The sequence below is a fragment of the Phocoena sinus genome, chromosome X, assembly GCF_008692025.1.
Source record: "Phocoena sinus isolate mPhoSin1 chromosome X, mPhoSin1.pri, whole genome shotgun sequence".
In the NCBI taxonomy this organism is placed as follows: domain Eukaryota; kingdom Metazoa; phylum Chordata; class Mammalia; order Artiodactyla; family Phocoenidae; genus Phocoena; species Phocoena sinus.
In genome coordinates, this window is record NC_045784.1 from 44,745,772 (window position 1) to 45,034,129 (window position 288,358).

Consider the following 288,358-nt stretch of genomic DNA (forward strand, 5'->3'; position numbering starts at 1 on the left):
ATCTCTCGCATTCCTATACACTAATGATCAATAATCTGATAGTGAAATTAAGAAAGCATTCCCATTTACCATTGCAACAAAAAGAATAAAATATCTAGTTATAAACCTACCTAAGGAGACAAAAACCCTGTATGCAGAAAATTATAAGACACTGATGAAAAAATTAAAGATGATACAAATAGATGGAGAGATATACCATGTTCTTGGATTGGAAGAATCAACATTGTGAAAATGACTCTACTACCCAAAGCAATCTACAGATTCAATGCAATCCCTATCAAACTACCAATGGCATTTTTCCCAGAACTAGAACAAAAAATTTCACAAGTTGTATGGAAACACAAAATACCCCGAATAGCCAAAGCAATTTTGAGAAAGGAAAACGGAGCTGGAGGAACCAGACTCCCTGACTTCAGACTCTGTTACAGTGCTACAGTAATCAAGAAAGTATGGTACTGGCGCAAAAACAGAAACATGGATCAAAGGAACAGGATAGAAAGCCGAGAGATAAACCCATGCACATATGGTCACCTTATTTTTGATAAAGGAGACAAGAATATACAATGGAGAAAAGACAGCCTCTTCAATAAGTGGTGCTGGGAAAACTGGACAGGTACATGTGAAAGTATGAAATTAGAATGCTCCCTAACACCGTACACAAAAATAAACTCAAAATGGATTAAAGACCTAAATGTAAGGCCAGAAACTATCAAACTCTTAGAGGAAAACGTAGGCAGAACAGTCTATGACATAAATCACAGCAAGATCCTTTTTGACCCACCTCCTAGAGAAATGGAAATAAAAACAAAAATAAACAAATCAGACTAATGAAACTTAAAAGCCTTCGCACAGCAAAGGAAACCATAAACAAGACCAAAAGACAACCCTCAGAATGGGAGAAAATATTTGCAAATGAAGCAACTTACAAAGGATTGTTCTCCAAAATTTACACGCCGTTTATGCAGCTCAATGACATAAAAACAAACAACCCAATCCAAAAATGGGCAGAAGAGCTAAACAGACACTTCTCCAAAGAAGATATACAGATTGCCAACAAACACATGAAAGAATGCTCAACATCATTAATCATTAGAGAAATGTAAATCAAAACTGCAATGTGATATCATCTCCCATCTGTCAGAATGGCCATCATAAAAAAATCTAGAAACAGTAAATGCTGGAGAGTGTGTGCAGTAAAGGGAACCCTCTTGCACTGTTGGTGGGAATGTAAATTGATACAGCTGGTATTGAGAACAATATGGAAGTGTCTTAAAAAAGTACAAATAGAAATACCATACGACCCAGCAATCCCACTACTGGGCATATACCCTGAGCAAACCATAATTCAAAAAGAGTCATGTACCAATATGTTCATTGCAGCTCTATTTACAACAGCCAGGACATGGAAGCAACCTGAGTGTCCATCAACATATGAATGGATAAAGAAGATGTGGCCCAGATATACAATGGACTATTACTCAGCCATAAAAAGAAATGAAATTGAGTTACTTGTAGTGAGGTGGATGGACCTAGAGTCTGTCATACAGAGTGAAGTAAGTCAGAAAGAGAAAAACAAATACCGTATGCTAACACACACACACTTGAGAATGTACTTGAGGATATAGGGAGGGGGAAGGGTAAGCTGTGAGAAAGTGAGAGCGTGGCATGGACATATATACACTACCAAACGTAAAATAGATAGCTAGTGGAAAGCAGCCGCATAGCACAGGGAGATCAGCTCGGTGGTTTGTGACCACCTAGAGGGGTGGGATAGGGAGGGTGGGAGGGAAGGAGACACAAGAGGGAAGAGATATGGGAACATATGTATATGTATAACTGATTCACTTTGTTTTAAAGCAGAAACTAACACACCATTGTAAAGCAATTATACTCCAATAAAGTTACAAAAAAAGAGAGAAAGATCTCACACAAACAAGCTGATGGAACTAGAAAAACAAAGCCAAATTAAACCCAAATTTAGCAGAAGTAAGGAGATACCAAAGATTATGCAAAAATAAGTGATATAGAGAATTAGAAAAATAATGGAAAAGATCAACAAAATCAAGATTTTGGGTTTTTTTGAATTTTGTTTTACTTACTTTTTTATACAGAGGTTCTTATTAGTTATCCGTTTTTTACATATTATTGTATATATGTCAATCCCAATCTCCCAATTCATCACACCACCCCCACCACCACCACTTTCCCCCCCTTGGTGTCCGTACATGTTTTCTACATCTGTGTCTCAATTTCTGCCCTGTAAACCTGTTAATCTGTACCATTTTTCTAGGTTCCACATATATGCATTAATATACAATATTTGTTTTCCTCATTCTGACTTACTTCACTCTGTATGACAGTCTCTAGATCCATCCACGTCTTTCCAAGTGATCCAATTTCGTTCCTTTTAATAGCTGAGTAATATTCCATTGTATATATGTACCACATCTTCTTTATCCATTCGTCTGTTGATGAGCATTTAGGTTGCTTCCATGACCTGGCTATTGTAAATAGTGCTGCAATGAACATTGGGGTCCCTGTGTCTTTTTGAATTATGGTTTTCTCTGGGTTATAAGATTAACAAAAGTGACAAACTTTCAGCTACACTAAGAAAAAATGAGAGAGGACTTAAATAAATAAAATTATAAATGAAAGGACAGACATTACAAAGGATAATAAGAGACTACTGTGAATAATTATATGCCAAAAATTTGGATGACCTAGAAGAAATGGAAAAATTCCTAGAAACATACAAACTACCATATCTGAATCATAAAGAAATAGAAAATCTGAAGGGACAAATAACAAGTAAGGAGATTGAATCAGTAATCAAAAACCTTCCTATAAACAAAAGCCCAGCACCAGATGGCCTTGTGTGGGTGAAATCTATCGAACATTTAAGAAAGAATTAATGCCAACTCTTCTCAAACTCTTCCAAATAATTGAGAGGAAGAAACAGTCTCCAACTCATTTTATGAGGACAGCATTACCCTGATACCAAAGCCACATAAGGGTACTATAAGGAAAGCAAACCACTGACTAGTATCCCTAATGAATATAGATGCAACAATTCTCAACAAAATACTAGCAAAATGAATTCAACAGCATATTGAAAGGATCATACACAGTGATTATGTGAGATTTATCCCTGGGATGCAAGGATGGCTCAACATACACAATAATACATGTGACACACCACATTAATAAAATAAAAGACAGAAATCATATGATTATCTCAACAGATGCATTACAAGCATTTGAGAAAGTTAAACATCCTCTCATGATAAAAACTCTCAATAAATTGGGTATAGAAGGGACATACCTTAATGCAGTAAAAGCTGTATATAACAAACTCATGGCTAATATCATACTCAAGGGTGAATATTTGAAAGCTTTTCCCTTTAAAATCAAGAACAAAACAAGTGTGCCCACTCTCACCACTTCTACTCAACAAAGTACAGGAAGCCCTAGCCAGAGCAATTAGGCAAAAAAGAAAAAAATAATAAAAGGCATTCAGTTTGGAAAGGAAGGAGTAAAATAATCCCTGTTTGCAGATGACTTAATATTGTGTATAGAAAATCCTAAAGACTCCACTAAAAACTGTTTGAACTAATAAAACAAATTCAGTAAAATTTCAGGATGTAAAATCAACATGCAAAAATCAGTTGTGTTTCAATACATTATCAACAAAAGAAAATAATCCCATTTACAATAGCATCAAAAAAAATACTTAGGAATAAATTTCACCAAGAGATGAAATATCTATACACCAAAACCTATAAGACATTGATGAAAGAAACTGAGAAAGACACAAATAAATGGAATGATATCCCATGTTCATGGATCAGAAGAGTTAATATTGTTAAAATGTCGATACTACCCAAAGCCCTCTACAGAGTCAATGCAACCCCTATCAAAATTCCAAGTGGAATTTTTCACAGAAATAGAAAAAGCAATCTTAAAATTCATATGGAACCACAAAAGCTCCCAAAAACCCAAAGCAATCTTGAGACGAAACAAAGCTAGAGGCATCACACATCCTGATTTCAACGTTATTACAAAACTGTAGTAATCAAAACAGTATGGTATTGGCATAAAAACTGACAGCTAGACCAATGAAAAAGAATGAAGAGCCCAGAAATAAATCCATGCATATATGGTCAACTAATATTTGACAAGAGAGCCAAGAATAATCAATGGGGAAAGAATAGCCTCTTCAATAAATTGTGCTGGAAAATTGGATATTCACATGCAGAACTATGAAATTGGACAGCTCTATCTACACTACTCAAAAAAAAAATAACTCAAAATGGATTAAGGACTTAAATGTGAGACCTGAAACCATAAAAATCCTAGAGGAAACAAAATACTAGCAAACAGAATCCAACAGCACGTTAAAAGGATCATACACTATGATCAAATGGGGTTTATCCCACGAATGCAAGGATTGTTCAATATACGCAAATCAATCAATGTGATATACCATATTAACAAACTGAAGGCGAAAAACCACATGATCATCTCAATAGATGCAGAAAAAGCTTTGAACAAAACTCAACACCCATTTATGATAAAAATCCTCCAGAAAGTAGGCATAGAGGGAACTTACCTCAACATAATAAAGGCCATATATGACAAACCCACAACCAACATTGTTCTCAATAGTGAAAAATTGAAACCATTTCCTCTAAGATCAGGAACAAGACAAGGTTGTCCACACTCGCCAATGTTACTCAACGTAGTTTTCAAAGACTTAGCCACAGCAATCAGAGAGGAATAAAGAGATAAAAGTAATCCAAATCAGAAAAGAAGAAGAGCAGTCATTGTTTGCAGATGACATGATACTATACATAGAGAATCCTAAAGAAGCTACCAGAAAACTACTAGAGCTAATCAATGAAGTTGGTAAAGGAGCAGAATACAAATTTAATGCACAGAAATCTCTTGCATACCTATACACTAAGGATGAAAAATCTGAAAGAGAAATTAAGGAAACACTCCCACTTACCACTGCAACAAAAAAATTAAAATACCTAGGAATAAACCTACCTAAGGAGACAAAAGACCTGTATGCAGAAAAATATAAGACACTGATGAAAGAAATTAAAGATGATACAAAGAGATGAAGAGATATACCATGTTCTTGGACTGGAAAAATCAACATTGTGAAAATGATTCTACTACCCAAAGCAATCTACAGATTCAATGCAATCCCTATCAAACTACCACTGGCATTTTTCACAGAACTAGAACAAAAAATTTCACAATTTGTATGGAAACACAAAAGATGCTGAATAGCCAAAGCAATCTTGAGAAAGAAAAATGGAGCTGGACGAATCAGGCTCCCTGACTTCAGACTATACTACAAAGCTACAGTAATCAAGACAGTGTGGTACTGGTGCAAAAACAGAAATATAGGTCAATGGAACAGTACAGAAAACCCAGAGATAAACCCACAAACATATGGTCACCTTATTTTTGATAAAGGAGGCAAGCATATAAAATGGAGGAAAGACAGCCACTTCAATAAGTGGTGCTGGGAAAACTGTACAGCTACATGGGAAAGAATGAAATTAGAACACTCCCAAACACCAAAACAAAAGCCCAGGACCAGATGGCTTCACAGGCAAATTCTATCAAACGTTTAGAGAAAAGCTAACACCTACCCTTCTTAAATTCTTCCAAAATATAGCAGAGGGAGGAACACTCCCAAACTCATTCTACGAGGCCACCATCACCCTGGTATCAAAACCAGACAAAGATGTCACAAAGAAAGAAAACTACAGGCCAATATCACTGATGAACATAGATGCAAAAATCCTCAGCAAACTACTACCATACAGAATCCAACAGCACATTGAAAGGATCATACACCATGATCAAGTGGGGTTTATCCCACGAATGCAAGGATTCTTCAGTATGCACAAATCAATCCACATGATACACCACATTAACATACTGAAGGATAAAAACCACATGATCATCTCAATAGATGCAGAGAAAGCTTTTGACAAAATTTAACACCCATTTCTGATAAAAAGCCTGCAGAAAGTAGGCATAGAGGGAATCCTAAAGATGGTACCAGAAAACTACTAGAGCTAATCAATGAATTTGGTAAAGTAGCATGATACAAAATTAATGCACAGAAATCTCTAGCATTCCTATACACTAAGGATGAAAAATCTGAAAGTGAAATTAAGAAAACACTCCCATTTACCATTGCAACAAAAAGAATAAAATATCTAGGAATAAACATATCTAAGGAGACAAAAGACCTGTATGCAGAAAAATATAAGACACTGATGAAAGAAATTTAAGATGATACAAAGAGATGGAGAGATATACCATGTTCTTGGATTGGAAGAATCAACATTGTGAAAATGACTGTAGTACCCAAAGCAATCTACAGATTCAATGCAATCCGTACCAAACTGCCACTGGCATTTTTCACAGACCTAGAACAAAATATTTTACATTTGTTTGGAAATACAAAAGACCCCAAAAAGCCAAAGCAATCTTGAGAAAGAAAAACGGAGCTGGAGGAATCAGGCTCGCTGACTTCAGACTATACTACAAAGCTACAGTAATCAAGACAGTATGGTACTGGCACAAGAACAGAAAGATAGATCAGTGGAACAGGATAGAAAGCCCAGAGATAAACCCACGCACATATGGTCACCTTATCTTTGATAAAGGAGGCAAGAATATACAGTGGAGAAAAGACAGCCTCTTCAACATGTGGTGTTCTGAAAATTGGACAGGTACATGTAAAAGTATGAAATTAGAACACTCCCTAACACCATACACAAAAATAAACTCAAAATGGATTAAATACCTAAATGCAAGGCCAGACACTGTCAAACTCTTAGAGGAAAAGATAGGCAGAACACTCTATGACATAAATCACAGCAAGATCCTTTTTGACCCACCTCCTAGAGAAATGGAAATAAAAACAAAAATAAACAAATGGGACCTAATGAAACTTCAAAGCTTTTGCACAGCAAAGGAAACCATAAAGAAGACGAAAAGACAACCCTCAGAATGGGAGAAAATATTTGCAAATGAAGCAGCTGACAAAGGATTAATCTCCAAAATTTACAAGCAGCTCATGCAGCTCAATATCAGAAAAACAACCCATTACAAAAATGGGCAGAAGAGCTAAATACGCACTTCTCCAAAGAAGATATACAGATTTCCAACAAACACACGAAAGAATGCACAACATCATTAATCATTAGAGAAATGCAAATCAAAACTACATTGAGATATCATCTCACTCTGGTCAGAATGCCCATCATTCAAAAATCTACAAAAATTAAACGCTGGAGTGGGTGTGGAGAAAAGGGAACCCTCTTGCACTTTTGGTGGGAATGTGAATTGGTTCAGCCACTATGGAGAACAGTATGGAGGTTCCTTAAAAAACTAAAAATAGAACTACCCTATGACCCAGCAAACCCACTACTGGGCATATACCCTGAGAAAACCACAATTCAAAAAGAGTCATGTACCAAAATGTTTATTGCAGCTCTATTTACAATAGCCAGGACATGGAATCAACCTAAGTGTCCATCAACAGATGAATGGATAAGAAGATGTGGCATATATATACAATGGAATATTACTCCGCCATAAAAGGAAACGAAATTGAGTTATTTGTAGTGAGGTGGATGGATCTAGAGTCTGTCATACAGAGTGAAGTAAGTCAGAAAGAGAAAAACAAATACCGTATGCTAACACATATATATGGAACGTAAGAAAAAAGAATGATCATGAAGATCCTAGGGGCAAGACGGAAATAAAGACACAGACCTACTAGAGAATGGACTTGCGGATATGGGGAGGGGGAAGTGTAAGCTGGGACGAAGTGAGAGAGTGGCATGGACATATATACACTACCAAACGTAAAATGGACAGCTGGTGGGAAGCAGCCGCATAGCACAGGGAGATCAGCTCGGTGCTTTGTGACCACCTAGAGGGGTGGGATAGGGAGGGTGGGAGGGAGGGAGATGCAAGAGGGAAGAGTTATTGGAACATATGTATATGTATAATTGATTCACTTTGTTATAAAGCAGAAACTAACACACCATTGTAAAGCAATTATACTCCAATAAAGATGTTTAAAAAAAAGACACTCCAATATTTAGTAATTGTGTTGAGGCAGAGAAACCAGCATAAAATATCTCCAGAATATGAAGCTCACAGTAAAGACTTCATGAATGCCTCCCTCTCATAAAATATTACTACCGTCTATTTCTGAAGTGTGTACAATGAGCTAGGTCCAGTGTGAAAAGTGTTGGTGGTCTAAATTACTTTCTGCCCTCAAAAAGCCCACAGCCTAAAGCAAGAGACAGAAAACATTATTATCTTATCCAAATATCATATACTCTTATTAGTATAATTAAGGGATGTTTCTGAAAGAGGTGAATTCCGAGTTGACATCGAAGGACAAGCTGGAATTAGTTAAATGGGTGAAGTCAGGGGAGGGATTTTCAGGCAGAGGAACCTGTCTTTCTGCAGGCACAGAGGGATTAGACTTCATGACATGTTTGGAGAACTGGCTAGAGTGGAGGATGAATGTGAGGAGGTGTCAGGAGTCCTAGCTGGAGAAGAGAGAGGTCCACAGGAGACAGATCACAAATGGCCTTGTATGCAAGGAGTCAGGACTTTATCCTGTGGGCAGTGAGGCCAATTAGAGGGACCTGGCCTTGTATGCCATTTGGGGGTCAGGTGTGGAGAGTGGTGTTACATGCACCCTATATTCAGAGCCTGGAGCCAGGAGGGGTATTACTTCTTTAATAACCCCAGAAGTATCCGCTTCACAGACCTGACAATGGAACTCTAGGTCTCAGAGGGAGGGCAGAGCTAGCTCTATGTCTAAGGGTCTGAGTGCCATTACAGCAAGGTCCAGAAGACATGTGATTTTCCTCATTTTCAGATTGTTCAGTAACAGACATGCTTTAGGCTGTTTGTCAAAACCGGATTTGTCTGATTCTTACAACAGGCTTACTTAATAGCTGCCAGGCTGTGTGAAAGTGACCAAAATTATGTTCTAAATGCATTGCATTATCTAATTTACCCACAGTCTCATTACTCTTCTCTATCTGCCTCTCCTCACTCTTACCATTGCCTACTTTTCTGAAAGAAAAATAAAGCTTTCCTATTTGTAAAAGGTGTTTAAATATATAGTCATGTATGAGATTTCTAAACAGTAGCTATTTAAGCTTAGCCAAAATAAGAGATTTCTCTAAATTAGAAGTTATCATTTATTGTATCTACTAATGGGTTTGGTCTGCTATTTTACCTTTCTCAAACTAAAAAATGTGGACAAATCAGGGTACAGATGATTTTTTCCAGCACTTTGACTTATTCACATTTAACCTAATGCATTTTCAAGTTGGAAAGACTTGTCACTCATGGCCTTTTCCCAAATTATTTCCTCTGTAAAAAATATGACCAACTCAGCACCCAAAGAAGTGAGTTCCATTAATTATCCTTTTTAGATGGAAAATCAGTAGCTGAGAGGAAAATGGAAATTCAAACCATGTTGTTTCACTCAGTTAGCAGCAGTGAGCAAATCCAGGATGAAGGGACATATTTAAGAAACTTAGTTTACAGAGCATGGTCTTTTAAGATTTATATTGCCCAGTAGAAGAGAGGCTTTTTGCCAGAACGCTTTAGCCTGTGGCTATGTTTGAACCATGCACAAAATGGGCATTAGTTCCATGTGATATAAGTTAGCTGTCTTTATTAATAGTGGAATTCAACCTTTCTGTCTAAACCATCTTTAAATCCAACTTCTTCAGGGACAGGGGTTTGCCATCCTTTTGCTAGGCATTTTTAAAATGTCCCATTACAAATTCCATTCAGTCAGAAAATAAGAATATCACTGCTAAAATTAACATAAAATATTTTAGTTATTACAGTAGCAAAGAGAGTCATGAATTTAACCTATTGCTAATAGCTGTGGAATCAAGGAAAAGTCTGTTTTGTCTTGCTCTACTAGGGTAAAAAATGATTATGTGTGTATATTTCTAAATATAAAGCATTATGTAATTGTCTCATTAGTATGGAAGCCTCATGAAGGTGGACAATTTGCCTGTTTTGTTCACTTCTGAATCTCTATTTAGTAAAGTGTTTAAATGTCACATAGATATTGTAAGGATTAAATGAGAATTTTTGTTTAAAATTGTGTATCTAGCTAGAAAAAAATAGTGGCACATATGTAAAAGCGCCTAACCTAGGGTAGGGAACTCAATGACATTTAAGTTGACACCAAATCTAAAGAGGAAGTTTGAGGAGAAGTTGATTTCCCTAAGCCATCCTTAAGTTGGAGCCCAAGTAGTCCACAGGCAAAATAATTCTTTCCCTACTGCTCTGAATGGGGTATGTTCTTAGAAATATAGGTGGTCATCTTGCAGGCAGCTAATAGATGGCATTGTTCCCATCAGATGGTAGTATTGAGCCTGCCAGAAAATTCTACTTACCATGAGGACCTCCTTAGTCTGAAACATTTTCTCTGCAAGTCCGAGGAAATCTTGACCTGGTTCACAGAGCAGGATGGGTGAGGAAGGGAACCACCTTTTACTGGGGACCTACTACATGCCTAGCTTTACCAAGGATCTCATTTGTTTCCTACTTTAGCTTTATAACAACCATTAATATTCATTGAGTACTTACTGTATGCTAGGCACTATTCTAAGCACTTTACACGGATTAACTCAATAATTCTTCACACCAACCCAAGGAGGTGTAAGTATTTTTGTTACCTCCAATGGACAGAAGAGGATACCCACACACAGAGAAGTTAAATATGCTCACGGTCACACAACTTGTAAGTGGTGGAGACAGTATTCAAAACCAGGTGGTGTGGGTTCCAGTGTCTAGGCTTTAAACTGCCTCCCTAGAGAAGGATTATTATACTCATTATTACAGGGAGCTTAAAGCCCCATAAATGAAGTGACTTCCCCAGGTCACCTTAACAGAGCTGTCTGATTCCAAAGCTGAGGGTGCTTTACTTTTCCTTATATGGTTATGCTTCAATTTCACCTCAATAAAAATAATAAATCTAGCAGTTAACCTTTACTGAATGCTTACTGTATGGCAGGCATTATTTTAGGTGCTTCATGTGGATTATCTCATTTAATCTTCATAACACTTTGAGGTAGTGCTTTTTATTAGCCCCCTTTTAGAGATGAAGCTTGAGAGGGGTCAAGTAACTTGTATAGGTGACATAGTAAGTTGATGGACTCAAGATCTAAAACCTGATTTATTTGCCTAAAGAGTTGAAGTCCTTATCTACTCTACCATACTCCTTGCCTAGAAAGATTGCCCTCTTCCCCAATAGGTCCCATCCCTACTATTCCCGCTGAAGTCATGAGATAGCGTTGAGACTACTCTTACTCCTTGTGTTGCTGGGTCTGCCAAGTCTGCAAGGGGAAGGATGTAATGACAAGCTCCCTCCCAAAACACAAATGGTGTGAATATTGTATCTTTCAGGCTCAGGCATGAACTACATGCTTACCATCAATTCAGATTTTTGTCAATAGGAATGAGACTGACAGAAATAGGCCAAAGTGTTTTTCTTTTTTAAAAAAGCACTTTTATTGAGAAATAATTCATATACCATACAGCTCACTCATTTAAAGTGTACAATTCAATGGTTTATGGTATATTCACAGAGTTGGGCAACCTTGATGACAATCTAATTTTAGAATATTTTCATCACCCCAAAAAGAAACCCCATGCCCATTAGCAATCATTTCTCCCAGACTACCAGTCTTTGGCAGCCACTAATCTGCTTTCTGCCTCTGTAGATTTGCCTATTCTAGACATTTCATATAAATGGAATCATACAATATGTGATCTTTTGTGACTGGCTTCTTTCACTTAGCATAACATTTTCAAGGTTCATCCATGTTGTGGCAGGTATCAGTACCTCATTCCTTTTTATGGCTGAATAATATCCTAACAAAGTTTGTGTATCCCTTCCTCAGCTGATGGACATTTAGGTTGTTTCTACTTTATGGCTGTTATGAATAATGCAGCTTTGAACATTTGTGTACATGTTTTTGTTTGAATGCCTGTTTTCAATTCTCTTGGCTATATGCCTAGGAGTGGTATTGCTAAGTCATATGGAAACTCTATGTTTATCATTTAAAGAAACTGCCAAATTGTTTTCCAATATGGCCACATCATTTTACATTTTACCCACCAGCAATGTATGTGTTTCAATTTCTCCATATCCTCACCAACACTTGTTATTGTTTGCCTTTTCTATTATAGCCATCATAGTCAGTATGAACTGGTATTTCATTGTGGTTTTGATTTGTATTTCCTTAGTGTTGAGTATTTTTCCCCGTGCTTATTGGTCATTTGCATATATTCTTCGGAGAAACGTCTATTCTGATAAAAAGAAAAAGTCTTTGCCCATTTTTAATTGGTTATTTTTGCATTGTAAGAGTCCTTTACATGTTCTGAATAAAAGCCCAATATTAGATACTTTTCCAATTATGTGGATTGTCTTTTCACTTTCTTGATGGCATTGTTTGCAGCACAAAAGTTTAAAGTTTTGATGTATTCCAATTTATTGATTTTTTTTTTTTTTTTTTGCGGTACGCGGGCCTCCCACTGTTGCGGCCTCTCCCGTTGCGGAGCACAGGCTCCGGACGCGCAGGTTCAGCGGCCATGGCTCACGGGCCCAGCCGCTCTGCGGCATGTGGAATCTTCCCAGACCGGGGCACGAACCCATGTCCCCTGCATCGGCAGGCAGACTCTCAACCACTGCGCCACCAGGGAAGCCCCCAATTTATTGATATTTTTGTCAGTTGTGCTTTTAGAGTTCTACTGAAGTAATCATTGCCTAACCCAATGTCAGGAAGATTTATTCCTATGTTTTCTTCTAAGAATTTTGTAATTTTAATGCTTACATTTAGCTTTATAATCCATTTCAAGTTAATTTTGTTGTGTGGTATAAGGAAGAGATCCAACTTCATTCTTTTCCATGTGGATACCCAGTTGTCCCTGCATCATCTGTTGACAGACTATTCTTTCTCCATTTTATTGTCTTGGCACCATTATTGAAAATTAAGTGACCATAAATATGAGGGTTTATTTCTGTACTCTCAATGTTATTCCATTTATTTATATGTCTATCCTTGTACATATACTGTCTTGATTACTGTAGCTCTGTAGTGAGATTTGATTTTGAAATTAAGTGTGAGTCCTCCAATTATGTTATTTTTAAAGATTGTTTTGACTATTCTGGGTCCCTTGCAATTCCATATGAATTTTAGGTTTGACTTTTCCATTTATGCGAAGAAACCAGCTGGGATTCTCATAAGGATTGCACTGAATCTGTGGGTCAATTGAGGAGTATTGTGACCTAAACAATATTAACTCTTCCAATCGATGAACATAGAGTGCCTTTATTTAGATTTTTTAAAATTTCTTTCAACAGTTTTTAGTTTTCAGTATAAAATTCTTATACTTCTTTTGTTAAATGTATTCCTAAGTATTTTATTCTTTTTGATGCTACTATAAATGAAATTGTTTTCAGATTGTTAATTGCTAGTGTATAGAAACAGAAGTGATTTTATATATCAGCCTTGTATCCTGAGACCTTGCTAAACTCATTTAGGCAGGTAGTTGTGAGCAATATGAGAAGAGCAAGAATGTGTCTGGGTTGGAAAAGAATGAACTGAGTAAATCAGGACTCGAATGATGGTTACTATGTACTGAGCCTATTTGTGATAAGCTGGTGCTTCTCAACTTTTAATATGCACATGAATCTCCTGGGAGTCTAGTTAAAATGCAGACTATTATCATTGAGTTTCGAGTGGAGCCTGGGATTGATTCTGCCTTTCTAACAAACAACCTCTTAGTATATAGCTGGTGGCTATCATTTATTATTTTTAAGCCACAACAGTCTTGTAAGAAAGATACATATTATTGTTTCCATTTTACAGATAAGAAAATGAACTCAGAAGTTGAGCAAATAAGCCAGATTCATAGAATAAGAAGTAAGTTGCAGAATCAGGATTTGAACACAGTTCACTCCAATACCCAAACTGGGCTCTTTCTACTCTACTGCACTGGATATCTGGAATAGGAGGAGATCAGTTGGGATATCAATAATGTATGGATCGGGGGGCAAGTAAGATTTTCAGGGTCAGAGGAGCTGCCTGGAGTATATTTGGGTTTAAATCTTGAGGTTATCTTGGAAAGCTGATCAGTGACTAAGAGTAAAGGTGTGAGACTGAACTATCAGGTAGAAGTCAGATGATACTAGTAGAGAGAACTCAAGATTGGAGGAGGTCTAGAAAGTGGCTCACCTCTGATCAGGATAGACTCCAGAACTGGGCTCTGTATACTGCTGAGGTCTACACCTGAGATCATGCCTATTGTTGACTCTTCCTGAATTCTCAGTTACTGTACTGGGAATAATGAATGGTGTAGCATCAATGCTATCCCTGAGGGGCCAGTGTAAGGGTTTAGGGATGTGGGTAAGGCTCTGATCATACGGTTACCTATGAAGGACTATGGATAGGTGACCAAATTCCTTTCCAATACTTTTCAGCAGAATATTAGGGAATTTCCATGACCTTAGTCAAAACACGTGAGATAATTTTTTTTTGTCCTTAGCACCTTTTATTGAAGTATGACCCTTGATGACAATCTGGCAGGCATATCAATGTCAGCCAAGAAGGGAGTGGTGGAGGACACAAACGCAGAAACAATAAGATTCAGAAAAATAATAGCTTCACATGGGATAGATGACGCCCCCAACATTTGTACAACAAACACTGGTTCTTTCCCTATAGAAATTGCCCCTTGCCCCACCCCCCTCTAAAGACCTACTAATCTTCAAAGAATACAATATGCTGTTACAGAAATATTATTGGCATAGACAATTCCTTTGGCAAAGACAGAGGGAGACATCAAGCTTCAGACAGGAGAAAGTGGCCAGAAATGTGCCCAGCTTCCTCCATTTGGGGCCTGCTACTGGCAAAGCAGCACCTTTAGGGATGCTGGGGTTAAGGCTGTGGCTCCGGTGCCCCTCGGCAGCTTTTTGGCACATGAGGTGAAATGGAAAACAGAACCTGAATCTGGCCCTGAAAGAGGCTTTTCATCTTTTCACCCTCTCTGTTCCTCAGCTTCCAGCCTCTCACTTTCTAGGGCTTTTTCTTGGCTTCCCCTTGAGCATTTACTGCTCTACGCTGGCTGAGTCTGCAGCTGGTGGGACTCAAGGAGACTCAATTACCCAGAGGCCCTTACGCTGATTCCTCTCTAAATTTCAACCACTGTGCTTACACATTACCCACTGTGGCCTATATGGGGAAATCCCTTGCCCTGCCTTCCAAACTGCTACTCCCTGGCAGGCCTTGGTGGAGGGCTGAGCACAGGAAATGAGAATGGGCAAGAGATACTGCATCTCAAGTAATACCGGCGGCTTTGCAGTGTTATCACTCATGATGGGCCTGCCACGTCAGCATTGCGGGGCATCTGTGCCTGTCTGGTAGTTCACCTTTGTCTGCCGAGCTTCACTGCTCAATATAGTATTAAGTGCTTTGGAAACTCCATGTGAAAATGAGCATTCTTGTACTCTGATCCTAACTTTAGAATAATTGGAGGTGGGATAAGGGACACAAATAACAAAGTCAATAGTACTTTTAGTCTGATAAACTTAAGATACAATCATTCTAATGCTGACTAGAAAAGCCCAGACCATGGTCATGGTGTCCAGGTAAGTGGCCACTTTTTTCCCTAGGCTATATTCCCAAAAAGCTGTTCTGGCAAAAAAAAATATTAGAATGTTGGGCTACATTGGCCTCATCCTCCCCAATACAGGACATCTCTGCCTGCTCACTGTTTAAGAGCCTGTTTACAAAAAAAAAAAAGATGGCAACCACAGCCTCTATTCAAAGCATTCCCCCATCTCATGCAAACTTGGCTTAGGTAAACCTAGCCCTTTATAAGCCATCAGCCTTCCTGAATAGAGTAGAATCCTCCACTTGATGGGAGAATGGCAGGTTGACATTTTAACAGTGGTTTTGACAGCAGCAGTGTACTGAGCATACTCAGGGCACCCCTCCCCACAGGACACCCTGCTGGCCAAGATTCTTCCATTGTTTCCAAATACAATGAAGAGGAAACGGAAGCTAGCAACCAGTATTTGTAGCAGCAGCAAAGTTCCTTGGCAAATTCTTTGGTTGAATGAGGCACCCCTGCTGCTACAGTTAACCTCCAAGGACCCTGAGGAACTGAGCAGTAACTAGAAGCGATGGAAATGCCGGGTTGGCTGCACAGGGCTGTGCAATACCAAGCATGGGCCCCAGTTAGCAAGGAACAGAAGACTGAGCTGGGAAACAGGGCAGCATTTGGCCACAACTCCCTTCCTGCCATCACCCACCTGAGGGCTCTTCCAGGATAGAAACTGGCTACCGGGTGGCCACAGCAGCAGCATTCATTATTTGTGTGCCTAAGATCCCGGCTGGATTATAACTTGCTCTGGCGGGCTGGCCCTGGCTGGAGCTTCCAGCTACCATGAATTTCGGCTACTCAAGCCAGGCCACAGGATAAGAAAACAATTAGATAGAGGAGCTCTTCCTGAGATCACCTCTACGCCTTCCTTAGCTTGGAAATGGTAGAGAAATGGGTGAACCTTTGTCCCTTTCAGATTTCTTTGGTTTCAAGAAAAAATAAGAAGCAGTTGAATCCTGTTGGGGAACTCTAAGCTCATGGTCATCCAGACTTCAAGGGAAGTATATGGCCAGGTCACAGTGGGGAAACTGAGTTCGAAGTGAGAACTCCTTCCTTAGACACTTGTTAGCTATGGTGGGAAGAATTCAAGGCCTTGGCACTTGCTTACCTAGCCATGGTGAATTCAGGCTGATCTGCAGAAAATGCTTTCCTTCTGGGCTAACTTTTCCCTCTCCAACTCCCCTCTTCTTACCTTATTAGTTAAAAAACAGAAAAAAACCATCAAGACATAAAAATAAATAAAATCAAAAGGCCATTTAAAATATAACAACACCACCCTCCCCCCAATAATAAAACATGTATCCAGAACTCAGCTTTAGTAGAGCTATTCATGGCCCATAGTGTGAAGCCCTTAGGGTAGGCACCTGTAACTCCCAGCAGTGAAAAGGCAAGATGAAACAGGAAGTGGTAGGTCAAAGTCTTAGGACAGGAGGAGGGCCACACTAGCTGGGGCTGAAGATAGTCCTCCTCCCCCTCAGCTAGGTAATGGGGAAGGCAGGGGTAGAGCCAGTTTGTTTAAGCATAGCTCCTTCTAGCAGGGCATCAGGTGATTCCCAACCTCTGCTCACATTCTGTTAAATGTCATTTCTCCTTCTGTGCTTCCTACTGCAAAGCTGGGGTGAGGCCCTGAAGCTGGTGGTAGGTGAATGCCCTCAAGACAGCCAGATCTCTGTGGGAAATGGCTGGGCCACGAGCCCTGGGGAAGAGTGGAGTTGCACAGGCAACTTCTCTCTGAGACTTCAAAGGCTGATGATGGTGTGTGTGTGTGTGGGGTGGCCGAGTACATGATGTTCCTGGTGTCCTAGTACAAAGGATAATGAAGGCATTTTGTTGGTCCTGTGTGTGGTGAATGCTTGGCCGTGCAAACTGTGGGAAGGAGAGTATGGTTGTATGATCACACTCTGCTGCAGCTCCTGCTTCTTGCTTCTACTCCCTTGGGTAGAAGCTTGGTGCCTCCCCAGGTCCTCTTAGCTGGTTGGGAACACTGCTAGGTTAAGGGGTAGTGAGAGACATCCAGGGTAGAGAATATGAAACAAACTGCTAACTAACTGTTATCTACTTGCTAACAAAGTGCTAACAAGGATTGAAAGCGCTTCCCATCATGGCAGGGCAGGGATGGTGCAGGCAGTCTGCTGGTGGAATTAGAAATTACTGGGCCCCAGGAGTAGGCTCTCCCTGAGACATTTGAGTTGTTCTTCCCCGAGCTTGATCTTCTCTTCCAGCTCTCGCTGTTCAATGATGAGAGCAGATTTCATCTTCACAAAGTGCTGGTAATCTTGGAGCTGGTCCTGAGGCAGATAGCGGGAGACCATACCAAACACCAGCTTCTCCCGGCGTTCCATGTGCTCCTTCAGCTCCTTGGCATCTGCCAACTGCCCTGTCAGCTGCTGCTTCTTCTCTATCAGCACCAACTGGGGAAGCAGAAGACCAATAAGGCTATCCCAATGACCAGTCATCTGCCCGACCCAGTGCTCCACTAGTGATGCTCCCACAAAGCCACTAGCCCCTCTGCTCAGTGATCAGTCCTAGATTTCTTGCCCTGAAGTCCACCTTCATGCAAAAGCCTTTCTTTCCTGTAGCAAGGGGAGGATAAACATGACAGCAATTCTGGATGGGGGATGAGCAATCACCTCTTTCTATCTCTAAACTGTTGTTAATCTGTGGACCACCACTGGGATTGGGGTGGGGGAAGGCTTTGACAAAGCCAGCTCGTACACCTTCCATCTGGTAAAAAAAAACATCGCTGTGACGATACTTTCAAAACAGTGTGTGTCTCTGTGTGTGTGTGTGTGTGTGTGTGTGTGTGTGTGTGTATGTATCCATGTGTGTATACACAAGCATATGTGCCTTTCACTGTGGGTTCAAATTTGTATCCAAGAACCACTGGATAGAAAAAGGCAATGCCATTTGGGTTCAGGAATTATGCAGAGTGTCCCAACCTATGAAATTGACAGACTCCCAATCTCAATTACTTGCTACTATTACTACTACTACTACTGGCAACTAGCAATGATTTAGTGTTTATCTTGTTCCAGGCTATGTTTTAAGTCATTAACATGGATTATCCAATTTAAGTTTCACAACCCCATGAGGTAGGTAGTGTGTTTACCCTATTCTTGAAGGGATGGAGACAGAGCGAGGTTAAGTGAATTGCCCACAATCACACAGTTACTTAGTGGTAAAGTCAGAATTTCCACTTAAAAGCCAGTGCCCATGCTCTTCACACTATGCTCTGCTGCCTCCAGACTAGCCAAACTTGAAAGAGGGATCCCTGAGAAGAAGCAGATGGCACTTCCCTCCATCCACACCCTGGAGACCTCAACCCTACCTTCTCCTGGTTGGCCTCTGAATCGATGCTGTTGAGAGCATTTTCCACACGGGCCAGTCTACCAGAGAGTGACAGCAACAGGTTGACTACTTTGTCCAGGTCCCCAATAAACAAACGGTATTTTTCAAACTCATTGGATTTGCAGACGGCTTTTAGGTTGGTCTCCACCTCCTCCCCAAGGGCAGAATTGGCAGTGATGTCCTCCAGCAATCCTCGCTGGGCCTCCTGCAGGACAGAAAGTTTTCTGCCAATGCTTTCGATGAGCTGAATCTAGGAGAAATAAACAGGAGAAGCAAAGGATGAGAATGGGGACTGACAGAAATGGATCTGTCCCTGGAACCGCTGTTTAGAGATCTAAATAACCGAAGGCGGGCTCTACCCTAGTCACTGGAAACAAAGGAAACCTGAGCAAGTCGTGAGCAATTCCAGTTTTCTGGACAGGCACCTTCTTTCCCATCTCTTCAGATCTGCTAGGAATCTCTGTCACCACCAAACTTCTTGGCATTAGATGAGTGGTACCCATTGGCTAGTTCTCGTTTGCCAAATGTAACTTACTAAATACTTGCTGAGGCTATTTAATAAACAGAAATGCTTGTGAGAGCATAGGTAAGAAAAGCACTGCCATCACGTGTTTGCCTATTACTTCATTCATTCTCCTTCAATCCCTTTCAGTACCTCTGATGTTGATGACACTGTGCTAGATCTTCCACCACTCAGCTTGGCTCTTGAGGCCTTTTGGATAAAAGTGTGAGTCCTGGAGTCACAATGACTAGGTTTGACTGCTAGCTCTGCCACTTCCTAGCTGTGTGACCTTAGGTGAATTTCTGTATGGAGTTTTGCTTTCTTTATCTGCAGAATGGGCTAACTGCAGTACCTACTTCACTGAATTGTAATAAGGGTTCAATGAGATAATGCATGCCAAGGGTTTAGCACAGACTAAGTGCTCAATAAAAGCAGCTGCTATGATTATGATTCAGTCTGGCCTCACCCTACCATTCTAATCTCACTCCTCAGAACCTCTGAGGATTAGCCCCTCGTGCTGTGTTCACAACACTCATTCTTATATTCCTGATTTGCTTATGCAGTTCTGCCAGCTCTTTATCTCTTCCTTCACTTTGGCTATTCCCATTCTTTCTTCAGAGCCCAGCTTTGCCCCTACCCTCCCTGCTGGAAGCCCCTGCCCCCATAACTCCTCTCTCAATGATCTTTTCCTTTTCTAAACTCTCCAGTCTTTTAGAATGAGAACCTTGAGTGTAATTTGAGGTTGTTCACTTTCTGTTTGCTGTGTGTGCATCTGATCCCTCTCCCACTACTGACTGTAAGTTTCTCAAGGGAAGGACTGCTTGTGTCTTCTGATTTGTCTCCCCTATAGGTGTAACCAGTTGTGGGACTGCACTCACAGGAAGGTAGTGTGGTAGAGTGGAGTTTTAGAGTCAGAGATGCCTGGATTCCAATTCCACATCCTCCAAACTGTGTGACCTTGGGCAAGATACCCAATCCCACTGAGACTTCTGTTTCCTCATCCGTAAATTGGAGAAGTGCCCCCCACCAACCGTCCATTGTTGTGAGGTTTAGATGTGATCATAGAAGTAAAGTACTTAGTATTGTGCATGGCACATTAAGTGCTCAATATATGTTTATTGATGCTGTTACTACTACTACTTCTACTATTACTACTACTACCACCACCACCACCACCACCTGGCACTCTGAGCTAATGGATACCTGTCTAGCTGCAAGGTCCTAACAAGAATAGACCTGTCCCAGGTTGCTCCCAGCCTTTGCAGTCAGTATTGCATTATGGTCAATGGCATGGACTCTAGTGCCAGACTACCCGGGTTTGAACCCCAGCTCTGCCACAAAGTAATGGTGTAAACTTGAGCAAGTTACTCAACCTCTCTGTGCCTCAATTTCACCATCTAAAAGATGGGGTAACAATATTACTTACCTCATAGTGTTGGTATGAGAATAAAATGACTTAATACATACTACATGCTTAGAATAGTGTCTTCTATATAGGAAGTATGCTTCAGTGTTTTATTACTATTCCTGCTCAGGCACTCTGGGAGCATAAGCTTGTAGTTATGTAGAGTATGTTCTTTTCTCGTCCCTTATTTAGAGATGTCCGAGGTGACAAAGGACAAGAGAGCCTGCTCTGGGTCTGGGCCAGGTGTCATAATTCAGAACTGGTCAAAAGTCAGGAGCTCACCATGATCTTAGTGTAAAGTGTAATAGGTTTACATTTAGGGAAATTTCCAAAACCCACTGGAAATTAAGGATCAATGATATGAATGAGGCAACACAATTAGATGCCAAGAAGCTCCCAGTTATATCCGCACCCTCTGCTTTCCCAAACAAAACTCAGTGCCAGGGACAAGGGAGGGCTGGGGGCCAAATGATCAACTTGGAAAATCACCTACCTACCCCCAGCTCTTAGGCCCCATAGATCTGGAAGGAAGAAAGTGGACAGAGCCCTTTGTTTCTCAGCACTTGGGCTTTATAACCTGAACTTCAACTCTGGGGAAAGGGTAGTGGATACAGCTGTGGAGTCATCACAGACCCAGCTAGAGGTGAGTGGCTTTTCTGGGATATTACAAATTGGTGACCTTCCTCACCTATTTTCCTCAGAGACAAAAACTGTCTTAGCCCACCCACAATCACTTCAAGTCACTATCTGCTGTTCTGTGCTTTGCCATTTCTGATCATGTCTCTTTTCTCCTCATCAGACATTTATTAGGTTTGCTCCTAATAAAAAAATCCTGAGTGAGCCAGGAGTAGCCCTGTCATATTTAGGAAACATGGAATCCAAGGAAGCAGGCACCTGGATCAATAAAACTTTGATGCCACCATGCTTCCTATTCTTTCCCTGACATTTTGCTTCAGATTGGAAAGTGGTGGGGGTCTCTTGCAAATGGCCTTGAGCTTTTGTACAGGTCATGTCCTGAATAAGAAATATGGGCAGAAGAGCAATTTGCATTGAGTTCAGATGTCTACAAAGTGGTAAATTGGGCCTTTGAGGTTGCCGTGGAAACCCTATTTGCTTATGAAATAAAAGGGGTAAGTGCAGGGAGGGCAAAGTGATTCCAGGAATTTGATTAGAAACCCAGGCTAGTGGTACTTAGAGGAAGAAAGGGGAGGCTTCAGAACAACATCATCTCCATTTGTCTATTTTAGTACTTTTAAGAGATGATTGACTATTCTTGCAAATAAATATTAAAGTTGACTGGCCTATAATTTTTCCTTTTCTTTCTTGGCCAGTTTGCTCTCTCTTTGAAAGTTACACAGAATAAATCAATGGCTGCCATTGGTTAGAGCTCACTGGCAAAAACTCTGATGTGCCTTGGGTAGCGAGTTACTTACAAGGCTGGCTTATTTCAGAGCAGAAAGTCAGACAGTCTTGACTTTGAGTCCTGGATCAACACTTAGTCTGTAACCCTGGGCAATCTGGTCCTCTCAACTGGTAAAAAGAAGACAGTAATGTCTATCTTATAGAGTTGGTTTTAGGATTTGAGAGACTGTGATGATGATGATGATGATTACTATACTATTATTACTATTATTGACTGGATCAAAAAGAGACTGCAGTTGCATTTGTGAGAAACCTAGACAGGCTATTTGATTTCCATATTGAAAATACAGGAATGTACCAAGATATTCTGGATTGTGTAGAGGGCAGGTCAACCTCCAGACACACTCAAGCTAAATGCAGTAAATCTCTAAGGCATGCCAAAAACTTCACCTTTTTTTGAGCCAGTTCGTGGTCAATTTCCTCCTCTCCCAGGCCAATCTCTGCCATCTCGGGTTGGTCTTTCAACTTGTTCAGCAGCTCTGCTTTGGCCACAGAAATATTGTAATAAGCTGAATAAGAGGTAGGGATCCCTGGGGTACCCTGGGGAGGTGCGAAGTGCTGAAACTCTTGTCTGTGGAAACAAAAAATGACCATTTGAGCACCTCTGTTGACAGCCTGCTGACCTTTCTGCTTCCTAATTTCCTCATTTATAAAATGGGACCCTGCTTCACCAAGGAGTTATAAAATAAGGAAATAATGGATGGGGAGGCACTGTTCAAACATAAACAGGCCATGTGAAGGCTCTCTAGAAACCAAGTTAAGGTCAACTTTAAGAACTTAGAAGGCTATTTCTACATCCCTGACTTCCACAGCTGGGGGGACTTCTTTAGAGATCAATGGGTTTGGTCATTAACACCCCAATAAAATCCAGAAAAAACTAGAAGGCCCCTAAAGTTCCAGGCTTCTGATCATCAATGATTCCCCTTGGTTCAGGGTCCCAGTATATGGATCACGGGAGGGGCTAGGTGGTAGGGACATGTCTGAGACCTTAGCTATTTGTCCTCTAAGGCTGTTGGGCTCCATCCTACCCATCCTGGATGCCAGCCCAACCTGGCTCTATCTAGTCTGCTTGCTTATAAAGGCACTCCATGGCTTTCCTGGACACGCTCATCATTTCACCTTTCCTGGTGGTGCCACTCCTGCTTGAAATAACCTCTCCACTGCATCTCTCCCACAGCAAAGAGGTCACCTATGACCTCAGCAGTGGTCACCGTGTTGGAGGATGAGTTTAGCACCCCTGCCAGAGACTTTTCACAGCCCACCACATCTCTCATGAGCTCTTCTGAGATTGCCTGAGGTGGGGCAGGCCTTTGGCCTGAGAAGGGATAACATCTCTCAACTTCTGGCATATCCCCAATGGTCCCAGCCTCCTCCATGGTTGCAGAATGAAATGGGGGGAAATGGAACCAGTGGTGCCCAGGGGCTTGACAAGTGTAACAGCAGACCCTGTTGTCTTGGGTTCACTGAAGGTTGCGGGGTTGAGGTGCTGCTTCTCGGAGCCCCGGCCCATGAAAGAGAACTTCTCCTCAGGAAAGAAGTAGCTCTGGCTCCATGCTGGCTTAGGTTTGGACTCTTCTGCCATCAAAGCTTCTGGTCTGATGTGAGGAAAGAAATGAAATGCTTCAATGTTAGGGTTCAGTGATGGAGAGGCAAATAATTCCGCCTATGGTTTATGTAAAGGGGAGACCCACCCCCACTATGTTCTTGTTGCCTACCAGCCGTCCCTACCCTCCACCTGTCTGTGTCACTGCCCCTTCACTAACCTCTAGCTGTTTGAAAGGAAAAATAGGAGAAACTCATTAGTCATTTTTGCAGCTATTTGCAGCTCTTAGATAAAGGTCAAAAATAATGGGTAAAAGGCTCCACAGCTATTTACTGATTCATGCTATGCTGTCTCCTAATTCATCACACAAAAGAAATTTGGGCATGCCAATATTGCTCATCCTAGGTATTCATTTTACATGTAGGTTTTTAAGCTGATAGCACTGATAAAAGAGCACTACTAGCTAACATTCACATAGTGCTTACTGTGCCCAGGAGCTGTACTAAGATATATATGTGTGTGTGTGTGTGTGTGTGTGTGTGTGTGTGTATGTGTGTGTGTGTGTGTGTGTGTAAATATAGACATAAAATGTAATGCTCATGACAACCATTTTATGGATAAGGAACATGAGGCACTGAGAGGTAAAGTGACTTTCCCAGGATCACGACAGTAAATAGCAGACCCGTGATTTAGACCTAGGTGACCTAACTCCAGAATCTGTGCTTTTGGCCACTATACTATACTGCCAAAGGGTCAACTTGACATCACATAAAACCCTGCATGTAAGGAATTTTCTGGCTGGACTGTATCTATGTTAGCAGAGAAGAGAGAACATTCTGGAGGAAATATAAATGTATGAATTTAGGGAATTCCTACCTATAAGAAAAATATTTAGGGGCATGTGTGCGAGTTGAAAGTTAGAAAGTACTGAAAGAAAGCACAGAATTTTTTTTAAAAAAAGGATGTGGCTATCTGTCAATTATATCTCAATAAAACTGGAGAAAAATTTTGAAAAAGGATCTGCTAATTAGAGACTCAGTTCCCTAGCAGACATGGCCCTGTACTATATTATAGTGTATCATATCAGGCACTGTGTTCTAGGGCTCCTTTCCTCATACTCTCCTTTAATAGGGCAGAGGTTATAGGAGATCTATGAGAACATAATTTGACCTTGATAATGAACTTTGTTGCAAAAATAAGATTCCTTCTCCAGAGCACTGAGAGAAAATGCATAGAGTCCATAAAGCAAACTATACCTATAATTGAATCAGAGTTATCAGATTTAACCAATGCTCAATAATTCCACTCACCTGCTTCTACATGTATCCTGACATTTTGTAACTAAAGAGTATGTGGGTTACAGAGAGACTCTAGTTTAACGTGGCTGAAATTAGGATGTCTTTTTTTTTTTTTTGCATTTTAGATTCAAAATATTACACATCTACTTGCCCTTAACACTACTTTCCCTTACAAAACCTTAAAGGCACTTCCTGCTGGGTAGAACCCTGTGCTCTCTGAGGGTCTGGAATAGGATCTTCTTGAGGAGCCCAGAGATCCTGGGGTGATGTAGTTGGCACAGTGAGCCAGACTACCTGGGTCTGGCTACCTGTGATCTTCTGCAACTTAATTTATATCCCTGTGCCTCACTTTTCTCATCTAAAAACTGTAGGAAACTAATGGTATCTATTTCATAGGTTTGTTGTGAAGATTAAATCAGTCAATAAACAAATGTGCTTAGAACAATGCTTGGCACATAGTAAAGAGGCAAAAAATATTAGCTATGTCGGAAATGATGTTTTTCCTTAAATCTCCATCACTCAAAGAAGCATCTATAATTGACTTTTTGCAGCCACAAGCCAGGCTTGTATGCAAACAAATGTTTCCCCTTGCATCCCATAGTCATTAAGAAAAAAAAAAATCTGTGCAACAAGTTACAAGATCTCTAGTAATAGCAATTTCCTTCTCTCTGGACAAGGTGCCAAGATGAATGGAGGTACATAAAGGAGGAAGGACTAGGTGGCTGAAAGGGGTAAGCCTGTGGCCTGTAACTACTACCTCTGGTACACATTGCCTTCTAGCAGACAGGAGGTCTAAGTAAAGGCCTGGCTACTGCAGGAACCAGATCTCCCTAAGAGAGCCTGCCTAGGATGGCAAAAGCAGCATAGATTTTGGAGTAAGATCTGGCTTTGAGTCTTTTCTGTGTAATTCTGAGTTAGGTAGTCCCTTATTTTACTCAGCTTTAGTTTCCGCATCTGTCAAGTGGGGATAATAATGGCCCATAGGGCCGTTGGGAGAATTCAATGAAATAATAGATATAAAATGGCTAGCAGTGTCTGACACATATCAAATGCTTAATACGTGATCATTCATTCATTTATTCATTCTTTCTTCAGAAATATTAAGTGCCTACTATGTGCTAGGTTGCCGTCTCTTCTCTCTGCTGTGATAGGTAACAATCCACAGTCACTTTCCACAAATGTTTTCTAATTAGAATAAGAATACCCCCCAGCTAGATGGGCAGCTTGAGAAGCAGCCACTAGGTATCTGACAAATTCTCATAGTGTCTGGGAGCCAGGCCCTGTAAGTGCTGTGCCTGTGGCACCTTAGGCTGGAAAACTTGTCAACTAGCTCCAGATAGCCAAGTAATGGATTTGTCCATCAGTAAAAGACACAATAACAAGGTACTTCTAAGAGCAACAAGTCTCAGGCAAGTTCCTTCTGTAAAGGTATTTAAAGGAAGCACTAAAAGGATAGACACCTGCCCCTCATCCCCATCCCCAGCAGAGAGTCCATGGAGCTCTCTGCAGGAGGATTGGCAGAGCCAAAAGCCAAAGCTCTTTTGTTTTGGAGCAAAGAGGACAACCACACATTGTGGGGCACGCCAATGAGCATTGGCACAGTGAAGGGAACAGTTCTGTGACCAGAGTACACTCCTTCTGCAGCCTCTCTGCCCAGACAGCTGACCCTGTCAACTACCACTTCTGGTACTACCATTTGCCCACTGAAGCAAATGCAAAGAGGCAGAGGAAACAAGGGTGGGGGTGATGGAGAAAGTAGAAGATGAAAAGAATGCCTTTGGCTGTTGTAAGGAATGGTCAGGGCATAAAGCATCCAACCCCAGGAACACCTTTGATGCTGGGGTGGGGGAAGAGTTCAGAAGCTCAGACAGGTCCTAGAGCAGAGGCAGGCCAGGTTGTGAGCTGGCCTCTTGTTCTAGAGAGCAAGCAGCAGAAAAGGCAGAAAAGGACCTGAGCCAGGCTTCTGGAAAAGGCCACAAGGCAATAACGGTTTAATGCCTTATTGCTCAGGGGCCAGACACTGATGCATACCTTAAAGACAAACTAGAAAAAAATAAATATAGAACCTTGATAGTGATATTTAGGGATAAGAACATCAATGACATTTACTGAGTACCTACTATGTGCTAAGTATGGGGCTATGTCTTTTACGTGGATTATCCTCATATTCACAACAACCATGTACCATCATGCCCATTTTCCAGGTGAGAAAACTGAGGCTGGAAATAGTTTAATTGACCAGCCCAAGGTCACACAGCTGGCAAATGGTGAAGGTGGAATTCAAACTCATGCTGCCACCTCTTCAGGGACCTAATGTCTTTCATAAGCACTTACTTGGGGGAATCAGTGGTCTCCTGCTCTGATGTTCTCCAAAGCCCACCAATGCCATAATAGCAAGGGGGCAGAGCCTTCTCAGCTTGAGATCCCAAATGGCCCCTTACTGGAGGCAGGAAATTGCTGGAATGGAGAGCAAAGGACTCTTGCTCTGCTGGAAGGCTTTGTGAGCCCTGCCTTGAAGCCTCCAGGTGGCCAAAGCCCAGCGGTTGGGGCTGCTCCAGGACCTCCTCAGGATTGAGGGCACTGGAACCAGTGGTTTCTGAACTGAAATACTGGGGTGGCAGCTCTTCCTCCTCCCCCTCCTCCTCCACCCCCTCTTCCTCTTCTTCCTCTTCCTCCTCCTCTTCCTCCTCCTCTCGCTGCTGCTTTTGCTGCTTCTGCTGCTGTTGCTGCTGCTGCTGGGCTGCACGAAAGAGCCTGTACTTCTCCCAGTTGGGAGGAGGAGGGCGAGGAGGAGGAAAGGGCTTCCTCCTGGCACCCAGAGGATCTGGCTGGATCTCATCAACTTTGGTAAAGAGTTCCTTCCTATGCTGCCCCCAGGCCCGGGAGCTCTGAGGATCCAAGCTGATGTGGCTCTCTGAGAAGGCCCGGCCCCGCAGTGGGCGGGGCATGGAGGCTAGGGAGCTCTCCTCTTCATAAACGGAGGTTTCCTCTGGTTTTTTTGAGGAGTGCTTGAAGTCTCCAAGGAGGTCAAGAGAAGAGATTGCTCGGTAGCTTGACAAGTCCAGTTCTGGGTTCTCAAAGCAAGGATGGAAGGGGGTTGCCCATGAAAAGCTAGCCTTGGAATGAGCCATTTCCCTGCAAAACAGCAGATAAAGGTTGTATAAAGCAAGCACGTTGCAGATGGTCCCATAATGTTGGATAACATCATTTATGTAAAATTTAAAACAGCCACAAAACAATATAATGTAGGTAGTAAGTGTAGTAATAATAATATATGCTATATAATACTGATAGCTAACACTTACTGAGTGCATACTAAGTGCCAGACACTGTTTTAAGTGCTTTCCATGTCTTAACTTATTTAATGCTCACAATAACCCTAGGAAGTAGCTATTATTATTGTCCTGATTTTATAGCTGGGGAAACTGAGGCATGGGCAGGTTAAATCATTGCTCAGGGTCATAAAGCTGGTAAGTGGCAGAGCTAGGATTTGAACATGGAGAGTCTAACTCCAAAGTCTGGATATACACACCACCCCACACAAATGTGCTGTGTTCTGGGGCTTGCAAGTGTGGTTATCCTGCTACATCTGTTGTTTTTGTTTTGTTTTTAATTATGAAACATTTCAAATGTTTAAAAACATACAGAGATTGTTATAATAAATATTCATGTTCCCACCTACTGCCCACAATTAGCACATTTTAATACTTTACCATCTATGCTTCATGAATTTTTAAAATAATAATATCCTTTGTTTCACTCCCCACTTCTATTCCCCTGCTGCCTCTCTACATGCAAGCTATATCATGAATTTGGCATGTATGCTTTCTGTCCATGTTCTTATACTTGTACCAAAAAACATCGAGCAGGCCATTCACAAATATCTGCTATTTTGGATTTAAAATATATCCTTCTAATGCAATTCCAATCAGAATTCTCACCAGGACTTTTAACTATAGAATTTTTGTGTTAACTTGCAAAATAAAGCAGGATATGGTAGTCCCCATTTGTCCGCTGTTTCACTTTCCAAGGTTTCAGCTACCTGTAGTCAACCACAGTCCAAAAAATAGTAAATGAAAAATTCCCAAAATAAACAATTCATAAGTTTTGAAGTGCACACTATTCTGAGTAGTGTGATGAAATCTCCTGCCGTCCTGCTCCATCCTTCCCAGGACTTAAATCATCCCTTTTTCCAGCGGATCCCACCCATTAGTCACTTAGTAGCTGTCTTAGGTTATCAGATGGGCTGTCACAGTGTCACAGTGCTTTTGTTCAAGTAACCCTTATTTTACTTAATAATGGCCCCAAGGCCTAAGAGTAGAGATGCTGGCAATTTAGAGCTGCCAAAGAGAAGCCATAAAGTGCTTCCTTTAAGTGAAAAGGTGAACGTTCTTGACTTAATAAGGAAAGGGAAAAAATCATATGCTGAGGTTACTAAGATCTATGGTAAGAACGAATCTTGTATCCATCAAATCATGAAGAAGGAAAAAGAAATTCGTGCCTGCTGTCATACCTCAAACTGCAAAAGTTACAGCCAGAGTGCATGACATGGGCTTAGGTAAGATGGAAAGGCATTAAATTTGTGGATGGAAGACATGAACAGAAAGCATGTTCCGACTGACAGCAGTGTGTTGCGCCAGAAAACATGGAGCCTATACGAAGACTTCAGCAAGGGATCCCCTGAAACAAGTGACTTCAGCCATTTATTGCAAGTAAGAGATGGTTACAAAGATTTAGGAATAGGTTTGGACTGAAAAACAGGAAAGTTACTGGAAAGGCTGCATCTGTCAATGAAGAAGTCACTGCCACATTTCTGGCAGAGTTGAGGAAGTTGATCAAGGAGAGAGACAGAATTCATATAACTTTTATTACAGTATATTGTTATAATGTCCTATTATATTATTAGTTATTACTGTTAATCTCTTACTCTACCTAATTCACAAATTAAACTTTATCATCAGTATGTATGTATTTAAAAGAAACATAGCATATATAGGGCTCAGTACTATCTGTGGTTTCAGGCATCCACTGGGGGTCTTGGAATATATCTCCCACAGATACATGGGGACTACTGTATAATAAAAAACATATTTTGCTACAGAAGAAATGGGGGGTAAGTAAGGTATAAAGCATAATATAAAGCAATTATAATTAAAACTGTTTTACTGACTAATAGAACATAATTGAAAGTCCAGAAACATATCAAACTATTTATAAAAATGTCATATATAATTCACCTTCCATAACAAGAAGATAAAAATTATTTAATAGATATTTTTGAGACAATTGCAGAGCAGTGTTATTTGGAGCTGCACCATGTATTATATACCAAAATAAATTTCAGATTCAAGAGTTCAGGGTGTGTGTGTGTGTATAAAATTTTAATATGTGTTATATGTGTATATATGTATATATATATTACATAGCTATAAGAAAAAACTATCAGAAAGCTTAAAAACTATGACGTGAGGTGAAATAAGACTCTCATCTCATAAGTAATAGAAAAGTATATGCAAGGAAAACAAGTCCAGGTTTAGTTAAATATGTATAAAAGTTAAACTTCTGTATAATAAAGAGGGACCAAAGCAAAGGACATCTCTTTAATCTCTGAGTTTAAAGAGTTAAGCCCTCTAAACCAGAAGATCTGGTTTCCTGCTGTAGTCTGTGAGCAATCAGCATCATGCTAAGTACTGCCTAGTGACAGGAAATTCCAGCAGTTCAATTAAATCATCAGACAGAATATCCATTCAGTAGTCACAATGAAGACTGAGAATATTTCCTCAAAAAATCATAATACACATAATGGTGGCCCAGGTCAGATAGAATGGAAGGCAAAATCTCCTTCATTCCCCTCATCTGCAGTCCCCATCCTGGCTAGCTCATCCCTCATGTGGATCAGAAATTCATAGCCACACATCCCCATTTTCTTCTCATTTGGACCTTAGCCCACCTATAGCTCCTTAAGATTATAATAATCCCTTGTGTACAGACTGTTCCACCTGGCATTTCCCCCCTCAGGAAACAAACAAACAAGGTGGTGAGTGGGAAGTAATAAGATGATAAATGCTATCAGGCAGTGAGGCCTTTCCTGACCACCTTATCTAAAGTAGAGACAACTTATCCTTAATTATCATTTTTCTATTTTGCCTTTCTCAGAGCATACACCCCCACAAGGGCAGAGATCTTGTGTGTCTCATTCATCTGGTACCTACTGCCTGGCCCACAGTAGGCATTCCATAAATATTTAATAACTGAGCTAATTCCTAAAAAAACCCCAAGGACCATGATACTCATATCATAAAAAAAGTTGAATTAAAGGGAAAAAGCAATAAACAAGACAAAGAAGGGCACTATAATATTAATGATTAGAAAACACAATTAAGATCTAATTACCCTGAATCTTTATGTACCAAAAACATAGCATCAAAATTCATAAAGCAAATATATAGAAAATGCAAAGGTAGAAAAAGCAGAAACAAAATATAAGACTTTTTCAGCTGATGACAAAACTGTATCCAGTCACAATAAAATAACACTAGAAATTAATAGCAAAATGAAAAACAAATACTTCTAGCACACAGAAAATAAAAGGGAGAAAATATCCCCCACTCTAGTCAAAGAGGAGATCTAATCTAAAATTGTAGACTACCTACAAATAACAACAATGAAAATATCAGAAGCAAGAGGATGTGGTTGATTAAAACAATGATTAAAGGAAAATTGATAGTCTTAAATACTTATATTAATACATAAAAACAAATTAAAATAAATGAATTATGCTTTCAACAAAAGAAGTTAAGAGCCACAAAAATAGACCTAAGCAAAGCAGAAATAAAACTAATGGCAGAAATTAATACACTAGAAAACAAATAACAGAACTAATAATTAAAGCCAAAAGCTTTCGTCAAAAGAAAATATAAAACCATAAAACAGATAAATCTCTTGCTAATCTAATTAAAAACCCTAAATGCACAAAATTAGAAATGGAGAAATAACCACAGTTACAAAGTAAATGAAAAGAGTAAGAGAACACTTTGCTCTACTGTATGAAAACAGATTTGAAAACTTAGTTTTCTAGGAAAACATAATTACCAAAACTAATTGCAGAAGAATGAAAATATCTAAACCACAGGTTATCATAGGAAAAAATTTGATAAATTTGACCAAAAAAACAGCACACTCCCATGATCTTGTGTTAATTCTACCAACCTTCAAGTAACAGACAACCTCAATGCTATTTACACTTTCTAGATTCTGGAATCTAGAGAATAGGGGGAGAAGAAAAGAATCCTGCGTAACATCAATACCAAAACCTAGCAACTAGAACATACATAAAGGAAAACCAGAGACCATTCTCATCGAAGAATACTGATGCAAAACTCACCGTTTTTTGCATTTAAAAACATAAATATTAGAACATTAGTAGATATAAGTAATTTATTAATAAACTACCAACATATATTAAAGGTGAATGCTCAAAACAATTCTTTCTGAGAAGGGTGCATGATCCAAAAAGTTGGAAACCATTGGTCTGAGGCAGTTGTTCCTAATCGAAGTGGCTCTTAATTGGAATTACCTGAAGATGTTGTTTAAAATGCAAAGTCCTCGGCTCCACTTCTATCAATAGAAATTGAGATTTAGTACCTTGTGGTGGAGCCCAGGAATCTACATTTTAAACAATTTCCCGAAGGGATTCTAATACCAGTGGTTCAGGGATCATACTATGGAAACAAAGGTCCAGGGTGAAAAAGATGGGAGTGTTGTGGTTTGGAGGTAGAGGTTTGGGGATAGAGTTATTTGTTCCAGTTAGGTTGGTTTCCAATCTGTACAGTATGTGTCCCACCCCTCAGCACACACATTCCTACCTTCTGTCCTTGCCTCTCCTGTTCTTCCCCACCTTCATCTCAAATCTAGATCTTATGAGATGCAGGTGGTGAAAGCAACGTCTCCAAAGGCTCAAGTTGGGCCAATGTCCTGCAGCTGTGGTGAGAAAAACCCTCCTCCATGATAGTTATCAAATTTACCACTCTTTCCTTGCCAGGGCACAGGAAAGGCAACAGAGCAGAGCACAAAGAACACAGTGTTAGAAAGAATTGGGTCTGAATTTCAGTAAAATTTAAAAATCTGCCTCCAGAACCCAAAAGCTGCATGACCTTGAGGAAAGTATTTAATTTACCTCAGTTTCAGTAAAATATCTATCTTAACAAACCTGCTGTGAGGATTAACCATATAAAATAAAAAGGACCTAGCAATGATGCTGGGTACATGGAAAAGTGATTAATAAATGACAGAACTATGCTTATTATTAGAGTGAAGTCCTTAGGGCCACTGCATACGGTTGTGCAAACTGTGCAGTGTACAGCCTTCACTGCTGTATGCTTCAGCCCTGCTCCTTGTTCCCATCAAGGGAGTTGAACTGCACTGTCCCGTGGTTAATGTTCAGCCCTGCTCAATAGCCAAGAAACCAAGAGACCTGGAGTCCCAGCTCAGCTACATGGCTGCCGAGCCAGGAGGCCCTAGATAACCAAGGATTTTAATCCTAGGCTCATTCACTCACTCTTCTCATCTACTAAAAGGGAGAGAGAATAAAAGGCAAGTTTAGGCTTAAAAGCAGTGTGACGATCAACAAGACTAGATATTCTATGTTGTCTTGTTTAGGTACGAATCACTTATGTCAGCATTACAGAATTTACCTTTAAGTAGCCAACTCCAGAACCAGTTGGAAGAAAAGAGCACACCCTTCTAGGGACATTCGGTGCCTCGATTTATGGCACTGTGACACTATCCTGAGGCACTAGGCTCTAGCAAGGCAACCTGGAAATTGCTATTCTCTGCATCAATCCTAATTTCAAAAGCACTGCTCTCCCACTGACACAGCTTGTGTAAGGGCAGCCTGAACCTTGCAGAGTCATTTACACCAAGGGAGCAGAACTAGGCAAGACTCCAGAAAAGGGGAAGGACTGCCCTCGATGGGACCAGCTGGGCCAATGTGTGTACAAGTCATCCAAGCTGTCATTCAGTATTACACTGTGCAAGGTGACCAGATCTCAGGGGAGCAAAACCCGTAGCCCTTGCTTTCCAGGCACTAATAGCTGAAGCAGACTGGTGAATGGGAGGCTTGCATTGAAGTGTGTCGGGCTCAGGCCAAGGATATTGGTCTCTAGAGGCCCTAGTTTCAAAGGGCTCAAGCCACCTATATGCACAGAAATCTAAATCTACAACTCTTCTTTGGGATGAAGTAATGATTCTTCCCTAGAGTGGAGGATAAGGAGCTAAATTAAGGGAAAAGAACTATGGTTTCTTACATCTTACTTACTATGTGTCACACACTGTTGTAGACACTTTCATGTAGGTATTTCTATTAATCTTCACACCAGCTCATTGAAGTAATTACCATTATTGCCAGCTTGCAGGTGAGGATCCTGGGGCTTAGAGAGTGTCATTAATTTTCCCAGCTAGTAAGAAGTAGTAGTGTCCAGACTGGAACTTGCCTTATCTGGCTCCAAGGGAAATCCCACTGAAGCAAGGACTCCTGAGTTAATGCAAAAGGTACTTGCACTACATTCATCCCCAAGGTGTTCTCAAAGACTTTAACTCCTTGCTGAAGAGAGGGGAGGGAGCATGAAAGCTAAGTCTGAGAAAGGGCTTTGTTGACACCAGCAAGGAGCCTACATCTCAAAAACAAAAGCAAATCGTGTGCCAAGTTCTGGGCTGTTCTTCTCTTTTCCTCTTGGCACAGGCTGCCTGTTCTTCTGATGAATAGATTTTCCCCTTTTGTTACTATCTTTTTTGGGGGGGGAGGGGCTCATAGTAATTGAAAATGAAAACCAGTATTTTCAGAGACTGAAAAATCTCCTCCCGCCTCCTCCTTAGGCCTTTTGAAGTTTTCTTGTTTGGAATTTTTATTTTTAACCTCACCACAATAGCTTGGCATTCCAGGATCTCAGCAGCAAGAGTGCACAGTCCCAGCCCCTCTCCCCTTCCCCTTTCCCCAGCAGCCAAAAGATAAGACTGCTCCAAGAGAAACAGCCACTCCCAGCTTATTGCTGAAGGAAATATTTACAAGATCCAGGAAGTGAGATACAAGGAGGCTACACAGGGAGGGGAGAAGGGCCCAGAGAGCTTGTTGTTGCCACCCTTCTCTGTCTCTGCGGCCACAGAACTTCAATCAAGGAACAATTAGTCTGGCAACAGCAAATACAAGTGGCAGGACTCACTCTGAGCCTTCTACAGCCCCCAGGAGCCTGCTGCAAAGTGTCCTTTGAAGAAATCAGAGAAGCCCTTGTTATACTGGGGCTGTCCTGGGTGAAGCTTAGATTCCTCTCTCCAATGACTCCAACTTGGAGTTTCCAAGAAGGTCTTTCCATTACTCCTCTGAACCCTACATAGTGTCACAGACATGGTGCTAAGGGATGGTAATGACCACTCTTGTTTACTCAGAGTCCACCATGTGTCAGGCACAGCACTGGACAGTTAACAGACTCCATCTCGTTTCACCCTGAAGACAATCTTCCAGCCTTGAGTATTCTCTTGCCCATGTTAGAAATGAGACTCAGAGAGGTTAAACAACTGAGGGAACATAAAGAGAATAAGCAGCCAGGAGAAGTTACAACTAAGGTCCATCTGACTCCAATGCCCGTGCTTTTGCCAGCACAACATGCTGCCTCTTCAGCATTCTCATAACCTTCTCAAGAGATTTAATAAAAGACATTTTAGCAGCACGTAACACACTGTGGAGGGGCCTGGAGGGTTTGATATCCATGAGAACAATTTAATGGAGGATCAGGCTGGCCGAGGCTATTGAGGTTCTATTCTCTAATAGGCAGTGGTTCTGAAACTTGAACATGCATCAGAATCACCTGGAAGGCTTATTAAAACACAGTTGGCTTAGTCCTACCCCCAGAATTTCTAATTTGGTAGGTCTGGGGCAGAGTGGAGAATTTTTATTTCTAACAATTCCCAGGATGATGATGGTATTGCTGGTCCCAGATCACACTTTGAGATCCACTGCTCTAAACAGTCATTATCTACCAGGTTCCCAACTCACCAGGGTATCTTAAGAGGTATAAAGCCATTAAAAAAAACTCTCAAGGAGTTCCCTGGTGGCGCAGTGGTTAAGAATCCGCCTGCCATTGCAGGGGATATGGGTTCAAGCCCTGGTCCGGGAAGATCCCACATGCTGCAGAGCAACTAAGCCCACGTGCCACAACTACTGAGCCTGCGCTCTAGAGCCCGTGAGCCACAACTACTGAGCCCGTGTGCTGCAACTACTGAAGCCTGCGCACCTAGAGCCCATGCTCTGCAACAAGAGAAGCCACTGCAATGAGAAGAATGAGAAGCCCACGCACCGCAAGGAAGAGTAGCCCCCACTCACTGCAACTAGAGAAAGCCCATGCACAGCAACAAAGACCCAATGCAGCCAAAAAAAAAAAAAGCTCTCAAAACGAAATGCATTTTAATTAACTATATACATACCACCCATGTAACAAGTGCGAGAAGATTTATAAAATAAAATAATGGGAGGTCCATAAAGCTCTGGGAATCCTGATGCTATTTAAGGAAATTCGGTGCCCCACAATCATTAAACAATGGATGTGCCAGGGGAAGAGAGCAATTTTTGTATATTTAAGTCCTCATATATACCAGATGTTAATGTACTAAATTTCGAAGACCTAAAATACAGTGGAATAGACTTAATACCAAAGTTATAAAGAACATGATTTTATCTCAGTTTAAAAGGCCTTCTGGGTGCTCAATTATGAATGACAATTATCATAGAGTAGTTCTTTGGCACGAACATATTTAACATTTGAGGTTTTAACCCTTTGAGAGTAGCCCTAAAGAGCCATGAAGTGTAATAACTGGTCATTTTGCAAAGGGTATGAAGTTGACTTGCAAGGCCTCACAATACTGCTTTGTAGGGCAAGTCACCAAGCAAAGGAGGGAGCCTAGTCAACCACTTGGCATTCCCACCTCAATGTGGCTTGATAGGTCTCTATTTGTTAACAAGGTACATAGGTGTGGAGTAACCATGGTAGAGAGAATATGTGCTTCTCTGTGAATAATGGCACTGAAATGCAAACTATTTGCAAACTAGTGCTGATGATGGAAGTGAAGAGAAATGTAATGGTGTTGAGAAAGTAATGGTTCTGAGTCAGATAATAAAATGTTCATTAGTGGGGGTGGAGAGGTTCTATGTTGTAATAATGGTGACAAATTTGAAGATTCACAAATGTCTGGTGATGTACCCCCTCAGAAATGTCAAGTTCTCACAGATTTAGATAAGCAGAAGTGCTGGTTGATGGAGAATTCTAGCAAAACAAATTCTAGCTAACAGAGAGATCAAGCATGTCTGGTAAGTAACAGTCTGTCATTGGTATGGGGATTTTTCTAAAGCCCTTGATCTTTAACTTTGCAGGCCTAAATCAAACCAATGTGGGCTGCCTCTTCTTCAGATTTTCTTTTTTATTATGAATTCCAGCAACTTGACATGTACCCAAAGAACACCATGTGCATTCAACTCCAGCTATTTACATTTTACCAGATGATTTTCTGAATCTTCTTTGTGCAAGGCTACTATCAGATTCAACATGTGAGTTTAGAATTTAGCATTTTTTGTTGTTAATACTATTACAACTACCCATTTCTGTATAAGACCCAATATTTGTATACCTGTCACTGTTAATGGCTATATTCTATTCCATCATGATGATATATTAGATTAGTAAATATTTTCCATGATTATAAATAGCATTACTTTAAATATCTTTAAAAATTATTTTTTTCCTTTTTAGGTTACTTCCTTGGGGGTATGCTGGATCAAGGAGTATGTACAAACAGTTTTGTAACTCTTGTCACATATTTCTAGACTGTCTTTTAGGAAAACTGAACCAATTTATACTGCCCCCCAAAACACATACTGTTTCCTTAAGTCTTGTCAAGATAGGGTTTTGTAATTTCTATTTATAATTTCCATTAATTGTTGATAATTTAATAAGCAGGTTGTGAAACCTTGATGTTGTTTTTATTTGCACTTCTTTAATTGGTAGAGAGGTTGTACTTTTCCAGGCAGTGATTTTACTGCCTTTATTTCCTCATGTGTAAATTGGCTGTTCATTTTCCTTGCCCTTTTATGAAGCTGAATTTGAAAGCCGACCTTCTATATCTGTATCTATTCTTTATATTTTTCGGACAGTCAACTGTTATCTGTGATGCTGACCCCAGACATTTCCCTCATTTTGCTATTTAGCTTTTTATTACATTTTGTTGTACAAGGGTTTCTTCCGCCAACTTTTAAATATTTGAAACCATCCATCTTGTCTCTGATGATATCCTCCGTTTAACAGGCACAAATTTATTTTCCATCCGTAGCTGGAGTGAATATGCTGTTCGACTGGTCTGCTTTCTGAAATTTACTACAGAGTATTCTATGCACTGTGGCTCTAAGTTAATTATTCTCCATATTGATACCTACAGTTCCCAACATTTACTGAAGACAGATGATTGCTTTCCAAAGTTCACGGTTGCATCCAGTGTGCTCTATAGTCTTAGTATCTGTTCCTAGAATCTCTCTTTTTTATTTAATTTCACTGTGTGACTTTTTTTCAACCCACTATCATATGGTTTTAATGACTGTCACTTTATGACAGACTTTAAAATCTGATAGGGTAAGTCTACCACCATTAGCTTTTTTTTTTTTAACATCTTTATTAGAGTATAATTGTTTACAATGGTGTGTTAGTTTCTGCTGTATAACAAAGTGAATCAGCTATACATAAACACATATCTCCTCCCTCTTGTGTCTCCCTCCCACCCTCCATATCCCACCCCTCTAGGTGGACACAAAGCACTGAGCTGATATCCCTGTGCTATGCGGCTGCTTACCACTAGCTATCTATTCTACATTTGGTAGTGGATATATGTCCATGCCACTCTCTCACTTAGTCCCAGCTTGCCCTTCCCCCTCCCCGTGTCCTCAAGTCCATTCTCTACGTCTGCGAATTTATACCTATTCTGTTCTTCAGAAACATTTTTTTTTTAGATTACATATATATGTGTTAGCATATGGTACTCTTTTTCTCTCTCTGACTTACTTCACTCTGTATGACAGTCTCTAGGTCCATCCACCTCACTACAAATAACTCAATTTCGTTTCTTTTTATGGCTGAGTAATACTCCACTGTATATATGTGTCACATCTTCTTTATCCATTCATCTGTCAATGGACACTTAGATTGCTTCCATGTCCTGGCTATTGTAAATAGAGCTGCAATGAACATTTTGGTACACGACTCTTTTTGAATTATGGTTTTCTCAGGGTATATGCCCGGTAGTGGGATTGCTGGGTCATATGGTAGTTCTATTTGTAGTTTTTTAAGGAACCTCCATACTCTTCTCCATAATGGCTGTATCAATTTACATTCCCACCAACAGTGCAAGAGGGTTCCCTTTTCTCCACACCCTCTCCAGCATTTATTGTTTGTAGATTTTTTGATGATGGCCATTCTGACTGGTGTGAGGTGATACCTCATTGGAGTTTTGATTTGCATTTCTCTAATGATTAGTGATGTTGAGCATCTTTTCATGTGTTTGTTGAAAATCTGTATATCTTCTTTGGAGAAAGGTCTATTTAGGTCTTCTGCCCATTTTTCGATTGGGTTTTTTTTTTTATTGAGCTGCATGTATATTTTGGAGATTAATCCTTTGTCCATTGATTCATGTGCAAATATTTTCTCCCATTCTGAGGGTTGTCTGTTCATCTTGTTTATGGTTTCCTTTGCTGTGCAAAAGCTTTTAAGTTTCATTAGGTCCCATTTGTTTATTTTTGCTTTTATTTCCATTTCTCTAGGAGGTGGATCAAAAAGGATCTTGCTGTGATTTATATCATAGAGTGTTCTGCCTCTGGTTTCCGCTAAGAGTTTTATAGTATCTGGCCTTACATTTAGGTCTTTAATCCATTTTCAGTTTATTTTTGTGTATGGTGTTAAGGAGTGTTCTAATTTCATTCTTTTACATGTAGCTGTCCAGTTTTCCCAGCATCACTTATTGAAGAGACTGTCTTTTCTCCACTGTATATCCTTGCCTCCTTTGTCATAGATTAGTTGACCATAGGTGCATGGGTTTATCTCTGGGCTTTGTATCCTGTTCCATTGATCTATATTTCTGTTTTTGTGCCAGTACCATATTGTCTTGATTACTGTGGCTTTGTAGTATAGGCTGAAGTCTGGGCATTTGGTTCCTCCAGCTCCGTTTGTTTCCCTCAAGACTACTTTGGCTATTTGGGGTCTTTTGTGTCTCCATACAAATTTTAAGATTTTTTTTGTTCTAGTTCTGTAAAAAATGCCATTGATAGTTTGATAGGGGTTGCATTGAATCTTTAGATTGCTTTGAGTAGTATAGTCATTTTCACAATGTTGATTCTTCCAATCCAAGAACATAGTATATCTCTACATCTGTTTGTATCATCTTTAATTTCTTTCATGAGTGTCTTATAGTTTTTTGCATACAGGTCTTTTGTCTCCTTAGGTAGGTTTATTCCTTGGTATTTTATTCTTTTTGTTGCAGTGGTAAATGGGAGTGTTTCCTTAATTTCTCTTTCAGATGTTTCATCATTAGTGTATAGGAATGCAAGAGATTTCTGTGCATTAATTTGGTGTCCTGCTACCTTACCAAATTCATTGATTAGCTCGTGCAGTTTTCTGGTAGCATCTTTGGGATTCTGTTTGTATTGTATCATGTCATCTGCAAACAGTGACAGTTTTACTTCTTCTTTTCCGATTTGGATTCCTTTTTTCTTTTTCTTCTCTGATTGCTGTGGCTAAAACTTCCAAAGCTATATTGAATAATAGTGGTGAGAGTGGGCAACCTTGTCTTGTTTCTGATCTTAGTGGAAATTGTTTCAGTTTTTCACCATTGAGGATGATGTTCGCTGAACCACCATTACCTTTTTAAATAAATGTATTCTTTGGTCTTCCTGCCCACTTATTCTTTCAGATAAATTTTACGGTGAATTTGATAAGTTCTACGAAGTATATCACAGTGACTCTAATTGGTAGTGCATTACATCTATATATTATTAACTTAGGGAGTATTGTAATCATTACTATATTAGTCTTCCCAAATTGAAGCAGAGTATAGCTATGCATTTATTCATGTCTTTATTTCTCCCATTAGAGTTTTATAATTTTCCTTGAATAGGTTTTGTGTGCCCACGATTAAATTAATACCCAAGTATTTAAATTCACTTTGTCACACTCTTTGACAAATCCTTTCATGCCTCTGAAGGTTGCATTCTTCTTAGCTGGTAAAGCCTTCTTGAAAAGTGTACTATTCCTAATGAGATGAGATTCAATTCTGAATTATCCGTTTTCTTTTACTCAGTTGCCAAATAGGAAATGTGTACTGGATATTCCACACTCTGCTCATGATGTGGTATGATAAAAAGAAGGAAGAGAGCCTTAGGCTGTGAACTGAAAAACCTGGGTAGTAGTCTAGTTTTGTCACGTAGTTGCTGTATAATCCCAGAAGTAATGGGCTCTGGAGTCAGATGCCTGTTTGACCTTGGGCAAGTGACTTTAATCTATCTGTGAGTAAGTTTCCTCATCTGTAAAACTGGGTCAATAAATGGTAACTATCTCATAGGGTCATGATTAGTAATAAATAAAATAATTCATGTGAAATGCTTAGAGCAGTGCCTGATACCCAATAAACACTTAATAAATGTTAGCTATTATACCTTTTGTGGTTGTTGTTGTTAATAATAGTATAATAATACCTTTCCTGAGTCTCAGCTTCCTTATCAGTCAAATGGGAAAAATAAGGCTTCACAGAGTTTCTGTGAGGATTAACTGTGGTTATATATATATATATATATATATATATATACATATATATATATACACTCTACACATTCGAAAGGTCTGTGCAAAGTAGAAAAATGGAAATGATCACAGGAGGCAATTATAAGTATGGAAAACCAAATGAGATAACCTAGGAAATAATTTCTTTGGGCTTTTAAATGCTTCACATTTATGTAGCTTTTTCTCCCAGCAGATCTACTCACCAATGTTTTTTTCCCTCCTGCTAATATCAAAATGTGTTTGCATTCTCTGCATGCAAACTAAATAACTGTGGAGGGAGACAACCAAGAGTGTAACTACCTGGAATTAAAATTCGTTGCAGGCTTCCAGGCAGAGAATGGCTCAAGAATATACATTTGATTTTGCCACCTACACCCATCATTCCAGTTGTGACAGAAATAATATAAGAAATGTTAAAAAATGTGTGTGTAGTGGGGAGAAGGTAAGCGGAAGCTCCATCAGGATTTCTCCTCTTTAAATGTCATCTCTGCCCTTGACCTTTCCTAGGCCTTCTCATCTTCCTTGAGATCATAAACTATGATCTGCTGCCTCCACATTCAGCAAAAATATTCTTTCCCTTTCCATTGACCTCTCCTTTCTGTTTTTAAACTTAAACCAGTTTCCCAAATCCTGATCAAACCATCACTTAAACCAGAGGTTCTCATATTTAGCTTGCATCAGAATTGCCTGAAGGGCTTCTTAAAACACACATCTCTGGGCCATGTCCCAGTTTCTGAATCAGTAGGTCTGGGTGGGATCCAATAATTTGCATTTCTACTTCAGTTCTTAGGTGATACTGAGGTTGTTGGTCCTAGGACCACATTTTGAGAACCACTAACTTAAACCTTATCTCCCCCTCTAACTACCACCCCATTTCTCTCCTTCCTTTTCCTAGCCAACTTCTTTTTAAACATTTTAAAAAGTATAAATGTCTTTTCAAGCACTCTTCTTTTAAACCCTTTTACTAATCACATAGTAGCACATAATCATTGTATTAAAATTAATGAAAAGAAACTGAAACCCTCCTACTTTGCTGGTGGAAGATGCTTTGGAAAACAGTTAGGCAGTTCCTTAAAAAGTTAACAGAGTTATCATATGGCCCAGAAATTCTACTCCTAAATATATACCCAAGAGAATTGAAAACATATGTCCACATAGAAATTTGTATGTGAATGGTCATAGCAGCATTATTCACAAAAAAGTGAAAACAACCCAAATGCCCATTAATGGATGAATGGATAAATAAAATGTGGTATGTCCATACAATGGAATATTACTTGGCAAAAAACAGAATGAAATACTGATATATGGTATAACAAAGATGAACTGCTAAAGCTTGCTAAGTAAAAGAAGCCAGACACAAAAGCCCACATATTGTATGATTCCATTTATATGAAATGTACATACAGAATAGGTAAATCCATAGAGACAGAAAGTAGATTAGTGGTTTCTTGAGGCTGAGTGTGGAATAGAGTGACTGGAAATGAACAAAAGCGATCTTTTTAGGGAGATAGACATGTTCTAAAATTGGATTGTGGTGATGATTGCAATAGCATGCAAATTTACCAAAACTCACTGAATTGTACACTTAAAAGGTGAATTTAGGATGTGTAAAACTGTGTGCATTTCTTCTGTATGCATCCCCTTTACAGACCATCATGCCATCTGCTTTCTATGCCCACCATTTTACTAAGTTTGCTTTCTCGAAGGTCACTTGTGTGTCCAAACCGTCAAAGCCAATAGCAGTCCTCTCTTTATCGTCTGTGATGGTACACTGGCATACTTCTCCTTCTTACTACTCCAGATGCTTGCCCCTTCAATCCCCTTTGCTGGCTATTCTTCTTCATCCTACCCCCGCTGGCTGGGTGATCAACAGGCCTCCTCAAAAGCATCCCCTTGTCTTCCTCACTAACTTTAAATTCAACATATCCCAACTCAAACTTATTATCTCCACCAAACCAGGTCCCCTTGTCACCTGCCCCCACTCTGTCAATAATTTTCTCTTTCTAAAGACACTGGGGCAGAAAATTATTTTTGGCTTAACTCCTTTCATTCCCAAGTTCTTTTTACTTTTCTCTCAAAAGTTGCCACGTATTTGTGAGCAAATTATCTGAACCAACAATTCACATGGGAATCAATGCAAATATTAAATACATGAAAAATGTTCAAACCAGAATAATCAAAGTAAGCAAATTAAAATTATAATATGTACCATGTATACCTATTGTATTAGAAAAAGAAAAATTTCCATGATGGCAAATTTTAGGGGAAACTGGTATTCTCCTATATTGTTAATGGCAGAGTAAAACACCTCCAGGGAAAGCAGTTTGGTGAAATATATCAAGAACAATAAGAATGCTAATTTTCTTTCAACAACTAATCCCAACTCTGTATAACTGTTTTTAATGAGATCATTCAAAATGAGAAAAAGGTTATAGCTGCTCAAAATTTTTTAGCAGCATTACTTTATAATAGCAAGAAATTGGAAACAACCTAATTATCCACCAGTTTGGGAATGATTAAGCAAATTTGGGCACATTAAGCTGGTGAAATATTATGCAGCCATTAAAATTTATAACTATTGAGGAAGGCTTTATAGCAACAGGAAAAATTGTTCACCAAATAATGCTTAGTGGGGAAAAAAGAAGCAGGACACATAAAATCACATCTACATAGTTATTATAATCATGACCCCCCCCACCCGCAAATCTCTACACCTACAGATAAAGGCTGGCAGGGAAATGAAAACAATTAGGGTGTTAGGGTAGTAAGAATAAGGATACTTTTTCTATGGTTCTGAAGAACCTAGGGGCAGGACAGGAATAAAGACGCAGACGTAGGGAATGGACTTGAGGACACGGGGAGGGGGAAGGGTAAGCTGGGATGAAGTGAGAGAGTGGAATGGACATATATACACTACCAAAGGTAAAATAGATAGCTGGTGGGAAGCAGCCGCATAGCACAGAGAGATCAGCTCAGTGCTTTGTGACCACCTAGAGTGGTGGGATAGGGAGAGTGGGAGGGAGACGCGAGAGGGAAGAGATATGGGGATATATGTATATGTATAGCTGATTCACTTTGTTATACAGCAGAAACTAACACAACATTGTAAAGCAATTATACTCCAATAAAGATGTTTAAAAAAAAGATACTTTTTCTTCTGTTTTTAATTTCCTGTAATATTGCTTTCGCAATAAACATTTTCCCCCGAATTTCCACATATTTATCTATCCCTTCTGTTACATTCCTATTGCACCCCCACCTTCCCAAAACAAGGCCACACTCATTCATGCCTGGATCACCGCCCCTGATTGGTCTTTCTTCAACCCATCTAGGCTGCAAATGCTGCCAAATCATCTGAAGTGCCATATTTACCATGTCACTTACCTGATCAATAACCTTCAATTGCTTCCATATTTGCCATCCTACCTAGTTTTCAAGGCCTAACTATCCTGGTGCAATACTTCACTCTTTACCCTTTTTCTCTACTGTTACTGTTGCTGCTGCTGCTCCTCTTCCTCCTCCTCCTCATTACGACTAACATTTACTGAGGGTTTATGGTGCCAGATTTTGTCCTAAATACTTTACATATATTAACTCAATTATTCCACACAATAGTCACAGGAGGTAAGCACTCTTACCCCATTTCACAAATAAGGAAACCGATGGGGTGGGGTGAAAGAGAGGAGCTGGGCGGGGTGGGGGTTGGGGGGAAGAGAAAGCCACTTGCCAAATTCACACAGCTAGCGAACAGAAGAACCTGGATTTCAACCAAGGCAGACTGACTTCAAGGCCAGAACTTTTTTTTTTATTGAAGTACAGTTGATTTACAATGTTGTGCCAATCTCTGCTGTACAGCAAAGTGACTCAATTATGCACATATATACATTCTTTTTTTATATTCTTTTTCATTATGGTTTATCCCATGAGAATGGATATAGTTCCCTTTGCTATACAGTAGGGCCTTGTTTATCCATTCTAAATGTAATAGTTTGCATCTACCAACCCCAAACTCCCACTCCATCCCTCTCCCTCCTCACGTCCCCCTTGGCAACCACAAGTCTGTTCTCTATGTCTTTGAGTCTGTTTTTGTTTTGTAGAAAGGTTCATTTGTGCCGTATTTCAGATTCCACATATAAGTGATATCATATGGTATTCGTCTTTCTCTTTCTGACTTACTTCACTTAGTATGATGATCTCTAGTTGCATCCATGTTGCTGCAAATGGCATTATTTCATTCTTTTTTATGGCTGAGTAGTATTCCATTGTATATATCTACCACATCTTCTTTATGCATTCATCTGTTGCTGGACACTTAGGCTGTTTCCATGTTTTGGCTATTGTGAACAGTGCTGCTATAAACATCGGGGCGCATGTATCCTTTTGAATTATAGTTTTGTCCGGATATATTCCCAGGAGTGGGATTGCTGGATCATATGGTAATTCTATTTTTAGTTTTCTGAGAAACTTCCATACTGTTCTCCATAGTGGCTGTACCAACTTACATTCCCACCAACAGTGTAGGAGGGTTCCCTTTTCTCCACATGCTCTCCAGCATTTGTTATTTGTAGACCTTTTAATGATAAGGCCAGAACTCTTAACAACCAGCAGGGTTTATTCCTCCAATACAGCCTGCTTAGTTTCCCCTCTGGGCCTTTCCTCCTATAGGCCCCAGCCTTTAGTTTTCTTACCCTCCAATGAACTTAAATAGGGCACAATGATACTTACCATGTATTGGCCCCTTACCATGTGCTAGGCTTTTCTTGTTTAAACCATGTATTTGACACTTTTTCATCTTATAGCAACTAGCCTGAGTTGAAAACCTGGCTTGTCCCTTTAGTATCTGTGAGACCTTGAGTAAGTTACTTAGCTCCTCTGAACCTCAGATTCTTTATCTGAATCATCAGTTCTCAAAGTGTGATCCCAGGACCAGCTGCAACAGCATCACCTGGGGAGCTTGTTAGACATACACATTTTGAGCCCCATTCCACACCTACTGGATCACACTCCCTGGGGGCGGGGGGGGAGCTATCATGTATCTGGATTTTTTTTAACAAGCCCTCCAGGTATTTCTAATGCACATTCAAGTTCAAGAATCACTGCCCTAGTTATAATAATGCCTGACAGTTTTGGGGAAGATAAAACAGGATATGTGTAACTTAGCTAGTGGCACATAGGCTGTTTTGCAACTGGTAATTTATTATTACTGCTACTTAACTTTATGTGGATTAGTCTTCCTTGCTCAAGCTGGGGATGGGCAGGCATTATGCTTCCTGATGCTCTTCCTTTAATATTTCCCTGCTTGCCTAGAAACAGGCAGTACATATACTAGGTTTTAAATAAAGTCCCCTTCCTTGACTGGCTGATTAGTAAGAGAGCCATTTTGGAGAAGCACCATAGTGTAGTATAGTGTCTCTGAAGCTAGACTACCTGGGTCTAGTCAACTTACTAGCTGTGGGACTTTAGGCAACTGAATTTATCTATCTGTGTTTCAGTTTCTTCTCTCGGTCAAATGAAGAAACTAACAGTACCTACCCCTTAAGGTTATGGTGGTAAATAAATATTTGTAAAGCGCTTTGAATGGTGCCTAGAATAGAGTACCGTGCTCAAGAAATGTTAGTTGGCATTATTATTTTTGTGTCATTTTACCTATTCAATGGTGGAGGAGGCTCTGTTTCTTCATTTGGCAAGCAAATGACAAATACATCTTGAGCAACTTCTCTGTGTCAGGCACCGTGCTAGGCATGGAGAATACATCCGTGACCAAGGTGTGGTCTCCTTTCTCGACAGTCTCAGTCTAGTAGGGGAAACTCAGCAGACCCACTAGACTGAAATGATTTCTCCAAGAACAGTGGGGAATCAAGGCCAGCCATAGAATCCCACAGTATCCCCACCCAGGCCTTAGGTCCCTGAGACATGATACTGAGGGGTCCATTTGAAGCGTTTCCTTAGGGATCCTAATTGAAGCATTATAATGGAAAAAGCATGAACTTTGGGGCCAGACAAACCTGAGTCTGAGTCCTGGCTCCATCACTTACTAGCTGTGCGACCTCAACTAAGTTATATAACCTCTGTGGACCTCATCTATAAAATAGGTAGTAAAATTAACTGTTGTGGAGAATAAATGAGATTATGGTTATAAAAAGACCCAGCCCAGTGACTGACACTTAGCTGGTGATCAGTAAATGTTGGCTTCCTCTCTTTCCATTGCCAATCAGAAAACCAATAGGTTTTCCAGACTTTGGAGTCAAAAGAAAGCCCAATTTATTCCTGACTACACCACCAAATCACAGGGGATAATATAGACCACTGGAAAGAACCCTGGGCTTTTCAGAGGTCAGGGGATCCAGATTCTAGCCCTCTTCCTAGGTGCCCCCACAGAGGCGCAGCTAAGAGCCATCTTCCCTGTCCCTCCTTTATTCCTGGAGTTTGAGTTAAAGAATCAATACAATTTACGGGCCTCTTGTCCTGGAGAAGAACTAGCTGAAAGAGTATATCAAACAATTTCACAAAAGGGGTTCCAACCAGACTGATGGAGAGCAACCTGGAGGAGGTAACTGTCTCCTCCACATGGTCACCTATGACAGGTGGGCTCATGTCTTTAGAGCATAAGTGCCAGGTGCCATGTTCCCCACATTACAGGAACAGATTCTCCACTCTGGGCATTCTTTTTTCCTTAAGGGCTCTGCAGAAGCAACTCTTTCCCTTCTAGCCCAAGCCATACATACCATTTGTAAAAATGTCCCTGCCTTCTTTTAGGAATTCTAACCTATTGTTAGCATGATCTGCCTTGGATTTTTAATGAACAGACCTTAATCTCTCAACAAGCCCTATAAAAAGAAAGGTGGCAGAACCCAAGAAACATTCTGAGGCAAAGGCACAGCAGTGGCTGGACAGTCTTACCTCCTCTCTGGCCCCTCCAACCACCCAGTGGCTGCTTGGAAGGCAAGCATAGTTTATGCCTTCCCATCTGTGTTTTAGCATGGTCTGGTCCCCATGTCCTTGTGCCTGGGCACCTGCCTCAGGCCTCTGGGCTGATGGGCACAATGTCCCACAATACTCCTTTTTACGTATTCCAAAATGTGCTACCCATCTGTTTGGTCTATAGCCCAGCTGCCTGGTGGGCAGGCTGGATTACATCTTACAGCATCAAGGCCTTTGTACTGACACCAGACAAGGTTCCTCAAAGGAAACAGAGCAAATAGAAAACAGAAAACCTTACCAGTTTCCACAGAAGACTCAGAGGTACTAACTCACCCCAACTCCCAGAGCGGTCACTTACCTCCCTGACTGGCTGGTCTTCCTGTTTCCTGTTATTGGCTTCCATTTGTCCCCAGGAAAGTCCTGCAAAGCAAAATTCTGATAAGTTAGGGAGCTCTGGACAGCCAGGTATATAGATGGCTTCAAAAATGTAAAGAGGTCAGGAGCTTGTCCTGGGCCAGGCCCACCCCCTCTTCCCCACCCCCACAGCTGGTTCCTTCTACTCTCCCATGCAGGCTACAGAACTATGTACCTAGAGGGCTGCCTTTCTGTCAGGAGGCTTGCTGGGCTGCTGGGGGCATGCAGAGTCTAAGACAGCACTCAAGGACCTGGACAATGTGGTCTAGAAACTCTGAGTTTCCCTCTCTTTCTCCACTCCCCTCCCAAACCACGTTAAAAACCAGTTTAGCATGTTTGCTGTTTGTTCTGGCTCTTGCAAAGAAAATCTCTTTGTTTGTTCTTCCCAGTGAACCTGCTTGTTCCTCTTGCCTCTTCCACCATAGAAAGCAACTTCTTGGAAGCCGCAGCCCTTGAGGAGGCTTTGAGGCCTAAAGCTCCTGCTGCTACAACCCTGTCCTAGCCCACCCTGTACTTCAGGGGCCCTTCCTCCTCGTTCCAGATCTGCTGACAGTGGCTGAGGCGGGCTTATTTCTGGGGAGCACTCATCCCCCGTATTACAGGAGGAGACTCTTCACCCTGGGCATATTGTTCTTAAGGGCTTTGCCCAAGCATTCTTTTCCCTGCAGCCCAAGCCACATATGCCATTTGTAAAAATGTCCTTGCTTCCTATTCTAGCTCCAAGCCTAATGCAAATTTGCTTTTGACATTCTCCTTGATTTCAGCATTCCATACCCTCTACCCAGTGACTCAGAACTTAGCCCAACGGGAATGCACAGTTTTTCCTAAACCTCACTGATCTTCCAAAGGCCCACTTTCTCCAATGCTATTATTGGTCCCATTCAAAGTTTTATTATCTTTGCCTCAGTAAAAAAAAAAAATACTACCTTTTTGGGGGTAAGACACCTGGTTGTCAGTCATTCTGGCTAAGATACTCATTATTTGAGGGTAGTTATGTCACTTCCCTGAACCTCAGCTTCCTGTCTGGCAAATAAGGACTAGGCTATCTAGCCTTGCTGGATTCCCAGGAGTGAGGATAAAATGGGATGTGTATAGAGAATGTTTAGCACAGCACTCGGCACATAGGAGGCTCTGGACGTTAGTAGCCATGGAAACGATAAGATTTCACAGCTTTCAGAGGACCAGAGCAGTCCCTGCCTGTACCTGTCATGTGAGAGCATCAAAAACCACTTGTTCAACACAGATTCTGCCTTGATGCCCTTGTAAGATGTCCCTGCTTTCAAAGACACTATTACTCATTTTGCCACAGTGGGAGCCAGGATTTCCTGTCCATGCCCTGTCTAGCCCTGTGGGAAGTGCTCAGTAAATAGAAGTGGCCAAACCAAAGTCCTGTCCCAACTCTCAATCTCCTCAACTCCCCAGTATCACCTTACTTTTTTTTTTCACTGAGACACTTAGGTTTCTGTAAATTGTCTGCACTCTTTGAATCAAAGAGGCAGATATCTCCAGGGCTTGTTGCAGATGGGGATTGACTGTGGTAGGAACTTGTTGCCCTAGTGGAAGTTATATTGCTAGAAGGCATCCTGCCAGAGTGGGGAGGGCCTGGGCTTTGCAATCAGCTTTTGGAAAGGCAGTGTAGCACAACTAGGAGCTTGGCCTCTGAGGCCACACTACATGGATTCAAATCCCACACTGAGTGTGACCTCAGGCAAACTACCGAGTTCCTCTTAGCTCATTTCCCCCAGCCATTTAATAGTGATCATAATAATAACAGTATCTATTTCTTGATTGCTTTGAGGACGACATGAGTTGACACATGTAAAGCACCTAGAACAGCACCTGGTACGCCATAGACACTCAAATGTTAATTATCATTATGTTGTTCAAATTCTAGCTTCACCACTTGCAGGATGTGTGATCTCACTGAGCCTCAGCTTTCTCAGCTGTAAAATGGGGATCCTATTATAATGTATCTCATATAGTTGTTAAATGAAATACTTTGATAATATATGCAGAACTAACTGGCATGAAGCATGAGGGATTTAGGTGTGTGCTGATTTTAGTTCTCTTAACAGCACCAAAGAGGATCCAATTGGCTCCCCATCCTCTTCCAGGGGCCATAAAGAGCAGGATCTCAACCCTACTTCAGATAGCCACCATCACAACTACCTTAGCCACCTGAGTTGGGGTATCCTAACACATCTACAAGTTTTCCCCATGTCTGGAGGGAAGGTGAGCTCAGGTGGCAGGGGTAGAAATGGGCATGAAGTGGCTTCTGGATGGCTGTCCACATGTCTGAAAGCCTAGCGTCTAAGCAGACCTACTTATCTAATCTAACAGACATTAGGAAACCAATGTGTCCTTCCCTCAGAGCACAAAAGGAGAGGCATGGTATGGGCACATGCACACCTGCATTGCTGCTGTCAGCTGCTGCAACCTGCAAATTTCACCTCCTTCCCTTATGGAGTTACTGGCCCTAGGATGACCGTTCTGCAGCTGTCATCTGCTTACCCCATCCCCACCCCCAACTTTAGCCCCTTTTCTCCATTGTCTACTTGCAGGTCCTTGTTTCAGCAAAAGTTTCTCAAGGTAAGCCCAAATCTCCCTTTATTCTAAAAGATAATAACTAACCTTTAAAAAATGATTACTATCTGGTAGTTACTGTTCTAAATGCCTTGCACATGTTACATCATTTAATCCTCTCAACCAACTTATGAAGTAGGTACTGTTATCATTTCCATTTTTTTTAGATGGGAATGCTTAGGAATTCAAACCCAGGTAGTCTGGTTTCAGCATCATGCCCTTAAACCATTATTTTATATTTCCTCTCCTTTTTTCCCGCTACATTTTATTATGAATATTTTCAAACACTTAGAAAAGTTGAACAAGTTTACAATGAACACCTATATATCCACCATTGTATAGTTTCTACAGTTAGTATTTTACTGTATTTGCCTTATCACACATCTATTCACTCCTCTATCCATCCACAAATCCATCTTAAATTCTTGATGCATTTCAAAGTACAACTTTATCCCCATACATTTGAAAACTTAAATGGAATGGACAAATTCCTTGAAAGGCAAACTACCAAAGCTCACTCAAGAAGAAATAGATAACCCAGATAACCCTATATCTATTAAAGAAATTGAATTTGTTGTCAAAAATCTTTCCACTAAGAAAACTCTAGGCCCAGATGGCTTCAATGATGAATTCTACCAAACATTCAAGGAAAAAAAAAAATACCAGTTCTATGCAAACTCTTCCGGAAAATAGGAGAGAAGAGAACAATTCCCAACTCATTTGGTGAGGCCAGTATCTTGATATGAAAACCAGACTCGGGCTTCCCTGGTGGTGCAGTGGTTGAGGGTCCGCCTGCCCATGCAGGGGACACGGGTTCATGCCCCGGTCCGGGAGGATCCCGCATGCCGTGGAGCGGCTGGTCCTGTGAGCCATGGCCACTGAGCCTGCGCGTCCGGAGCCTGTGCTCCACAATGGGAGAGGCCACAGCGGTGAGAGGCCCGCGTACCGCAAAAGAAAACCCCCCAAAAAACCCAAACAAACAGAAAAAACAGACTCAGACGTCACGAGAAAACTACAAACTAAAATCCGTGATATACATAGACAAAAATCCTTAACAAAATACTAGCAAATCAAATCTGGTAATATATAAAAAGGATAAGATGTCATGACCAAGTGGGATTTATTCTGGCAATGCTAGCCTGGTTCTTATTTCAAAAATCAATCAATGTAATTCACCATATCAACAGACTAAAAGAGAAAAACTGTATGACCATCTCAGTAGATACAGAAAAAGCACTTGAAAAAAAATTCAATATCCACTCTTGATAAAAGCTCTCCCAACAAACTAGGAATAAAAGGGAATTTCTTCAACCTGTTATAAGGCATCTACAAAAAAATCTACAGCTAACATCAAACTTAAAAGTGAAAAATTGGGAACAAAGTAACAATATCTGCTCTCATCACTTCCACTAAACACTGTATTGGAGGTCCTAGACAGTGCAGTAGGGGCCTCCTCTCCTAATAAAGCCACGCACAGTGGAAATGAAGACAAAATTACTTATATTTACGGATGACAAGAAAATCTTTTAAAATCTACCAAGAAAAGTGAGTTTGGCAAGGTTGCAGGATACAAGGAAAATATACAAAATTAAATTGCATTTCTACATAATAGTAAAGAATTTTAACTTGACCTTAAGAAAACAACAGTATCTACAATGGCAGCAAAAACATGAAATCTTAAGGATAAATATAACAAAATATGTGCAATATCTGTATGCTGAAAACTAGAAAATAAGTTGTGTAAATCAATATACTTCAAAAGCTCAAGCATACATATCATTAAAGTTTGATATTTGTTTACAGTATTTTAGGCAAAATTTACTTCCAGCGAAATGCACAAACATTAAGTGTACATCTATTAAGGTTTGGCAAATGTATACACCTGTGTAACTCAAACTCTTATCAAGATATAGATCATCACCCAACAAAGTTCCCTCATGCCCTTTCCTAGTCAATCTCTGTGCTGCCTGCCACAGGCAACCACTGTTTTGAAAATTTTTTTCCATAGAATAGCTGTTTTAGAACTTTATATAAAGGAATAGTAGAGTATGTACTCTTCTGTGTAAGGCTTCTTTACCCCTAAGTTTCATTTCTTCAAAGAATATGTATTGAGCAATTTCATACAGTAAGTCTTTCAGAAGTGTAGGCCTATGCAAAAACAGTTCAACACAGGAACTAACTTCTGGTTTGAATGCACCAGCCAAAAGGTGGCACTAGGAAAGCCATGGGAAAGGAATCTGGCGGTAAGCTGGCAACAGCATAGGGAGTCCTTCCACAGATACCCTGAGGGATGGTGGTGGCTTGTATTAGAGTTGTAGGTCATAACCAGGGTATAGCAACAGCCAATTTAGACCTGGGTCTCTGCAAACAAAGCCTGGGAGACATCTGCAAGTTTTGCAGCTCCAAATATATTTTAAAGCAGGAAATGGAAGGGAATACATGCTGTTTTGGATCAGGCACTGAGCCTGGCACTCTGTGTTACACAATCTCATTTGATCCACCCAACTAATTCATGAGGCAGCCATTACTTTCCTCCACTTTAGAGATGAGGTAATAAGACTTTATTTAGTACTGGCCATTTTATGAGGTAAAAATTCTTTTCTTTTTCCCTTTAAAAAGAATTACATAACTACAACTTTTGGTGGCTGGATGACTTGCTTAAGTTCACTCAGATACCAATTATACAGTCAGGATATAAAGCCCAGTTGTGTTCATTTTGTGAAGCAAAAGTTATTTTATTCCACCTCTAAAGATGAGGTAAGTGCAATTTTGATCACTGAATGTCTTGCCCAAGGTTAGTAAGCTACCACCTGGTGGACCCAGCACTATATAATTTTAAGATATTATAATTGTTACGTTTTCAAATGATTTACCTAGCTTTCTCCTCACAAAGAGAATAATGAAGCTCACCCATCCAAGAGCCAAGTCCTCACCTGCACTGTTGGGTTCCTGGGTTTCCAAGTGTTGCCAGGTGCCAAGCTGCTGTCCTCAAGGGTACCATGCTGGGGATTATGATAACAAGCTGAACACCGGATACACTGGTGGTGGTGGCACCGGCAGTTGTAGCAGTTTGGCATCATATTTCTCTTTCGCAAAGCAGGGCAGACTTCCCCAGAACAATAAATGCAAGGGTCATGGACTACAGCTCCCTGGACATTGCAGGAGTAAGAGCACGTCCTGCGGTAATCAAAATCACCACAGTGTAGTGGCTTACAACACATGGATTGTTCTAGACCTTTGCTTGCAAAACATTCTTTGTAAGTGGCAGTTTCTGACTGAAGGGGTGACATGGAATGATATGATTGGTCTGTGGCATGACAGGGCTGGTCTGTGGAGTGATATGATTGGTCCATGGGATGGCGCCTCAATTCCCTATAGCTGGAGCTCATTGGCTGGAAGTTTTGGTCAACAGGTTTTGGTCTCTGGGTAAAAGTCTTGCTACGAGTGGTTAAACCTGGCAAATGAGATGTAGATAAGGATTTGCTACTCTCTTCAAAGAACTTTCTTCTGTCTGCAAAGGGCAAGAGGATGGCTTCCTCCCCAGCTTGGGCAGTAGAAGCCTTCAATTCCTTGTCACCTGGGTTGGAAGAGTTTTCCACGGCTAGTGCCACATGTGGCTGCAGGTTGTGTTCTGGCGACCATCTCCAGTGACCTCCATGGACTCCACGGTGAACATTTGTTTTTTCAGAGTCTGAGGAGGATGGGTCAGATGCTTTCCACCAGGTGTTCAGGCTCAAAGAGGACTGGCCAGGTCTCTGGCTAGGGCTCATTCGTCCCTCCAAGCCCGTCCTAGATTCATGGCCCTCAGGGGCTTGGCTGAGGCACTCTGAAGACCTAGCCCTGAGTATCATGCTCTTGTTGAAGAGCTTGTCTCTGGGGCTAGGTGGTTTTTTATACGAAGATAGAAGGGATGAGTTAGAGGCAGGAAGTGGAGGACTTTCTAGGCACTTCTCGGTCTCTTCCACTGGCTCCTTGGTGTCACACAGCTGTGACAAGGGACTCTTGCCTTTCTGGAGCTGGGCCTTCCTCCTCTGAATTTCATTACGTAGATTGGTAGCAAAACGCTCGTTCTTCCGCCGGTTTTGTATTGAGCGGCCCCGGGTCCCTCCATTTCGCCTACCACCCACCCGGCCACACTCCTTGGGCTCACTGTCCCCTTCTTCAGTTGTCTCTGTGCGGCCAGCTACTTTAGTGGTTTGTTGAACAAGGGAGCCAGAGGCAGAGGACTGCTGGCTGGCCAATTCACTGTCAGCTCTGCTTGCTCTGTGTGGGTCCTGGAAACTTCTTTCTGGAGGATGTCCATCAGCCTCTCCATGTGGGGAACTGCTTGGGCTCTGATGCCCCGAACCCAGAAGTCTATCATCCACTGGCCTGGTCTTTCTCTCTTTGCTGGGCTGGTCCTGGGTTCCTCCTGCAGGGGGACATGGGCTTTTCTTGCCTGTGTGGCTACTGTGCAAAGGGGATAGAGTCCACTCCTGCCCATCCTGCCCAGCTGGAAGCTCCGTCCCCTTTCTGTCCCTAGTATCAAGGTGCACATGCTGCAAGTGGGACGCCAGTAGCTCTTCAGGGGCACTATGGCGATGTCCTGTGAGGTGTGGAGGGCTGCCAAAAGAAGAAGCCTTAGCTAGTTCTGCTGAAGCCTGGTTAAGTGGGCTGGGATCTGTGCTGGAAGCTTTGTCATATGCTTTTGGGAATCCAACAGCTTTGGCCGAGGCCTCCATCAGTAGATGCTCAGAGCCCTTCTGGCTGGATTCAGGAAGTTGGCTGAGCTCACAGTTCTGATGGCCCTCATTTGTCACTTGGTCTTGCCCGCTGAGGCAGCAGAACCTGTTAGGGTTCCTTGGGGATAGCATGGTGTCCAAGCTAGGTTTCTCCTTCTGTTGCAAGGAGTCCACAAGCTCAGAAGCCCTGCTCTGCTCTCCACTGAGGAGTTGGGCTCTGGAGGCCTGAAGACTGTCTCGCCTCACTGGAGGTTGTGGTGGACCCCTGGCAGCCTTGGCAGGCCCTGAGTGGTGGACCTCCTGTGGACGGGATGATATCTGGGAGCTAGGAGTCAAGTGGCTCCCACTGGTATGCCGGCCACCTCCTGAGGTTTCGGCCACATTAAGCTGGCCATTAGGGGCCTTAGTTGGCCCTGGGCCTTGCATGATGCAGTCCACAGAGCCTGGCTCCTCTGGCCTGAGGGAAAGGGCACAGTCAGAGGCATTTGAGCTGGCCGAGAAGGAGCTATAGGCTGAGTCACGCTGATTGGGGTATGTGCTCTGGTCAATGGGCAAGAGGTGGCCCTCATAGGTGGCTTGGCCTGGTTGCTCCAGGCTCTCCATGCTGCCAATGGAGCTGCTTTTCTCAGTGCTGCAGTGCCGGGAGAGTGGACACCACTGCACACACACGTCACTGCAAGACACAGGGCACACCAGTTAGTTACGTCACCAGATCCCTTTCCCACCTTGGCCAGCCCTGCCATGGGAGAAGCAGGACAACCCAGAGGCACCCATGTCACAAGTGAGAGAGAGATAAGGCAAAAGAGGAAGGAAGGGAAACAGGCGAACAGATGGACACTGGGGGTACTACAGAAATGTAAAATGGGAGACAAGATGATATGTGGAAGAAGGATAGGGCAAGATCCCAAAGACTAACAGTGTGAGAACTCCACTGAGGGTTGTGCTCTGTTTCTCTGCCTTCAGTGAGTCTAGAATTGCTTCTGGACTATTGCTGTCCCCAGGGAGTCAGCTATAGCTCTCTGCTAGGAGAAACAAGCACGGACTATTAGCATTTGAGAGGGGCCCTAAAGGGCTGATTTAATTTCAGCCAGCCCATTTTGTAAATCAGTGGTTCTCAAATTTGAGCATGTATCAGAATCACCCAGAGGGCTCATCAAAACACAACTGACTAGGTCTCATGTCCAGAGTTTTAGGTCTGGGTGGATCCTGAGAATTTTACTTCTGACAAGTTCCTGGGTGATGCTGGTGCTGTTGGTTCAGGGACCATATGCTTTTGAGAATCACTGGTGTCAAGCAAGCCCTGCAAAGGGAAGTGATTGTGAGGATGTGATTTTCTCAACATCGCCCAGCTCTAGTTCATGGCCCAGACAGGGCCAAAATTTAGGCGTCCCCCTGTTCTTTTCTTGGTAATAGTAATCCTCACCATTTACCGAGGACCTACAATGTGCCAGGCACTTTACAATGTCTCATTTCAAATTGAAGGGGAGAGATTATTATCTCCACTTGACAAATGAGAAAACTGAAGCTGAGAGAGGGAAAGTAAACTGACAAGCTCACACAGCAGCTAAAGAAACAGACCTGGAATTTGAACCCAGGCCTCTACGAGTCTAATGTCCTAGGTCTTCTGCTACACTGTCTGTTAAATGTAAATAATAGTAATATCTGTATCAGAGGGTTGCTTTGTGGGTGAAACCAGATAAAAGTGAAGCTCTTGTTGCAGCCTGGGCACCTAGCGAAGGTTCAATACCTGGAGCTGCTGCTCTCTTGATTGTTGTTTTCATGGCTCTTGTTATCAGCATCCTCTCTACTATGACTTTTGATACTATAGTGGTCCCTGCCCACCCAGGCCGCCCTCATCCCCCATGGCAAAGCCAAACCAGGGAGAACAAAGAAGGGACTAGGATCAGACACAATCTTGAATTTTAAGTATCATTTCCCACACACAAAGCCAAAATGAGCCAAGTCATGCCAGTAACACCCTGTGGCTAGAAACCCAGGAGGTTGCAGGCTGCCCTCAGAAAGGCCACAGTTCCAAACACCAGAGCTGAGCATTGGCGGGAGCCCACAAGATCCCCCAGGTCAGCCTTCCCTAATTCTTGCTCCCTGCCTTGCCCATTAGCCACTCCACTTACTTGACCTCTGGGCCAGGAATCCATCAATTACTCCTTGGCAAGGAGATCTGCTACCCAACCCACCACCCTTCCTGCTGAAAACAGCCACACCCCCACTCAAACAGGAGCCAAGCTCAGAATGTATTTCTGTGTGTTCTCCCAGAACAAAACTGCCTCTGCCTCATCCCTGAGCCCCTGACTTCGGATGCCAAATAAAGACACTGAGTCAGGGCAAACTCAGCCCTTAGCTTCCCTGAGCCTCCTCAACAGAAATCCCTTCTCAGAGGGAAGATCTTGTTGTAGAAGGGAAAAGGCAGCTGAGGCCAGCAGCTTTGCTGGCTCTGGGCTTGCTGAGAAAGTTCTCTGAGTCTGCTGGGCAGCTCTTTCAACCACAGACCATCCCAAGCACCCTAAATTGAGAGATCCTCATTGCAGGTGGACCCTGTTATTCAGGGAGATTCCCATTCTGAAAGCTTTGGTTCTGTGACAGAGCTGGGATGAGAGGAACAATGGATGAGGTCACCATGAGTCACTGTAGTTAGAGAAGAGGACCAGAACCCAGACCCAGGGCCACCGATATCAGAGACCAGGACGATGCAGAGGAGCCAGGGAAAGAGACTGCAAAGGAAATAAGGAGAAAAGGAGGAGAAAGTGGTGTTTTGCAAGTCGAGTGAGGTCAGTATTTCAAGGAAACATTTTTTAAAAGGAAAGGGACTGTCCCAAAGTCACAGACAGTTCTCAGTAGACGAGGACCAGAAGCCAGGCACACTGGAAACCCACCCCATTTTCCGGGATAGCATTCTGGGCTCTACAGCCTCCAACGGGGATGAGAGCAGAGGAGAGGAAGTGGCTGGGTGATCTAGCCTCTACCCTATCTTGAGGGGAGGGTTCTAGACTTACCTCGTGTTGCAGCCGGAATGCCAGGACAAGCTGAAGGCTTCAGAAGGGAAGTGCATATTGGTGGCTGCTTCAGGGCATCCCTCCAGCAGCTTGGCCACATGCCATGAATGTGGCCTACTGACGGGGGCGTTCCTCCTACAGTAAGAAAGGGACAGGAAGTCAACTTAGGGAACCAGAGCTGAAATCACTTCCCAGGCAGCTTCCGCCCCCACCCCCTCTTTCCCTTAAATGAAGTAGAACATCTTGCAAGGAGCTGATGTAGGAATCTTAGTGGCCACCCCCTCAGCTCTCAAATCTCCTTCACCCCAAGGACAATGCCTGGAGATACAGAATGTTAGCGTCACAGGGCTCTTTTGCTCATGGGTGTATCCCAAGCGTGTACAGCAGTGCCGGACGCATAGTAGATGCTCAATAAATATTTGCGGAATAAGTGAGTGCTGCTTCCCAATGAACAGTGTGCCCACCCTAAGTTTTCTCTAAGAAAAAAATCATTCTGGCCAATCTTCCCATTTTTCTCTAAGAAAGGGATAGGTAAATGACTGAGAAGTTTGAGCAAGTCAACGCCAATTAGCTGCCAATTTTTGGCTTATTCATTTGATAAGCATTTGTTGTATGTGTCCTGTGTACCATCTGTACATACCTCTGGGGATACAGAGATCAATCAAATATGGCTTAGCCCTTGAGAACTTACAGATTAGTGAGAGAGAAAGACCTAATTCAAATAAAGCATGGTAAAGACATTCAGAGAGTGAAGGATAAGATGGGCACAGAGGTGAGATCCCCAAGTTTGTAGGCAAAAGGGTGGCAAGGAGCCCCAACTCCTGCCAGGGAGAATAGAACGAGATGGTGGATGGTGTGCTAGGCTGACAGGGGAGACTGGCTGTTCAGCAGGACAGGGGTGAATAAAGGGAAATGGGTCTGAGGCCAAGGCTCTGGATACAACCACAGCATCTGTCTGGTGCTGGAGGCTGCAGCCACAACTCTTGCACTGACTGGCTTCTACAGGACCCATCCCTGTGCTCTGGTATATTTCACATGAATAGATGCCACTCTTGCAAGTGGGGAAGAATGGGATGGGGAAGAGCATGTATGGGGCATGGGTAGTACCAGAAGATAAAGAGATGATTGGTATGAGCGAGAATGAGGGGAGGGGGGAGAATAAGAGAGACGGGAAAGGGAGGAGGGAAGGGGGAAGGAGAGAGAGAGAGAGAGGGAGGGAAAGGAGGGGAGGGGAGAGGAGAGGAGGGGAGGGGAGAGGAAACAAGGAAAGAAAGATAGATGTCAGAAGGACCAGACAGATGACAGAGATAAGAGGGAGAGATGGTACAGAGAAAAATAAATGACAGAAAGGAAAAAAGTCTGAGAAAGACTATAAGGAACTACACAGAGAGAAATGGGTGATAGAGAACAAAATAATGACAGAGTAAGAGAAACATGATAAATAAAGGAGATGGTGGAGAGATAAATAGATGATAGCTTATTTACTAATTTATTCATTCATTTACCGTGGCAGATTCCATACTAGACACACTGAGGGAGCAGAGTTGACTAAGATAAGGACCCATGTTTTCAACACTCTTGTTATAGAGGGGGATAAATCAGCTCTCTACCTCCCAGGAGCAGTAGTAGACAGACTCAAGCTGATTCCATCGTAGCTGGGAATGCCCCTCACCCCAGCGGAAACACAGAATATCCCAGCTGTGCTGAGCTCTAGAGGGCTAAGGCCTAAAAAGGTAGTCCTGAGGAGAATGACCTTGCTGAGGAAAACATGGGTTGAGCGGTAACAGGCCAGACACAGAGAAGGAGGTGTAAGAGGAAGGGCAGGGGAAGCTGCCTACCAAAGGGCAGGAACCAGAGCCACAGGTCAGTAGCAGTGGCTAAAACTTATGGGAAGGAAAGGAGGTGAGGCTCCCACATTTAACCACACTGTTCTATTATGGATTCAGAGTGCCCAGCAGGGAGGCTCAAGGCACTAGAAGACCTTGTGGGGAGGCACTTGCTCCAGAGTTTCACACACAAAACCATGATGCTAGAAATCTCTCCAGTGGCTGTTACCCAGAAGTCATCCATTAACAACGATTTGTAAAGCATCTCACAGAAGTACTATGTACTAGTATGTGCTAGGTACCGTGTGTATCTACCATGTACAACATTTCTAGGCACGAGGATACAGTGGAGAGCACGGCACCTCTCTTATTTTGGGCCCTTCTTCCACATCCAGCATTCCTGAAGTTGAGTGTACCAACCATCCATGTACCAACCATCCAGTCTCTAACTAAATTCTACTGAGCCTTCTTTTACAGTATCTCTTTGGCTTTTCCTCTTTCTATCTCTCCCCCAGCTCCCCACCACTATTTTCATTGAGGCTATTCCACATAATCATTTTGTTCCTCCAAAGAGCACGCCACCCACAGTTCCTGTTCTAGCCTTTAACACTTTATGTCCAAAATGCTGTGTTGGAGACTGTGGGGAGATAGCGGAAGAGTAAGATGCGGAGATCAACTTCCTCCCCACAGAGACACCAGAAATACATCTACATGTGGAACAGCTCCTACAGAACACCTACTGAATGCTGGCAGAAGACCTCAGACCTCCCAAAAGGCAAGAAACTCCCCATGTACCTGGGTAGGGCAAAAGATAAAACAGAGACAAAAGAATAGGGACGGGACCTGCACCAGTGGGAGGGAGCTGTGAAGGAGGAAAAGTTTTCCACACACGGAAGCCCCTTCATGGGTGGAGGCTGTGGGTGGCGGAGGGGGGAAGCTTCGGAGCCGCGGAGGAGAGCATAGCAACAGGGATGCGGAGAGCAAAGCGGAGAGATTCCCGCACAGATCAGAGCTGACCAGCACTCATCAGCCCCAGAGGCTTGTCTGCTCACCCGCCGGGGCGGGCGGGGGCTGGGAGCTGAGGCTCGGCTTTGGTAGGATCCCAGGGAGAGGACTGGGGTTGGCGGCTTGAACATAGCCTGAAGGGGTTAGTGCACCACGGCTAGCCGGGAGGGAGTCCCGGGAAAAGTCTGCACCTGCTGAAGAGGCAAGAGACTTTTTCTTCCCTCTTTGTTTCCTGGTGCGTGAGGAGAGGGGATTAAGAGCGCTGCTTAAAGGAACTCAGGAGACGGGCGGGAGCCGCGGCTAACAGTGCGGACCCCAGAGACGGGCATGAGACGCTAAGGCTGCTGCTGCCGCCACCAAGAAGCCTGTGTGTGAGCACAGGTCACTATCCACACCTCCCTTCTGGGGAGCCTGTGCAGCCCGCCACTGCCAGGGTCCCGGGATCCAGGGACAACTTCCCCGGGAGAACAAACAGCGCACCTCAGTCTGGTGTAACGGCCCGCCGGCCTCTGCCGCCGCACACAGCGCGCCTCAGGCTGGTGTAATGGCCCGCCGGCCTCTGCTGCCGCGCACAGCGCGTGCCTCAGGCTCGTGTAACGGCCTGCCAGCCACTTCCGCCGCCGCAGGCTCGCCCCGCCCCCGTGCCCCGCCCTCCCCGAGGCCTGAGGGAGCCAGAGTCCTGGAAGCAGTTGCTCCTTTAACCCCTTCCTGTCTGAGGGAAGAACAGACGCCCTCTGGCGACCTACACGAAGAGGCGGGGCCAAATCCAAAGCTGAGCCCCAGGAGCTGGGCAAACAAAGAAGAGAAAGGGAATCTCTCCCAGCAGCCTCAGAAGCAGTGGATTAAAGCTCCACAATCAACTTGATGTACTGTGCATCTGTGGAATATCTGAAGAGACAACAAATCATCCCAAATTGAGGAGGTGGACTTTGAGAGCAAGATTTACTATTTTTTTCCCCTTTTCCCCTTTTTGTGAGTGTGTATGTGTATGCTTCTGTGTGAGATTTTGTCTGTATAGCTTTGCCGTCACCATTTGTCCTAGGGTTGTATCTTTTTTTTTCTTTAAAAAATTTTTTTCTTAATAATTATTTTTTATTTTAATTATTTTATTTTATCTTAATTTTATCCTTTCTTCTTTCTTTTCTTTCGTTCTTCCTTCCTTCCCTCCTTCCTTCCATCCCTCCGTCCTCCCTTCCTTTCTTTCCTTCTTTCCCCGTCCTTCCTTCCTTCCTTCCTTCCTTCCTTCCTTCCTTCCTTTCTTTCTTTCTTTCTTTCTTTCTTTCTTTCCTTCTTTCTTTCTTTCTTTCTTCTTTTTCTCCCTTTTATTCTGAGACGTGTGGATGAAAGGCTCTTGGTGTTGCAGCCAAGAGTCAGTGTTGTGCCTCTCAGGTGGGAGAGCCAACTTCAGGACACAGGTCCACAAGAGACCTCCCAGCTCCACATAATATCAATGGCGAAAATCTCCCAGAGATCTCCATCTCAACACCAGCACCCAGCTTCACTCAACGACCAGCAAGCTACAGTGCTGGACACCATATGCCATACAACTAGCAAGACAGGAACACAACCCCACCCATTAGCAGAGAGGCTGCCTAAAATCATAATAAGTCCACAGACACCCCAAAACACCCCAAGAGACGTGGACTTGCCCACCAGAAAGACAAGATCCAGCCCCATCCACCAGAAAACAGGCACTAGTCCCCTCCACCAGGAAGCCTACACAACCCACTGAAACAACTTTAGCCACTGGAGACAGACACCAAAAACAACGGGAACTACGAACCTGCAGCCTGCAAAAAACGAGACCCCAAACACAGTAAGATAAGCAAAATGAGAAGACAGAAAAACACACAGCAGATGAAGGAGCAAGATAAAAACCCACCAGACCTAACAAATGAAGAGGAAATAGGCAGTCTACCTGAAAAAGAATTCAGAATAATGATAGTAAAGATGATCCAAAATCTTGGAAATCGAATAAATAAAAGAAACATTTAACAAGGACCTAGAAGAACTAAAGAGGAAACAAGCAACGATGAACAACACAATAAATGAAATGAAAAATACTCTAGATAGGATCAATAGCAGAATAACTGAGGCAGAAGAACGGATAAGTGACCTGGAAGACAAAATAGTGGAAATAACTACTGCAGAGCAGAATAAAGAAAAAAGAATGAAAAGAACTGAGGACTGTCTCAGAGACCTCTGGGACAACATTAACTGCACCAACATTTGAACTATAGGGGTTCCAGAAGAAGAAGAGAAAAAGAAAGGGACTGAGAAAATATTTGAAGAGATTATAGATGAAAACTTCCCTAATATGGGAAAGGAAATAGTAAATCAAGCCCAGGAAGCACAGAGAGTCCCATACAGGATAAAACCAAGGAGAAACATGGCAAGACACATAGTAATCAAACTGTCAAAAATTAAATACAAAGAAAACATTTTAAAAGCAGCAAGGGAAAAACAACAAATAACACACAAGGGAATCCACATAAGGCTAACACCTGATCTTTCAGCAGAAACTCTGTAAGCCAGAAGGGACTGGCAGGACATATTTAAAGTGATGAAGGAGAACAACCTACAACCAAGATTACTCTACCCAGTAAGGATCTCATTCAGATTTGATGGAGAAATTAAAACATTTACAGACAAGCAAAAGCTGAGAGAGTTCAGCACCACCAAACCAGCTTTACAACAAATGCTAAAGGACCTTCTCTAGGCAAGAAACACAAGAAAAGGAAAAGACGTACAATAACAAACCCAAAACAATTAAGAAAATGGGAATAGGAACATACATATCGATAATTACCTTAAATGTAACTGGATTAAATGCTCCCACCAAAAGACACAGACTGGCTGAATAGGTACAAAAACAAGACTCATATATATGCTGTCTACAAGAGACCCATTTCAGACCTAGATACATATACAGACTGAAAGTGAAGTGATGGAAAAAGATATTCCATGCAAATGGAAACCAAAAGAAAACTGGAGTAGCAATTCTCATATCAGACAAAATAGACTTTAAAATAAAGACTTTTAGAAGAGGCAAAGAAGGACACTACATAACGATCAAGGGATCGATCCAAGAAGAAGATATAACAATTGTAAATATTTATGAATCCAACATAGGAGCACCTCAATACATAAGGCAAATACTAATAGCCATAAAAGGGGATATCAACAGTAACATATTCATAGTAGGGGACTTTGACACCCCACTTTCACCAATGGACAGATCATCCAAAATGAAAAAAAGTAAGGAAACAGAAGCTTTAAATGATATATTAAACAAGATGGATTTAATTGATAATATAGGATATTCCATCCAGAAACAACAGAATGCACATTTTTCTGAACTGCTCATTGAACATTCTCCAGGATAGATCATATCTTGGGTCACAAATCAAGCCTTGGTAAATTTAAGAAAATTGAAATTGTATCAAGTATCTTTTCCAACCACAAGGCTATGAGACTAGATATCAATTACAGGAAAAGGTCTGTAACAAATAAAAACACATGGAGGCTAAACAATACACTACTTAATAACGAAGTGATCACTGAAGAAATCAAAGAAGAAATCAAAAAATACCTAGAAACACATAACAATGGAGACACGACAACCTAAAACCTATGGGATGCAGCAATAGCAGTTCTAAGAGGGAAGTTTATAGCAATACAATCCTACCTTAAGAAACAGGAAACATCTCGAATAAACAACATAACCTTGCACCTAAAGCAATTAGAGAAAGAAGAACAAATAAAACCCAAAGTTAGCACTAGGAAAGAAATCATAAAGATCAGATCAGAAATATATGAAAAAGAAATGAAGGAAATGATAGCAAAGATCAATAAAACTAAAAGCTGGTTCTTTGAGAAGGTAAACAAAATTGATAAACCATTAGCCAGACTCATCAAAAAAAAAAAAGGGAGAAGACTCAAGTCAATAGAATTAGAAATGGAAGAGGAGAAGTAACAACTGACACTGCAGAAATACAAAGGATCAGGAGAGATTACTACAAGCAACTCTATGCCAATAAAATGGACAATGTGGAAGAAATGGGCAAATTCTGAAAAAAGCACAACCTGCCAAGACTGAATCAGGAAGAAATAGAAAACATGAACAGACCAATCACAAGCACTGAAATTGAAACTGTGATTAAAAATCTTCCAACAGGGCTTCCCTGGTGGTGCAGTGGTTGAGAGTCCGCCTGCTGATGCAGGGGACGTGGGTTCGTGCCCCGGTCCGGGAAGATCCTACATGCTGTGGAGCAGCTGGGCCCGTGAGCCATGGCCACTGAGCCTGCGTGTTCGGAGCCTGTGCTCCGCGACAGGAGAGGCCATAACAGTGAGAGGCCGGCGTAACACACACACACACACACACAAAAATCTTCCAACAAACAAAAGCCCAGGACCAGATGGCTTCACAGGTGAATTCTATCAAATATTTAGAGAAGAGCTAACACCTATCCTTCTCAAACTCTTCCAAAATATAGCAGAGAGAGGAACACTACCAAACTCATTCTATGAGGCCATGATCACCGTGATACCAAAACCAGAAAAAGATGTCACATAAAAGAAAACTACAAGCCAATTTCACTGATGAACATAGATGCAAAAATCCTTAACAAAATACTAGCAAACAGAAACCAGCAGCACATTAAAAGGATCCTACACCATGATCAAGTGGGATTTATTCCAGGAATGCAAGGATTCTTCAATATACACAAATCAATCAACGTGATACACCATATTAACAAATTGAAGGAGAAAAACCATATGATCATCTCAATAGATGCAGAGAAAGCTTTCGACAAAATTCAACACCCATTTATGATAAAAACCCTGCAGAGAGTAGGCATAGAGGGAAGTTTCCTCAACATAATTAAGGCCATATATGACAAACCGACAGCCAACATCGTCCCAAATGGTGAAAAACTGAAAGCATTTTCACTAAGGTCAGGAACAAGGCAAGGTTGCCCACTCTCTCCACTCTTATTCAACATAGTTTTGGAAGTTTTAGCCACAGCAATCAGAGAAGAAAAGGAAACAAAAGGAATCCAAATTGGAAAAGAAGAAGTAAAGCTGTCACTGTTTGCAAATGACATGATACTATACATAGAGAATCCTAAAGATGCTACCAGAAAACTACTACAGCTAATCAATGAATTTGGTAAAGTAGCAGGATACAAAATTAATGCACAGAAATCTCTGGCATTCCTATACACTAATGATGAAAAATCTGAAAGTGAGATCAAGAAAACACTCCCATTTACCATTGCTACAGAAAGAATAAAATATCTAGGAATAAACCTACCTAAGGAGACAAAAGACCTGTATGCAGAAAATTATAAGACACTGATGAAAAAATTAAAGATGATACAAATAGATGGAGAGATATACCATGTTCGTGGATTGCAAGAATCAACACTGTGAAAATGACTGTACTATCCAAAGCAATCTACAGATTCAGTACAATCCCTATCAAACTACCACTGGCATTTTTCACAGAACTAGGACAAAAAATTTCACAATTTGTATGGAAACACAAAAGACCCCGAATAGCCAAAGCAATCTTGAGAACGAAAAACGGAGCTGGACGAATCAGGCTCCCTGACTTCGGACTATACTACAAAGCTACAGTAATCAAGACAGTATGGTACTGGCACAAAAACAGAAATATAGATCAATGGAACAGGATAGAAAGCCCAGAGATAAACCCATGGACATATGGTCACCTTATCTTTGATAAAGGAGGCAGGAATGTACAGTGGAGATAGGACAGCCTCTTCAATAAGTGGTGCTGGGAAAACAGGACAGGTACGTGTAAAAGTATGAGATTAGATCACTCCCTAACACCATACGCAAAAATAAGCTCATAATGGATTAAATACCTAAATGTAAGGCCAGAATCTATCAACCTCTAAGAGGAAAACATAGGCAGAACACTCTATGACATAAATCACAGCACGATCCTTTTTGACCCACCTCCTAGAGAAATGGAAATAAAAACAAAAATAAACAAATGGGACCTAATGAAACTTCAAAGCTTTTGCACAGCAAAGGAAACCATAAACAAGACCAAAAGACAGCCCTCAGAATGGGAGAAAATATTTGCGAATGAAGCAGCTGACAAAGGATTAATCTCCAAAATTTACAAGCAGCCCATTCAGCTCAATAACAGTAAAACAACAACCCAACCCCAAAATGGGCAGAAGCCCTAAAAAGACATTTCTCCAAAGAAGATATACAGACTGCCAACAAACACATGAAAGAATGCTCAACATCATTAATCATTAGAGAAATGCAAATCAAAGCTACAATGAGATATCATCTCACACCAGTCAGAATGGCCATCATAATAAAATCTAGAAAGAATAAATGCTGGAGAGGGTGTGGAGAAAAGGGAACACTCTTGCACTGCTGGTGGGAATGTGAATTGGTACAGCCACTATGGAGAACAGTATGGAGGTTCCTTAAAAAACTACAAATAGAACTACCAAATGACCCAGCAATCCCACTACTGGGCATATACCCTGAGAAAACCATAATTCATAAAGAGTCATGTACCAAAATGTTCATTGCAGCTCTATTAGCCAGGAGATGGAAACAACCTAATTGTCCATCATCGGATGAATGGATAAAGAAGATGTGGCACATATATACAATGGAATATTACTCAGCCATAAAAAGAAATGAAAGTGAGCTATTTGTAATGAGGTGGATGGACCTAGAGTCTGTCATACAGAGTGAAGGCAGAAAGAGAAAGACAAATACCGTATGCTAACACATATACATGGAATTTAAGAAAAAAAAACAATGTCATGAAGAACCTAGGGGTAAGACATGAATAAAGACACAGACCTACTAGATAATGGACTTGAGGATATGGGGAGGGGGAAGGGTAAGCTGTGACAAAGCGAGAGAGTGGCATGGACATATATACACTACCAAACGTAAAATAGATAGCTAGTGGGAAGCAGCCGCATAGCACAGGGAGATCAGCTCGGTGCTTTTTGACCACCTAGAGGGGTGGGACAGGGAGGGTGGGAGGGAGGGAGACGTAAGAGGGAAGAGAGATGGGAACATATGTAGATGTATAACTGATTCACTTTGTTATAAAGCAGAAACTAGCACACCATTGTAAAGCAATTATGCTCCAATAAAAATGTAAAGAAAAAAATAAAGAGCAAAGGTCCAAAAAAACAAAAAAAAAACAAAAACAAAACCCAAAATGCTGTGTTATTCTGCCAGCCAGTGTCACCTTGTTCCACCTCCAGTCACTGCTTTTAGATCATATCATGTCAGACAACAACTGGATTGTGGCACTTTCCTATTCAAGAAACTTCACTAGCTCCCTATTTCTTAACCTTTCCTGCAGCGACTGTAAACTGGATCAGACTTTCAAAGCCCTTTATAAGCTGCCTTTACCCACCCAGCCCAACCTCTCATGTCTCTGTTCCGATCATACCCTGCAACCAGCTTTGTGCCTCTGCTTTTGGTTTTCTAGTAGAATCTAGCACAGGCTCTGGAATTGGACCTTGGTTGGAATCCACCACTTAAAAGCTCTGTTGCTTTAGACAGGTGCTTTCACTTCTCAGAGCTCTAGCTTCCATGACTGTAAAGTGGGGATAACAGTACCTAGTTAATGGAGTTGTAAAAAAATCAAATGAGACCATGAATGTCAACTGCCTAGAATGGGGTTTCAGTTGCTACTGTGAATGTTCCCTCTGCCTGGAATGCCCTCTCTCATTTTGTTACTCTAAATCCCACCTGTTATTCAAGGTACTGCTTGAGTAATGTCTACTCCAGGGAGCTTGTCCTTAGTAATCTAGTCCCCACAATTTAGCCCATCATAATATAATGTTTGATATTGCTCACCATCATTTCATGTACGTTAGTCTCATCCTACCAACTATACCAAGCCAGCAGGCAACGAGGCAAGAACAAGTGAGACAGATCTACTAGGTTCATAGCCTAACTACCATTTTGGATGTGTGATTCTGTGTAAGTCACTTAACCTATCTGAGCTTTAGTCAGTTTTCTTATCCAAAAAAACCAAACCAAACCAAAACAATAATCCTTACCTGGCTAGGTTATTGTGGGGATGAGAGAGAATATTCTCAAAGCATCTGGGACACATACTGATGCATAACAAGTGGTCAATATGTAGTAGGTGCTATAGTAAGGGTTGTCAGCTCAGACTTTTCCTTCTCGATGGTTTAAGAGTACTTCCATCCAGATTTGTCCATCCACTGTCAAGGTTCCACTAGCATCACTCCCTTGCCACACTTTGAAAGATAGCTTACAAAGGCTCCTACTCTCTCTAGGGTTTCTCCAGGAGTGGGAAACAACCCTAAAGGAGACAGAAGTAAGGCAGTGGGGGCTTTGGGACCACTGGGAGAAAAGCACAAGCTGCAGGGAGGAAAATCCCAGTGGAGGAACTGTAGCCAGAGCTGGAGCCTTCTAGCCCTAGATTAGGAAAGGAGAGGAAACTATCTATAGGGTCTAATACTTGGCCTATTATTCTTCCTGAAGAGGCCTAGACTTGGAGTCAGTCCACACTCACATTCCAATCCTAGCAGTGTGACCTGGGGCAAGTCACTTCTCTGTTGTAGATTCTTTATCTGTAAAATGGAGACGATCACCATCCCTTACTCATGAGTTAACGTCTGGATTAAATGCAGTCCCATGTGTGAAATCACTCAGCATAGTGTCTGACGTACTATTAACTTAAAAAAACATAACACTATTAACTTAAAAAAAAAAACAACAGGGACCACTTATTGGATACTTAAGATGTATCTGGCACTGCACACTTTGCATGCATTAGCTGATTCAATCCTCACTCCAGCCTTATCAGTAAGCGCTATTATTATGACCCCTTTACAGAGGCAGAAACAGAGACACAGAGAGCTGAACTGCTTTGCCAAGAACACACAGCTAGTAACCAGCAGTTGAGAATGAGGCTCAGGTCCTCCAACCCTTTTTAGAATACCACATGACCCTGCCTCCCCTCTATCTCAAAAAGCTTATACACCTAAGGCTTCTCCTAGCCATTCCTTCAAGAAGCAGTCAGAAAAGGGAAGTCTCAGTAGTCCTAAAGTTGAAACCATCCCCTCCTTAGGCAGTGGGGAAAGAGGATGAGGAGAAATAAGCACAGAGGTAAGAAAATGCCAGCCACCAACCATGTAGCTCCAGGCCTAGCTGTGGAGGCAGCAACCCCTTTCTCTTAAGGCACTATCATTAAACACACACCCTATCATTCATTACCCCCAAATTCCTTTCTTAGGAAGCAAAATGGGATATTGAAGAAAGAAAGCCAAAGGGGGAAGAGGGAGCAGCAGCCATGATGGCCATGGCTACCAGTAGTACCTACCATAGAAGTTGCCCAGGATGGGGAGATGGCTTAGGAGAGAGCTGGTTATCCAGCCAGCTCAGATGCTCCTCAATAACCCCTCCAGCCAGCCCCCTGGGCTTCTTTCTGCAGGCTGGATCCTCCTTTAGCAGAAACCCATCTGCCTTCCTTTAAGTCCTCTTGACAAGAGGGGCCATCAGCCCAAGCCCCTGAGTGTGATTCAAGGGGCTCAAGCACAGCCAGGTCCCAGTTCCAAGAACAGAAAGGAGTAGCACTGAAGGCAAGGTATGGCCATCAGCCTGGTTGGGCCTAGAGGAGGCCACAGCCTTAGGGAATGAAAGCCAGTGTCAAGAGCTGGATAGGAGTGAAGACGCTGCTCCAGAAACCAGCCAGCACCCTGGTGGCAAAGGGAAGGATGAAAGGCAGTTCCAGCAGCATAAACAGCCCCCCTGTTCCCTACTCCAGCCTCCTCTGAGCCCTGGCCCGCCCTCTTCCACAGCTCAGAGGCCAATAAGGAAGCTGGGCCCCCAGCCACTGCTAGAACTCAGGAAAGGAGCAAGGAAATGATGTTTGGGAAAGATAAAGCGGGTGTCTAAAAAGAATTTTTAAAAATACACGTAAGTGAGGGAGAAAAATACCCCAGACACATACACTTAAAAGAATTCCTGTGCTTCCTGGACTGGGTTGACCCCACCCAGCCATCTCCGCAGGTCCTCTGGGCCCCAGAAAAGGAAAGCCCAGATCAGCCAGGCCCAGCAGCCTCCACGTCCAGAAAAGCAAGTAGCACTACAGCTGATTTTACATAGATAGGGGCAAGTAACCTAGAGATCTCCCAAGATGAATGTCCTGCTGAGATAGAAAGATTCACAAACCATTCTGGGCTGTATTTTCAGGGTCTGCACGTCCTACAGGCACCTGAGCAGACCCAAAGGAAACTGCATTTCACACCAGAGACTCCAACTCCAGAATAGTGCTGCTTGGAGTAAGCATCCCTGCCTCTGCCATGATTTTGCTCTGACCTCTGGCAATTTACTCCCCCTCTATGGGCTTCTGTTTCCTCTCTGCAAAATAAAACATTAAAGTCCATTGTCACAAACAACCCGTCCAACTATGGCATGCTCTGATGTAATAGTCCCAGGCCCCAGCCTGGGGGTCCACATGATGTCCTCAATGACCTATGCAACAGCCAGAACCCAGAGCAGCCCCACAGGAGTATGTTGCACACACTAAGCCCAAGCTCAGGCATCAGAATTTGATTTCTGTTAGGGATTTAGAGTTAGGGTTTTCCCTTCATAATATTCCTGGATCCCCACTCCAGTTTCTCTTGGCCTCTGGTCCCAATTCCAGCCATTTCTGGCCCCTGAGAGGGTTTATGTGAGCTTCCTCAGGACAAGAATGATGCCAGGGACTTCACTTTCTAGGAAAATCATGCCGGGAGGCACCTTCCCCTCTCTTCCCTCTGTACCTCCTAGGGAGGTTTGGGTGGACTTTTGTCTGTTCCACAAAACGCAGGTGCCAAAGCCATCCTTTGGTAGTTAGAAGTACTGTAAGGGGGAAGTTTGGGGATTTTATGTGCATGTGGATCTGGCTTGGAGTCTCAGCTTTCCCACCCATTAGTTGTTTGGCCTTGGGCGTGTCACAGAGCCTCAATTTCCTCATCTGTAGTGCATGCCTGGCACGTGATAGGCATTCAATAAATGATATCCGCTATTAATATTATCCTCTACCCCAAATAATAATGGGAAGGGTATTGTTAGTGGCTAGAAAAAGAATGTCTTCAAGCCAGATGAAGAGGAGAGCAAAAGGACTACTTAAGAGAATGTTCAAATGCCAAGCCTAGTTCTCTAGAGTAGCACTCCTTAAACTTCAGTGGCCAGACTAATCACCTGTCCATCTTGAATCAGATTCTGATTCAGTAGCTCTAGACTGGGCTCCAGATTCTGACTTTCTGACAAGCTCTAGAGTGATGGTGATGCTGCCAGTGTGATTACCACATTCTGACGATACACTAGGGAATATAATACCTTTAGTGTTAGCAGTACACTAGGGAATAACCCCTGGTCTGAAACAGCATCAGAATAAACAGTCCTTTCTAATGTCATTATTCAGGCCTGGGTACCCAGCCTTCCCTAATCTGGTCACCAAGTGCCTTCCTCTCTCCACTCAGTAACCCAGTCCATAAAAATGCTTCCCTGACCCCCCATTTCCTAACAAAGTAAAGAATAACAAATTTGATAGCAGTCTGGCCCTGTCAGTGGCCAGGTGGGCTGAGGAAGTTTTGATTAAAGGTGCAAGCACATTCTTGGGACTGGCTCAGGCAGGGAGGCAGGGTGGAGCATGGCAGTTGGGTAGTCACCAGAGGAGGTGATATGATGGGCAGATGGGCACAGATAGCATATACTGAAGAAATCCTTGGGCAGAAGATGATTAGAGAGGAATGTGAGCAGTTTGGCCAGTTTGGGATTTAGAAAGGAGGCTGGGAGATGGGGTGGAGGTAAAAGAAGTACCCTCTCACTTAGCAGAGCTAAGTTCCAGACAACATGAGCAAGTATCACCTCCTATGTTCAGGGGAAGGAAAAGATGACTGCTTCTTTTCCAAGCACTCAGAGGATAAGAACTTGGCATGGGTGCAAAGAGGGTGAGCACATGCAGGCAGAAGTGGCAGATCTGTCAGAAGCTGGCTCCCAGAACAGGCCTCATAAAGGCTGTTGTGAGAGGTGAGGGGAGGGAGGTGGACCAATTCTAGAAGGAGTCAACCACTGGCTGCTGTAGTGGGGTGTCACCCCAATACCTTCTGACAGCACTACCAGTCTCTGAGCCTGGCTCCCAGCAGACCCCTCAATAACTACTTGGAGGGAGGAGGGTAGAGGGCAAGCAGAAAGAGAACCGTGGCTCTGATCCAACCCAGGGCAAGAAGAAAAATATGGCCCCTGTTGCTTGGGGTTATGCTTAGCCTGAGGTCTGGCCCATAACCTACTGCAGGCTCTTTCATTTTTTGAAAGTGTTTAGATAAGGAGAAGCACAAAAGAGTGTCCTTGATTAGCTCCGTTTACTTTCTGTGGCTCTTCCAGCCTCCCCCACCCCAAAACCGCGCATTCCACCTGCCCCACATGAAGGAATCCATGCTCATTCTGGCCCACTCAGCAGGAAGGGAAGCCCGCACACAGCTGGTGGACAGAACAATGCATGGCTTGTTTATCTGACAGAAGGAGGCAAAAGTCGCTTGATCACTGTAGAGGGATATAGAGCCCTGAAGGCCTCCTCATACCCTCACACTGTTACCTGGGGGACCCTGAAACCTGGTGATCTGGAGACCTTCCTTATACAGACCCAACCAAGGGAGAACATGTATGTGTATGTAAATGTGTGAATGTATATGTCTGTATACACGTATGGGTATGTATGTGTGTATCTGTGTGTATATCTATGTGTATGTGGGTGTATATATGTATGTATAATTTAAAAGAGAAGTTTTAGGACAAGGCCTTTCTTGTCAGTTGGGGAGCTATAATTTGGGTCATCTGAGATACAGGTACTTTACATAGAAGGGACTACCTCCCCTCACCTCTCGGAATAGCCAGGTCAAGTACTTTCATGTAAACCTGCTGGATCCCCCTCTCCAGCCTCCACCTCAGGATCCATTCATGGTTTAAAGAAAACCCAGGGTAGTGAATAAGAAAGGAAAGGGATGTTGGGGTGGGAGTAAAGACTCCCTGAAATGCTGTGCTGCATGTCAAGGGGTGTCTTGTGGCTTTCCAAGTAAAGAGCAATACCCTCATCTGGTTAGGGCCTTTACACTTGAACTTTTGCTTTCATTTCTCCACTTTTTCACATTGAAATCTTTAAAACACAGGGACACCTCTTTTTCCAAAGAAGGTTGGCATGAAGCAACCATATGAATGATGTGGGAGAGCTCTGCAAATATTAGGGGCTAGAAAAATGCTTAGTAGTTTAGAAACACAGTACTTGGAATTCTCTTTCATAGTGGGCTGTGAAGCATACTCTTTCTATGTATATCTGATAACAAATACCCATCATAGACTATTTCTTGTTAATGATCCCAAAGGCAAGGAGGTGGATGGTGCATATTTCACAGCTTCTAGAAGCAAGGGGAGCAAGTCAAGAATCTGAATAACAAAGAGGGCTTTTCTCTCTTCCCTTATATACAAAAGCTAAGGGTGCAACACCAGAGGCCTGAGGGAGACTTCAGAGAGAAGTCATTTTCATAGAGAAAATGACAATAGGTTCACAGAACCCCATCTGTTGAGTCAGCTTCTGCTGTGATGACCAATTTCCTAAATCAACACCCAGGGTGATAAAGAAGGTGGAGGATGTTTGTCCTCCAGCTCCAATTTCTATCAGTAATATTTGTAGCATCCCTTGGGAAGAAGGTTACAGGAATAATATAAGATTTCCTTTCTTTTCCCTTTCAGCCAAATACCTCCTTCAGCTCAAACTCAGTATTGGAGTACCAATTTTCAGCAAAATGATGGACTCCACAAAAGTTTTGCCTAAAGTCAAGTCTCAAAACCTTTAGAATTGCTTCTGGCCACTCCCCGAGTCATCTCCACTACTAAAGGCATGAAGCCCAAAGACAACGTCCAATAACAGTGAGGACCTAAATAGAACCAAGAGAACCTACTCACTCTGCTTTGAGCGAACATGACAATGAGGAATGGCTGATGCTCAGCAGAGCTGGAGCACAGTGAGCAAGGTAGACAGTACAGGGACATGAGGTTGGGGAAGTGCCAAGGCCAGATCATGGAGTTTTCAAAGGCCAAGATAGGAAGTTTGTGTTTTATTCTCAGTGTAGTGGGAAGTAAGTTACTGGAGGTTGTTAAACAGAGGACTACCATGATCTAAGTTTTACAAAAATCTCACTTGGCTGATAGATTTAGGCAGGACAAGAGAAGAAGCCAGGGAGCCAGTTTAAAAAGGCTCTTATAGGTAAGAGATAATGGTGATTTGTTCTAGGGAGGAAGCAGTAGGGGTAGAGAAAAGAGGTTTGATTAGAGGTATCTTGAAGAGGTAGAGCTTACAGTATTTGTTGATGGATTGGCTGTGGATAGTGAGGGAAAAAGAAGAATAAGCCATGACATTTGGGTTGTCTGGCATCTGTACCTTAGCACAGAATTCATTCCCGAAACTGAGTCATTAGTAGTTCTTAAAAAAAAAAGTTGGCAGTCTTTAACATTCTTTTATTCAAGCATTTATGGAGCTCCTATCTACATTTAACGTGCTTGGAGAGGTACTATGGAACATGCCAAAATGAAGAAGATATAATTCCTGTGCTCAAGAAATTTATAGTGTGGTAGGGGGTGAATAAAAATAGCTAAGTAACTAAACAGGGCAGAATATCGTGTCATAAAGGAAATGCTAACAAAATGAGAGTTTAAAAAAAGAGAACAACAAGGATTTACTGTACAGGGAACTATATTCAATATCTTGTATAACCTATAATGGAAAAGAATCCAAGAAAAGAACACACACATACATACATACATATCCAAATCACTTTGCTGTACACCTGAAACTAACACCACAACATTGTAAATCAACTATATTTCAATAAAAATTTAAAGCCACTCATGTAATAAAAACATTATTAAGCAAGCTTCCTTAATTTTTTGTTGAAAACACTATAAAATTGCTGTCTAAAACCAGACAATGAGGAAAAAAAGGGGAAAGTACAGCTAATTGAATCAAGGAAGACTTCACAAAGCCTCTGATTTTGAAGACTCAGGACAATTTCAGCTGGAGGAGACTGGGAAAGAGGTCATGCCAGGTTTTGCAAAAACAAGAGTGGATAAAGCAGGAATATGCTGAAGAAAGAACACAGTTTCTATAAGGCACACAGGAAGTAAAATTAGAATGATGCAACAACACGGTGGGCCTTAAGTGTCAGGATAAAGCATTTACTTTACCAATAGGCGAGAGAGAGGCTTTGGAGGTTCCAGGATAGGAAAGCAACATGGTAAAAGCATATGTTAGGAAGGTTATTCTCATAGCTACATGTAGAATGAATTATATGGATAAATACTAAAAGCATAGTGAAGTGAGTAGGCTAGTGTAATAGACATAATAAAAGGTAGAAGTAGAGCAGTGACAGTGAGGGTGGAGCAGAAGGGAAGGATGTGAGGAAGGACATAAAAGACAGAATCAAGAAGCTTGGACTACTAATTAAATATGGAGTAGAGAGAGGAGTTAAGGTGACCATGAAACACCTAGGAGAATGATGGTATCACTAATCGAGATAGGGAAGTTGAGAGCCAGAGCTGGCTTCAGGAGTCATGAGTTTGATTTTAGACATGAGCGTGTTTGATATGCTGTCAAATATGCTAACACATATATATGGAATCTAAGAAAAAAAAAAAGGTCATGAAGAACCTAGGGGTAAGACGGGAATAAAGACACATACCTACTAGAGAACGGACTTGAGGATATGGGGAGGGGGAAGGGTGAGCTGTGACAAAGCGAGAGAGAGGCATGGACATATATACACTACCAAACGTAAGGTAGATAGCTAGTGGGAAGCAGTCGCATAGCACAGGGAGATCAGCTCTGTGCTTTGTGACCACATAGAGGGGTGGGATAGGGAGGGTGGGAGGGAGAGAGACGCAAGAGGGAAGAGATATGGGAACGTGTGTATGTGTATAGCTGGTTCACTTTGTTATAGAGCAGAAACTAACACACCATTGTAAAGCAATTATACTCCAATAAAGATGTTAAAAAAATGTAGATAGTCATGCCCAGCAAGCAGCTTGACATCTGGGCTGCAGTGCCAGAAAGAGGTTAGGGCAGGGTATGGACATGTGATCATTATCCACAGAGAGGAGGCAGCCGAGGCTGTCGCAGTGGATGTGACTGCCCACGGTAAATGCATGCAAAGGAAAGAGGGTGGATGACATATCTCTACAGAACAGCTACAGAGGAAGAAGAGCTAATCAAAAATACAAAACAATAAAATGCCTTTTTCAATGATATTGGCAATATATTTTTTTAACTAAGTGTCAGCAAAGTTGCAGGGAAAGAGGCATTCTTATACATTGCTGAATGGGAATGGATTGGGTATACATTTACTAGAGGGAAACTTGCCATATGTCATCAAGAGACATAAAAATGTTCCTACAGTGCTTGCTTTAGCTGACATATACTAAAAATGGAACAATACAGAGAATATCAGCATGGCTCCTTCACAAGGATGACATGCAAATTTGTGAAGCACTGCTTATTTTTTCTGGAATTAGACAGTGGTGGTGGTCATACAACCTTGTAAATATACTAAAAATCACTGAATCTCACACTTAAAAGTAATGAATTTTATGGTAGGTGAATTATATCTGTTTTTAAAAATGTTCCTACCTTTAATCTAATCTTTCCATTCCAAGGATTCTATCCTAAGAGAGCAATTAGAGATGCACACATTGATTTATGTACATGAAGTGTCATCGAATGCAGGGTTATTTATAATGTAAAATTAGGAATATCCTAACTGTTCAACATTTAGGAAGTTAGGTGAAGTACTGTATATCTACAGGAAAGAATAATAGTCTGCCATTACAAAAGTGAAAAAAACAGTATACAAACCTGTATGTAGTACCAGCCCAATTCAAAAAATATATATCCATACACATATATTCATGTATAAGCATACACATATTAAAAGGCTGAATGAAAATGTACCAATATCTTACCACTAAGTATTTATCTCTGTGTGGCAGAATTAAGGGTCATTTTAATTCTTTATACCTTTAGAAAATTTCAAAATTTTCTACACTACACACGTATTAGTTTTGAATGAGAAAAGGTTTCCAAAGAAAAAGGACACCCTTCTACACAGACATATCATTTACCCTGGCAACTGTCTAATACAACTGTCTGACACATTCCTAAGTTAGAAATCTGCAATTATACTTATGATTCCACTTAACTCTTTCAAGCATCTGGATTTTGCCCTCAGGGAAATCAGCTCAGAGCCCACCAACCTAGTAAAATGGTTTCCCCAACAAATGCTTTCCTGCTTGGCAGTAGATTCCTCTGTTTATGCTACTAATTTAAAAAAATTCCATCTGACAGTTTTTTACCCCAATGTCAGCACTAGTTGCTGTTCTTTGCTGTGAGAGGTGGCCAGGGCTGGAAGAATGAGGAGCAAGTTGAGAAGAGGCCAGTCAGAGGAAAAGGGAGGTCAAGTCAAGGTCAGCATTATGGCCATGCCCAGTGGGTTAAAAATTTTTTTACTACTCATGGCCTTCTTGGCTTCAGTTTTTCCTAGGCGCCTGATGGACTTGGTGGGACAAAGTTGTGTGGAGAGGGGACAAAGCACAGGAAAATCTGCTGGGGGGGGGGTGGCAGCAAGTACTATTTGTGAAGCCGTTTAACTGCTAATATTTACAGTTCACAAAGAACTTTCATAGACACCATTCTATTTAATCCTTCCAACAACCTTATAAACTCCATGTTAGAAAAGAAAAAACTCAAGTTCAGAGGTGAAGTAAATCATACAAGGCTTGAATCCAAGTTCTTTGCTTCCAAATTCCTGTGTTTTTGTCCCTAAACAGTAGTTCTCAAAGTCTGTCGAATAGATCAGCATCAGCATCACCTGGGAAATTTGTAAGAAATGAAATTCTGGGGCCCCACTCCAGACCTTTTGAATCAGAAACTCTGAGAGTAGAGCCCAGCCATCTGAATTTTAACAAGCACACCAAGTGATTCTGATGCACGCTCAAGTTTGAGACACATCACTCTAAAGAATGCTATCATACATTTGAAAACAGATTTTCAAATGGCTTCTTTAAAATACTGGCTGCTGCTGGTTTGACTTATGTGGGGTCTTGTCTTCCAAGGGAGCCTGGGAACCTTCCTTCAACTTCCAGTGGCTATGTACACAATAGAGGGCAGCTGCTTGAATAGAATTTGGGCTCCAGGGGCAGGAACATTCTACTTCATGGCAAGGTGCATCCCAGAACCAAGAGGGCAGTTCCCACATCACAACTTCCCGTGTTGAGTGGAGATATGAGCTGGCAAGCAGCTGCCATATATCTGTCCCCCTTGCTGAAGTTTCTGTTCATAAAGCTTTCACATGGTTTCACAATGCTCTGCATGAGCTGCTGAGAAATTCCCTGATCTGATGTATTTACGTTGACGAACCTCTAGTTCATCAAGCTTTTCATTTCTTTGGATTTCAGTTTGGTTTTCTAATGGATTTGGAAGCAACAGTTTAGAAAAAATAGATAGCAATTTGCAAAATTATTTTCCTTCTGGGGAACCTGGACTCCCTACTCCCGCCTCCCCAACCTACTCCCTACCCAATTTCCTCACTGCAGGTAACTGTTCTAGTTCTCTCTCTCTCTCTCTCTCTTTCTCTCTCTCTCTCTCTCTCTCTCTCTCTCACACACACACACACACACACACACACACACACAATCATAGACATTCCTTCCCCATGGGATGGAGAACAAACAAATCAGCATTTTTTTTTGTAAAATTGGACTTGATTTATATTGGATTTTAACTTTTGTCAAGGTGATGTTTATAAAATTGAAACAAAACCCATACATGGATATGGATTTAATTTGAAAATGCTAAAGCTGAAAGACAGAATCATGGACTGAAAATTATAAAATTTTCAAAATTCTAGGAGTGAACAGAATTTGTTGTATTTCCCCTTCTACACAGGTACTTGCGTTGAATTCATTCCTTTATTTATTCATTCATTGATTCTTTCATTCATTAGTTATTGAGAGCCAAGAAAGCACTGTTCAAGGTGCTGGGGACAAACCAATGAATAAAACAGACTAGACAGACCTCAGGGGGCTCAACTCAATATATAATATGACAGGTAGTGCTAAGTGCTATGAAGACAGCGAAAGCAGGGTAAGGGGTAAACTGTCAGACAGGGCTATGTGAGGGCCGATTCTATTTTAGAGTGTGGTCAGGGAAGGCCTCTATTAAGAGGTGATATCTGAGCAGCGACTTAAAGTCAGGGAAGGAGCCAGGTGAATATCTGAGGGAAGAATGTTCTAGGCAGAGGCATCAGCCAGGGCAGTGGTCCCAAGGTAGGATCAGCTTGCCATGGTCCAAGAACCATGAAAGCCAGTGTGGCTGGAGGAGAATGAACAAGACAAAGAAGTGTAGGAAACGAGGTTGGGGAAGGAGCCAAGGGCCAGGTGAGTGGGTCATTGTAAGGACTTGGATTTAATTGTAAGACTGATGGGAATAGATGTGTCTATCATGTGTTTAACAGGTGCCAAGGAGTCTTAAAAAGTCTACACTATGATCCTTGCCCTCAAGAAGCTTCAATCTGTCATCCATTTAGGGAAACAAGCCAGAATTACAGGAGACTTGAAAAGGGGTGGGGATTCTTGCTGACTCATGTATACTTGTTCCTAATACTAACCAGCCATCTTTAGTAGAAAAGAGCTCCAAAGGAGAAAAAGGCCTGCCTCCTATGCCAATTTGAAAAGATTCTTCCGCGCCATACTTTAGGCATTTTTATATCAAAAGCACTTATAGTGTTCCTATGTATTACAAATATTAATACTCATAACAACCCTATGAAGCAGGTGCTACTCATCTCCAAGCACTTATAGTGTTCCTATGTAGTACAAATATTAATACTCATAACAACCCTATGAAGCAGGTGCTACTCATCTCCAAGCACTTATAGTGTTCCTATGTAGTACAAATATTAATACTCATAACAACCCTATGAAGCAGGTGCTACTCATCTCCACTGTGCAGAGAGGAAAATCAGAGGTTTGGAGAGGTTGAGTAACTTGCCCAAGATCACAGAATTACAAAGTCACAGGGATCATATTCAAACACAGGCAGCCTAGCTCCAAAGCCCATGTTAACCACTATTCTAACCTGCCTCACCTACAGGTAGAGATAGAAGGATGGGAAGGGGGGCATGATGAATCTACAATTAAGAATAAAAGAAAAAGTCTCCCAGATGTCCTGGGTGACCAAGAAGAGTTCTGGGGCCTATGGGAGACCTGGGGAGAAGACTGAACTAGCTAGGGAGAGAGCTAGAGAAACAGCTGCAGGATACTGCATCCATGTTGGGAGTCCATGAGGAATGTGAATGCACAGCATTCAAACAGGAGTGCTTCGATAGTGGAGACATTTCCTGTGGGAAACTGAGAGGCCACGGGACTTTAGGGTATCCTAACCTGCCTAGTACAGAATACATAATGTCTAATAGCCGGCGGCCAGAAAAACCCACATAAAGGAAGTCATGCTTGAGGTCTGGTCTTGAAGGAAGGGTAGGAATTTACCAAGATAAAACATACTTCTATAGAAGAAGTAGTATGTAAAAATCATGGAAATGTGAGGAAAAAATAGTGTCCTGAAGGTAAGGTGTATGAGGAGGGGTGGTGGGAGGTAAGGCTAGAGAGGCAGGCTGGGCCAGAATGCAGAAGACCCAGGTTGCCATGCTAATGAGTTTGGACTTTTCCCACAGGCACTGGGGAGCCAGTGAAAAATTGTAAGCATGACAATGGCAGAATCAAATTTGCATTTTGGAAAGATGTATCTGCTAACATTTTTAGGGAGAAAAGAAGCAGGTGTACCAGTTAGGAAATGAATGTTATAGTCCAAAGTGATCTATGATTCAGGGATAGAGTGGCAAGGCAGATTTGAGGCTTGTCTGAGAATGGTCTAGGAGGTAGAACGAATAAATCTTGGCTCCCAGTTGGACAAAATATGAGGGGTAGAGGAAGGAGCCCAGAGTGTCTGCCATCTTTCTCACTTCAAGGATTAATTTCCAAAATTTACAAGCAGCTCATACACCTCAATAACAAAAAAATAAACAACCCAATCCAAAAATGGGCAGAAGACCTAAATAGACATTTCTCCAAAGAAGATATACAGACTGCCAACAAACACATGAAAGAATGCTCAACATCATTAATCATTAGAGAAATGCAAATCAAAACTACAATGAGATATCATCTCACACCAGTCAGAATGGCCATCATCAAAAAATCTACAAACAATAAATGCTGGAGAGGGTGTGGAGAAAAGGGAACACTCTTGCACTGCTGGTGGGAATGTGAATTGGTACAGCCACTATGGAGAACAGTATGGAGGTTCCTTAAAAAACTACAAATAGAACTACCATACGACCCAGCAATCCCACTACTGGGCATATACCCTGAGAAAACCATAATTCTAAAAGGGTCATGTACCAAAATGTTCATTGCAGCTCTATTTACAATAGCCAGGAGATGGAAACAACCTAAATGCCCATCATCGGATGAATGGATAAAGAAGATGTGGCACATATATACAATGGAATATTACTCAGCCATAAAAACAAACGAAATTGAGCTATTTGTAATGAGGTGGATAGACCTAGAGTCTGTCATACAGAGTGAAGTAAGTCAGAAAAAAAAAAGAAAGAGAAAGACAAATACCATATGCTAACACATATATATGGAATTTAAGGGAAAAAAATGTCATGAAGAACCTAGGGGTAAGACAGGAATAAAGACACAGACCTACTAGAGAACGGACTTGAGGATATAGAGAGGGGGAAGGGTGAGCTGTGACAAAGCAAGAGAGAGGCATGGACATATATACACTACCAAACGTAAGGTAGATAGCTAGTGGGAAGCAGCCGCGTAGCACAGGGAGATCAGCTCGGTGCTTTGTGACTGCCTGGAGGGGTGGGATAGGGAGGGTGGGAGGGAGGGAGACGCAAGAGGGAAGAGATATGGGAACTTATGTATAACTGATTCACTTTGTTATAAAGCAGAAACTAACACACCATTGTAAAGCAATTATACCCCAATAAAGATGTTTAAAAAAAAAGTAATAAGAATGATGCTAAGAAATCCTAAAAAAATAAAATGGAAAAAAAAAAGCTACCTAGGAATAAATCTAAATAAAAATGTGTAAGACATTTATGGAGAAAATAAAACCTTATTGAAAGATTAAAAAGCAAACAAACAAATAATTGAGCCTGTCACCAAGAAGAGTGGGGAGGGAAATTAGTCCAATTTTGGACAAGTCGATTTTTAAGTTTTTATTTTTTAAATCAATACTTGCAAAAGGTAAACCATTCAAACAGTACAAAAGCATATACAATGAAAAATGAGTTCCCCATACTCTGGGGGAAACCATCATTAACAGGTTCTTGTTTATCCCAGAGCAGCAGTATGGCATACTGTTAAGAACATAAGCTCTGGAACCAGACTGTCTAGATTTGAATCTGCCACTGCTGGCTGTGTGGCCTTGGGCTAGTTATTTAACATCTCTGCCTCACTTACATTATCTGTAAAATCGGAATTATAATAACAGAATACAAAAAAAAAAGCATACTAGAATACTGTTCAGAACCTTGCTTGTTAGTGTTTAACAATATATCTTGGAGATAATTTTGTATCTGCATGTACTTTTTCACAAATTTTTAATAACGGCCTAGTGTTGCACTTGTGTGACTTTTTCATAATTCATTTAACCTTTACCAAATTAATGAAAACTAAGGTTGTTTCTAATTTTTTGTTAATACAAATAATGCTGCAATGAATATCTTTGAACATCTCTTCACACACATATATGATTATATCTGTTAGATAAATTCCTGTAACTGGAATTCTGGTTCAGAGCATATGAATGTTTAATTGTGATAAAGTCTCCTGAAATCCAAAGAGGTTATGCTAATTTGCATTTCCTCCAACAGTGTATTAGAGCAGTGCTTTTCAAACTTTCATGTGCAAACAAATCACCTAGGGATCTCGTTAAAATGCAGATTCTGGTTTAGTAGGTCTGGGATGGGGCTGCATCTGTAACAAGCTCTCAGTTCATGCAGATCCTGCTTGTTCAAGGGTCATGCTTTGAGTAGCAAGGTATATAGCAGGGTGTAAGAGTGTGCATTTCTCCACATGCTTGCCAAAAATGGTATATTACATGCTCTGATTTTTGCCATTCTGACTGGTGAAAGTTGTATCTTAAGGTGAGGGCTGTTGCTTAAATTAACCTATATTCCTTTAATTATGAGTGTTGCTGAGCATCTTTCTGTTTATTTTTATAAGCCAATTTTCTTTTCCCCTGGACTGGCTATTTAGGTCCTTTTCTCCTCTTTTTAAATAATGGTTTATGGGTATTTTTCTAAGTGATTCTCAATCTCAAGAGCTCTTTATATATACAGGGAACCAGCCCTTTCCCATATCAGATGCAAATTCTTCTTCCCAGTTTTTTGTCTTTGGATTCTGTTTCTGTATTTTTGTGGTGCTGTAAATTTTAACTTTCATGTAGTCAAATTTAACAATTTTCTCCTTTATGGCTTCCTTTGTGTCTTGCTTAGAGAGACCTTTACTATTTAATAATAAAATCATATATTAAAATATCTAAGTTATGTCTTTGGATCAATTCCTAGGCTCAATTATGGTCCATTGATCTATATTCATGTGGTAGTACCAAACTATTTTAATAACTGTAGTTTTATAATATGTTTCAACAGGACTGGTTCCTTTCTCCCTTATTACTCTTCTTTTTCAGACCTTTCCTGACTAATCTTACAGATTTATATTTCCATATGTACTTTAGAATCAGCTTGGGCATGCTGAATTATGATATGTTTGGGAGACAACTTGGTGGCAAAGTGTAACATGCAGTTGAAAATGATAATCTGGCGTCTAGTAGTGTGGTCTTCTCTGGATATAGAAACCTGAGAGTCATCAGTGATACCTAAAGCCTCTCAAGAAAAGTCCATAGAATAAAAAAGAGGGTCTGAGGCTGAACTCTAGGTTAGTGTGGTTCTCAAAGTTCAGTCCTCAGACCAGCAGCACCAGCATTACCTGAGAACATCTTGGACCCTGACTGGAACAAAAACTTGGTGGGGGGAGAAATATGTTCCTTAACAAACCCTCCAGAGGATTCTAATGCACACTCAAGTTTGAGGACCACTCTTCTAAGGTATACTGTAGTTAACAGACAAATTAAGGGAAGAGAGCTGAAAATAAGTAGTAGTAAGAAAACCAGGAGAAAGATATACTTAATAATCAAAGAGAAGAAATTTCCAGAAAAAAAGTTCAATAGGGCCAATATTAATTAAGCAACAACTATTTTCAAAGGGCTTTATACATATTACCTCATTTACTCATATAACTCTATAATGTAGATACCATTATTCCTATCTTGAAGATGAGGAAATTTTGGTTAACTAACTTGCTAAAGGTCAGCCAGCTGATATGTGATTTGACACCAGTGCTGTTATATACCAATGGCTATGTGCCTTCCATTGTACTCCTTCCACTGTACTGCTGAAAAACTGCTATTGAAAAATTGCTCACTGGAAAAGGAGAATAAAAAGATGCTCCTTGATGTTTTTTTTTTCTCAATCTGGAGGATACTAATTCATCTGGAATACTGGAAAAGGAGAATAAAAAGATGCTCCTTGATGTTTTTTTTTCTCAATCTGGAGGATACTAATTCATCTGGAATTAGTATAGAGAAGACTGTCATGTAGTGGAAGAAGGCACACTTCAGTGAGAAAATGAGAAGAAGAAAATGGAGGATGAAAGTTAATGAAAGCTGATATTTTTAGGATGAAGTGACCACCAGAAGATATTTATGTGTAATTGAGATCAGTTTAGATTAGGAGTAACATTCAATAGGCCTAGGACAATCTCTGGTCCTGATCTGGACCTAAACAACACACCACTTCTACCTATGCTCTACAACTGCCAGTCGAAGCTCTACATATCCCATCAATCCCCTCAAACTAAAGACAAAACAAAACAAAAACCAAACACTGACATCAAGCCTAGCTCTTCCTAATTTATCTTTTTATTTTGTCTTAAATCCTTAAAGGTCTGACTGGCTCAAACCTTGTAACCATTGTTTCCTTCTCTTCTTCGGCCTTCATATTGAATCACTCTCACCAAGTCCTGGCTTTGAAATATCTCCCCCATTAACTTGTCCTGTCCATTCCTACTGTCACTACTTTGCAAAAGCAGGCATGTCACATGGCCTCCCTACATCCAGTCCAACCCACACCAATTTCCCACAAATACCAATTTCATTCTTATTCACCTATTCACAATCCTGCAATGACTCCTCATTGCCTACTAGATAAACTTTGCTTTACTGGGCCTTCTATTAGTTCAAATTTACCTCTCACTGATGGGTAAATTTGGATGGGCTTTCTTAATTTCCTCAAACCTGCATCCACATTTCTCTCCATCCTCTCTTCATGCCTTCCCACATACCATTTAGGAATTGAGCCAACCTCCCCTTCTTTTGTTCAAGTTCCTTGTGATGTTCTTCTTCCAATTTTCATAACCACTTGCTGCTGGTATCACTCATTTCATCAATCACCTACTTCCTTTCTCAACCATTTTACCTATATATGTCTTATCTCCATCCACTAGAGTTCAGGGGTGGAACATACTCCTGCTGTGAGCCCCACTACATTGTTTAACATATTGCTATATACATGCTAAGCACTCAAACTCAAAAACACTTATTAAATTAATGAAATCATATCATGAGAACTTGGTATTTAAAGAGATATTTGGTGAATTAATGTTTAGAAAATGCCTATTTCTTTTTCACGTTCAAATGTCATATTAAAAACAGTACACATTCACTAGTTATTACCCAGTATCAAGTACTATTATAGGCACAATCTCATGAAGTACCTATTCAATCCTTACCAGATCCCTGTCAGGTGGGAATTTACTGCCCTGAATTACTCATAAGTACAAGACTATGAGATGGTTAAAGACTTGTCCAGTATTTCTACTGAGTACTCAGAGCCTACAGTGAAAACCCCCAAGTCCACTGCTCTATCCTCCATAATACAGATTCCTTTCTTTCATTTTTAATTTTTAAACAGGCTCCTATGGTTCTTAGTTGAATTATAAACATGGTTTTTCTATAGTCTTGATGTAAGAAAAAATTGTGACTAACAAAATAGGTAAATAATAAATATATTTATATCTCAAGTTTAGTGTCAAATTACAGTTACTATGAATAATGAGAGAAAGTACCTGTGTGTCCCCGAAGTAAACTTGTGGCATAATGCAAATAGAGATGAGATGCAGCAGGGTGCTATATTAACATTCATAATTATGCATCTTATGTTCCAAAAATGAATTGTTTGCCAGCAAAGGAAAATGGCAATAGTAAGAATTATGGCAAAAGCACATAAGGTTAATCAACATACAATCGACTCTCAAATATGCACATTTTAGCTATTTTCTTTTATTGGTGTTTATGATTTATTATTTAGAAACACTGTAATCTACCAGAATATATTTCCCTATTAAGGACACCCAAAATGAAAACACACTCACATCAAGTGAATTATTTTTATGACACATAGTAGATATATCACTTAAAAGAGATTTTGTTCTACAAATGCAATAACCTACATGTAATAAGGTGTCAACTTCTTCAGTGATATTTGGTCTATACACACACACACACACACACACACACACACACACACACACGCACTTTGGGGGCAATTTAAACTTTCTGGGAGAAAAAGACTAGATTAAAAACTCTTTTTTCTATATCTCCTAATGCATGCTTTATTAAACATAGCACAACCCAAAGAAACAGGAGGAATGCAGAGTACAAATGACAACACTTTCCCACTGACTGAGACTGACCCAGCTTCAGGTAAGAAAGGAAGATGCCTTCACCCAGCAGACGGCTACTGGATGTTTTTATTTAGGTGCCAAAACCCATCAGTTCAGCTGCAAACAGACCCATTCCTAGAATCTTAACTCTCACCCTATCTAAGAGCCAATTAACTCAGATTATTCTTCTGTCAAGATTAGCAAGCATCCCAGGTCAAGGCAAAGCTTAAGCCTGGATGACTGAGAAAGATTCATTTGTCCTCTCAGACTACTTCTTACACTTCCTTTTGCTCTGGGCTCTACTGGAGTGCAAGGTTACTGCTGAGGATAATACTAACAGGGTGAAGCAAGGGAGAAAGCATGCACAGCATAAGGAGTTTTAAAGTCATACAAGGATTTCTTGAAGATCTCAACCAATATATTCAATTTAAAGCCTCGGAAAATGTTACAGAGACAGAAGCAAAATAGTAGGTAAGCAGGTAGGTAGGAACCAATGAGGTATTACAGACAGCTAACTACATACTATGGAGTCAGATTGACCTGGCTATGAGATAGTGGACATGTCAGTTATTTCATTTCTTTGTACCTCCATCTCCTCATCTGTAATATAGGGATATATTCATCCCTATACCTCATAAGAGAGCTGTGATGATTAAATGACATGATGCACTTGAGAGCTCCAAGCACTGCATCTGACCCACAGTAAGTGCTGGGATAGGGGGACAGAACTAACATTTACAGAATGTCTATTAAATCTGAAAGTAATCATGGTTCTGGCTGTACCTCTTCAGACTTAGGTGGGAAGGCACCTTGGAGAAACCCTTCGGCCTGAATCCAAAGCCCTGTGGAGAACTCAGTTCATCCTTACTGGTCTTAACATTTTCAAACCAACTACTTGGTAGAGAACTGATACAGCACTATCTCAGTGAGTTGTAGAACTATGATAGTCCCTATGACTGGAATTCACAGCAATGTTAATACAGGAGAAAGAGATGGATTCTGTAGTCACACACAGAGACTGGATTCGAGTCCCAGCTCTGACACTTATTAGCTATGTGGCTTAAGACAACTGACATGTCCATTCTAAGCCTTGGTTTCCTCACATAATACATACTTTGTAAAACTTTGGTAAGGATTCAGTAGATGTAAGGGTGCTATCACTAATTAAGTTCTCATGATCACACAAGGTCTCAGGCCAAGCAAGCCACTTAGATCCTCAGATATAATACACAGGCAACGCAGAGCTACTTTCCCTGTCCAGTTATGGCAAACCAACGGCTATTGCAAGTGTTTACCCTGATAATCATTAGGGAGGAAAGAAGAAATTCTTTTTACTGTGGCATGACAAAGGGCTTCTAGCAATTCTTCATTCTTCGTGTTTGGAAGGATTCATCATAATCGTGATCCTGAATCACATATAAGAGATCAGCCATACTCTCCATCACCTCATGAGTGCCCTTCTCCACTCATCCTTTTTTTTTTTTTTTTTGGCTGTGCAGCTTGCATGATCTAAGTTCTCCAACCAGGGACTGAATCTAGGCTCCCTGCAATGGAAGCGTGGAGTCCTAACCACTGGACCACCAGGGAATTCCCTCCACTCATCCTTAAACTTTTCTTTATTAAACCTCAAGCTTCTCCCAAGAAGTACAGAGTAGCAAAATCTCTCTCTCTCTCTCTCTCTCTCACACACACACACACACACATATACACACACAAAGAGAGAGAGAAGGAAGGATATCACAAGAGAAAACTCTCCTAATTTCATACAAAATTCATGTACCAAGACTAGTTTTGAATTTTTGTTTCAAATGTTCCATTCTGTTGGAAGGGCCATGAATACTTTAAGAAATCTATTCCTGAAGTGCAAAGAGGGATAACCTCAGGTAAGTAACTTTCACTGTATGTAAATTTATTTATTTATATAAATTTATTTATTTATTTATTTTGGCTGTGTTGGGTCTTCTTTGCTGCATGCTGGCTTTTCTCTAGTTGCGGCGAGTGGGGGCTACTCTTCGTTGCGGTGCACAGGCTTCTCATTGCAGTGGCTTCTCTTGTTGTGGAGCACGGGATCTAGGCACCCGGGCTTCAGTAATTGTGGCTCGTGGGCTTCAGTAGTTGTGGCTCAGGGGCTCTAGAGCACAGGCTCAGTAGTTGTGGCACACAGGCTTAGTTTCTCCACGCCATGTGGGATCTTCCCGGACCAGGGCTCAAACCCATGTCCCCTGCATTGGCAGGCAGATTCTTAACCATTGTGCCACCAGGGAAGACCAACTGTATGTAAATTTAAATCACACAAATTTTATGACTGAGAGAAAGAGAAGGGCAGGTGATGTTCTGCTCCTTCCCCTAGAGAGAAAAACTACCCTTCATAACTTCTCAAAGACTATTCAAAGGCACACATTAACTTTATACTTAACAAAATTGAAGAATATTCTGCACCCTCATCACAGGAATAAAAGGAAGAATATATCTTTGCATTAGGAGCCAGAGACATAATCATTTTTAGCTGAACAAGGATGCCAGAACGGCCAACCAATGCTTTCCCTTTGATTAGCTGGAAAGCAATCAATGCACTCTTGCTAGATTGAAGCTTTCACTCAAAATAGAAACTGGCCTGAAGTCCAGAGCTGGCAGTTCAGAGACAAATCCCCAGAAGGGATCTGGACACTTGCAATAAGATCCAGGGTTGGCATACTCATTAGGATCCATGTTTAAGACTGGGGCTTGAAGAAGCTAAGTAATAAGGACTGGTGAAAAATAAAATACTGACTGCCTTCAGGATTCATATGCTTCTTTCATCAGCTAAAAGAAACACTTTTGGTGCTTAAGGTTTGCTTAGTTTAGCTGTTGTAAAAAAGACATTGGATTTTTATATGTATAACTGATTCACTTGCTGTACACCTGAAACTAACACAACACTGTAAATCAACTATACTACAATAAAATTTTTTTAGAAAAGAAAATGTAAAAAGACTATTTTTTAGTGTAGATTTAGATTCACAGCAAAATTAAGAAGTTACAGAGATTTCCCATATACCCCTTGCCCTTACACATGCATAACCTTCCTCATTATCTATATCCTCCACCAAAGTGGTACATTTGTTACAACTGATAAACCTACCTTGACACAACATTATCACCCAAAGTCCATAGTTTACATAGTTTACTCTCAGTGTTGTACATTCTATGGGTTTGGATAAATGCATAATCACATGTATCCACCATTAGAGTGTCATCAGAATAGTTTCGCTGCCCTGAAAATCCTGTGTTCTGCCTTTTCATCCCTCCCTTCCTTCCCTCTAACCCTGGGCAACCACTGATATTTTCACTGTCTCTATAGTTTTGCCTTTTCAAGAATGTCATATAGCTGGAATCATACATTATATAGCCTTTTCAGATCAGCTTCTTTCACTTAATAATATGCATTTAAGATTTTTCCATGTCTTTTCATGGCTTGATAACTCACATATATATAATGCTGAATAATATTACATTGTGTGGATGTACCATAGCTTATTTATCCATTCATCTACTGAAGGATATCTTGGTGCTTCCAAGTTTTGGCAAGTATGAATAAAGCTTATATAAACACCCATGTGCATGTTTTTGAATGAACATAAGTTTTCATCTCATTTGGGTAAATACCAAGGAGTGCAATGGCTGGATCTTATGGTAAGAGTATATTTAGTTTTGTGAGAAACTGCCGAACAATCTTCCAAAGTGACTGTACTAGCAATGAATGAGAGCTCCTGTTGCTCCACATCCTTGTCAGCATTTGGTATTGTCAGTATTCCAGATTTTGACCATTCTAACAGGTATGTAGTGGTATCTCGTTGTTATAATTTGCATTTCGCTGATGACATATGACATGGAGCATCTTTTCATATGCTTATTAGCCATCTGTATATCTTCTTTGATGAGTTGTCTGTTCAGGTCCTTGGCCCATTTTTAAATTAGGTTGTTTGTTTTTTTATTGTTGTGTTTGAAGAGCCCTTTGCATATTTTGGATAACAGATGTATTTTTTAAAACTATTCTCTCAGTTTGTGGCTTTTCTCCTCATTGTATTGACAATGTCTTTCCCAGAGCAGAAGTTTATAATCTTAATGAAGCCTAGTTTATCATTTATTTCTTTCATGGATCCTGACTTTGGTGTTGTATCTAAAAAAAGTCATCACCATACCCAAAGTCATCTAGGTTTTCTCCTATGTTATTTCCTAGGAGTTTTATAGTTTTACATTTTGCATTAGGTCTATGGTCCATTTTCAGTTAATTTTTGTGAAGGGTGTAAGGTCTGTTTCTAGATTCATTTTTTTGTAAGATATTGATTTTTAATAAAGACATTTGTTCAATTTAGACATTTATTTAATTTTGAATTAATTGACGATATGGGGAGGTAAGTCTTAACAATCTCAGGATGAGGGATTAAAACATTATTGAGACTTCCACTTCTGTGAAAATGTAGTAGATGAAGTTTTCCTTATTCCTTCCACGAAGTACAACTAAAAATCTTGGACATTAAGACAAACATAAGAAGACTCTCATATGTTTTCCTCTGATACCACTCACTAGGAGAAAATATTTGCAAAACATACATCAACAAAGGACTAGTATCTAGCCTATATGGAGAAATTTTAAAACCCAATAGTAAAAAGCAAACAATCCAATTAGAAGAGTCTTAAGGTAATGAAGAAGACATCTATTACATTAAAAAAGCTGACTGACAAAGGACCTTCCTTTCCAAGGAACAATATGGTTGTAAGTTCCCTGGGCTTTCTTTTTGCCTTATATAGCCAAGGCTTGGATCTGAGAGGCAACAAACTGGAAATGCTAAGTGGGCACAGACAAAATAAGTCCCAACAGAAGCCTGCTCTTCCTATCCAGAGAACCAGGAGAGGGGTAGACTAGCAAGACAGAAAACTTTTAGATATAACTTCTCTATTCCAGCCAAATACCACAGAAGAACTGTGGCCCCATCTCTACTCATGCCAACAAAGGCTGAATGGAGAGCCTAGATTTCTACCCTGGCCATGCTATAATAAGGTCTTTTCTGACATCATCACGGCCAAGGTGGTGGCAGAAAAGGCTGAATTCTGGGATAGGACTCTCATCCACGCTGGGTGCTAACAAGCCCTCCTCTATCCACTCCTCTCTCCATTGTCATGGAGACGATGTAAGGAATGTGGGCATGTAATCCCACCTGTGGTAACAAGGAGGCACTCCCTCTCCCTATTGAGGTGGTGTCAGAGGAGGCCACATGGGGAGCACCAAGGACAGATTTAGCAAGAGAAAGGAGCCTCCCTCCTTGGGTATTAATAAATTCCAATAGGGAACCTGGACTTGTACCTCCATGTGGCAGCAAGGAGGCAGCAACCCCTTTCCCCTGCCAGAGTGGTGTCAGAAGAAGCCAGCTAAAACAGAAAGTTTAAATATGACCCAAAGTTTCATAACATAATACTCAAAATGTCTAGATTTCAACTGCAAATCACCTGTCATACAAAGAGCACAGGAAGATCTCAAACTGAATTTAAAAAGATAATCAATAGACACCAATATCAAGATGACAAAAATGTTAGAATCATATGACAAAGTGACCATAATAAAAATGCTTCAGTGATCAAATATATACATAATGAAACAAATGAAAAAACAGAAATTCTTAGCAAAGAAATGGAAGCTATAAAAAAGAACCAAACGGAAATTTTAGAACTTAAAAATACAACATTCAAAATAAAAAACTAGATGTATAGTCTCAACAACATAATGAAGGGAACAAAAGAATCAGTGAACTTGAAGACAGAATAATAAAAATTACCCAGTATTAACAACAGGAAGAAAATAGACTGAGAAAAATAAAGAGAACCTTAGGGACCTGTGGGACTATAATGAAATAGCTAACATTAATGGCATTGGAGTCTTAGAAAAAGAGAAGAAAGATGACAGGACTAAAAAAAGTACTTGAACAAATAATGCCTGAAAACCCCCCAAATTTGGCAAAAGACCTAAACCTGGAAACTCAAGGAGCTAAGCAAACTCCAACAGGATAAACCCAAAGAAATTCATACCAAGACACATCTTAGACAAAAGTCTGAGCTAAAGACAAAAGAAAATCTTAAAAGCAGAGAGAGAGAAATAATACCTTACCTGTATAAGAAAAATAATTTGAAAGCCATATGATTTCCCATCATAAATCAATGCAGCCAGAAAGAAGTTGGCACAATATTTTTCAACTGCTGGAAGAAAAGAACTATCAACCCAGAATCCTATATCCAGAGAAAATATCCTTCAGGAATGAAGGGGAAATCAAGACATTCCCAGATGAAGGAAAACTAAGAGAATTCATCACTGGCAGACCTACTCTAAAATAATAGCTAAAGGAAGTTCTCTAAAAGAAAGGAAATGACAAAAGAAGAAATCCTGGAATTTCAGGAAGGAAGAAAACAAGGCAAAAAACTGGGTAAAAACAATAGACTTCCTTTTCCTCTAGAGTTTTCTAGATTATGTTTGATGGTGGAAACAAAAATTATAGCAATGTCTGATATGGTTGTAAATGTATGTAGCATAAATATTGAAGACAATTTTATTATAAATGTTGGGAGATAAAGGGTTGTAAAAGGAGATAAATTTTCTGTACTTCACTCAAAATGGTAAAGTGACAACACCAATAGACTGGGATAATTTATGTATATATAATATAATACCTATAGCAGCAACTAAAAAGGCTATATGAAGAGATATACCCCAAAACTAGAGATAAATAAAAATGGAATTCTAATAAATGTTTAAGTAACCCACAGTAAGGTAAGAAAAACAAAGAGTACAAAGAGAAAGAAAAATAAAATATTTTACTTACACCCTAACTTATCAGTAATTATATTAAATGCAAATGGTCTAAATATACCAATTAAAAGATAAGAGATTGGCAGAGTGCATAAAAACACATGACCCAATGACATACCATCAAAAGAAACTCACTTCAAATAAAACAATACAGGCAGGTTGAAAGCAAAAGGATAGGAAAATATATTATGTGAATACTAATCAAAACAAAGAAGGAATGGCTATATTAAAAACAGGTAAAGCAGGTTTCAGAGAAAATAAAATTACTGAAGAAAGGGAAGGACATTGCAAAATGATAAAAGGGTCAACCCACCAAAACGAAATAACAACGCTAAATGTGTATGCATCAAACAACAGAACTGTAAAATGCATGAGCAAAAACTGATAGAACTAGAAAGAAAAATAGACAAATCCACAATTATACTTGGAGACTTCAACACTCCTCTCTCAGCAATTAATAGAACAACTAGACAGAAGATAATCAAGGATACTGAAGAATTCAACATTACCATAAACCAACAAGATCCAATCTACATTTACAGACTACCTCACCCAACAACAGTAGGATGTACATTATTTTCAAGTGCTCATGGAACATATACCAAGATAGACTATATCCTGGGATATAAAACAAACCTGAGCAGATTTAAAAGAACTGAAGTCATACACAGCATATTCTCTGAAAACAGTGAAATTAAACTAGGAATGAATACTATTGTAGAAAACAAATGGAAGCTAAACAATATACTTCTAAGGAATCTATGGATCAAAGAGGAACTCTCCAGAGAAATACAAATTACATTAACTAAATGAAGATGAAAATACAACATATCAAAATTTCTGTGACACAGATGAAGTAGTGCTGAGGAAAATTTATAGCACTAAATGCTTATATTTGTAAAGGAAAAAAGGCTCAAATCAATAATCTAGGCTCCCATGTCAAAAAGCTAGAAAAAGAAAAACCCAAAGCAAGCAGAAGACAGGAAGTAGTAAAGATAAGACCAAAAATTAGTGAAATTTAAAGTAAAAATATAGAGAAAATCAATGCATAAAAAAGCTGATTGTTTGAAAAGGATAATATAGTTGACAAACCTCTAGCAAGACTGACAAAGGAAAAGAGAGACAAGATACAAATTACCAATATCAGGACTGAAACAAAGGCTCTCACTATAGACTTTGCAGATATAAAAAAGACAACAATGAACAACTTTATACACATCAATATGACAACTTAGATGAAATGCACAAATTCCTTGAATACTACAAACTACCACAACTTACCCAATGTGAAATAGATCATTCGAATAGTCCCATAATTATTAAGGAAATTTAACTTGTAAATAAATATTCTCCTTAAAGAAATCCCCAAACCCAGATGGTTTCCCTAGAGAATTCTACCAAATGCTTAAAGAAGAATTAGCACCAATTCTACACAGTATCCTCCAGATAATATAAATCCCAATTTATTTTATGAAGCTAGTATTACCCTGATATAAAAACCTGACAAAGACAGATTTATAAAACTACAGACTGCATGAATAATGACGCAGGTAATAAAAAATCTTTAACAAAATATCAGAAAATAGAATTTGGCAATATATAAAAAGAATAATATAATGTGGCCAAGTGGGGTTTATTCCTCTGATGTAAAGCTGGTTCTATTTTCAAAAATCAGTCAATGTGATATATCACATCAATAGGCTAAAGAAGAAAACTCATACAATCATATATTCACACAGAAAAAGCATTTGACAAAATCCAACATCCATTGATGATAATTCTCAGAAAACATGGAATAAAGGAGAACTCCATCAACTTGATAAAGAGCATCTACAAAAATCCTACTGCTAACATCATACTTAATAATGAAAGACAATGCTTTCCCCCCAAGATAAGAAACAAGGGAAGGATATCCACTCTCCCCACTCTTATTCAAAATAGCACTGGAATTTATAGCCAGCACAATAAGGCAAGTAAAAGCGATAAAAAGGCATTCAAATTGGAAAGGAAGAAATAAAACTGTCCCTATTTATAGATGACATACATAGAAAATTCAAGGAATCTAAAAACAAAAACAAATAAAGGAAATTCCTGGAACTCCCAAGTTCAACAAGTTTGAGACATACAAGATCAACACAAAAAGCAATTGCATTTCTATACATTAACAAGAGACATGAGGAAACAAATTTTTTAAAGTATCATTTACAATTGCTGCAAAGGAAATGAAATACTTAGGTGTAAATCTAATAGAACATGTATAGGATGTGTATGTTGAGAACGACAACAATGCTGATAAAAGAAATCAAAGATCTAAGTAAACAGACACACTGTGTTCATGGATTAGAAGACTCAACATAGTAAAAATGTCAGTTCTCCCAAAATTCATATACAGATTTAATGCAATTCCTGTCAGAATCTCACCAAGATCGTTTTTGTAGGTATAGACACAATTATTCTAGAAAGACAGGGACCTAAGAACAAAATAGAAAATCCAGAAATAGACCCAAACAGATATGCCCCACTTATTTCTGACAAAGTTGCAAAAACAATTTAATAGAGGAAAGATAGCCTTTTCAACAAATGTGTTGAAAGCCTTTTCAACAAATGTGTTGAAAGCCTTTTCAACAAAGGTGTTGAAGCAATTAGACTTATGAACCTTGACATAAGTCCTACACTTACACACAAAAAACTCAAAATGGATCATGGATTTAATGTAAAAATAAAACCATAAATTTAGAAAAAAAAGGGAAAATCTTTGGAATCTAGGGTTGTGCAAATAATTCTTAAACTTGACACCAAAAGGACTGATCCATTAAAAGAAAATTTGATAAATTGGATTTAGGTTACATCATTCATTCTTTATTGTTATCACAGATCATTAAATGCTGGGATTTTAAATACGATTAAGATGCAGTCCCTGCCTTCAAGGTGCTCATAGTTTAGTAGGAAAAGAGATATCTAAACTGGTAGGTATGATGAGATACGGTAAGTGCACAGAGGAGAGAACCATGAGCTCTCCTGTGGGAATGAGGAATGGCTTGTAATATATAGTGGGGTCCTTTACAATGAGTAGAGACTTACCAGGTAAAGAAGGGATGGGAGACTATTCCAAGCAGAGAGAAATGTATCTGTAAATGGCAAAGAGTCATTAGAAGATACTAAAGTAAGTTAGAGAAAGACAAATATCATATGATATCACTTATATGTGGAATCTTAAAAAAAATGATACAAGTGAACTTATTTACGAAACAGAACCAGGCTCACAGACTTTGAAAACAAACTTATGGTTACCAAAGGGGAAACATGGGGCAGGGGGAGGGATAAATTAGGAGCTTTGGATTAACATATATGCACTACTATATATAAAATAGATAATCAACAAGGACCTACTGCATAGCACAGGGAGCTCTATTCAATATTCTGTAATAACCTATATGGGAAAAGAATCTGAAAAAGAATATATATATATATGAATCACTTTGCTGTACACCTGAAACTAACACAACATTGCAAATCACCTATATGCCAATAAAAATTAAATCAAATTAAAAGAAAAGAAGATGTTGTATATTCAGGGAATGATTAAGATTTTCAAAGAGGCTGAAAGCATGAGATGTGAAAGAAGACATATTTGAGGTAGAATCAACAGGATTTGGTAACTGATTAGATAAAAGTGAAATGGGTAGCCAAGAGAAAGGAGGGATCAAGATGTTCCTCTATGTCCTACGTTAGGTGACTAGGACTATTAAATGAAATAAGGAACAGGAAAGGAAGAGGGGTTCTTGTTTTTGGAGGGGCAATGTCAAGAAATGTTGAGGTTGAGGTAACTGTTTTTAGACAGAAATGTCCTTTGACAACTGGAAATATGAAGCTAGTATTCAGAAAATAGTCCTGGGCTAGAGATGTAAATGGGAGAGTAATCAGGATTCAGGTAGTTGAAGCCATGGTAATAAATTACGTTACATGTTGAAAGGACAGACTGGGAAGCTGGGTGTGTGTGTACATGTGAGGGACAAAAAGAAACTGATGGAGCAAAGTCCAAATATTCTTTTCTGACTGCTTGCCATTCAGTCTTCACAAAAGTAGTTTAGATTCCCCTCAATGCATTTTGAGAACTCTGGCTTGAATAAAATAAAGAGATGAAAAGGCTGTAGTTCATCCATTTCTCAGCCATTGCTGCCAACTCCCTTCTCCTGTTCTGTCTCAGCACGGCATCTCTGGGGAGGTAAGGATCTGCTGAGGTCAGTAAAGAAAATTCCATAGCTTTCTTTGGTAAATTATCACTGACTACAGAAAGTGATTTGGAAGTCCTCTAGAAGACCTAGCTAAAATCCCTTCTGCTACAAATGATGCCATTTCCTCTTGTGCTGTCCTTAACGGAAAAAGAAAACAGTTAGACATCCTGTTGTGTGTGTCACAGAATGTATTTTCTGGTATGGACAGCATGGGAAAGTAGATTTTTTAAGAAAAATAAAGTGGCTGACGGGAAGTCTTAGGGTCGACAGGGAAAAGGGGGTGGTTAGAGGAGACCATGGGACTCAATTCCTAGCATTCTAGAAATGTGGATTTTTTTTTCCTAGAGAATACTTTTCAATACTTAAAAGCAATTATTAAATATGTCTTCCTGTCTTGCAAAACAAATATATAAAGAATCCAACACAAGGCTTATTTACTTTACAAGGCAAAACTCCTCCATGAACATTAAATTGGTTGTGGAATGAGTTAAGTCGGCATTTTTTTGTTTTGTTTTGTTTTTTAAACCATCCATGGTAAGTGGCTATTTCTCAGGGTCTGAAAATTTTATCTTCTCTGGGTTAAATAATCTTGCTTCTTTTACAAAGCCTTCACTTGAATGACTTTTCAATCCATGAATCATTTTACTGCACTACCTAGATTGCTCACCAAATTCTCTGCACCCATCTTTAGCTGTTATGATAGGATCACTTTAACTCTCTGATAAAAAACTATGCTTAAATATTGTCCAAAACATTCTGTTCTGTGCAAGGGATATAAGCCTTTGGAATAAACATTTCAGAGGAAAAAAAGTGTCAGGCAGCGTTGCTAAAGTAAATGACCTGCCCTGGGATATTAATTAAGCCCAGTTATTGTATCCAAATTAAACGAGTGTCTCCTAACTCCAGCTCACAAAGCAGCAAAGTGGAGGGAAGAGAAGAAATACAAAAGAGAAAATAACCTTCTGCTTAAGGACAAGAGAGAAAAGAGATTTTTTATACATTTTTAATGAAGCTATTCTTTTATTTATAAATTCTGTCTGGTGTGGAAGGACCAAAAAAACGATAGAAGGAAATCCGGAAGCAAGGAGGTGGAAAAGGTAAACTTAGAATTTCTTCCACTGGTTAGGTCCAACAGCTAAGGCCAGTGGAGCAGCTTATCTGTGGCCAACATAGTGTGAATTACAGTTAATCACTGAGAGCGGCAGCCCCAGGTGTTTTGGATACTGACCCAGTCCCAAGGATGAGGACATGTTGCCAGAGAGCTTTTTTATTTTGTTTGCATTAAGATCTGGGGTTGAGTTGATAAAAGCAAAGTGAAGGAGTATCATACCCAATAGTGCCTTAGCTGTTTATTGTTTTTAAAAATTGCTCTAAAATTGCCTGCTGTGTCGGTTAATGTTAAGCTAAGCTGTTGTAACATCAATATCTAAGGATTTTTTAAGAGAAAAGGTATAATTTTCTTTATTCCAACGTGGTAAAACATAAACAGAAAGTTTGACTTGTTGGGAGAGATTGAGTCTGGAAAAATAAAGAGGAACTAGAGCTAATACTTTTTAAGGTGCTAAATGCCAAGCATCTTATCTACATGCTCTTATTTCATCCTCAGAAGCACCCACTGAAAAGGAAATGAGAAAGCTGATTCAAATATGTTAAGGAACATGTTCAATCTATCAGTCCACTGCTTGTATTATACTGGTGTTCCTAAGTGTTCTTCCCAAGGTGCCATTCATTAATTCATCAGCTATTTATTCCCCAAATACTATACCCCAGGCTCTGGATCCATGTCCTGAAATCAATGGTAAACAACACAAGGCCTTAATTTTAGGGAGCTTTACCTGTTCCTAACCAACTCTTCAAGTTTTGAAGAAGTTTGTCTTCTCCTCCAACCTTTTGGCCCCCCATTCCATATTCTGTCTTCAGCCATATTCTGTCCCTGCCTAATCAATGGACATTCTCTTTGTTATAACCCTGTGGTCAACTCAGGTATGAGTCACCCAACAGCAGGAAAACAAAATGATCAACCAGTTTTTTCTCTGACAGAATCAACCAAATTAGTGTAGGAAAAAGCTATTAGGTCATATCCAGTCCATCCCTCTGGGAACAGAGCAAAACCACTCCTTGTATTATGCTACATTATTTCTCAACTACATTGTCCTGCCTAATTGTAAATAATTATAAATGACTCAGTGGCAGGGTTTCCACTATTTCCTCTCAAAGGTTAGCCCACAATCCAGTAATTTTCAGTGTCAAGATGGCTTCTCTGATAGTCAGCCAAAATATCCCTTGTCTTGATTTCTCTAATTATGCTCTGATCAACCCTGATCCCAATCTCTGCAATTCCTCATTTGTTGTTGTATTTATACCCTTCAAATATGGCTATCACACCCTATTCCCTCCCCTCCCCGAGTCAATTGGCTGACTCTTAAGCTAACATCGGCAAAGGAAACTCTGCAGCCCCGTCACAACTTCTAGCCACCTCCATATTTCCTACCCTATGCAGAAAACACCATCTAAGTTCTTGCAGTTCTGGGGTCAGACCTTCCAGGTCTCTACCTATACACTGGGCAGTGGTGTGGGTGTCCAGACACCACAGATTGCATTTGAACTTCCTCCTTTGTCATCTCCATTCTTCTATTCCTCTAGGGTACAGAAGCACCTCTTTAGCTATTTTTTCCAGCCACTTGTTTTGAGGGTAGTAAAACAGATCCAGTTTCTCAAAAGAACATCTTAGAAGATTTCATTGACTCTATCTGGGTACAGAATTCATTCATTCACTCACATACTCAACTTTTATTGAAAACCAGCAGTGTCATATCCTGTATAAGTTACTAGGTATACCATGTGAATCTGACATATTCCTCTTCCTCAAGGAATTCACAGTCTAATAAAGAAGATAAATAGAACGTTCTCTCCAACTTATTATCCCCTACCTCCTTTTCTTTTCTTTTTAATTTTTATTGGAGTATAGTTGATTTACAATGTTGTGTTAGTTTATACTGTACAGCAAAGTGAATCAGCTATACGTATATATATCTCCCCTCTCTTTTGGATTTCCTTCCCATTTAGGTCACCACAGAGCACTGAGTAGAGTTTCCTGTGCTATACGGTAGGTTCTCATTAGTTATCTATTTTATACATAGAATCAATAGTGTATATATGTCAATCCCAATCTCCCAATTCATCCCACCACTCCACTTTCCCCTTTGGTATCCATACGTTTGTTCTCAACGTCTGTGTCTCTATTTCTACTTTGCAAATAAGATCATCTATACAATTTTTCTAGATTCCACATATATGCATTAATATATGATATTTGCTTTTCTTTTTCTGACTTACTTCACTCTGTATGACAGTCTCTAGGTCCATCCATGCCTCTGCAAATGACCCAATTTCATTCCTTTTTATGGCTGAGTAATATTCCATTGTATATATGTACCACTTCTTCTTTATCCATTTGTCTGTCGATGGGCATTTAGGTTGCTCCCATGACCTGGCTCTTGTAAACAGTGCTGCAGTGAACATTGGGGTGCATGTGTCTTTTTGAATTATGGTTTTCTCTGGATATATGCCCAGGAGTGGGATTGCTGGGTCATATGGTAATTCTATTTTTAGTTTTTTAAGGAACCTCCATACTGTTCTCCATAGTGGCTGTAACAATTTACGTTCCCACCAACAGTGCAAGAGGGTTCCATTTTCTCCACACCCTCTCCAGCATTTGTTGTTTGTAGATTTTCTGATGATGCCCATTCTAACTGGTGTGAGGTGATACCTCATTGTAGTTTTGATTTGCATTTCTCTAATAATTAGTGATGTTGAGCATCTCTTCATGTGTTTGTTGGCCATCTGTATGTCTTCTTTGGAGAAATGTCTATTTAGGTCTTCTGCCCATTTTTTGATTGGATTGTTTTTTGTTTTTTGGGTTTTTTTTGATATTGAGTCGCATGAGCTGTTCGTATATTTTGGAGATTAATCCTTTGTCTGTTGCTTTGTTTGCAAATATTTTCTCCCATTCTGAGGGTTGGCTTTTTGTCTTGTTTATGGTTTCCTTTGCTGTGCAAAAGCTTTTAAGTTTAATTAGGTCCCATTTGTTTATTTTTGTTTTTATTTTCATTGCTCTAGGAGCCTACCTCCTTTACTAAAGAATATTGTTTACAAATACAGTTCCTTATATCCTGTTTACCCTTCACTGAAATTGGGCCTCTGCCTCTAATATTTTAATGAAGTCTTTTCTGCCAACATCAACCAGTCATCTAATTAGCAAACCCAATAGCCTCTTTTCAATATTCATACAACTTCAATGCAAGAGCATTTAACATTATTGATCGATGGCCTGCTCCTTCTTGAAATCCTCCCCCTGCCCTTGGTTTCCACTCTCCCATATGTCTCCTACATCTCTGATTGTCCTTTCTTTCTCTTTTCACCCCTTTTCTCCTCTCACTCTTAGCTGATGGCTTCCCCTTATGTTTGATTTAAAAAGAGACGTATTGAAAAGAGAACATCCTCATCTTTCCATCACTTCATTACTAACCTACCTTGCTTTACCTCTTCTTAATATAGATCATTATGCTTATTTTTTAAAATCAAAGTTCAAGCCCCTATTTCTGCTCAGACCTCCCAAGGACTTTGCTGCTGAAATTATCCCTTATTTTCTACACCATCTATTTCTCCCTCGCTACTGGATTATCCCATTAGCAGTCAGATATTTAATATTAAATAGTTAGATGTTTAATATTAAATCTCCCTTTCTTGATCCCAAATCCCTTCCAGCTAATACTCCACTTTTCCGTACCCCTTCACAGCTAAACTCGTAGGGACTTATTATTATCTTCACTTCCCATTCTTTAATGAAATAATCCATTCAGGCTTTTATCTCCAACAGTCCATTGTCAAGGTTACCAATTGCTTCCATGTTGCCAAAATCAATAGTCAATTCTCAGAATCAATGTCTCATCAACATTTGACACAGTTGACTACTCCCTCTTTCTTTAATCAATTTCTTCACTTGGGTTGTAGACACCATTCTCTTTTGGTTTTTTCCTACCACACTGGCCATTTCTCAGCTTTTTCTTTTTTTTGGTTGCTCATCTGCCCTACCTCTAAATATTGGAGTACCCCAAGGCTCAGTCCAAGGACCTCCCCTCTTTGCTGTCTACACTTAACCCATTAGAGATTTCATCTAGTCTCAAAGCTTTATCAGAGGGTGATTCTAAAATTAAAATAGTTAACACTGACTTACTTCCTGACATCTATGTCATTTCTTAGTAAATATTAGCATGTAGCTGTCAAATGGACATCTTAAACTTAACACGTATAAAACCAAGCTATTTATTTCCTATTCCTTCTTATCACTCACCAAACTTGTTCCTCTTCCAGTCTCTCCTACTTCAGTTTTCCCACCTTGGTTTTCAGGCCAAAACCAAGGAACCTTTTATTCCTTACCTACCCACTCCATACCACAACGCTGCCCAACTCAAACCTAATCCATTAACAAGCCCTCCAAAACAAATTCCACATCCAACTACTTTTCACTATTTCCACTACTAAAATCCAAGCCAAGCCATAACCACTTCTTGCCTGAATTAATTAGCCTCCTAACAAATTTCCCTGCTTCCTCTCTGCCCCCTACAGTCTGTTCTCCATACAGCAGCCAGGGTGTTCATCTCCAAGTGCAAAACAAATCATAGTGCTGTCCTGCTTAGAACAGGTTTGCTCTGCAATTAGAATAAATCTGAACTCCTTACCAGAGCTTACAAGGCCCTATGTGACTGTTCCTGACTACCTTTTCAATTTCATCTCCTTTCATGCTCCTTTTTGCTTACTACACTCTAGTTTCAGTAGCTTTCTTTCTGATCCCTGAATACATCATGTATATTTCCATTTAAGGACTTTAATACTTGATATCCTTCTACCTGGAATGCTCTTCTTCCCAGATCTTTATATGGCTGCCTGTCTCTCATCATTTGATTCTTAGTTCAAATATCTTCAGAGAAGCCTTCCCTGAACTAGCTAAAGCCTCCTCTGTCCCCATTATATCCACACTCAGTCATTTTATATGCTCTTACACTTATTTGTTTTCCTTTATAGCACTTCTCACAAACTGATATTATATAATTTGTTTGTGATTATTGTTTACTTCCTCTATCCCCATTAGAGTATCAGCTTCATGAGAAAAAAACCTATTTTGTCCCGTGGTATATCGCCAGTTCCTATAAGAGTACCTGGCACAGAGTATGGCCCTAGTAGATATTTGTCTGATGAAGAAAGAAAGGGAGGGAGGGAGGGAAGGAGGGAGGGAGGGAGGGAGGCAAGGAGGGAAGGAAGGAAGGAAGGAAGGAAGGAAGGAAGGAAGGAGGGAGGGAAGGAAGGAAGGAAGGAAGGAAGGGAAGGGAAGGGAAGGAGGGAGGGAGGGAGGGAGGAAGGAAGGGAAGGGAAGGAGGGAGGAAGGAAGGAAGGAAGAGTTTCTCTCCCTGTGCTTAGCTCTTAAGTATACGTCCCCCAGGATTTCGTCCATCCCTCTTCCCTTCCCCTCTATACTGCCCTTTTTGGAAGATCCCTCCCACATCCCCCAAGGTTTCAATTACAATCTACCCAACTAACTCTCAATCTAATTATTGCATCTTTATTTCTTTTCTATACCCAAGACTTATAATTACAATTGACTGCTGGACATTTCTACTAAGAGGTCTTAATAGATACTTCAATCTCTGCCTGTCTAAAACTGAGCTCATTATTTTACTTCCTTCTGATATAATGTATATAAAATACTGGGTCAAATGTGCAGTGTCTAGTAGGGACTCAATAAATCCTAGTTCTTGTAACTCCATCTAGCCTATTAAGCAAGAAACTCTGGATTCATCTTTGACTCATATTTATTTTCTTGAACCCACCACCTCAATTTTCAAGTATTTGGAAGTCTGACAACCCAACACCCCTGGGATTCTCAGCTTTTAATCCTCACTCTGGTAACCCTGATTGCCCTTGCCTGGCACACATTCATTCAATTCAATTAGCTATTCAATGAGTATTGAACTTGTATCCCTACTAGGCACTATGATGACTATGTCAAAGATACAAGGATAAATAACACATGGACACCACCCAAAATTCATAGGGGGAAATGGATGAGTAAACAGGCTGTTACAATATAGAATAAGCAGTTCTAGACAGAGGAAAGCAGCGGGTGTTGTTTATGGGAGGAAAATTTAATACAGTCCAGGGATGAAAGAGCTAAGGAAAGAGTCTTACAAGTGGCAAAGCCTTGGTCAAGTCTTGAGTTAGCTAAGCAAACAAGAGGAGGGAGCAGTCATCATGCCAAGAAGGAGCAGAATGTGAAAAGACACAGAGATATGGGCGATGATGTTATAGTTGGAGAGTACCTGCAGTTGAACATGGGCATAGCATAGATTGGAAGCTTGTGTGGAGATAAATACGGTTATATTCTAAAGGGCCTTGTTCAACCAAATTAAGGAGTTTGGATTTTATCTTAAACATAATAGGGAAGCTTGAAGGGTTGTGGTGAGTAAGGGTTTCATAACCAGATTCAAGTTTAAAAAGAAGACTCTGGTTGTAGAGTGGAGAAGATTCAATTCAGGAGGTGGAGAGCATGGAAAGACTAGAGGTAGATAAACTAGTTGAGGGACTATTGCAGTGAACACATAAGTGAGGAGAAATGTGAGAAATTTTCAGTAGGTAAAAATTGTCAAGACTTGGTCGATTAGATACAGAACTGAGTAGTTGAGAAAACTGAGTTCACTGGGAACTATTTATTTATACAGAGGTACACAGGAGGAGAAGCAGATTTCGTCAGGTGTTGGAGGTGGAGGTTAATAAATTTAATACATACATGTGGAGATTTTGAGATATCTGTGGGGGCATACAAATATCCAGAAAGCAGTGGGATATATGAGAGAGTAGTATGGGATAAAATGAGATATTTAGAAGTCTTACTTGCTAAGTAAAATCATGAGAATGAATTAAACTCACCCAGATTGTACAGTGTGAGAAGAGTAGAGAGCCTTGTGTAGAATTCTGGAGAATATATACTTAAGGGGAGTGGAGGAATAGAAAAGAAAAAAAACAAAGAAAAAATAGGGGAAATATAGTATTACTGGAGCCATAGGAAGAGGAAATTTTGAGAAGGAAGCAGTGTTCAACAGTGTTAAGTACTGAGGAAAGGCTGTACTGGGTTGAATGGTGTTCCCCCCCAAATTAATGTCCACTCAGAACTTCAAAATGCAAGCATATTTGGAAATAGGGCCTTTGCAGATGTAACTAGTTAAGATGAGGTCATACAAAATTAAGATAAGCCATAAATCCAATAAATGGTGTCCTTATAAGAAGGCCATGCAGACGCAGACACAAATAAATACTATGCACAGAAGGAGGCAGAGATTAAAGTGATGTGCCTATAAGCCAAGGAACACCAAGAGTCGCTGGCGACCACCAGAAACTAGGAAGAGGCAAGGAAAGATTCTTTCCTAGAGTCTTCAGAAAGAGCATGGCCCTGTTAACACCTTGATTTCAGATTTCTAGCCCCCAGAACTGTGAAAGAATTTCTGTTGTTTTAATGTACCCAGTTTGTGGTACATTCGTTATAGCAGCTCTAGCATACTAATGCAGAGGTGAAGTAAGATAAGAATAGGAAAAAGTTCATTGCTTTAAATAATTAACAGGTCACTGGTAATATTGGCCAGAGTCACTTGAGGAACATGGTGAGGGACAGAATTAGATTCTTATGAGTTGTGTTGTGAATGGAAAGTGGAAGAGTAGGAACAGTGAGTGTAGACAAGGTAATTTAGCTATGAAAGAAAAAAAGGGTAATATCTAAAGATAAACATAGGTCTGACAAAGGTTATTTTCAAGATGGGAAAGATCTGAGCCGGTTTGCAGACATAGAAGGTGGACTCAGGGCAAAGAGAAGGATAACAGGCTGATAATATGTGAAAAAAGGAGAGTGGGAATCAAAAGTGCAAAATTTCTCCAGGAAGTAGAGGGGAATGAGGACCAGGCCACAAGTGAAAGAATTGGGTATGTCCAAGTGAGGAGATAAATGTTTCAAATGCATATCCCTTGTTTCAGGGAGATGAGGATAGAAAAAAAGTCCTTTAGATCCATCTATACAGGGTCTTCAATGCTGGAATGAAGTGGCTGGACTTAATTCTGGAGACAATTGCATCTTTTTTTGAGAAAGGGAATGACATGACCCAGGCTAAGCACAATTGAGATCTCATAATTCATGAGGTTTACCCAGAGCACAATTACTGCTGATTGAAATGAATACATAGATGTGCTTTAGGGAGATTCATTTGGCAGAATTGCAGAGAATGGGTTAGAGGGCATCCAGACAAGAGGTAATGAGTCCCTGGCAGTAGCAGGAAGAAGGCAAAAGGAGATAGATGAGTTGGATATTAGAAACACTGCAGAAGAAGCTCAGAAAGGGCTTGGGGACTGTTGGGGATGAAAAAGGGAATGGAAGAGGATTCTACAGTTGTGAGCTTGACTTACAGGGGTGGGAAATATGCCATGGTCAGAAATAGAGATATTAGGTGGGGAAGTTGGGTGAGGGGTAATACACACTTTGGAATGGAAGTCTGCAGGTCAGAAAGAAGGTAAAGTTGGGCAGAGGTATCTGGCAGTCTCCTGCATCTAGGAGAGAGGTGAAACACTTGGATGTGGATCAATTCATAAAAGAGTTGGCAGAGGGAAAAGATAAGGTAAAGGTTAGGACAGTGAAGGTACTTTGGGTGTAAGAAGATGATGTCTCCCTCAAGTGCAGGAAGGCTTCTTAGAGGTGGTAGCAAATGTGAGACATCCCAGAAATGGTGAAACGAATGCTTAACTGGTAAGCAGAGGCTGCTTGTTTAGTCCTACCTCTGTCACTTCTAAGCTATGTGAACTTAGAGTCTTTTCCTGTCCTGGGCATTTTTTTCACGTATAAAATGGGGTTGCTAAATACCGTGATTAGAGAGACCTCTTTTAGCTCTGACAGTACATTTTCCTTTGATTGCAGCTTGACTTTAGTGTATGGCCAGTCTTTGGTTCAGCAGAGAAAGGTGAAAAACTTTCTAGCTCAAGGAACAACATAGAAAAGGCAGAGAGGCACATGCAAGGAATGAGAAGTAAACTAATTTGGAACTAGTTGTTTTTCACAACTTCTGTTATCCAACCTAATGATTATTCTGGTTGACAATTATTATTATGATTGATAATAACACCTCATCTATGTTGTTAAAAGTGCTAGCCATTAAAAGGAAATCTGTGTGACATAGTTTTAACCAGTATTGTACTCCCTGCTAAAGTCAGTACTGAAGGATAAGGACTGCCATCTTTTTATTTATCAGGAAAAGGAAAAGAACAATCATTAAATCCTACTTTGCTTCAGGTACTTTCATATATTTGACTAAAATGCAGTTTCCATGAGGGCAAGATTTTCTCTTTAAATCTACTGTATTAACTGCTGTATCACCAATACTTGGAATAGTGCCTAGAATATAGTTGGCACTCGATAAATATTCTTTGAATGACTTGGGAAAATGTATATATATAAAATCTCATTTAATTCTTACAACAAACTTGCAAAAGAGGCATTAGCATTCTGATTATACAGGAGGGAAAAGAATGGCTAAAAGAAGTTATATAAACTTGTTCAAAGTCATGCTAAGGTCAAACACAATAGACTATAAGCTACATATGGGCAGGGAATGTGTCTGTTTTATTCTTTATGGTATCCCCAGGAGTTAGCTCATTATCTAGATTATAGAAGCACTCAATACATATCTTTCTTAATGCATATGTATAACTGATTCACTTTGCTATACACCTGAAACTAACACAACATTGTAAAGTAACTATACTCTAATAAAAATTTTAAAATATATATCTTTTTATTGAAGTATAGTTCACTTACAATGTTGTGTTAGTTTCTGGTGTACAGCAAAGTGAACCAGATATATATATATATATATATATATATATATATATATATATATATATGTGTGTGTGTGTGTGTGTGTGTGTGTGTATCTATACATATATATAAACATACATATATACATACATACATATTCTTTTTTAGATTCTTTTCCATTATAGGGTATTACAAAATATTGAATATAGGTCCTGTGCTATATAGTAGGTCCTTGTTTTTTTTATATATATAGTAGTGTGTATATCTTTTGAATAGGAGGAAGCAAGCAAGCAAACACATACTTGTATGAACACAAATACAATTCATTTTGCCTTATACCAACCACATCATCACCCAAACTCAAAAGAATAATTGAATCTCAAGAATTCATCAGTTGGCCTCACATGTTTGTTGGTTTAAACATTCTGTGATTTTTTTTTTAATGCACTCTCACTTGTAGACAGTGGTGGTTCTCTTTCAGTCCTTTTAAACTTTAGATAGTCTCAAGGTCTTCTTTTTGGAGGATGTTTATACCTTCCTTTTGGAGGATGCTTCTTTTTGGAGGATGCTTTAAACTTTTTCTGTAAAGAGCCAGGTAGTAAGTATTTTAGGCTTTGAGGGCCATATGTCCTCTGACAGAAATACTCAGCTCTGCCATTGTGGTATAAAAGCAACATGTAGATGAATGAAAATGCCTGTATTCCAATAAAACATTATTTACAAAAACAGGTAGCAGGCCAGATTTTGCCACAGACCATAGTTTACCTATCCCTGTTTTATAATAGTACGTCGATTCTTCCATCTCTTGCCTTTCCAGGACTTCTCTAAACTGTGTCAACTGTGAAGCTCCCCCTATCCTTGGTATATTAATACATGACAGGACAAATACAGTTTTAATGAGTTTTAACAGTTAAACCCCTTCCACTTAATAACTGTAGATGGCAGAGGCATAATCACAACAGAGAAAGATCAGCTAGAGAGGGTGGCAGGTAGCCTGGACAAAGTCCCCAAATATGCTTCCTTCTCCTAATCATGTTGGTAGAAGATCTGGACATCAGGTTTGCAGGAAAAAAAAACAGATTTTTTGGCTTTTTTTCATCAGTGAACCTAGAGTTGATCAGATAAAAACAGGCTCACAAATAACCATATCCATAAGAGACTGAATGCAATCTCATACGCCAATTTAGGTGACCATGAAAACTATCAAGTGGACCAATTACTCATATTCTCTACTTTCCTACTTCCCTACATCAGGATGTGTAAAAAAAAGTCTTGAGTCTTCTTCAAGGAAAAAAAGGGAGAAGACTCAAATCAATAGAAATAGAAATGAAAAAAGAGAAGTAACAACTGACACTGCAGAAATACAAAGGATCATGAGAGATTACTACAAGCAACTACGCCAATAAAATGGACAACCTGGAAGAAATGGACAAATTCTTAGAAATGCACAACCTTCCGAGACTAAACCAGGAAGAAATAGAAAATATGCACAGACCAATCACAAGCACTGAAATTGAAACTGTGATTAAAAATCTTCCAACACACAAAAGCCCAGGACCAGATGGCTTCACAGGCAAATTCTATCAAACATTTAGAGAAGAGCTAACACCTATCCTTCTCAAACTCTTCCAAAATATAGCAGAGGGAGGAACACTCCCAAACTCATTCTACGAGGGCACCATCACCCTGATACCAAAACCAGACAAAGATGTCACAAAGAAAGAAAACTACAGGCCAATATCACTGATGAACATAGATGCAAAAATCCTTAACAAATTACTAGCAAAGAGAACCCAACAGCACATTAAAGGGATCATACACCATGATCAAGTGGGGTTTATTCCAGGAATGCAAGGATTCTTCAATATACATAAATCAATCAATGTGATATACCATATTAGCAAATTGAAGGAGAAAAACCATATGATCATCTCAATAGATGCAGAGAAAGCTTTTGACAAAATTCAGCACCCATTTATGATAAAACCCTGCAGAGAGCAGGCATAGAGGGAAGTTTCCTCAACATAATAAAGGCCATATATGGCAATACCACAGCCAACATGGTCCTCAATGGTGAAAAACTGAAATCATTTCCAGTAAGATCAGGAGTAAGACTAGGCTGCCCACTCTCACCACTATTATTCAACATAGTTTTGGAAGTTTTAGCCACAGCAATCAGAGAAGAAGGAGAAATAAAAGGAACACAAATTGGAAAAGAAGAAATAAATCATTCACTGTTTGCAGATGATATGATACTATACCTAGAGAATCCTAAAGATGCTACCAGAAAACTACTAGAGCTAATCAATAAATCTGGTGAAGTAGCAGGATACAAAAATAATGCACAGAAATCTCTGCCATTCCTGTACACTAAGGATGAAAAATCTGAAAGTGAATTTAAGAAAACACTCCCATTTATCATTGCAACCAAAAGAATAAAACATCTAGGAATAAACCTACCTAAGGAGACAAAAGACCTGTATGCAGAAAATTATAAGACACTGATGAAAGAAATTAAAGATGATACAAATAGATGGAGATACATACCAGGTTCTTGGATTGGAAGAAATAACATTGTGAAAATGACTCTACCACCCAAAGCAATATACAGATTCAATGCAATCACTATCAAACTACCACTGGCAAATTTCATACCTTGTATGGAAACACAAAGGACCCCAAATGGAAGAGGATAGGAAGCCCAGAGATAGACCCACGCACATATGGTCACCTTTACTTTGATAAAGGAGGCAAGAATATACAGTGGAGAAAAGACAGCCTCTTCAGTAAGTGGTGCTGGGAAAACTGGATAGCTACACGTAAAAGAATGAAATTAGAACACTCCCTAACACCATACACAAAAACAAACTCAAAATGGATTAAATATATAAATGCAAGGCCAGACACTGTCAAACTCTTAGAGGAAAACATAGGCAGAGTCCTCTATGACATAAATCACAGCAAGATCCTTTTTGACCCACCTCCTAGAGAAATGGAAATAAAAACAAAAATAAACAAATGGGACCTAATGAAACTTAAAAGTTTTTGCACAGCAATGTAAACCATAAACAAGACAAAAAGATAACCCTCAGAATGGGAGAAAATATTTGCAAATGAAGCAACTGACAAAGGATTAATCTCCAAAATTTACAAGCAGCTCATGCAGCTCCATCTCAAAAAAACCCAATCCAAAAATGGGCAGAAGACCTAAATAGACATTTCTCCAAAGAAGATATATAGATTGACAACAAACACATGAAAGAATGCTCAACATCATTAATCATTAGAGAATTGCAAATCAAAACTATAATGAGATATCTCACACCGGTCCGAATGGCCATCATCTAAAAATCTAGAAACAATAAATGCTGGAGAGGGTGTGGAGAATAGGGAACCCTCTTGCACTGTTGGTGGGAATGTAAATTGATACAGCCACTATGGAGAACAGTACGGAGGTTCCTTAAAAAACTAAAAATAGAACTACCATACGACCCAGCAATCCCACTACTGGTCATATACCCTGAGAAAACCATAATTCTAAAAGAGTCATGTACCAAAATGTTCATTGCAGCTCGATTTATAATAGCCAGGACATGGAAGCAACCTAAGTGTCCATCGACAGATGGATGGATAAAGAAGATGTGGCACGTATATACAACGGAATATTACTCAGCCATAAAAGGAAACGAAATAGAGTTATTTGTAGTGAGGTGGATGGACCTAGAATCTGTCATACAGAGTGAAGTAAGTCAGAAAGAGAAAAACAAATACTGTATCCTAACACATATATATGGAATCTTAAAAAAAAAAAGGTTATGAAGAACCTAGGGGCAAGACGGGAATAAAGACGCCGAACTACTAGAGAATGGACTTGAGGATATGGGGAGGGGGAAGGGTAAGCTGTGACAAAGTAAGAGAGTGGCATGGATATATATACACTACCAAACTTAAAATAGATAGCTAGTGGGAGGCAGCCGCATAGCACAGGGATATCACCTCGGTGCTTTGTGACCACCTAGAGGGGTGGGATAGGGAGGGTGGGAGGGAGGGAGATGCGGGAGATGCAAGAGGGAAGAGATATGGGGACATATGTATATGTATAACTGATTCACTTTGTTATAAAGCAGAAACTAACACACCATTGTAAAGCAATTATACTCCAATAAAGATGTTAAAAAAAATTCTGAGTCCTTCTTATGTGCCATAAGGTGTACTAGGTGCTGAGGACACAACAATGAATATGAAGCAGCCGCTCCCCTCATGGTTCTTGTAGTCCAGTGGTCAGCACATTTTTTTCTGTAATGGGCAAAATAATATTTTTTTGGCTTTTCAGTTGTGACAGTTTCTGTCACAACTACTGAGTTGTGCCATCATAGTGTGAAAGCAGCTATAGACAATATGTAAATGAATAGGCATGGCTCTGTTCCAATAAAACTTTATTTATGGACATTGAAATTTGAGTTTCATATAATTTTCACATGTCATAAAATCCTATTCTTTCTTTTCCCCAACCATTTAAAAATACATTTTAAAAAACACTCTTAGTAGCAGGCCATCCCCAAAAAGGTGGTGGGTTGGATTTAGCCCATAGGCTGTAGTTGGCCAACTCCTGGTCTGGTGTAATGGGGAAGATAAACATAGAAACAGATTATTTCAACACAATGTGATAAAACCTACTAGAGTTCTATGGGAGACAGAGAAAGTTCACCTAACTCAACCCAAGGCATCAAAGAAAGTACCCTAGAAACATCCCCAGAGCTGAATCTTAAAGGTCAATATGAAGGCATTAACTAAGGAAAGGAAGAGGAAAGTATGCTCCAATAGAAAACAGAGAATGATCAGAGTCAGAGGTGACAAATAGCATGAAATTCTTGGGGAATGGTATTGCTCTAGCACAAAAGACAAGTGTCAGATGAAGTTGCAGGTATGGGTAGGGATGAAGACATACAATGTCTTATTTACCATGCCTCTGGGCAATGAAGGCCACTTACAAGTTTCCAGGAGGGGATTAATATAATTGAATCTGTATTTTAGATTTACTTCTGTGGCAACACCTTGGCAGACAGATCTGAGACAGTCAAGAGGCTACTGAAATAGTACAGGGGAGAGATGAGAAGGGCAATAGTGGTGAAAATGGAGTGAGGAGTGTAAATTCTGGAAGTGTCTAAGAGGTTAAATCAACATGGCTTAGTGAGGGAGAACAAGGAGTCAAAAATGACTCAGGTTTCTCACTTGGATGGCTAGATGGATGAAAGTACCACCAACTGCTATTGGAAAGGGAGAGAGTTTTATAAACCAGATAATGAGTTCAGATTTACACACATTGCCTTTCAGTTCCTGCTGGGTTTTCCTGTAGAGATGTTTACCAGGCTGCTATGCATATGAGCTTTGGGGAGAGATCAGAACTAGAGATATAGTCGTGAGCACAGAATAGTGGAAAATGATATTTGAGGGCTAGATATTGAAGAGCAGCTGTAAAGGGAATGGGGTATGTGAAAGCTAGAAGGAGTAAGGTTGTTATCAGAGAGTTGAATTTAATCTTTCTCAGCTGATTCCTGAGAATTAAGCCCGAAGCCCTCAAGACAGTGGTTCTCAAACTGTAAGCTTCACACCTGGAAAGCTTGTTAAAACATATTGCTGAGTACCACGCTCAGAGTTTTGATTCAGTAGGTCTATGGTAATGCCCAATAATTTGCATTTCTATCAAGTTTCTAAGTGATGCTCTCCAGTAAGAAACACAGCCCTGAAGAATCCATTGTATGTAATGAATTAACTTCTCTCTTCTGCATCTAGCACACTCCTAGTTATGTGCCATCCTTGGGAAAACTGAGATAATGGTCACTCAACTTATTTTCTTTCTTCTGTGATTCAGATAAGGAACTCCAATGGAGAAAGACTGGAAGGTGTCAGGGTTCCATGATTGAGTCACCAGACTGTAGCCTAGATTAGACATTCAATAAATATTTGTTGACTGAAAGGTTGGCACAGTCCATGGTACAGTCAGGGGAGTGAGCTGCTGATATAGAAGGGTTTATCTTTGAAGTTGAGATCAAGGACCCATAAGACTAAAGTTTGTGATTCTTTACAAGAACAATGAAATCTTTCAGTATGACAGCAGAAACTGGGGTAGAGAAGATGATGGTGAAGCAGGTGCCAAAGTATAAAACAGAAGTGGGAGAATGACCTGCAGGCTGATAGATGACATTGGTAAGGAAATGAAAATGACAAAGCCTGCTTGTTTGAATTTCAAAAGGGATTTTTGTGTGAGTTTAGAAGAATAATGGTTTAGAAGTTGTTTGTGGAAAGCATGCCTAAACCAGGGCATGTGTATATACTATCCATCAAATTGTGTCTTAATTTTATCATTACAACAGTGCCCTGAGACTTTACCCATGTGATAAAAAATAGCGTCTACACATTTTCTCCTTCTGGACAGTTTTGTAATTTCCAGCATAAACTTCTTGCTTTCATACATATTTCCTACTAAGGTCATTTCTAAGAATTGTATGTGTTTGGTTGCTATTGTGAATGGCATATATTTCTCCTTATAGCTCCTCATTGGTTAATGTGGTCTACTTTTAAATTAAATTTGTGCTTCTTTGACTTATCCTTTGAACTGGTTGTAACACCTTACAATATCCTTATTACTGTTAAATAAAAATCTTTAACACGTTCATTTTTCTATCGCTATGAGTTAAGATTTTATCTTTTTAAAAATTATCTTTTAACATTTGCAATGAATTGTTATTGTCCAACATTACTGAAGTAGATTTGATAGAATTTCATTCATAGGTTTTCCATCTAAGTTCAAAAATTGGATAGAGGGCTTCCCTGGTGGCGCAGTGGTTGGGAGTTTGCCTGCCGATGCAGGGGACACGGGTTTGTGCCCCGGTCTGGGAGGATCCCGCATGCTGCGGAGCAGCTGGGCCCGTGAGCCATAGCCACTGGGCCTGCGCGTCCGGAGCCTGTGCTCCGCAGTGGGAGTGGCCACGGCAGTGAGAGGCCCGCATACCGCAAAAAAAAAAAAAAAAAAAAAAAAAAAAACTGGATAGAATGTTCTTTTTGGAGCAGTTTGTCAGATGTTGGTATCAGAGTGATGCTACCTTCAAAACCAATGTGAATAACTCTTCAAGATGTTCAACTGTATAACACTGCTATAGAATTGAATTTGTCTATTCCTAGAAAGTTTGAAGGAACTCGCTGGTAAATACATCTGACCTTAAAGTATTTGTAGAAGTTTCTCTTTGATGATTGTTTTCAATGTTTCTACAATTACAGGTCCATTTAGTTTGCAACTTCTCAATAATGCTTGCCATTTAATATTTATTAGATATTTTAAATTTCTCTGAGATTTTCAAATTTATTAAGGTACAATTTAGTAGTATCCTATAATTTAAGAAACCTTTGTATTTGCTCTTGTATTCCATTTATCACTTAAATTTTATTTATAATTCATCATTGTTTTCTTGATTAAATTTGCTAGAGGCTTATCTACTTAATTCATCCCCCCATTAAAAAAACCCTACCCGTCGGCTTCATATTATATTGGATTCTTAGTCACATAATTTCATTCTTCATATTTAATAATGAAATATTTAAGGCTATAAATTTACTCCTGAATATTGCTCTCAAAGATTTGATAAGTCGTGATCTCGTTTTTGTTATTTTTTATTAGTCTGCCAGTGTTTCTTTGAGCTAATACTTGCATATAAATTGTGTTCTGAAATATTCATGCAGTTGAAGACTTTTGTTTAAATTTGTTTTCAAGTTTATAAAAGTTTTACATTATCATCAGAGAACAGAGAAAGTGTGTCTACTTGCAAGAGTTTGCAAAGGTTTTCTTTGTGGCATATCAATGATCATTTTTTTAAATGTTACCAGAATATTTGAAAATATAGTGTATTCACTGTCTATAGAATACAGTTTTTGACATTTATTAATTAGACCCTAGGAATTATGGTTTTCAAACTTTTAAAGTATATATTTTAGGTCTACTTTATCTGATATAGTTAAATTATGTTAAAGTTTCCCATGTAGACATTTATATAATTTTTCTTCTTTTATTGCAGGTTTTTTCTTTACATATTTAGATCCTTTTTTTTTCTCAAAGAATGGTTTCATGAATACAAATCCTTAATATAGTCTGTATCTTCTATCTCTTGGGACCAATGTGATTGTATGGTTATTGGTCCTGTTTTGTTTTCTTTTTTTCAAATAGATAAGTGACATGATTAGATGCTTATTTGGAGAATGGATTGATTGGAAGGAGGTGAGACTACAAGATTAGAAGCCAGTAAGAAGACTATTACAATGGTCCAGGTAAGAAATGATGAACAATTGGATTAAGACAAGGGCTACAGAGAGGTTTTTAGCAAGTAGAATAATCAAGACTTGGAATAACTTGGATTGAAGTGGCTTGAGGCAAGTGAGAAGAGTTGAGGGCAACACCTAGATTTATGCCTTAGTTAACCATTATCTAAAGAGCAATATAGGAGGAAGAGCTGGGCTGGCTTTTCAGAGTAAGCCATTTTCTGAAGTTCCTTCTTTATATTCATCCACAAACACTCAAGCTCAGACCTAAAGCTCAGTGTTGAATCTTCGTCAGTTGATTGCTTTACTCAAACCAAAGACTTTCTACCTTAGTATAAAACACTAGGCTAAATATTAAATTTCATGGAGATCACATTTCTTTTATGTGCTGAGAGCTCTTTCATAAATTAGAAGAATAACTTGGACCAGGAAAGAAGGAATAATGTCCTACACCATCCCCAGGGTAGTCCATAGGTGAAGGTTAAGTTTTCCACAAGAGGGCAGCATCACCTAATAAATTATGTCATTGAACGCCTCCTCCAATTGGGGTTGAGACGGGGAAGCTGAAAGGGTAGACAACGTAGGTTCTGGGAGCCATAGGACCTGCCACACCATGAAAACCAAAGGGCCCGATTATCTCCAAGGCCATAATTATAGCCACTCTTAAGTGACTGGTAGTGGCAGATGTCACCACAGTAGGGAGAAAGAAGACATGGAGCTCACCAAGGGAGGATGAGTGAGTGACACACCTGAACACTCTCATTCTTAGGACTGGTTCAGAAGCCAATACGGATCATGTCTACGTTCCTTCTAAGTGCTGGTACCTCTGTATAACCAATATTTCTCAAGGGGCTTTATTTCCTGTCAGATCTTTTTCACCCCTAATGGTTTCCCAGCAAATCTTGTCTCTGAAGGTTAGGTTGCAAAGCACAATACAGTTTGATGATCTCCTTATTTCATAATGGTGTTTGGTTACCAATTATGCTTCTTTTATACCCTAGGGAAAGGAATGGGACTGAAATTCACTGAGAACCTATTATGTTAAAGGCATTTTACATAAATTGCCTCACTTAATCGTAATCCTACTATATAGGAACTATTATTTCCCATGTGACAGAACCAGGAAGTAGCATACATGTGTCTATCTGATTCTAAAACAAAAACTTCTAAATTCACCAAGCTGCCCCTTTAAGAAGCCTTATTTAAAACCTAAATTATGACCTATCCAATACTGAGTCAGTGACAATGTGTCTATTGTATAAGACATTATTTAACATGTCACCTCTTACCTAGGTACATGGGCAGGCATGGCTTAGTCTTATGTAGCAGCAGGTAATATAATAAATCAATGGGATCCTATATAACTGTGTTTCTGGCTTGGTTGACTAAGGGCATGGTGGTCCCAGTCACTGAGATAAGGAGCTTGTGCATGTTGTATGTGAAAATGCTTCTGATACATCTAAGTATAAATGTCTAATAGAAGTTGGTTATAGGGGTCTGGGGCGTTAGAGATCTAGTCATCCACACACAGATGATCATTGAAACTCGGGGACCGGGTGAGATTTTCCATGGTATATTGATGAAATTAGAAAGGGTAGAACTAGGGGAAACACCAACATTTAAGGGATGGGCAGAGGAAGAGAAGGTGGTAGAGGAACCTCATTTTAAAAAGTGAACAGAGAGAAAAAGAACAAGGAAATGGGGTATCTTGAAAGCAAGAAAGGAGAGTTTCACAAAGAAGGGTATAATCCAGAGCAACAATGTCAAACGCCATATGTAAGTCATATATGATAAAGACTAGAAATAACCCATTGACTCTGACAACTAGGAGGTTATACATATATTTTGACAGAGTAGTTTCAGTGGACTTCTGGGAGTCAAATTCAGACTGCAGTGGGTGGAAAGCTAAACGGTAGGTGAAGTAGAAACAGTGAGTATAGACTCGCCTTTTGAGAGACTGAATATGAACAAAAAGAAGAAGATGGGGCAGAAGCCAGAGGGGGAAGTATGATTACAGGAAGACACAAAATTTTTTCTAATAAAAATAATTAAGATGGAAAAACTTAGGCATGTGTATAGGATAAAGGAAACTAACAGAAAGGGAGAAGTATGAGCTCCAGGAGTAGAAAACAAAGATACAGCAGCAAAATGAAAGGAAGACCTATGGTAAGCTCACCTATAGGTGGATGCTTTGGCAGCAGTAGAATGACTGTCCTTATCTTCCAAATATGTCCTTGTCTTCCTCCTGCTTGTGCCACTCTACTTACTTAGAAAGCTTTTCCCCTCCTGATGGTTTCTTTGTCAAATTCTACCTGTCTTTTAGCTTAGATTCCACCTCCTCTATGAAGTCTTACCCTAACCATCTCTTCTGACGTGCTTTCTCTTTCTCTTGAACTCTAATAGCAATTTCTGTCTGAACAATTCATTTGACAATCACCCTTCACCCTGTGGAATCTCCTTTACGGCTTTCTTTAAAAAAATGTATTGCTAATTAATTTGTCTTATGTGTGTCTTTTCTCCCCTGTTAGACTGTACACTCCTCAAGGGCAGGCTTCCTGTCTTAGAGTTTGCCACAGCCTCCAGAGTGCCTACCATGGCTGGGAGTAGGATCTCTTTAAATCTATGTGGTTCAGCAGTGGCAGCCTTTTATGAAGGAGGATACAGAAAAACACTGGGTTAGGTAGGCCCTTGGTGTGTATTGAGTCATTCAGTTCTCTCAAAAGCAAATGAGGAGAGTGAGTCTTTCAGAGGTAAAATAAATTTATGCAAGATACATGGGTAGTATGAGATAGTGCCAGGATTTGAACCAAAGGCCCTTTCTCTTATGCCATTCTGCTTCAGTTGTCTGCAAAATTCTGTTCACATGAAACACCTCTTTCCTTGATATTGATAGAGACATGCCTCTATTGAGGCTTTTCTACCAACCAAGTGGTTTCAGCGGCCCATGCACCTAATAGCAAATCTCCCTGTGCCTTACCTCCTGACAATCAGCTTGAGGATCCGGAAGGAGCCTTTGATGAGGATGAGGGCCTCTTGGCGGGAGCCATACAATGGTGTGCCATTGATATTCACCAGCTCATCACCAGTCCTCATCTTCTGCGACAAGGCTGCCTTGCCTCCATCTTCAATCTGTGTTGCAGAGGACAAAAAAGAAAGCAGGTGGTGAGGCGATTCCTTCCCCCAAATTCTACTTCCTGGCTCCTCCCAACTTCTGAGCCACAAATAGTCCTGGGGGATGGCACCAAGACGCTCCAGGGAGCAGCTAAGAAGCTGATTATAGGCCATTATTTACTGAAGGCAAAGCTTGGGCAAGCCCTTGAGGAAGAAAACAACACAGATATAATGCAATCTTTGCCTGGAGGAACCAACAGTCCATTTGGGGAGACAAGTACTTCTAAATAAGAAAACGATGTTCGAAGGAACTCCACAGTGTGGGCATGGAATAGCAAATTGTGCACACAAATTAGAGCCAGAAGAACTAGGATTCAGCAAAATGACCTTTGGCAAGTCCTTCTCTCTTTGGGCAGGTTCTGAAGTCTGACAAGCTTGAGTGTGAATCTTGGCTCTAGTACTTCCTAGCTCTGTGACTCCAAGCAAGTTACCTAATATCTCCATGTCTCAATGGCCCCATATGTGAAATACAGATAATAAGCATCCCTACCTCACAGGGTTGTTAGTATGTGAAGGATCTGGGAGCAAGGGGTTGACTCTGAAGACCTTGAAGGTGGCTTCCAGCTCAACCTTCTGTGAGTGGAATTGCAAATCCAAAAGATACAAAGTAACTGATCATTTATCTATATCTCTTCAACAAGTATGTTGTTGACAGTGGGCACTGACCAAATGCTGGGAACATGGGTGTTCACTGTTCCACCATAGCCTACAGTATTTCCATTGGTCAAGGGCAATCTTGGCAGGAATGTAGTCAGGCTGGGGCGTGGGCATTGAAAGCAAAGGAAGAAATAATAGCCACTAGGGTAGGCAAAAGCAAAGCAAAGCATAATGTTCCCCCAAGGATCCTTACTTACGGCTACTTTTGTATGTGACATTTCTTCTACTACAAAGGTGAGTTCCACCTATTGGAACATCAATTCCATCCACGGTGGTAGGAGTCATCTCATCCATCCATTAATCCATCCTCAAGATTTTGGTTAATTTCTAGTATGCAGGGGACAACGTGCTTAGTGCTAGAGATACAGAAATGAACAAAGTACACATAGCTCCCAGATTCAGGGGTGGGTTACCATCTAAAGTTCATATGTCCATGGAGATGGACAGGTGAAAAAAGGTCCAACCCACTAATGGAATCAGGAAGAGGTGTTTGTTTGTTTCTCTCAGAAGCAAAAGATTTGAGGATGATTAAACCATACAATTCTTAGGGAAAGGCAGGTTCTAAATGGCGCAACTAAGGGCTGGTCTTTGCTGCAGGTGTTTTTACATTTACTTCTACTCTTGTTCCAATCTTTCTTTCAGTCCTTTATAGCATCCCTCCAATCTATCCCCACACCATGTAAGTTAGAATATTGCTGAGCTTTAGGTTGGCCAGCTCATGTGCAATTTGGCAGATGAGACCTCCTGAGTTCAGAAAAATATGTTAATTCAGGATTTTAAAAATCCCATCAAATAAATTGAAATTCTGAGTTAAATCACAGACTGTTATTAAATTTATTGCTGCTAACCCAACAATTTTTTTTAATTAACCTTTGTCTGACAAATCTTAGGTTAGCCAAGTGACATTGAATATATATATACCTTTGTTCCAATACCTGGGCCACCACTCAAGACAAAACAAGCCAATATTGGTAAATGGGGAACAACTCTCAGCAAATTAAGTAGGATCACACCCCTATTTCCATTGTCATTATCATTATTACTTCACAGTCACTGCTACCAAAAGAAAAAGAAGAAGCAAAGTGCTGTACTTGAATTTCAGAAGTTCTGTTTGAATGATTCATTCCTTTGGCATCCATGGAAGGCCCTCAGCATCAGGCAGGACTTTCAACAGGCATCATCAGCCATTTGAAAGGGCTTCCATAGGCTAACAAAGAACCACAAACAAGAGTCTAACTAATGAATGTTAATAGATATTTCCTGTTGATGTACATTAGTCTTAATTCACTCTACCCATTTTTAAATTCATATAACTCAATTATCCATATTACTGTTAACCGTGGCAAGTCTTTCCTTCAATATGTATTGATATTAAGTACCACCTCAGGTTAATTAAGCACTTTGTTACATCAATAAGATTTGTTTATTCTAGACCAGAAAATGAAAGAGGGGTACCTTTTAAACTAAAATGCTTAATTATGGCTGCAGCAAAAGATCAGGCATTTTGCATTCCCTACTGCCACTTTGTTTGCCACTATCTGAATCCTTGCAGGGACTCTTTCTTGGACTATAGCCTCAAGCCAATTGTCCATGCCCCTTTTTCTGTTCCATGCCCATTTTTCTGTTCCATGTCCTTTCTCAGTCACCAGCAGCATCACCTTCAGAACATGAATAATAATAACTCCATTTTAGCACAAGTTTGAGGGTTCGCAGACAACAAACCAGCAAATTATGGCACCAAATCCCAAAGTACAGACAGGTCCAGATCAGGAAATGAAACTCCATTTGGCTGAAGAGCTCTTGGACTATACCCCAAACTAGCCCTTTCCCAAACCCAGGGCATTTACTGAGCTATACAACAGATTCCTTCTTATTCCTCCTAACTTTTGGACTCTTTTAAAAAGTATTGCTCACAGGTCTTCCTCCTCCCCCCCCTCCACCTCTAGATTCCTGGGATCCAGCATGTCTTCCATTTATTGTTTGGCATCCTGACAGCCAGTTCTCCAGGTCGACGGCTCAACCACATTATTTGTTTATATAGAAGATAAAGCAGCTGTTCATTTTTCTAGCAAGGAAAAGGAATGAAAAGGAAAGGGAAGGGAAGGGAGGGGAGGGGAGGGGAAAGGAAGAAGGGTGGGGAGGGGAAGGGAAGAAGGAAGGGAGGGGAAACAATATGTATATTCTCCTATAAAAGATTTTTTTTCCCTTCCCACTGTGCCACTCGTAACTCTGGCTGGGGCACAGAAGAGGTGTTAATCAACAAACATGTTGAGAATAACATGTCCTTCTTGAGAGGGCTGTATAGCATCATTTGATGCTGTCCATTCAGTAAGGCTGGTCAACTTTCCAGCTCTTCCTGAATCAGCCCTTCAGGGTGGCTTTCTTGTTTCATTTGAAGTGTTGTGAGTTCTCAGATTGGACCCAGACGCATTGGAATGTCAGTATAAACACACACTACAAAGCCCAATGTAAACGATGGTTAACTTATGTGTCATTTTGGATTATCCAAGTGATTGCTGGGCTAGCAGTGAGTGGTCCAAGTAATTGAAAATTGATTGCATAAAGGTCATATAGCCAAAAGCCAGCTGTTGCCTGGAAAGTTGGGAAGAGCTGACTGACCTTGGACAAGTCCCTTTCCCCTCTTTTGGCCTCTTTCACCCTTACTGGTAAAACATGGGGGTCTGACTAGATGGTCTCTGACGACCTGTGGAGCTCTGACATTCAGTGACCTGTGTACAGTTAGCAAAGTCATGCATTACCATTCTGCTGACACAGATAATCCCACTGTGCTTTGCCTTCACCTATGTTTCACTCCTTCGAAACTAATCAACATCCATCTCTCATTTCCCTGTGGTCTTTATCCATTGTTTCAGAGTGGTCCATCAAGGTTTGAACACTTATAAAAGCACAGTTGGGACACTGAGAGAAAGAGATTCCTGAAGCCCCATTTTGTGCTAATGAGCTGATGAATTGGAAATTTTTGATGGATCTTCTATGAAGCATGAAGTGCTCTAATAACTGTCAACAAAGTGACAAATTGGCCGCTTGAGAGTAAAGGCAAAGGAAAATGGACCTAACAGTACTTACTGGCTTTCTAGTAGCTTTTATACTAAATAAAAGATACTAGCAGATACCTGCTTGGGTCTCTTGACTAAACTAGGAAATATGAGAAAGTGAAGGAAAGAAAAGTTAAGCCAGGTTCATCTTGGGGGAAAAATGCATCAGCAGGAGACATACCATCTGCAACAATAACCAGCAAGTATTGAATGCTTATTACAATAGTGTAAGAGCAGTATTAAAAGTCAATGGCATGATTGTGAATACCTCTGCTTGCTACAAGAAATTTATTGGAAAAACTAGGCATTAACTGAAACTTTGTTGGCCAGTTCTAGGAGCTTCTGGCCAAATTATGCCACGGAGCATGTTCCGCAGGATGTTCCGGCATTCCACGGGTTCATCTGGTTGGCTGAATCCACAGATGCAAAATCCCATGCATGGGGGGACCACCTGTAAGGTACCTGAGCTTCCATGGATTTTGGTATCCACGTGGGGGTCCTAGAACCAATCTCTCACGGATACCTAGGGACCACTGTACCCGCCTGTTCTCTTACCTCCACCAGCGTGTCCATTGTCTAAGAAGGCAAATAACATAGTTAATTGTATGAATTGATTTTTTTTACTACATAAATGGAAAAGGTCCACCTAGAATACAATAGTTATATTGCTTTTTAAAAATAAGTATATCCTCTGAATGTCTTTTTATCACTTTTTGAAAGATTTTCAAGTTTTTAGTAACACTCCAGACACCAATTCAGCAATTTGGCCTTTTCTGGGGAATCAATAGAGAGAAAATGTAGAGATGGAGATAATCTGTCTTTGAGAAGTTTAACTATTAGGAAGTAGGATCATCAAATAATAAAGTCTGTGCTTATTCTGAAACTTAGTTTGACTTGAACAGACCACAAGTTGGGGGCTGTTTCTGATCTGCCCTCTCTTACCCCATTGGTAGCCCTTAGAATCTGATCATGCTAGGAGAGATCAATCAGAGTGACCTGGACAAGGGAGATACAGGCTTTGAAACCTCTGTGATCTCTTTCTTTGCCATGACTTTCAACGGTCTGATCCTGGGTTGCAGACAAACTGCCTGCCCTAACTTGTTTCTTTTAGCAACTTTCTCCCTTTAAAATCCCTCCCAAATTCCAAAGTAGTCTAGATTTGAAAAATAAGAAATTGCTGTTCCTAATTTCATCTTCTCTACCTTACCCCAGCTTCCCAAAAGGAAAAACGGAAAACAAAAACCTCTCTCAAATAAATGAGAATTCAAAAACATCACCCAATTAAAAAGATGTAAGTAGGCATGGTTCTAAATAGTAAGTCCTATATGGAACTAGACTGAGGAGGTGGACACCAAAGGAAAAGATATTCTTTACCTTACCAGCTAAGAATCCTACAAGGGGCTGCCCCAGAATGTTCAGTTCTGTGGATCACGCCCATCGGCTCTCTTGACCTTGGACCAAGGGAGCTATGCTGTGCCCCACAGTATGACCTATCCTTACAGACAGCTCCTTCCTCCCCAGCTGCTTAATTACCATCTATTTTACTAATCCTCACAAGGAAAGCTCTCTAAGCTCCAAATCATTAAATTTCCCCGGGGATTACCCCAAGTCAAATTCTAAGTATCTTTGCCAAAAAGTCAGTCCAGAGCCAAGCTCAGCTCTAGGAACTTGGTAATGAGAAAAGGGATAGGGAGTCAAGAGCACTGTACCCTACATCAGCGACCAAAAGCAAGTCTGTCTTTACTCCTACCAAGTCAGATCAGTCTTGCTGTCTCTGTAAGTCGGGCAAGGGAGAACAAACACCACTGTGCAAGAGCAAACTCAGAGTTTCTTACATTATCAGCAAATATGCTCATTGGGGTCCTCTTCACACTTTGTCAACTCTAGCCATTTGTTAACACTGAAGTCTTTTGCTGACATTAATGTTATCAGTGTTTGTCAAAAATGTTATTTAGCCTTTGGTGGTTTAGAACAGTAGTCTCCAGGGTGGATTTATATATCCCAGGCTATGCACAAATGATCTACTGGAAAGGGTGATAATGGAAGTTCTGTTTATATTTATCTAATTTTTAAAAAACCAAGCTTTATTAGTGTTTAATATTGGTGGTGGTAGATTGTATCATCCATAAACAAAATTATGTATATTGGGGAAACATGCTCAAAACATTTTTACTGATATAAATTTTTACTAAAAATTTTTTGGCCAGATCATAGACTTCAATGAGAGGGCTAAAACCATAAAGCTTTCAGAAGAAAACATAGGAGAATATTTTTATGACCTTGAGGTGGGCAAAGTTTTATGGGAAGGATACAAAAAGCAATAATCATAAAAGATATAGTGTTATATTGGAGTTCATCAAATTAAAAAATAAGTTCATTTAAAATGTCACTGAAAAAGTGAAAAGCCAAGCCACAGATTGGAAACATATTCATAATACGTATATCTGACAGAGGACTTACATTCAGAATATAAAAAGAAATACAAATCAATTAGAAAAACACAACCAATTGGCAAAAGACTTGAACAGGAACTTCACTAAAAAGGTATGTACAGCAATATGAACTCCACATTTCTGGTGGGAGTGTAAAATTGTACAACCACTTTGGAAATCTGTGTACCTAATCTAGCACCTAGAAATTCCACACCTAAGTATCCCCAAGAGAAAGTAGCATATGTGTCCACCAAAAAAAGGACTTGATTATTAATAGCAGCTTTATTCACAATAGACAAAAACTAGGAATAATCCATCAAGACATACCTACATACAAAGTAGCACACTTCATAAAAATAAAGAAAGAACAAACTACTGATACATGCAACGAAATGGATGCCTATCAAAATATTACACTGAGTGAAAGAGACCAGACTAAAACAATACATACTGTATGATTCCATTTTATTTAAAGGACAAGAACAGACAAAACTCATCTATGGTGATAAAACTCAGACTAGTAGTTACCTTGAAAGGGTGTACTGACTGTGAAGGCACATGAGCATAACTTTCAGGGGTGCTGGAAATGTTTTACATGTTAATCTGGGAACTGATTACATGGAAATATACACATCTAAAAATTCACTGATGGCTTCCCTGGTGGTGCAGTGGTTGAGAGTCCGCCTGCCAATGCAGGGGACACGGGTTTGTGCCCCGGTCAGGGAGGATCCCACATGCCGCGGAGCGGCTGGGCCCGTGAGCCATGGCCGCTGGGCCTGCGCATCCGGAGCCTGTGCTCCGCAACGGGAGGGGCCACAGCAGTGAGAGGCCCGCATACCGCAAAAAAAAAAAATTCACTGAGATATGTGTTTTTTATATATATGTATAAAAATATATATATATATATAACATTCCTTAATTTAAGAAAGAATTTTAAAAATTAAGAACTCTACACTATACAGATTATATTTCTGAGGTAGGGCCCAAGGATTGGGCACTATTTTCACATACTCATAGCTTTAATCAAGGCAAAAACATCTCACTTAAAGGGTAAGTCTTTACAATAGGCCTATAATTTGTGAATTTGCCCACTGTTCCACTGGGCTTTGCGACAGTATTCATCTGCTCTTCTTCCCACACCCACCCTTCCAATAAGGTGGATGATTTATGTAGGAAATAAAAATGAAGACAAACATTTTGTTTTCCTTACCTGCCAACTGGTAAAGATGAAAAGTGTTTTTTTTAAATCACCAGCCAGTTTCTATCTTGACATATCATAAAACTGGAATCAATCCCTCATCTAATCTTGGAGCCATCCACTTCTGTTCCTCCTGTCTCTCCCAGATACCTCTCTTTGTCATGGTCCCTAGGGTTCCTGCTACCCACTCTGAGAAGCAGAACTTTAGGTCAGGCCATTGTCACAGAGGCAACAATCTCTTATTCAGGTATCTTTACTGCTTCCTACTGGATTACCTATGCTTCTTAGCTGTCTAATAAGCTATGAATTTCAGTGGTACAAGTGAGCAAAGAACCTTGCAAAGCTGATGTGGTAGAGAGAGTTCAGGGAGGACCGGGGTTGAAGAAACTTAACAAAAGGATATGGTAGCATGTTAAGGACTTTGCTCCTGACTTCTAGAAGTGGTTACCAGCAAGAGTTCACTGTATACAACCATGATATAAGCTCCCTTGTATAGGGTTAAAACGTAAGTCTAAAACAAACCAGAAAGTCCATGATGCCACCCAGCATTAAGAGAGTACAGTATGCAGATCTAGCTGCTGAGCCCAGGGGGCTGAAAAGACAAAACAGTCTTTTATATACCACCTAATATAAAAACACTGTAAATAGGACACATTAACATATTGGCATTTATGAACTGTGCATGAATGTTTGTAAGAAATGCCCAAATTAAAAATAAAAGCGGGTGTTACTTTTATCACCAGATTACTACACAGAGATGGAAATTATTCTTCTTGGATTAATATAATCTTTCTTTCTCTAGTACCAACCTATTTTTGATGTTAAAACTATTCTTCAAGTTGATCAAAAGTGTCTTTTTAACTTTCCAGCTGAATGTGAATGTGTTAGATACAGCCTTCCAGCCCAAGAGAATGTGATTAACTATCTAGAATCTGAACCATCCCATAGCCAAGTTCACTCAATAACTCATTTCTGGTTCCCTGAAGCCATTTATTTATAACCCATTATGCAAAAAGCTAAAGATAGTTTCTAAAGAGTGCACATACCCCACATTAGTCATTTCTGACTAGAAAAAGACCAAAGGACTAACATCCTTCAGGGAAGGGACAAAAGGCTGCCTCTGGAAACCACTAGGCCAGCTCTACCGCCTGGAACCCACTTGTCCAGCTTCCTAGGCACCCGTGTGCCCTCTACCAGATGTGGACCAAGGGGTTGCAGCAGGGTGGGGGGGCAATGGGGGGCTTGCTTCCTATTCCCCACAGCTGGGCCCCTGCATTCTGCTCCCAGAACATTGTTTGCCTCTGCCCAGGTCCCCTTCCCCCAGCAGTGATTTGAATCTTTGGTCTTCACTTAGCCCTTGGAACAGTATTAGATAAAGAGGGGGGAAAAGAGGCATTTAATTTCCTCTCATCCTTCTGCATAACTGCTACCAAAGCAAACAACTCCCACAGAAATAACCTACCAAGGTATATATACATGTTGCAAAGGGAATAACAGTACCATTCCTTACTGACCCTAGGACAGATCCAATTTTAAATTAAACCGGCACACTTGCCACTGTTTTCACACAGTGCTGCAAATCTGGGAACAAGTAAGCCACCCATACTCTTGTGTTCCAAGCTACTGTCCTGTTCACGTGGTGGCTGAGAAGTGACATACCATCTCTTTTCCGCTCAGTGAGATGCGTCAATAACAGAAAACAAAACTGAGTTTCCACAAATGAAAAAACCTAAAGGGAGAGAAAATGTACTCAATTGTTCGTGTGTTAGTGTTGGATAGGGACTCTTACATCAGAGCGCATTTCCCTTTGCAATGCCAGGATTTGTTGGGGAAGAAAATAAGGAGGAAATAATGGGCATTTGAGTTCAAGGTCTGAGGAATCAACAAGGGTAAAGCAGTACAGAAGCCTTTCTCCTGATTAGCAGGCTTGCTTTTCAGGTTAAGGCTCAATGAAAAGAAATAACCAAACTTTTGCCTCCTGCCCTACTCACTCCCCCACTTAAGATTTTAAACACAAAGGCAGAGCCCTGCCCCTTCCCCTATAATGGTTGACCCTTCTGACAGTGGACTCCACAAACCTAGGCACTGAGGGTGTTTCTCATAGCCAAGGTCGCTCTGGTGCTTTTCCTCCTCCCTCCAAGCTTTCTCCAGCCCTCCCTAACCATTTCCCTTCTGTACACACTCACACTTCCATCCCCACCTCTCTCTCCCCCAAGAATTTGAGCTTTCATTCTCTGTTTTAACCCCCACATCCACCCCCCTCCACCAGTGCCTCTTCCTGGGTTTCTTATGGGTAAATATCAAGCAGCCCTATCATTAACATCTGGCACTTATGTTTACTAATTGAATCAGAGAGACCAAGGAATGATTCTTACAGTGTAAATAGCAGCAGATTAGAAGCCCTACACAATCTGGCTATGTCTGCCTTTCTGGTCTCGTTTCCTACATGTACTGCAGTCATACCAAAATTTCTGTTCTTCAGAGAGGTCAAGCCAATCCTCACCTCAGGACCTTTGCATTTGCTGTTCTCTCGGTTGAGAACATTCTTTCTTAGATCTTTATGTAGCTCCTTTCATCATTCAGTTATCAGCTCAAATGCCACCTCCTCGAGAGGCCTTTCCTGACCACCAATATCAAGTAGATTCCTTCTTTGTTTCCCCCACCCCAATCCCCATCATTCTCCATCACGTTACCTTGTTTTATTTTCTTCACAGAATTTATCATTTTGCATTATTTTATTTATTCCTATATGTGTTTACTTTCTGTCAGGATACTTGCATTATAGTGGGAGAGATAGTCAGACAATGTCTTTTTACAGTTCTATCACTGGACCTAGGAAAACAAACGTCTGTATTGAGTACATAGTATTTGCTCAATAACTGTTGAAATTAGAATTAGAAGGGACCTCAGGATATCACCCCACTCATTTGCCTGATTCTGGACAAATAACATTATTTTCACTTTTCCGATCATGTAACTGAGGTTCAGGGATGTTACGTGACTTGCCCAAGATAGAGAATCTGTTAGGCTTCAGATATTTTCTTCTGCAAGGTTTTGTGACAAAGCAGTTTTGTTCTCCATGGGTATATTGCTAGTCATGATCCTTAACTAGAAACGCAGAGTTCTGGTTAAAGAGGCACTTTAGGTTTCCAAGCCTTTTAAAAAGCATTGTTATTATTGGCTCAGAATTATTATCCTTTGAGCTAAACATCTCCTCTTTTTCTTTTTTAAATAGATCTTTATTGGAGTATAATTGCTTCACAATACTGTGTTAGTTTCTGTTGTACACCAAAGTGAATCAGCCATATGCATACATATGTCCCCATATCCCCTCCCTCTTGAGCCTCCCTCCCACCCTTCCTATCCCACCCCTCTAGGTGGTCACAAAGCACCGAGCTGATCTCCCTGTGCTATGCTACTGCTTCCCACTAGCTAACTGTTTTACATTCGGTAGTGTATATATGTAGATGCTACTCTCACTTCGCCCCAGCTTCCCCCTCCCACCCCATGTCCTCAAGTCCATTCTCTATGTCTACATCTTTATTCCTGTCCTGCAATAGGTTCATCAGTACCATCTCCTCTTCTTGGTGAGTACCCAGAGGTGAATGCTAGACTCTTAATTTGGTGGGAGGAATGAAACTTTTAAGTAAATTTAGGTGCATGGCAACAATACCTTGTATCCATATATGATTCTGCTTAGTTTGTAACATTTCCAGCCTTAGGAAGTTAATTTAAAACACACACAAGCCTTCACAAACAGACGTGAACACTGAGAGATTTAACTGCTCCCAGCATCTGGGAATTCAAAGTAACATCTACTCCACCTTCCTGTGTACAGAAATTACAACAGGCTCTTTCAGTCTACCATCCCTGGAAATTTTAAGAGCAAATCCAGACGATGGGCATAAACCAAATTCTAATTTGATTTAGTGCTTAGTTAACCAATTCCCTCAGACCCCTAAAAAGGTGTGTGTATGGGACCCTCACCAATGTTTGAATGTAAGTTAGCCCTGACCCAATTTCATGTGACTATAGTTCCCTCCTTAAAGGCCATTTGTTCAGTGTTTAACTAAGTATGATTTAGTGTTTATACTTTTGTGAGGTTTTTCATATAAACATATTCACAAGTCTGAAAAAAATCCTTTGTGAAGCCAGGATTCCTGATTTGGGTTTTAGAAAATATGGCCGTCATGATATGAGTTTTAAAAAGTTTAAATATCTGTAGTATGCATTCAGCACTAATGGATAATAAGTGATAGGGAAGTTTTGTCAGGTCTGATTCAGATTACCTGTGGCTGCTGTGAATTATATGGAATTACAAAGAGTTTAATGGTTCTCTGGCAATTTGCCTTGGCTCAGTGCCAAGGCAGCTAATGCTTCAATCAAGCTGTTCTCTCCACCCCCACCCCAAGACAATTTCTGTTCCTAAGTCTTTAGTGTATCTGTGATGAAGCCTTCAATGACACCCTCATACAAATGCCAACTTCTTTTTTTTTTTTTCTCTGTCACTTTCTCTTCCTTCTTTATGGCTGGGTATATTAACTGCTCCTATAGCTTTGCTGAGACAAACTGCCTGGCTAGCATTTATGAAAAGGAGAGCTTTTAAGGTTTTATTAAAAAGGAGGGGCCAAGAGTGAGAGGATGAGAACAGGACAAGTATCAGTTGGCCCTATGCTTTTCCTGTGCAGCGCCATCAGCTAGATCTCTTTCATTCTGATCAGCAGAGGCCCTGAACCCACCCTACAGCGTGACCTAAAACAGCACATGAACAGCTCAGTAATGCATCCCACCGAAGGCATGTAACCCCCCTGACAAAGAGAGTCGTTTCATGTGGCAAGTTACCCTCCTCTCTTTAAGAACCAAACTGGCCCTGAGGCTGGGATTCTGCCACAGATCTGGCATCACTTTCACAGAGTTGGTGCAGTGGACAAAGGCCAAGTACACAAACAGAGGCCAGACAAGTCCTCCACAAACTTGCAAAAAAAGGCATGCCCAACTCTGAGGTGCAATCATCCGGTAGATAGCAAACATTCCAGATCCAATCTCTCTCACAGATCCCTGTTCACCTCTGTCCCCCCAGCCTCTCCTAAACCTCACATGGAGCTTCGGCACTAGCACCTCCTGCTCTTTGGCTAATGTGATTCCTAGACCCTTTGCCCAACTGATTCCAAAGTCACATTTACTGGCCATACTAAGGAGAAAGCTTATTTTAAGAGACTAGCTGCCATAGAACCAGCAGGAGGGAAGGGCAGAAACCACAGGATTCCTACTCTGTGCTGATTGCCACTAACTCATTTCAGCTGCTAAGGGGAGGCCCTGTTGGGGGAGCTGGGAGAGGAAATGGGTTCCATGTACAGTCCACTTTAAATTGTTCACAATTGTGTGCTCGAAAATAGTCTCTACTAAACATTTAGCATGGCCATTAGCACAAGTCATAAAGCTTTAGGCTTTGCTGCACTGTTGGTCCAAACTGCCTAAGCTGCTTCCCCATGGCAAAGATGATTAAACGGTTGGCAAGTCAGACACATGCAGGAAGGATAAAGGAGCTCCAAGGATGGTTAAACCTGGGCCCAGAAAGGATGGTTTAATGACTTTTAAGCCATAAAGAATGTACAGGGTGAGGACCAGCTGTTCTCAATTTTGATTGTAAGCAGAACAAGGGAAGAGAAACTGAAATCACAATGAGAGGGACTGATGTTAGCAAGAAGGAAGAACTTCCTGCCAGAGAAAGTAGGTAAATATTAGACTGAGTGGTTGGTCAATGAAGGATGTGGAATTTCCTTCTTTGGAGTGGCTCTTCTGTCTGGGCTATTTCTGTGTGGTCCTTCCAGAGGGCGGGGGAAGGAGGAGAGAGAGGCAGCCAGAGGTCCAATTCAGTCCCTCTCAGCACTCAGAATCTCATATTCATAACATTCAAGGATCTGTAACAGGGATCACTGAGAGACGCTTGTCAAAAAAAGAGCAACAAGCAGCTTGTTGCTGATCTCAGATGTTTAGATTTACCCCAATTCTTTAGCCCTTTCTATGAGCCAAGCTTTATGCCCGGGCCGCCATAATCTCAAGAAAGAAGGGGAAGACTTGCTTTTGGCTCCCCAGGGCACCTAAGCCATGCATATGGGAACAATATTTTTTGAACCCAGAGCAGGACATGGTCTGCCAATTATATTTATGGGGACAAAAGGATATAATATGTGAAATCAGAGCTGTCCTATGAAATCTGGTACGTATGGTCTCCGTAGCCACATATTATCTCTTTCTAAGGGTCCCAACACAGGAGGGAGTGAAAACTGTGCCATGTGGTTTAAGGCCTGGGTTCTTTCCTTGTCTGCAGCAAGATCAGTTAGGAGTGTGAAGAAGCCAGGGTCATAATAAGCCCAGTACAAACTGAAATCCCTGCTGTGGAGGTTGGAGAAAGAAGTAGTGTGTATGTCTTCTCCAGTATCCCCTGCCAATTCTAAAACTTAGTAGGAACAAGCACACCCTATACGGTAGTGTAGTGTAGGGTGTGCCTGTTCCTATTTATTGTGTCCAACTATAAACAATAGCATAAGGTTACAGAGGGGAATAATGCAGTCTTGTACAAGAGATCCTATTCATTCATTCACTCAAGCAGTGGTCCTCAAAGTATGGTCCCTGAACCAGCAGCACCAGGGTCTCCTGGGAGCTTGTTAAAAATGCCAATATTCCGAACCCACTGTAGGTGTACTGAATCATGAACTCTGAGGGTGGGCCCCAGCCATTTGTGTTTCAATCCCTCAGGGTGATTCTGATAAACTCTAAATTGTGAAAATTCCTGGATCAGAAGTCCTAGAGGTGATGATCCCATTGCCCACCAGCAACAGTACTATTAACCAAAAGGACCAAAGCCACAGGCATGTTTGGTAGGCCCATCAATATCTCTGCCAGTTCAGCCTAAATGCCTTTCACAATCCCCAGATCATAGAATAGCCTGACTCTTACTACATACCAAATTACTCGAAGCCTGGGTTTCAAGGAGGTAACCCTGCTTATCTGTTCCAATAGGCCTCTTTCAAATAGGGCAAAGGACCTTCAGGTTTCTCATTTAGATCCTACTCAGGCACACACACTCCTTTGGGTGTCCTATGTATATTTCAACCCTTAGCCCTGATCTGAGTTTCAAGGAACTGACTAGAGTTCACTTTGACGTCCAAACTGGGAACGTTTTATCTTTAGCAGCATTACTTTTACTTTTAAAAAAACACAGATGAAAGAGTCCCTGCTGAAAAGAGCAGGCCCTTATACATTACTGACATTAAATTACAGTAAAATAAAACAAATTATTCATTGTTTCACTTCAGTTTAAACTGATAAAGTTAATAGCCATAACCAACTGGCAAACTTTCACAAATGTTTGCTCGAAAGGAGAAGAAGTGCTTCCAGGTGAAATTTATCAAAGTAAAGGGACCTGAGGACCAAATCCTGTTAAGTGCCACCTGGTTCACTCCCAGAGCATCAGTCAATGAAGGAAAAGCAATCTCAACACATCCTCCCAGTTAGAATCATTGATGTCTACCTTTCAGTGGAGTTGCTGGTTCAGTTAAGGAAGCTGTACAGCACAGTTAAAAGCAACATATGTGAAGAAAATTTCTGTGTTGATGATAACGTTCTATATATTGATAGGGGTTTGGGATACACAGGTGCAAAGTGTGTCAAAACTCACCCAATGGTACACTGGAGAATTGTATATCTCATTGTATGTAAATGTTACCTCAAAAGAAAAAAGGAGGAGATTGGTTCAAGATGGCAGAGTAGAAGGACGTGTGCTAACTCCCTCTTGGGAGAGCACTGGAATCACAACTAACTGCTGAACAGTCATCAACAGGAAGACACTGGAACTCACCAAAAAAGATACCCCACATCCAAAGACAAAGGAGAAGCCACAATGAGATGGTAGGAGGGGCACAATCACAATAAAATCAAATCCCATAACTGCTGGGTGGGTGACTCACAAACTGGAAAACACTTATACCACAGAAGTCCACCCACTGGAGTGAAGGTTCTGAGCCCCACATCAGGCTTCCCAACCTGGGGGTCCAGCAAAAAGAAGAGGAATTCCTAGAGAATCAGACTTTGAAGGCTAACGGGATTTGATTGCAGGACTTTGACAGGACTGGGGGAAACAGAGACTCCACTCTTGGAGGCCACACACAAAGTAGTGTGTGCATCGGGACCCAGGGGAAGGAGCAGTGACCCCATAGGAGACTGAACCAGACCTACCTGCTAGTGTAGGAGGGTCTCCTGCAGAGGCGGGGGTGGCTGTGGCTCACCGTGAGGACAAGCACACTGGCAGCAGAAATTCTGGGAAATACTCCTTAGCATGAGCCCTCCCAGAGTCCGCCATTAACCCCACCAAAGAGCCGGGTAGGCTCCAGTGTTGGGTAACCTCAGGCCAAAAAACCAACAGCAAGGTAACCCAGGCACACCCATCAGCAGACAAACAGATTAAAGTTTTACTGAGCTCTGCCCACCAGAGCAACACCCAGCTCTACCCACCACCAGTCCCACCCATCAGGAAACATGCACAAGCCTATTACATAGCCTCATCCACCAGAGGGCAGACAGCAGAAGCAAGAAGAACTACAGTTCTGCAGCCTGTGGAACAAAAACCACATTCACAGAAAGACAGAAAACATGAAAAGGCAGAGGGCTATGTACCAGATGAAGGAACAAGATATAACCCCAGAAAAACAACTAAATGAAGTGGAGATAGGAAGGCTTCCAGAGAAAGAATTCAGAATAATGATAGTGAAGATGATGCAGGACCTTGGAAAAAGAACAGAGGCAAAGATCGAGAAGATGCAAGAAATGTTTAACAAAGACCTGGAAGAATTAAAGAACAAACACCTAGAAGAATTAAAGAACACACAAACAGAGATGAACAATACTATAACTGAAATGAAAAATAGACTAGAAAGAATCAATAGCAGAATAACTGAGGCAGAAGAACAGATAAGTGACCTGGAAGACAGAATGGTGGAATTCACTGCCGTGGATAAGAATAAAGAAAAAAGAATGAAAAAAAATGAAGACAGCCTAAGAGACCTCTGGGACAACATCGAACGCAACAACATTTGCATTATAGGGGTCCCAGAAGGAGCAGAGAGAGAGAAAGGACACAAGAAAATATTTGAAGAGATTATAGTCGAAAACTTCCCTATCATGAGAAAGGAAATAGCTACCCAAGTTCAGGAAGTGCAGACAGTCCCAGGCAGAATAAAACCAAGGAGTAACATGCCGAGACATATAGTAATCAAATTGACAAAAATTAAAGACAAAGAAAAATTATTGAAAGCAACAAGAGAAAAACGACAAATAACATACAAGAGAACTTCCATAAGGTTAAGAGCTGATTTCTCAGCAGAAACTCTACAAGCCAGAAGGGAGTAGCATGATATATTTAAAGTGATGAAAGGGAAAAACCTACAACCAAGATTACACTACCCAGCAAGGATCTCATTCAGATTTCATGGAGAAATTAAAACCTTTACAGACAAGCAAAAGCTAAGAGAATTCAGCACCACCAAACCAGCTCTATAACAAATGGTAAAGGAACTTCTCTAAGTGGAAACACAAGAGAAGAAAAGGACCTACAAAAACAAACCCATAACAATTAAGAAAATGGTAACAGGACCATACATATCGATAATTACCTTAAACGTGAATGGATTAAATGCTCCAACCAAAAGACACAGGCTTGTTGAATGGATACAAAAACAAGATCCATATATATGCTGTCTACAAGAGACACACTTCAGACCTAGACTGAAAGTCAGGGGATGGAAAAAGACATTCCATGCAAATGGAAATCAAAAGAAAGCTGGAGTAGCAATACTCATACCAGATAAAATAGACTTTAAAATAAAGACTATTACAAGAGACAAAGAAGGACTACATAATGATCAAGGGACCAATCCAAGCAGAATATATACCAAATATAAATATTTATGCACCCAACATAGGAGCACCTCAATACATAAGGCAACTGCTAACAGCTATAAAAGAGGAAATTGACAGTAACACAGTGATAGTGGTGGACTTTAACACCTCACTTACACCAATGGACAGATCATCCAAACAGAAAATTAATAAGGAAACACAAGCTTTAAATGACACAACAGACCAGAGAGATTTAATTGATATTTATAGGACATTCCATCCAAAAACAGCAGATTACACTTTCTTCTCAACTGTACATGGAACATTCTCCAAGATAGATCACATCATTGGTCACAAATCAAGCCTCAGTAATTTTAAGAAAATTGAAATCATATCAAGCATCTTTTCTGACCACAATGCTATGAGATTAGAAATCAATTACAGGGAAAAAAACCCACAGATACATGGAGGCTAAACAATATGTTAGTAAATAACCAAGAGATCACTGAAGAAATCAAAGAGTAAATCAAAAAATAACTAGAGACAAATGACAATGAAAATATGATGATCCAAAACCTCTGGGATCTAGCAAAAGCAGTGCTAAGAGGGAAGTTTATAGCAATACGAGCCTAACTCAAGAAACAAGAAAAATCTCAAATAAATAATCTAACCTTACACCTAGAGGACCTACAGAAAGAAGAACAAACAAAACCCAAAGTTAGTAGAAGGAAAGAAATCATAAAGATCAGAGAAGAAATAAATGTAATAGAAACAAAGAAAATAATAGCAAAGATCAATAAAACTGAAAGCTGGTTCTTTGAGGAGATAAACAAAATGGATGAACCTTTAGCCAGACTCATCAAGAAAAAGAGGGAGAGGACTCAAATCAATAAAATTAGAAATGAAAAAGGAGAAGTTACAACAGACACCACAGAAATACAAAGCATACTAAGATACTACTACAAGCAACCCTATGCCAATAAAATGGACAACCTGGAAGAAATGGACAAATTCTTAGAAAGGTATAACCTTCCAAGACTGAACCAGGAAGAAATAGAAAATATGAGCAGACCAATCACAAGTAATGAAATTCAAACTGTGATTAAAAATCTTCCAACAAACAAAAGTCCAGGACTAGATGGCTTCACAGGAGAATTCTATCAAACATTTAGAGAAGAGCTAAAACCGATGCTGCTCAAAATCTTGCAAAAAATTGCAGAGGAAGGAACACTCCCAAACTCATTCTATGAGGCCACCATCACCCTGATACCAAACCAGACAAAGATACTACAAAAACAGAAAATTAGAGACCAATATCACTGATGAATATAGATGCAAAAATCCTCAACAAAATACTAGCAAACAGAATCCAACAATGCAGTAAAAGGATCATACACCACGATCAAGTGGGATTTATCCCAGGGATGCAGGGATTCTTCAATATATGCAAATCAATCAATGTGATACACCATATTAACAAACTTAAGAGGAAAAACCATATGATCATCTCAAGAGATGCAGAAAAAGCTTTTGACAAAATTCAACACCCATTTATGATAAAAACTCTCCAGAAAGTGGGCATAGAGGGAACATACCTCAACACATTAAAGGCCATATACGACAAACCCACTGCAAACATCATTCTCAATGGTGAAAAACTGAAAACATTTCCTCTAAGATCAGAAACAAGACAAAGATGTCCACTGTCACCACTATTATTCAACATAGCTTTGGAAGTCCTAGCCACGGCAATCAGCGAAGAAAAAGAAATAAAAGAATCCAAATTGGAAAAGATGAAGTAAATCTGTCACTGTCTGCAGATGACATGATACTATACATAGAGAATCCTAAAAATGTCACCGGAAAACTACTAGAGCTAATCAGTGAATTTGGTAAAGTTGTAGGATGCAAAATTAATGCACAGAAATCTCTTGCATTCCTATACACTAATGATGAAAAATCTGAAAGAGAAATTAAGGAAACACTCCCATTTACCATTGCAACATAAAGAATAAAATGCCTGGGAGTAAACCTACTTAGGGAGACAAAAAACCTGTATGCAGAAAACTATAAGACACTGATGAAAGAAATTAAAGATGATACAAACAGATGGAGAAATACACTATGTTCTTGGATTGGAAGAATCAACATTGTGAAAATGACTCTACTACCCAAAGCAATCTACAGATTCAATGCAGTGCCTATCAAATTACCAATGGCATTTTTTACAGAACTAGAACAAAAAATCTTAAAATTTGTATGGAGACACAAAAGACCCTGAATAGCCAAAGCAGTCTTAAGGGAAAGAAATAGAGCTGGAGGAATCAGACTCCCTGACTTTAGACTATACTACAAAGCTACAGTAATCAAGACAATATGGTACTGGCACAAAAACAGAAACATAGATCAATGGAACAGGACAGAAAGCCCAGAGATAAACCCACGCACCTATGGTCAACTAATCTATGACAAAGGAGGCAACGATATACAATGGAGAAAAGACAGTCTCTTCAATAAGTGGTGCTGGGAAAACTGGACAGCTACATGTAAAAGGATGAAATGAGAACACTCCCTAACACCATACACAAAAATAAACCCAAAATAGACTAAGGACATAAATATAAGGCCAGACACTGTACGACTCTTAGAGGAAAACATAGGCAGAACACTCTATGGACATACATCCCAGCAAGATCCTTTTTGATCCACCTCCTAGGGAAATAGAAATAAAAACAAAAATAAACAAATGGGACCTAATGAAACTTCAAAGCTTTTGCAAAGCAAAGGAAACTACAAACAAGATGAAAAGACAACCCTCAGAATGGGAGAAAATATTAGCAAACGAATCAATGGACAAAGGATTAATCTCCAAAATATATAAACAGCTCACACAGCTCAATATTAAAAAAACAAACAACCCAATCCAAAAATGGGCAGAAGATCTAAACAGACATTTCTCCCAAGAAGACATACAGATGGCCAAGAGGCACATGAAAAGCTGCTCAACATCACTAATTATTAGAGAAATGCAAATCAAAACTACAATGAGGTATCACCTCACACCAGTTAGAATGGGCATCACCAGAAAATCTACAAACAGAAAATGCTGGAGAGGGTGTGGAGAAAAGGGAACCCTCTTGCACTGTTGGTGGGAATGTAAATTGATACAGCCACTATGGAGAACAGTATTGAGGTTCCTAAGAAAACTAAAAATAGAATTACCATATGACCCAGCAATTCCACTACTGGGCATATACCTAGAGAAAACCGTAATTCAAAAAGACACACGCACCCCAATGTTCATTGCAGCACTATTTACAATAGCCAGATCATGGAACCAACCTAAATGCCCATCGACAGATGAATGAATAAAGAAGATGTGGTACATATACACAATGGAATATTACTCAGCCATAAAAAGGAACAAAATTGGGTCATTTGTATAGACGTGGATGGATCTAGAGACTGTCATACAGAGTGAAGTAAGTCAGAAAAAGAAATATCGTATATTAACGCATATATGTGGAACCTAGAAAAATGGTATCGATAAACCGGTTTGCAGGGCAGAAATAGAGACATAGATGTAGAGAACAAACGTATGGACACCAAGGGGGGTAAGTGGTGGGGGAGGGGGGTGGTGGTGTGATGAATTGGGAGATTGGAATTGACATATATACACTAATATGTATAAAATGGATAACTAATAAGTACCTGCTGTATAAAAAAAATAAAATTCAAAAAAAAGAAAACTATGAACAAGGATAAATGATATGCATGCTGAAATGTTTATAGAGACCTGTACTGATGTCTTCAGTTTACTTTGAAGTGCATCAGAAAATAACAGGGATTGATGGATGCAAATAGGGAATCAATAAACGAACAGATATGTGATCAAATAAATATAACTATAACATTAATAATAGAATCTAAATGATGGGTATTTGAATGTTCAATGTAAAATTCTTTCAATTGTTCTGTATGTTTGAAAAATTCAGTTATAAAATGTCAGAAACACATACCAACAGGCCCAAAAGTTGTTCCTGGATATAGCTCTCTAAAAGACTGTTCATTCATTTATTCATTCCATAAACAATATGCATGAGCTGAGACTCTACTGTGTGTTAGGCATGAGTTCAAATCCTGGGTCTGCCATTTCATAAAAGTTTGAACTTGGGCAAGTCACTTCACCTCTCTGAAACTTGCTTTCTTATCTGTTCAGTAGGGAGAATAACTTCACTAATTGGTGTGAGAAAGGTGAGGTGTTCCATTTTCAAGGTCAGGCCCATGCAAGTGGTTGCTTCTGGCTTTTGCAAGTCCTCCAGCTGGTTTGGGGCAACAGGGAGGCTGGCTGTGTCCACTAGGAAGGCACTGTCAAACTGTGGGCCTGGGGAAGTAACTTGAGAACAGGCAAGTGGGTAAGTACCTCAGGAGGTAATAAAGCACAGAGCCAGCCAAGGAGCAGAAACCCGGGCCTGAGAAGCTGTCCAGGAGTGTGTTTTATGAGCCTCTGAACAGCAGAGCTCTCTGGAGCACAGGAAACTGTGCATCAAAAGTGCAGCAGGCTTTCTAGTGGCCAAATCCAATCAGGCTCTAATTAGGCTAAGTTTTAGGAGGCAACAGCCTTGGGCAGCAAATATCTCTACACAAGAAAGTGGTGACATATAAGGCTTTGTCACTGAGACTCAACATCTAACCCTGAAGTCTGTTTCAAGGATTAGATTCTTTTTTTAATTTTTATTTTTATTGAAGTATAGTTGATTTACAATGTTGTGTTAGTTTCAGGTGTACAGCAAAGCGATTTAAATATATATATATATATATATATATATCTGTATATATACTTCTTTTTCAGATTCTTTTCCATTATAGGTTATTACAAGATATTGAATATAGTTTCCTGTACTATACAGTAGGTCTTTGTTGTTTATCTATTTTATATATAGTAGTGTGTATCTGTTAATCCCATTCTCCTAATTTATCCCTCCCCACCTTTCCCCTTTGGTAACCATAAGTTTGTTTTCTGTCTGTGAGTCTGTTTCTGTTTTGGAAATAAGTTCCTTTGTATCAGTTTTTTACATTCCACATATAAGCAATATATGACATTTGTCTTTCTCATAAAAAAGAATGAAATAATGCCATTTGCAGCAACATGGATGGACCTATAGATTACCATTCTAAGTGTAATAAGTCAGACACAGAAAGACAAGGATTAGATTCCACAGGCCTTATATACCCTCTCTCCACAGCACAACCAGCAGGTTCAGGGAACTGATAAGGTTGAAGAAAACAGCACGTGAAAAAAACTAAAAGATTGCCTTATATTTAAAGAATATTTTGTTGTTTTAAAAATGTATATAAACCCTTTATGAATACAGTTTTAGTTTAAGGTATGTTAAGACAGCAACATAGGATAGAGAATTGTAACTTTTATGATAGGATATGTGAGGCTCTTCAGCCAAATACTCTTTTCTGAAAAAGCTGATACACATGCCCCAACCAGTGATTAGAGGTCCAATCTCCTGAAACCCCCAGAGGATATGCTATAGCAGATCATGAAGCGACTTAGGAGGATATTGTTCTGTCAATGAGAGTCAGTGTTCCATGACATTTCTTGAGGCCCCATTATGCATGGAGATGCTTAGGTTTCAGACTGTAGATGTGGACTGCAACCTCTAGGGAGCATATGTGGTGGGTTAACCACAACATATGGAGACGAAGGAGGAAAGAATTCGTCACTCCATTGTTTTCTACAGACTCTACTCCTTAGTTTGCTCCTCAAGTATAAAGTAAGAAGGCTGTTTGGGGGGGCACTGTTATATATTTATCTATGCCAGATGGTTCTTTTCTTACCTTCTTATTGCTTTATAAGCTCCCAACACTACTCCTATCCCTTCCCTGTGTAGCCTGGATAGGTTAGTAACTCCTATGTACTTCCAGAGCTCTCTACACTCACCTCTACTGTTCCATGCACTTACTGCATAGTACTGAAGTTGTCTGTTCGTGAGTCCGTCTCCTCTGCTCTACTGGGAACTCCCCGAAGACAGAGACTAGGTCTTTCTCATATCTGTTTCCCAAGCACCTATGGGTGCTTAGTAGATGTATGTTGGACAGTTTGGGGGAACTTGAGGGTATTAACTGAGTTTTATTTTAAACCTGTAATCTAACAGTACCTTATACACAGTAGGTGTTCTATGTATATCTTCTCTGATAAAAGTAATTTTTAAAGGGCTTAAAGATATATGGTACTGTCATACAGAGTGAAGTAAGTCAGAAAGAGAAAAACAAATACCATATGCTAACACATATATATGGAATCTAAAAAAAAAAATGGTTCTGAAGAACCTAGGGGCAGGACAGGTATAAAGATGCAGATGTAGAGAATGGACTTGAGGACATGGGGAAGGGGAAGGGCAAGCTGGGACAAAGTGAGAGAGTGGCATGGACATATATACACTACCAAACATAGAATAGATAACTAGTGGGAAGCAGCTGCATAGCACAGGGAGATCAGCTTGGTGCTTTGTGACCACCTAGAGTGGTGGGATAGGGAGGGTGGGAGGGAGACACAAGAGGGAGGAGATATGGAGGTATATGTGTATGTATAGCTGATTCACTTTGTTATACAGCAGAAACTAACACACCATTGTAAAGCAATTATACTCCAATAAAGATGTTTAAAAAAAAGATATGTGGTACTTTATTTGGCTTACCAAATGCTTTCGCATTATGTCACATGATCCCCACCATGAGCTTGTTAGGAACCAAATCAGATATAACAATTGTCATTTGACATGTAAGGGAACTGCCTCACAGCAGTTAATGGACTTTTGCAAGGCCACACAGCTAATGTGAACTCAGTGGGTACTCTGAATCTACCCTACTGCTCTACACTGCCCATGTTTCTCTACTATCTATAAAGATGGAACTGAGAATGTTGGATACCAACATGGTTTCCTGGACTTCCTAGTTATTAGATTCTTCTCTCTCCTGCTGGACAAGAACAAGGTAACCCTGGTACATGCTGACAGTCAGTATGAGCAGCTGAATCAACCCATCTTGAAGCCTACCCTTTCCCTGGACTTCCTGTTATGTGAGATAATTTCCAGTTACAGTCAGTTTCAGTTACTTGCAGCCTAAGCATACCTGATGGATGAGGCTTGTTGACTAAGTTCTTTGAAGATGGGGCCCAGCCATTCTCCCAGCCTGGTCTTCTCTACAGTCCTTACAGCTTGGCTGGCTACAGTGGACTATTCTTGTGGGAGTGGGGAAGAAAGGTTGTCAGAGAGGTTCCTGAAAAAAAGTTAGCTTCTTGCTCAAGGGACCACCAGTTATGAAGCCATGTTAATGAAGCAGAAGCTGGCAACGAAATCAAGAGAGATGTAATGTATTCTCCACCCCAACCCCACAAACTGGTATCCTCCCTGGCAGTGCTGGAGGAGAAGGGGCAAGAACATTTACATCAGTTCCAACAGATAGGCCTCAGGCCCCCCTTAGAGAGACTGCAAGCCAGCATCTCCCCAGAAGTCAGTGGTCTACAATTACTCACATTAGGACAGCAGTTTTCACCCCCAAATCCCAAAGGGCTTTACAGCACTGTGGGTAAGAGAAAGTTCCAGAGACATGACTGTACGTCTCAATTCTATTAAGCATTCATTGTGTGGTTAAGACACACTCTTGAAATATTTCCATTTTGCAGTAAGAGAATGGAAATAGTATTTGTTCTTTCCCTCCAACTCAAGGATATTGGAAATGTGAATAACATTCAGGATGTATGTAGTAAGACCAGGAAAGTGCCTTGCATCAGCTTCAGGTCTGGACCCTGGAGTAGTTTAGAGGATTACAAACAGAACAGTTCCATCTACCAGCATTCTCTATGTTAAGAAACAAGCATGTATTGAGTGTCTACTACTATGTTCTGGGTTCTGACCTAGGCTATGGGACTACATGATGGAGTCACTGTCTCTGCCTGCAAGAAATTTCCAATATAGTGAGAGAGACAGGTGTATCAATCCAGACATGGAATATGAGAATTTCAGTGTTATTGCCATCTGTGGGGAGAACTTGTGAGAGATGAGGCCAGAAAGATGATCTGGGATGAGATGAACAATGAATGCAGAGAGAATCCTCAAAATATTTAAAAACCAGAACATCAACTTGAGGATATGGGGAGGGGGAAGGGTAAGCTGGGACAAAGTGAGAGAGTGGCATGGACATATATACACTACCAAATGTAAAACAGATAGCTAGTGGGAAGCAGCCACATAGCACAGGGAGATCAGCTCGGTGCTTTGTGACCACCTAGAGGGGTGGGATAAGGAGGGTGGGAGGCAGGGAGATGCAAGAGGGAAGCGATATGGGAACATATGTATATGTATAACTGATTCATTTTGTTATAAAGCAGAAACTAACACACCATTGTAAAGCAATTATACTCCAATAAAGATGTAAAAAAATAAAAATAAATAAAAACCAGAACATCAGGAGCACTGACCAAGCAGAACAGATGCAGATCAACACACGAAACAGTGTCCTCCAGGCTCCCTGCTGTGCTGGGCACTATCCCTTTAGTTGCTGGGTCTTGCGGAGGTTAAAAATGGGTCCAGGAGTGGGGAACAGGGCAGAAGGAGGGATCTTGAGGGGACAAAGAGGAGCAGCTGGTATTAAAATATTCCACAATTTTAACAAGAGGTGTGACTATATCAGTGTCCTGCTTCAATGTCATGTGAAGGAACATGTATGTTACCTTGTGGGCAACCAGGAGCCCAGGAATTCCATGTGGGTTGGAAAGGGCACTTTAGCAGCAGTATGGAGGATGGACTGGATTGGGGCAGCATGCAGCCAGGGAGACAAGTAGAAACGCTTTGCAATACACCAAGGAAGATAGATAACAGGGCTTACTGCAGTGGCAACAGGGCATGTATTTCTGTAAGCATGCTCAAAGATGTTTGCACAAATCCCCATCTCTATATACCACCTTTGTTCCTAAGAGTTCTCCAGTCTTTTTGCTGTCATGGCTCCAATATCCTAGCCCATTGCAAGCTTATACACACAAACACATATATACACAAATACATACACGTGTACACTTGTGTGACAGGCCCTGTTTAAGTATACACACTCAACTAGTGGCTGGCAGGCTATAATTATGGCAAGTAAGAGGCCTGCCAAGAAAAATTCATTTAAATATTGAGGTCGTCCTATTCCCAGATGCAGGAGAGTGGCTGCAGTATAAATATCTACCTTCATGATACCAACCTATGTTATGGATCGTCCGCTCTAATTTTCCAAGCATAGTCACACAATTATCTCATTTGTTTTCTTAACAATGGTCCTGGGAGGTGGATAGGACTGGTATTATTTAGTTCCAATGTATAGATAGGGAAACTGAGGTTTGGAAAGAAGGTCACTCGTAATGGGTCGGTGGTACCATTAGGACTAAGATGCCTTCTGCCTCTTGTCTCTGTTTTGTTCTTCTGCCTCTGTCTCCTGTTTCTCTCAACCTTCCATGTGGCAGCCTCCTTCAGAATAATTCCTGATCATTCTTGCTCCCACGTCCTGCAAACAAATACTAATTCTAATGCACATTGCTAAGAGAGTACTGTGGATGACTCAGAGTCTCCAACCCTATCCTCCACGGCCCTGCTCAAGTCTTACCATCCCCTCCAGGAAATCTGCCCTGGGACACCAGTTCAGTAACCTCAACCCCTTCTCCTTTAATATTTAGTTTGTATTACTGCCTTAGTGCTTTCTTTATTCTCTCCTAATTGTGTTCTGATTTCTCCATCTGTGACTTCTGGTTCCCTGGCTTCTTTTTTCTCCCTGCCTAGCACAAGGCTTGGCACACAAGGGAACACTTAATAAAGCATTGTTAATGAATAGCTGGATCCAATAGAGCCTTACTCTGGCATTGTAATGCCTGAAATTCCCAGTTCACAACAAAGCACTCTGAATGTGTGTGTGTGTGTGTGTGTGTGTGTGTGTGTGTGTGTGTGTATCCATGCACCACTCATCCAGTGACCCTGAGGATAACTAAATCAATGCCTTCAAAGTGCAGCATCAGCACATAGTTATTGTACATTCCAGTAGGAACTGAAGCAAGGCAACTTTTTTCCCTCTAATTTTTTAAAAAATAAATATTGCTCTGGTTCCAAGTGGTATATTTTTGACATCTTGTGTACATTTCTGAAATAGAGTCCAGATGAGAAATGAGCTCGTGTATGTCCATCTCAACCGGAGAACAGTAGATTCCTATTCATGGACAATTTCATTTCTGAAATCCCAATTGCGGAAAAAAGCCTAGGGAGCAGGTTGCAGGAAAGAACGAGGCCAACGTGGAGTGACTGCTTGACAATCTCTTTGAGGCTTGAGGACAAGAGCAGGGCATGAGGAAGAGAAGAAAAAGGCACTAAAATGTTACCCTCCCCTCTCATACCTGCCCATTTAGATTTCTAAGGGACATGAATGGGAAGGCAGCTGATGGCTGCTCCCAAGCGGGCAGGATACTTGCAAAACACCCTTTAGATATGAGGGTGGCCAAAGGCAGGTGAACCTCAAGTAGAGAACTAGGTAAAGCAGGTCCCAGAGAACACCACCCACTAGTTTGCATGGAGAGAAATGCCTCCATAGAGTCCCAACTGAGAATGAAGGAATAATTTTTCTACCTCTTTTATAACGTGTAACATTGCCCAAGTACCTACCATGTACTAGGTACTGTTCTTCGCACTTATAAACATCAACTACTTTGTACTGTTGGGATTCACATTCTGATTTTACAGGTGAGGAAACTGAAGCTCAGAGAGAAATTAAGTCATTTACCTGTCATCACACTGTCTGGCTGACTGCATATTCTGGGTTCTTTCCATTGCACCACTCTGCCTTCCTCAGGTATATTCAGTGAGCTCTGGCAACAAGAAAAAAGCTGAAAACCACTCCCAGTGAGCACTTGGTCTTAAATGATGAGTGAGACATCGTCTAATGGAGAAAAAGAGGAAAACGGTATTCATTCCTGGCTGAAGGAATAGCAGATGCAAAGGGGCCGATGAAGGAAAGAAAAAAGCACATTCGGGAAAATGGTAAATAGTTTTGTGGGGTTACTTGAGAGTGAGTACAGGTGATGAAACACGAGGCTAGAGCAGTTGAGGCCAGTTTATAAAGGGTCTCATCTATCATGTTAAGGAATGTGGTTTTCTCTCTGAGGAGATAAAAAATACTAGAAGAGAGGGAGTAGAGGTCACACCTCTGTTTTAGAAAGAGCACTGAGGCAGCCATGTGGGCAGACAGTTCGGAAGAGGCACTGACTGGCTGCAGGGAGACCAAGTTGGGAACGTGTGGTAACAGTCAAGGCGAGAGTCAGGGTGGTGAAACAAATGGAGACCTAGCTCGTAAAATGCTGCCTCCAGAACAGTCATTGCAAGTCAGCCTCAGTCTAACTTCAAAGCTTGGATTCCAGGCTTTGCAGTACCTACCCCCACAGCCCTTAAACACTGCATGTGTTGCTTTGGCCTCAAAACTAGTAACAAGTCTTGTTTTGTCCCTTGGGGCCTTGCCATTTGTCTCCATCTTCTAAGCTGGTGGCTTTGTAGCTCCCCTGAGCCTAGCCTAGCCCAGCAGTCTGGGGAGGGAGGAGAGAAGTCAGGTAGGCTCCAAGCAGAAAGGGCCCTGATGAACACATGTTTCACGTTCCCCACATTGCATGGCAATTCAAAACCAAACCCTACGGGATTGTTTTCTTAAAGATTTGGGATGGGTTTGGGGCTTCTTCTCTTTCTTTCTTTTTCTTCTTTTTTTATTATGTGTGTTTCTGGACTGCAAATATTTCCTCTGTCCTTGAGTTAAGTAATAGCAGAGGATGAGAGAAAATGAAAATTTGCAGCAATGCAGAAAAGATGTTTCTGGAAAAGTCCAGAGGAGGGAAGGAAATCCAGTGTGGGGGCTCATAGCAATGTTCAGAGAAGGCCAGAGAATGTGGCTGTGGAGGGGTGGCAGTGGGGTTTCAGCTAGGGCAAGTGTATAGAAGTCAGGCAAAAGCCTACCTAAGGGACATGGCCCCTGACATGCAGGCTAGTTGCAGCCCTTGGCTCCTCTGCAATCAGCACTCAGATTGATTTTGCTCTGGTCATCAGCAGCTGTATAGCACCAGCACAGCCTGCAAGGTGTGGGCTCTTCCTGTTAACCATGGAAATTAAAGCACTAAAATGAACCAAAAGCACTTTACAGGTAAAGGCAGCCAACAATGCACTCCTCAGAAGCCCATGCTCCCCAAGAACTGGAGGATCTTACAAAAACCTCCCAGGCTTCCCTCTATATATAACTGTACAATTCTGAAATGGAGCCTAGATGAGAAGCCAGGTCATGTGTATGTCTCTCCCAGTCTGAGAACAGTAGATTCCTACTCATGGACAGCTTTATTCTTGAAATTCCAATTGTATAAAAAAGACTAGTGGAAAATAGATAACTAACAAGGACCTACTGTATAGCACTGAGGACTATACTCAGTATTTTTTAATAACCTATAAGGGAAAAGAATCTGAAAAAGTATATACACATACATAGAATTTATACACACACACACACACACACACACACACACACACACACATATATACACCTGAAACTAACACGACATTGTAAATCAACTATACTGCAATATAAAAAAAGACTAGTGGAACAGATTTTATTTTATTTTCCATCTCACTCCCTTTCTATCATTTCCCTTAAGATGTAATGAGAGAGCCTCCCCGGCGCAGCACACTCCCTGCCGGCCGCAGCCTGACACACCGCGCCGCCCCCCAGTCTCCCCGGCCGCCTCCCCCAGGCATGGCCCAGGGCCTCGCCTCACTATGGCAGCAGCACGGCACAGCACCCTTGACTTCATGCTCGGCACCAAAGCTGATGGTGAGACCATTCTGAAAGGCCTCCAGTCCATCTTCCAGGAGCAGGGGATGATGGAGTCGGTGCACACCTGGCAGGACCATGGCTATTTAGCGACCTACGTAAACAAAAACGGCAGCTTTGCCAATTTGAGAATTTACCCGCATGGATTGGTGTTGCTGGACCTTCAGAGTTACGACGGTGATGCGCAAGGCAAAGAAGTTGACAGTCTTTTGAACAAAGTAGAAGAAAGAATGAAAGAATTGAGTCAGGACAGTACTGAGCGGGTGAAGCGATTACCACCCATAGTTCGAGGAGGGGCCATTGACAGATACTGGCCCACTGCAGATGGCCGCCTGGTTGAGTACGACATAGATGAAGTGGTGTATGATGAAGACTCACCTTACCAGAACATTAAAATTTTACACTCAAAACAATTTGGAAATATTCTCATCCTCAGTGGGGATGCTAATTTGGCGGAAAGTGATCTGGCGTATACCCGGGCCATCATGGGCAGCAGCAAAGAAGATTACACTGGCAAAGATGTACTGATTCTAGGAGGCGGAGATGGGGGCATATTATGTGAAATAGTCAAACTGAAACCAAAGATGGTCACTATGGTAGAGATTGACCAAATGGTGATTGACGGATGTAAGAAATACATGCGAAAAACATGTGGTGATGTCCTAGACATTCTTAAAGGAGACTGCTATCAGGTTCTAACAGAAGACTGTATTCCAGTACTGAAGAGGTACATCAAAGAAGGGAGAGAGTTTGATTATGTGATTAATGATTTGACAGCTGTTCCAATCTCCACATCTCCGGAAGAAGATTCCACATGGGAGTTTCTCAGACTGATTCTTGACCTCTCAATGAAAGTATTGAAACAGGATGGGAAATATTTTACACAGGGGAACTGTGTCAATTTGACTGAAGCCCTGTCACTCTATGAAGAACAGCTGGGGCACCTGTATTGTCCTGTGGAATTCTCGAAGGAGATCATCTGTGTCCCGTCATACTTGGAATTGTGGGTATTTTACACTGTTTGGAAGAAAGCTAAACCTTGAAAATCAATTTCCCCTAATCATGTGTGCTGCAAATAGCCTTCCTGATCTTCATATGCTGTACATGACATCGAAAGGAGTCAGGCAATTAATTGTGAATTCCTTCAAGTTTCTTTTTTTAATTATTTTTTAATTTAAAAATCAAATGGAAAATGTATATTTTGATGAAATAGGGTGTCATTTTTTTGAAGGATGATTAGACAGCACAGTGAAGGCTGCTAAATGCACTGAACCTCTAGGATGTGATTTTTGTTTTTGTTTTTGTTTTTCTGTGTGGGCTTCTTTTGTTTCTATTTTGGTAGACTTCAAATTTGATTGTTTGGAGGAATGAACATCATTGTTTTCTTCTAGAGGGAAGCTCTTGACGGGAGTTTCTTTTCCCCCCAAATTGACATAGGTATTAAAATTTGGTGCTTATAAGGAAAGACTTTAAAAAATGAATAGCAATGCTTCGATTAAAATTACAAATGAGAAAAAAAAGATATAATGAGAAAGTACAGCTGAAGTCTTCCGACAATGTGTAGCATTTAGGGGAACAATTATTTATAATTTTTAATGAATAGCTTTGTTGAGATACAATTTGTATACCATAAAATTATCATACCATAAAATCCACCCATTTTAAGTATATTTCAAAGGTTTTTAGCACATTTATAGAGTTATGCAGCCATCACCACCACATCTAATTTTAGAACATGTTCATACCCCCAAGAAAGAAACTGAGCTCATATTCAGTCAGTCCATGTTCCTACCCACAGTCCTAGGCAACCACTAATCACTTTGTGTCTCTATAGATATCCCTTTCTTATAAATGGAATGATAAAATGTATGGTCTTTTGTGCCTGGTTTCTTTCACTTAGCATGTTTTTGTGGTTCCATCCATATTGTGGCATGTATCAGTGCTTCAATTCTCTTTATTGCCAAATAGTATGTCATTATATGATGTATAATAGTTCGTTTATCTAGTCACCATTAATGGACATTTGGGCATTTCGACTATGAGGAATGATGCTGCTAAGAATATTCGTGTACAAGTTTTTGTGTAGACATATGTTTCCATTTCTTTTGGGTAGATATCTAAGAGCAGAATTGCTGGATCATATGGTAATTGACCATAGATCAATGATGTATGATTTTATTGCTGGACACTCAATTCTATTCCATTTATCTATATATGTCTTTCCTTATGCCAGTACAACATTGTCTTGATTACTGTAGCTTTGTACTAAGTATGAATTTAAGAGGTGTGAGTCCTCCAACTTTGTTCTTCTTTTTCAAGATTATTTTGGCTAGACAGGGTACGTGCAATTCAATATGTATTTTAGAATTAACATTAAATGGATATGAATGCATGAAATGAATATTCAGCTTGTCCATTTCTGGAATATCTTCAAATCAATCAATATGAAAAACCACATTAAGAAATTGAAGAGTAAAAATCATATGATCATCTCAGTAAATGCAGAAAATTCTTTTGACAAAATCCAACATCCATTTATGATAAAAAAAACTCTCAAGAAAGTAGGTATAGAAGAAACATACCTCAACATAATAAAGGTCATATATGACAAGCTGACAGCTAACATCATACTCGATGGTGAAAAGGTGAAAGCACTTCCTCTAAGATCAGGAACAAGATAAGGATGCCCACCCTTGCTGCTTTTATTCAATATAGTATTGGAAGTTATAGGCATAGCAATCAGACAAGAAAAAGTAATAAAAAGGATCCAAATTGGAAAGGAAGAAGTAAAATTGTCACTGTTTGCAGATGACATGATACTATAGAAAATTGTAAAGATACCACCAAAAAACGACTAGAACTCATTAATGAATTGGGTAAAGTTGCAGGATACAAAATTAATACCCAGGACTCTGCTGCTTTTCTATACACTAACATAAACTAGCAGAAATAGAAATTAAGAAAACAATCCCATTCATAATTGCATCCAGAAGAATAAAATATCTAGGAGTAAATCCAACTAAGGAGGTAAAAACCTATATTCAGAAAATGACAAGTCACTGAGGAAAGAGATTTAAGATGACACAAATACATGGAAAGATATACCATGCTCGTGGATTGGAAGAATTAGTATTGTTCAAATGACCATACTACCCAAGGCAATCTACAGACTCAATGCATTCCCTATCAAAATACCAATGGCATTTCTCACAGACCTAGAACAAGTAATTCTAAACTTTGTACATAAACACAAAAGACCCCTAATAGCCAAAACAATCTTAAGAAAGAAGAACCAAACAGGTTTCAAACTATATTACAGAGCTACAGTAATCAAACACTATGGTACTGGCACAGAAACAAAGAGATAGATCACTGGAACTGAATAGAACCCAGAAATGAACCCACACTTAAATGGTCAATTAAGTTATGACAAAGGAGGCAAGAACATACAGTGGGAAAAAGTCTCTTTGATAAATGATGTTGTGAAAACTGGACAGCTATAAGCAAAAGAATGAAAATGGGGCACTTTTTTTACAAAACACAAAAATAAACTGAAAATGGATTAAAGACTTAAACTTAAGACCTGAAACCACAAAAGTTGTAGAAGAAATCATACACTTATGCTCTTTGCTATCAGTCTCAGAAATATTTTTTTTTGGATCTGTCTCTTCAGGCAAAGGCAACAAAGCAAAAATAAACAAATGGACCTATATCAAACTAAAAAGCTTTTGCACAGTGAAGGAAACCACCAACAAAACAAATAGGCAGTGTACTGAATGGGAGCAGATATTTATAAATGAAATATCCCATAAGGGGTTAATATTCAAAATATATAAAGAAATCACACAACCCAATAAAAAAAAGGTGATTAAAAAATGAGCAGGGGATCTGAATAGACATTTTTCCAACGATGACATATGGCCAACAGGCACATGAAAGATGCTTAACATAACCAATCAAATCAACATGCAAATCAAAACCACAATGAGATATTACCTCACACCTGTCAAAATGGCTATTATCAAAAAGGAGAGAAAAAAAGAAGTGCTGGAGGAGATGTGGAGAAAAGGGAACCCTTGTGCACTGTTGGTATGAATGTAAAATTGTTTGGCCACTATGAAAAACAGTATGGAGGTTCCTCAAAATATTAAAAATAAAACTATCATATGATCCAGCCATTCCACTTGTGGGTATTTATTCAAAGAAACTGGAGACACTAATTCGAAAAGATATGTGCACCCCACCCCATGTTCACTGCAGCATTATTTACAATAGCCAAGATATTGTAAGTGTCCATTGATAGATTAATGGATAAAGAAGATGCTTTTGCAAATATTTTCTCCCAGTCTGGTGGCTTGTCTTCTCATTCTCTTGACAATGTCTTTTGCATAGCAGAAGTTTTTAATTTTGAATGAAGCCCAGCTTATAAATTATTTCTTTGATGGATCATGCCTTTGGTGTTTTATCTAAACATTCATCACCTTACCCAAAGTCATTTAGGTTTTCTTCTATATTATCTTCTAGGAGTTTTATAGTTTTACATTCCACATTAAGTCTATGATCCATTTTGAGTTAATTTTTGTGAAGGGTATAAAGTCTTTGTCTTGATTTTTTTTTCTTTCGCATGTGGAGGTGCAGTTGTTCCAACACCATTCGTTGAAAGGACTATCTTTGCTCCATTGTATTGCCTTTGCTCCTTTGTCAAGAAACAGTGAGCTACAATATCAAAAAAAACCCAAAAACCCAATCCAAAAATGGGCAGAAGACATAAATAGACATTTCTCCAAAGAAGATATACAGATTGCCAACAAACACATAAAAGAATACTCAACATCATTAATCATTAGAGAAATGTAAATCAAAACTACAATGACATATCATCTCACACCGGTCAGAATGGCCATCATCAAAAAATCTAGAAACAATAAATACTGGAGAGAGTTTGGAGAAAAGGGAACCCTCTTGCACTGTTGGTGGGAATGTAAATTGATACAGCCACTATGGAGAACAGTATGGAGGTTCCTTAAAAAACTAAAAATAGAACTACCATATGACCCAGAAATCCCACTACTGGGCATATACCCTGAGAAAACCATAATTCAAAAAGAGTCATGTACCAAAATGTTCATTGCAGCTCTATTTACAATAGGCAGGACATGGAAGCAACCTAAGTGTCCATCAACAGATGAATGGATAAAGAAGATGTGGCACATTTGTAGTGAGGTGGAGGGACCCAGAGTCTGTCATACAGAGTGAAGTAAGTCAGAAAGAGAAAAACAAATACCGTATGCTAACACATATATATGGAACCTAAAAAAAAAAAAAAAGAACCTAGTGGCAAGACGGGAATAAAGACACAGACCTACTAGAGAATGGACTTGAGGATACGGGAAGGGTAAGCTGGGACAAAGTGAGAGAGTGGCATGGACATATATACACTACCAAATGTAAAATAGATAGCTAGTGGGAAGCAGCCACATAGCACAGGGAGATCAGTTCGGTGCTTTGTGACCACCTAGAGGGGTGGGATAGGGAGGGTGGGAGGGAGGCTCAAGAGGAAGGAGATATGGGGGTATATGTGTATGTATAGTTGATTCACTTTGTTATAAAGCAGAAACTAACAAACCATTGTAAAGCAACTGCAGTCCAATAAAGATATTTTTGTAAAAAAAAAAAAAGAATCAGTGAGCTGTATTTATGTGGGCCTATTTCTGGGCTCTCCATTCTGCTCCATTGATCTATTTTTCTATTCTTTTGCAAATACCACACTTTCTTGATTACTGTAGCTTTATAGTAAATCTTAATGTCGGGCTTCCCTGGTGGCACAGTGGGTGGGAATCTGCCTGCCAATGCAGGTGACACGGGTTCGGTTCCTGGCCTGGGAAGATTCTCACATGCCGCGGAGCAACTAAGCCCGTGTGCCACGACTACTGAGCCTGCGCTCTAGAGCCCGTGCTCTGCAACAAGAGAAGCCACGACAATGAGAAGCCCGTGCACCACTCACTGCAACTAGAGAAAGCCTGTGCACAGAACAAAGACCCAACACAGCCAAAAATAAAACGAACAAATAAATAAATAAATTTATTTTTTAAAAAATCTTAATGTCAAGTAGTGTCAGTACTCCAACTTTGTTCTGCTTCAATACTGCGTTGGTTATTCTGGGTCTACTGCCTCTCCAAACAAACTTTAGAATTAGTTCGTTGATATCCACTAAATAATTTGGAGGGATTTTGATTGGGATTGCATTGAATCTATATATCAATTTGAGAAGAAATGACTCGACAATATTGAGTCTTTCTATCCATGAACATGGACTATCTATCCATTTATTTAGTTCTTTTTTAATACCATCAGACTTTTTGTAGTTTTCCTCATATAGTTCTTGTACATATTTTGTTTGATTTATACCTAAGTATTTCATTTTGGGGGCTGCTAATGTAAATGGTGCTATGTTTTTAATTTCAAGTTTCACTTGTTCATTGCTGATATATAGGAAAGTGATTTACTTTTCTATATTAACCTTGTATCCTGCAACCTTGCTGTAACTGCTTATTCGTTCCAAGTTTTTTGTGTCCATTCTTTCAGATTTTTGATATATACCGTCATGTCACCTACAAGCAGTTTTCTTTATTCCATCCCAAACTGTATACCTTTCATTATTTTACTGCATTATATAGTACTTCCAGTACAATGTTGAAAAGGAGTGGTGAAAGGGAACATCTTTTCCTTGTTTCTGATCTTAATGAGAAAGCTTATCATCATTAAGTATGATGTTAGTGCTATTGCTTTTAAAATAAACTTTTATTTTAGAATAGTTTTAGATATACAAATTACAAAGATAGTACAGAGATTTCCCATACACCCCACACACAATGTCCCCTATTATTAATGTATGACATTAATATGGTACATTTGTAATAACCAGCTAACCAATATTGGTACATTATTAGTAACTAAAGTCCATACTATTCAATATTTCATTAGTTTTTACCTAATGTCCTTTTTCTGTTCCAGGATGCCATCCAGGATACAACATTACATTTAGTTGGTACATCTCTTTAGGCTCTTCTTTCCTTTGACAGTTTTTCATACTCTCCTTGTTTCTGACAACCTTGACATTTTTGAGGAGTACTGGTTAGGTATTTTGTAAAATGTTCCTCCATCGGTATTTGTCTGATGTTTTTCTCACGATTAGACTGGGGCTATGGGTTTTTGAGGGGAAGATCACAAAAGTGCAATGCCCTTTTCATCACATCATATCAAGGGACATACTATCAACATGACTTAATACTGTTGATGTTAACCTTTATCACCTGGCTGAGGTAGTGTTTGTCAGCTTTCTTCACTATACATTACTCTTTTCTCCTTTTCCATACTGTACTCTTTCAAGGAAGTCACTATACACAGGCCTGACTTAAAGAGTGGAGAGTTATATTCCATGTACCTGAGAGAAGAGTATCAACATAAATTATTTGGGATTCTTCTGCATGAAAGAGTTGTCTATTCTCCCCATTTATATATTTATTCAATCATTTATTTATACCCATATAGACTCATGGATATTTATTTTATAAATATTTTATAAATATTTATATTTATATTTTTAAATATTTTATATATATTTATAAAATATATTTTATAATATATTTTATAAATATTTATAAATATTTTATAAATAAATATTGAGATATAGTCCATTACTAATTTATTGGGTTTTTTTCTGCTCAAGTTGTTTCAGCTTTGGCCATTAGGACCTCTTTCAGTTGACTTCAGTGTCCCTTTCACATACCCCCTTCATTGTGTGTGTCTGTGTGTGTGTGTGTCTGTGTGTGTGTGTGGTTCTTGTTTTGTTTTGAGCACTTCCTTACTTTCTGGCACTACAAGATTCTCCAGGCTCATCTTGTATATTTTTTAGCCCAGTCCTAGAATCAGCCATTCCTCCAAAGATCCCTGGTTCCTTTTATTGGAGAATGGTACTAAAATCTAAAATCTTGGTGCTAAGTGTGCTCATTGCTGTTTCAGTATGCTATTGTCTTTTAAATAAACTAAGGAAATATGGAGAAGAAATATGTAATTATACTGTCTTTTATAGTTACTTCATAATTACTTTATAAGCACTCTTTTTTTTTCTGTATGGATTCAAATTACGGTCCATTATTGCTTTTTTTTTTCAGCCTGAAGGATTTCTTTTACTTTTTCTCGTAAGGCAGGTCTGCTAGCAACAAATTCTCCTCATATTTAGTTTTCTGGGAACATCTTTATTTAATCTACAAATTTAAAGTTAGTTTTTCCAGATATAGCATTATTGGTTGATTTCTTTTATGCTGAAAATGTCATCTCCCCATCCCATGATAGCCATTGTTTCTGATGAGAAGTCAATTGTCAAACTTACTGGGGTTCCTTTCTGTGATGGGTCTTTTTTCACTTGCTACTTGCAAGATTTTCCTCTTTGGCTTTGAATTTCAACATCTTGACTATGATATCTCTAGGTGTGGATCTGTTTAGTTTATTTATCCTACTTGGAGTTCATGAACTTCTTGGATGTTTTGATAAATGTCTTTCATCATATTTGGAAACTTTTAAGCCATCCTTTCTATGAATAATTTTTCTGCCCCTTCTCTCCTCTCCTCTGGCACTCCCATTACACATTTGTTGTTGTGCTTGTATTCTACATGTGTCTGTTCAATTTGTTGATTCTTTTTATTTTCTTCAGAATGTATACTTTCTATTGATCTGTTTTCCAGTTCACTAATTCTCTTCTGCCATGTAAAATATATTGTTGATCCTCATTTATGATTTTTTCATTTAGGTTATTGTACTTTTACTATCCAGAATTTCCATGTGGTTCTTTTCTTAAATGTGTTCTATCTTTTCATTGATATTCTTTATTTGATTAGTCATCACCATTATATATCCTTTAGATCATAAAACATGTTTTCCCTTACTTCTTTGAATATATTTATAATAGCAACGTTGAAGTACTTATCTGACAAATATAACATCTGGGCTCCATCAAAAGTAATTTCTATTACCTGACTTATTTCCTTTCCATGGTTACATTTTCCTGGGTTATTTTTTTGGGGGGGGGTGGGAAGGCTTATAATTTTTATTGCAAACTAGATATTTTAAATAATAGAGTTAAAATTAGAGCTACCATATGACCCTGCAATCCCACTGCTAGGCATATATCTGGAGAAAACCATGGTCTGAAAGGATACATGCACCCCAATGTTCGTTACAGCACTGTTTACAATACCCAAGACATGGAAGCAACCTAAATGTCCACCAACAGAGGAATGGATAAAGAAGATGTGGTATATATATATATATACAATGGAATATTACTCAGCCATTAAAAAAATGAAATAATGCCATTTGAAGCAACATGGATGGACCTAGAGATTGTCATACTGAGTGAAGTAAGTCAGACAGAGAAAAAGAAATATCGTATGATATCCCTTATATGTGGAATCTAAAAAGAAATGATACAAATGAACTTACAAAACAGAAAGAGACTCACAGGCTTAGAGAACGAACTTATGGTTACTAGGGGGGCAGGATGGGTGAAAGGGATAATCAGGGAGTTTTGGAATGACAGGTACACACCACTATATTTAAAATGGATAACCAACAAGGACCTACTGTATAGCACAGGGAACTGTGCTCAATGTTATGTGGCAGCCTGGATGGGAGGGGAGTTTGGGGGAGAACGGATACATGTATATGTATGGCTGAGTCCCTTTGTTGTGCACCTGAAACTATCACAACATTGTTAATTGGCTATACTCCGATATAAAATAAAAAGTTAAAAAATAAATAAATAATACATTGTAGTAACCTTGGATTCTGCTTACCTCCCCTTCTTGGGTCTTATTTCTGTTTCTATTTTGTTTTGTTTTTCTCTATTTGTTTAATCACTTGCCTGGACTAATTCTCGCTGAAGTCTATTTTCTCTGCAGTGTGCAACCTCTGACATCATGCTCATTTTTCCCTTTGTTTTATTTTTAAACCTGGCTTTCTGGGAGTCACCTCTGGCTCAGCATAGTTAGTTTTAGCCTGTGATCAAGTGGTCAAAGGTTTTTCTTAGGCACCCAGATCCAGTAAAGCTTGTATCCTTTGCCAAAGTATTTTGTATGGCTTGTGGAATGCCTTCATAGTTCAGGGAGGTTTTGATTCTACCCTGCATTCAAACAGAATTCAGCAGTTCACAAATAACATTTCTGGTTGCCCCTGCATGGGTTGCTTTTACCTACAGCACATGTACAGCCCAAACTAGGGATAAGTTTGATCTTAGCAGGGCCCATTTTGATGGTTTCTTTCCCTAGGTCTCTCTGCAAAATGTCTGGCTGGTCTGCTCTTTTCTGTCTGCTACTAATATATAATTGCTTTTCTAATTTTCACTACTATGATCTCTATGGTTTTCAACAACACGTTTAGGCATGAGTTCCTTCATGCTCTGTTCTAAAGAAAGTCAGCCTCCATAGGCTGTGCAACTATGCTGGAGCTAGGTGAGGAAAGTGTGATATGGCAGCCTGTCTTTTTCTGGAGTGACACCTCTGCCCTATGAGCCCTTGAAGTCCTTGTCTGACAAGTACAACATCTGGGTCCTTGCCCTGGACCTGGGAGGGAGAAAATAGGAGTTGGCAGTCTTCTCCAACTGCCTCTCATAGTTTGCTGTACCTGCCTAGGAAACAGACTTCATCCTAAGAGTGGGAGCTGGGCCGGGGATGAGAGCCCTCCATCTTCTTGGCCATTTTCGCCCAGAATAAATCTTCCACAACATAAAACTAGAGGGTAGAATTAGAGTCACTAGCAGCCTGCCCGTCCTGGAGTGAAACTATACCCTATAACCAGGAGTTAGTGAAGAAGACAGCCCCTGTACTTTTTGTTTGTTTGTTTGCCTTTTGGCTGTGCCCACCTAGAATAAAGTTTCTGCAATATAAAGCTAGGAGGAGAAGTAGGAGCAAGTCCTGGATCAAATGCCACGTATGACAATTGTTCTTACCAAGATTCCATAAATGTTCTTAAATAAATGCTTCTCAATTTGTTGCATGCCCTTAAACCAATTTCCTGACACTTTAAACAGTTGTTTCTGATAAAAATTTTACCAGTTTAATGGTTATTTCACTAGTGAGGGTGTCTGCTAAGCTTCTCACACAACCATTCCAGAAGTTGGTCTGTCACAATTATTTATCTTAATTCAAGAACATACTTAGCGAGCACTTACTACATGCCAGGTGTTACAGGCACTGGGTTTAAGTAAGAGCTTTATTAAGGTACAGTTGAAATACATTAAATTGCACATGTTTAAAGTATATTATTTGATGAGCTTTGACATATGTATGTACCATCACCATAATCAAGACGGTGAACATATGTCAAAGCTCATTAACACCAAAAGTTTCTTTCTGCCCTTTGAACTGCCACCCACCCTTCCCTGGCCCCCTCCACAGGGATCATCTTTCTGTCACTATAGATTAACTTTTGGGCCTATTTTTAATTTATAAAGCTGGTTGGTGGTGAAGTTTATCCTTTACTAAGTAACCCACCTCAGCCAGATTGCTCTTTTCTTGTGAGCAGAATATTTTAGGGATTTTCTTTTTGTCTCTAGGGCAAGATTCCTCAACAGGAAACAAAGATTACAGTAACCTCCCTCCTCCCTAAAGGGAGCTTTGGTGACTGGCTCACCAGATTCATGAATATACTTTTATAGAACCCCAAAATGGCAGCAGCATTTGACTCCTGCTTGGGTTGATAAATCCAAGTACTTGCATTTAAAGAATTGTGGGCAAGAGAACAAGCAATACATTACTCCCCAGGGTTCTTCTCACTGTTTTTGCCCACATGCCGCCAAGGGCTATTAAACAACCCAGTGTATTCCCATTGCCCTTCAGGTGAATGATTATAAACTTCTAGCAAAATCTGAAGGACTCAGGGTGGCTTAGTTTCTACGTGAACTCAGGAATTGAATCCCCAAATCATGTACATGATATCACTCTTTTCACTCTCCAATAGGGAAATGATACTGCAGCTCCAAGGGGCTTAACTGCTATTAACTGGAAGCGATCCTAAGAGCAATGATTTATTGCTTGCCTACCATATGCCAAGCACTGTGCTAAGTGGTACAGAATTGTTAACCTCATTTATAATACTCACAATAAATACTTGGTATAATTGTTCCCCATTTTATACAAGATAAAGCTGAGGTAAGGTGAGGTCAAAGGACCTGTCCTAGATCATACAGCTAGTGAATGGCTGAGGTGGGATTCAAACTCAGATCTGACACCAAGACTACCCTCTGTTCACTCTACTATAATGTCTGATTGCCAGGCTTAGGGATTTCCCTCCACATCCCAAAATCCTCTCATAGAAGGTAATTCTAACGATGTGACCTTTCACTAGTGTGGCACTAAGAACCACTTGGGTCCCTGTATTTTTATTGCTCTTATGCAAACCTACATCATCCTGTCAGAGGAATTAAAATACCAATTCATACAAATGTTCCTTCTCAGAAAGAACACAGGAATCATATTATCCAGAAGACCTGGGAATGAAATTCATATTCAGGCTGTGATTTTTACTGTTTACATAACAATGAACAACAGAAATTGGATTACATTCCAAACATCAATGATTAGCACCTTGGGATCTTATAATACTTTAAAAAAAAAAGTCTCACCAATAGCTATCCATGCAATATAGAACTCTAATTCAGTTGTGCTGTGTCAGAAATTGGCAAAGATATCTACTGCAATATTTTTACAAGAACTACTTTCTCAAAATTGAGTCCAGTCTACCAGTTTATGTTATATCTCATATAAGACTGCCATTCTTTAAAGGGCTAAAAAGAGAGTGAATGGAACAGAGCTACTTGGCTCAAACCAGAAATGCAAGTTCAAAGCAGTTACTGACTCTCCTCAGTAGAGGGCAGTGGTAGGCAGGACCAACTGGCAGGAAGACAAGGACATTAACTTCTATTGCGTACCCACTAAGTGCTCAGGCACAGTGCTTAATATTTTATAGATAGTATCTCGTGAATCCTGACAATGACCCTATGAAGGAAGGATAATTAGCACTCAAAGAGTCCCAAAGAGGTTAAATAAATTGAAAACAGATCTGGTGTCCTCCAATTCGACTATACCATACTATTTCAGGAGAGGTACTATTTCAAAGTCCCATAACTGGGTACTTATACTGATTAACTAAAAGAGCAGACTCAACTAGAACGTGGCAGGTCTCACATATGATGGGATCTTAAAGATCTGGACTGGCTGGAATAATGGGAAGCATTTAACAAGAATATCATGTAACAAGTTCCAAACTTTGGAGCCAGTGACAAGGTGGAAATTATCTATAGAAGTGGTTCAGAGGAAACTGATACATGGGAAACAGTTGAGGGACCTGGAGAAGATTAGACCAGGGTGCCTGGCACTAGGAAGGTGCTCAAAAATATTGAAAAAACTGAATTTAAAAAATATGTCATGAGGAATCCAACACTGTCATTAGCTACCCAAAAGGCAGTTAGTTATTAAGAAGGTAGAGATCATTTTGTATGGACCAGTTGGAGGCAGATTTTAGTCCCTTAAAAGGAATAATCTTCTAAAAGACAGAGAAACCTCTAGAAGGGGGAGCAACTCAAAACTGGTACGAGTTGCTTTGGGAGATTAGGTTATAAAGATGACCTTCAGGAAGCCTTTTAACCCCAGGGTGCTCAGATTTTTGAGCTGGTCAAGATTCCTAGAATGGCTTCTTTACCCTTGTCAAGTGAAGGTCTTAATGTTTTCTAAGAAGTAACTGATTGGTTCACAACACTTAGAAGCCAAAGCATTCAGACCCAGAACAACTCTACTAAGATGTACTTGTCCACAGACCTCCTAAGAAATTAATTATAGGAGAAATTCTGAGACTGCCTCACAAGAGGGAGCCAGTGGTGTTCCATTGGAATCTGGGAATTGGACCAATTCACTTGAAGGCTACAAATGTACCTTTTGCTCAAAGAAACAAACAAAAAAGCTCAAAAAGTTTAATCATTCCATTAAACAAGAGGTCCCTGGAATACACATACACAGGGTATGATACTAAATAAAGCCTACTGATAATGGAATTGAGAAATATGCAACCCCAGCCACATCTGGATAAATAATTCAGTTACTTAATCAGCATTTACCTGGTTCAGCATGCTGTATGCCAGTCTCTGTTCTGGCTAATGGAGATAACAGAGATAATAAGATACAATTCCCACCTTTGAAAAGATCACAATGTAACAGAGAGATCTCCTCATAGATGATTTACTTCCCAGTATGAACAATGCTAGAATAGTTCTGTAAAAAGGAGATGGGGATATTCTAGAAAGGGTACAACATGTGCAAAGAAAAAGCAGTGGGAAAGATCTTGGTGTACTTGAAGAATATAGTTTGTCAGGTATGGATTATTTAGGGCATAGGATGTGTGAGGAAGTGGTGAATCAACTTCTTGATATTCTTGCTACGGGGAGATTCTCTCTGAAACTAGACTTTTGGGATTAACATATACACACTACTATATATAAAATAGATAATCAACAAGGATCTACTGTATAGCACAGGGAATTCTACTCAATATTCTGTAATAAACTATATGGGAAAAGAATCTGAAAAAGAATGAGTATATGTATAAGTGAACCACTTTGCTGTACACCTGAAACTAAAACAACATTGTAAATCAACTATACTCCAGTATAAAATAAAAATTAATTTAAAAAATAAAACTAGAGTTTCAGCAAGCTTACCAATTGCTGATACCCTGAACTGGCTTCCACTGCTGACCCCAGACTGGGATGTGACCTTGCCACTAGAAATCTGGTTGTTAGAAGACCTCCATCATCTATCTCTTGAGGATTGTCAAAGCCACAATGAACTGATCTTGGACAACAGAGACACTTCTTGGGGACTTGGAGCTGGTCATAAGCCACCAACAAAAGTGGGAAGCCACCTCATTATTTTGGCCTCCTCCAGGCAACACTTCCAGGAAGGGAAGGATTATTATGGAGGTCTTTGCTAGAATCTAGGCAATGAGACTCTAATACTGAGAGACCAGAAAGAAGTGCCATATGTGCCAGCCCACCTGGCCAACATCAGCTACTAAAGGCCCATGCTTTTCCAGAGGAAAGTGTACAAAGGGCTTCAGTCAGGAATCCTTATTGCTGTTATTACAGGCCCTTTCTAAAGGGATGAACTTCTGAATTTGTCAGTAGCTTTCTTTTTAAAATGGTTCCAAGAGGTCCTATTTCTATAGCTATATCTCTTCTGAAGCAGTCAAGTCTCTGAATTATTTCTAAATGCATTTACCTCAGTTGATTTTAAGGACTATAAGGAAAGAAACCTTATAATGTTCATCATCATCCTTCATCACCCTCAAGCAAATGATCAGGTTGGAAAATGGTAGAGAGTAGTAGTACAGTGCTGGGCATTTAATAAAAGCTCTCCAACCACAGCTTGGTTAAGATTGTTCTGAAATGAGTTACTAGAAGAGGTTGGTCATTAAGACTTGTCAAGCCATTAAAAGACATCATTTAATATATCACTCCATATGTCTTTCTTGCTCAATAAAAAGGGGATGAAATTTTAAGACTTGTCTTCGTTATCTTCACCCAAGGTTTCATAAAGACATACATATAGAAGAATGTATTTTTAGAAGCACTGTTAAGTGAACCCATCTTTATTCATTTATAATAAGACAATTGGTTTTGTTAAGACTTATGAGGCAATGAGAGAATTCTATCATTCTAATTGAAATCATGGAGTCTACGCTAAACATAGTTCAGAATATAGATGGACCCATGTGGTACCACTGCTTTGATTAACTGTGAAATTGTTGCTTCTAGGGTGATGTGACAGTGGGACAAAACAATATTGGAACTTTTATCTTCAAGAAATATCAGGCATTGAATCCTCAGCTATGTCTCCTAGGGGAACAATAAAGAACTAGTATTTCTTCACCCACTGGTATAACTCAGACCTAGCCTTGCCAAAAGGGTGTTTCTCTATCACTATGGCAAAATAATGTTAGCTAAGGAGCTAATGATATTCTGCATACCAAGCAGAGCTGGGGTTCACTGTTAAATTTTGGTCCAGGTTTTGCTTTTGAGATGGTTTGGGGGAGGGTGATCATAGTCATTTTCTTTAGTAACATTGGACTGTATTGTTGACAGCGCTTTGTCCAATTTTCCTACTACCCAACATGAAACTAACCAACACCATCAGGGGAATACAAAGTCTGCTCTGACCTTAGAACTGTTCCTGATCATGTCAAATACATGCTGTCTCTACTTTACATTATTAGTGTTTAATTATTGTTAACATAGAACTTTCGTTCCTCTGATTGTTTCTTGAGAATAGATGTCATGTCTCCTTAGCTAAAGAGTAAGACTTAAGACAGCAGCATAGGGCGGCGGGAAGAATGGGCTTTGGAATAAGGCATATCCAAGTTTGAATTCCCCCTCACTAGCTATAAGTCACAAAAGTCCTATAGATATTATTAGTCCCCTCATCGATAAAGTAGGGAAGATGCCATCTACCCCATAGGATGGCCTTAAGCATATGTAAAGTGCCTGGCACATTTCTGTAAGTGAAAGTTACCTCCCCCTTTCGTCTCTATGATTCCTACATCTGGGAAGATAACATAGGATGCTCTAATCAGGTGTTCGATAAATCTTGACTAAACAGAGGATAAACATTTTATTCCATGCTTTTTGTTCCCAATATTTACAAGGATTCCTTTTCCTGATCTCCCTCTAGCTTTAACCCAGGTTTAGTCACTCCTGGCTGCACATGGTTCTTCAATAGCAGATTAAGCCCTCCAGGAAATGTGGTCGGTAAGCACCTCCTATTCTGATAGAGCAGACAGGGTAAGTCTCACCCACACCTTAATCCTAAGGAATGTGCCTTTTTTCTTCTCTTTTGATGCACTGGCTTAGAGCCACATCTTCTCCCCGGGGAAAGCAGACAACAGACAATCTATGATTGTGTCTGTTTCAAAGCAGGAAGATGGCCACCTGTCTTGCTTTTCAGATGATTAACCCCACTATCCAGATTGCCTTTACAAGCAGTATGAGGGAACCCCTGATGCGGCTTAAGGCCTGCTGGGAAGGGCTCCCTGAAAAGTACTACTCTCTCATCCCTTCTTTCCTTTCTACCCCGAAAGGTTAAAAAAAGAAACCTGCCTTCTCTAAGGGCTCTCTTTTAAAACACATTGCTAAGTCAACAATCAAGGAAGATTGCCTAAAACTTATGATAACTCTGAAAGCCCTTTATGTGAGAAAATAGATCTAAAATATTGTCTTCCAAAGGAGAAAAACCAATTCCAGTTTTGAATCCTCCTTTGTGCCAGACAGCCCCTGCAATGACAGGGAGAGTCTGTCGCTAGAAATTGTCAGGTGAGCTCAGGGCCTAAATTCAGGCTACACTAATTTGTGTCACCTTCTGAGAGGACACAAACTAGGAAGATTTCTTTTACTTGATTATTCCTAGATATACTTTTGGGGCTGTAAATTCACCTATCCATCCCTTACACAGCTGAGTTATGACAGCACAGACACAGTCCCACAGACAGCCACACGCTTTCACACAGCCACACACATGACTGCACACGCTCACACATACTATTACATATCCTCCAGAGCGCAGAGGTGAGACAGGGAGCCCCTGAGAGATGGACTGTCCAGGGAAAAGAGATTGAGTATGGGGAAGGGTAGAGGATAGAAAAGAGAGAGAATTCCCAGGCTAGTAGGTAGTTCTTTGTCGGTACTTCTCCTGGATCACCTGAAGGACTTGAATACCAGGGGCCTCTTCTTTGATGACCCAGATGTTCCCACCTTAAATCACTTCCTGCCTCAGTTTATGGCCACTCTCCAGAGGTCTATGACCTCCCTGACTTGGAGAATATTTGCAGAATCAAAATGATGTCGTGCTTTAAGAGAGTTGCTCTCCCAAAAGCAGTGGAGGAGACTTTGAAGGAGCTTAAAGGACTGTTAATGTTACATGGGGTTCTAACCTCATGATGTGCAGCCCATGTGGGTCATAATTGAAAGAACGGCTTTTTCTGCTGAACAAATTATTATCAGGCTCATTCCCACTAATGTGCCTTTCTTCATCACCTCACAGAAAGGTATCTAATATATTCCAGTGTTCCTGAGAACAAGGCCTAGCACTGAGCTGTCCTGTCCACTACCTACCCACTAGCCACATGTGAGTACTGAGCACTTAAATGTGACTAGTCTAAACTGAGATGTGTTTGTAAGTTTATTATACACACCAGACTTCAAAGACTTAATATGAAAACAGGAATGTAAAATGTCTCATTAATAACATTTTATATTGATTACATGTTGAAATGTAAACATTTTGGATATATTAGGTTAAATACAGATTAAAATTTCTTCCAATTTTTTAATTGAAGTATAGTTGATTTACAATATTTCAGGTGTACAGCAAAGTGATTCAGTGAAAAAGAATATAAATATTCTTTTTTCAGATTTTCCATTATAGGTTATTACAAGATATTGACTATAGTTCCCTGTGCTATACAGTAGGCCCTTGTCATTTATCTATGTTATATATAGTAGTGTGTATCTGTTAATCCCAAACTCCTAATTTATCCCTCCCCCTCTTTACCCTTTGGTAACCCTAAATTTGTTTTCTATGTCTGTGAGTCTGTTTCTGTTTTGTTAAATAAGTTCCTTTGCATCATTTTTTTTAGATTCTACATATAAGTGATATCATATGATATTTGTCTTTCTCTGTCTTACTTCACTTAGTGTGATAATCTCTAGGTCTATACATTATTAAAATTTATGTTGCCTCTTTTTTTTTTTTTTTTTGGCCACACTGTGCAGCTTGTGGGATCTCAGTTCCCCGACCAGGGATAGAACCCGGGCCCTGGCAGTGAAAGCACCGAGTACTAACCACTGGACCACCAGGGAATTCCCTCGCCTATTTCTTTTTACTTTTTTAATGTGAATACTTGATCACTTACAATGGCATATACATAGCTCTCATTATATTTATATTGGACAGCACCAGCCTAGAACCAGGCCTGCTACATATTTGACATCCTATAAATGTTTGTTGAAGGAACAAAAGAACAACAACAACAAAAGGGACAAGAACTTTAACGGAAGTATCAAGGAATGGTTGGTTCAGCCCTGGGTTTAATCCAATCCCTTTCCACCTCCTTCTGAGTCTCCAAGCCCAAGAGGGGAAAATTGTATTGCTGGGACTCCTTATGTGACCCTTTAAAGCCCCTTTAACTAGCATTAAATAGATTTAGGATTTTTGAAAGAACATTCTTGAAAGGAAAGGCTGTATTCATATAGCTCTGACTCATCTGGTAAAGGTAAGCATTTTCGGGGGAGCATCTCAAGTACTGAAAGCAAAAAGAAAACCTTTGGGAGTTAGATATGATGGAGTTTGTAAAACCATTGCTTGAGATTTCATTCATCTTCTGGGACTAAATAAGATACTCTTACCCCAGGGACCTTGCTGAAGCATTTGGGAAGAGGAGAGGTAAAGTTATTTGATATCTCTTGGTAGCTCCAAATTACTAGGCATCATAGTTATGGGAAATAGGGAGAAATGGTGTTAGAAAATTAAGTGTTTTTAATCACATTTCAGCAGAGCAAGATTCCCTTTCCCTTCAGAAAGTCTAAGCGTCTGGCATACAACAGAGCTTAAGACTTAATAAATGTTCCCTGAATCAATGAATGATTAGTAACACAGAAAAGAGGCAATGTACTATATTAGAGCAAGTATAGGATTAATAGTTGGGGGAAACTGGGGTTGGTTACTGGCTCTTCTTCATACTAGGAGTACAGCCTTGTGGTGCAATCTATTTAAACTCCCCAGGCTTCCATTTCCTCATCCATAAAATGGACCTAATTGTCTCTTTCATAAGGCCATTATGAGGATTTAACATGTTAATGCATGAAAAACACTTATCTCTCTACCTAACATACTGTAAACACTCAATAACTGGTAGCTATTCTACCCAAAGACAATGAAGAGGACTTCCTAAAGCAATGTTACACATCTCATCACCAAGTAACATCATTTGTTTTTACATAATTGCTAATGAGATCCTTAGCTGGCAAAAAGTGAGGAGCCTCAGTGTTGGTCTCTTAGAGGTCTCTGAAAAAAAAAAACTTGCTTTCAAGTAGTAGCCAGGTCTGGAAAAGAGCTACAGGCCTGGAGGCAAATCATCCATTCATCCATTCATCCATCCAACATATTGAGCGTCAAGCACTGTTCTAGACAACAGGGATCTAGCAATATACAAAACAGACAAAGATTCCTGTTGTTATGGAGTTTTATTTCTAATAAAAAAAATAGGGGACTTCCCTGGTGGTCCAGTGGTTAAGAATCTGCCTTCTAATGCAGGGGATGCGGGTTCAATCCCTGGTCGGGGAATTAAGATCCCCCATGCCACAACTAATCCTGCACACCGCAACAACTAAGTCCACGTGCCTCAACTACTGAGCCCACATGCCGCAACTAAGACTCGACGCAGCCAAAAAAAAAAAAAAAGGCATAGATTTGTTTTCAGAAAATTGTTTCAATCATTTATGTTCCCTAACTTGATTTGAAAACCACTACCTTCAGGGACAGTAATGACCTCAAATGGACAATTCTAGGCCTCGCCTGAGGCCCAAAAGGATTCTACTGCAGCACCTCTGTCACTCCTCTGGAATAGTCAGGAACTCCTGGCTATTCAATTCAGTCCCTCCTTAGCTCAAATTAATCAAAGGGTTTAGAAGTCCCCTGCCCCACACCAAGGTCTTCACCACCTTCCCTTCCTGCTGCCCACAGAGAGATTACCCTAACATCCTCTAGCAAGTGAAATGCACTTCAAGTGATGTGCTTATGTCCAATCTCCAGAAGGTGAACAATATCTAGGGCACTACCACTGGAAAAGTACATTGTCTCATTCTCTCTGCTGCTATTTTTGCCATAGGAGGTACCATGGTACAATGAAAGTAGCATGGGATTTGGCATCAAAATGATCAGGATTCAAATCCTAGCTCTGCAGTATACTGTGGGGCTTTGGGCAGACCATTTTAACTCTTTGAGCCTCCATCTACTCATCTGTGAAATGGGTATCTCCCTCACAGGTTTATGAGGAGTACTTAAAGGGCACAGTGCCTAGCACAGAATTGGTATTCCAGAACCATTCATTCTCTTCTCCCCAAAGTCCTTCCAACTAAGTTGGGTAGTATTTCAGAGACAGTGTGAAAGTTATTTTTGGTGGGATTAGGACTAAGCAATTACCTCCCAGAAGGCTCAGACTGGATAGCTTCCCACCTCTGCATTCAGTAATATCATGTTAATAACTTGAAACTGACTATGGTGGGAGTATACCCACTATGGAAATCACAAATTCAACAAATCAGGTTTTATTTATTTAATTTCCCTGGAGGTCCTGTTTACCAGCACACCACTGGCTTAACACCCAGAGGGACAGCTCAGGGACTAAGAGAAGGCAATTACACACTTGCTATTTTGAAATAGAGAATTTTCTATAGGTTGAACAAAAATTGCCATGAAATATAGCTCTTTAGAACTTCTACACAGAATATTTTATATGCCACATTAAAAATTCTTATTGTTCCCCAAATATAAAGATCAGCAACATAGGCCACCACAAGTATTATCACAGAGTCAAGTACACAGCAGGTGCTTATGTCAAATGCATAAACCCAGGAGAAATTATGTGCCCCCTTTGGTCAAAGAAATAGAACCAGCAGTTTGAGAAAAACACTCATGACTTGGAAATGAAATAAAACCTCAGGAGAAAAGGATTTTAGGAGAGAGATGAGAGTACAAACCATAATGCTGGGAGAGAAAGAAGTTCTGGAAGGGTAAATAGGCTCAAGGCAAGTGAAAAGGTGGGACACAGAATCGAAAGGAAGAGGTCCATGGTAGGGTACAGAAGGGGTACATGGAGGAAATTGACAAATGGAACAAGATCCTGAAAAGGTAATAGGAATAGAAATTTGGGAGTTATACTTTATCAGGGAATAGATTTTATAATTTGTTTTAGTGATCTTATTCTTTATAAAAATCATCACAATTATTATTACTTTCTCAAACTACTGCATTTAACAGTTTTGTTGATATATAATTTACATATGACAAAGTTCACCCATTTAAAATGTACAATTTAATGAATTTCAGCATATTTATAGAGTTTTGCAACTATCACCCAATCTAATTTTAGAATGTCCATCATCCTAAAAACGCTTGTGCCATTTACAGTCAGTCCCCATTCCCATACCCAGCTCCAGGCAATCACCAATTACTTTGTCTCTATAGAATTGCTTTAAAAAAAAAAAAGAAACACTCCATATAAATGGAATCATACAATTTGACCTTATGTGTCTGACTTCTTTCACTAAGCATAATGTGTTGGAGGTTCATTCATATAGTGGCATGTAACAGTGCTTCATTTCTTTTCATTGCTGAACAATATTCCATTGTATGGATATACCACACTTCATTCATCATTTGATGGACATTTGGGGTGCTTCTGCTTTGGGACAAGTGTGAATAATGATATTATGAACATTCACATACAAGTTTTGATGTGAACATGTTTTCATTTCTCTTAGGTAAATAGGTATCTAGGAGTAAAATTGTTGATTCATATGGAAATTCCACGTGTAACATTTTGTGGAGCTGCTAAACCATTTTCCAAAGAACTGCATCATTTTACATTCCCAGCAGCAATGTATGAGAGTTCCAATTTCTCCATATCCTCACCAACAGTTGTTATTGTCTTTTAAAATAATTATTATGGCCATTCTAAGAGTGAGAAATATTATCTCACTATGGTTTTGATTTTCATTTCCCTAATGTCTAAGGATGCTGCATTATCTATTCATGTGCTAGTGGCCATTTGTATATATTCTTTGGAAAAAATATTTATTCAAATTCTTATCCTGATATTTAATGGGTTATTTGTCTTTTTAGTCAGTATTAAAGTTGTAAGAGGTCTTCACATATTCTGAATTCATTAGAAGATACATCATTTAGAGGTATATTCTCCCAGAATTCGGGGTGACATTTCAGTTCCATGATGGTATCTTTTAAAAAGTGAAAAGTTTTAATTTTGATTAAGTCCAGTTTATCATTTTTTCTTTTATCACTTGTGCTTTTTTGTCATGTCTAAAAATCTGTGGAACCCAAGATCATGAAGATTTACTCCTATGTTTTCTTCAAAGAGTTTTATAGTTTAAGGTGTTATACTTAGGCCTATTATACTTTTTTTTTTTTTTTAAACATCTTTATTGGGGTATAATTGCTTTACAATGGTGTGTTAGTTTCTGCTTTATAACAAAGTGAATCAGCTATACATATACATATGTTCCCATATGTCTTCCCTCTTGCGTCTCCCTCCCTCCCACTCTCCCCATCCCACCCTTCCAGGCTGTCACAAAGCACCGAGCTAATATCCCTGTGCCTTGCGGCTGCTTCCCCCCAGCTATCTACCTTACTACGTTTGTTAGTGTGTATATGTCCATGACTCTCTCTCGCCCTGTCAAAACTCACCCCTCCCCTTCCCCATACCCTCAAGTCCGTTCTCCAGTAGGTCTGCGTCTTTATTCCTATCTTACCCCTAGGTTCTTCATGACATTTTTTTCCCTTAAATTCCATATATATGTGTTAGCATACGGTATTTGTCTTTTTCTTTCTGACTTACTTCACTCTGTATGACAGACTCTAGGTCTATCCATCTCATTACAAATAGCTCAATTTCATTTCTTTTTAAGGCTGAGTAATATTCCATTGTGTATATGTGCCACATCTTCTTTATCCATTCATCCGATGATGGGCGCTTAGGTTGTTTCCATGTCCTGGCTATTGTAAATAGAGCTGCAATGAACATTTTGGTACCTGACTCTTTTTGAATTTTGGTTTTCTCAGGGTATATGCCAAGTAGTGGGATTGCTGGGTCATATGGTAATTCTATTTGTAGTTTTTTAAGGAACCTCCATACTGTTCTCCACAGTGGCTGAACCAATTCACATTCCCACCAGCAGTGCAAGAGTGTCCCCTTTTCTCCACACCCTCTCCAGCATTTATTGTTTATAGATTTTTTGATGATGGCCATTCTGACTGGTGTGAGATGATATCTCATTGTAGTTTTGATTTGCATTTCTCTAATGATTAATGATGTTGAGCATTCTTTCATGTGTTTGTTGGCATTCTGTATATCTTCTTTGGAGAAATGTCTATTTAGGTCTTCTGCCCATTTTTGGATGGGGTTGTTTGTTTTTTTGTTATTGAGCTGCATGAGCTGCTTGTAAATTTTGGAGATTAATCCTTTGTCAGTTGCTTCATTTGCAAATGTTTTCTCCCATTCTGAGGGTTGTCTTTTGGTCTTGGTTATGGTTTCCTTTGCTGTGCAAAAGCTTTGAAGTTTCATTAGGTCCCATTTGTTTATTTTTGTTTTTATTTCCATTACTCTAGGAGGTGGGTCAGAAAGGATCTTGCTGTGATTTATGTCATAGAGTGTTCTTCCTATGTTTTCTTCTAAGAGTTTGATAGTTTCTGGCCTTACATTTAGGTCTTTAATCCATTTTGAGCTTATTTTTGTGTATGGTGTTAGGGAGTGATCTAATCTCATACTTTTACATGTACCTGTCCAGTTTTCCCAGCACCATTTATTGAAGAGGCTGTCCTTTCTCCACTGTACATTCCTGCCTCCTTTATCAAAGATAAGGTGTCCATATGTGCGTGGGTTTATCTCTGGGCTTTCTATCCTGTTCCACTGATCTATCTTTCTGTTTTTGTGCCAGTACCATACTGTCTTGATTACTGTTGCTTTGTAATATAGTCTGAAGTCAGGGAGCCTGATTCCTCCAGCTCCTTTTTTCGTTCTCAAGATTGCTTTGGCTATTCGGGGTCTTTTGTGTTTCCATACAAATTGCGAAATTTTTTGTTCTAGTTCTGTGAAAAATGCCAGTGGTAGTTTGATAGGGATTGCATTGAATCTGTAGATTGCTTTGGGTAGTAGAGTCATTTTCACAATGTTGATTCTTCCCATCCAAGAACATGGTATATCTCTCCATCTATTTGTATCATCTTTAATTTCTTTCATCAGTGTCTTATAATTTTCTGCATACAGGTCTTTCGTATCCTTAGGTAGGTTTATTCCTAGATATTTTATTCTTTTTGTTGCAATGGTAAATGGGAGTGTTTTCTTGATTTCACTTTCAGATTTTTCATCATTAGTATATAGGAATGCCAGAGATTTCTGTGCATTAATTTTGTATCCTGCTACTTTACCAAATTCATTGATTAGCTCTAGTAGTTTTCTGGTAGCATCTTTAGGATTCTCTATGTATAGTATCATGTCATCTGCAAACAGTGACAGCTTTACTTCTTCTTTTCCGATTTGGATTCCTTTTATTTCCTTTTCTTCTCTGATTGCTGTGGCTAAAACTTCCAAAACTATGTTGAATAAGAGTGGTGAGAGTGGGCAACGTTGTCTTGTTCCTGATCTTAGTGGAAATGCTTTCAGTTTTTCACCATTGAGGATGATGTTTGCTGTGGGCTTGTCATATATGGCTTTTATTATGTTTAGGAAAGTTCCCTCTATGCCTACTTTCTGGAGGGTTTTTATCATAAATGGGTGTTGAATTTTGTCGAAAGCTTTCTCTGCATCTATTGAGATGATCATATGGTTTTTCTCCTTCAATTTGTTAATATGGTTTATCACATTGATAGATTTGCGTATATTGAAGAATCCTTGCATTCCTGGAATAAACCCCACTTGATCATGGTGTATGATCCTTTTAATGTGCTGTTGGATTCTGTTTGCTAGTATTTTGTTGAGGATTTTTGCATCTATGTTCATCAGTGATATTGGCCTGTAGTTTTCTTTCTTTGTGACATCCTTGTCTGGTTTTGGTATCAAGGTGATGGTGGCTTCGTAGAAGGAATTTGGGAGTGTTCCTCCCTCTGCTATATTTTGGAAGAGTTTGAGAAGGATAGGTGTTAGCTCTTCTCTAAACGTTTGATAGAATTCACCTGTGAAGCCATCTGGTCCTGGGCTTTTGTTTGTTGGAAGGTTTTTAATCACAGTTTCAATTTCAGTGCTTGTGATTGGTCTGTTCATATTTTCTATTTCTTCCTGATTCAGTCTTGGCAGGTTGTGCATTTCTAAGAATTTGTCCATTTCTTCCAGATTGTCCATTTTCTTGGCATAGAGTTGCTTGTAGTAATCTCTCATGATTTTTTTTATTTCTGCAGTGTCAGTTGTTACTTCTCCTTTTTCATTTCTAATTCTATTGATTTGAGTCTTCTCCCTTTTTTTCTTGATGAGTCTGGCTAGTGGTTTATCTATTTTGTTTATCTTCTCAAAGAACCAGCTTTTAGTTTTATTGATCTTTGCTATCGTTTCCTTCATTTCTTTTTCATTTATTTCTGATCTGATTTTTATGATTTCTTTCCTTCTGCTAGCTTTGGGGTTTTTTTGTTCTTCTTTCTCTAATTGCTTGAGGTGCAAGGTTAGGCTGTTTATTCGAGATGTTTCCTGCTTCTTAAGGTGGGCTTGTATTGCTATAAACTTCCCCCTTAGAACTGCTTTTGCTGCATCCCATAGGTTTTGGGTCGTTGTGTCTCCATTGTCATTTGTTTCTAGGTATTTTTTTATTTCCTCTTTGATTTCTTCAGTGATCACTTCATTATTAAGTAGTGTATTGTTTAGCCTCCATGTGTTTGTATTTTTTACAGATCTTTTCCTGTAATTGATATCTAGTCTCATGGCGTTGTGGTCGGAAAAGATACTTGATACAATTTCAGTTTTCTTAAATTTACCAAGGCTTGATTTGTGACCCAAGATATGATCTATCCTGGAGAATGTTCCATGAGCACTTGAGAAAAATGTGTATTCTGTTGTTTTTGGATGGAGTGTCCTATAAATATCAATTAAGTCCATCTTGTTTAATGTATCATTTAAAGCTTGTGTTTCCTTATTTATTTTCATTTTGGATGATCTGTCCATGGGTGAAAGTGGGGTGTTAAAGTCCCCTACTATGAATGTGTTACTGTTGATCTCCCCTTTTATGGTTGTTAGTATTTGCCTTATGTATTGAGGTGCTCCTATGTTGGGTGCATAAATATTTACAATTGTTATATCTTCTTCTTGGATCGATCCCTTGATCATTATGTAGTGTCCTTCTTTGTCCCTTTTAATAGTCCTTATTTTAAAGTCTATTTTGTCTGATATGAGAATTGCTACTCCAGCTTTCTTTTGGTTTCCATTTGCATGGAATATCTTTTTCCATCCCCTTACTTTCAGTCTGTATGTGTCTCTAGTTCTGAAGTGGGTCTCTTGTAGACAGCATATATAAGGGTCTTGTTTTTGTATCCATTCAGCCAATCTGTGTCTTTTGGTGGGAGCATTTAGTCCATTTACATTTAAGGTAATTATCGATATGTATGTTCCTATTTCCATTTTATATATTGTTTTGGGTTCGCTACTATAGGTCATTTCCTTCTCTTGTGTTTCGTGTCTAGAGAAGTTCCTTTAGCATTTGTTGTAAAGCTGGTTTGGTGGTGCTGAACTCTCTCAGCTTTTGCTTGTCTGTAAAGGTTTTAATTTCTCCATCAAATGTGAATGAGATCCTTGCTGGGTAGAGTAGTCTTGGTTGCAGGCTATTCTCCTTCAGCACTTTCAGTATGTCCTGCCACTCCCTTCTGGCTTGTAGGGTTTCTGCTGAGAGATCAGCTGTTAACCTTATGGGGATTCCCTTGTGTGTTATTTGTTGTTTTTCCCTTGCTGCTTTTAATATGCTTTCTTTGTATTTAATTTTTGACAGTTTGATTAATATGTGTCTTGGCGTGTTTCTCCTTGTATTTATCCTGTATGGGACCCTCTGTGCTTCCTGGACTTGATTAACTATTTCCTTTCCCATATTAGGGAAGTTTTCAACTATAATCTCTTGAAATATTTTCTCAGTCCCTTTCTTTCTTTCTTCTTCTTCTGGAACCCCTATAATTCGAATGTTGGTGCGTTTCATGTTGTCCCAGAGGTCTCTGAGACTGTCCTCAGTTCTTTTCATTCTTTTTTCTTTATTCTGCTCTGCAGTAGTTATTTCCACTACTTTATCTTCCAGGTCACTTATCCGTTCTTCTGCCTCAGTTATTCTGCTATTGATCCTATCTAGAGTGATTTTAATTTCATTTATTGCATTGTTCATCGTTGCTTGTTTCATCTTTAGTTCTTGTAGGTCCTTGTTAACTGTTTCTTGCATTTTGTCCATTCTACTTCCAAGATTTCGGATCATCCTTACTATCATTATTCTGAATTCTTTTTCAGGTAGATTGCCTATTTCCTCTTCATTTGTTAGGTCTGGTGGGTTTTTATCTTGCTCCTTCATCTGCTGTGTGTTTTTCTGTCTTCTCATTTTGCTTATCTTACTGTGTTTGGGGTCTCCTTTTTGCAGGCTGCACTTTCGTAGTTCCCGTTGTTTTTGATGTCTGTCTCCAGTGGCTAAGGTTGTTTCAGTGGGTTGTGTAGGCTTCCTGGTGGAGGGGACTAGTGCCTGTGTTGTGCTGGATGAGGCTGGATCTTGTCTCTCTAGTGGGCAGGTTCACGTCTGGTGGTGTGTTTTGGGGTGTCTGTGGCCTTATTATGATTTTAGGCAGCCTCTCTGCTAATGGGTGGGGTTGTGTTCCTGTTTTGCTAGTTGTTTGGCATAGGTTGTCCAGCACTGTGGCTTGCTGGTCGTTGAGTGAAGCTGGGTGCTGGTGTTAAGATGGAGGTCTCTGGGATATTTCTACCGTTTAATATTATGTGGAGCTGGGAGGTCTCTTGTTGACCAGTGTCCTGAAGTTGGCTCTCCTACCTCAGAGGCAGAGCCCTGACTCCTGGCTGGAGCACCAAGAGCCTTTCATCCACACAGCTCAGAATAAAAGGGAGAAAAAGTAGGGAGAATTAGTAGAAGTATGAGTAAAGAAAGAAGAAAAGGAGGAAAGGAAGGAAGGAAGAAAGAAGCAAAGAAGGAAAGAAAGGAGGGAGGGAGGGAGGGAGGAAGGAAGGAAGGAGGGAAAGAAGGAAAAAAGACAGAAAGAAAGATGATACAGTAAAAATAAAATAAAGTATAATATAGTTATTGAATTAAAAAATATTTAGAAAAAAAAAAAAAGGGACGGATAGAACCTTAGGACAAATGTTGGAAGCAAAGCTATACAGAGAAAATCTTACACAGAAGCATACACATACACCTTCACAAAAAGAGGTAAAGGGGGAAAAATCATAAATCCTGCTCCCTGAGACCACCTCCTCAATTTGGGGTGATTCGTTGTCTAAAGGAGGGAAGGAAGGAAGGAAAGAAAGAAAGAACGAAGGTAAAGTATAATAAAGTTATTACAATTAAACTTAATTATTAAGAAAAAGAATTTTTTAAAAAAAGTCATGGACGGATAGAGCCCTAGGACAAATGGTGGAAGCAAGAGTATACAGACAGAATCTCACACAGAAGCATACATGCACACATTCACAAAAAGAGGAAAAGGGAAAAAATTCATAGATCTCGCTCCTAAATTCCACCTCTTCAATTTGGGATCATTCCTTGTCTATTCAGGTATTCCACAGATGCAGGGTATATCAAGTTGATTGTGGAGCTTTAATCCGCTGCTTCTGTGGCTGCTGGGAGAGATTTCCCTTTCTCTTCTTTGTTCTCACAGCTCACAGGAGCTCAGCTTTGGATTTAGCCCTGCCTCTGCGTGTAGGTCGCTGGAGGGCGTCTGTTTTTTCGCTCAGACAGGACGGGGTTAAAGGAGCCGCTGATTCGGGGCCTCCGGCTCACTCAGGCCGGGGGTTGGGGGATGGGGGTAGGAGGGGCACTACGTGCGGGGCGGGCCTGCGGCTGCAGAGGCAGCGTGACGTTGCGGCAGAGGCCGGCGTGATGTTGCACCAGCCTGAGGCCCGCCGTGCGTACTCCCGGGGAAGTTGTCCCTGGATCCCGGGAACCTGGCAGTGGCGGGCTGCACAGGCTCCGTGGAAGAGGGGTGTGGAGAGTGACCTGTGCTCGCACACAGGCCCCTTGGTGGCGGCAGCAGCAGCCTTAGCGTCTCCCGCCCGTCTCTGGGGTTTGCGCTTTCAGCCGCGGCTCGCGCCCGTCTCGGGGGCTCACGCCCTCAGCCGCGGCTCGCGCCCGTCTCTGGGGTTCGCGCTTTTAGCCACGGCTCGCGCCCGTCTCTGGAGTTCCTTTAAGCAGCGCTCTTAAACCCCTCTCCTCGCGCACCAGGAAACAAAGAGGGAAGAAAAAGTCTCTTGCCTCTTCGGCCGGTGCAGGCTTTTCCCCGAACTCCCTCCCGGCTAGTCGTGGTGCACTAACCCCTTCAGGCTATGTTCAAGCCGCCAACCCCAGTCCTCTCCCTGAGCTCCGTCCAAAACCAAAACCCGAGCCTCAGCTCGCAGCCCCGCCCGCCCCGGCGGGTGAGCAGACAAGCCACTCGGGCTGGTGAGTGCCGGTCAGCACCGATCGTCTGTGCAGGAATCTCCCCGCTTTGCCCTCCGCACCCGTCGCTGTGCACTACTCCGCGGTCCCGATACTCCCCCCTCTGCCTCCCGCAGTCTCCGCCCGCGGAGGGGCTTCCTAGTGTGTGGAAACTTTTCCTCCTTCACAGCTCCCTCCCACTGGTGCAGGTGCCGTCCTTATTCTTTTGTCTCTGTTTTTTCTTTTGCCCTACCCAGTTACGTGGGGAGTTTCTTGCCTTTTGGGAGGTCTGAGGTCTTCTGCCAGCCTTCAGTAGGAGTTCTGTAGGAGTTGTTCCACGTGTGGATGTATTTCTGGTGTATCCGTGGGGAGGAAGGCGATCTCCGCGTCTTACTCTTCCGCCATCTTCAAGGTCCCCCCCTATTATACTTTTTGAGTTAATTCTTTGTGTATGGTGTGAGGTCGAGGACCAAATTCATTATTTTGCATGCAGAGAGCCTTTTGGCTAAATACCAATTTTAGTCAATCCTATTGGCTAAATCCTATTAGCTAAACATCATTTCTTCCCTTTGAAATTTCTTGGCAATTTTGTCATGAATCAATTGATCGAAAATGTAAGGGCTTATTTCTGGGATCTCAACCAATCTCCATTAATCTATATGTCTGTCCTTATGTCAGTACCACACTGACTTGACTACTGTGGCTTTGTAGTAAGTTTTGCAATGAGCAATTGTAGGTCCTCCAAGTTTTATCTTTTTCAAAATTGCTTTTGGCTATTCTGGGTCCCTTGTATTTTTATGTGAATTTTAAGATCTATCTGCTTGCCATTTTCTGAAAGAAAAAAAAAGGCACCTGGGATTTTGATAGGGATTGTGTTGAATCAGTAGACCCATTTGGTGAGTACTGACATCTTAACAATATCATCTTCTAATTCACGAACATGGGATGTCTATTTATTTAGGTCTTATTTCATTGCTTTCACTAATGTTTTATAGTTTTCAGTGTACAAGTCTTGCACTTTTTGTCAAATATATTCCTAATTATTTTACTTTTGGTGCTATTACAAATGGAATTTTTTTAAAAATTTCATTTTCAGATTGTTCATGGCTACTGTACAGAAATACAAGTGCCTTTTAATGTTGATATTGTAGTCTGCAAACATGATGAATTTCTTTATTAGTTATAGTAGTTTTTTTAGTGGATTCCTTAGGGTTTTCTATGTATAAGGTCATGTCATCTACAAATGAAGACAGATTTACTTTTTCTTGTCTGGTTGCCCTGGCTAGAAGCTCCAGTAAAATGTTGAATATAACTGGCGAGAGCAGACATCCTCATCTTCTCATCTTAAGCGGAAAACACTTAGTCTTTCTCTATTAAATATGATGTTACCTGTAGGATTTTGATAGATGCCCTTTATCAGCTTGAGGAGTTCCTTTCTCTTCCCAATTTGAGGGTTTTTATCACGAATGGGTGTTGATTTTTGTCAAATGCTTTTTCTGCATCTATTGAATTGATCATGTTCTTTTTGTACTTTATTCTACTAATGCAATGTTTACATCAACCGATTTTTGGATGCTAAACACCCTTGTATTCCTAGGATAAATCCCACTTGGTCATGATGTATAATCCTTTTTATATGCTGTTGGGTTCAGTTTGCAAGTATTTTGTCCTGGATTTTTACATAAGGGATATTGGTCTCTAGTTTTATTTTCTTGTGATATCTTTGGCTTTGGAACCAAGGCAATACTTGTAAAATGCATTGGATTGTTCCCTCTTCTATTTTCTGGAAGAGATTGTGAAGGATTGGTATTAACTCTTCTTTACATGTTTGGTAGACTTCACCAGTGAAGCTATCTGGGCCTGGCCTTTTCTTTGTGGGAAGATTTAAAAATACTAATCCAGTCTCTTTATTTGTTATAAGACTATTCAGATTTTCTATTTCTTCTTGAGCAGTTGTGACAATTTTAATTTTTCCAATAATTTCTCCATTTCATCTGTTATCAAATTTGTTGGCATACAGCTGTTCATAGTTTTCTCTTACCATTTTTATTCACTTTTCTGTAAGTTCAGTAGTGATGTTCCCTCATCATTCTTGATATCAGTAATTTCATTTTTCTTTTTCTCAATCAATATATTTAAACGTTTGTCAATTGTTATGGGATGAATTGTGTCAACACAAAATCCATATGTTGAAGCCCTAACTCCCAGTATCTCAGAATATGACTGAATTTGGAGATAAGGCCTTTAAAAGAGGTAATTAGGTTAAAATGATGCCATTGGGTTGGGCCCTGATCCAATGTGACTGGTGTTCTTATAAGAGTATGAAATTTGGACAAAAGAGACAACAAAAGCATGCATGTGAACAGAGGAAAGACCATGTGAGAACAGTAAAAAGGGGGCCATCTGAAAGCCAAAGAGAGACGTCTCAAGAGAAAACAAACCTGTTGACACCTTGATCTTCGACCTCTAGACTTCAGAACTGTGAGATAAATTTCTGTCATTTATGCTACCAATAGAAAATGGATATTTTCTAATGTATCATTTAAACTAATTTTTCACTCTGTTTCTTAAAGTTATTTTCTTATTTGTTGCTCTCGGGATTACAATATACACCATAACTTACCATACTCTAGTTTTATACTAACTTAATTCCAATAAAATATAAAAAGTTCGCTTCACTATAGCTCTATCCCCTACCTCCTCCTTTGTATTACTAATGCCATATATGGCTATATACTTTACAAACTCAACATCAGTGTTATAATTGTTTCTTTAAATAATCATATGCTCTTTGAATGAACTAGGAAAGGAAAGGGAAAACTATATAAAGTTTTTTTTAATTGAGTTTCTTATTTACCATTTATGGTACTCTTTGTTTCTTCCTGTGGATTTGAGGTACTCTCTGGTGTCACCTTCTCGCTCTACTATCACTTCCTTCCCTCCCTGCTACTTTGTGCTGTCATTGTTAAGTATATTTCCATACGCTATAGCCCCCAAAATTCAATTATACAGATATCTTAAATGCTATTGTTTTTTAAATCAATTAAAGAAAGATGAGAATATGCAATTATACTGTATTTTATAGTTACTACACAATTACCTTTACTAGCACTCTGTTTTTTTTATGTGGATTTGAATTACTGTGTGATGTGATTTCCTTTCTGCCTGAAGAACTTCCTTTAATATTTCTTGTAAGGCAAGCCTGTTATCAATGAATTCTCTCCACCTTTGTTTATCAGAGAATGTCTTTATTTTACCTACATTTTTGAAAGTTTTGCTGGATATAGGATTCTTGTTTTCTTTCTTTTTTCCCCCTTTAAGCACTTTGAATATGTCACCTCTCTGCCTCTGGTCTCTATTTTTTTCTGATGACAAGTCAGCTACTGATCTTATTGAGGTTCACTTATACATGATGAGTCATTTTTTTCTCTTTCTGCTCCCATGATTTTTCCTTTGACTTTCAACATTTTAACTATGATATACCTAGGTGTAGACCTCGGTAGTTTTTGCAGGTGTGGACTAATGTTTTTTTACAATGTTTTGGAAGTTTTCACCCACTATATCTTCAATTTTTTTCCTACTCCATTCACCCTCTCCTCTCCTTGTACTCCCATCATGTGTATGTTGGTGCACTTAATAACGTCCCATAGGTTTCTGGGGCTCTGTAAAATTTTTTTCACTTTTTTTTTCTGTTCTTCAAACTGTACAATCTCTAATTATTTATCTTCAAGTTCACTGATTCTGTCTTCTTCTAGCCTAATTCTAGTGCTGAGCCCTTCTGGTAAATTTTTCATCTCAGTTATTGTACTTTTCAGCTCCAGAAGTTTCATGTCACAGGGCTTCCCTGGTGGTGCAGTGGTTGAGAGTCCGCCTGCCAATGCAGGGGACATGGGTTCGTGCCCTGATCCGGGAAGATCCCACATGCCGCGGAGCAGCTGGGCCCATGAGCCATGGCCGCTGAGCCTGCACGTCCAGAGCCTGTGCTCCACAATGGGAGAGGCCACAACAGTGAGAGGCCCGCGTACCGCAAAAAAAAAAAAGTTTCATGTCACTGTTTTTTAAAATCTAACTTTTATCCCTTTACTAATATTCTCTCTTTGATGATTAATTGTTATCATATCTTCCTTTCATCATTTTTTAAAATGATTCCTTTAGTTCTTTAAAAATATTTATAATAGCTATTTTGAAGTGTTTGTCTGCTAAGTACATCATGTGCCGCCCCCCCCGTCCCCCCAAAGGTAGTCTCTGTTGCCTACTTTTTCCCTGTACAATGGTCACACTGTTTCTTTGTATTTATTGTAATTTTTTGTTGAAAACGACACATTTTAGATAATATATTGCAGCAATTCTAGATTCTGATTAGTCCCACCACCACCACCACTATGGGCCTTGTTGTCTGGTGGCTTGTCTGAATTAAGTTTGTGAAGTCTAATTCCTTTGCATTGTACAACCTCTAATGTTACTGCTCAGTTTTTTCTCCTTGTTTGTTTCCTTGTTTTTAACTACCTCAGAGTTGCTCCTGGATCAGCATAACTTAATGTTCAGCTAGTGACTGGTCAGAGGTTGCTTATGCCCCTTGAGCCAGTAAGGCTTCAAACTTGATGATGGATCTCTGTGTGGCTTGGGAAATGCTTTTAAGTCAGCTCCACATTCAAGAAGTGGCTAGTAGCTCTCAAGTGCCCACTCAGGTTGTTTTTGAAGGAATGCAATGTAGCATATGTGCACAGCCTTCCCCACCCCCAGGGATAAGTATGATTTTAGCAGGCTTCTTTTTTAGCTGTCTCTCTCTCTCTGGTTCTGTTAAACTTCTGGCTGGTTTGCCATTTAATTTGTTGCTCCTTGTTTCATGGAATTATTAGCCTTCTACTAGTTGTTCAGCACAAAGATCTGTATTGTTTTTGACAATACAGGAAGGAGTGCATCCATGCTCTGTTCCAAATAAAACCAGGTCCCTTAACAGAGCTGGAGCTGCTGACCCTCCAGTCTTGCCTAAGCCCCTGCACACAATTCCTATACTGTTTCACTGGAGTGAGGGTGTGGTGAGGGCCCGATTCTCCCTGAGTGATATCTCTACCCTATAAGCAAGAGCTGGAAGGTGGAGATGGAAGCCCCCATCTTCTTGGTATGCCCTTCTTGGTATGGAATCTCCACCCTACAAGCAGGACCTGTGGGAGGTTGGTAGCCCATGGTCTTCTATGGTTGCCTCTTCTAGCATGGAACCTCTGCCCTACACATGGGAATTAGGGTGGGAGGACCCCAGTCTCCTTGCCCATGCCAGCCCTAAATAGAGCTTCCACAACATGAAGCTGAGAGTGTGGGAAGAGAGATGTTGGCAGCCTGTCCCCACTGAGGTGAAACCACTGCCCTGTGACTGGGAGCTGGGGCTAAAGGGAGCCCCATATTTTGGCTACAACTGTCCAGAGTAAAGCATCCATAGCATGGAACTGGGTGGGAGAGATGTGACAACTAGGCACCCATTGTTTTCACTGAGACTTAGTAGATTTCCTTGAAAAAATATTTCCCAATATATTGAGGTCAATATATATAAGTCAACTTCAGAGACTTTAAATGTTGTTTTTGATAATTTCATCAGTTAAGTGGTTGTTTCACTGGGAAGAGGGTCTATCAAACTCCTCACATAGCCTCTCTGGAAGTTCTGCTCCCAAGCCACTAATTTTCAAGCCTCTGATTAAGCTGGAAAACAACCCATTTTCAAATTTGCAGATGGCTTGGCTCCACTTACCAATGGTTTAATTTCTACACTGTAGTCTTCATGCCCACAACAAGAAATAAAACATTTCTCAAATTAAGTGTATGTTCATGTAAGCAGCCACATTCAAGTTAATTTTGTGTTTCATGAATATTGGCCTCTCATTTTTCCAGCATAAGGTGGGAAGGAAATATTTTCCCATAACCAAATCTTCTTGATACCTGAACTTCATTCCTTTAAGCACAGACACTTCATTTTAGCCATCTTGATGTACTCACTCTAAAACGTCTCCTAAATAACTTAAGCAAAAGGTAGGTGATCCTAACTACTTGAAACAGAGAATGAAGGATTACTAAAAAGGAACCAGCTGCAATATGTCAGAAAGATATCACAAACCCTGTCAATTGTATAGCGGTATCAGACATACTGATAGACACTGTAAAGGGTAGACGTGATACTGCCAAAGAACCCAAATATCAAAATGGTGCACACGTTTACTGTACTCACATTTCAGAGAACAGTCCAAAGAGATAACAGCCTTCCTAATGAAATGGACTGGCCTAGAAATCCACTCTGATCATGGCACTTTCATATCTCTAAACCTTTTCCATGCCAAAACAAAGGAAGAATCAATGCCTCTTCTTGACATCTGAGGCCCCAACCTTCCTTTCCAGTCTCAATCTCCATTATTCCCCAACTTGTAACTTTCTCCTACCACATCCATTTCCCTTTCTACTACCTCCTCCTAGTATGTTTTCTTTATCCACACCCTGTTTTGCTAGTCTGAGAGCTCCTTGAGGTCAGGGATTACATCTTGTTCATCTCTAGCCCTAGCAGCAGCATGAGGCACAGCAGAATAGACATTCAGTACCTGTTTTATTAATGAATGAAATCCTGCCATCTGAGTCCTTCGTAAATGTCACCTCTACTTTGAGGCCTTTCCTTGTCTCGTGTGCAATGTCTCACTCCTTTAAATTCCCATGGCTTCTTGCTTTTAACCTCTCTAATAATACCTATATCATAGTCTTCCTTGTGCTTTGTTATAATTATTTAAATATCTAGGTAATTACTGCCACTGCCACCCTTCTATTCTTCACAGAAACAGGGAGAGCAAGAGGCAGACAGACACAGACAAAGGATAACATACTTGGAAAGCATGGACTTTGCCTCATTTTTTAAAAACTTCCTTGTGGTACTTAGCACAATGTTTAGCACATAGGAGTTCAAGAAATATTTGCCAAATTGAATTGCTAAAACATTTGGATATCAGTATGGAGATTTTACTTTAGATCCATACCTCATACCATACACTTCAATAAATTCCAGATGGGTCCAAGAATTAAACACAAAAAAGAAAAAACACCCTGGGGGAGTGGGAGGACAGAATCACATATTTGTCCCAGCTGTGGAGGAGTGGTAAATTTCTGAATATTGAAAAATGAAAGGAACATCAGAGACAGGATGAATGGATATGAATACATAAATGTGAAAAAGAACACTTTTGCATAGTGAAATATAATAAAGCACACATAAAAATGAAAGCAACAAAATTGGAAAAATATGTGACAAATATAAATGATAAAGTTGAACTATCCAAAATATAAGGAATGGATAAAAATATAGAAGGTCAATAGATTTTACTTGATAAGTGTTCAAAGAAAATGAATAAGGAAACAGATGGCAAATTATGACATTAAGAAATATAAAGCTTCATTAAATAAATAAAAATTAAAACAAATGGAGAGTATACACACATACCTATTAAGCTAGCAAAAATATTAAAACTGATAGTGGCTTCCCTGGTGGCAGAGTGGTTAAGAATCTGCCTGCCAATACAGGGGACACGGGTTCGAGCCCTGTTCCAGGAAGGTCCCACATGCCGCGGAGCAGCTAAGCCCGTGTACCACAACTACTGAGCCTGTGCCTTAGAGCCCACGAGCTACAACTGCTGAGGCCCGCGCGCCTAGAGCCCGTGCTCCGCAACAAGAGAAGCCACTGCAATGAGAATCCCGTGTACCGCAATGAAGAGTAAACCCCGATCGCCACAACTAGAGAAAGCCCGCGTGCAGCAACGAAGACCCAATGCAGTCAAAAATAAATAAATAAAATAAATAAATTTATTTAAAAAATTAAAATGATAACATTCAGTGTTGCAGGGCTGTGAGAAAATAGGAATACTTACACAGTTTAATCTTTTGGGAGTACAGTCTGGCAACATGCAACAGCTATAAAACAACTCATACCTTTTGACCCGGTTATTATATGTTTAGTAACATATCAGAAAGCAATAACTCTGAATAGAAGAAATGCAATTTGTACAGAAACCGTTTACTATATCACTTTTTATAAGAGTGAAAAATTTTAAATAACAAATCCCCAGTAATAATAGAATGGCTAAGCAAAATCTGGCATATTAACACAACAGTATACCACAATCTTATATTTTTGTGTGGAAGGCTATCTCCCTATTCCATATTACCAGATTTTTCCTTTTTGTGTTCTCTCCATCCCAGTTGTTCGGTACTCACTCAACTGTCACTGTGCCAATTTCTAGGGTAAACTACCTCCTGAAGCCTATGCAGCCTGCTACCCCCAATTCTAATTTACTGCTTGTGTTCTGCGATAACTGAGGGAATGACAGGTTCCCATTAAATTAAGGATCAGTGGGTCTTTCTGAAGTCAAGGCATGAGGGCCTCTTCCCCTGTACCATGGGCTTTGTGACAGCTGTATCAAGATCTCAAAGCCTTCTTTTTTTTTTTTTTTTAACTTATTACTGGGGTCCAGGCTATGTTCTGAGCTCCCGGATAGGTGAGGCATTACTGCAAATGGTTTTGCCTTAATTACAGGCCTTTAGTAAAACTGTTTGCATTTAATGAACACTATGTTTTTGAACAAAACTCTTTCAGTTCATACTAGAAATATTTTCATATGGAAATACCTCGGATCAGGAAAGATAGCCTTAAACTCTATAAATTATAAGTCTTGAGAATACATGTGGCCATATTATGATTAAAGAGAAACTTGGGAAAAAGTAGTAGCAAGTTCATTTATTAAGAGTCATGCTCATATGCCTATTATCAACTAAAATACATTTATTTAAACTTAGGTTTCTTTGGTTTATTACAGCTTACTACTGCTTTGAAATAATAGATAGTGTGCTTGAATTTCACAAACATATAAAAATTACAGTCTTATATTTATCATCAAAGACCCGATTGCAAACATTTCTCATCAAGGACCCAATCTCAAACTAATTTGTAAAAAACAAAATGTCAGTTCTCTGTGAGTCATAGGTTTTATTTAAGGCCATATATGATTAGCCTTCAAATCTGAAATCAATGCAGGGACCAAATACAAACCCTAACATAAACATATTAGAGCCTTTTTGTGAAAGATCTAGACACCAGTCCTACCAAAGAAGTGAATAGACACATTAAAGGCAATTCAAAATAAATAGAAATAAGAACATTTTAGGTGGAAAAAGTGATTGCTGGCAATGTTAAAAGAGAATGATATCTTCATTTTGACCAGTACAACCAACAAAACAAAATATTCAGAAGAAATTTAAGCTGTGAAAACTTGGCCGTGATGACAAGAAGATAAAAAAAGTGAAGAATTTCCCACCTTGGGTCTGTTCCCTGGATGGGGCCAGGGGTGTTAATTCTGCTTGTGTAATAGAAACAACCATCCTAATAATTCTGCAAGGAATCCGCGAATGGGAGCCATTCCTTAATTTTGCTCTTTCTGCAAATTGCTTTATCTGTAAATCTTTTTCTCTGCCTATGCATATGAGCTGCTTAGTGCTTTGGCCAGCAACAAATACAGTATACACTCTTAATTCAACTTTAATGGATCCAAAGCTTCCCATATGTTGAGCATCTGAAATAAAAAGACAATGCAGGTTGATGGGCAGGAAAGGAAAGAAGAGCTCATGGAATCGCAGAATCAAAACCCACTTTCAGAACCTAGATCTGCTGATGTCTGGCGCCGACACTCTGATACACATTTATATGAATTAGATTGGCAGGTTGATAGATTTCTCATGACCAAAGTCGGGTTTCTTGAACTCTTAGGACACTGGAAGAGAATATTTAGACAACAACCATACCAGCAGCAGGCCAGGAAGGTGAGACCTGCAGGAGATACTGACTGAGCCATTTCCTAAGCATATCAGAAGGAAATTATTTAAATTCTTGTCACAGGATAGGCCAGATGCTCTGTCCTGCCCTAGCCTCACTGTGCTCCCCCTTCCAAAACAAAGAGGGAGGAAGAAAGGGAAGGAAGGGGGGTAGGAAGGGAGAGGGAGAGAGAGAAGGAGGGAGACAGGGAGGAATATTACAATTAAGCTAAAGCAAGGATTAACAACGGTAAGAAATAAAGGTTACTTTTGCATAAAATGGAAATATAAAAGGTCAGTGTTCAGGAAATGTTAGCGTACTAGCTCAGTTACTCTCAGTTCATAGGACTGAGTCATTCGGTTTAGCGGGCTCAGGGAATAGTACCATAGCTTTTTCGCTTGCACTTTTATGAGGCATATCTGTGCTGGTGGCAGCTAGCAGACTGGCAGCGCTACAAACTGGCATGCCCTCAGGTCATAAACTAATTATGGCACAATCATTCACTTGTTCTAACCATTCTGCCTATTACTTCATAAATGGGGAGGGCAGGACCCTTGTCTAAGTCCAGCTCTGGAAAAAAAGACCTCCCTGGTTCAAGCCTTCCTTCCTGGGGAGTTATGTGGGACTCTGTAGAGCCATCGACAGTCTCAGTTAGCCTAGCAGTCTCTCCTTCTGCCTTAATAATCAATTCACTATTAAGTGTCTGTGCTGTATAAGACCCAGAGAGGAAATGCAAAAATAAGGAAGACTGTACCTTCAAAGGGCTGAGTCTAGAGAGGATGGGGAACATAAGAACCATTCAAAACCTTCACTTGTCTTAAGCCCACCTGCACATCTCAAAACCCACATTTTTTCCTGAACAGAAGAGGCCTTTTGACTCTAGACTCCACATTAGTCATCTGAGTCTACCCCCACAAGCTCTAGAAAAAATGAAGACATTCTCTTCCAGAGTCAGTGTAATCTTCTGTCTTTTCCCCAACAATGGGAGATAAGTTCCCTGTTCATAATTCAATTAAGGACTCAAGGCTGCTTGTCCAAAAGAAGGGCCAACCACTCCCCTCCAGTGCAATAGCTCTCTTGCCTGCCATCCTGCCTCTACTGAACACACAGTCAAGGTTCCTGATGAGGTATACACAGATGATATCCCTTCAATCACAAGAAGGCTTACCCACATCCACACAGACTTACAAATAGCCTCAGGGAGCCAAGCATGCATACCCAGAAATGCATGTGAACATACGAAAAGGTATGTACACAGGTTTGCTTACAGTCAGAAGAGAAAGTAAACAGATTGGGGAGGGGTGGTGAAAGTTCACAGCTCAGTGAGCTGGAGACCTGTGTAGGAAGGAGAAAGAATGAGTCCAAAATACCCACAGAGTGCTGCTTTTCAAGACAGCAGCATACACAGAGCCAGTAGTGACAAGTGATTTGGTGGGACTGGAGAGAATGGATTTGTAGCTAGAACTCAGGAAACAGTTTGAGGATCAATAGGCTCCATCAGTATGCCAGTGATTTCATAGTAATATAGTCAAGGTCCCAGAATAAATCATTTCCATGCTCATTACTGCTTATGGCAAACATCACCCAATTCAGACTCTGAGCTTCAAAGAGCCCAAGATCTCTGACAGGCATCATTAAAAACATTCCTGCAAGAAGCACCCTTCATAAGGTGGAGCCTAGCCAAACACACAGGCATCTGCTCCCCACCATGGTCACATATTCTCCTGCTGCCTTCTACCCTCGTACAGGCCCCCACAGTCTGTTTGCATTCCCACACCTGGCCCCACCTTCTAGCAGGGGCCAAGAGCATCATTTCTGGATGAGTGCCCAGCCTTTGAAGTCAGAGAGAATTCAGGCTGTTAGATGAGGAGATCCAGATTCAAGACTTCTCAACACACACTTCCCCCTACTCAACAATGCTTACAATAAAGTTACACTCAAGAGGTACTCTGGCTGCTAGAAAAACAGGAAGCCAGGAGTGGGTGAGTAAGTTAGTGTATCTAGGCTGGCCTGAGCTCTGTGGAATGTCAGGCTCCCAGCAAAGTTGAGTCCCTCCACTGAAGGTGTGACCAAGGGATCCTTAAGCTGGGTGCTGACAAACCAGCCTTGCCTTTTTTTTTTCTAAGCATTTTTAAAAATTGAAGTATAGTTAATTTACAATGTTGTGTTAGTTTCAGTTGTACAGCAAAGTGATTCAGTCATATATATATAATATATATATTCTTTTTCAGATGCTTTTGCATTATAGGTTATTACACGATGTTGAATATAGTTCCCTGTGCTATACAGTAGGTCTTTGTTGTTTATCTATTTTATATACAGTAGTGTGTACATGTTAATCCCGAACTCCTAATTTATCTCTCCCCTCCCCCCACTCTCCCCTTCGGTAACCATAAGTTTTCTATGTCTGTGAATCTACTTCTTTCTTGTAAATAAGTTCATTCATATAATTTTTTTAGATTCCACGTATAAGTGATATCATGCTATTTGTCTTTCTCTGTCTTCCTTCACTTAGTATGATAATCTCTAGGTCAGTCCATGTTGCTGCAAATGGCATTATTTCGTTCTGTTTTTATGCCAGCCTTGCCTTTAAAAAAGTATTTCTCCCCGATACCCCCCACAGCCCCCACCCCACCCCCAGACACAAATAAAGTCGCCAGGACCTCAGGCTTGGGGCGCAAGAGCATAGCAGAACAACTCAGGGCAGAACTATCTTGGGAGACCTTCTTTATTCCAGTGCTGTCCTAGAACTAAAGGTTGGCAAAGAAATAGGTCTGAACATTTGGTTAAAAGAGTCATATTTAAAAGCAATTTTTCAATTCAAGTTTACAAGAGGCTTTCTTCATCTTCTAAGTCTGGGGGAGGGAGTGAAGATATAGATCCTTTAGGATAAACGGTAACCACCCACTTATGCATGCATGTTCCTATAGGTGTGATTCATGGGAATCAGGGAGAAATTGAGCCTTCCCCCCTCTTCTAGTCCTTAAGGTCATCATTCTGCCACGCCTCCAACAATAACAATTGCAATGCAATAACTCGTACTTATATAGCACTTGCCAGTTTACAAAGCTTCCTCCCATTCATTATTCCATTTAATACAAATTAATCCAGTATGTGCTGTAGTTAATGAAGGGGATGATATTTAAAGTGTATTCTGTCTGACCTAGCAATTCTGCTTCTTCTATGAATATCTCTTAATAAATAAAATAGACAAGTGTGTGAAGATGTATGTACACAAATGGCCACTGTAGCACTGTTTATAATAGCAAAACATTAGAAGTGAATTAAATTAATGTGGTTCTGATTAAAATATTTATAGTATTCATACAGTCATAAAGTGTGACATTGTAAAGTCATTAAAATGATTATGTAGCTTGGAAAAGATTTCTGCAACATATTGTCAGGTATAAAAAAGTGGGCTACAAAACAATACATATTCTATGACCTCATTTTTAATATGTGTGTATAATCAGAAAAAAATTAGCGTAGATATATATACACCTAATTATCAATCTGGTTATCTCTACGTGATAGAATGCAGGTAATTTTCATTTTCTTCTTTAAACGTTTATGTATCTTCTAAGTTAATATTAAAACAATATTGTTTTTGATTACATGGAAAATAAAGTTATATTCATTTTGAACAGAAGAAATATGGTATGCAACAACAGTAGTAGCTACCATTTATTGAGCAACTATTATGTACCACAGCTTCAAACACACATTTTAACCCTCATAACAATAGCAGGAGGTATGTAATATTGTTCCCCATCTTACATATGAGGAGTCTGAGGCTCAGAAGGTTTAAAGGACTTCCCAAGGTCACATACCTAGAAGTGACAAAACTAGGATTTGAACCAAGGTTTCCTCTTCACTCTAAATCTCATGCTCTTATTTGCTGTTCTATCATCTCCCTTCTCAAGGGCCATTTCTCCATTGAAGTGCTCAATGTACCAAAGCCAATTTTTATATTTTTGAGTACTTATGTCTGAGAGACCCCATAATGAGTATAACTGTTGCCAGCTCAAAGCAAGGTTTCAAGAATATACAGGGCTTCCCTGGTGGCACAGTGGTTGGGAGTCCGCCTTCTGATGCAGGGGATGCGGGTTCGTGCCCCGGTCTGGGAGGATCCCGCGTGCCGCGGAGGGGCTGGGCCCGTGAGCCGTGGCCGCTGGGCCTGCGTGTCCAGATCCTGTGCTCTGCGACGGGAGAGGCCACAGCAGTGAGAGGCCCGCGTACCGCAAAAAAACAAAAACAAAAACAAAAAATAAATAAAATAAGAATATACAGAACCATCAAGGCCTGGTACCAAAAGCCCAGAAAAAGCAGCAATAGCCCAAATTGAAGTCTGGTCCCTAAAATCTCACAAAGCAAGGAGAGTCCTTGCTTGATTCAAACCTTTGCTTCCTCCATCCATCTATTCCTTTCCTGAGTACCTTTCATGTGCCAGGAACTGTGAGAGTGCAAAGGTGAACAAGGCAGACTCCTGGCCTTCAGAATTACTTGAGAACAAACTTCATGATGAAATGTGACCAATGGTCAAAGGGCCATAGAAGGAACTTGGAAAGACAGGAAGCAGGTGGCCAAATCCTTCTTTACTATACTTTAAAAGAATAGTAAATACATAGATTCAATTACCCAAAACCATCCAACATTATTGAGCAATGACTATGTACCAGGCCCTGTGCTGTGTGCTGTCACATATCCTACTAGTATTACTATTATTGCTACTGCTAAGGAAAATAGCAGCTAACATTTTATTAAGTCCTTACTGGTAGTGGTGGAAACTGGGCTAAGTGCTTTACATAAAGCATATATGTTCACAACCACAATTCTATTAGCTTGGATTAAGGTAGAGGTTTAATATGAAAACAAAAAGGAACAAATCCAACAAACAAAAGCTGTAGAGTTTTCCACAGATTCCCCTATTCACCACTAGAAATATAATGGTCATCATAGAGGTAAAATGGTTTGAATATCCAGACAACTCTATAAACACTTTCCATTTGTTCCTTTTATTTTCTTTTGGCTCGATACAACACACATTTATTATCTCTCAGTTTCTGTGGGTAAGAGTCCAAGAATGGCTTAGCTGGGTCATTTGTAAGGCTTTAATCAAGGTGTTGGTCAGGGCTAGGGTCTCATCTGAGGCTCATCTGGGGAAGAATCCACGTCCAAGCTCATGTGACTGTTGACAGGATTCAGTTCCTCACAGGCTTTTGGAGCCCTGCTGCTTGTCAGCTAAAGACTGCCTTCATTTACTTGCCACATGGCCTCCTTCATAGGTAACTCACATTCATGTCAACTTGCTTCTTCAAAGCCAGTAGGGGAATAAGTATCCTGTTCCCTTCTTTAGTCCAGATCAGAGGCTCACATACTTAAAGCATTACTATCTAGGGTTCTATACATAGATGTAGCGCTTTATTGCAATACAAGGGATTTTCAGGGAGAATTTCCATTAATTCATGATTTTTTGTCTTGTGTGCTATTTATTTCTAGTACCTGACTTAAAGGGTGTATGAGATAATAATGATGATATGAAGATTATATGCCCAATAAATGATAGATCTTGCCTTAATATACTAAGCTTCACAATAACCCTATCATAGAAGTACCCTTGATCTCATTTTACAGGTGAGTAAATGTGGTTCATAAAGGGTCATCCCACACTATTTCAGTGTGACAAAGCCAAAGTTTAGACCCAGGTCTGACTGACACCAAAGCTACTTCCTTTCTGATAAATAAATTAGGCTTTAGCTAAAAGGAATGACAAGGGCACAATGAACAAGATGGATCAGAAGGGAGAGCATGAGGCAGATCCAAGGAAGAGTGGTGAGAAAAAAAGTGATACTATCAAAGTTGGGCTTTAGGAAAATTAACCTGATGGTGGTGACACCTGTCCCCTGAGGCAATGTTGGCTCTCATTTGAGGTAGAATACAGACAAGAAACCCTAGTCTACAGAACAAGCTCACTTTTCTGGTGGAGGACTCCAAGGTACTATCTGAAGGTCACCTGTCTCCTTGAATTCCCAAACTGAGGACTCACAACCACATTCTTAGAGGTGATATAGGAAGCTAGGACCCCAGTTCCCTATCATTGCATATTACAAAGTTCACGCTGAAGAAGACACCTCAGCCTCCCTCCTGTCTCAGAATGGTGTCAGGTAGCAACAACACCCATTAAAATGTCTAAAATGTGCTATTTTTCACCTGAACCATCTGCATCTAATTTCACAAAACACCAGCTTGGGACTGGAGAATAGAGCTCCTGCCAAGCAAAATACCAAAGACCATGCACAGCTCCCTCTCTCTACCTAAGCTAAGCTTGCAGGGGTGCTTCTCCCTGTAAGGTCTGTTGCCTCATCCAAGGAAGACTGAAGAATTTCTCTTGCACTTTTGCCTATTTCCTAGGATAGCAAAAAAATCAAGGATGACAAGCCGTACCCACCAGGTACCCTACTTATATCCAAAAAGATTTGAAGTACCTTACAATAAAAATTCTTATATCACAGGACCATAAAATTAAAAGAGGTTTAAAAAAACAGAGGGGGAGATGATTTTATTTAAAAGAAGAAAACCTTTTGTTGATATGTGCTTCAGTTGAAAATTCAAATTTGCTCCAAGCTTCCTAGCAGCCAAGGCATAAAGGCAAACACTATAGGTTCTAAAACTTTGGTCTGATAAAAGGAAACAAGCTAACTTGTCAGGAGACAAACTATTGGTCGGCCCTGGAATTATACAAGGGACAATTGAAAAAAACTCACAAAGGCTGATCTGTTCAACATCATTTTGGCAAAATGTACTTTTGTCATATAATCATTTCTTAAATTGACCCTCACATCTTAAATCACCCTCCCTATGTGAACGATCTTTTTCTGTTTCCTCACTTGCTTCCCAGTACTCTTACTGAGGTACCTGTGAACAAGCAGTGCCAACGTGCCCCTGAAACTGCAGCTTTGGATCTGCTCCAAGTTCTTGGATACTTGGTTGGGATCTCAAAAAATGCTATGCCCAGAGAGCAGAGAAAATACCAATTTTGGCCTAGAATATGTTTAGGGCTATGTGGTGTCGACTGCCTTAACTAGCAGCCTAGTTCCTTAGAAACAGCTGACACTAGGCTTTGAGTAGGAGAGTCAGTGGTACCTAAGGTCCTCTTTCTACTGCAGCTTATGTGCCTGTTGGGCCAGAAGCACAAAAAAAGAAAAAGTAATCAGCACCAAGCAAGCCAGACCAGAGGCACGCCCAGTTTGGATTAAAGATCATACTCAGGAGAAAAGAATTCTAGGTGTGAATATAGAGAGTGGGGCCAGGGGAGGGGGTGTTAACCAGCAGACAGTTCAGTTTTTAGGAACAGTGCCAGAGCAAGGACTCCAAAGCTGGAAAAAAATGTTTGGCTTTAATCATGGGAAACCTCCCAACCCCCACCCCAACTGACCTGGAGGTGGGGCAAGTCTGAAGCAAGTAAAGAGAAATAAATGGCATGCTGACAAGGGAAGGTAAAAGGGAGGTTGAAGAAACAGAGTCTGGGGAGCAAAATTCTGAATAGCTAGCTAAAAGGACATTTTAACATACATTATGAGACCAACAGCTGACAAGTAAAAGGAGATACTGTTAGGAGCCAAAGTCTCATCGAGGTGTGAAATGTGAGGGAAGTGGTCCTAGTCCAGGCTAAGAGAAGAGGTGGAGGGTGTGGTGTCGCAAAAGCCAGGCTGAAATTCCAATAAGAAATGAAAAGAATAGAATTTGCACTCAACCACTGACTAAACACAATCATTATTACTCAATTTAATTGTCCCGACAACAATCCTGTGACCTAAGAATGATTGCCCTCTGACAGATGAGGAAAATGAGACACAGGTTGTTGCTTCACAGAACTTACTCAGGCTAATTACCTGGCTAGGAAAGAGAACTTCCAGGCTTTGAACCCAGATGTCTGTGGCTCCACAACTTGTAGTCTTTCAACACATCCCCCTGAACAGTGCCAGTCCTGCACAAGTAAGGAACCAAGGCCCCAACATCGGTGGTGGCGGGGGATAGGGGGGCAGCAGCAACTTCACCTTGGCAGTCTAAGAAAAGTTTCTTTCCTGAAGTAGGACCAATCAAAATTAGATTTCTAGGCTTCTTTAAATTCCTACCTATTCTATTCTTTCTAAATATAACTGTAAATATAGATGTGTGTGTGTGTGTGTGTATATAGTTATATTTACAGAGAACAGAATAGGTAGGAATATATATATGCATACACACATACATATACATATAAAATGACAATATATTTTAACCTTTTATTTAAATAATATCAATATATATTATATTTATTTTATGTTATATTATATATTAATAATAATAATACTAGGTAGTACTTATTACCTAGTAATAAGCATTACTTCGTGCCAGATACAGGACTAAGCACTTCGTGGCTTAGATCGTTTCCTCACATGAGAAAATCTGCATATAAATCTTATTATTATCCACAATCCACAGACGAAAAATTAGGCTTGGAGAGGTTCAATAACTTGTCTGAGGTTACACAAGGAATAAATGACAGAATTTCAGTTCAACTCAGCCTCCAGATCCATACGACACTGCCTTCCTAACTCTTCCATATAGATACCTCAGAAAATAGAGATGAGCAAAAAAAGGAAAACAAAATCACCCATAACAGCATAAACATATCTGCTTTTCTCTACAGACTTTCAAGCTACATATCCCGGTGTTTTGATTTGATCTGTTCCTTAATTATCCCACATGTGTCTGTCCCCAAAGAGCTGATAAGCCCCTTACAGGCAGGAGTTAGGCCTTCTATTTTGTTTCTCCCCACTGTCTCACTCCAGCCCCAGCACAGAGCCCAATGGGTAGTCATACCTGTTGCCGATGGACCACCATGAGGAGAGTCAAGCTCAATGATGATACCAGAATGCAGCAGAATTTTACAAGACATGATTTCATGAATCTGGCAGTCCAGCAAGAACTCACTATGTCATCTGAGACAATGAGAGATGCTTGGGTAACCTCCTCAAGCCCTAGGCTGCTGACCCAATCTTTTATCAAGCATTAAGTCAGCCAGTTGTAAATCAATAGAAAACTTCTTAAAGAGTTGATTCATCTTTAAGTAAATTATCAGATGCTTGGACCAAGATGTATGTACAAAGATATTCTCCACAATGTTATTTATAATAGCAAAAAAACTGCAAACCTAAATGGCCAATTACATGGAAGTAGTAAATTAAATTATAATGCACCCATATGGGGCTATTATTATGCAGTGATCTAAAAGTAAGTTTTAAAAAATTCCTAATGACAAGGAAAAAGAGCCATAACAAGTTAAGTGGAAGAATTTGAGGGAAGGCTACAGACAATATAGCCATGTAGTATGATCTCAAATGTACATTACTTTTATAATCAAAATATATTACTCTTAATGAGAAAAAAATCAGTTTATAAAAACAAGATGAATAATTGTGACCCTTTCCACAGTGTCTTTTCTCTTGCATTAGCTTTGCCTTTTCTCAGACATGGTTTAAGTTGCTGCTACATTATCTGTTTCATTTGTAAAATAGGGGTGAAAGTAGCTACTAATCTCCCATAGTTGCTGTATTGATGAAATGAGATAATGGATGTGAAAGTGACTTTTCAAACAGAGTACTATTCACTTCTAAGCTATTACTGAGGAGATCCTAAGTGTGCTAAATTTTTGGTGGTTTGCAGAAATCAATCTCTCTTGGAGCCAGTCTCTCCTGGGGCCAATCTCTGTCTCTTCCTGCCCATTTCCACTGCCATAATCACACTCCAGGCATTTACCCTCTCATTGCCTGAATTTCCACACTAGTCTCCTAGCTGGATCTCCTCCAGACTCTGGCCCCCACTATCTACCCTCCACAAAGCACCAAGAATCACCTTTATGACCATTAATCCTTTGCTCAGACTCCCAAGTACTCTTCACATACCACACCAATTTTTAAATCAATTCTACAACATTCTCCAACTGTCACCCTAGTCCCCATATAATCAGCTTAAAAGTCTTCAACATGTCTTTGCTTAACTAGAAAGCACCATATTACATAGTAGACCCTCGATGTGTCATACCATTCTACTCTAAGTGTGGTCTTTGGACCAGTATCATCAGCCTCACCTGGGAGTTTTTAGACAGGCAGAATCTCTGGCTGCAGCCAGACCTATCGAATCAAAGTCTGCATTTAAGAGTATCCAAGTGATTTGTATGCACAGTAATGTTTGAAATGCACTGGCCTAGGAGGCCCTAAAGCTGTCAAGGTAAAGTGAAGTATTGACAGCTGTAATTAATTGACAGATTTATTAACTCTTTCCAAGCTGTCCTTATGGCTTCTCTCATGCGTTGGTCCATCTCCTTTTTTGGATGGTAAGACTGTTTAAAAAGTTGTAACTTACATAACCTATATGGGAAAAGAATCTGCAAAAGAATGAATATATGTATATGTATAACTGAATCACTTTGCTATACACCTGAAACTAATACAACATTGTAAATCAACTATACCCCAATAAACTTTTTTAAAAAGCAAAGTGGAATTGAATGGTAATGTTTTCTATTCTTCAATTAAATTAATTTTGACAGAGGACAAACTATATTTAATTTTTCTAGAAAAAAATCTTCTCAGCAAGAAAAAAAGTAACTTACATTTTTCTCTTTGTCCCAACTCCTATCATCCAGGAGGCCCTCAGTAACTGATCATCAACCCAAAATAGCTTCAAAGGGCTTCCCTGGTGGTGCAGTGGTTGAAAGTCCGCCTGCCGATTCAGGGGACACAGGTTCGTGCCCCAGTCCGGGAAGATCCCACATGCCGCGGAGAGGCTGGGCCGCTGAGCCTGCGCGTCCAGAGCCTGTGCTCCGCAACGGGAGAGGCCACAACACTGAGAGGCCCGCGTACCACAAGAAAAAGAAAAAAAAAAAGCTTTAAAGGCCATATTTAAAAGTAATCATGGGGCTTCCCTGGTGGCGCAGTGGTTGTGAGTCCGCCTGCCAATGCAGGGGACACGGGTTCGTGCCCCAGTCCAGGAAGATCCCATGTGCCGCAGAGCAGCTAGGCCCGTGAGCCATGGCCGCTGAGCCTGCGCGTCCAGAGCCTGTGCTCCACAACGGGAAAGGCCACAACAGTGAGAGGCCTGCGTACCGCAAAAAAAAAAAAAAAAAAAATGTAATCATGATCAAATTTATTTAATATGGCACAGTAGTTAAGAACATGGAATCTGGAGTTGCCAGCCTGAGATCAAAAACCTGGCTCCACTACTTTCCAGCTGAGTGACCTTGGGCACTTAACCTCTATGTGCCTCAATTTACTCATCTTTGAAATGGAGATATTAATACATATTCAAAAGATTGTTGTGAGTCACTGTTTGCAGATGACATGATACTATACATAGAGAATCCTAAAGATGCTACCAGAAAACTACTAGAGCTAATCAATGAATTTGGTAAAGTAGCAGGATACAAAATTAATGCACAGAAATCTCTGGCATTCCTATATACTAATGATGAAAAATCTGAAAGTGAAATCAAGAAAACACTCCCATTTACCATTGCAACAAAAAGAATAAAATATCTAGGAATAAACCTACCTAAGGATACGAAAGACCTGTATGCAGAAAATTATAAGACACTGATGAAAGAAATTAAAGATGATACAAATAGATGGAGAGATATACCATGTTCTTGGATGGGAAGAATCAACATTGTGAAAATGACTCTACTACCCAAAGCAATCTACAGATTCAATGCAATCCCTATCAAACTAACAATGGCATTTTTCACAGAACTAGAACAAAAAATTTCGCAATTTGTATGGAAACACAAAAGACCCCGAATAGCCAAAGCAATCTTGAGAACGAAAAAAGGAGCTGGAGGAATCAGGCTCCCTGACTTCAGACTATATTACAAAGCAACAGTAATCAAGACAGTATGGTACTGGCACAAAAACAGAAAGATAGATCAGTGGAACAGGATAGAAAGCCCAGAGATAAACCCACGCACATATGGACACCTTATCTTTGATAAAGGAGGCAGGAATGTACAGTGGAGAAAGGACAGCCTCTTCAATAAATGGTGCTGGGAAAACTGGACAGGTACATGTAAAAGTATGAGATTAGATCACTCCCTAACACCATACACAAAAATAAGCTCAAAATGGATTAAAGACCTAAATGTAAGGCCAGAAACTATCAAACTCTTAGAAGAAAACATAGGAAGAACACTCTATGACATAAATCACAGCAAGATCCTTTCTGACCCACCTCCTAGAGTAATGGAAATAAAAACAAAAATAAACAAATGGGACCTAATGAAACTTCAAAGCTTTTGCACAGCAAAGGAAACCATAACCAAGACCAAAAGACAACCCTCAGAATGGGAGAAAACATTTGCAAATGAAGCAACTGACAAAGGATTAATCTCCAAAATTTACAAGCAGCTCATGCAGCTCAATAACAAAAAAACAAACAACCCCATCCAAAAATGGGCAGAAGACCTAAATAGACATTTCTCCAAAGAAGATATACAGAATGCCAACAAACACATGAAAGAATGCTCAACATCATTAATCATTAGAGAAATGCAAATCAAAACTACAATGAGATATCATCTCACACCAGTCAGAATGGCCATCATCAAAAAATCTATAAACAATAAATGCTGGAGAGGGTGTGGAGAAAAGGGGACACTCTTGCACTGCTGGTGGGAATGTGAATTGGTTCAGCCACTGTGGAGAACAGTATGGAGGTTCCTTAAAAAACTACAGATAGAATTACCATATGACCCAGCAATCCCACTACTTGGCATATACCCTGAGAAAACCAAAATTCAAAAAGAGTCATGTACCAAAATGTTCATTGCAGCTCTATTTACAATAGCCAGGACATGGAAACAACCTAAGCGCCCATCATCGGATGAATGGATAAAGAAGATATGGCACATATACACAATGGAATATTACTCAGCCTTAAAAAGAAATGAAATTGAGCTATTTGTAATGAGATGGATAGACCTAGAGTCTGTCATACAGAGTGAAGTAAGTCAGAAAGAAAAAGACAAATACCGTATGCTAACACATATATATGGAATTTAAGGGAAAAAATGTCATGAAGAACCTAGGGGTAAGATAGGAATAAAGACGCAGACCTACTGGAGAACGGACTTGAGGGTATGGGGAGGGGGAGGGGTGAGTTTTGATAGGGCGAGAGAGAGTCATGGACATATACACACTAACAAACGTAGTAAGGTAGATAGCTGGGGGGAAGCAGCCGCAAGGCACAGGGATAGTAGCTCGGTGCTTTGTGACAGCCTGGAAGGGTGGGATGGGGAGAGTGGGAGGGAGGGAGACGCAAGAGGGAAGACATATGGGAACATATGTATATGTATAGCTGATTCACTTTGTTATAAAGCAGAAACTAACACACCATTGTAAAGCAATTATACCCCAATAAAGATGTTTAAAAAAAAAAAAAAAAAAAGATTGTTGTGAGAATTAAATGAGTGAATCAATGGGAAGCCCTTAAATACCATCTGCCACAGTTACCACTATATAAGTTTTAGGTATTACAAATGCTGCCTTAGAAGAGCATTATGATAATGATTTCAAAATTTAGGCCATTAACAATCATAACTACAGAATTATTTCCAAGATGGAGTGTGTGCTGGGAATTTAGCACAGATAGTCATTCTGAATTCTCACAACTCTTCAATGAGATTGACAGTCGTCTTATTTTACAGAAGACAGAGTTTGCACAGCTAAACTTGAATTCAGGCCTGAAGAACTTCAGAGTCCATGTTCTCTAAAGTGTATAAACAGGGGGCTGTAAAGGCAATAGAGAAAAGAAATCGTTTATGGTTTTAAGAAATAATAAAGAATGAGGTAAAAGTTGATGGCTTGACTATTGGGGGTACCCAGATTTTGGAAAAGCAAGATCTAACTTTGTAAGAGCTCACAAGCTCACTGATACGAATAATTAAAATAGTATTGTGGATATTGCACTCAGTGAGCTAAACGTGAAGCAAACAGTTTGTGGAAGGTAAGCCAAAGGCAACCATCTGTGGCTCTGGGATTTCTCCCTCAGTATTCCAGGCCAAGAAATGGATAATAGAAACTTGTCTGTATCCCCAGCTACCTGGACTGTCCCTGGACAGGAATTAGGTGCAGATATTTCTATGTGGGAATCAGAGAACATGAAACACACAGGAAGGAGAGGCCCACAATGGCCTGCAACACTCCTGTCCTGGACATTGCTACCTCTGGTTCTTCTTTCCTGTCCTAGAGATTCACCTGGTCACCATCATCACCACCACCACTACTTAAGACAAACCGCCACACTGTTCTTAAGAGAAGTCAGAGGGAGATAATGCCTGGGATTAGAGCCAAAACTAGGAAAGCAGTATAACGTTCCCTTTCTGCTGAAAAAACTGGAAGGGGGATGGGGCAAGTGAGGGCCTTTGGGAGTCCTCCAAACTCATAGCAAGCAGTGGGAGCATCTTGTGAAGGGAAAAGGCCCAGGGGCCAGAGGCATAGTGAGCTCCCAGTATGGTGTTTGGCACATGGGCGAGGACCTCTTTGTATGACTGTTCAGTAATAAATTCCTTGGGCAAGGAAGTATGCAAAAGAGTACTGAGTCAGCCCTATGTATACCAAGGGCAGGAAAATAGACACAGAATTCTCTGTGCATACAGGTGAGAGAATTTTAGCCACCTAAATTAATAAGATAGTTTTAAAAAGTCAACCAAAAAGTAGGCAGAGGTCATGGGGCCTAGAATCAACAATATGGTATTCCAGGCAAAGGGAAAGAAAGTGAGGAAGAAGAAACAAAGATTGCATTGCAACCTCAAAGGATGCTGCGGCTGAAAATGAGTCCGTGACAGCAGTGATAAGATCTGATTGGAAAACTCAATTTTAAAGAGTTAGAAAAACAAGAAAAAATGAGTCCTATCTGAAAAGGACATTATGAAAGGCGCTATTAACGAAATCACATAGCATCCAAGCACTGTATAAGGTCCCCAAGCTGAGGGAATAAATTGGAACCTGGGCTCCACTTGGTAAGCCTGTTGCTCTACACAGGGCTGAATGCCCCCTGAAGAAAGGAGGATCTTTTTGTAATTGGCATAAAAGCACCATATGGGCTAGTGGCAACTCAGGAGTCTGTGTCCTTAGAGGGTTTCATATTAATAAAAACCATGACTATAGAGACAAATATTAAAGTGTTGACCCCAAACAGATCCAGCTAGTTCATCTCTTAACTCACTTGATCTCTTTTCAAGAACATATAGCTGGATATTATAAGAGTTTTATTTGATTGCCTGCAAAGCTAAAACTCCCAACAGAGTTAAGATTCAAATGGGTAGTTTAAAAAAAATTTTTAATCTGAAAATAAACCATCATCATCACCATTATAAATAATTTATTAAGCCCCATATCACACTCACAAAGGGAAAACAAAGGTTAGGATAAGAATTCTTGAGGCTGACAGGGTGCTTAGTTTAAGTCTTCACTACAGTTAGGAGAAATGAGGCCTAAAGAATGGTAGTCACTTGCTCAAGGTAACAGATCATGTAAGAATTTCAACTGTGGACTGTAGGGTATTTTGCTTGACATGAACTAAAAATCTGGTGAGTGTGGAGTGTGATAGGGTAAAGTTCCCTGAAGTCAGGGACCATACATGTTCTCCATTTCTAATTCTATACTTGAGATGAATTGAATAATCATCTCAAATAGTCACTTTGCTAAACGACAAACAAATAACACCCCCCCCAAAAAAAACACAACACAGAACAAAGCAAACAGGCAGAGAAGGAAATTGCCGAAGTTTCAGAAATGGGACCTTACACATAAGAGATGCTAAACTTTGGTTTACTGAATGCATAGGCAGTTTTGGGGAAAATAAGTTAGAAGACAGATGGGGCCTACCTACATATATGCAGAATCACTGGGGGCAACTTAAACAGCCAGGCTACTAGGATTTCTCTCATCCTCCCCACAGTAAAGTCTCAAATTGAACTTATGCCTGGGTACAATCCTCCTTCCCTTATCCCCACCTACCCCCACCCCCCATCCCTCTAACTATTAGAGTCTATTTGAAATCACTGGGGTATATTCTCTTTAGCACAAGGCTCATCAAACTATATCGAGTTAAGCTGCAAATTTTCCCTCATTCTACATCTTTAGGTTCTAATTTAGACTAGGATGGTAATAGGAGGTTAACATGAAAGGACAATCTGGTATAGGTACCTTATCTCCATTTTTCTAATCCAAAATTCTTATTTTGCTCCACAAAGGTCATGTAAATAGAGCTGAAGCCCACTGCAGGTTAAAGGGGAACAGGTAGAATTGGCAGACAGCTCTATAAATATTCATATATTTCCAGTGAGTGCTCTTGGTTAGAGGGACAGAGATGGGAGTGCAATGAGGGGGATGGTTGGACACTTCCAAAGAGGCTTTTGTCTGACACCCTGGCTACTTATACTTGTATGCCAAGAGACCAAGAGACCTCCCAGCTACTCCAGATGACAGTCTCAAAAGGGACAAGTATAAGGTAATTAATGCTTTTTATGTTTTTGTGGGGTTTTTTTGTAGTATAGGTTCTGCCTCTGGGAATATGGGTTCCAAGCTATCAGCTCTAAATAAGAAAAGAGATCTGGAAAGCACTGTAGACTGTTTAACAAAGACACCCCTAATTTTTTCTTTCAGCTAAAATAAGTATTGGTCTACGCATATGAGGAATAGAAAAAAAAAAATGAGATGTTCCTTTCCCTTACTCCCTCACCTCACCCTGCCCTCAATTCCTTCCATCATGGTTTGCCCTCATCTGGGATACTGTGTGCAGGTCTGGTCATCACATCTCAGGGACAATACCATCAAGCTGGAGAAGGTCCAGGAAAAGGCTTAAAATGGTAACTTTATAGCCAATAAAACAAAGTCCAACTTCATCAATTAGTATACTTAGAAAACATATCCCCTCCAAAGATTAGAACAGTCTGACAATACAATGTGTTTTTTTACATTTGGATAAATTCATTGACAGATATTAAAAAAGGAAATTAATGTTTGGAGAATATCACTTACTATAGATGTTGACTAGGACGAGGGCCCAAAGATGAAGATTTAGGGGTTATATATTCTACCAGGTCCTGCACTAGTAACATTACCTAAGTTATCTCATTTAATCCTCACAATAACCCTATGAGTAGGTACTATTAGATCTCCATATTAGTGATGAGGAAACCGTGGTTTAAGAGAAGTTACATAATACATCTAACTCGCACACTGCTGGTTAAAACCAGGTTTCGATATGGATAGGAAAGGAAGTGAAATCATCTTTATGTAGAGATGATATGATCAGCTAGGTAGAAAATTCTAAGGAATCTACAAAAGGGCTATTAAAACTAACAAGAGATTAGTACGGTTATGACACAAAATCAATATACATAAATCAATCACATTTCTATTACTAGCAGTCAAGAATCAGAAAGTAAAATTTTAAAATACTAACCATTTATAATAGCATCAAAAATATGAAATACTTAGGGATAATTTTGACAAAAGATGTCCAAGAGCTGTAGATTGAAACTACAAAACACGGCTGAAATAAATTAAAGAACATTTAAATACAGAGATATACCCTGTTCCTACATTGGAAAAGTCAGTATTGTTAAGGTGTTAATTCTCCCTAAATTTATCTACAGATACACTGAAATCCCAATCAAAATCCCAGCAGGCTTTTTAAATAGAAATTGACAAGTTGATTCTAAACTTTATATGGAAGTTCAAACAACTGGGAATAGCCAAAACACTTCTGAAAAAGAACAAAGTGGGAGGGTTTACACTATTTGAATACAAGACACTATAAAGATACATAGCACAGGGAGATCAGCTTGGTGCTTTGTGACCTCCTGGAGGGGTGGGATAGGGAGGGTGTGAGGGAGGGAGATGCAAGAGGGAAGAGATATGGGAACGTATGTATATGTATAACTGATTCACTTTGTTATAAAGCAGAAACTAACACACCATTGTAAAGCAATTATACTCCAATAAAGATGTAAAAAAAAAACCAACAATATGGTTTTGGCATAAAGATAAACATATAGGTCAAAGGTACATACTACAGTGTCCATGTGTATAGAGTCAATTGATTTTTGACAAAGGTACCAAAGCAATTAAGTAGAAGAAGGATAATCTTTTCAACAAACGTTGCTGGAACAATTGGATGTTCACATGCAAAACAAACAAAAACAAAAAGCAAACCAAAAAACCCTCAGCTATTATCTCACACAACTTACAAAAATTAACCCCAAATGGATCCTAGACCCAAGTGCAAGAGCTAAAACTATATAACTTCTAAAAGAAAATATAGGAGAGAAATCATAGTTACCTTGGGTAAGGCAAAGACTTCTTAGGACACAAAAAGCTGAAATTACAAAATGTTTAAAAATATTTAAATGGACTTTATCAAAATTAAAACATTTTACTTCTCTTTTTTAATATTTAGATGATTTAATAGACATTTCTTCAAAGAAGATATACAAATAGCCAATAAGCACATGAAAATATGCTGCTCAATATCATTAGTCATTAAGGGAAATGCAAATCAGAACCAGAATGAGATATAACTTCACACCCACTAGGATGGAGAGAGAGAGATCTAGACAGAGATGGAGATAGAGACACAGACATTTAAAAAAAAAAAAAAAAAACCGGGGCTTCCCTGGTTGCGCAGTGGTTGAGAGTCCGCCTGCCGATGCAGGGGACACGGGTTCGTGCCCCGGTCCGGGAAGATCCCACATGCCGCGGAGCGGCTGGGCCCGTGAGCCATGGCCGCTGAGCCTGCGCGTCCGGAGCCTGTGCTCCGCAACGGGAGAGGCCACAACACTGAGAGGCCCGTGTACCGCAAAAAAAACAAAACAAAACAAAAAACCTTTTACTTTTCAAATGGCACTGTTAAGAAATGGATAGGCAAGCCACAGACTGGGAGAAAATATTTGCAAATCACATATACCCAACAAAGGACTTGTATCTAGAATATAAAGAACTCTTACAACTCAATATCAGAAGAGAAAAACTAATAAAAATAGGCAAAAGATTTAAATAGACACTTCACCAAGGAAGATATACATATGGCAAATAAGCACATAAAAACATGCTTAACATCGCTAATCATTATAAAAACATAAACTAAAACTACAAAGAAATACCAATGCATACCTTCTAGAATTGCTAAATTTTTTTAAATGACCATAATAAGTATTGGTATGGAATGGAACTCTTTTACACTACTGGTGTAAGATATTTACAACCATGTTGGAAAATAATTTGGCAGCTTTTAAAAATGATAAATATACATCTACCATATGACACAGTCATTCTACTTGTAGATTTAACCAAGACAAATGAAAGTATATGTTTACACAAAGACTTATACATGAATGATCACAGCAGTTTTATTTATAATAGCCAAAACAAGCCAAATGTTCAACAACAAGCGAATGGATAAGCAAACTGTGGTATATTCATGCAATCGAATATTACTCAGCAATAAAAAGGAGCAAACTGTTGATACATGCAAGAACATGGAAAATGTAGAAATATTTATACTGAGTGAAGAAGGAAGACAAAAAATATATACTAAATGATTCTATTGATATAAAATTCTAGAAAATGCAAACTATAGTGATAGAAAGTAGTTGTCTGGGAGTAATGGAGGTGGATTATGAAGGGGTACAAAGAAACATTTGGAGGTGAATCATATGTTTATTACCTTTATTATGGTGATAGTTTCATAGGCATTGTCAAAATTCATCAAATTGTATAGGCATTTATACATGTATAATTTCTTATACATCAATTTTCATTCAATAACTGTATAAAATATAAAATCAAGTCAAATTTGCCTCAACGCAATAGTTAACATACTTGTAAAATAGGGACTGATTTCCCAAACAAATAAAAATAAGTATGCTTATTTTGTAGCCAAACTTTACACAGTATATATAGTTCATTCTGGAAAAGGAGACTAAATAATGACTCCCAGACCCTTCTAATCCAGAAAAATTGTTAGTCAAAAAAAATAAGGGGTCATGAAGGCTGCACACTAATATATACTGCAATAACTAGTATCTCCCTCCTATAGAACAGATTTCAGGTGTTAGCTGAAAGAAAAGAAAAAAAGAGGGGTTATGAACTTGGGCTTTACTGGATGATGAAATTAAGACTGGGCTACTTGCTAATAAGTTCTTCAATAGTTAAAAACTAGTATTGGTTGTTTTTTTAAAAAAATTCATTTAGGAAGACATAACCATAATTCAAGAAAGTAGAAGATGTGTGGTTCCTATATGGTTCAGTAATAATCACAACCAGTCTATGACTCCCTTAAACAGTCTGTTGAAAAATATGAAGGGAGAAGAAAAGGGGGCCCTATGAAAGGTGTATAGGGATAGGGTGGGGATTTACAAAGATATTATGGGGCCAGAGAGAGATATCAAGAGCACGTTTTTAACTTTGCAAAACAAACTTAGAGACCCTTAGGTTAGGTGGCTTATACTCATGTAAAATACCAGCCAATCCATCAACAGATTTTTTTTTGAAGTACCCACTAGTGATTTATAGTTAATGCTTAGTGAACTGGAACACTGCAACTGGAGCTACTTAAATTTTTCTGACTTCTGAAATGTAATTAAATTGGTACACACAGGGAATTAGCAAAAGTATCCTGATCCTTTAGAGACCAATGTGTTACCCATTTAATTAGTCTGTCTGGGTAGTAAATCATGTTCTTGTCTAACATGCTAGATAAGCATATCTCACTCAAGTAGAGAACTCAGAAACTTCAGATGGAAATCATTTACAAAATACCAATGGGAAACCACAATAACTACCAAAAGAAGGGAGGAAAGAGAGAAGAGGGAAGAAAGAAGAGAGGAGGGGAGGGGAAGGAGGAAGTTGTGTAGGATGTAGCATTTTAAAGGGGCTTTATTAGCACAGAAAACATGGAAACTTTCTGCTCCAAAAAGAATCACCCCCTCAACCATTCTACCACCACCACCACCACCGCCACCACTCTCTCTCTCTTTCTCTTTATCTCTATTTTTTACACACACGCTCTCTCTCACACACACACTAAATTTTACAAGTTCAAGTGAAGTATCTATCCATACATCTATGTGAAAAATCAAAATTCATATCAGTTTCTAGATAGCATAGCAATAAATGTTAAGGGTAAGGGAGAGGGAAGATGAGAAGTAGTAAATATTAAGCTAAAAACTTATCCTCTAAGATCAGGAACATGACAAGGTTCCTCACTCTCAAGACTTCTACCCAACATAGAACTGGAAGTCATAGCCAGAGCAACTGGGAAAGAAAAATAAATACAAGGCATCCAAGTTGGATGGGAAAAAGTAAGACTGTCTCTGTTTGCAGATGACCTTTTGTTATACAGAGAAAATCCTAAAGACTGTACCAAAAAACTGTTAGAACTGAAAAACAAATTCAGTAAAGCTGCAAGAAAAAAATCAACATACAAAAATCAGTTGTGTTTCTATATATTAACAATGAACTATCTAAAAAGGAAATTAAGGCCAACAAACACATGAAAGAATGCTCAACATCATTAATCATTAGAGAAATGCAAATCAAAACTACAATGAGATATCATCTCACACCAGTCAGCATGGCCAACATCAAAAAATCTACAAACAATAAATGCTGGAGAGGGTGTGGAGAAAAGGGAACCCTCTTGCACTGTTGGTGGGAATGTAAATGGATACAGCCACTATGGAGAACAGTATGGAGGCTCCTTAAAAAACTAAAAATAGAACTACCATATGACCCAGCAATCCCACTACTGGGCATATACCCTGAGAAAACCATAATTCAAAGAGTCATGTACCAAAATGTTCATCGCAGTTCTATTTACAATAGCCAGGACATGGAAGTAACCTAAGTGTCCATTGACAGATGAATGGATAAAGAAGATGTGGCACATATATATAATGGAATATTACTCAGCCATAAAAAGAAACAAAACTGAGTTGTTTGTAGTGAGGTGGATGGACCTAGAGTCTGTCATACAGAGTGAAGTAAGTCAGAAAGAGAAAGACAAATACCGTATGCTAACACACATATATGGAATATAAAACAAAAAAGTTCTGAAGAACCTAGGGGTGAGACAGGAATAAAGATGCAGACCTACTAGAGAATGGACTTGAGGATACGGGGATGGGGAAGTGTAAGCTGGGACAAAGTGAGACAGTGGCATGGACATATATACACTACCAAATGTAAAATAGATAGGTAGTGGGAAGCAGCCACATAGCACAGGGAGATCAGCTCAGTGCTTTGTGACCACCTGGAGGGGTGGGATAGGGAGGGTGGGAGGGAGGGAGATGCAAGAGGGAAGAAATATGGGGACATATGTATATGTATAACTGATTCATTTTGTTATAAAGCAGAAACTAACACACCATTGCAAAGCAATTATACTCCAATAAAGATGTTAAAAAAAAAAGAAATTAAGAAAGCAATCCCATTTACAATAGCATCAAAAAGAATAAATTTAACCAAGGAAGTGAAAGACCTATGCACTGAAAACTATAAAACAAATTGAAGACACAAATGGAGAAAAGAGAACCCTCCTATACTGTTGGTGGAAATATAAATTGTAAAGCCACTGTGGAAAACAGTATGGAGGGTCCTTTAAAAACTAAAAATAGAGTTACCATATGATCGAGCAATCCCACTCCTGTGTGTATATTCAGAAAAGACAAAAACTCTAATTCAAAAAGATACATGCACCCCAACGTTCATAGCAGCACCACTTATAATAGTCAAGACATGGAAGCAACCCAAGTTCCCATCAACAGATGAATGGATAAACAAGATGTGAGATATATATACACACACATATATATGTATATAAAATGGAATATTACTCGGCCATAAAAAAGAATGAAATATTGCTATTTGCAGCAACATGGATGAACCTAGAGAGTATCATACTTAGTGAAATAAGGCAGAGAAAGACAAATATCATATGATATCACTTATATGTGGAATCTAAAAACTAATACAAATGAAATTATTTACAAAACAGAAACAGACTCACAGACATAGAAAACAAACATATGGTTACAAAAGGGAAAAGGGGAGGAGGGATAAATTAGGAGTATGTGATTAACAGATACACACTACTATATATAAAATAGGTAAACAACAAGGATTTACTGTATAGCACAGGGAACTATATTCAATATCTTGTAATAATGTATAATGGAAAATAATCTGAAAAAAAATATGTATATAAACAATCACTTTGCTATACATGTGAAACTAACACAATAATGTAAATCAACTATGCTTCAATTTTTTTTAAGAAAAAAAGGAATAACTAAGCTGAATATACAAGAACAAAAAAAAAACAAAATTGAAGACACAAACAGAAATATACCATGTTCTTGGATTGTAAGAATTAATATTGATAAAACATTTATATTACCCAAAGCAATCTACAAATTGAATGTAACTCCTATCAAAATTCCAGTGGCATCTTTCACAGAAATAGAAAAAAAAATCCTAAAATTCATATGGAACTACAAAAGACACTAAATAACAAAGCAATCTTGAGAGAGAAAAACAAAACTGGAGGTATTGCACTTCCTGATTTCAAACTATATTACAGAGCTATAGTAGTCCAAACAGTATGATGCTGGCATAAAAACACAGACCAACAGAATAAAAATAGAGAGCCCACCAAAATCCAAGCACATGCAGTCAACTAATCTTTGACAAGGGTGCCAAGAACACACAACGGGGAAAGGATAGCCTCTTCGATAAATGCTTTTGGGAAAATTGAATATCCACATGCAAAAGAATGAAACCTAACACTTATACCACTCACAAAAATAAACTCAAAATGCATTGAAGACTTATAGTCCTGAAACCATAAAACTCCTAGAAGAAAACAGGGATAAAGCTTCATGACATTGGTTTTGGCAGTGATTTCATGGAAATGACACTAAAAGCACAGGCAACAAAAGCAAAACTAAACAAGTGGGACTACATCAAACTAAAAAGCTTCTGCACAGCAAAGGGAATAATCAACAGGGTAAAAAAGCAAACTACAGAGTAGGAGAAAAATATTTGCAAACCATATATCTAATAATGGGTTAATATCTAAAATATATAAGGAACTCAAACAACTCAATAGCAAAACAAAAACAAAAACAAATAACCCAATTTAAAATGGGCAAAGGATCTGAATATACAAAGGACCAGTAGGTACATGAAAAGATGCGACAAGAGATAAAAAGTGTTGGCAATGATGTGGAGAAAAGGGAACCCTTGTACACTGTTGGTGGGAATATAATTGGTATAGCCATTATAGAAGACATTATGGAGGTTCCTCAAAAACAGTAAAAACAGAACCACCACATGATCCAACAATCCCACTTCTGGGAATATATCTGAAGGAAACGAAATCAGTATTTCATAGAGATATCTGCACTCCCACGTTCATTGCAGCATTATCCACAATAGCTAAGATATGGAAATAACCTAAGTGTCCATTGACAGATTAATGGATAAAGAAAGTGTCATGACAACACGGATGAACCTGCAGGGCATTATGCTAATTGAAACAAGCCAGACAAAGAAAGACAAATACTGCCTCGTATCATTCATATGTGGAATCTAAAAATAAAAGCCAAACTCATAGAAACAGAGAGTAGAATGGTCATTGACAGAGGATAGGGGGTGGGGGAAATGGAATGTTGGTCAAGGGGTTCAAACCTTCAGTTATAAGATGAATGAGTTCTGAGGATCTAATGTACAGCATTGTGACTATAGTTAATAATACTGTATTGCATACTTAAAATTTGCTGAGAGAGTATATCTTAAGGGTTTTCATGGGCTTCCCTCGTGGCACAGTGGTTGAGAGTCCGCCTGCAGATGAAGGGGACACGGGTTCGTGCCCCGGTCCGGGAAGATCCCACATGCCGCGGAGCGGCTGGGCCCGTGAGCCATGGCCGCTGAGCCTGCGCGTCCAGAGCCTGTGCTCCGCGACGGGAGAGGCCATAACAGTGAGAGCCCCACGTACCGCAAAAAAAAAAAAAAAAAAAAAAGAAAGGGTTCTCACCAAAAAAGTGTACATGTATCAAATCATCACATTGTACACTTTAAATATGTACAATTTTACTTGTCAATCATATCTCAATAAAGCTGGGGGGAAAATTAAGGGTTTTTTCTTAGCATCTACCTCCAACCATCCAACAACCACCACCACCACCTACTCCCCCAACACTTCACACACACACACTCACAATCTCTAGATCAAGTGGCAAAGTATCTATCCTTCCATCCACCTATCCATTGATGTAAAAAAGCAAAATTTATATCACTTTGTAGATAGTATAGCAAAAAATGTTAAGGGCTAGGAAGAGGGAAAATGAGAAGTAATAAATGTTGAGGCAGTCATATTGGGAATAGAGGCTCTAAGAAAATCCTTCCTTATTTTTAGGTTGCTCCTCATTCAGCTCTCAGTTTAAATAAATAAATATTTAATATAATATATAATTAATATTATAGTATATAATTAATAAATATAATATATAAAATTCATATTACATTTTATAAATGTAATATAAAAGTAATACATATATAAATTACATTACTATGCAATATATATTATAAAATATTACTACAGATGGCAATGCTTGAACTGTTTGGTTTTTGTCCCTGTCACTGATGGTACTTGGGAACAAATGTACAAACTACAGGGCAATGAGAGAAATGAAATTTTGAGTTGAAGAAAGAAACCAGATTCAGAAAGCAAAGATTCATATAAACTTAAAATATGAAAAAAAATCTCCATGAGGAATATAAAACAGGTTCACACTGCTCATTAGAAAGAACATGATGAGCTCTAGCAGAGACATGAAGAAAACTGTAAGGATTTTATGGGAGGAAAACTGAAGAAGAATGGAGGGATGGAAGATAGAGTAGAATGGTACCAGAAGGAAATATAATTTGTGTTGAGCCTCAAAGAATAGGCAAGGTTTAGCCAGGTAGATAGGACTAAGAAGGTGTTGAAAGAAGATAATGAACAAAGCACTGGGTATGTTTAGGAAATTGTGAATTGTCACATTTGGGGCTTACTGTGTATGGCAGGGGTTATAGACATGGGGTCTCAAAACAGCCTTTCTGGATTAACATCCTAGCTCTACCAGTTACTAGCTGTGAGACTTTGTGTAAATCATTTAGAATTCCATATGCTTCATTTTCCTCCTCTGCAAAATGGGTAAGAACAATAGGAATTTATATGGTTGCTGTATGGATTAAATAAGATAATACATGTAAAATGACTTAGAACAGTGTCTGGCATCCAGTAAGTGTGCGACGAATGTCAGCCATTTTTTTTTTTTTTTTGGAGGAAGTGCAAAGGAAGTATCCAGGATTCAAGGCTAGAAGAGAAGGTAGAAGCCATATTATGGAGAACTTGGGTTGCCAAACTTGAGGGGTTTGTACTTGAGGGGTTGGTACTTAAATCAAAATGAAGAAAGTTTTGAATAATAGAGTGCCATAAAGGCAGAGTAATTGTTGTCAATTTGTGGTAGGAGATTTTTACAACTTAGCTGCCTGACAGTGCAAAGGGCTGGCTTGTGAGAGCGTTTTTACCATCAACGGAAGGGATCAAGCACAGCCTGGTCAACCAAAGTCAAGGGTGTCATAAATGGCAGTCAGGCAGTGGGTCAGTGTTGGCCAACTTGAAAGGCCTCAAAGATTCCTTTCAACTATAAGTTGATTTCAGATAAAGATGCTAGGAACAATATGGAGGAGAGTTTTATGCAAGACTAAGCATAGAGCCAGAGCAACTGTTCAAGTGAGAGAGGGCAGTACAAGAGAGTCAATGGTGGGTTTGCTGGTCTAGAATATCAGAGCTGGAAAGAACGGCAAAGATCAACCAGCCAGTTCAGCTTCTTCACTGTACAGACAAGGAAATTAAAATTCTCAGATAGAGGAAGTGGGTAAATTTTAAAGGGGTGAGCCTAGAGGCGGGGAAGCCAGCCAGGAATCCAGAAATCCAGAAATAAATAAGGGTTTGGAAGAGAGTGGGAGTAGCAGGATTTGAAAGGAAGGGAGTAGATATGAGGGCTATTTTGAAGGAAGAAGGACTGACAGCATGTGATGATTGATTGGATATAGAGGATGAATAAGCAGTGACTCCAAGATTTCAATGCTGGCTGAGTGGGAGGCAGGAGGCCAAGGACAGAGCCTGTTTGGCAAGGGGAAGATAACAAGTTCCGTTTTTGATATATTGGGGTTTGAGATAAAAAAAGAGAAAAGTTATTCAAGTAGACACTGTCCATCAGACAGTTGAAGAGTTTTTTGTTTATCACTTCCCCTGTCTCAGTGTGAGAGGCATCATGGGCATTGGGAAGAAAAGGCACTCTAAAATCTGAATTTTGAATACCAGCTCTGCCACTTACAGGTCCAATGGATTTTGGAAACTCTCTCAGCCTCAATTTCTGCCTCTTAGAATAGGGACACTACTAAGTACATATCAAACACCATATTGTTTAATCCTGAGAGTCTAATTCACATATTTAAAAACTTTCCAGGAAAGCTTGGGAATGACTGGTCTGTGTGACCTGCCTCTTCTCCAATGCTATGGCACACAGAACGTGGGCAGAGGAATAGTTAATATTGGTATTAGAAAGAGAACGTGAGGCACAAAAAGAGGATTTGACACAAAATTCCAAAGTATAGTGGGACAAGCATAGGATTTGGGGTCGGGCCAAGCTGGGTTCAAAGCACAGCTGTACCACTTATTGGCTTTGTTACCTTGAGAATGTTGTTTGGCCTCTCTGAGCCTCTTTTTTTCATCTGTAAAATAGGAATCCTATCAATTTACAGTAGTGATAAGATTAGAGATTATGCACATAAAATTCCCAGAATGTAATTGGCAGTTTATCAATGGTAGCTTTGATCATCCTCATCCCAGAGTTGACTCCCAAGCACATGAAAATAGTGACGTCAATTTCCTACTGTGTACTTCCATTCTCTTGCTCCTTCGAACCAGCCCTCAAAAAATAAAAGCACATCAGCTATCCCTTTGATTTTTCACACACCTAAGAGGTCACCCAAAGCATTGCCTCCTGCCCTTTGAACTTTTAGTTCATTCTCAAATGATTTACCGCCTGCTTAGCCTCCAAATGACCATGCTAGCAGTCGTGTCCTTCCTCTCTGAGGCTCTGTCCTTTTGATAACAACAGTGCCCCTGATGGGGTTAACATTCCCACACTCTAAGAGCACCCTCCCAAGACAAAATTGTCAACTTCAGAAGGACCTTAATGGGAACAGCAGTGAGGAGCAAGCTAACATTCTGTTTCTCCACCAACGCCTGCAAAGACTGAATTATCTCCTCTAAGACTTTCTCAGATTGCTGTACTCGTTGCAAACTTACTATGCGATCCTGATGAGGATAAACATTTCCCTGGGGTCTCTTTCGAGGCCTGTTCCTAAAGTTTGCTCCAGCAATCAAACTCTCTAGCACTAGTCTGAGCAGGAACAAATTAAGAGAAGACCCCACAGTGTATCTTAAACTGTCACAGTACTGCCAGTGTGAGTTTTGATGTGTTTCCTTTAGTGCTCTGACATAACCTAACTGACTTCCACAGAGACAGCCGCCAATTAGATGAGACCCCCATTAGGAAGGGGGACGGAGAAGGTTCCTTTTGGCCTTTTTCAGCATTCTCAGCTTTGAGTAAAACAGTGAGAAAAGGAATGTCATGGTCAAATAATAAGGACACTTAAGGCACTGGGTATAAATACCAGACGGTGACTCACATCCAAGGCTAGTCAGACAGAACACGTTAGGGCTTGCTTAAGCAAAAGTGAAAACACACACACACACACACACACACACACACAGAGTAGATTCACTTTGCTTCAGCTGAAGCAATGAAACACTTGACTCAGGCAGAAGCCTCACACTCTGCCCTCCCTGAACACATAGCAACAAGAGGGGTGGCTGTTGTTTTAAGAGTCTCGCAGCAACGCTTCCCAACAGCAAGGCAATGCTGTAATCATCAGCCAGCAGGCCTCTCCCACATGCAAGCCTCAGGAACACAGCTCACGCACAGGAGCTGCAGCGGCAAGAAACCCAACCACTGCAAACGCAACTCGAGGCAGCTCTTGGACAAGCAGGTAGATGACCCTAGCCTCCACTGCCACCCTCTCCCCTCTCATCCAGGGTTGCACCTGGGATCCCTCTCCATGTCCACCTGTACCACTACTTCCTTCTATTCGTTCCCTCTGTCCCAAGCTCGTATGTGTCTGTCATTCAAGGCTCACCCCACATACTAGGTTTCTCAGAAAGACTGGAAAACTCAGCTAGTATATCCAGCTCTTCAAGTCATATTTGCTTTCTCATTTGTAATGGGGAGAAGAAAGGGGGACGTGACCAGTTACTGAGTACAAAAGTTTTGCTTGACTCTTCCAGCAAACCATTATGGAGAATCTGCTCTGCTCTGTGCTGAGAATAGTAAAGATACAGAAGACACAGCCATTGTCCTCTAGAAGATTTTGGTCCAGCAAACCAGACACAGGGCAGTCAAAGTCCCCAAAAATTTCTACTGGAAAATCAGAAGTCCAGCATTCCAAAAAGGGAGAGATTACATCCACCAGGAGCAGACTGAGATGATGCGCTTGGGGCACAGAGTAGGGCTTGAAGGTTAGGCCCAAGTGGGACGGGAGGGGAGAAGGGAGCAGGCCTTCTGAGTCAGCAATATGAAGCCGAGCCACTCAAGGAACATCGCGATGGGAAATTTGGAGGACAGAACTTCCCAGGTGTGTTGGTGGGGGGAGTGGAGAGGAAAACACTCTGCCTGAGAATTTGGGTCCTGGAAGGAATGCTAGAAAGTAAGACTCGAGCCCAGTGGACAATGGTCCCTACACCAGGCTAAAGTAGTTTGGGCTCTATTTTGGAGGTAGCAGGGAAATATTAAATAATTTTAAGTGGGAGGGGGGATGATCAAAGGGAGGGAAAACATTGAAGAGGCCACTACAGTAGTGTAGTTGTTCCAGAAGGAGGCTTCTTCCTGCCTGTCCCAGCTCTTGCAAGATCCTCCTTCAAAGCTGTCTTCTCTGTCTGAGCTCACAATTTCAGAGCTCATTACTATGCATCTCTTTTAAGCTGGGTGAGATATCAATGACATTTCTTATTCTGAATGAGACTCCTAATGTTGTACTGAAGCTGGGTCAGGGACTTAAGAAAAAAGTAGAAGCTTCATCCCAAACTCCCAGTTTAGAAGAAAGGAACTATGATACATCATTTCCATTTCTGTAATAGCATCGGTTGGCTTGGCCCCTGGTCTCTTCTAAGATCCCAGCAGAGGAGCTGGAGGGGAAAGGGAGAAGGGAGAGAGAGGGAGGGGGGCGGCAGGAGAAGGAGGGAGGGAGGGGGGGGGAGAGAGAGAGATGCCAACATAAGTCAAAACCTGATTGTCAAGTGCTTTTCTGGGGCCTGTTCCAGATCACTGTCACTTACAGGCTTAGACTAGAGCTCAGCCCTAAATTAGGGCTCTAACCTAGAAGCTGGGATGGGAGGTGGAAGGGCCCCACCTGGGTCTTAGCAGTGGGAATTAACTCTCCCTGATCCTTAATTCTTTTGGCTTTTATTAGTGGCTGGAAGGGGAGAAGGATGAAACCTGAACCCTAATGCAGCTGAGAAGGGCTAAGAGCCAAAACCTTCCTTAAGCAGATACAATATGTGCAGGGCCTGGGCAGGTTTCAGAACACTGAACATTTCTCCAGCCAAAGGCATGGGAAAACATGAAAATTACATATTTAACCCTTTACATCCAGAGAGGGAGAGTATCATCCTCCCACCAGCACTCACACAGCAGAGACAAACTGGCAAGCTGGCTCTTGCAAAAGCCCCAGCACTTGGTGCTTTGTGACCACCTAGAGGGGTGGGATAGGGAGGGTGGGAGGGAAACACAAGAGGGAGGAGATATGGGGATATATGTATATGTATAGCTGATTCACTTTGTTATACAGCAGAAACTAACACACCATTGTAAAGCAATTATACTCCAATAAAGATGTTAAAAAAAAAAAAAGCCCGAGCACTTGGGTAAGCCTTTTTCACAAAAACACCCCCAGCAGCTAGATACTCAAATCAGTTTCAAATATAAATTACAAGCTATTTCACCTGGTCAGAGTTAGGTAAAGGGAACCCATGTGCCCATTAGATTTTTAGCATGAAATGAGTTTTGTCTACGAGGAGGGAGGGAGTGAAGAGACCAAGTTCCATGGCACAAGCATCTTTATGACATTCTGAATTTCAGTTTTTCACCATGCAGAAAAGTATGTGATGCTGTACAAAAAAAAGTAATGGATCTAGAAAGCAAATCTAAGAAGGATGAAGGTAGGAAAGTTAACATTTCCTGAGAATTTTCTGTAAATATACAGGACATCCAGTCTAGGGTTTGGGTCAGATAATCACTCCAAATGTGCAGAAGTCTCTTAATAATAAAGTGATGTTTTCCAGCCAGATTTGCAGCCAATGAATTTGTGAAGTAAATCCCTATTTCCTTTTTTTAATTAATTTTTATTGGAGTATAGTTGCTTTACAATGTTGTTAGTTTCTTTTTTATTTTAATATAAAACTCAGGATGAAAGTACGGTGAGGACACCACTGAAAACAATTAAATCATATTTGCAAGTTTAACAATGCTTTTTCAAAGGTCACATTTTAAGAACCAATGCTACTGCAGAAATATGAACAATGATATTCACAGATTAATAATACTCCCCCATGCAGAGAGCATAAAACTACTAACAACAAAAATGCAATCCAGACTTGAAACTCCAGTGGAGTTTGCCTTACGAAGCCTCCACATTTTACTTTTCATATAGCGAAAACAATCTTTAAATATCTTGGCAAGACAACTGATGTTTTTTAACAGCCTCGAATCTTTTAACATTTCCAGCTTCATGTCTGAACTTTGGCGTTTTGACAGCTTCTTCTATTTTTTGTTTGTTTGATTTTTGGACTTCCCCATCACTTGAAAGTACTAAGTTAGGCAGAAAGAACTTCAGCCAGTAATACCTCAGGTGACTAGGCAGCCTGCAGATTGGAGGAGATAGCAAGACCAAACTATGACCAGCAAAGCCCATTAAATAACAATGCAGGCCTGTTCCAATGTCTGTTGGGGCATGAGATTGTCTGGCAATTAAGTCATTTCCACAACCATCAGCAGATTAGTAAATCATCTGTGTTAACCATTATGTTCCTAAAATAATGATTTGTTGTTTTAACTGACCAGTGGCCTTAAATAAAATTCTTTTTCTTTTTCTGAACTGCCTATGGAACTCCTTTCCCTGATGGTCCTATGGTCTCAGAAGATCCAAAACTTAACTAAACCTGGTTAGCCCTCCCAATCTCCGTCACCACCTAGAGCCTTCTAGATTAGAAATACTGGATTCATCTCTAACTCCTGCCTCTCCCTCATTTCTTCAGATCCAAATGGTGTATATTACCACAACCTCTGGCAACTTGCTAATGTGTTAACAACAGTCAGCACGTTGCCAAGATGACTGATTCCTTTATAATGCCATCTCCAATTGTTCAGTACAGGTCTTTCCTTGTGTAAGCAGTTATATGGCTGGTACTGTGTTAGATGCTTTATTTTTAATACTTTAACTCTAATCCTCCAAAAAACAACAAAATGGCTACATACTTCCAACCTGAATCCATCCTATAGCCCAATGTTCTGGGTTCTTCAGAATAACTGGCTCAAATCCATTCACCCTTATGTCTCATTACTCAAGCAGATCCTCACTGATCCACTTATCCAGCCATACAAGCAGTATCACATTGGGCAAGTTACCTAACCTCTCTATTCGTCAATTTCCTCATCTGTAAAATGGGATTGATAAAGGAGCTAATATGTGTTAAAATAGAAAACCAGTGCCTGGTCCAAGGTATGCACTATGAAAGTATTTTTAGAAAGCAAATAAAAGTGACGTTCATGGGGCTGTGCACTGGTTTCACAGGCCATAGGAAGTGTAGCTCAGCTCCTAGAACAGGCACTCAATAAATTTAATGCATGGATTAATAAGTGAATAAATGAAGAAACCACACATACCTGGCCCTTGGGGAGCTCATACTCTTACTCAGTTCACTGTGGGGGTGAACCAACTGGCCTGTCACCTGAGTCCTTAGGACATGCATCACTTGTACTAACTGGAATGAATGCCTTTCTTCCTCCCCAACCTACCTAAATCCTGTATAGCCCTCAAGGTCTAGCTTCAATTCTTCCTTTCTCCACAAAGCTCCCTAACCACATCAGCCTGCAATGAAATCTCTTCTCACTGAATAAATGTTGCTCTTCCTCACAGACATAGAGAACAGACTTGTGGTTGCCAAGGGGGGGTCGGGGAGGGATGGATTGGGAGTTTGGGATCAGCAGATGCAAACTATTATATACAGAATGGATAAACAACAAGGTCCTACTGTATAGCACAGGGATCTATATACAATATCCTGTGATAAACCATAATGGAAAAGAATATGAAAAGAATGTATGTATATGTATAACTGAATCACTTTGCTGTACAGCAGAAATTAACACATTGTAAATCAACTATACTTCAATAAATTTTTTAAAATGTTGCTCTTAGATCCTAGCCCATGGTTTCAGCACTTAAATTAAGGTTTTTGTTCCCCAGGCTTGCAGTAGTGCCTCTCTTCAACAAAACTGTCATTTCCAGGGAACAGGTCTTCCATGGTGGCTATCTCTTGTATTCTCTAGTTTAGGGTAAGGCACTTTACAAAGTGTTCAACAAATACGTGTTGACTGGTGGACTGATTGATTGATTGGAGGCTTAATTGAGAGCTCTTAGGTAGGAGCCAAACAAGGCTTAGCATAGCCTTTCAAATTGCTGTCTCTTCAAACATTAGCCAGAAATCATGTCTGGTCCTCCAACTTCTGCCAGGAGCAAACGTCACATTAAAGATGTCCTGCCATTTCATACAACTTCCAAAGATTTGGTAACTTCATACACTTAATTTTTTAAGTTCAGAATTCCCTTAAGAGCATTTCTGCTTAATAAGGGACACCTGTAGAATGCTTTTCCTTTCTTAAATCACATACACATCTAGTATTTATATGAGATAAAAGATAAAATCAATCTCCCTCCCTACTGGGGAAAAAATGCAAGTTTTATTATTTTCATTTTGCAAATGAGGAAATGGAGACACCGAGAGGAAAATGACATGCCCAGTCATACACAAATACTGAGCAGCAAAGCGAAGACTGAACTTCAGGTCTTCTGAATCCAAGCTTATACTTCTTACCCTGACTTGAGATTTAAAACAAAATAAAACAAAACAAAACCTTTCCTTTGACCCTGACCCCTGACTGGCATGTACTGTTAACAGTACCAATTTTTGCAGTAAGTTACATTTCTCTAATTTCTCTCATTCCCCACTCCCTGTCATATTCTTATCCAGTTCTTTTTCTCTCTCTCTCTTTCTTTCACCTATGTAAACATGATAGTGTTGAAACAGTCTGGGATATGGAGTCAGACAAAAGTCAATTTGAATGCCAGCTCATCTATATGGAGTCTGTTACTTAACTTCTCCTGAGCCTCAGTCCCCTCATCTGCACAATGGGGAGATCAATATCTACTTCAAAGAGTTACTGTAAAAATTAAATAAGAATATATGTAAAACACCTAGAAGTAGCAGTATTTACCACATAGCAGGTCCACTACCTCTCCTATTCCCCCATATCTACGCCTGGATCACCCATTTAGTTCAAGAGGTTGCTGAGATCCAACCAAACGGCATTACCTCCATCCAATGAGGCACAACCACACAAGTGGAGTATCCAGGTCCCTGCCTGGTCCACTTTTCCTCCTGTTGCCTTGCTACTCCCTGATTACAAATTTAAATTAACACAGAGCTCCAAACTCTCAGTCAAGTCCTTCAAAGAACATGAGAGTCAAGAACTGATACTTACTCTCCCCTGAGTCTCCAAGATATCATCCCTCACCCTCTAAGTCAGAGATAGTATGCCATCAAAAACTGTCTACCTGCAGAAGTTTTCAGAGGAGGTTTTACTTACATCAAACACAAACGAAAAGAAATGGAAAGCAGCAAGGCAGCCCAACAAAGACAAGGCTTTAGCTTGTCATGTTCTCATAAGCAAAGATGGGGCAGCAGCCATGAGACTCTAACCCCTTTCCAGAATAACTAGTTGAACGAGCTTTCCTCCCAGGTCTACCTCATCTCACCCCCAACCCCCTCCCCCAAAAGAAAAATCAATTTCTGATGGACCGTGAAAGGCAGTATAGGAGAACCATTCAAAACTTCCCTGCCAGAGGCTCAGGAAGAGAGAAGACCATACAGCTGGGAATCTGCTGAGTGGCATTAGGGTGGGGGCCAGAAGACACCACAAAGGGTCTGTCCATCACTGGGCTTAACCCTTGATCCTGTCAAATTAGTCCCACCTCCCGCATTCCTCACAGATGTAACATTAAAAGACTTGAGTGAAAGTTAACAGACCATGCGGCACGCCGTCCCTGAGAACATACCACGAAACAGCCACTTCTGGAAACATAGGAAGTAGGAGCGTGGAGAAAAGCTAAGTCCTGGAAGAACTGCCTGCTGTCAGTCAGCCTTTACACTTCCACAACCTAGATCATGAGCGAAGATCCTGGAGCTCTTAGCATCCCGTCAATAAAGCAGAAGCTTGCCCCTCAGAGAGGCTGAGAAGAAACAGGAGGGTACAGAGAGGTGAAATAACATGTCAAGATTACTCAGCGAGTTGATAAGAGAATATCAGGAATGCGACAAAGGTCCAGTCCTCCACTGAAACAGGACAGAGAGAGACACAGTATGAGAAAAGTTCCCCCTGATCCGGCTACCAATTTGCTGAAGAGTTTTCAAACTTTATCAACCTTAACTCTGTGAACTTCTCTCCCCCAACCTCCCCACACCGGAAGTATGGCTGAGCCAAGAGAGACAGAACTGGTACAGCAGACTAGAAGGGCCCACTGTACCAAAAAAGAAAAACAACAACAACAAAAAGCTGGGTTTTGGACAGCGGGCAGGGAAGACAATGAATGAACCAAGAAGTAGTGACACTTGAATGAAACAGTCCCAAATGTAGGCCTCAAGCAACTTGGTGCTGGTGGGTGGGGGCTGGGAACCAAAGACTGGACATGAAAGAAGGGTAGCCTAGATGCATGGAAAATTTGTCTCTGTTGCTACCAGGCAGTGCTCATCCCATAGCATGGCGTAGTCACAGACTCGCACTGAAAGAGGAGGGAGTGGAGGTGAAGTCAATGGGGAGGAGTTAGTCTCTTTGAGAAACGAAGTCATCTTGATCTTTGCAATTTCAGTGCCCAGCCAGGATGGCTATGTGCCCAAGTAAACATGCCAGTGTGATGTGAGGAAGAACGAATCATCCCTTGCAAAACTAATGCCTAAGACAATCTTTCCACTTGGCCTGTTTACACTGGATAGGGCGAAGGGGTGTAAGGAGACAAACCTCTATCCCATCCCAGTCTTTGGAATGCAGTCTTTAGCAGGGAAAAATAATATCTCAACTTGTTCATTAATGACTTAATTGAAGTCTGTCTGAAGCAGGTATTTCAGGGGAGCACCAGGAAACAAAATATTGCCTTCATAGAAACTGAGTGAAAGTGATCTAGGTACCAACATAAATAATATAAAAGGGTCACTTGCTGATTACAAGATAAATCAGGTAAACCTGGAGTTCAGTTTCAGAGAGAAATTTAATGATGCATACACTGTATGTACACACAAATCTGGCCCCAGGATCAAGGATATGAGCACCTGGGCAGTGATAGTAGTAGAAACCCCAAACCCATCTACATCTATGTAACAGAGATATCTAGAGCACTTGTTGTCCCTGACTTATGGATTGTTTTCCAAGATTACCTTTCGTAAATAAGCAGCTTGGAGCTTTGAATGCAGTTCCCTATAGACAGAATATTGTAAATGGTGGTTAGGTTCTGTAATTTCATCAGTGATACACTATAGATGAAAGAGGCCTCTCCAGAACTGTTCTGAACGTGGCCACTATCAATAACTGTGTCAGGGGGACATATTTCCTAGACTTTAACTCTCTTCTCCAGGCCTCTCATCCTTCAGTGATAATGAAGATTAAGCTCCACTTCAATACACTCCCCAATCAGGGCTTCAGTAGCAAGAAAAGGTATTTGCCCAACTCAGGTGACAAACTGGTAGATGTGAGGGTGTGGGGGAGGGGCGAGACTGTCAGTGCAAGACCTCCAGAAGGAACGACTCTTGTGGGTATTCCAGGTACAGACAGAAGACCTCAGAACACAGGAATGGCAGCAACGATAGGAGATTTGCAGCCAGTGCCAGTGGCAATGTGCACAGAAATAAACATCTGACAGGGCTGGGGACTGCTGTGTCTAAATTCCTACCGAGGGGTTCCGTAAGTTGGAGACTGCTTGTATGTCACATAGGGTCAACATCTTCAATCTTGGAGACACCTATTTGTTCCAGAAGGGGAAAATTAAGTTCAGAGAGGTTATTCCTACAATTTCCAAGCCAGCAGTTGGTTAAAAATCAAATCAAATCAATCTGATGTTCTAGAGGTCTGATTTTGACACTATTCGCCAACTGCCACTTCCTTCTTCTATTATACAAATTCCTTGTCTGTAACTCTGTAGAAATATATATGCTCCTGGAATTCATGGCTTATGTCTTCCCTATCATCTCCCTTAGAACACTTTTTCCAAGGCTGACCTGGGCTAGGGGCAGGGCTAGGGGCAATTCTAAATACATAGTGAGTGATGAGATGTGCCCCTCCTAAATCTCTTATGTAGTTGTCCCAGGTGCCTAGGTAGAGGCCTTGGGCAGGTGTGGCTTAGCCGTAGCACAGACACTTCCACTAAAAGGCTTTGCTTGACACAGAGTCTTCGTATGGCATGGATGCCAGAAAGAGCCAAAGTGGTCTTCAGCTGTATTTTTTTAAAGAATGGTGCTACCTAACTTTGGTCAGACTCTCCTCAGTTACTGCATTCAGCTGTGGGCTCCCTAACTCAAGAGGAACATGGCCAGGCTGGAGTGCATCCAGAGTGGGAGGAGGTTGGATCTCAGATCCTGTAAGGAACAGCTGAAAGAGCTAAGGCTCTTTAGCCTAGAAAAATGAGACAAAGAGACACAGTCTTTGTCTTCAGACCTCCCAAAGGTTGTCCTAAGTAAGAGAAAGCATCTTGTTCTGTGTGGTCCCAGAAGGCAGAGCTATAGGACCCATAGAGAATAGGTAGATGGAGAATGATTTCAGCTCGACCTGAGAAAAAGATGTCTACTACAGTCAAAACTTTTCAACACTGAAATGGACTGTCTAAGAAGGAAGTGAGCTCCCCCATGACCACAGGAGAACAAGCTCAGGGCTACTGCACATGGATCGGTTAAGATTAAGACCAGGTGACTTCCACAAGGCCTTCCTCACTCTGCTAATCTGTGATTCCAGCCACCTCAAAGAACAGCATTCCGTTAGCAGGCCTGAGTTGAGTCTGCCCTTTGGTGAGGGTCGGGGAAGGAGGGTGCTTTGTTAGAGCAGCCCTTCACTTAATCTCTGCTGTTCTTCATTAACTTTTCTCAGACAGGTCAGCATATTTTTGTCCCCTGGTTCTGAAGAAGCCTAACTATAAAAATTCTGATGTTCCCTCCAGATAATCACTCCATAAACACCAACCTCAAATCTGAGTCTCTCTTTTCTCTTAAAAAAAAAAAATTCCTGGGAGGAGATGGAGGAGAGCAAGGGGCAAAATCATCTGAATTCTGTTTAAGGGACAACATTCAAGTGTCTTCCAGCTGGAGTTGAATTATTTTCTTTGAGGTTTTAGAGAAGGAAAAGCCTCTAATAGGCTTGGCCTTTTTTCACTTCAGGGAGCGCATGTGTGGACTGCAATAGGTTACCAGGTGTATTGTGACAGCCCAGCAGGCCCCAAAGTAGTGTGTACCCAAAGCTCAGCCAAGGGTTGCCAGACATACCACCCACCCTCTTTGCCTTACTACCTCCCTCCAACCTTCTTTGTATTTCTCTGGATGGATTCCTACCCCATGTCCCCAAAAGCTTACTTTCTGAGAGAGGAGCATTTGGGGAACCGAGGTAGTAGACATCTTTGCTGATTCTAGAAGCAGAGATGAGGAGATTCATCTAAGTAATCAGGCTGGACTAAGCTCTCAAGAAGCACACCCCATGAAGGGTCTCTTTGTGAATACCAAGCCCTGTTCTGGGGGTGGGCCTGGCCTGTAACATAACTAAGAAGGTTTCACAGAACTACCATTTCTCACATAACACTACCTCTGCACCCAACAAGAACTCAAAGTCACAGCCAAATCTACTGCCAGCCACAAGATAGCCTGAATCTGACTTTACCCACGTCCTCTTGAAATCTCAAATGCCTCTTTGTGTACTTCTTCTAGAAATAAAGTCATAGTGGGGATAGGGGAGGGTATAAAAACAAAGAGCATGTCCTGCCATTTTCCTAGGCTAAGGATGGCACACAGAATTAGGGTTTGCCCAATTCATTTTCACATCATCTGTGCTAATAAAGATGGGCCAACGACCCTCATTTGGCAAATAGAATCTTGGGTCCAAAGAGGATAAAATAATATAGCAACATCAGTGCACACTAAGTGGAGGAGGTGAAGCTTCTTCCTCCTCCAGGCTACTGCCCCACCCCACCCTACTTTGTTCCAGGGCAGTAACTAGCATCCACTTCCTTCACTGTGCCAGATAGAGACTGCCACCAAAAATGGGCCAGGAAAAGGGCAAATATGTAGGGTGAGCCAGTTTCTGCAATGTCTTGTCCTTCTCCTCAATTTTCCTCCTTCTCCTTTTCCTGCATCCCCACATTGGTCTCCACCCTTTCTTTTCTCCACCCTCAGCCAACCTCAGGGCACATTTCCAAGAACTCAAAATGAGTATAGGAATCTTACACTACAGCTTAGCAACTCTCTCTCTCACACACGCACGCACGCACACACACCACAGGAGGATACAATTTGAATCTCTGAGGCCTCTGAGAGGCCCTATCTGATGCATAATCATTGGTGCCAGAACCTTGAAAAGGTCACCCACCCTCCAAAGTGGATCTTTTCCAGCGCATGGAGCCAACTTCATGGATGACTGTCTACACTGTAGAGGGGGTAGAGGGGGACCCCTAGGTAGCAAATAGCCAAGTCTGATTAGAAGAGAATCTCCACTTCATCCAGACAGGCCCCCTGGGTCAACGAGGTAGATGCTAACCAAAGGAATCAATAACGCCAAGGGCATGGGCCCAATTCTCTAGTTGGTCACATTTCTTTGGGAACATCACACTGTATGGGGCAATCATAAACCATCCCTTAACACATGGGATAATCAATAATAATAGTTGTTTTTTAACATTTCTTCTTTTTTTGTCACTTAATTGTTAAGAGACGGCTATACCAGTCTCCACAACTTCGGCAGCTGAATTCCCTACTTTCAGGGAAATCATAGGAGCCTATAGGAACTGATGATTTCCCCAACCTGATTATTTCCTGATCCAAAGGGTCCCCCATAACAAATATGAAATACACTTTCACACTCTATGCACTCTTCCCACTAATCATCTTTCCTCAAATTCCTCCACTCCCAAGATGCCTCCACCTGTTCCACAAGCTATCTCCAAGCATGTACACCACATCAGATCCAAATCGTTTTTGGTGTTTTTCCCCATGACACCGAAGGAGGTTCTCCAATATTTCTTACCATGGTTCTGGCACCTTACCTCTGTCTCTGCCTGACCTGAGATCATCACAAGTGATTTGGAGTCACCAAAACTGTCCTCTCCTACTCCCTGAGCCCAGACTCCACCAGGGAGTGTCTGCAACCCAGTGCTCACCTACTCTGGAAACACAAGCTGGCGTGCAAAAGGTCACTGGGGTGGGAGGCCACCAAGACCGGATACATCCCTCAATGGTATTGCCCCATGCCCCTTCACAAACTGCAGTACTACCGGAAGAATTGAGAAACTCTCCAAGTAGAGGATGTGGAGAAAAGGGAACCCTTGTGCACTGCTGGTGGGAATGTAAACTGGTGCAGCCAATATGGAGAACAGTATGGAGATTCCTTTAAAAACTAAAAATAGAACTACCATATGATCCAGCAATTCCACTACTGGGTATAGAGCTGGAAAAAACAAAAACTCTAATTCGAAAAGATACATGCACCCCAATGTTCTTAGCAGCACTATTTACAATAGCCAAGTCATAGACACAACCCAAGTTTCCATCAGCAGGTGAATGGATAAAGATGTAATATATATATACACACACACACACATATATATATATAATGGAATACTACTCAGCCATAAAAAAGAATGAAATATTGCCATTTGCAGCTACATGGATGGACCTAGACAGTATAATGCTTAGTGAAATAAGTCAGACAGAGAAAGACAAATACTGTATGATATCACTTTTATGTGGAATCTAAAAAATAATACAAATGAATCTATATACAAAACAGAAACAGACTGACAGACACAGAAAACAAACTTATGGTTACCAAAGGGGATAGGGAGAGGGGGAGGGACAAATGAGGAGTATGAGATTAACAGATACAAACTACTATACATAAAACAGATAAGCAACAAGGATTTACTGTATAGTACAGAGAATTATATCCAATATCTTGTAATAATCTATAATGGAATATAACCTGAATAAAAAAGAATCACTATGCTGTACACCTGAAACTAACACAAAAATGTAAATCAACTATACTTCAATAAAAATAATAATTAAAAAAATAAACTCTCCAAGTGGTAGAAAATATTATAGATTTGGAGCCTACCACTGGCATAAAGGATTGGCTACCAGACTGTCATAGTCTTATTTAAAGACACCTAAGCCCAGGGAGGGCAAGTGATGCACCCAGGATCCTGGGGCTAGTGAGTGGCAGAGCAAGGATTAGAACCCAAGTTTTCAATCTGTCAAGACAATTCTCTTTGTACACCCTTCCATCCCATCCCTACCAATGTGTACAGACTGAAGCTATTTTCAAGAAGAAATCTGTATTGTTCTGAAGCATAAGGGGAAACAAAACTAAGGTAGAAAAATTAAAAGGGGATTAATGAACTATGCCACATACTGTCTTGGCAAGAAAAAAAATACAGGCAACCATTGCACCTTACAAAAATGCCATGGCCCCTTTATACAGTAATAGGGCTAACCAGGTTATATATAGCTGGCTTTTACTGGAAGGAATCAAGCTATCTGGGATAAGTGGGAGAAATTATGTTACCCCCTGCATATCCAAATGTGTGTAATAATGAGCCTTCATATATAATAGGGGTCAACTGTACATTCAGCAGAAAGGGAGTCGTTAAAAGGCACCCTGCCTCTCAACACACGAGTCATTTCCTCAACAGCTTGGCCAAGGAAACCCTCATCCACCCTCAAATAATCCCCCAGCCAGACCACAAATTGTTGGCTGCCCCATACTTAGTAACACCCCCTTGCCATGTTCCTGCTGGCTCACAAAACAATCCAGGACCACAGCAGCAACCACTCTCTGGGGTGCTTCTCAGGATGGGTCAGCCCTGGGCAGGGGTGAAAAATGACCTCTCCAAGGCAGGTTGTCTGGGCAGACTGGAAAGTCTGTGGGTGGTGTCAGGAGAAAAAGAAAGGGGGGAACTGCCAGACCATGGAGGGCTGCATAGACAGTTCTGACCTTGGTGGAAAGAGCAGGGAGAGGAGGAGTTTGATTAGGAGAAATTCCTGAAGGCCAGGATTCCCCTCCTCAAAGGGGTTGTTTGAGAGTGTTTTTAAAAAAAAAGCTTATTACTCCCTCCGGATAATACTGGAGGGAAAGGGATAGTGAATTGTTGGCGGGGGGGGGGGGGGGGGGGGGGAAGGAATGGTGTGACAGTGGGTGGCAAAGCAATCTTAGGCTGGTTAGAAATACATGACTAATATGGGGAAAGGGGGTGCTGGGTGAAGATCTGGGCTGGTTATTGGTGTTTGGGGAAGCTAAAGATCCCAGGTTTCCCTGACAGCCCCTCAAAGTTTTGCCTCAGGCGCTCAAGATGATTGGTACACCCCATGGCAACACCCCAGGATTGCTAAGAGTGTGGCCCCCAAGGCCTGAAGGACCCCCTACAAGTTAACCAGCAGCTCCGGTGCCTGGCGAAAGGGGCACAGGTTACGCGGGGGTGTGGCGGGGGCATTCGCCACCCCCTGCTGAGACGTGACCCACGTTAAGAAGCCAAAACAATAAAGTGACATTTGTTCCCCACAGAGAAACCACATCTTTTTATCTGCAGCCCAAACCCACGTCTTCCACCTCAACTGCAATTTGAGCGGGTTGGAAGGGGAAGGGCTTTTCAGATTTGAGTATTTCAGAGAAACAAAAACAACAACAACAAAAAAAAACCAGAATAAAGTTCGTGAAGTTCGCTCCCTTGGCCATCTGGCGCCTCAAGGTGAGTCGTCCTGCAAATCTCTCTTCCCAGTTACAGCCCCCGCGGCCCCCACCCCCTACACTCACCCCTACCGGGGGATGGCTTGCTCAGGGATTCTAGAGTGCTCGGGAGAGCTCCTCTACCCTGCCCTCAGCTGCAACTTGGCTTCCAGCAGACCACAGCCTCCTAAAACAAACAAACCCTGGCGGCGGCGGCGGCGGCGGCGGCGGCGGCGGCGGCGGCACAGCTGCGCTCCATGGCGCAAAAGTTTCCTCCACTCTCCTCAACGTGCAGGAAATCTCGCCAGCGCTGGGGCAGGACTCTGGCGGGAGGGAAAGGCCGAGCCCAAGCGGCAGCAGCAACGCCCCACCGGCTGAATGGATGTGCGCGCGTCCGGCCGTGGGAAGTGAGGCTGACGAAAGCCACCGATGCCTCATCTCCGTTCCCACACCGGACCCTCGCCCCGCAACCTGCCCGGGCGAGATGACCCGCCGGTCGATCCAGGGGCCGATGCCTTGAAGAAATGTGCCAAGGCGCCTTGCCTGTCCCTTCAGCCCGTCGCTGTCCCGCAGGGGCACGGGAACTTCCAAGGAGGAACCCCCAACAGCCACCACTTCCTCCAGCTCCAACGGAGGGGAGCAGCCGCCCAAACACTGGGGAGCAGAATCGGCCCCCGAGCCCTCCCGAGGGTGTCTGCGCGCGGGGCTCTAACCCGGGGCCGGCCGCATTCTCATCCAGCGCTCCCGCCACCCCAAAGGGGTGTCCGCGCCGGGGCTGGTGGCCAGATTCTACCCCCCCCCCACCAGTGCAGCTAATGCTTCACGTCGGGGCTTTCATCCCCAGCACCGAACAAGTTTCAAAGTTGGTCTGAGGGCCGCGTCCCGCGGCAGCCTGCGCACCCGCTCGCCCATTCAAAGTTGGGCACCAATGGGACAGAGCCGCCAGTTCTTACCTTAGACACTGTGAGCGGTTCGCAGTGTTCCAGACCCCCCTTAAGGGTGAAGCCCCAGGGCGCCCCCCCTTGCAGCTGCACAGGGACGTACTGGAAGGACCCAGGCCGGTTCTCCATCCTCCGCTCGGCTCAGGGCCGCGGGGCTCCTTTTCCGCGGGGGCTACGTTGCCTCCGCCCCCAGCGGCTCCACCACCATAGCCTTCCAGCGCTACGCCACCCCGCACCGCCCTGCTCCGCCTACTCTCCTGGCTGGAGACGCTCGGGCAGCGAGCGAGCGCAAGGAGGAAATGACACGGAGCTGGAGAGAGGGGGAGAGAGGGGGGAAAGGAGAAGGAGGAAAAAAAAAAAAAAGAAAAGAAAGAAGGAGAGGCGGAGGGATAGCGCGTAATGGACAAGAAAACGGAGCAATGGGGAGGGGCAGTCACGGGGACCTCGCCTATAGGATCGCTGGGGAGTGGGAGCAAGGCGAGGCTTCACATCAATTGTTACATTGTTTCATTCAAGCAGGCCCCCCTCTTTGGTTCTCCTCCTTACTGCAGAGTTCCCCGCCCCTCCAGCCAGCCGAGGCGAGGGGAGGTGAAAGTCGTTAGTGTGGATGGCCCGCGTGGCTGAGTGGGCTGAAATGCTGGTTTCCCGATTAGCGCGTTCATGTTTCTCTGACTGCCTTTTTCTTCTGAAGGTCCCGAGAACCGGGTCCTGGGAGGGTTACAAAGCTGCTAATTTGTGGACCTTGCCTAGAGGGATGGAAAGTCAAGCAAGCAGGCCAGCGAACACAGTGGAGCTGTGTGTGTAGGCTGCTCTGTGTGTATGAGCTAGGTGTGTGGGGTCATTATGAAACATCGCCCCGGAGCATAGTTTAAATAAAGAAGCACTTTGAGGATGCCCCCTGCCCAGGCTCAGCCGCACCCTGGCTCAGTGCTGGCGTCTATGGGTAGCACTGTGCTCATGTATGTTCCAGTCATCTGGAGTTCCTGGCACGGCCTTGCACTTGCCCCACTGAGATGACCAAGCCAGGAATCAGCAAAGTTTATGACTAGCAGTATTGTTTTCACTCCTAAACAAACCTACAGGAAGGAGCATCCATTGATAAGCTGGCCAATTAACAATGTGGTGCCTTTTGGAAGAATCGGCTTTTAGACAGGGGTCAGAACGTCTCTGCTCATCTGTTCATGCTTGAGGCTGTAGTGTCTGAGCTGAGCTTTTAGAACAGACCAAACAAATACCCACACTAATAGTCCCCAAAAGTGAATTTGTTACTAAATCTTGGGCTGATTTCTCAGTCTTGACCTGGGCACGGTTACCACCCCTCTCTGAGGTGTTGTCTCTGGAGCCATATTCAGGCAGTGAGTTTTTAAAGAGCTTCCCAGTAGCGGGGAAAGTTTTGACAACTCAGTGGTGACTCCACAGAACCCCTCAATGCTCTATTGCCTGTTCCATCTCTTGCCTTCTTCTTGTGCAGTTTCTTCTTCTTCGCCAAGAACACACACCATGACACTCTTACTTCTACAGTCAGCTTTCTGCAGACAAGGTTGTCACTCTTTGCTTCCATTTCCTCACCTGTCACAGCCTCTTCAACACACTTCAGCCTGTGTGTGCCCCTTCAGGCCACTGAAACTTCTCTCACAGCCTCTCTTCCCTCCCCCAATCCTTTCTTCTCCACCTCCTGGACTGTCTGCATTATATGATGGTGACCTGACTTTTCTTTAATAAAACTGCAGTTTCGGTGTTTATAACCTGCTTTTTAAAAGTCCTTAGATATGTATAACTGATTCACTTTGCTGTACAGTAGAAACTAACACAACATTGTAAATCAACTATACTCCAATAAAAATATTTTTTAAAAAACAAAAAAAAGGAAAAAAAGTCTTTAGAGATGACTCACGTGGGGAACCACCTTCAATCTTTTAGATTTTTAGACCTGCAAAAATCCTTTCAATCATGTTCATTTTTTTGTTTGCATTTCTCCTACTAGAAAGCAGAAAATTTGAGAAAATGGCAGCTGTTTCTTGATTGCATGTCAACCTATGACATAACACTCATTTGTTCTGTCCCACCTTGAAACTGAGCTTTTTTTTTTCCTTTGTCTTCTTTTTGAGATAAGACTTCTATCTCTATGATTGTCACTTGGTAAAACTTAGCATGTTTCAGTTTTAGCATATAGAAATCTATAAAGTGCAGTTCACAGGATCTGTGGTCATCGTTCAAGGTCTACTAGAATTATGTGTCTAGACTACAGAAAAGAGATTGGGAAGCAGGAGACACACATGTGAGCCCTGGCCTTGTCACTAATTAGATGGGTGACCTTGGGCAAATCACTGAACTGTTTTCAGTCTCATTTTTTTTCATCTGTAAACTTCAGCTAATAAGCCCTGACCTCCCTCCCTCCCAGGCCTGTTGAAGACTAAAATGAAATAATACATATGAAAACACTTTGGTAAGGAAAGAGTCAAAATCCTCACAACCTTATTATGAAAGCAAGCACTGAGCTAGCCTTTAACCAATCTATTTTCATTCCAAGACTTACTCCACACTGATGTCTTGTTGTACTCTTCAGTTTATCATTTCCATTATTACAGCAAAAGAACATAAATTACGTAGCCCCTGGTGCAAACAGCACATAAGTAGCCATTTTGAACATCGGATGGCTGGATAATCTTGCTTCTTTACTGATAAAAATTACTGCTAGTGGCAGGGATCTCATTCTTCCTTGGAAGTACAGTTAGTGGGAGCATGATTATGTAATGGAAAGGGTACAGGGTAGGATGTGAGATGCCTGGATTTTAAGCTGGTTCTGCCATTAAATTGCTGTGTGATATTAAGCAGATCACTGCCCCTCTCTGTTAATGGAAAAGATTGAGCTACTTGATTTCTTAAGTTCCTCTACAGTTTGAAAATTCTGGGACTACTTCCTGGCAAGTGGCTAAACATAGTTATATGTGCAAACAAAGCCTTAATGATGGAGATGAACCATGTGAAAATAAAACAATGGAGAAGAGTCCAGGGGTGTATTTCTCTCCTCCTCCTCCTCTCTCTCTCTCTCTCTCTCTCTCTCTCTCTCTCTCTCTCTCTCTCTCTCTGTGTGTGTGTGTGTGTGTGTGTGTGTGCAGCCAATGGACAGATGATAAATTCACTCTAAAGTATGTTAAATTGCCTGTGGGTAAAAAGGTGGAAAGTCCAGTAAGCAGGTAGAAATAGGAAACCGCATATCAAGAGAGGAATGGTGATTGGTAATACACATTTGGATTATAGTTGAAGCCATTTGGAGTGGATAATCTCATGCAGGGATATCAGAATGATAAGAAAATGGAGATTTAGATGAAACCTTGGATTATGCTAATATTTAAAATATTATGCTAGTATTTAAAAAGTCAAGTATTTAAAAGTCAAGAAGGATCACAAAGGATCTAAAAAGGAGCCAACAGAGGAGGTGGGCAAAAGGTCCATCAGCAGAAACAGGGAGAGAGAAATTAAAAACAGGGTGTTTACTTCCACCTCATAAAAAAAAATCCTCACAGGAGTCTTTTCTCACTAGAAATCTATTGACCAGTTTACCTTTATTGGTAGGAAGGAGATTGAAATAGCAGTCCTTCTTTGAACTTTTTAATTTTTTAACACAAATTTGAATACAATTTTCCTCATAGTAGTGCCTCTAGCTCCTTTCTGAATTAAGGACTCTTTTGAGAGTCTAGTGAAAGCTATGCACTCTCTCCCCTAGAAACTCCTAGAAAGCTGTACATTATCACCCCATGTTGCATATAGTTTGGGCTGAGGCTTAAAGACCCTAGCTTCAGAATCCTTACTCTAGTAAAAGATCAGATTTTTTTACTGTGGCAAAAGTATATGACATGAAATCTACCCTCTGAACAAATTTTTAAGTGTAGAGTACAGTATCATTAACTACATGCACAATGTTGTACAGCAGATTTCTAGAACATTTTCATCTTGCTTGACTGAAACCCTGTACCCATTGAATAGCAACATCCATTCCTACCTCTCCTCAGCCCCTGGCAACCATCATTTCACTCTGATTCTATGAATCTGACTATTTTACATTTCTCATATAAGTGGAATCATGCAGTATTTGTCTTTTTGTGACTCGCCTATTTCACTTAGCAATGTTCTCAATGCCCATCTACGTTGTAGCATGACAGTATTTCCCTTTTTAGGGCTGGATAATATTCCATTATATATATATATATATGCATATGTCTCACATCTTCTTTATCCATTCATCAGTCAATGGGCATTTAGGTTTTTCCACCTCTTGGCTCTTGCGAATAATGATGCAATAAACTTGGGAGTGCAAATATCTCTTCAAGATCCTGATTTAAATTCTTCTGGGTAAATACCCAGTTGTGAGATTTGTAAATCATATGGTTGTTCTATATTTAATTTTTTGAAGAACCTCTGTACTGTTTTCCATGCTGGCTGCACCGTTTTACATTGTCATCAATAATGCACAAGGATTCCAATTTTTCAACCCCCTTGCCAGCAATGGTTAATATGAATTTCTGTTTTTTTAAAATAATGGCCATCCCAAACAGGTATGATGTGATAGACATTGCATTTCCCTTATGATTAGTGAGTTGTGCATCTTTTCACATACCTGTTGGACATTTGTATGTATTCTTTGGAAAAAAGTCCATTCAAATCCTTTGCCCATTTTTAAATCAAGTTATTTGCTTTTTCTTTTTTTCTCTCTTTTTTGCTATTGAGTTGTATGAGTTCCTTATAGATTTTAAATATTAACTCCTTATCAGATATATGGTTTGCAAATATTTTCTCCCATTCTATAGGTTGCCTTATCTACTGTTTGTTTTGTTAGGTTTTGTGTTTTCTGTGCAGAAGCTTTTAATTTTGATGTAGTCCCATATACTTATGCTTGTTTCCTATGCTTTTGGTGTCATATCCAAGAAATTGTTGCCGAGACCAACGTCACAAAGATTTCCCCCTATGTTTTCTTCTCTGAGTTTTACAATTTCCGGTCTTATATTTAAGTCTTTATTCCATTTTGAGTTAATTTTTGTGAATGGTAAGATAGGGGTCCAGTTTCATTCTTTTGCATGTGAATATCCATTCTTCTCAAGATCATTTGTTGAAGAAACTACCCTGTGCCCACTGGATATTCTTGGCTCCCTTGTCAAATATTAGCTGAATGTCTGTGCGGGGGGTTATTTCTGGGCTGTCTGTTCTGTTCCGCTGGTTTATATGTCTGTTTTTTATGCCAATATCCTGTTGTTTTTGATTACTATAGCTTTCTAATATATTTCAAAATCAGGGACTGTAACGCTTCTAGCTTTGTTCTTCTTTCCCAAGATCGCTGTAGCTATTTGGGGTCTTTTGTGGTTCCATACAAATTTTAGGATTTTTTTTTTCTATTTCTTTGAAAAATGCCATCAGAATTTTGATAGGGATTGCATTTGATCTGTAGATCACTTTGTGTAGTATGGCCATAACAGTTCTTTTAAAGGGCTTACATATTTACTGAAACAATGTTTCAGCAGAAAACTTAGTATTCATTCAGTGGGCTTAATTTGCCCTACATTCAGAGGACAATTGCTAAATGCTAGGCACCATGCAACACATTTTTCATGTATTATTGGCAATGATTACAATAACCCTGCAAAGTAGGTATTAGTAACTGTTTTCCAAGTGAGGAAACTAAGTCAGGAAATGGTAAAACCAGGATTTCAAGGCAGGGAGGCTGCAGAAGCATCCTGTGATGACTTTATTAATCATGTCTCTGTCATATTCTCCTCTTTTGCAGAGGAGGGAAGAGTTTGGAATGCTCCATTCTGCTCTCTCCATGTTTCCATTTGGGAGTACTTCTGTTAGAATAACTCTCTTGGCCTCTCTTTCCCCACCTTTGGGTGAGTTGGCAATTCTGTCTAGCTAAGTGGGGAGGCTATTAAGAAGCCTATTATGGACATCTACATATTCCTTTTTCTCCAATCCATATTTTAACAGTAATAAACAGATATTTTAAAACTCTGCCTCTCTGCTTTCCATGTCTCTCAACTGGTTCTGAACTTGTGTGTGGATGAGAGTATTAATGTTCACCACTACCGCCCAAATATATCTACCCAACACATTTTGTGCAATTTGTGTGTCCTCTGTCCACTTTCTATTCCATATTGTCTTCTGAATGTCTATATGGGCCTGTTTCTGAATAGAGCTCTGATTGCCTAGGTGCCTCTGTGTCTGTACATCTGTATAACAGGAAGTGTACGTGGGTGTTAGGCCCAAGCTCCATGCAGTCCTCAAGGGAGGTTGATCTGAGTATGTGTGGGGGAGAGAGGGAGAGAGAATGAAGCTGTGTTCCTTGAACTTATCTTTGAGGGCCACCTTCCCACAGTGATCATACTGATTCTTGAAGCAGGCTCTACCTTCTCCCTTAGAAGCAGGCTCTACCTCAAAAGACTGCTTAGTTTCATTTCTTTCCCTTTCCTTCCATTCTGGGGTCACAGACTTCCACTTCCTGTCTGTGTGCTAGCAGTCACTATTTCAGAAACCCTTTCTGTGCTGCCTCACAGATTGTTTGAAGATTATTTAGAGACTAGGGAAGTTCTCATTTGTCATAGGCCAATGATCCTATTAGAGAAATCTAACCTGTGTTTTGTGATTGTTATCTTGTGTACTATGGCACATACTTCTAAGATACTCAAGTCATCTTCTTAATTTCATCACTCCCTTGGGAAAAATAAGGTAAGAGTCAGAATTAGAGTCACCATTTTACAGGTGAAACCAAAGACAGAATATATTCATTGCTTTACTAATCATCCCTCCGTGCTTTCTTGGAAAATCAAGTATTGATGGACCCAGAATATTCCTGAGCCAGTTGACTCATAGGCAAAGGGGGACCCAAAGCATTTTTTAATGAAATAGATTATGTCATAAATGATATCAAAAAGTGTTCTTTTTTTTTTTTTTTTTTTTTTTTTTTTTGCGGTACGCGGGCCTCTCACTGTGTGGCCTCTCCTGTTGCGGAGCACAGGCTCCGGACGCGTAAACTCAGCGGCCATGGCTCACGGGCCCAGCCTCTCCGCGGCATGTGGGATCCTCCCGGACCGGGGCACGAACCCGTGTCCCCTGCATCGGCAGGCGGACTCTCAACCACTGCGCCACCAGGGAAGCCCAAGTGTTCATTTTTAATCTCATCAATTGGATCTATTGGACTATTCTACTTGGATTTCTAAGGCCCTTGTTTCTCCATTTATCCCCACCCTGCCCAACAATTACCCTGGCTCTTCTGAATGTTTCTCACAGAGGAGAGATCTGGGGCAATGATAATTATCAGTGGAGAGGGAAAAAAAGTCTAGTGTGGCAGGTATTTTTCATATACAGATTACAAGAAAATAATAGCAAGCTCCTCCCTCCCACCTAGTATACACCTAAAGGCGTGTGTGTTGTTGGGGGGAGTTGGGAGGTGAGGGTTGCAACAAAGGACAAATCTAAGTAGACTAACCTACTAAAGAGTCTCATTCCTGGGGAATTTTGCCTGGGGCTAGGGAAAGACGTTATGATAGAGGCCTGTTTCTTTTGAATTAAAGCTAGTATAACATTAGCATACAAAATACTGTATCTGGGACAGTACTTTTGTTAAATAAATCATAAGTACATGCTGCTGAAGAAATATGGAGTTTCATTTTCTCCTTAGGTAACTTTATAAAGAATCCTTCCTTCTATTGCCATTTGGGTCAAATGCTTTTATCCACTCAGAAAAACACCAATTGTCTCATGGAATCTCAGGATCTTGGTTTGGTATTATGTTTGAGACTATAGATTTAGAACTTCTTCCTTCCTTAGTAGACAAATCTAGACAGCTTGTGTGTTTGTGTGTGTGTGTGTGTGTGTGTGTGTGTGTGTGTATGTGCAAGAGGCTGCCATCTGTTGTGGTTGGTGTTCTCCAGGAAGGCTTGTTGGAGCAGGAGTTGGTTTGTTTGTGTGCTAAGCTCACACTAATGTCAGCCCAACTGGAAACCTTCAATTTGCCCTTGGGGAAATAAGTCATCTGGTACAGGTTCAGCTGGGCTGTGATGAATGTTTACCATTGCTCTACAGGAGTTTCAGCCAGGGACTGACTCCATATCAAGGATGTGAAAATCAGATGAATTGCTGAGATCCAAAATGTGGGCTTGACGATGGCCTCTTATGGTACCCAGCTTGGACAGGGGCCACCCCTTTCTTTGAGCTGTGTGTTAGCCAGTCCATTCTACTTCTCAAATTCTGTTTTCTGTGGGTCATTCATTACTCCTTAGTCATTAATAAAATAAAATTTTGGTGCATATTAAACTCTTACCTCAATTACTTCAGCCATGGAAAGAAAAAAATCACACGTTCATATACACACAAAATCCAGCCCTTTTACTTTCAGAAAGTTTCCATCATTTTTCCCTGCAGAGAAGTGGCAGAGAAGGTACACCAATGCACTGAGCATTTGAGCAAAATAAAGTCCCCACTATGGTTTTGATGAAGCTCTGGAGAAGTACACAGATGACAGTCAAAATATAGATATAGATATCCTTTTTCTCTTTGATAGTTTACTTTTACTCTAGAGTAAGTAGAAATGAACCCTATCTATGAAATACTGGCTAAAGGGGAAACTGTTTTGCTTTGGCTTGAATCTAGAATGACCTAGCCCAAAGAGGAAAGAATAAACTGTTGCTTTTGTCCAGGAGTGTCAGATGGACTTCAGAAAAATATGATTTCCTCCAAATATTTTCTTTGGGGAGGTGGTCCCAGGCATGTGTACGTGTGCCTAGATGTGTATACATCCACCCCTTCACCCATATAGATACATGAACAAAGCCACACATAAGGCCTCATGTTCAAATTTGGGAATGCCTGGCTCCTTTCTCTGAGAGTCTGGCAGCTCAGATTGCTAAAGAAAGAGGTTCCTAAATTCTGGAATAACTGTCAGGCACCTATTACTTGATATTTTAATATCTAGGGCACTTTCAGTGTTTTTTCTTTCAGTGTTTTTATTATTATTATTCATTTTATTTCTTTTTTCTTTCTTTCAGTGTTTTAATTTCAGATTAAACTTCAGAAATCTGGATATCATACTTAACTTCTCCCTTTTTCTTCCCAACTGCTGACATCCACTCAGCCACCAAGGTCTGTCATTTACAGTCCTAAAATAGTTCTCAAATCCATCCATTTCTCTCCCTGCCCACCACCACTTCATCATCATCTCACACATGGACCATTGGAACTGGGCTTCCTGATGGCACAAATCCATTCTCCACTTTGCAGTGCTTTGTAGCCAGGATGCTCTTTCTAAAACACAAACTGTATGTCACTCCTCTGTTCAATTTTTTTTCAGTGGTTCCCCATTGTTTACTGAATGAAATCTAAGTCCTTTGACTAAGATCCTTATTTTGTGGCTCCTGCTTACATAGTACTATTCCCCCTCCCACCCATAACCCTCTTCCAACCTCCCCCTACAACACACACTTGGATCTCCAGATGTACCAAATTAGGGGCAGTCACCCTAAGCACAATCTCTTCTCTTGTACCTCTAGGCCTTTTCACAAACTTTTCTTCCTGCCTAGAATACCCTCCACTTTATCCTTGTCCATCTGGCAAACCCCTACTCCTTCTTCAAGTCAGTTCAAAGATCACACTGGTAGAAGAAATCTTCCTTGATACCTGTAAGGTATTCTTTCTTGATATACCCACTGCCCCCTTTATATTACTCTACTGTGGCCCTGATCATATTTTATTGTAATTGTTTCCTCCCTTGGGCTGGATATTCTTTGAGGGCAGGAACCATGTCTGATTCTTCAATATGCTCCCCAAAGTCTAGCACAGGGCATGGACATGGTTGATGCTCAGTCATCACTGAACACGTGACGCTGAGCCTGGAAGACCAAAGGCATTTTTTGTCATATGGAAGGCACATTCTGGTTGGTGTCTTGATATATCTCTTAATCACGGAATGGAAGATAAAGATTGCCTCCCCTAGAGCAGCCAACAAATAGGACATCACAAAGAGGCTCCTCTAGTGATTCAGAATCCACAGTGGATCCTGAGATTGACCAAACTCCAAGCCTGGAGAGCTTTCTACTTTCATACTATTTGTTGGTACATGTTACTGGAGAAAAATTACAAAGAGAAGCAATGCAAAAATTTGGCTAGGCTGTAGAAAAGGCATATAAGAAATACAAGTTGCCATCTCCTTAACACGACATTCCAAATGCTCCAAAAATTGGCCCCTGCCTTGCTCTCTAGCTTTGTCTCTTCGTCTTCTGACTCTCACTTTACCCTCCGACCACACCAAACTGTTTACTCCCACCCCACCTCATGCTGTCTCTCTGCCTTGAATACATTTCCCTTTGCTTTAGGTAACTCCTACCAACATAAGATTTAGCTCAGGCCATACTTCTTCCAGGAAGCCTTCCCTAACTAACCAACACACCAGTGTATATGTGTGCATACGCTGGCCTGTGCACACACACACAGAGTCTAGATAGACGTTTGTATAAATCACGACTCTTTTGCTTGAAAGTGACAGAAATACAGCACAAATAAGCTTTAGCCAAAAGAAAGGGGTTATTGATACTAATAGAAAACACAGAGGTAATTTTAGGCATAGCTAGATCCAGGTGCTCAAATGATGTTATCTGCATCTGACCTCTTCTATGTTGATTCACTTCTCAAGCAGGCTCTCTCTGCATGGTGGCCAAGATAGCCACGAAGAGCTAGAGATTTGCATCTTACCACTCAGCAACCCCAGTAGAAACACAGACCCACTTTCTCAATAGTCCCAGCAAAAGTTTCTGAATTGAGTCTATCCCCAAACTAATAACAATGACCAGATGTATTAGTCAGGGCTCTCCAGAGAAACAGAACCAATTGTTTGTTCATTTGTTTGTTTGTTTACTATAGGAATCATGCAATTAGGGAGGCTGAGAAGTTCCCTGATCTGCCACCTGCAAGCTGGAGAACCAGGAAAGCTGGCGGTATGATTCAGTCTGACTTTGATGGTCTAAGAACCAGGAGTGCCAGTATCCAAGGACAGAATACTCCAGATCAAGCAAACAGCAAATTTGCTCTTCCTCTGCCTTTTTGTTCCATTCAGGCCCTCAACAGATTGGATGATGTCCACTGGCATTGGTGAAGGTGATCTTTATTCAGGCTACTGATTCAAATAATAATGTCTTCCAGAGACACAGTCACAGACATATCCAGAAATAATGTTTTAACAGCTATCTGGGCATCCCTCAGCCCAGTCAAACTGACATTTAAAATTAATCATCACACCAGAGTTGGGTGATATACCCATCTAAGTGAGATGAGATATGTTACCAGAAGAAGACATGTTGGACAGCAAAAGCACTATATGTTCACACTTAGTTTTCCTCTTCTGTCCTCCCATGTTCCTCTCCATTTCAATGCTTCTGATCAGATGGTATCATTTGTATTTGCATATATGTCTGTCTCCTGCACTAGACTGTGAGTTCCTATGTCTATTTATCTCTGTATCCCAGGAGACAATATGGGGGCTTGCCTTCTAGTAGGTATTCTCAACCAGTGAAGGATGAATGACTTTGCTGTGCATTTTGAATGGATGATTAAATTACATGGAGCCATACTGAAGGCTAATCCAGGCACATAGTTTAATTTGTTAATTAGACAAATTAATAACATGATTATCTAATTAATTGCACAATTATTACTAGGTTGCATGGTAAGTAGATATAAATAATGAATGGTTCATTCAAAATTATGTAATAAATGCCTTCTCTGTGTCAGGCACTATGCTAGAGACTAAGATTAGCCTCTGCCTATTAATTAGCCCTTTACCATTAATGAGAGTCAGTAGTGTATAATGATTGTAGGTGTGGGCTCTAGGGCCCTAGATTAAAATCTTAGCACTTGTATTTACTAGTTAAGTGACCTTCTGCCAGTTTACTTAACCACTGTGTCTAGTTTCTTCTTCTGTCGAGTGAGAATAGTATCTACCATACAGGGTTGTTGTGAGGATTAAATACAGAAATGGTAAAGAACTGAGAATAGTACCTAGAACATTTTAAAGTCCTTAATAAGTGTTAACTCTTATGATTAGCTATTCACAGAAGCTCCTCTCTACTTAAATTTCACTTTAACCATTATACTTGGCCTGAGGCAAGGCCCTTGGGTTAAGGATTTAAAATTGAGCCTGAATACAACTTCTGGGTTTTCAAAAAAAGACAACAGAACAGAATGGAGGCTTGTTTTAGCCCTGGCAGAGTTGTATTTGGACATAAAACCTAGGACCTTGGCTCTCTTAGTGGGAAATTACCATTTCCTAATGAGCCACTAGTCCAAGCCTCATAGATACAGAGAAGGAAGAAGTGGTCTTTTCCCTTGGGGAAGAGGTGTTGTTCCACAAGAGCTAGGAGATGACTCAAATCCCTGCATTGCCACCTCATGTGGCTTCTAGGAGAATCAGAGTACAAGCAAATAATTTGGGTGGCTAAACAGGGTTTGCTAACAACATACACTAGTTCTAAGTGGGCTCTTTGATTTAATGAAGAGAGGATGCCATTTGGAGGCCAGCAAATCTGGGCCAGAATCCAAGCTCTCCTCTTTACTGGGTAATAATATGGGTAATCTTGGGTAATAATAATGATCACAGTTCAGACTTTTGGGGTGCTTACTATGTGCCAATCACTGTTCAAAGCAGTTTGCATATATCGTTTACTTCAATCCTTGCAAACAAGGTAGGTTCTTCTATTATTATCTTCTTCTACAAGTAGAAGAAACTGAAGGGCAGAGAAGTTAAGTAATGCGTCTAAGATCACATAACTAGTAAATGGGGAAGCCAGGATTCTGACCTAGACACTCTTACTCTAGAACTCATGCTATTAACTACCTCTTCATGCTGCCTGCCAACTCAACCTCTCTGAGCCTCAGATTCCTCATCAGTAAAATCAGCTTAATTGTCCCCACCTCATAGGGTTGTTATGATGATTAGAGATAAGCTGGGGGAAGCATTTCATACAATACTGAACACAAGGAAGGAGCTCTGAATAAGAGTTGTTATCATTCTGTCTCTGCATTGTTCCTAGGGGCAGCTGGTCTGGACCTTCCTTCTTTGTTGCCAGCACTGCTTCTTGATTCTAACTAGTATGACTACAAATGAGTTTCCGTATGAGGGAGGCACTACCAGGTTAATTACACAATGGAGGGAACTTTGATGCCAATGATGATTTTTACTTCATCCTTAAACTGTGATTCTGCCTTCTTGTGTCCTGGTTACATGTGCCACTCACCAGGTCCCTCAACACTGGCTGATGTCCCTCCCACTCTCCATCTAACCTTCCCACTGGGGCTCCTGCCGGGTTGGCCATATTTCTACCTGTCATCTCATTATGGAAAAAATGGATCTGAAAATGACTGAAACACCAGCCTGCTAGCAGTTCCTCATGGACACAAATACATCTGAAAGGGATATTAAATTGTGGCCAGTTGTTTCGTTCCTCATTGGTAATTTTTATTTTCCTGTCACCTTCCCACTATTTTGAGTATATACGTAATCATTGAAACAATAAAGTTTAAGACTCAAGTAAAAACATGGAAAGAAAAATAGCAACTAAAAAACTCCATCCACCAATGACAAGCTTGCACTCTCACAACTGCAATGCAAATAGGTCTGATCCTTTGGGAAAGCAATTTGGTAATTTGCATTAAGAGCCATAATTATGTTCTTGGCCTTTGACACTGCAATCCCCCTGGGGACTCTATCCTAAGGACAGACTTCAGCAGAAGGAAAACACAAGCCTATAGGCACAAAGATTGTCAATGCAGTATAATTTTTACTAATGAGAAACTGGAAATAATGTTAATGTTGAACAACTTGATGTATATTAGGACCTGTCAGTAAATGAAATAGGAAAGATAAAAGGTTCACTTTATAATATTAAATGAATAAAGCAAAATACAAAATAGTTACAACCAGGTCAAACAGTCTTTATATGGACACAACCTAGAAAGGACTATAGAAAATGAAAATTATTGCATTAGGACAGTGGGTCAAATGATAGTCTCTTCCTCTCCACTTCGATGTCTTTGATTATTGACTTTAGAAGTTTTAATGTGTGTTTGAGTAGGAGGTGAGGAGTGTGAAGGAGTTGGAGAAGGAATTTCAAATGCCCGCCCCCTTAACTCCATTTCCTAATCATCACCTTACAAGTAAAGTCAACTAAGAAAAAGACTTAATTTTGTCTTTCAATACAAAGATATACAGTAGCCATACTTACTCATCCTATCAGATATGCATACTCAGTCTGGCTCCCACTCCCCAGCCCTTCCTTTTCTTGTCCCATTGTGGCATGCAGCAGGGCACAGGAGCAAACACATTCATATTTCCATCCCCAAGCTGCCACTATCAGCTGTGTGGCCCTAAGTGTGTTACTTTAACTTGTCTTTGGCTTAGTTTGTTCATTTGAATAATGGGGCTAATAATGGTACTTACATTTTGGGATGGTGTGAGAATTAAATATGTTAACATATGCAAAGTGCTTAGCACTGTACCAGGTATCATGTAAATGCTAAATGAATCTTAAGTTTCTGGCTACAAAATTGGAATAGTACTAGCACCTACCTCAGAAGGTTCATAGAGATGAAATGGGAGAATAAATTTCAAGCTCCTTGCCTAATAGGTATTAAATGTATGGTAGCTGTCAGAAAAATTGCTGCACTGGGTAGTCTCATCTAGTAACAAAATTATTTAGATGATAAAGGGGTCATTTAATGCTCATGCTGATAACAAGTAGATTGGTGCCTGGAGAGACATACCTGTTAAAAATTCCTTCTAAGCAAGCAGTATGAATCTGAAGGTCAAGGGGAACCTGAGATGGTGACTCAGCAGGGAAAACATGTGCAGAATAAAGACGAAGCTCTTTTCAAAACCGTGAAGAAACTAGAAAGTAAACAGGATGATTAATGCAGATTGTAGAAATTCATGGGGCAGTCCCCAAAGGAGTATGCTAAGAGGTCAGAGGCAAGTCAGCTAGAAAACCTTAAAAGCAAACTTAGCGGAGTTGAGTAGAAGTGGGAGGTGGGATCTGAGCCCAGAAAAGAAAGAGGCTGATAATAATAGCTAGTATCAAATCTATACTATGTGTCAGCATTGTGCTAAGCAATTCATATGCATTATATCATTTTGTCTTCCTTATCATGCTACGAGGTAAATTTTTATTATTACTCCCATATTATATTCTGGACCCAGCTATGCCTGACTACAAAACCTTAAAGTATACCAGGTCCCAAAAGAGTATCTTTTGAAAATAAGCTATTGAATAAGGTTTGGAGGATCCAAAACAGAATTCATCATCTTTTCCCAGGGAATCCATCCTTCATTCTGTACTTCCCATCAGAGCACTACCATCGGCCCAAGCCAGAAACTTGGGAGTCACCTTGATTTTTCATTCTTAATTGAATCAGCCACTAAGGCCTTCCTAAGTATTTTTGAAATCCATCATTTCCTGTCTCCTGCAATTCAAGCTCTCATCCTCTCCAACATGGGCTATTCTAGTAGTGTCCTATCTGCATTCTCTGCCTTTAGTTTTGACTTCCTTGTAATCTAGCTTACAAACTGCAGGCAACATGATCCCTTTTCTTCTACTTTCTTTTTTTTTTCTACAGAATAATCTCACTAACATGCAAATCTGACCGTATCATTTCTCTACCCAAGAACTTCCGGTTGTTCCATAATTGTCCTCTGAGTGATGTCTGTGACTTGACTCTCCATGTCTGCCTGACTTGTACCTACTTCTCTGGTTTCATCTCCTTTCACTCTCTATCCTCTGAACTTCAGGGTAGCTCCTTCTTATTCATCTCACTAGTCCATGAGCCTCATGGCTTTTGCTGGTGTCATTTCTTCCACCAAGTTCACCCTTTTAAATTCCTTTCCTCTCAACCTTTAAGTCTCAGCCTAGGCATCAACACCTCCAGAAAGCCTCTCCTGACCCTTGACTGTGCTAATTGACTCTCCTCTACCTTTTGTCCCTCTCGCTCCATGTCTAGTCACTTACTATAGTATATTGAAATGATCTGTGTGGCTATGGATCATGCCTTGTTCATCTTTATACCCCTAAAATCTAGCGAGTCCCTGGTCCATAGTTAGGTTTTTTTTTTTTTTTCCCTTGGGCACTATATAGTTAGGTTTTGATCTGTGTCTTTGAACTGTTGCAGGCACTTAGGTTCTATATGCAAGTAATGCTTGAGGTATAGAGACCAAAGAGACTTAGAAATATCTACCATTTATGAAGTACCTTCTGTGTGTGATGAAGTACCTTCTGTGTGTGACGATCTCCAACTCTGACTGGCACTCACTAGCCCTCTATCCTGTCTTATTTTTATTCATAGCTCTTATCACAATCTGTCATATTATATATTTTACTTAATTGTTTGTTAGACTTCCTTCACTATAATATAATCTCCATGAGGCTAATAATGTTTGTCTTTGTTCATCGCTTTATCCTCAGTGCATATAGCAGTGTCTGGCATATAGGAGGTTCTCAGTAAATATTTTTGAATGAATGTGGAGGGTAGGCACTTTCAATGTATAATCTCATTTAGTAGCCACAACAACCCTGCAAGGTAAGTATTAATGTTGCTATTTTAAAGGTGAGGAAAATAAAGTTCCTCATTATCCCACACAGAGAATAACAGAGATTTTGAGAAATTGGTATGTTTACTGGGCCTATAGATTCAAAGATGATTGACTCAAAGATCAGGGCCACAAGGTCTGGGGATGCAACAAAAATACCAGCCCAATAAAATACCTATTAATAAGTGAACAAGCTGAACTTAATAGAAAGACTGTATACTCTCTTCCCAGAGAGAGACTGTATACTCCCACATTCTACAAATGAAGTCAGTTTTACAGCCTGAATAGCAATATTATATCTTCTGTTCTAAAAGAATCTGAGGGCTTATGAGGACTTCCATAGGAAAATTATGAGGTAAGGCCATTGAACCAAGGGTACATTTTGGCAGACAAGTCCCTAAGGATTTGCAGACAAAATTTAGTTTGTGGTACAGAGAATTAGGGTACCTGTTGTGTGGCCCCTGTAGTTCCAAACCACACCTACCACCATAAGGGTAGATGAGAACCAAGCTCTTTGCAAAAGGCCTTCCAAGGCTGTCTCTAGTCAGGGTCTGGGATGTTGTCGTTGTGCCTGGAAGTTGCCAGATCTCAATACAGATGACATTAGCCCCAGAATGCTTGAATTCTATCTCAAGTTTTGGCCTCTGTATTCCCTCATTTCAACTTTGGTTCCTTCCAGCCCATTGAAGACTTATTTTCAAATTTCCAGCCCATTTTTAGTCTAGATAAATTAGGAGGGGAGAAAAAACGCAGGCTTAGGATAGACAGGGCTGTTCCTATATTTTCTTGAAACTCTTTTTATTGCCCCAGAAGGGAAAAGTTTCCTAAAAGATGATCTAAAAAGTAAGGTTTTTTTTCTGTGTGTTAGCTCTCCCCCAAAGAAAAATATCTGGCATTTGTATCATACTTTATAATTCAATAGACTGCTTTTCACTTATAATAGGGCAGTTTAATCATTACAGTCATTTTATAATGGAGGAAAGGGTGGCTCAGCAAAGACATATAGCTAGTTCAAGGCCACACAGGTAGAAAAGGGTAGAATTTGCTTTGCTAGTCTTAAGTGATAGTGAATCCCAGCCTTTATATCTTACCTTTGATTAGATTTCTCCACTTGGATGTCCCACAAACCCTTCAAGCTTACTGTGGTGAAAAGTGAACTCATCATCTTTGTCCCCTACCTCCCATAACTTGCTTTCTTTCTCTCTTCTCTATCACAGAGGATGGAGCTTTCATCCATCCTGGTGTTCAATCAGGCACCTGGGAGTTAAACTTGACTTCTACCCCCATGGTGTCTCTTGAATGTTCCCTCCTCAATAACGCTGTCTCACTACACTACCCGAGATTCTCATCTCCTGTCATCTGAACTGATGCAATGACCTTTTCACTGGCTTTCTTGCCTCCATTCTTACCCTGCTTCATTCTCCAAGCCAGAAGGACCTTTCTAAACCACAGATTAGATCAAGTTATTAAGACTCTTCAATAACTTTCCATTGTCTTTAGGCTAAATTATGAATTTCTTAGCTTGGCATCACATCCTTCCTCCCTTTTCCCCACCTTCCCTGACATGAACTCTGCAGTCTACTGACTGAAACTTTCTAGTTTCCTGAAAGGGATATAAACTGAACTCATATTTATTGGGCACCTATTATGTGCCAGGTTGTGGCCCAGACGTATCATCTCTTAAAATTTAATCATTAGCAACTATCCTTTGTGGTAGATAATGTCATTATCCCCGTGTGACAGATGAAGAAACTGAGAAAGAGAGGCTAACTAATTTACCCAAGGTCATGCAGTTAATAAGTGGCAGATTCGGGATTTGAGCCCAGGCACTTTGGTTCCAGAGTCTCTGTTCTTAACTACTACCCTACCTCTTTCATTCCTTTCTGTGTGCCAAGAATGTACTTCCCTCCTTCTCATTGTCCACAGGCTAAACCCTTTAAGGCTTAACTCAAGAATCTTCTCTGGGAAAAGTTCCCTGACCTCTCCACATTCCTATGCTAACTCTGATCCCCGCCCCCAGCTGAATAAGTGATCTCTCTTCTGGCTTCTCCTAGAACCTGTGCATTCCTCTAATTATAGTACTTGACACATACCTTATGTGTCTATTCATGAACTTCTTGAGGGCAAGAAGCTGACTTTAGTCACCTTTTATCCCAGCATATATATAACACAGTGCCTGGCACACAATAAATGTTTTTTGAGTAATTATTCTTCTCCTGGAAGATTTCCCACAAATAACTTGGATGAGTTCATATTTGCCCAAACACGCAAATCCACAGGTGACATCCTTCACTATCCTGGAGCTCTGAGAGCCCCCACAAAACTAAGCAGGGAAGACTTCGAAAGAAGATGGAATGGATCATGAGCTGTAATGTTTTATTTTTTAATGTTTTATTTGGATATGTTTTCAAAGTTATAGAAAATTTGTAAGAATAAGAGTTATACCAAGAAGACTCAAGTACCTTTTACTCAGATTCACCTATTTCCAACATTTTGCCCATTTGCTTTATCATTTGCTTGCTCTGTCATCTACCATCTATTTATCTATCTATACATATGTCATAGTTGATTTTTCCTGAACCATTTGAGAGTATGTTGCACATATCATGGCCCTTTTCCTCATAAATACTTCAATACTCTCTTACATAACCACAGCACAGTTATCACCACTAAATTTGACATCGATATGATACTTTAATATCATCTACTTTCCATATTTGTTATGTGAGATATTCCATATTCCAGTTGTGGCAACTGGCCGCTGTTGATAGCTTTTTTTGTTTGCTTCTGTCAGTATAGGATCCAGTCTAGGATCAGGTATTGAATTTAGCTGTCCTGTATCTTTACTCTCTTTTGATTTAGGACATTTCCACAGCATTTCTTTGTACGTATTTTATGACATTGACATTTTTGAAGAATATCGTCTTCTCCACCCTATGCTTTTAAAAAATATGTAATGTCCTTCATTTTAGTTGCCTGATGTTTCCTTGTGGTTAGATTCAGGTTATGTATTCCAGGCAGGAATATCACATAGGTGATGCTATGTCCTTCTTAGGGAATTGTACAAGGTGGCACCCGTGTCAAGATGTTGCCCAATCATTTCATTGTATAGTTAATATTTTATCTCTTGCATCTGTGGGAAGACACATTAATAGCCTGCAAATAAACTGCTTCTCATTAAAATGTCCCATATTTAGTATCTATTGATCCCTGCCTGAACAAATCTTTACCATGATGGTTGCAAAATGATGATTTTTTTCCACCTCTAACACTCCCTCCACATTTACCACTCAATTCTCAGTATTCTACTATAAGCATGAACCCTCCCTTCTCCCCTTTTATTTATCTTCCTGTTACCACTATGAACTCATGGATTCCTATTTTTCATCAATGGTTTATAATTCATTACTGTTCTTAATTATTTTGGTGCCCAAATTGTTCTATGTTTGGACAGTGGGAACCCTTTCAATATCTGGTTCCTGAGTCCTTGAGATATGTGCCCATTATTTTCTTGAGCACTTCCCTACTTTCTTTTTCTAAAATATTTATTTATTTATTTGGCTGTGTCGGGTGTTAGTTGCAGCACACGGGATCTTCGTTGTGGCATGCGGGATTTTTTTGTTGTGGCATGCGAGCTCTTCACTGCGGCGTGCAGGCTTCTCTCTAGGTGTGTCGTGTAGGTTTTTCTCTTCTCTAGCTGTGGCGTGCAGGCTCCAGGGCGTGTGGGCTCTGTAGTTTGTGGCACACAGGCTCTCTAGTTGAGGCGTGTGGGCTCAGTAGTTGTGGTGCGTGGGCTTAGTTGCCCTGCAGCATGTGGGATCTTTGTTCCCCAACCAGGGGTTGAACACACGTCCCCTACATCGGAAGGAGGATTCTTTACCACTGGACCACCAGAGAAGTCCCAGAACTTCCTTACTTTCTGGCATAATGAGACGTTCCAGGCTCATCTTGTACCTACTCTGTTCCAACTCTGGGATCATCCATTTCTCCAAGGACCTCTGATTCTTTTAGTGGGGAATAGTATTGGAGATCAAGGTCTGGACATTAGGTGTTGAATTGAATGACAGAAAGGTCCAATAGGAGCTGGCCAGATAGAAGAGAGCTTTCTTAGCTATAGGGGAAAGAGAGGAAAACAGAGACTAGATGATGTTCTCAAGAGTATGTGCAGCTACCATGGCAAACATTGTAGGTTGCTCAAATGACAGTCTTATATGCTCAAGGAAGAACCCAGAGTCACTCTTTGTTCAGCCTAAGAGATGTGTCATTATTGGATTAAGCCAATCATGGCAATCCCATTCCCATTTGCCTGGTGAAACCTACTAGTGAGCATATGACCAGTTCTGGTTAATGAGACCTTAGGGAAAGTCTGTTGTGGGCTTTCTAGGAAAGAATATACTCTCTAATAAAAACTGTGAGCCTTGAAAGAAAACAGTTTCTTTGTCTCATGACTCTTTTTTGCTCCTTAGAACGTTGTCGTTTGAGGATGTGATGTTAATGCTGTAGCAATCATCTTGTGGCCATTCATTAATTCAATAAATATTTATTGAGTACATCCTGTGTGCCAGGAAATGTTCTTGGTACTGGGGATACAAGAGTGAACAAAAGTCTCTGCCTTCATGGAGTTTACATTCTAATGTGGGAGAGAGGAAAACAAATAAATAAAATATATGCTGGATGGTGATAAGTGATATGGGAAAAGTGAAGCAGGGAAGGAAGAGAGGGAATGCAGAGATGGGGTTGTAATTTTTTATAGGGATTTTGAGGACAGCCCAATTAAAAAGGAATTATTTGACAGTGCCTTGTGACCACCTAGAGGGGTGGGATAGGGAGGGTGGGAGGGAGATGCAAGAGGGAGGACATATGGGGATATATGTATATGTATATGTATAGCTGATTCACTTTGTTATAAAGCAGAAAGTAACATACCATTGTAAAGCAACTATGCTCCAATAAAGATGTTTAACAAAAGGAGTTATTTGAGAAAAAAATGACTTGCTTCATGAATTCAGGTATCTTCATATAGGGCCGTGTAATCTTCTCTGTATTGTTTCAGTTTTAGACAATATGTGGTGTTGAAGAAAGGAGAGACATTACAACACTCCTAGGATGGTAGAGCATAAAGATGGAAAGAGCCTGGGTCTTTGATGACATCACTGAATTGCTGAATTAAGCAACCTGGGAATTTACTTTGTTCCATACTTCTTGTTATGTGAGCTCATGAAATGTCTTTATTGTCTAAGTATGAATTAGTCAGATATCTGTAGTTGCAGCCCAAAGCACTGGAAATGAAACAGAGGTCATTAAAAAAGTTTGCTTGACTGGCTCAGGAAGTAGTTTAGAAGGTCAGCTTTGTGATTTCTGTTGTGCAGGATTTGGAAAATGGGAGTGATAGAGTTGGAAAAATCATCATTTTGCAACCATTACAGTAAAGATTGGTTCAGGTGAAGATGAATGGACACTAAATCTGGGGGACATTTTAATGAGGGGTAGGTTACAGACTAGTTATAGGGTCAATGTTAAAGGTTGAATGTTACCAGGGGTCTCAGGAAGGGAATTACCAATCTGGTAAGTTGAAGATAACCGTTAGAACATAAAGCCAGGGAAAGATAAATGTACTAGAGGAAGGGAAGTTATTTGGGAGATGGGAAAGCACATGAGGCAAGAAAGCACAGCCTTTGGCATAAAACGCTTGGGTTGGAGCTGCAGTTCTGATGATTATTGATTGGGTGAAATTAGGCAAGTGGTTTCATCTCTGAGCTTCAGTTTCCTTGCCTATAAAATGAGGGTGATGATGTCTACCTTAAGGTAGATGTTCGAGGATTAAATGAGGTGTAGTGGACCTGGTTGATATACAATATAGCATAGCAGGTAGGCATGTGGGCTCAGAAGTCAGACTGCCTCAGTTCAAAACCTTGCTCAGCCACTTACCAGCTGAGTGACTTGGGCAAGTTAAATAATCCCTGGATTTCAGTTTCTTCAACATCAAATAGTGACGATAGTGATGTCTACCTGAATAGTTGTATTAAATTAGACACTACACATAAAATGCTTAGAATAGTGTCTGGGTGAGTAAGCGCTTAGTAAATGTTAGCTGATATTACTAAATGTGACAGATATTTCAAGGACGATCACTGCATTATGAAAAAAAATGGTGTACTCTTCTGTACTCAGAACTATCAGAGGAACAATGACAGTAATTAACAAATCCCAACTTACAGATGTAAAGAAAAGCTTTCTTGCCCTTCATCAGAAGCTCTTGGAACATATCATTAAGCTTTATAACACTAAATCTACTTTGTTACAAAGAGCTTAAGTGTCTGACCTCAGGTCATAATGTTGGGAATTAGAACCCAGTCCTTCAATGACTCTTCTTCAGCACCTAAGTTGCTCTGTATTTCCTCTTTATATATAGTACAATAAAATGCTTCCAGGGCTTCCCTGGTGGCGCAGTGGTTGGGGGTCCGCCTGCCAATGCAGGGGACACGGGTTCATGCCCGGGTCCGGGAGGATCCCACATGCCGCGGAGCGGCTGGGCGCATGGGCCATGGCCGCTGAGCCTGCGCGTCAGGAGCCTGTGCTCCGCAGCGGGAGAGGCCACAGCAGTGAGAGGCCCGCGTACGGCAAAAAAAAAAAAAAGCTTCCAAATTTGGCTTCTCAGGATTGAAGTGGTTGACCCCAAGTCTCATGTCCCCTCTCCCAGACAAAAGACCTAAGACTTAATCAGAGGTAATATTTTAAAATATTGAACTATCTTTGGTCTCATCAGGAGCTGGATCTGGAAGGCTCCCTGCATGTCAGTTATTTCCCCGTAGTTGAGGCCTGGCAGGAGCCTGGGGAGGGGAGGCTCAAGTGGCCAGGGCCAAAGGAGTACTTGGGAGGCTTGGGGCAGTGCTATTTACAAACCAGTACAGAAGTATGTTAATATTTTAACCCCAGATAATTTTTTAAAATTTTTTATTTTTTTGGCTGTGCCCCTTGGCATGTGGGATCCTAGTTCCCTGACCAGGGATTGAACCTGTGCCCCCTCCATTGGAAGCGCAGATTCTTAACCATGGGACCACCAGGGAAGTCCCAACCCCCGAGAATTTTTAATCACAGTGCATACCAGCTGTATGAGAGCATTCTTAGCCATCTATCCAGTGTCCACCCCTAGCACTGACATAGAGAATCCTTGAATTCCTTGAGATCCTCTTTTCAGCTATAATTAGGCATACAGACAATACCACAGTATTACAAAGAGATGGTTTAAATAAGTCTCTAAAATCTTCTACTATCTACCTTGGAAAAGTGTGCTGATGACACCAGTAATACTAGAGTTTTGACCAAATTGCAAACCGGGTAATACCTGTCTTCTTGGCCTCATCCTAAGTCATGCTGTTCTATTGCTGCTGCATTTATACTTAAAGCCAAAGAGCTCACTGGATATGGGGATTGCAATTTGCTGATGTGGTAGAGTTAAGCTAGAAGGTTTTCAAGTAGAAGGTGTCTTGTGGTTTGAGAATGGCCAAGGGTTAAGGTGAGTCCGCTCAGCTGTTCACATTTCTCCAGTGTTGGCTGCCAAGTGTAGATAGTGTCCTGAGTCCCTTCTATTCTCCTGTTCCCAGGATTAAACTTTAGATTCAGGGTTCTATGTGGGAGAAGGGACCCCAGTGTGGATGTGGGGCCTGCATGGCTGCAGGAGAAACAGCCCTGTGTCTTTGGGAGGCAGAAGTTTCAGTCTCCCATCTTGAACCTCAAAGGCTCCCCCTTGGTCACCCTGAAAACAGGTGGGGTTGAAACTGGGCAGGCAAGAGACAGAGCTGAAGCAAGGCACCCGAGTGTCAGATACAGAAGGGGCCTGGGGTCCATCTGTCCCACTTCATCAGTCCTCCTCCCTCCAGGCCCTCATCAGACTCGGGCTAGAAACTCTTTCAGCTCACCTGCTCCCACCCTCTCTACCTGGTGGAGGACTCCCCTCCTCAGCCTTCCTGCCAAGCGTCCCCACCCAGTTTCCAAGTGACCTGGGACAGACCTGGAAGCTCCGTGCCTCAGCGGGCACAGGATTCCACTTGACAGAATGTTCTTCCTGCTGGTGAGCCAATCCTGCTCCCCTGTAACTTCCTTCCACACACCCACGTTCTGCCTTCAGGACAACCAACCAGACAGGACAGCTCCTTATTCTCAGGAATGTCCTTCACATATTTGAACACAGCTACCTCTGCCATTCTTCCTCCCTAGACAGGCTTCTCTTTCCCAAGGTAAATACCCCCATCTCTTTCAGTCACTCCTTATTGATGCCAAAGGAGGTGATGCTTATCTTGATGCCTGAGTGAGGCAGCTAAATGCCCAATTTGTGCAAATTGGGTTTGATTTACACTTGTGAAACTTTGGGTAAGTCACTTTGCCTCTCTAAGACTCATTTCCCCCATATGTAAATTGGTTTTCTTTGTGGTAATGGAATGTATTTACATTTCATGCCAGAGCTTGTGGGACATAATGGCCGGATTACACCTGACTAATCATATTTTTTTCCCTAGGTATCTCAATGTGGTGTTAATAGGTGAGGCTGCCCATATACTAAAAGAAATACAGTGATTGGTTCATCTTGGCTCACATTTAGCTAACAAGGTGTTTGTGTCGTGTCATTTGTCGTGTCATTTGCTATAGTCTTAATTTTGCATGTTTCATGGTTACCACTTTTTGCATTTTCTCTCTAGTCCTCCAAATTATTAATGGCTCAAAAGTGGTTTATTCAAGTACAAAATCAGTGATGAAAAACCACAGTAGCTCAAGGTAACATTAAAAACATAAATAATGAATTTGACTTTGAGATAAATATAGAATGTGAAAATATGTGCATTAGGACAAGTAATGTGAAAATACGATGATTTGATGTAGCAGGCAAAAAAACTTTTAATTTACAATGCTACTTTTTCATAATTAGTAAGATTAATATGTGGCTTCTCTATGATAAAAAAACAATTTCTGCTAATTTAGCAATAGAAATTAGGAAACACTGGCTTTTGTGAAGATCATAGTGTTAGGAAACTTGATTCAATGATGCCACCAAAGCCTTCATAACATTTTCATAGAAAGCACAGGGACCACTCTGGTAACCAGTCATATGTTTCCAGAAAAAGCAGAAAATAATACTTTCCAATACTAGATTGATGAATATTATTACCAACAAGAAATAAGAGGCCCAAACTACAATGGCATCAACAAAAATTGCACTGCTTAGAGTATATGAACTACTTTAAACATTTTTTCTAAGAAACTTACAATACTAACCACAGAGTTTGTGGCAACTATTATATTCATAAACATTCAGAATGAATATTTGGCACAATTGGCTCATTACTATCATATGTTGCATAATATTATTGGATGACATAGTGGAAGAACAATTTCTAATTTGTGAACATATTACAAGACATTTTCAGTTGGCATATTGATATACATATTCAAGAAAAGTGCTGGTTAACTTTTGTTCCATTGATCACTGAAAAATAAGCCTTCAAGAGAATATAGGCAGAGGCTCCGCGAGGGACGGACCCAGCACCTCCTGAGGCAGGAGAGGCAGCGAACTCAGGGCTCAGCAGGTGCTGAGATCAGGAACCGTGGAGATAGCTCCCATTAAAACACGATAGCGGGGGGGACCTTGAAGATGGCGGAAGAGTAAGACGCGGAGATCGCCTTCCTCCCCACGGATACACCAGAAATACATCCACACGTGGAACAACTCCTACAGAACTCCTACTGAAGGCTGGCAGAAGACCTCAGACCTCCCAAAAGGCAAGAAACTCCCCACGTAACTGGGTAGGGCAAAAGAAAAAACAGAGACAAAAGAATAAGGACGGCACCTGCACCAGTGGGAGGGAGCTGTGAAGGAGGAAAAATTTCCACACACTAGGAAGCCCCTCCGCGGGCGGAGACTGCGGGAGGCAGAGGGGGGAGTTTCGGGACCGCGGAGTAGTGCACAGCGACGGGTGCGGAGGGCAAAGCGGGGAGATTCCTGCACAGACGATCGGTGCTGACCGGCACTCACCAGCCCGAGTGGCTTGTCTGCTCACCCGCCGGGGCGGGCGGGGCTGCGAGCTGAGGCTCGGGTTTTGGTTTTGGACGGAGCTCAGGGAGAGGACTGGGGTTGGCGGCTTGAACATAGCCTGAAGGGGTTAGTGCACCACGACTAGTCGGGAGGGAGTTCGGGGAAAAGCCTGCACCGGCCGAAGAGGCAAGAGACTTTTTCTTCCCTCTTTGTTTCCTGGTGCGCGAGGAGAGGGGTTTAAGAGCGCTGCTTAAAGGAACTCCAGAGACGGGCGCGAGCCGCGGCTAAAAACGCGAACCCCAGAGACGGGCGCGAGCCGCGGCTGAGGGCGCGAGCCCCCGAGACGGGCGCGAGCCGCGGCTGAAAGCGCAAACCCCAGAGACGGGCGCGAGCCGCGGCTAAAACCGCGGACCCAAGAGCCAGGCGGGAGACGCTAAGGCTGCTGCTGCTGCCACCAAGGGGCCTGTGTGCGAGCACAGGTCACTCTCCACACCCCTCTTCCGCGGAGCCTGTGCAGCCCGCCACTGGCAGGTTCCCGGGATCCAGGGACAACTTCCCCGGGACAACGCACGGCGGGCCTCAGGCTGGTGCAACGTCACGCCGGCCTCTGCCGCAACGTCACGCTGCCTCTGCCGCCGCAGGCCCGCCCCGCACGCAGTGCCCCTCCTTCCCCCATCCCCCAACCCCCGGCCTGAGTGAGCCGGAGGCCCCGAATCAGCGGCTCCTTTAACCCCGTCCTGTCTGAGCGAAAAAACAGACGCCCTCCAGCGACCTACACGCAGAGGCAGGGCCAAATCCAAAGCTGAGCTCCTGTGAGCTGTGAGAACAAAGAAGAGAAAGGGAAATCTCTCCCAGCAGCCACAGAAGCAGCGGATTAAAGCTCCACAATCAACTTGATATACCCTGCATCTGTGGAATACCTGAATAGACAAGGAATGATCCCAAATTGAAGAGGTGGACTTTAGGAGCGAGATCTATGATTTTTTTCCCTTTTCCTCTTTTTGTGAATGTGTACGTGTATGCTTCTGTGTGAGATCTTGTCTGTATACTCTTGCTTCCACCATTTGTCCTAGGGCTCTATCCGTCCATGACTTTTTTTTTTTAAATTCTTTTTCTTAATAATTAAGTTTAATTGTAATAACTTTATTATACTTTACCTTCGTTCTTTCTTTCTTTCCTTCCTTCCTTCCCTCCTTTAGACAACAAATCACCCCAAATTGAGGAGGTGGTCTCAGGGAGCAGGATTTATGATTTTTCCCCCTTTACCTCTTTTTGTGAAGGTGTATGTGTATGCTTCTGTGTAAGATTTTCTCTGTATAGCTTTGCTTCCAACATTTGTCCTAAGGTTCTATCCGTCCCTTTCTTTTTTTTCTAAATATTTTTTAATTCAATAACTATATTATACTTTATTTTATTTTTACTGTATCATCTTTCTTTCTGTCTTTTTTCCTTCTTTCCCTCCTTCCTTCCTTCCTCCCTCCCTCCCTCCCTCCTTTCTTTCCTTCTTTGCTTCTTTCTTCCTTCCTTCCTTTCCTCCTTTCCTTCTTTCTTTACTCATACTTCTACTAATTCTCCCTACTTTTTCTCCCTTTTATTCTGAGCTGTGTGGATGAAAGGCTCTTGGTGCTCCAGCCAGGAGTCAGGGCTCTGCCTCTGAGGTAGGAGAGCCAACTTCAGGACACTGGTCAACAAGAGACCTCCCAGCTCCACATAATATTAAACGGTAGAAATATCCCAGAGACCTCCATCTTAACACCAGCACCCAGCTTCACTCAACGACCAGCAAGCCACAGTGCTGGACAACCTATGCCAAACAACTAGCAAAACAGGAACACAACCCCACCCATTAGCAGAGAGGCTGCCTAAAATCATAATAAGGCCACAGACACCCCAAAACACACCACCAGACGTGAACCTGCCCACTAGAGAGACAAGATCCAGCCTCATCCAGCACAACACAGGCACTAGTCCCCTCCACCAGGAAGCCTACACAACCCACTGAAACAACCTTAGCCACTGGAGACAGACATCAAAAACAACGGGAACTACGAAAGTGCAGCCTGCAAAAAGGAGACCCCAAACACAGTAAGATAAGCAAAATGAGAAGACAGAAAAACACACAGCAGATGAAGGAGCAAGATAAAAACCCACCAGACCTAACAAATGAAGAGGAAATAGGCAATCTACCTGAAAAAGAATTCAGAATAATGATAGTAAGGATGATCCGAAATCTTGGAAGTAGAATGGACAAAATGCAAGAAACAGTTAACAAGGACCTACAAGAACTAAAGATGAAACAAGCAACGATGAACAATGCAATAAATGAAATTAAAATCACTCTAGATAGGATCAATAGCAGAATAACTGAGGCAGAAGAACGGATAAGTGACCTGGAAGATAAAGTAGTGGAAATAACTACTGCAGAGCAGAATAAAGAAAAAAGAATGAAAAGAACTGAGGACAGTCTCAGAGACCTCTGGGACAACATGAAACGCACCAACATTCGAATTATAGGGGTTCCAGAAGAAGAAGAAAGAAAGAAAGGGACTGAGAAAATATTTCAAGAGATTATAGTTGAAAACTTCCCTAATATGGGAAAGGAAATAGTTAATCAAGTCCAGGAAGCACAGAGGGTCCCATACAGGATAAATACAAGGAGAAACACGCCAAGACACATATTAATCAAACTGTCAAAAATTAAATACAAAGAAAGCATATTAAAAGCAGCAAGGGAAAAACAACAAATAACACACAAGGGAATCCCCATAAGGTTAACAGCTGATCTCTCAGCAGAAACCCTACAAGCCAGAAGGGAGTGGCAGGACATACTGAAAGTGCTGAAGGAGAATAGCCTGCAACCAAGACTACTCTACCCAGCAAGGATCTCATTCACATTTGATGGAGAAATTAAAACCTTTACAGACAAGCAAAAGCTGAGAGAGTTCAGCACCACCAAACCAGCTTTACAACAAATGCTAAAGGAACTTCTCTAGACACGAAACACAAGAGAAGGAAATGACCTATAGTAGCGAACCCAAAACAATATATAAAATGGAAATAGGAACATACATATCGATAATTACCTTAAATGTAAATGGACTAAATGCTCCCACCAAAAGACACAGATTGGCTGAATGGATACAAAAACAAGACCCTTATATATGCTGTCTACAAGAGACCCACTTCAGAACTAGAGACACATACAGACTGAAAGTAAGGGGATGGAAAAAGATATTCCATGCAAATGGAAACCAAAAGAAAGCTGGAGTAGCAATTCTCATATCAGACAAAATAGACTTTAAAATAAGGACTATTAAAAGGGACAAAGAAGGACACTACATAATGATCAAGGGATCGATCCAAGAAGAAGATATAACAATTGTAAATATTTATGCACCCAACATAGGAGCACCTCAATACATAAGGCAAATACTAACAACCATAAAAGGGGAGATCAACAGTAACACATTCATAGTAGGGGACTTTAACACCCCACTTTCACCCATGGACAGATCATCCAAAATGAAAATAAATAAGGAAACACAAGCTTTAAATGATACATTAAACAAGATGGACTTAATTGATATTTATAGGACACTCCATCCAAAAACAACAGAATACACATTTTTCTCAAGTGCTCATGGAACATTCTCCAGGATAGATCATATCTTGGGTCACAAATCAAGCCTTGGTAAATTTAAGAAAACTGAAATTGTATCAAGTATCTTTTCCGACCACAACGCCATGAGACTAGATATCAATTACAGGAAAAGATCTGTAAAAAATACAAACACATGGAGGCTAAACAATACACTACTTAATAATGAAGTGATCACTGAAGAAATCAAAGAGGAAATAAAAAAATACCTAGAAACAAATGACAATGGAGACACAACGACCCAAAACCTATGGGATGCAGCAAAAGCAGTTCTAAGGGGGAAGTTTATAGCAATACAAGCCCACCTTAAGAAGCAGGAAACATCTCGAATAAACAGCCTAACCTTGCACCTCAAGCAATTAGAGAAAGAAGAACAAAAAAACCCCAAAGCTAGCAGAAGGAAAGAAATCATAAAAATCAGATCAGAAATAAATGAAAAAGAAATGAAGGAAACGATAGCAAAGATCAATAAAACTAAAAGCTGGTTCTTTGAGAAGATAAACAAAATAGATAAACCACTAGCCAGACTCATCAAGAAAAAAAGGGAGAAGACTCAAATCAATAGAATTAGAAATGAAAAAGGAGAAGTAACAACTGACACTGCAGAAATAAAAAAAATCATGAGAGATTACTACAAGCAACTCTATGCCAATAAAATGGACAATCTGGAAGAAATGGACAAATTCTTAGAAATGCACAACCTGCCAAGACTGAATCAGGAAGAAATAGAAAATATGAACAGACCAATCACAAGCACTGAAATTGAAACTGTGATTAAAAACCTTCCAACAAACAAAAGCCCAGGACCAGATGGCTTCACAGGTGAATTCTATCAAACGTTTAGAGAAGAGCTAACACCTATCCTTCTCAAACTCTTCCAAAATATAGCAGAGGGAGGAACACTCCCAAATTCCTTCTACGAAGCCACCATCACCTTGATACCAAAACCAGACAAGGATGTCACAAAGAAAGAAAACTACAGGCCAATATCACTGATGAACATAGATGCAAAAATCCTCAACAAAATACTAGCAAACAGAATCCAACAGCACATTAAAAGGATCATACACCATGATCAAGTGGGGTTTATTCCAGGAATGCAAGGATTCTTCAATATACGCAAATCTATCAATGTGATAAACCATATTAACAAATTGAAGGAGAAAAACCATATGATCATCTCAATAGATGCAGAGAAAGCTTTCGACAAAATTCAACACCCATTTATGATAAAAACCCTCCAGAAAGTAGGCATAGAGGGAACTTTCCTAAACATAATAAAAGCCATATATGACAAGCCCACAGCAAACATCATCCTCAATGGTGAAAAACTGAAAGCATTTCCACTAAGATCAGGAACAAGACAACGTTGCCCACTCTCACCACTCTTATTCAACATAGTTTTGGAAGTTTTAGCCACAGCAATCAGAGAAGAAAAGGAAATAAAAGGAATCCAAATCGGAAAAGAAGAAGTAAAGCTGTCACTGTTTGCAGATGACATGATACTATACATAGAGAATCCTAAAGATGCTACCAGAAAACTACTAGAGCTAATCAATGAATTTGGTAAAGTAGCAGGATACAAAATTAATGCACAGAAATCTCTGGCATTCCTCTATACTAATGATGAAAAATCTGAAAGTGAAATCAAAAAAACACTCCCATTTACCATTGCAACAAAAAGAATAAAATATCTAGGAATAAACCTACCTAAGGATACGAAAGACCTGTATGCAGAAAATTATAAGACACTGATGAAAGAAATTAAAGATGATACAAATAGATGGAGAGATATACCATGTTCTTGGATGGGAAGAATCAACATTGTGAAAATGACTCTACTACCCAAAGCAATCTACAGATTCAATGCAATCCCTATCAAACTAACAATGGCATTTTTCACAGAACTAGAACAAAAAATTTCGCAATTTGTATGGAAACACAAAAGACCCCGAATAGCCAAAGCAATCTTGAGAACGAAAAAAGGAGCTGGAGGAATCAGGCTCCCTGACTTCAGACTATATTACAAAGCAACAGTAATCAAGACAGTATGGTACTGGCACAAAAACAGAAAGATAGATCAGTGGAACAGGATAGAAAGCCCAGAGATAAACCCACGCACATATGGACACCTTATCTTTGATAAAGGAGGCAGGAATGTACAGTGGAGAAAGGACAGCCTCTTCAATAAATGGTGCTGGGAAAACTGGACAGGTACATGTAAAAGTATGAGATTAGATCACTCCCTAACACCATACACAAAAATAAGCTCAAAATGGATTAAAGACCTAAATGTAAGGCCAGAAACTATCAAACTCTTAGAAGAAAACATAGGAAGAACACTCTATGACATAAATCACAGCAAGATCCTTTCTGACCCACCTCCTAGAGTAATGGAAATAAAAACAAAAATAAACAAATGGGACCTAATGAAACTTCAAAGCTTTTGCACAGCAAAGGAAACCATAACCAAGACCAAAAGACAACCCTCAGAATGGGAGAAAACATTTGCAAATGAAGCAACTGACAAAGGATTAATCTCCAAAATTTACAAGCAGCTCATGCAGCTCAATAACAAAAAAACAAACAACCCCATCCAAAAATGGGCAGAAGACCTAAATAGACATTTCTCCAAAGAAGATATACAGAATGCCAACAAGCACATGAAAGAATGCTCAACATCATTAATCATTAGAGAAATGCAAATCAAAACTACAATGAGATATCATCTCACACCAGTCAGAATGGCCATCATCAAAAAATCTAGAAACAATAAATGCTGGAGAGGGTGTGGAGAAAAGGGGACACTCTTGCACTGCTGGTGGGAATGTGAATTGGTTCAGCCACTGTGGAGAACAGTATGGAGGTTCCTTAAAAAACTACAAATAGAATTACCATATGACCCAGCAATCCCACTACTTGGCATATACCCTGAGAAAACCAAAATTCAAAAAGAGTCATGTACCAAAATGTTCATTGCAGCTCTATTTACAATAGCCAGGACATGGAAACAACCTAAGCGCCCATCATCGGATGAATGGATAAAGAAGATGTGGCACATATACACAATGGAATATTACTCAGCCTTAAAAAGAAATGAAATTGAGCTATTTGTAATGAGATGGATAGACCTAGAGTCTGTCATACAGAGTGAAGTAAGTCAGAAAGAAAAAGACAAATACCGTATGCTAACACATATATATGGAATTTAAGGGAAAAAAATGTCATGAAGAACCTAGGGGTAAGATAGGAATAAAGACGCAGACCTACTGGAGAACGGACTTGAGGATATGGGGAGGGGGAAGGGTGAGTTTTGACAGGGCGAGAGAGAGTCATGGACATATACACACTAACAAACGTAGTAAGGTAGATAGCTGGGGGGAAGCAGCCGCAAGGCACAGGGATATTAGCTCGGTGCTTTGTGACAGCCTGGAAGTGTGGGATGGGGAGAGTGGGAAGGAGGGAGACGCAAGAGGGAAGACACATGGGAGCATATGTATATGTATAGCTGATTCCCTTTGTTATAAAGCAGAAACTAACACACCATTGTAAAGCAATTATACCCCAATAAAGATGTTTTAAAAAAAAAAAAAAGAGAATATAATATTCATTTACTTAAAGATCATTTTGTGATGTATGATTAAAAACTGGAAAAAATAGGGCTAAAATCAAAATTGACAAAACAGCAGTTATGCATGCAACAAGGAAGAACCCTGCGGCCACATGAATAAAAGAACTTGCACCTGAATGTCAATTCACACTTAGAAGTATTCAGAGAAAATTAGTGGTCAACAATATACCTCTTGAATTTGATTCAATGTTGAAAAAAACAGTCAAGATTGGGATTATGATAACATACCTCCCATTGAGTGTTCATCTTTTCACGATGCTAAGTGAAGAAATGCTAAGTGAAGATGCTAAGTGAAGAAATGGGCAGTAAGTACACAAGTCTATCTTTCCACAGTCATTTATGAGGACTATCAAGGAGAAAAATATTCTCCCAAGTTTTTTGAGGAATGAAACATAAAGCATTTCTTCATGACAGTGATAACACCAAAGAAAATCTGTATTATTTCAATAGAATTGTTCAGGTGGTATATCTCAGCAATATATTTTGCATTTTGAACAGTCTGAGGCTTATCACTTCAGGGCTTAAATATTACCATTTTATGGTATCAGGATTTCTTTAGATGACTCAAATGTGATACAAATGGTTCAATCATCCAGAGTTTGACTTGGTGATTTTCTTCACTCATTGGAGAAAGAAATTCAGTGTATATTAAAACCACATCCACATGCTGTAATGAAATGTGAAAAAATACCTTTCAGAGCTGAATACAGCCAAAGAAAGGATTAGATCCATTTGCTACTATCTTCCAAGTTGAAACATTCACCTTTTCAGCTTTTAAGTGTAAATGCTTATCATCTCCCTGTCTGTCTGATGGAGTGTTGAATGTAGCCTGTAGTGAGAAATTATTTCATAATTTCTAGGTTAATGTTCTATCTGAACATGAATATCCAAAACAATCTGCCAGAGCCACCAAATACTTACTGCCATTCCTAACAACTTTAATTTGTGAATTGTGTTTTTTCTTTTAATCAAAATAAAGGTAAGCAAAGAAACCAAAGAGATGTAGAGCCTGACCTATAACTCCAGTCATTATTTATCTGGATGTAAATGTCTTGGTGAAATACTGCAAATAAATTACCATTATTCTCACTATAATAAAATTATTATCATTGAATTTTAGAATTCAGTTTTCCTGTATTTAGTTAAGGTTTGTAATGGATATTTGTGTGTGTGTGTGTGTGAGAGAGAGAGAAAAACATGGAGGACCCTAACTTATATAATTTGAATTGGAGGCTGGGAAACATTTCCAACCCAAATATTTCCCCTATGCCTAAATATAGGCCATCAGAGTTTTTTCTTTTTATTTTTTTCATAATAAAAATGAAAAATCCCACTGGCAGCTAGCACGTTAAGCTTCTATCAGTTATCAATGCCTTATTGCAGATGAATTTATTAGATCTTTTCCCAAATTGATAGATGAGAACAAATTTTGATAGGGAAAAAGGTGAGGCAGGGAAGACAGGCTCAGAGAATAGGATTAGAATCATCATCTAGGAAGCTATGAAACAATACTGATGCCCAAGCTCCACCCTAGACAATTGAATAATAATAATTTTAAAAGTTCCCAGATGATTCCATCATTCAACCAGGGTTGAGAACCACTAGTCCACATGCTTCCAGCCAGTTTTGTTTCATTGGTGGTTGGGGGAAGGGGGTGGATCTTGGGCTCCTAACAGGGCTGCAAAAAGGGAGATGCTGGGAAGAATCGAGAACATGAATGAAAAGGAAGATAGGATGGGCCCTTTAATAAAACTGGTTTAATTTTCAGTTCAAATTTTATTCAAATTATTTAGTTAAGATGGAATCCATATGGTCTCTTTCAATTTTCTGGAGCACTTTGTAAATAAGACCATTGTTAAGGGGTTTCTAAAGGGAACCAGCTAGCAAATTTAGCAGTAACCTCAGCAATGTATGTAAGCAACTCTCTGCTTGAGGCACTCTTGTAGAAGGATGGAATGTGAAGTGAACGCTAATAGGGAAGAAGGAAACACACGCAAACACACACACAAACTGCCCAGGCAAAATGGCTATAAAACTGTAGGACTGGGGTAAACCTGGTAAGTAAGTGGGGCATTTGGTGTTACTCATGGAAAGAAAGAAAGGAGAAATGTTAGAGGAGAGACATCATTATTAGTCTTTCTCTCCTACCCCTTTGCCTCCACTTAAGGTGTTCTTTCAGGCTGAGAGAGGGAGAGACGAAATAGGAAGTCAAGCTGGTCTGACAGCTCAGATGAAGGCTAAAGAGATTTTTATGCCAAACAGAGGTGCAGGCTAAACCTCCAGGAAAAGCTTTCCTTTCCAAAGTATGGCAAGGGAAAAAAAGTAAGAACAAGAGGAAGGGAACAAAGATGTCTAATTTTATCTAATAACTTTCTTTACAAGCTGCCCTGAAGTACCAACTTTCAAAAGGAAATATTGGTTTCAATTAACTGTGCTTTTAATTCTTATGGCCTGAGTTCAGAATTCCCATGTAACTCTCCAGAAAGACACATGCCTTTCTACTTACCGTTTGACACTGTGCACAGATCACCCTCGCTCTCTCACTAGCTTCTCCAATGGAGAGACAGCGCTTCAGGCAGCGTGGTATAGTGGATAGCCCATGAGACTTGGGCATCAGACACACCTGCCTTCAGATCCCAGGACTGCTCTCATGAGCTATATGACCTTGGGCAAGGTACTTTGACTTACTGATTTGCAATTTCCTCATTTGTAAAATAAGAAAATAATAGTATCCACTTGTTGGGTTTTTTTGAAGATTAAATGAGATGACGTATATAGTGTGCTAAGCACATAGTAGGTGCTTTTATAATTACAATACCAGGTGTTGAGCTGTATTTCGTCCTTGTTCTTTTTAAAGATATTGAAAATGTCCTGTGAAAATGGAGCCCAAGGTTAAGGAAGACCAAAAGTACAATGTTGAAGTGAGGAACCACAAATATGCCCAATTCACTGCCAAGAGACGAGTTTGCGAAGGTGAGACTTTCTTGGCAGACTATAATTGGTACCACCTTTTCCTTGCATGCATAAAGTCTGAACCTAGGCATTCCAAATACATTTTCCTTATTTGAGTAAAAGGGGATTCTTTATGAATTGGATGCTTTAGAAAGAAGACCAAACTGTTGGTTGCACAAACTTCAGAGAGCATAGCTCTCAACATAGCTTTGTAAGTACCATCTCAGTCCAGGGATATTCAACAGACGGTCTCAACAGAACAAGTTGTTTTGCTCACTGGCTCAATTTCAATTATAAAGACAAATTTCAGCAATAAGGCAGATTATGCAATGAATTGGAAGTATTCCATTTTGAAGCTGTGTTGTATTTGGAGCTACCAAGTGTAGTTTCTCTTCTGGGTACCAGGAAACCACGATGTTTATATATTTGCTCCCTCAGTGTCCAGCGCTCATCATTTTAGACCTAGCAGGCTAGATCCTGTCCATCATACTATAGTGATAGTTAACCAACAATCATTATCTCACTTTGGTATACCTCTATCTATTCGGGCTTCTCTGAGTTCCAGGTAGCCAGCCCAAGGATAGGGTTACCTACAGTTCTGGGCTACTACCTCACACCTGCTCATGAGAGCTGACAGTTAAACTTTCAGGAAGTTTACAAGGAAGTGGTTAAACACAGTCATCGTTAAAAATTAAATTTTATAGACTTACATTTAAAGTAATAAATACTCATTATTCACTAATTATTTTACTACATTTTATTATGATCTATGATTTCAAAGTTATTTATATCTGTTGTATCTATACGGTGGAAATATGATATCATGGTGTGCTACAGAGCATCTCTTTTAAGTCTGCATTCAATCATGCCACATTGATAGCCTGAATTTGGCCATGGTTGGAGTAGTTACAAGAAGAAAACTGGCAAATGTTACAAATTAAGGTATTTTTTTTCCCCAGAGAACTAGTTGTTAAATATTTACCAGCATACCGTTGGACTTACCTCCCTTAAATCTCTAGAGAATCTGATGGCCATCATCTCAAGTGGAACACTAAGACCTCTCTCAATATCTCTGAACCCCATACAGAATTTCCTTGTACAATCTTGTAATTGGCTGTTACTCCTCACTGCCTTCTTCTCATTCTCATTCTTCTCCCTCCCTTTCCCTCTCCCCACCTCCCTCTCCCTCTCTCTTTCTCTGTCTGTCTGTCTGTCTCTCTCTCTCTGTCTCTCTCCTTCTCTTCTGTCTCCTGTCTTTATAAGAGTATTCTTTTATATCTCTTCTTGGGAACGTACACTGAAATAATTTCTCCCCTTTAAGCCCTTAAAGCCATGAGTTCCAAACCCTTTTAAATGCAAAGAAGGAAAGAACTCTGGTTTCCACTGTAATCAGTGGAGATATGCAGGCAACTTTATCCATTCACTTATTCATACATTCAAGAAACTTTCATCAAGCATTTACTATGTGCCAAGCAGCTAGGTACTGAGACTCCTGAGATAAAATGAGATATGGTTCTGCTCTTAAGGAACTCACAGCCTAGAAGGGAAACAGACAAGTAAATATGGAATAATCAGATAATATGATAAGTGCTGAAACAGAGATGTGTATAGCATATAATGGGAACCTACTGTATAGCACAGGGAACTCTACTCAGTGCTCTGTGGTGACCTAAATGGGAAGGAAATCCAAAAAATAGGGGATATACGTATACATATAGCTGGTTCACTTTGCTGTATAGCAGAAATTAACAAAACATTGTAAAGTAACTATACTCCAATAAAAATTAATAAAAAAAGAATGTTATGGGAAATGAGAGGAGTAAGCAACTAAAGTTTTCTGGTGCGAGTGGAGACTGGAGAAGTTTTCACAGAAGAAGAAACATTTGAATTGGGTATTAAAGGATGAGTAGATGTCCTTAAGACAAAGGAGGCATGGAAGGGCATTCTGAGGATTGGAAACAAGGACTTGATGTAAAGGGGAATGGCAAGCATCATAGTTAAAAATTGCCAGACTTAAGCAAATGGGAACAAATAAAGGAGTTTAATGGAAGATTTGATAAAGGATTTGGGGGGAAATAAAACAAAATACACATTAGAGTGTTTCTGGGGATCTAGGTAGACAGGAATGGATGTGTGGCCTTTTCAAGGTACCACCATACAGCTGAAGCAGTTCCAACTATTTTCTGTCCTTGAGCTCAAGATTACAATTTCTGAGAGAGGATGTGTTTGGTATACCATGTATCACATACCCATCCATGCCCTGGATAGAGTTAGGCAGAGCACCATGTATGACAGTATCACCAAGACTGCAACAAATGGGAGAGAAGCAGTTCAGCAAAAGGTATCCAGCACAGTGTTCTCTAATTCAAGTGGCATCTTGGCTGTAGCTGCGTCTCTTCCTAAGTTCTAGTTTCTGCTGAGGAACCTTCCCTCAATTGTTATAGCTTCTACCTGGCAGCCTCTACAATGAACGTGGCACCTAGGCTATAGTAGCACTGCCTCCTCCCTGTCTTCTTGCAGTCCTCGGGATGATAGGCAGGTTTCTACTATGGCTAACCTCTGGGTTGCCTCGCTTTCTCCTGGTTGGTCTCTCAGCTCTCCCACTTCATTCCCCCTATTAAATTTCATCTATTGGACACTTGATATGGGCTCTGTTTTCCCGACCAGATTCTTACTGTTGTAGTTTTATTTCTTTTGGCAGGGTAAAAACTGACAACAATCAACTCAGGGACCACCGGGCTCAGAAGAGCCACATATCAAAGCTGAAAATAGGGCTATTCACATACCTGGACTTTAATCTTTGAATCACTAGTGTTGAGCAAGATTAGCAGAGGAAGCTGAAAAATCACAGCAGTATATCAAGGGCAAAAGAAGTAATAGCTATAAACTGTAACCAAACATTCACTAAGCTGTTGTTTTGTCCTAAACCTCCATGGGGGGTATTTTTAAATGAGTTTTCCATTGACTTAGTTAATTATTATAGGCTTTTTCTTGTGACCTTGTCCCTTTTTTGGACATAAATGCTTTGCTGTTGTTGCTTTAGAGTAGAATCATGCTGTGTCTCGGCTCACAGCATGTGTGCAGGATGTGGTATGTGGACTCTTAGGGGAGCACGTGCGTACAGGGGACTGGGTGTGCATGCCTTCAAGTCTGGTGACTCCAGCTAAGGTTTTTCATCTATAGTCTTATAGAGGAGGAGGACACTGACCCTAGACAGTGAGGCTGGAGATTTTTGCTGTCTCATAGGACTGGTCCTTTCCTCCACACTCTCAAGTCCATTTCTGCAAATGATTAGTCATTACTGGTCAAGAAAACTTCACCTGGCTTGGCATCAAGACAGAAGTAAGGCTTTAAACTCATAATCTCCACTAGTCACTCCTAAAGCTCCCAGAAGAAGCATACACTCTAATTCAAAATAGTATTAAAATGCAGTTTCAGAACAGATTTCCTAGTTTTTACTCACCCTGCCCATTTACAAACAGAACAATTATTCAAGCTTTTCCTACATGGAAATTCAGGAGCCTCCACTGCCTTAGAACATCTTTTATTTGAGATTCACTTGAATTTCCTTTAGTATCTGAGTTTTGGGTCTATGGCCTTTTGCATGGCTATTAAAACCAGTAGTAACCTTGCCTCTATAGAGTGGAATTAGGCCAAGGTCAAGTCCTAGATTTCATGCGTCCATCCATACATGGTCTGGCTTTACTCAGACTTTGATTCACCTAGGTAAAAGTGCACTAGTATAAGGGCTGTAGAGCCAATGTTGAGTGGCCATGACTATCTGTCCTCTTTGGGAGCAGTAGAAAAGGGAGACATGAGTGGAGGTCAACTCACCACTGGACTCCTGGTCTGGATTTCTCAAAGAATCCTGACATAGACATGCCAGAGAGTACCACAAATGCTCCAGTTATTGTGCCCCAGGAAATATTTTAGGCCTTACAAGATAAGTCCTCAAAATTGATCTTGCATCAGAATCACACGGAGGGTTTGTAGGAGCTCTATGCTCCCACAGAAACATCCAAAAGCAAGCAAATCAGATGCAACTTTGTCAGAACTCTGGTAAATAATGAAGGGTTTACAGCCACCAATCGAATGCTTAATCAAGAAAAATGGTGGAGAAGCTTTGCAGCACTTTTACTTGCCTTCTCTCACCTCCTCCCCAGGGCAGCAGCAGACTTAGCCCATATTCCCAGTGTGGGATCCTGGTCCCTGGTTCCAGTGGAAGAAGAGACCTTACTTACAAATTATTGAGTATGTCTGTTTTAACCTGTCTGGAGTTACCTGAAGGACTGACACAAGATGCTCATCTCTGTCTAACTAATTTGGAACTCAGGTCAGAAAAGCCTTGGGCACTGCTTGAAAACACAGCCAGCTGAACTAAGAACCCATGGATGCCTGGGGCAAAAGATAACTTTCAAAATAAACAATAGACTGGTCTAAAGCCTGGCAACATAAGCTGGGGAGAGTTTCTTTGGGAAATTAGGACATTCAAAAGCACCATGCATACAGGGGAATCTAGAAGGCCACATGCATGCCTAGGGCAAGACACATGCTCAGAAAAGACTTGAGAAAACCCTAAACTTTCACTTCAGACCGATCCCTAGGCTCTGTGCAAGCTTGGCTAAGAACCAATTTGCAAAGATTGAAAGAGGTATTTGTCTATTTGTTTTAATCTGTGTTTATTCAAGGAAATCTCTGTCAAAATACTAGCTGAAAACAAGCTAAGGAACAGACACTTCAGTGAACACACGCAACATACCAGAACTTACGGGATACAGCAAAGGCAGTGCTTAGGGGAGAAATTTATAGCTGTAAATACCTATAATTAAAAAGAATAAATATCTAAAATCAATAACCTACTTTACACCTTGAGGAACTAGAAAAAGAAAAGCAAACTAAACCCAAAGCTAGCAGAAGGAAGGACATAATAATGACTAGAGTGGAGAAAAATAAAATAGAGTATAGAAAAGCAATAGAGAGAATCAATGAAATCAAAAGCTGGTTCTTTGAAAAGGTCAACAAAATTAACAAATCTTTAGTTATTCTGACAAAGAAAAGAAGAAAAATAAATACATAAAGTAAAAATGAAAGTGGGGATTACACTTTACATAAATAAACAAGGATTGTAAAAGAATACTATGAATAATTCTACACAAAAATATTAGATAACCTAAATGAAATGGAATCCTCAAAATACACAAACTACCTAAGCTGACTCAAGAAGATGAGGAATATTTCAACAGAACTATCAAAAGTAAAGAGATTGAATCAGTAATCAAAAACCTCCCAACAAAGAAAAGTCAAGGACCAGATTTCTTCAATAGTGAATTCTAGCAAATATTTAAAGAATAATGAACACCAATCCTTCTCAAACTCTTCATAAATAGAAGAGGAGGGGACACTTTATAACTCATTCTATGAGTCCAGCATTACCCTGATTCTAAAGCCAGGCAAAACATCACAAGAAAATAACAGATTAATATCCCTTATGAATATAGAAGCAAAATTGTCAACAAAATACTGGCAAACTGAATCCAACAGCATAGTGAAAGGATTATACACCATGGCCAGGTAGGAATACGAGAGTGATTCAACATAAGAAAATCAATCAATGTAATATACCACATCAATAGCTGGAAGGAAAAATCCACATGATTAACTCCATTGATGCAGAAAAGGCATTTGACAAAATCCAACACTATTTCATGATAAAAGCACTCAGAAAACTAGGAATAGAAGGTAATTTCTTAAACATAATACAGGGCATTTGTGAAAAGCCCACAGCTAATAACATCCTCAATGGCTAAAGACCGAAAGCTGTCCCCTTAAGATCAGGAGACAAGACAAGTATGCCCACTCTTACCACTGCTATTCAACATTGTACTGGAAGTTCTAGCCAGGGCAATTAGATAAGAAGAAAAAGGCATCCAAATTTAAAAGAAAGAAGTAAAACTATCTCTACTTGCTGATGATATGTTCCTATACATAGAAAATGCCAAAGAATCCAGAAGAAAGCTACTAGAGCTAATAAAAGATTTCAAATTGCTGGGCACGAGATCAACACACAAAAATCAGTTGTGTTTCTATACACCTGCAGTGAACAATCTGAAAAAGAAATTTCAAAAGCAATTCCACTTACAATAACATCTAAAAGAATAAAATAACTAAGAATACAGTTAACCAGAGAGTTGAAAAACTTGCACACTGAAAACTACAAAACATGGCTGAAAGAAAAAAGACCTAAATAAATTGAAAGCCATTCCATGTTCATGTGTAGGAAGACTTAATATTGTTAAAATGTCAATAATACCCAAAATGATCTACAAATTCAACACAATCCCCATCAAAATTCCAACAGCCTTTTTTTTTTTCAGAAACGGAAAAGCAGATCACCAAACTCATATAGAATTGTCAAGGGGACTTAAATAGCCAAAGCAATATTTAAAAATAAGAAAATAGTTGGAGGACTCACACTTCCAGATTTCAAATCTTACTAAAAGCCTGCAGTAATCAAAACAGTGTGGTACTGACATAGGATAGACATATAGACCAATGGAATAGAATTGAGAGTCCAGAAATAAGCCCATACATTTATATTCAATTGATTTTTTGACAAGGGTACCAAATCCATTCAGTGGGGAAAGAAGAGTCTCCTCAACAAATGATGCTGGGACCACTGGACTTCTACAAGCAAAAGAATGGATTTGAACCCCTATTTCATACCATGTACAAAAATTCATCAATGACCTAAATATAAGAGTTAAAACCGTAACACTGTTAGAAGAAAACATAAGTGTAAAACTTCATGACCCTGAATTTGGCTATGGATTCTTCAATATGACAACAAAAGTATGAGAAACAAAAGAAAAACTAGCTAAATTTGACTTAATCAAAATTGAAAACATTTTTGCATTAAAGGACATTATTTAGAATGTGAAAAGACAACCCATAGAATGAGAGAAAACATTTGAAAATCATATATCTGATAAGGGTTTAATATCTAGAATATATAAAGATCTCCTACAATTCAACAACATATAAAGACAAACAACTCAAGTGAAAAATGTGAAAAGGACTTGAGTAGTTTCTTCAAAGAAGACATAAAAATGGCAATAAGCACATAAAAAATGCTTGACATCAGTAGTAATTAGGAAAATACAAATGAAAAACACAATAAGATACCTCTTCATACCTACTAGGATGGCTATAGCTTTTTTAATGAAAAATATCAAGTATTGGCAAGGATATGGTGAAATTGGAACCCACATACCTTGCTGGTGGGAATGTAAAATGGTTCAGTCACTGAAAAAACAGTTTGACAGTTCCCCAAAAAGCTAAACATAGGATTACCATGTTCCTATTCAAAAGAATTGAAAACTAGTTTCAAACAGATACTTGCACACCAATGTTTATTGCAGCATTATTCACAATAGTCAAAAGGTGGAAGCAACCCTGGTGTTCATCAACAGGCTAATGTATAAAAAATGCTGTATATCCATATGATGTAATATTATTCAGCCATGAAAAGGACTGAAGTTCTGACATACGCTACAACTTGGATGCACATGGAAAACAATATGCTAAGTAAAATAAGCCAGAAACAAAGAACAAATATTTTATGAAATATCTAAAAGAGGTAAATTCATAGAAACATAAAGTAGATTAGTAGTTACCAGAGTCTTAGGGGAAAAAAGAATGGGGAATTACTGCTTAATGATTACAGAGTTTCTGTCTGCAGTGATGAAAAAGTTTTGGAAATAGATACTGGTGATGGTTGCATAACATTTTGAATGTAATTAATGCCACTGAATTGTACATTTAAAAATAGTTAAAATGGCAAATTTTATGCTATACTATATATTTTACCACAATAAAAAAAAGAGGGGAGAGGAGGTGGTGAATTGGATGAGAAAAATAACAACAGTAAAAATAACTTCCTAGTTGTGAAAAATAAGAAATAAAAACTTGAAAATTCAAATTAACCTATTGTGTCAGAATTCAGGTTAGTGATTGTCTGGGAAGGAAAATATTACAAAGGGGCAAGAGGAAATTTTGGGGGTGATGGATATAAGCATCATGTTGATTGCAATGATGTTTTCATGATATATACATACATCAGAATTCATTAAATTGTACATTTTAAATATGTGCAGTTTATTGTATGCCAATTATACCTCAACAAAGTCGTTTTTTAAAAATGAAAACTTATTATGCAACCAGTTTTATTAAAGACTGGATCTGTATAATCAACAAGACAGGCCCATTCTCTGCTGTCATGAAGTTTACACCCTAGTAAGAAGGATAGGTTTTAATCAAATAATCACACAAACCACTGCTTAATTAGAAACTGGGACATATTCTAGGAAGGAAAATTATGGGGAGCTCTGAAAGTGTATTAATATGGGACCTATTCTAGTCTGGGAATGACTAGGGAAGCCTTTCCAAAACAAATGGCCTTTGAGTTGAACGTTGATGGATAAATAGCCATTAATTAAGCATGGATTAATGGAGATGGAGGGATGGGGAGGAGGCAGATTTTTAGTACAGGGGACAGCTTATGCAAAGGTCCTGGCATGTGAAAGAGCTTGGCATGTTTGAAGAACTAAAAGGCCAGTGTGGCTCAGGCATAGTGAGTAGGAAGAAAGTGGTGGGAGAAAAGACTAAAAAGCTAGGCAGGATCAGATCATGAAGCATGATAAAAGCCATAATGAGGATCTGGATATTTATCTTAAGAAAAGCATGAAGTTATTGAATGGTTTTAATTAGAAGGGTAACATGATTGAATTTAAAGGAACACTCTGGCTGCTATGTAAAGAATGAATTGTAGGAGGACAAGAGTAGAATCAGAGAAGCCAATCAGGAGGCTCCTATAGTGAATGGTCCAGGGAAGAGATGACAGTGGCTTGGTCCAGGGTGGAGGTAGCGGAGTTTGCAGGAAGAGATGACAGTGGCTTGGTCCAAGGTGGAAGTAGTGGAGTTTGCAAGAAGTGAACATATTTGAGATATTTTTTATGAATTGGATAAGAGGATGGGTTTTGAGTAAAAAGGAATGCTCTACAATAATTCTTATCATCAAACTACAGCCTGCAGGCCATATTGGCCCACTGCCTGTGTTTGTAAATAAAGTACTATTGGAACACAGCCACACTGATTGGTTTATGTATTGTCTAAGGCTGCTTTTGTACTACAATGGCAGAGTTGAGTAGTCGTGACAGAGACTATATGTAGCTCTTGCAGCTTAAAATATTTACTATCTGGCTCTTTATAGAAAAAGTTTTCTGACTCTTGATCTAGTATGATGCCCTTAGATATCTGGCTTGTATGACTAGATGGATGAATGGATGTAGGGGAAGAAGAAGGCAGAGGGGAAGGGAGGAAAGATAGAAGGAGCAACCTTCTGGGATAGGAAGTCTGTGGTAATATATGAGAATAGAGGATGTGAGGAGTGGTCCTAGAACAGTACAGCAGAGGTGAGAGGTGAGACCACAGTAACTGCAGGATATATACATGTATGTGCCAGAAGTACATATCCAGATCTGTCAGAGAACTGAATGGAAGGCTGATAAGAAGGAAAAGGGAGACCCCTCGTTGTGCCAACATCATTTTTTCAGTGGCTTAGTTAGGGACATTTACAGAAGATGCAAAGCGGGAAGGGCTATGACTAAATCAGATCATGAGTCAGAATCCAAATCATAACATATATTGAGTTATTAGTACATGATAAGCTCTGCTCTAAGTGTGTGACCTAAAATGTGATTCCTCACAATAACACTAAGACGTAGATTCTCTCATTATAACCATTCTACAGATGAGGAAACTGAGTCGCAGAGAGGTGAAGTTAACAGTAAGTGGCAGGGCTAGAATTTGATCCCAGGCGAGACTCTGCTCTTAATCACATTTTGAAAGCAGATGAAATGGAAGAGAGACATAGCCTTGGGGATGGAGACACCTAGTCCTGTCTCCTGGAGAAAAATATCCAATCTACATTTGGGGGTTTCACATTGGAAAGACACCCTTACCTTGTTAGATAGGTCAGGGTTTTCATTAGCAAGTATTCCTAACACAGTGTTCAAGAATTTTGTGAGTAGGCATCAGCATCAGTGAGCATCTGTTCAGAGGCCCGTACAGAGCATCTTATGGTCTCTTGAATACCTGCTCCCAACCCCTTAACACTCAGCCACCAGAGCAAGAAGTGAAGCTGCAATACTACCCTCTCTCTTCTCCTTCCAAGCTGCTCCACTGCCTTCTGAGGAGATATGTTTTTTCTTCGAGTCCCCAGATGCCAGCCATCCTCCTCAGCACACCTGCTGCCTAGCTCGAAAAAGCCTCTGCCTTCCTCACCAGACAGGCTGCCCTCATCACCACACCGGACCCTTAGGTTATCTGCCCTCAGCCTAGGTAGAGCTATGCCACAGCTGTTTGCACCAGCTGCCTTCTTTCTGCCCACTTTCAGCACCAATGGGAGGTCAGTCAGACAAACGGCAAAAACCCCAACCTTTCAAATAACAAGGTTGGAAATACCTTGCTAGTCTGGGTTTCAGGGAAGAAATTCTAGATACCCCTCTGCCCCCATTTACCTGTCCCTGATGCCCACTACTTCACACAATACCATTGGACCAGAAGCCCATTTGCTGTCCCCATTTCAGGGTCATTTTTCTATTTGCCTTCCTCTACTTCTCAGTTAGATTTCCTGGAATGTGTCTACTTGGCCTGAGGCTCTTTCAGTCTGCTTCTGAAGCCTCCTTCCTGGCTGCTGCTCTCAGATCAGCCTCCACCTGGAGAACTGCTTGGAACTAAAATTGGTCTGGCATTGCCACATCTCTGTTCAGATTGAAAGTTTGATCCTTTTTATAGTCTTTCCATCTCCTTCTGCTTCTTCAGGCTATCTCCTCTTCTCTCAATGTGTACTATATTCTAATTTCATGGTCAAGGGCAAGGTTTAACAGAGCTCCTTCCATTTCTGAGGAGCCAAGGAACAAATGTGGGGGCCAGGTCTCATTGCTGCCATTGCCAGCCCTGCCTGCCTGGCAGCCTTGAAGCCCCTCTAGAATGTCTGGTATGAAGCACACACCCTAATTCAAGGAGCTTAGTGATCAACGTGAATCACATTTGTAAATCTAAGATTCTGAACTTAGATTCAAAACACCACCTAGTAGAGGTTATTAAAGGATGATGGAGCTTAACAGAAGCCTGAATAGAAAAGGTTTAAGAGCTTTGATCTCAATCCTCAGCACAGTGTGGGGTGGTTACTAAAATCAGTGAGGATATAGTCTGCATAACCAGAAGTGCAGTTAGCAAGCAAGGAAGCATAGCAAGGAAGATGATGGTCCTGCTCAGGCCCAACCTCAAGCCCGTACACAATGGGATAGCCATAGTGGTTGTTAAAATATTGAAATCCTTCCATTCTGATTGGTAAATAGCAGTATCCCGGAAGCCTCCAAGTACATCTTCTGTTACCCTAATGATTCCCTGTACCCTTGACCTCTTCATAGTTCAGAAATTAGTGAGTTACTGCCCAGCCCAACAGAGAGCCTATATATAGGACCTGCTTCAGTGCCAAGGCCACTCTGATGGGTCATGCTTTAATGGGCTACTAAATATGTTGAATATCACCTAAAGACTTACATTATCACCCCAGGTCTTGCTCTGCTCCATTCCAATGAGAACATATCAGTTGAAGGTGAGAGCAGTGATCAGGAAAATCACTTTGTAAAAAGCAGTAATAAAAGCAAACCCTCTACTAAGTGTTTTATATTCATTAGCTCCTTTAAGCCTCATTATTAATCTGTGAAGTTGAAACCAATATTACTATCTTGTATGCTGGGGAAATTGAGTCATAGAGAGGTCAAGTGACTTACACAAATTTCCACAGAGTGTGAATCAAACCCATGTTTCCAACTCCATTTATAAAAAATTTCCATAATAGACAAATCGATAAAGACATGAAGTAGATTAGTGGCTGCCTAGGCCTCAGGTGCTGGGGAGAAATGGGTTGATAGTAGGTACAAGATTTCTTTTTGATTGTGGTGATGGTTGCCCAACTCTGTGAATAAACTAAAAAGTGTTCAATTGTACACTTTAAATGGATAAAAAATTGTACGGTATGGTATGTTAATTATATATCAATAAAATTGTGTGTGTGTGTGTGTGTGTGTGTGTGTGTGTGTGTATGAAAGAGAGAGAGAGACAGAGAGAGAGAAAGGGTCTGGCTAGGGAGGAAGAATGGCAGAGGTAGCTGTGTTCAAATATGTGAAGGACATTCCTGAGAATAAGGAGCTGTCCTGTCTGGTTAGTTGTCCTGAGGGCAGAACGTGGGTGTGTGGAAGGAAGTTACAGGGGAGCAGGATTGGCTCACTAGCAGGAAGAACATTCTGTCAAGTGGAATCCTGTGCCCGCTGAGGCACGGAGCTTCCAGGTCTGTCCCAGGTCACTTGGAAACTGGGTGGGGACGCTTGGCAGGAAGGCTGAGGAGGGGAGTCCTCCACCAGGTAGAGAGGGTGGGAGCAGGTGAGCTGAAAGAGTTTCTAGTCTGAGTCTGATGAGGGCCTGGAGGGAGGAGGACTGATGAAGAGGGACAGATGGACCCCAGGCCCCTTCTGTACCTGACACTCGGGTGCCTTGCTTCAGCTCTGTCTCTTGCCTGCCCAGTTTCAACCCCACCTGTTTTCAGGGTGACCAAGGGGGAGCCTTTGAGGTTCAAGATGGGAGACTGAAACTTCTGCCTCCCAAAGACACAGGGCTGTTTCTCCTGCAGCCATGCAGAACCCACGTCCACACTGGGGTCCCTTCTCCCGCGCAGCACCCTGAACCTAAAGTTTAACCCTGGGAACAGGAGAATAGAAGGGACTCAGGCTCTCATGGGCTTTGGCTCTTGGTGTCATTGCCTCTGATTAGATCTGGGAAACACTGTTCACTTCACAGTTATTCTCTGGGTTCCTGGGAGTTCCTGGGAGCATTGTAAAGAGTGTGTGGATGATGGAGAGGCTAGTTAGAGGGTGAATCTCCTTCAGGATAAGACTCTGGGTACCTGCCCCCCCATTCTGCTGCAGAGAGGAGAGCAGAGGTCACAGAGAATAAATGACGTGTCCAAAGTCATGGTGAATTATTGAATTAGTATATAGTGAATTAATGATAAACCCAAAATATTTAAACATAGTTCTGTTTCTTGGCCCCAGACTATCTATCTATCTATCTATCTATCTCTAACATCTATCCATCTATCTACATAGCCAAAGCTGTGTTTGATCAAAGAGTGGAGGAAGTGTCTTGAATATGAGTCATGTTACATCACATGAAGATTGTGTATCTGGAACAGACTATGCTCACTCCAACCTCCAAGTCTTTACTCAAGTTGTTACCTTGCCCGGAGTTTATCTTCCCTTCCCTTCGTGTCTTTTCCCTTTTCTCCTTTCACAAATCTAACCATTCTTCAAGGTCTAGCAGCTCAGTCGATTTTGCCTTCCAGGGGTCTCTGAGCTCACTCATTTGGCCCTTTGGTATATTTTATAATGGAGCCCAAGGGTTTGTTTTGTCTTCCCAACTAGATAG

General features: G+C 40.4%; 2 protein-coding genes and 1 non-coding gene across 9 annotated transcripts; 2 read left to right on the forward strand and 1 right to left on the reverse strand.

Annotated features, from left to right (window-relative positions):
- Window positions 1-13,225: 13,225 nt before the first annotated feature.
- On the reverse strand, window positions 13,226-238,187 carry SHROOM4 (shroom family member 4). Of its 7 annotated transcripts, none has more exons than XM_032619858.1 (11): window positions 237,943-238,044; window positions 123,887-124,016; window positions 122,839-122,990; window positions 59,790-59,924; window positions 54,991-57,451; window positions 49,419-49,480; window positions 27,612-28,412; window positions 23,882-24,031; window positions 22,827-23,007; window positions 19,088-19,357; window positions 13,226-18,170 (listed from the first exon to the last, which is right to left on the reverse strand). In XM_032619858.1, the coding sequence occupies exons 2-11, from the start codon at window positions 123,905-123,907 to the stop codon at window positions 17,901-17,903; spliced, it is 4,503 nt and encodes a 1,500-aa protein (XP_032475749.1). In that variant the 5' UTR covers window positions 123,908-124,016; window positions 237,943-238,044; the 3' UTR covers window positions 13,226-17,900. The 7 variants fall into 7 exon arrangements, with proteins under 7 accessions (XP_032475749.1, XP_032475748.1, XP_032475746.1 ...); XM_032619857.1 differs by lacking the exon at window positions 237,943-238,044 and adding an exon at window positions 124,781-125,314; XM_032619855.1 differs by lacking the exon at window positions 123,887-124,016 and having other exon boundaries at window positions 237,943-238,150.
- LOC116748238 lies at window positions 79,111-79,214 on the forward strand. The gene has a single exon (XR_004348246.1). It is a non-coding gene; the product is annotated as a U6 spliceosomal RNA (small nuclear RNA).
- Window positions 153,055-154,307, forward strand: LOC116747534 (spermine synthase-like). The gene has a single exon (XM_032619862.1). It carries the CDS (start codon window positions 153,112-153,114, stop codon window positions 154,207-154,209), a length of 1,098 nt encoding a protein of 365 aa, XP_032475753.1. The 5' UTR covers window positions 153,055-153,111; the 3' UTR covers window positions 154,210-154,307.
- Window positions 238,188-288,358: the final 50,171 nt, after the last annotated feature.

Bases quoted from the DNA above. Each gene is read 5' to 3' on its own strand.
- LOC116747534 (XM_032619862.1), top strand. From the start codon at position 153,112: ATGGCAGCAGCACGGCACAGCACCCTTGACTTCATGCTCGGCACCAAA.
- SHROOM4 (XM_032619855.1), bottom strand. From the start codon at position 238,059: ATGGAGAACCGGCCTGGGTCCTTCCAGTACGTCCCTGTGCAGCTGCAA. The intron at 122,991-237,942 runs GTAAGAACTGGC...TCTGCAACACAG, and splicing joins AACCGCTCACAGTGTCTAAG to ATTGAAGATGGAGGCAAGGC. The intron at 59,925-122,838 runs GTAAGGCACAGG...TTCTTACTGTAG, and splicing joins CTCAAGCTGATTGTCAGGAG to GAGGAACGCCCCCGTCAGTA.